This window comes from Podarcis vaucheri (assembly GCF_965113315.1).
Source record: "Podarcis vaucheri genome assembly, chromosome: 2".
NCBI classification, from domain to species: Eukaryota; Metazoa; Chordata; class Lepidosauria; order Squamata; family Lacertidae; genus Podarcis; species Podarcis vaucheri.
The window spans coordinates 124,640,917-124,854,541 of NC_138760.1; the positions used below are offsets into that span (position 1 = coordinate 124,640,917).

Below are 213,625 nucleotides of genomic sequence, written 5' to 3' on the forward strand. Positions count from 1 at the left end.
AGTGGAGACCAAAAGAGGAAGGAGAAGCAGAAAGCTGAAGAAGACCTTAGCAAATGACCAAAATTAGATAGACAGATAAGGGGCCTGAGGAACCCAAAGCCTATACCACAGCGAGTCGTCCCATTCCTGATACAGAACCTGGTACATCTAGTTCTATAGAATCTGCTTCAGTGACTGAAGCAAGAAATATTCAGATTGACCAACCAGAGAGCAGTACAAGCGCAGAAGATTCAACATCAAAATACAAACAGAATGATGTTGGGCTATGGGGTGATTTAAGCAAAGATGACATTGTATATTGGGTAGAAAAAGGTCCGTCAGAGTGTCAGCACTCAGATGGTTTATTTGAAAAGTCAGAGGTCTTTTGCAAACCAAGATAAATATTTTTCAAAGAGCTTGTTCTATCCCAAACAACTAATGGAGAAAAATACTGCAGAGAATGGTTAGTATAGTCACCAGAAACTGGTTTTGTGTGCAAGCTCTTTTCAAATTCTTCCACGCCATTATCATCAGATGGATTTTCTGATTGACGCAACACCTATTTAGTTCCAAGTCATGAAAACTCTGAAGACCATAGAACAGCTTCAGTAGCATATCTTACAAGAAGAAAACGTGGCTCAACAATTGACTGCCAACTAGCAGAACAGATACATAGTGAACGGCAGCACTGGAAACATGTTCTTGAATGAGTTGTTGCAGGCATAAGAACTCTGGCAGAGCATGGTTTACCTTCAGAGGAGATGAGGAAAGATTTGGGTCTCCCCACAATGGGAATTACATTGGATTACTTGAACTCACTGGAAGGACAGATCCTGAAGCTGAGGCTCCAATAGTTTTGCCGCATCATGAGAAGCCTCCCTGGAAAAGACCCTGATGTTGGGTTTAAATGGAGTCTTGTTCTGAGTGTGACTTTTTGGATGTGAATACAGTGGTACCTCTGGTTAAGTACTTAATTTGTTCTGGAGGTCCATACTTAACCTGAAACTGTCCTTAACCTGAAGCACCACTTTAGCTAATGGGGCCTCCCGCTGCCGATTCGCCGCCGCTGCACGTTTTCTGTTCTCATCCTGAAGCAAAGTTCTTAACCCGAGGTATTATTTCTGGGTTAGCAGAGTCTGTAACCTGAAGTGTATGTAACCTGAAGCATATATAACCTGAGGTACCACTGTATATGAACTTGTCAGACTCCTTATTAATTTTTGGGCACTGGACCAAATGGGACACTTTTGTGTCCTTCCACAGGGTGAGTGGAAGCTCACAGGGAACTTATGATGACACACAAACAAGGCCAACATCATGTAGGGGATGCAGGAAGGGGAGACAGCGCTCAGGGAGATGGGTGAGGAGGTATATTTATTCTGACATCTGCCACCACCCCGTGGGAAACGCAGGAAAAGCAGAGCAGGCTGCATCAGTCAGTAGTCGGCGGCCCTGATAGTGGAGCCAGAGTGAGTCCTGTCTGATCTTTGAGGGGTCAATTCCACAGGCATGTGTTGTTCTAGCTCTTAGTATCCCAGGAGAGAAATCAGATGCACCTGCTGCCAAAAAGATGTTCCTTGGGGGAGCACTGTGTATTTGGGGTGGGGCTCAGGAACACAGGGAAGGTGTCCTGCGTAATGTATAGGGCAGCACAGCCCATGGGCCTCTTCTGGAAGCTGCTGGAAGCTGCTGGACTGCAGCTCCCCATCCTCTCTGACCCCTGGCCATGCTGGATAGGTCAGAGGGGAGCTGGAGTCCAGCACTATCAAGAGGACAACCCCTTAGATGCCCCTGATATACAGAATCCAGCCTGTAAATAAGGAACGTTAATTTATCCACTCGAAACACATTTAACCGGAGGAAATGAGAATGTAGTTTCACAGATAAATGAAAAACAAGCTAAAATAGGTGACATAAAAGGAAAGGGGAATGGGAAGGGTGGAGGAAAGTGATACGGAAGGGGGGGCATGTCTTCTTCACCTTCTTCTTCGCTACAATATATCCATTTATTCCCAATTGTCAATGTCAAAAGGGACTAAAATCTATAAAATTCATAGAAAATCAACGTACCAATTTGCTCAATTTCTTTAGGACTCCATGACACCTCCCCTGTCCTCCATAATCCCTCAAGCAAGGTGTCAAGACCCTAATCCTGTCAAATCACTCTGCCAAGCCTTTCCTGCGGGCAATGCCAGGTGGCAGACCATGCATACATGGACCATTGTCTTCCCATCACCGGTAATCAGGATGTGCTTATCTGCGCATATCTCCAGCTCTGCATATTCCCCCCTCCCTCCTCCATATGTTAATCCTGTGTAACCCAACCTCTCCTTAATATATTCATGATGTAATCTGTGTAACCCAACCTCTCCTTAATGTATTCATGATGTAATCTGTGTAACCCAACCTCTTCTTAATGTATTCATGATGTAACTGGGATGTATTTTGCACTGTATTCTGGGACATGGAGGGAGTTTCAAAAGTTCATGTCACCCCTTTCTCGCTGTTCAATCTCGCCTTGAACCTGTTGCGCAATAAACTTGGATCTTCTGCAGTTTGCTCCTGTCTCCAGCTGAGCTCATTTTCTTCTGCAGGGACCCACGGACTTAGTCCAACGAGCTGGGTGGCAGAGTAGCCCGCACCCAGATTTTACCGTTACAAAAGGAACAAGCTCAGGTACTGTAGCAAGGATCTAAGGAATACCTGTTGCCCATTCAAAATATGCTCAAGAATCGACAGACGCGGCAGTGGAGAAAAAGAAAGTAAAAATTTATTGCTGAGCGATAAAGACCCAGTGGGATGTTTTCCAGAGCCTGGGCCCAGAGCCCTGGGGCTTTGGGTTTATATACCTTGTTCCAAAAAGCATTAAACATTACATATTCATATATTGCAGCAAAATCAAAGTAATGAACAGGGGCGAAGCCCTTCCTATGTCCAAGCAAATAAGGAACGTTAATGCATCCACACGAAAGACATAGAACTGGGCTGAAGCCCCACTCAATGGAAGGAGGTTTATTTCTGTCAAAATATGGAGATGGAGAGGCTGTATTTGCAGAGGGCATTTGAAGCTGACACCTTGTTCAATTTCATTTTCATTTTCTTCCCATCTAAGGTCTCCAGAGCAAGGAACTATCCTGCCTGACGTAGGTAAAGGGGTTCATTTTTCAGTCATCTATTAATCCAATGATGCATGAATTTTAACAGCTGCATGAGGTCTTGTGGGGAGAGGAAGGTTTCCTAGAATTGCAGAATTGAGGGTCATCTAGTCCCACCCCTGCAGTGCAGGAAACTTTTGCCCCTCGTGGGACTCAAACCCACATCCCTGGGGTTAAGAGTCTCATGCTCTGCCAAATCAGACATCTCAAAAGGAAAAGAAGATTGAAGGTAAGGGAGTCCCTTTGAGGAGAAGATTATTTATTAGGACTCCTAAAAGTGTGAATGTCTCTCTAAGACGAGAGCTGCAGAGGGAATTCTGGGAAAAGGAAGGAAAATGCAAAGCAAGAACAACCCATTTTTGTTTGGTTATTTCTGCTGATTTTGACTGGAATGAATCCTCTCAAAGGGCCCTTGGAAAACTGCCCAACCTGCTCTTGGCGGGTGAATGGTTTTTATGTCAGTCACTCTGGTCTGGAGAGAAACTCCTGCTGGGACTGAGAGGCAGATTTAGTCTCCTCAGGAGATAATGAGGTGGGCTTTGTTATCCAATAGACGAAAGTAAGGGAGGAGGGTCTCTCCAGAGAACGAGGCTCCTGAGAACGTGTAGAGTTTGGCTCCTGAGTCAGCGTCAGAAAAAGACACACGTCCCCCTTCATGGTCCAGAGTCACCCGGATCCTCCTGGGCTCCTCCCTCAGGGACAGAGGAGAGGAATCAGGGGAGGTGCAGGCCAAGTAATACCCTCCCCACTTCCCCACAGCCCAGATCCCTCTCTCAGGACTGAAGGGGAAGATGCCCTTTCTCTCCACAGACTTCCTGGCAACCCCCACAGACCACCATCTCCCACTTCCCACGGTGACTTCCCAGAAATGTCTGCCTGCTGTGAATCCCTCACGTCCCAACACACAAGTCCAGTCACTGAATCTCTCAGGATTATCAGGCAGGGCTTGAGGGTTGTCTCCCCATCTCACACTTTTCCCATCCTCGGACAGGATGAGTTTGGGATGGGCTGTGTCTGGATCCAGAGTGACATTTGCTGTTGGGGAGAAGATGAGGGAAAGAGAAGATTAGGCAGAGTCAGCCGAGAGACAGAAACGGACATCCTGATAAATGAATAAAAAACACCCAAAAAACCCAGATTCCCATTCAGATCAAGGGGATTTCTTTGCATCACATGCAAGACTGAGACTCCTCCTTGCAGACTCTCATCAGAATACATAGATTCTTTGGTGGTTTTTAAATCAGTTTCCTTTGCTTTCTTATACAGTGGTGCCTCGCAAGACGAAATTAATTCATTCTGCGAGCTTTTTCGTCTTGCGAGTCTTTTCGTCTTGCGAAGCACGGTTTCCCATAGGGTATTAACGGTTTTAAGAAAAAGGAAACAAACTTGCAAGACGTTTTCGTTTTTCATCTTGCGAAGCAAGCCCATAGGGAAATTTGTCTTGCGAAGCCTCAAAAAACAAAAAACTCTTTCGTCTTGCGCGTTTTTCGTCTTGCGAGGTACCACTGTATTTGATGTGTATTGTTCCTGCCTTCCTCTCAACCCAGGCATTTTCTAAGGAGAAAAATCACCCAGTAAACCTTTTACTCAGCTCTTCTGTGCTATGTAAGGGGGAAGAGGGGAGAACTGGAGGAGGCAGGAGGGGAGAGAAGCTGATTTCCTCTGACAGTCTCTGGGAATTGGCCTTTGGGGACCTCTGGGTTGGGCTGGGAGATGAGGACCCCCCTGTTCTAATAAATAATAATAATAATAATTGTTGTGACGTGGGGTTTGTGATTTCAGCTCTCTTGATATAACATGCTGGAGACAGTTCTCTAGTAACACTTCTTTATTAAAGCAACAAGACTAAAGACTGGGGAGAGGAAAGCTACATTTATAGGGACAGGGAACTAGCAAGAAAGGATACATTTTGGAGGGAACAATATCAGGCAATCACAGTCCTGCCTTTTGGAGGGAACCAATAAGACAGAGGATCCAAATACAGCAGCTTAAATGAACCAATAGTAGCTGTACCCTCTGGAACCAAAAGGCAGTTACTTTACCCTAATGCAAATACAGACAATCATAATACAGATATAAAATCCTTTGACTCAATACACAACAACAACAACAACAACAACAACAATATATTTGCATACTGCACTTCATCTATAGAACAATTTATTGATCTATAGAACAATTTATTAAACTGTTTAACGTCTGCATATGGACTCTCCTTAAGGGCAGAGGGATGTTAACTCTTGCCCTCCCGGACTCCTTCTCCAAGATCGTGTAGCTGAGCCAGCGTCCTTTTAGTTCAGCCACAAGAGAAGGGATTTTGCTAGCTTAAGATGCTGCTCTGTCACGATTCTCTGCTGCAGATTAGTTTAGCTGGGTGCCTTAGATCTGAGTCTAACACACTAGAAAACTTTTCATGGGTTACTGCAAACCAAAAAAACAAACAAAAAAAACTTGGGATATTCTGCCAAATTTGAAAAATTTGCCCTTGCAGAAATTTTAATCCTGAAAAAAGAAAACGTATCCAGGGAAAAGAGGACATGTGGCAACCGGGCCTGAAAAAGGTGACACGGAAAAGCAACCCAACTCTCTCTAGGCAGAAATAAAACTCTTCCCTCCTCCAGCTCATCCTTCTGGGTAATTTATCTCTCCCCCTTCTGCACCTTCAAGTCCACCCTCTCTGCGTTTGTGGTACAAACAGCAGGGCTAGAGTCTAGCTGTGGATGGTTCTCAACATACAGAAGAGACTCTTGACCCCCCATGAAACTCTAGTCCCCACCCCTCCTGTGAATTGGGGTCTCCATGTGAAATTTATCTCCCTGAAGATTTCTGAATGACTGAACATCTGAGGAACCAAAAGGACAGGCTTAACAGGCCACAATGCAATAGCTCAAAGAAAATCTTTTTACAAAACATCACCATAACATAGCATCTCTTGTTTCCTTATATCAAGCAAAAGATGAAATCATAGAACAAAGAATTGCAAAGACAACAACTGTAGGCCTAAGGAATTAAAACAACTAACGTGTTTAGCTGTGATTCCTGCATTTAAGGGGGCTGGACTAGATGATCCTTGGGATCCTCTCAAACTCTACTATTCCATGATTCCATGGGAATATCAGAAATAGTAAACCATTCTAGAAAATGGCCAAATTAATCATTCAAAATCCACGAATGAAATGGGGCTCTGGACTGGAGGGCTGGAGGAAGGTTTAACATCTGCCCCAAGTGAACTGGTGGGAAGAAGATGTTGAAACTGGAATTTCCAAGCATTGACAAACCAGATTGCAGAGGAAGAAGCTGCAGAGCTTTGCACTGTACTTCCAAGGGTCTCGTGCAATGGGAAGTCCTCCTTCATGGAATGGGGCTGATCTCATAAGAACTGTGGGAACTCTGAGGAGATGGGGATGGCTGAAGCATGAGAAATGGCTGGTGAGGTTGAAACTGAGGAAGAGGCGGCTCAGGCCTTGCTCTGCTGCTGGGAGACCAGCCAGCCTGGGCAGGAGGTGGAGGAGGGACTGGGTGCTTGCGGGTGCCCTTTGTAACACACTTCATGAGGGGGAAATCCAAGCAAATCTCGAGAAGCCCCAAAAGAACCTCTCCAGATTGTGTGGAGGGAAAACAAAATGCAAGGGAGATTCCTTATCCATGAGAACTCGACAGGATGGACATTGGACTGACCCTGCAGCATCCTCCTTAGGAGATTTTGTAACATATCCTAAGGCTACGAGGCTTTTCCCTACAAATAACAGTATATAGATTTTAGGAAAGAAAGCAAAATCTATAAAATTGAGGGTGAAACTGGGATACTAGTCTATAGGCAGGAATGGAACTCAGACTGGTGTGCAGGTTGTTTGCAGGGACAAACTCTGCCCCCAATCCAAGCCTTCAAACCCCTTCCAGTTCGTTCATGGGACAGACAAAGAACCCAAACAGAGGACTGTTTCCCAGAGCTACGCCATTGATGGGGGTCCCAAAGTCTGCAGAACAGACGGTTCAACACCCATGAATATCAGTCCCCATCCCTCCTGTGAAATTGTTCCTCCCCTGGAAATTTACCTTTCTGTATCTGTTTTCTGTATAACAGAGCATCTGAGGAAGCAAAAAGATACAAAGTGTAAGGGCAACACTCTTCCACCAGAAATAAATCTCCATACAAAAGTAACCCTTCATAACGTGGCATCCTTGAATTGACTCCATTCAGAGCAGAAGAACCTCCAAAAGGACAAGCCCAGATTGTGCAGACAGGGAACCACAAAGAAAAGGAGGTTTCGTATAACTGTAAACAGATGCACATGGGAGGAAAAAATCCTGACTTTGCTCTACACTCTGGTTCAGGCTTTCTTTACAGGATCCAGCGTCACAATATACATGGGCCATTCTGGGGGACAGGAAAGGAAGGCTGGAGCACCAAGAAGGAAGGTATCCTGGGGTTACTCAATTCCATGCAATAAGAGCCTGGCATGTCCAGTTCTGAAGAAGTAACAGAATTCCCAGTGTGAAATCCTGGCAGCCAGTTTTCATTACCTTTCCATTGTTTCATTGCATCCTCCACAAGGTGATTTAGATCACAGGATTCCAAGATCCTGTTCCTCAGCTCTGGAGGGAAAGGCAGTGGCTTCTCTGGACTCTCTCTTTTCTCATACCTGGTGAAAAGAAAAACAATGTCAGCGCATTCAAACCCACAATTTCTGTTAAAGGAAAAGAAAGGAATTGAGAGGAGGAAGCCGGCTGTGGAAGCAGCAGATGTTGGGATTTTAGTTTCCCACCAGCTGCGAGCAGCAGCTACATTGTTGTCATCATGTGATGTCTCTGAGCGTGGGACAGGAAGTCTCAGCCAGCTCTCATGTAACTGGAGAGTTACTCAGAGTTCCTTTCACTTCCGAGTTGAAGTGTGAGTCAAGTCAGAGACTCTTGCTCTTGCTGCTCAGGAGAGCAGTCATGCTTGTAAGAGCTGCTTGTACAGTCTGAATAAAGTAGTGACTAGACTACAGACTTTCTCTTTCTTCTGTGATGGGATGCCAGAAGATTAGTGTGCTCCTCTCAGGAGGGAGGGGTTGCTTATTGCCAGTCTCTCTGGACTGAGGGAGGATTCCAGCCAGAGAGTGACCACCGGAGAGAAGCCCCGTGTCTTGGGAAGTTGGCACCCTTCCCGGGGGCGTTTTTCCAACAGCAGAACCATATGGTATCAAGGGGCAGGAATTGTCTGAGGGTGATGACAGCACAGCACACATTTCCTTTCTCTAGATGTCCCCAGAGAAGGGGTGAGGAAGAAAAAGAGATTCACTTCTTTTGGGAAACAAGAAATATTCCTTAAAACCTCTACTCTGAACCCGGGTGACACCTTGAATTGAAATACTGCAGCCGGAATATGGTCAGAAAATAGCCAATTCCTGCTCCTTGGTGAGAAATCGCCCCCTCCCTAGGGGCTCTATGGGTCAGGAGTTTGCTTGGGACAGGGTGGGGTGGCTGGCATAGTGTTTTCTGCAGAGTGACTGAACTGGTCAGTCTAGAAGGAAACAAGGAAGGCAGGCACGTCCAACTCCCAAGAGACTGCGATCTACTCACAGAAGACCGACTGTGATCTACCCATTGTCATTGCCAGGAGTTGTTGAGTTTTTAGGGGGGGAGGGTTGGCCAAAGTTGTTGACCTTTTCGGGGGGATCTAAAAGGAATACTAAAAGGATCGCGATCGACCTGTTGGACATGCCTGAACTAAGACAATAATTGCTCCCAGGAATGTCACTTGGCCTTGTTGTGTGTGCCAGTAAAACAGCCTTCTCTTAGTGACACTTGAGTATACAGTACTCAGAATATTTGTTTCTGGAGTTTGGGGGTCTCTTGCTTTGATATATTAGATAACCTCTGCTCTAGAATCAGATGATTGCAGAAATTGAGACAGAACTTCCACAGGTGGACAACCAAATCAAATGATTCATCAAAAGGACATTCAGGCCAAAACAAAACAAATTATACACATTGCAAAAGTAAAACCAAACCTCACAAAGGAAATGGCGCTAATTAGTTGGGGAGAATTGGGGGGCTACAAGTTCAGAAGAGGGGGTTCTACCTTTACCTGTGAGGTGTTGCAGGGAGTGAGTCCCACAGTCTCCCCCCTGCAGCCCCTGGAGGGCCATGTCTGAGGTTCCTGCATCTCAGCTTCAAAGAGTGATGCTAATGGAAATGAGCCAGATCCACTTACCTCTGCAAGGTCCTTCTCACATCCTAGAGGGGAAAAGAGAAGGGAATTCACTGCACACCACAGGCCACACTAGGAAGACCCCCTCAGACCCTGGCCTTCGGAAGTCAGTCTGCCTGGCACATGCCAAGGTTTTGGGTAGGGATGGCTGAATCAGCCAGTTTTCATTTCTGACAGCTTTTGTTTTTCCAATCTGAAATTATGATTTTTTTCCAGTATCAAGTTCTCCACATTTCCACATCAGTTTGCAATTCTTGTTTAAAATCCTTATGAAAATCCACCAGCATTTAAGGGAATCTCACATTTATGGATTCAATAGAAGATTCCAACCCATCTCATTTCGTAGATTATAATTTATTAACTTTAATCCAGTTTGCATTGTGCAATTCAGACGTAAGTAAGCCTACAGGATAATCCTACCAGGGCACTGTCCCAAATTGTCTTCGATAGAAGTTCCCAAATTTCAAATTCTACTTTTCAACTGGAAATTTAAAAAGCACCTGCAGCATAAAATGCCTCCAAAGGGGTAATAAAACAGCTCAGTGTTTCTTTGGGCTCATCCACACTTCTGCTTTTCCTGTGCTCAGAAAACACAGGTCCAAAGGGTTTTGCCTTTGCCCTGCCGCTTTCCCTCAGGAAAAACCTGCTCCTTGGTGCAACATCAAAGCAAACGTCAATCCAGAGAAAACCAAGCTGATGTTTGCTCTAATTCAGCAGTAAACAGCCGGTTTTCCTGGAGGAAAGGGGTGGGACAAGCAGGCAGTCTGGATGAGTCCCTCTGTCTTGCTCTTTGGTCACTGTGACTGAGCACCATTTTGGGCTGATCTGGATCCACTGTGAAGGGGAACAACCCAGACATCATGGAGGGTGTTATGTACTGAAGTTCTCACCCTGGGCCAGCAGGGGGATACTGTAGTTAGTTATGCAAATGAAGGATCGAAAGTGACGTTCAGTGATTGGATAGTTTTAGAAAATGGCAACAGTTACATTGTTCTGGAGCTCTATATAAGCAGGCTGACTGAGCTCCTCAGTCAGTTCTGTTCCAGCTTACAAATAAAGAGCTGCTTTGGAAGAATCGCTGTGTCGTCTGATATGTTCGCCCACAACTTAACAGAGGGAATGGGAAGAGAAGCTTGGCCAAGAGACTGGCTCATGTCAGAAGGAGGCCTGAATCCTTGGTGAAGCCCCTCAAAGGGCAGGAAGGCAGCATTGCCAAGATGGAAGAGCAGAAGATCATCTCCCGTTCCATCATGAACACAGAATAATCTCTAGTCTGCATTCAGGTGAGTTAAGCATCCCAGGTCTCTTGGGTCTTCCTGTCCATTACAAACCTGACCAGAGGCTCCATCAACTCAGCCCCTGCACTCCTTGCATACATGAAAGGGGCACATAAAGGATTGGAGGCAGCCTTTTCCTGGATCCTTGGGCTGTTCTTGCCACCATCTTACCTGCAGGAGTTCAGTCGCTGGCTGCTGACCCTTTTCCTCCATCTCCTGAATGATCCTCTCAAGAGAGGAGAGTTTCCTGGAGAGTCTGGTCAGCTGCTCATCCCTTCTCCCTGCAATCTCCTTCTCCACCTCTTCCACATGATTCAGCAGACGTTTCTCTTGTTCTTCCAGGAACTGGCGCAGTTCTTTGAACATTTCCACAGTCTTCAGCCTCTCTGTTTCTGTTAATTTCTGCAAGAAAAGAGGAGGTCTGAGTGTGGAAGGTGTTCAGCCTTCAAAACATCAGGAAGAACATAATGGGAATTCCACAGGGAGGGCAATTCTGATTTTTCAGAGACATGAAACCTCAAGCGGCTAAAGAAGTAAACCTTTATTTTGAGGGGAGGCCCTCCCCATTGCTGTTTCTGTTGACTTCTGTTTTGTAGAGGGCTACAGCCTAAAGGAAGGAGCATTTTTTTTTAGCCATGGATATTCCCTGCATATTTTGGGGCATAGCATTGTTCAGAGAACATTCATGGACATAAAACACTCCTCAGTTTAGACTGGGGCCATTTAGGTGTAGGAAGGCAAGAGTAACAGAGGAGAACAAAGTATAGAGTTCATCCCCATCGCTCCCCCGTTTTCTTTAAAGGTTCAAAATGGCCTCAGTTTCCTAAAAATGAACAAGAGCGCACATTTAGAAAGACAATTCTTTAGTAATATTTTTGGTAAATCAGGATTTGTATTGAATTCCTTCTACCCTTTCAGCTCCCAAGTCCCCAGGCTTCTCCTTGACTGCTATTCACATAATAAATGACAAGGGGAAATAAACTCAATTTAGCGGCATTCAAAGGTAAACTTACCTAATTTGCTATTGCTAAAAAAATATGGAGACCAAAACAGAGCAATCCTTTGAAATTCACACCTCTGAATTTTTCAAGGTTGACCCAGCCAGGTTATGTTCTCAAAATATGTATTCATGAGGGTAAAGTAGAGATCAAAATATTTATACTAGGAGGTAGCTATCCTAACATCTTATTCATTTTCAGAATAATAAATTAATAAACAGACTGATATGGAGAAATGAGAAATGGGGAGAAGCTGAAATGGGCAGATTTCCCCATCCCTCCTCAGTCCTGACTCGACTCTTCAAGTGCTTCTTCCCTCACTATCTGTAACTAGCAAGAATAGAGACACTTACCAGGAGGTCTTTGCATTCCTTGTCCAGGGCTGCTTGATGTGCCAGAATTTCCTCTCTCTCTTTCCTCAGAATCTCCAGGCGGCGACAGATCTCTCCCTAAAGAGAAAAGGAAAAACTCAGGTTTGATTGAGACACACAGAGAGGAGGTGAACAGTATGCTGGCTTCTTGCGCCCAGTGGTCTTGCTATAATAGCAAAGTAGTTTACTGAAGGAAATAAAAGTCCAGAGGTTTTCAACCTGTTTGGGTCCATGGCTCCCTGGACCAGCTACCTTTTTTCTGTGCCAGCCCTGTGGGGCTCAGGGACCCAGTTAGGTCACCCCTTGCTTACAGACTTCGATCTAGTCTTTGCAGATGCTACTCAGGGATATCAAGGGAGATCCCTTTGTCCCCCTGGAAGAGAGAAAGACTTCAACTCCCTCTTCTCAGTCATCCCATTTCTACTTTGGACCTGAGTATTAAAAAGGAAACCTCCCAAGAAGACTCCACTGCTATTTCTCCACATCAAGATTAATAATAATAATAATAATAATAATAATAATAATAATAATAATGAATTATTTGTATCCTGCCCATCTGGCTGGGTCTCCCCAGCCACTCTGGGCGACTTCCAACAAAGATTAAAAATACATTAAATGATCTCCTACCTTGTATTCCTCAGAAGCCTCCTCCAGAGGAATCACCTTGTGATTTTCATGTTCCTTTGATCTGTCACACACCAGGCAGATGGGGGCTTCGTGGACTTTGCAAAAGAGTTTCAGGGGCTCCTGGTGATCCTCGCAGACTCCTCCTTTCCCTCCTTCCTCCTTTCCCTCTTGAAGGCTGAGATTCATGGCTATTTCTATGAAGTTTGCCAGTTGCCGGTTGGAAATGAGGCTTCTTTTCTGGACTCTTTCCTGAGTTAAGTTTTGTTTTCTCAGTTTTCAGCCACTGGGCGTTTCCTTTATGGGAAATGACTTAGAATCTCAGTGACCACGTGATCTTCATTTTTATTTTTTTAAAATGTCTCCTGGTCTTTGGAGTTGCTGAATATTTTCTCAAGTAGCAGCAAATGCTGCTTCCCCATTTTGATAGCTTCCCATGCTTTTCATTACACACCCACACAAACCTAGTAAGTTGTGGTATTCATACCGTAACATTTTCATTCGTAGGCTTCCTTGTCATTTTTGAATTGGAGAAAATCTGCTGCTGCCCTAAATGGATAGCAAACGGGACTTGATTCCATGAAGAAAACTCCAAAAAGTCTTGTTGCTAATTTTAACTTAATTCAGTATCCCTGCCAAGAAAACTCCATGGACAAAGACAACAGGCATATAAAAGTTATGACACTGGAAGATGAGCCCCTCAGGTCGGAAGGCGTCCAACATGCTACTGAGGAAGAGCGGAGGACAAGTAGATTCAGAGCTGATGAAGCGGCTGGGCCAAAGCCGAAAGGACGCTCAGTTGCGGATATGCCTGGAAGCGAAAGGAAAGTCCAATGCTGTAAAGAAAAATATTGAATAGGAACCTGGAATGTAAGAACCATGAACCTGGGTAACTTGTATGTGGTCAAAAATGAGATGGCAAGAATAAATATTGACATCCTGGGCATCAGTGAGCTAAAATGGACGGGAATGGGCGAATTCAGTTCGGATGACCATCATATCTACTACTGTGGGCAAGAAGCCCGTAAAAGAAATGGAGTGGCCCTCATAGCTGTACTGGGATGCAATCTCAAAAATGATAGAATGATCTCGATACGAATCCAACGCAGACCTTTTAACATCACAGTAATCCAACTACTGGTGCTGAAGAAACTGAAATTGACCAATTCTATGAAGACTTACAACACCTTATAGAAATGACACCAAAGAAGGATGTTCTTCTCATTATAGGGGATTGGAATGCTAAAGTAGGGAATCAAGAGATAAAAGGAACAACTGGCAAGTTTGGCCTTGGAGATCAAAACGAAGCAGGGCAAAGGCTAATAGAGTTCTGTCAAGAGAACAAGCTGGTCATCACAAACACTCTTTTCCAATAACACAAGAGACGTCTCTACACATGGACATCCCCAGATGGGCAGCATCGAAATCAGATTGATTATATTCTCTGCAGCCAAAGATGGAGAAGCTCTATACAGTCAGCAAAAACAAGACCTGGAGCTGACTGTGGCTCAGATCATCAGCTCCTTATAGCAAATGTGACTCATTTTCCTTATAGACATGTGACTCATTCTCCTTATAAGTAGCAGCCATTTTCTCTCACTGTTCTCTGTAAGATTTCAGTCAGAGTCAGTCTGCCTCAGTTCTGAGCAGAGTCAGTATGTAATCTCAGTCAAACTGTTTGGAACCAGGTTGTTTATGAAGAAGTTTCCAGTTTACCTTGGGTTAAATGTGCTTCAGGTTGAGAGCATTCGGGTTGTGTTCCACGGCGACCCAGAAGTAACGGAACGTGTTACTTCCAGGTTTCGCCGCTCGCACATGCGCTGTTGGTCAAAATGACATCATGTGCATGCGAGGAAGTGGCGAATCGCGACCTGCGCACACACAGACGCGCAGTTGTGCGTTGCGTTCGCTTCAGGATGCGAACGGGGCTCCGGAACAAATCCCGTTCGCATGCTGACGTACCACTTTACTCAGTAAAGCTCTTATTCTTTCACTTAAAAACTCTGCATTATTAATTTACGCTGCAGGACTAAGTGTATGAATCTTATGCCTACTGATTGATTTAATGTAATACGTAATTTATTTATTTTGATCCCATTATAAAATTACTTTTGAAAAATATTCATCTTTATTATTTCGTAGGCCTATATTATGATTTACTAGTGCAATTCCCTATTACCCCCACTTGCTACTATAATGGTAAATACAAATATTATAATTATATTAAGTATTTTACGTACAGTTTCTAAAATGTCAACCAGAAGTTACAAAAGTGGAGACCAAAAGAGGAAGGAGAAGCAGAAAGCTGAAGAAGACCTTAGCAAATGACCAAAATTAGATAGACAGATAAGGGGCCTGAGGAACCCAAAGCCTATACTACAGCGAGTCGTCCCATTCCTGATACAGAACCTGGTACATCTAGTTCTATAGAATCTGCTTCAATGACTGAAGCAAGAAATATTCAGATTGACCAACCAGAAAGTAGTACAAGCGCAGAAGATTTAACATCAAAATACAAACAGAATGGTGTTGGGCTATGGGGTGATTTAAGCAAAGATGACATTGTATATTGGGTAGAAAAAGGTCCGTCAGAGTGTCAGCACTCAGATGGTTTATTTGAAAAGTCAGAGGTCTTTTGCAAACAAAGACAGATATTTTTCAATGAGCTTGTTCTATCCCAAACGACTAATGGCGAAAAATACTGCAGAGAATGGTTAGTATATTCTCACAAACCATATAAAATAATTTGGAAATGGAGGATCAGGTGTCACATCCTACCTTTCTAAAACAATATGTGATGAATTTACCCAAATGATGGCATTTAAAGTAAGAGGATCAATTTTAGAGGATTTAAAAACTGCAGAGTACTTCAGTTTATCTGTCCTGTCCCATGTTGATCAGCTCACTGTTATTATAAGGTATGTCTCACCAGATGATGGGCTCCCTAATGAACATTTTCTAACCTTCCTAGAGATGGGTAGCCTGTTAGGATTCTTGCTCCATGTTTGCAATCATGGGATTGTTGTCTATCACACGACGGTGTATGTTTTCATTCCACAGTGTGGGAAGTGACGGAGACAGGATGTTTTGTACTACTGTGTTCCGTGATGTGGGACTATTGTCCTTTGTTGGCAAACTATGGCCCGGGGGCCGGATGCACCCCCCCCCGGCTCATAAATCCGGCCCACGTCGCAAAGCCGGAACCCGCCGTGAAGCCAAGACTCCTGGTGATGGCGACAGGAGGAAGAGGCTGAGCGGCGGCAGCTCTGCCACTCAAACACCTGGTTTACCTCAGCAGCGTTTGATTGGCAGAGACGTCCCCGCTCCGCGCTGAGGTAAACCAGGCGCAGGTTTGATTGATCACCGGGAGTCTTGGCCTCTTCCCAGGGAATTGTGGCTCTCGGAAGGGAACAGGGGTGCCGCATAACAACCCTCAGCACTGATAACGGAAAAATACCAGGAAGAATTTTAGCCAGTGCAAATTCTCCCTGCAATCCAAAGACCCGCATGGATCTCCGGGAATCCTTGAGCAGCCAGTAGGCCTGATATTTATTGAACAATACCGTTGCAACAGCATCCCCTCGATGCTGCCCAAAAGAGAGCTCACCCTGAACAATGGTGTGTTTGGGGTTACACCCCTTCTGTTTTGGGCAGTCCCTTGTCAGGGTGCCTCCTCGAAACATCAGACATTTGTCACAAGGTAAGATGGCACAACAGGTGACTGCATTGCTTTAAAATTCCAGTTTGTATCTGGACTGGATTTGACTTGACTCTGCCTATGTCTTGCTGTTTCCAAATATATGTAATTGGCTTTTAATTGCATCCAGATATGCAATTTTAAAGCTGTTTTTATATACACAATCATTTTGTATATGTTTTTGTGGCATGTTTAATCAGGAACGCCTCGTGGGAAGAGATCCATTAAACAAATAATAATCAAGTGGCCCTCAGTCCAATTTCATGTGGCCCTCAGCTTCATGTTGGTGAGAAGGAGGGGGAGATAAGGTAAAGACAAAGGAGAAAGGGGGCTTATCCACCAGCCCCCTACCCACCCCTTTGACGTCAACGCACCCACTTTCGATTCTGGACCCACCCACCTCAAGAACATGGCTCCCCCACCCTAAAAGGATGTCCACCACTTAGTTCCCCTCAGATGTGTAAAACCTCGGACCATCAATAAAGGAGCAGCAGAAATCAGGTGTAGGGAACTTTTGGTCCTCCAGATGCTGCTGAACTACAGTTCCCATTGGCCACAGCCAGCATGGCCAAGGGCTGATGGGAGTTCAGCAACTGCCGGAGGGCCAAATGTTTGTCCTCCCACCATCTGTGTCAATGATCCTTCTAGACTCCAGACCTAATTTTGGTGAACGCTGAAGACACACCTTTTTGCCCTGGCTTTTGGCGCCTGTATATTTTAAAGACCCGTCTGTATATTTTAAAGACCCGGGAGAGAGAAAAGGGGGTGGCAGCAGGAGGGGGGGAAATGGCCCCTCGCTTTTGGCTTTGCCCAACACCAGGTCCTTTTGGGTGGGCCTTGACATGAAAAAAGGTTGCCACCAGCCCCTGAAGCCCACCGCCCAGACAGAAAACACGAGACAGGAAGTTTGGAACTTATTTATTTGGAAGGAAAGGTTTACTGGACGCCCCTCTTGGGCTCAGTTTGCCTACAAGTCACCTCCTTGGTGGTTTTTCACATTTGCACTACGGGTCAAATGTTAACGCGCCGAATATCCATACAAACACCCTTTGCCCCGTAACCACCTTCCAAGCAATATTCCGTTCCTTACTCCGTCGCTCTTCAAAGTATCTCCTTGCACAAACCCTCTTTCAGCCTTCCTCAAAAGTCAGAGCACAACGCTAAGAAGCCGCACTACGGGTAAGGAAATCCCGAGGTTCAAACCACATGCTTAGATGTTGCTGAACTACAACTCCCAACACCCCAATGCTTGCTGGGGCTGATGGGAGTTGTAGTTCAGAAGGATCTAAATGCGCGCCCGCCTGTGGTACTCTCTGGGAGAGGAGATGGCGGCCACTTTCCTTGTCCTGTTTGTTTGGCTTCTGTTCTAGACTGAACTTAGGTTTTCAAGCAGAGGTTGGATGGCCGTCTGCCATGGATGCTTCAGTTGAGATTCCTGCATTGCAGGGGGTTGGACTAGATGACCCTCAGGGTCCCTTCCAGCTATATGATTTGATGGTTGTAAGCCGTAGCTTAGCTTAGCACTCCATCCCAACCGGGTCTAGCTTGTCCAAACTACAAGCCGTAAACCACAGGCCAAATCATGGTTAGTCTGAACCAGGGCTAGTTCAACCATGGCCCCTGGTTTGGGGGAAACGCCAAGCCAAGCTTAGCTCAGCACAGCTGCAAATTATTGGGCGAGGAGTGAAGCGTCCCTGGGAGCCTGTGTGGCTTGGCTTCGTGCGATGTGCAAACTAGGGTCCTGTACGAGAAGCGCTTTCGACATTTTGGTGGGTCAGCAGCCACACGCACCCTATACATTTAAAGTGCTACAATAGCACTTCAAGCAATCCTGGCTTCAAGCAGTTCTGGGAGCTGTGGTTCTTTTAAGGATACTGATGAGTTTTTAGTACACCCTTGGTTCCCCCTCAGAGAGTTACAATTCCCTGTGGTTTAACTATTTCTGGGCTAGCAGTCTTTAACCTGAAGCATCTGTAACCTGAAGCGTATGTAACCCGAGGTACCACTATAGTAACTTGAAGTCTGCTGTAAATAATAAACACAGCTATAAGTAACAAGTTCCTGGTTCCTGCTTCATACATCCTGCCTGCTTTCAAGAACTCTGCGTATGCTCTGCTAAGGTCTGGCTAAGGTCCTGCAACAGGTCAAAGTTGCAAAACACCAACATGGTCGCCTTTGCCACTGTATTCTGCTCTGGTCAGACCTCACCTGGAGTACTGTGTCCAGTTCTGGGCACCACAGTTCAAGAAGGACACTGACAAACTGGAACATGTCCAGAGGAGGGCAACCAAAATGGTCAAAGGCCTGGAAACGATGCCTTATGAGGAACGGCTAAGGGAGCTGGGCATGTTTAGCCTGGAGAAGAGGAGGTTAAGGGGTGATATGATAGCCATGTTCAAATATATAAAAGGATGTCACATAGAGGAGGGAGAAAGGTTGTTTTCTGCTGCTCCAGAGAAGCGGACACGGAGCAATGGATCCAAACTACAAGAAAGAAGATTCCACCTAAACATTAGGAAGAACTTCCTGACAGTGAGAGCTGTTCGACAGTGGAATTTGCTGCCAAGGAGTGTGGTGGAGTCTCCTACTTTGGAGGTCTTTAAGCAGAGGCTTGACAACCATATGTCAGGAGTGCTCTGATGGTGTTTCCTGCTTGGCAGGGGGTTGGACTCGATGGCCCTTGTGGTCTCTTCCAACTCTATGATTCTATTATTGGACTTAACCATCCAGGGGTCCTTTACCTTTTTCTTTTTTTCCAAGGCGGGAGCTCACCCCTTCACTGGGATTCAAACCTTTTTACCTAGCACTGATTCCTCTTTACACAAAATCCCCCTCTCTCTTTCTTGACCTTCCCCTTCCGGCCCTAACTTTTCCTCGCCGCGTGGATTTTCAGGTGCGTGATGAGCGTCGAGCGGAGGCGGAAGCGCTTCCCGCACTCGGAGCACTCATACGGCTTCTCCCCCGTGTGGATCCTCAGGTGCCCGGCCAGGAGGGTGCTGACGCCGAAAGTCTTCCCGCACTCCAGGCACTGGTAGGGCTTTTCCCCCGTGTGGACCGCCTGGTGCCGGATGAGTTGCTGGCTGACGGCGAAGCCCTTCCCGCACTCCAGGCACTTGTAGGGTTTCTCCCCGGTGTGGACCCGGCGGTGCGTGATGACCTGTGAGCTGTTGCAGAAGCGCTTCCCGCAGTCCGGGCACTGGTAGGGCTTCTCTCCGGTGTGGGCCCTCTCGTGCCGGATGAGGTCCGAGCTGATGCTGAAGCCCTTGCCGCAGTACGAGCACCTGAAGGGCTTGAGGCCCGTGTGGATCTTCTGATGGTTCTTCAGGTGCGAGCGCTGGCGGAAGCTCTGCCCGCACTCGGCGCACTGGTAGGGCTTCTCGCCCGAGTGGGTCCTCTCGTGCTCAATGAGCTGCGTGGTCACTGGGAAGCTCTTCCCGCAGGCCTGGCACCGGTAGGGCTTCTCGCCCGTGTGGGTCCTCTGGTGAACCACCAGCGTGGACTTGGAGCGGAAGCTGCGCCCGCAGTGAGGGCACTTGTAGGGCTTCTCGCCCGTGTGCACCCTCTCGTGGGCCAGCAGGCCCGTCCGGCGGCTGAAGCTCTTCCCGCAAACTCCACAGGTCGTCTCCCGCTTGCCTCGGGGAGGTTTCGGCTGGTTCGCGGGTTCGCCGAGGTGGGCAGAGGCGTCTCCGCAAGCGACGTTCTCCTCAGGGCCCTTTCCCAACTTCCTCTTGGGTCCAGGCTGCGTCGAAGGAGCATTTTCTTCTTCCTCTGTTGTCGGTAGGAAACGCCTTCCTTCCCCCTTGTCTGGCAGCTCCACCGGCTCTGAAATGTTCACCTGTGAATCCTCCATTTCTCTCGTCTGTCTGTCATCTGGGAGTGAAATAATAATAATAATAATAATTTATTCTTTATACCCCACTCATCTGGCTGGGTTTCCCCAGCCACTCTGGGCGGCTCCCAACAGAATATTAAAAACCCTATAAAACATCAAACATTAAAAACTTCCCTAAGCGGGGTGGCCTTCAGAGAACGAAGAGAGGTCCATTTGGCAAACTGTTTCCCGCTAGTAGCCTCGTACGCAGGGCTGCTCAGGGATTCTTACAAACAAACACATAAAATCTGGTCCATTCTTAAACCACGGTTTAAAAACAGTGCAGTTATGAAACGTTTGTGGTGCCATCTTGAATCAAAATGGCAGCCGGTGGTCTGCAAACATAGATGGAAACCTCCTCCTGGATCTCAGGAAATTTGGTTGAAAATATCACACAATGTTAAATGGTACTAAATTATAAAAATAATATTAATATATAATAAAACCGCAAGTACTTGGAAATTGTGATTAGTAATTTTTATGCCATTTTACACATATTTCGCATAGCAAGGAAACTGAATTACATTGATCCCACCAAAATATCTTTTGAAGCCCCAAGTCATGTTACACCCCTGATGTTACACCACATCAGCACCCCTGATTCTGGGGGGATTTGAAAGCTGGAAAATTCAACGTGCCCTATCAGCACACCTACCCATGCAGCTGCCACCCCTGTTGCCCTCCTGCTTCAGCTCTGCACCCGGCTGCTTCTCTCCTGTCTCTGAAGGCGCCTGATCAGCTTCAAGGGGATTCACGGGCATCTCCTGCTGGTAAACGCCCTGGAAAAAAAGAGAAGCGAGGATTTCCATCACAGGGCCAATGAGGACCTGGTGTTACAGGTCCCTGCCTCCTCTGTAAATACAGCTTTTAAAAACTGATTTTATGTCCCCTCCAGACTGGTGTCTTTGCACTTAAAGCACAGGACTGCCACACACACACCAAGAATCCCCCCCCCCCTCACAGGGCTACAGTTCCCAGCACTCTTGACAAACTACTGTTCCCGGGTTACAGTGGTACCTCAGGTTACATACGCTTCAGGTTACAGATTCCACTAACCCAGAATAGACCCTCGGGTTAAGAAATTTGCTTCAGGATGAGAACAGAAATCGCGCAGTGGCGGCACGGTGGCAGCAGGAGGCCCATTAGCTAAAGTGGTGCTTCAGGTTAAGAACAGTTTCAGATTAAGAACAGACCTCCAGAACGAATTAAGCTCTTAACCTGAGGTTAAAAATCATTACCGAATTTATTAAGGAAGTTACAGGCCATGTGTGGATTGGAAAGGACGCAGCATGTTCACCCACAAAACATTTCCAGGTGCAAACAATAATCTCGCTTTCAGGCTGAGGGAGCCAGCGTTTGTCCACAGACAGCTTTCTGGGTCATGTGGCCAGCATGACTAAACTGCTTCTGGCACAACAGAACACCGTGACGGAAGCCAGAGCGCACGGAAACGCCATTTACCTTCCTGTCACAGCGGTACCTATTTATCTACTTGCACTGGCGTTCTTTCGAACTGCTAGGTTGGCAGGAGCTGGGGCAGAGCCACTGCTTTTTTCCTGGGGGGATGCAGAAAATACTCCTAAACTTTTTGTGAATGTAAGTTTAGCCTCATTGAGGGGCAGTATTTCAACATGAGTAGGAAAATGAGAGTACCCCTAAACATTTTTTAGAAAAAAGCATTGGACAGAGCACTGGGAGCTCACCCAGTTGCAGGGATTCGACCCACCGACCTTCTGATCGGCAAGCCCAAGAGGCTAAGTAGTTTAGACCACAGCACCGTAAGGCGGATTGTGTGTCATCGCCCCAATACCTTCCAGAGCACAAATCATCATGAATGCATAAGAAAAAGAGTTACTGTATTTTTCGCTCCATAGGACACACTTGGCCATAAGACGCACCTAGTTTTTAGAGGGGGGAATGGAAGAAAAAAAATATTCTTTAAAGGGAGCTCTGAGCAGAGACTGTATGCATCCCAGGCTCTGCTCAGTGCTCCCTTTCACAAGCCGCATGGAGCGTGTGTGCGGCGTTTGCAGGCTTTTCCCTGAGGAGGGAGAAGGGCAGTCCATCACTGACAGGTTGCCCTTCTCCCTCCTCGGGGAAAAGCCCTCAAGAGCCGCACACACGCTCCGCGCGGCTCTTTAAAGGGAGTGCGGCTCTTGGGGGCTTTTCCGGAAGGTGGGGGAAGGGACGGAGGGGCTAAGCCAGAAGCTAGAACAGCAAGCGGGAGCGCTGCGCAGCGACCCCTCTCGCTGTTCTGGCTTCTGGGATAGCTGCGCAGCCTGCATTCGCTCCATAAGACGCACACACATTTCCCCTTACTTTTTAGGAGGGAAAAAGTACATCTTATAGAGCAAAAAATACAGTACTTCTCCAAGATGCAATTCTATGGGAAGTGATGGATCAGTGGAATAAAACACATCTGGGAGCAGCCAACTCTCCTTTGCTCTGTTTCTCCATTTTCTAAAGTCTTGTCTAGGACAGATCTGACCTCACCTGCTCCCCGCAACTCCCAGCTTCCCGTTCTCCTTGCAGGAACCCCTCGGCCAGGGCCACCGCCCGGGCGCAGCTCTCGGGACCTCCTCTCTTCACCCAGGTCTGGATCTCCGGCGGCAGGACGGCCAGGAACTGCTCCAGGATCAGCAGCTCCAGGATCTGCTCCTTGGTGTGCCTCTCTGGCTTCAGCCAACGGTGGCACAGGTACCAGAGCTGGCTGCACACTTCCCGTGGTCCCTCGACCTCCTGGTAGCGGAACTGGCGGAAGTTCAGCCGCTGTGCCTCCATGGCGACGGCACCCTTTTCCGAGGGATCTGAGTAGCCCACCTCAGAGTCCAAGCAGCTGGAGGCCGGTTTGGCTTCCCCACCGTGGCCTGGGAGGAGTTGTGTGGCCTGTTCTCTGCTCGGATCGGCCAGCCCATCTAAGGAAGGCGGGCAAGTCTTTGTGACGTCCCAAGGGGCAGGAAGCAGGAGTGGTGGGTTACCCCATTTGGGTCTTCTGACCGCCTGCTCCCCACTGCCGCTCAGGAGGTCCTCTTTTCCCCCACAAAGGTCGGAGTGGTGGAGTCTGTGAGGCCCTTCCAACCTGGCTGCCGAATCCTGACCCTCTGGGTCCACGGAGGGCAGAGCCACATCCTCTGGCGCAGACTGGAAACAGAGGCCCGGGGTTGCCGACGCTTCCTGTTCCGTAGCCATTTTTGTGTTCGTCCCACCCAAAACCCACCAAGGAAAGATTCAGTCCTCTCTCAGTCCGCTATCAAAGTCCAAGCCTCCAGTCTTGCTGCAATTCCTCAGCAGAGTATATCTGTGTATCTGAAGAAGTGTGCATGCACACGAAAGCTCATACCAAGAACTAACTTAGTTGGTCTTTAAGGTGCTACTGGAAGGAATTTTTTATTTCAGCAGAGTATGTCAACGAAACTGTTTCATCCTGGGGAACGCCGGGCAAGCTCCCCATTAAGACGAAGCAGAGGGCATCTTTGGGAGTTGGTGGTTTTCCAGATGACTGACAGCACGGCATTTTTCTCTAATAATAATAATAACAACAACAACAATAATATTTTATTTATACCCTGCCCTTCCCAGTTCAGAAAACAGGGCTCAGGGCGGCTAACAACAAACTTAAAACACTTAATTGATGCTACAAAAAACAGCATTAAATACGGTATAAAACGTGAATAACAATAAAACAAAAAATCGATTTAGGGGGGAAATCCATCCAATAAACATTAGATGATCACCAGGGCTAGCTGGCTAAATTGGTCCTATTTGGGCCAGCGAGGAGACCAGGGGAGAATTAGCTGTGGGATCCCAGAGCAGGTAAGGGGAGGGAGAGGGAATAAAAGATCAGGCTAAGTTCAAATTGAAAGCCAGGCGGAATAGCTCTGTCTTACAGGCCCTGCGGAAGGAAGTTAAATCCTGCAGGGCCCTGGTCTCATGGGACAGAGCATTCCAGCAGGTCGGAGCCATCACTGAGAAGGCCCTGGCCCTGGTGGAGGATAAGCTGACTTCCTTAGGGCCCAGGACCTCTAAACTATGGTTATTCATGGACCTTAAGGTCCTCTGTGGAGCAAACCAGGAGAGGAGGAAGACAAGAATGTGGAAGGGGAGAAACAGGTAAGGCTCATCAGCAGAAGTATAGTGTCCAGTTCAAGGGAAGTAATAGTACCACTCTGTTTTGCCTTAGTCAGACCACACTTGGAATACTGTGTCCAATTCTGGGCACCACAGTTTAAGAACGATATTGAGAAGCTGGAATGTGTGCAGAGGAGGGCAACCAAGATGATCAAGGTTCTGGAAACTAAGCCTTATGAGGAGCGCTTGAAGGAGCTGGGTATGTTTAGCCTGGAAAAGAGGAGACTGGGAGGAGATATGAGAGCCATCTTCAAATAACTTAAGAGCTGTCACATGGAAGAGAAGCATGCTTGTCTTCTGCTCTGGAAGGTAGGACTCGAACCCATGACCTCAAGCTCCAAGAAAGGAGATTTTGACTAAACATTAGGAAGAGTTTTCCGACAGCGAGAGCTGTTTGGACAGTAGAACGGTCTCCCTCGGGAGATTGTGGATTCTCCTTCCTTGGAGGTTTTCAAGCAGAGGTTGGATGGTCATCTGTCATGGATGCTTTAGCTGAGATTCCTGCATTGCAGGGGGTTGGAACAGATGACCTTTGGAGTCCCTTCCAACTCAATATTCTATCATTCTAATGCTGGAAATGAAGTATTTTGGTGCGTCTCTGAAACTGAGTGCCAAAGAGATGGCAAAACCTACAGGAAGAATTAGAAACCAGGAAGAGGAGGTCTTTAATTAAGAATGGGTAAATTTTATAACTTTTTTGAAAAGCTGTTGTAAACAACTACATACATCGGCAGGATTGACAGAAAACTGGCAGTAAAAAATTGAGCTATGGATTGGCAAAGGAATTATTAAAAATAAGAGTTATGATAGAGAGGGGGAAATCATTACAGTAAGATCCACAATTGGGGGGGGGGGGAGTCAGAAGATATTATATATTTATGTATTTAATTCATTTGCTCATGTAAAATAGAAAATGCAAAAACAAAATTTATACATAAAAAGAAAGTGAGTGCCAAAGTGTGAAGAGGGGGAGGGAAGCATGATGTGCAGCATGCAATATTTCTCTCCCTGCAATGAAAGCATTCATCTCCTGACTCCTGCATGTCAAAGGTCTGTTCAAAGGAGAAAGCAAGACCCCTCCCCCCCTCCTACCGCTGTGGGTCCCCAGATGTTGTTGGACTACAACTCCCATCATCCCTGAACTCTGGCCTTGCTAGCTAGGGGTGATGGGAGTTGTAGTTCAACAACATCTGGGGACGCACAGGTTGAGAAAGGCGGGCTTCGTTGGTAACCCTTTCCCCCCTAAAAAAATAAAGGCACAGGAGCCCTGCCCCCATGATGCATCTTCAGCCTGCCTCAAAGGGACTAGCGCCTTGAGCTGATGCGTTTGCTTTGCTCCTCCCCTGCTCCTCCCCTATGATACCTCTCTCCCTGCGCAAAAGGCTCTCACCTCTGCTCCTCCTTGCAGCCGTGCAGAATGTGCAGCTTCCTCTCCATCAGACAGGAAAGGAAAGGAAGGGGCCCTCCCCACCCCAAAAAAAACCCTGCTTGGTCCTCTCTAGCACCCGGAACTCTATTGATCTTAAAGGGGCCGTTCACACGAGCTGTCGCTGTGCTCCAATGGGTGATGGAGGGAGGCGGGGCAAGGAGCACAGCTGTCAACTCTTCCCTTTCCCTGCGAGGAATCCTATTCGCAATAAGGGAATTTCCCTTGGGAAAAGGGAAACGTTGACAGCTATGGCAAGGAGGGTGTCAGGACTGGGTGACCCTGTCCCTGATCTCGGCTCTGTTGGGTGCACAAGCCACTAGACACAAGCAGGACTGATTTTTGCTAGGGATCAAGAAATTCCTGAGAAAGAAAATGTGTAGAGTAACCATTTAAATGCAAAAAAACCCAAAAACCCCCAGCAACGGCGGTGATGAAATACAGCATCTGAGCACGTGCAGAAAGCCGTGCAATCGAGCGAGGCTACAAGGGAGGCGACCCGGTGCTGAAAACAGCTGAGATTTACTCAGAGTAAATATTGGATGGACAGGACTGGGCTACGTGAGGAATATTGTCAATTGCAGCCTTTTCAAGTTCAAAGCCCCCTGGAAGCATTTTTGTTTTTAAGGGGACTTATATCTGCAAAGACATAAAGATAGGATTGCCCTGCGAGAAAGATATCCACAGCAGAAGGTAAGCAACAGCAACAGCAATAACAACCAACACTGAATTTATGTAGATGTGAGATAATATTTTTAGGTACTGTATATGCTTTTAAATGTTAATCACTTGGAGACTTTTAAATGTTATTGTTTATTATTAAAATGGATTAGTCACTTGCTACCAAAAGGTATCCAAGCGACTAGCATTTATAAACATATACATGAATACAGTATTATTATTATTATTATTATTATTATATTATTATTATTAATATTATTATTACTGTATTATTGTTATTATTTATTAATTTTCCAATAAAAGACATCCTATTAACATATCCAATAATAATCCAATTAAAATTATATATATATATATATATATATATATATATATATATATATATATATGCTTTCGTAGATTTTCACGGGTACAGGAATGCAGGTTTTGGTGTCTTCGGGTGTCTTCCCGTGTAAGAGTCGGGGTGTCTGTGCGACGTTTCGACGAGGTCTCACTCATCATCTTCAGGCTGGTGCTTTCGGCTTCTTGTTACAAGAAGACACCAAAACCTGCATATATATATATATACACACACACACACACACACACACACACACACACACACACACACATATACACATACACACACACACACACACACACACACACACACACAGTGGTACCTCAGGTTACAGACGCTTCAGGTTACAGACTCCGCTAACCCAGAAATAGTGCTTCAGGTTAAGAACTCTGCTTCAGGATGAGGACAGAAATCGTGCTCTCGCGGTGCGGCAGCAGCAGGAGGCCCCGTTAGCTAAAGTGGTGCTTCAGGTTAAGAACAGTTTCAGGTTAAGAACAGACCTCCGGAACGAATTAAGTACTTAACCCGAGGTACCACTGTATTACGATTTGGATTATAATTTGGTCTTTTTTAAAAAAATTCAGAATTTAAATGAGCCAAACCAAATTCCAGACTTCCAGGATCAGGGTGGGCTCTTGGGGATAGGGCATATGACATGCTTACCGTATGAGCCGAGCCAAAGCGTTGAACAGATCAAGCAGAGCTTCCTAGCATGGCCAAAAATGAATGGAAAAGGGAATATACTGTATACAGCTGTGTGCAACTTTCCTGTGTTCCCTTTCCTGTTGGGAAGCTGCTGCAAGAAGACTATGAGTTGAGCAAGGCTCCTGTTAGAAGGTGAACTGCAATAGCTATCTGCAACGGCAGGGAAAGCGAGTGGGCTGCAAATTATTGCTTGTTGCAATATCTTGCAGTAGTCTCAGTTTTTAACCGTTTTGATCCGGTTGCCAGGAGCGGCAGGAGAGAGAGTCGGGCAGCCAGGTTGGGTGTGTGTGTCTCAATTATTAGTACTATTTTGATGTTAAAAATAGATGCAGGAGCTCCCTGACTCCAGCTGTCAAATTCTCTCTTGAGAGTCCTTTAGACCACCTGTTTATGGAGCATCCACCCTGCTCAGTTTCACAGGGAGGTTATTATTAGTAATAATAATAATAACATTTGGGCATTCGTTCTGACTGCTTGCAGGGAGGGTAGTTGGTTCAAAGCAAGTGTCGTGCCATACTTTCCTGTGCGTTTCCCCCATCGCTTACAGCAGAAAAGTCTGGTCTTTTGGAGAAGGGTTTTTTGTTGTGCCAGACCTCCCAGTCAGCTTTGCACAACTGGAATAATAATAATAATAATAATAATAATAATAATAATTTATTTATACCCCACCCTTCCCGGTTCAGAAAACTGGGCTCAGGGCGGCTAACAACAAATTTAAAACACTTAACTGATGCTACAAAAAACAGCATAAAATAAAATGTGAATAACAATAAAATCAAAAATCAATTTAGGGGGGAAATCCATCCAATAAACATTAGATGATCATCAGGGCTAGCTGGCTAAATTAGTCCTATTTGGGCCAGCGAGGAGACCAGGGGAGAATTAGCTGTGGGATCCCAGAGCGGGTAATCTTCATAAAAAGGGGAGGGAAGGAAGGGGAATAAAAGATCCTGCTAAATTCAGATTGAAAGCCAGGTGGAATAGCTCTGTCTTACAGGCCCTGCGGAAGGAAGTTAAATCCTGCAGGGCCCTGGTCTCATGGGACAGAGCATTCCACCAGGTCGGAGCCATCACTGAGAAGGCCCTGGCCCTGGTGGAGGATAGTCTGACTTCCTTAGGGCCCGGGAATTGGCTGATACGTGATTGAAACCATCCCGCAAATACAGTAAGCCCACAACGTACGCAGGAATTACATTCCGGGGATTGCGCCTAAAGCCCAAATCGTGTATAGTTAAAACACCTTGGGTTCAATGGCAGACACCAGTCCCCTTTAAATTTATATATATATATATATATTTGCCAGTGCGTAAAGCTGAATTGTATGCAAATTGTAGGCTTACTGTAGTGACAGTCTAGAGTGCCCAGATTTAGAAATTCTGCTGCCCCCTGCTTAATAAATAAGGGTTGATGGAGGAGCAATATTTGAAAGGCCAGAAGTTCCCCACACAGCAAGTGAAGGATGTCAGCTGGACTCTAAATAAGAAATGATGTGGCATTGTGAAAAAATGAAGGTGATTGTATGTTCGGAACAGGAGCAGGAAACCTGATTTTAAGAAATTGTATTAAATTAATTTAAATTGGTTTGATGTGTAATAATTTGGAAAATTAATAAAAATAATTTGGGAGAAAAGAAGTTCCTCACACCTGCCATAATAAATAGGCAATTTTTTGTTGAATAAGCAGCTTTTAGGAACTGCATGTACAGATTCTTTTTTCTTTCATGTGTTCCCCTTCCTTCCATTCCAAGGGCCTTCTCGGTAGTGGCACCCGCCCTGTGGAAGGCCCTCGTACCAGATGTCAAGGAAATAAACAACTTTATTGACTTTTAGAAGACATCTGAAGGCAGCCCTGTTTAGGGAAGCTTTTAATTTTTGATCTTTTATTGTGTTTTTAATATACTGTTGAAAGCCGCCCAGAGTGGCTGGGGAGGCCCAGCCAGATGAGCGGGCTATAAGTAATAAATTATTCTTATTCTTATTATTTTCCTTAGGTAGCTTCCACTCAACCACAAGCCCATTCAACGCAGCAGCTTCAGCTTGCTGAGAGGACTCGACAAGCTCTGCATAAGCGCCTTGTTGCAAAACATTGCGGATGGATTGGAAACCAAAAACTAGTTTCGCCTGCTATGCACGCCATGAAGAAAATGGGGACCGGAGGGTGAAAGGGCAGAGATGGCTTTAGAGGAAGTGGGGAATGGCCCAAGCCAAAACGGCTGCCAAGCAGGAAACACCCTTGGGCTCCTCTTCCCAGACTCCTATAGAGCAGAAGATGCTGCCAAGAAGGAAAATGGAGACTCGAGGCTCAAAGGACTGCAACTCCAGGGAGAGTTTGGAGGAAACGAGCCTTTCTCAGGTCAACGGGGGTGAATTTCGAAACCGAGGGCAGGTCAAAGAGGAGCCTGACGAGGGGTTGGCACAGCACTGGGAAGCCCAGTGGCAAGAGTTCCTGAAGACGGTGGAGTCGCCTCACTTGCAGTGGGGGAACCCGCAGTTGGAGGAAGCGCCCAGTGTGTCCACCCGGACCCAAGCACACATGGCTTCCTCAGAGGGCTCGTCCAGACGAGAAACTCTGATCCCGCCAAGCCTTGATGGGCAGAAGACCTGTGGCTTCTTGGAAGCCGCCGCCATGGCAGATGCTGCACAGGTGAAGGAAGAGAACTTAGACAATATCCCGGACAGCGGGGATGTGTCCCAGCAGCTCTTTAGGCAACTGCGCTGCCGGGAAGGGGACGGGCCACGCATGATTTGCGCCCGACTGTCCTTCCTTTGCCGTCAGTGGCTGAAGCCGGAAAGGCACTCGAAGGAGCAGATCTTGGACTTAGTGGTCCTGGAGCAGCTCCTGAACATCCTGCCCCCGGAGATCCAGAGCTGGGTCAGGGATCGCGGCGCAAAGACCTGCGCCCAGGCGGTGGATCTGGCCGAGGACTTCCTGCTGGGGCAGGAAGAGGATGGAAGGCTAGAGGAACGAGTGAGTATGTTAGTTTCATTTAACGTGGTTACCTCAAAGATCTTCTCACCCCTTATATACTCAGTCACAGACCCTCCAAGTGTCCCTTTTTCCCAGGGACAGTCCCGGATTTACAGAAACCATCTCGGTTTCTGATTTGATCTCGGAATGACCCACTTTTCTTTAGGATGTCTCTATATTCATTGGTGGAACGCGGGTGGCGTTGTGGGTTAAACCACAGAGCCTCTTGGGCTTGCCGATCAGAAGGTCGGCGGTTCAAATCTCCGTGACGGGGTGAGCTCCCGTTGCTCGGTCCCTGCTCCTGCCCACCTAGCAGTTCGAAAGCACGTCAAAGTGCAAGTAGATAAATAGGTACCGCTCTGGCGTTTCTGTGAGCTGCTCTGGTTTGTCAGAAGCGGCTTAGTCATGCTGGCCGCATGACCTGGAAGCTGTACGCCGGCTCCCTCGGCCAATAAAGCAAGAGGAGCACCGCAACCCCAGAGTCAGCCACGACTGGACCTAATGGTCAGGAGTCCCTTTACCTTTACCTTTATATTCATTGGAGAGATGTTGAAGTTATGCGACCCCTGAGCCAAGGAGATAAGTAATTATACAACCTTTAGAAGACATCTGAAAGCAGCCCTGTATAGGGAAGGTTTTTAATGTTGTATGTTTCATTACATTTTTATTTTTTATTTTATATAATTTTTGTTAGATTTTCTGTTTCACAATTTTAAATACTCATTTAAACGTCTTTACAATATCAACGACTTCCCTTCTTTTTCCATGGTTCATTTTGCATACCATAAATCCCTGCATATTTTACATAAACAAAGCCATTCAATATTCCATTATTACATCCATCAAAACATATTTACACTGCTGAATTTAATGCTGCCAGCGTTTTCAGGTGTATGCAATTTCCCCCCATATATTCAATAAACATTTTCCAATCTTCTTTAAACATATGTTCTTCTTGTTCTCTTATTCTATATGTTAAGTCTGCAAGCTACACGCATTCCATCAGCTTAAGTTGCCATTCTTCTTTAGTTGGGACCTCGCTCATTTTCCATTTTTGGGTTAACAAAACACGGGCCACAGTAGTGGAATGAATAAACAAACAAACAAACAAATAAACAAAAAATTACATTTTTATATATGTTGGAAGCCGCCCAGAGTGGCTGGGGCAACCCACTCAGATGGGGGGGCTATTATTATTATTATTATTATTATTATTATTATTACAATGGTACCCCGCAAGACGAACGCCTCGCAAGACGGAAAACCCGCTAGACGAAAGGGTTTTCCGTTTTGGAGGCGCTTCGCAAAACGAATTTCCCTATGGGCTTCCTTCGCAAGACGAAAGCCCATAGGGAAATCTCCGGGACAGCGGGGAAGCGCAGCGTGTCTTCCCCACTGTCCTCGGACCTCCTCCGAAGGCTGGCGGTGGGGCGGAAAGCCCTTCTCCTGGCGCCAGCCTTCGGAAGGCTCCTCCGAAGGCTGGCGGTGGGGCGGAAAGCCCTTCTCCGCACCGCCAGCCTGGCAAGCGGTTTCCATAGGAACGCATTAATTGATTTTCAATGCATTCCTATGGGAAACCGTGCTTCGCAAGACGAAAAACTCACATGAAGAAAAAACTTGCGGAACGAATTAATTTCGTCTTGCGATGCACCACTATATTAGCCCCTTGTCCTGATCCCTGTATCCAGCAGTGCTCCAGAAACAGGGTCATAGGCTTCAGGCGAACCAGAGCTGAGTGGAGATTTGAACCCTGGTCTCCCACATCTTGGTCCAACACTCTAACCACTGCACTACATTGCACTGCCTCTCATTGCATGTAAATTTGCTTGGTATATAAGGCAGCATCTTCTCTCTGTTACAGTACAGAGGCCTAGTCAGGAAGGGCGAATCCTTGAATTCCCCCCAAGAAGAGCTGACTCCATCGGAAGTGGGCCTGTCTGGGGAGAGCAAGCAGGAGTGCGACAAGGTCAACGAGATAGTCGGTAAATATTGTTGTTACGTGAGAGTCCGGAGGAAGTGGGTATCAGGTCGCTTTTAGATTGTTTGCTGGTATAACTCTCAAACCACCATGAATAAGGCTTGGTGCTGTAGAATTATTAATAGAATAATAGTTAATCATTACAGTTGGCTTCACAAGGGCTGGGATGGATCACTTTGGTTCTTGCTGCTTCAGAACAAAGATGGATCAGGTCACGACCTGTTCAGTCTAGCATCTTATTAGCTACAGCAACCTACCAGTCAGCAACCACTCCTTAAAGAGAGATTGTCTCTTGATAAAGAGCTCCCATTCAGCTGTCACGTGTATTTTGCAAAAAGGATCTACAGTCGTATCCTGGAAGTTGAACGGAATCCATTCCGGAAGTCAGTTCAACTTCCAAAATGTTCGAAAACCAAAGCGCGGCTTCTGATTGGCCTCAGGTAACTCCCGCAGAAAATTGGAAGCCGTGGAAGCTCCGTCGGATGTTCGGCTTCCAAAAATAGTTTGCAAACTGAAACAATCACTTCCAGGTTTGTGACATTTGGGAGCCAAAACATTCGAGAACTAAGCTGTTCGAAAACCAAGGTACGACTGTACTTATTTAAAAAATATGTTTTTCCCTATATTGAAATTGAAATACTTTATTGTCACTTGTACAACTTGCATACAGTGAGATTACACGAGCACCCCCACTCAGCTCTCTTAGTCTTAATTCCCCTTGTTTACTGACGCACACCCACCAAACCCAAGAGTCAGTTGCCCTCTTGTTATCTTTTCATTCAGCAGCCTAACAGCCCAGGGATAGAAGCTGTTCTTTACTCTGTTGGTGCGACTGATCATGCTTCTATATCTTCTGCCCGAGGTTTGACCCTGAGGATCATCTAGTCCAACCCCCTGCAATGCAGGAATTGTTGGGAATCTGAATACGTGCAGCTACTCACACAGAGTCAGTTAGGGTTTGGCAGACAGCCAAGTCAATGTGAAGGTGTAAGTCTGCCTGGTGATACAGAGGCATGGAGACAGCTCTATGATTGGTCAAGCTCTCTCATGGGAACAATGATTAATGGCCTACAAACTGGAATGTGTTAGTATGAGTTTGAGTTCAGGAGTTGTGTTTCGTGTAAGAGAGAGCTAGCTAAAGATCCGTGTTTTGTTCTGTTCCTGTAAATAGTCCACTGTATATAATAAACACCTAACTACAAGTTCCTGGTTCCTGCTTCGTCCATCCTGTCTGCAGCCAAGTTGCCAATTGCTTTCGTGAACTCTATGTTTACTCTACTAGGTCTGGCTAAGGTCCTGCAACTAGTCAGAAAGTTGCGAAACACCAATAGGGTTTGCCAGTAGGAATCACAGATTGAACCTGCAACCTTGGCATTATCAGCACTGCTCTCTATCCAGCTGAGCTATCCACGATGCTGGACTCAATGGGCCTTTGACCTGATCCCACAAAGCTCTTCTTAAAATACTGTATTTTTCGCTCTATAAGACGCACCAGACCACAAGACGCACCTAGTTTTTGGAGGAGGAAAACAAGAAAAAAAATATTCTGACTCTCAGAAGCCAGAACAACAAGAGGGATCGCTGTGCAGCGAAAGCAGTGATCCCTCTTGCTGTTCTGGCTTCTGGGATAGCTGCGCAGCCTGCATTCGCTCCATAAGACGCACACACATTTCCCCTTACTTTTTAGGAGGGGAACAGTGAGTCTTATAGAGCAAAAAATACGGTATATTTTAAGACTACATAAACTATTTTGTTTTCTTTTTGTTAAGTATTACCCTTCCTGAGCCTGGAGGATGTGGGTGAGCTATCTCTACATTAAATTACACTTTTTAAGAACCTTTCCTGTTGTGTGGTTCTTTTTCTTCCTTGCAGGAAACGATTGTTCTTCTGCCACAGCAATGCTACATGAAAACGAAGAGGAAAACGGTGTCCTTGGATTTTTCGATCAAGTGGAACCATCTAGGCCGGCAGCGGGGAATGGAGAAGCCAGCCTTACCCAGTGCAGGGATCATCACAGTACATTTGAGAGTCTGTCCAGGCCTGAGAGCTGGAAAGGAGACCGCCAAGGGAGCGAAGCAGACCTCCGCAAGAGCTTTAATGAAATCATGGCCTGGCAGGAGACTCCAGCAGGTGAGAGACAAAAGACTTGCAAAATTTGTGGGAAAAAGTTCAGCTGGAGGACTGATCTCATCAAGCACAAGAGGACTCACACGGGAGAAAAACCTTACAAATGTTTGGATTGTGGGAAGTGTTTCAGCCAGATATCGGACCTAAACATCCACAAGAGAATCCACACGGGAGAAAAACCCTTTAAGTGCTCTCACTGTGGGAAAAGTTTCAGCAGGAGCACAAACCTTATTGTGCATGAGAGGATGCACACAGGAGAGAAGCCCTATAAGTGCTCCTACTGCGAGAAAACCTTCTGCGCCGGCTCGCAGCTTATTAGTCATCAGAGAATCCACACGGGAGACAAGCCCTATAAATGTTTTGAGTGTGGGAGAACCTTTAGTTGGAGCGCCACTTTTCGAAGACACCAGAGAATCCACACAGGTGAGAAACCATATCAGTGCTTGGAATGCGGCAAAAGTTTCAGTTTCAAGTCTGTCCTTATTGCTCACGAGAGAACCCACACGGGAGATAAGCCCCATAAGTGCTCCGAATGTGGGAAAAGCTTTAGTCAGAGGGCTCACCTTAGTAGTCACCAGAGAATCCACACCGGAGAGAAACCGTTTCAGTGTTCACAGTGTGGAAAAAGTTTCGGTCTGAGGTCAGTTCTGATTGCCCATGAAAATACCCACGTTTTAGAGAAGCCGCACAAGTGTTCAGACTGCGGGAAAAGTTTCAGCAACAAATCACAGCTCACGAATCATCAGAGGCTGCACACGGGAGATAAACCTTACAAATGTTTTGTCTGTGGGAAAACATTCAACTTGAGCTCCCTCCTTACTGGACATTTGAGAACCCACACCGGAGAAAAACCGTATAAATGTTCACACTGCGAGAAGTGCTTTGGTGGCAGATCTACTCTTGTGGCGCATGAGAGGACCCACACGGGAGAGAAGCCGCACAGATGCCCGGATTGTGGGAAAACCTTCAGCCAGAAGACTAATCTCAACAGTCATCAGAGAATCCACACTGGAGAGAAGCCTCATAAATGCCTGGACTGCGGGAAGGGCTTCAGTCAGAAATCGCACCTCCTTAACCACCAGAGGGACCACACGGGAGAGAAACCATTCAAATGTGCGTGCTGCGATAAATGCTTTGGCGCCAGGTCCACTCTCTTGGCGCATGAGAGGACCCACATGGGAGAGAAGCCACATGAATGCAAAGACTGCGGTAGGAGCTTCAGTCGGAAAGCGCACCTTGCCAGACATGAGCGAACCCACGGTGCCGGCAAACCATTCTTGGTGCTCAGTCAGTAGGAAGGTTTCTGGGTGGCCAGAGACCATCAGTGAAAGCAAACCCACCCTTGTAAACAAACTATATAATTTTTGCTGCAGGAACAAAGACGAACTTTGTTAACGGCCTCATCCCATCCACATGTAATTTTGGAATAAATCCCAGAGAGATTGGGGGGGGGGGTATTTCTGAGTGACATTCCTAGATTTCACTGCATGCTTGATGTCGTCATTTATGGGAACTTGTTTAGGGATTGTTTTGTGCTTTTTTGAGGGGAGGAAGGAGCCGTAACTCGGCAGTAGAGCACTGAGCGTAGTGGTCAGTCCCTGATGTCTCCATTTTAAAGAAAGGATCTAGTAAGCAGGAACCAACTCTGTACTAGAGGGGCCTACAACAAGCATTGCAGTGTGGAAAATGTCCAAAAGCCAAGCCTCTCCATTCCATTCCGCCTTTCCAGTTTCCAGGATTTCACCACTACCAGTCAGCATTCCGTGGCAACTGAGCATGCTCAGTCCTTACTGGGATTTCATTCCATTGCCTCAGTTTCCAGCTTTTCCTCCACCCCACATCCCACAACAGTCTCGACAGCATTCCGTTGCCACTGTGCATGCTCAGTCTTTATTGGGATGTTTTGGAGAGCTTCCCAACACCCCTTAATATTTTGGTTGTTGACTTTTATTTTAAAAAAATACTACCATATTTTTCTGTGTGTAAGACGATTTTTTCCCCTTTTTTAAAAATAGGCAGTGGGTGGGTGAGCTTTTGGTGGCAGCAAACCCTCCCCCAAAAGCTCAAGAAATATTGATTTATTAATTTGGGGTTCAAAAAAATATGGACCGTCTTATACATGGGGGCGTCTTATACAGTGATTCCCCCCCTAAAAATAAATAAATAAAATAAAATAAATGTTATGGGGTACTCTCGTTTTGACTCAAGAAAGCCACCATTTTATAAGTTCAGATTGGGGAAAATAAATGCAGCAAATGGACAAAAGTACAAAGATTCACAAAATGTTTAGGGGAACCAGGCAGAGGGCCTTCTCGGTAGTGGCTCCCGCCCTGTGGAACACCCTCCCATCAGATGTCAAAGAAATAAACAACTATATGACATTTAGAAGACATCTGAAGGCATCTGTTTTACGAAAGTTTTTAATGACTGATGTTTTAATGTATTTTTAACCTTCTGTTGGAAGCCGCCCAGAGTGGCTGGGGAAACCCAGCCAAATGGGCGGGGTAGAAATAATAAATTATAATTATAGGGGTATGCGTACCCATGCATACCTCCCACTGGTCTTATACATAGAAAAATATGGTATTTTGTACTTCTATAACCCTTGGTGATTACCCAAGTTTGCTGATGGCTCTTCTTTTTGGTACAAGACTTACCTCTCTTGAATAAAGAGAGAAAGACAAAAGACAATGATAAAGAAAGTACGCCCCTTAGGGCTTACTACTCTCTTACTACGTGTGTGTGTGTGTGTGTGTGTGTCTGTCTGTCTGTCTGTCTTCTGAAACCTCTCATTGATTGACACAATAATAGTGCAGTAGTGGCAGATTTATAGCAGATCGTCCACAGGTCATTCCACTTCATTAGTTGTTCTGCGCTGCTTCCCCAGTGTTACGGCATTAATGCCATCTATAGGGGACGCTCTTCATCACAATGTTGACGGAATAAAAGGGAATAAACCAGAGTGTTTGTGGTATAAAAAGCGACCGGATTAAGTCAGGAAGTGACTGGTCGTGCTGCAATTGGAAATGAGTTTATGCAACAGTTTATATTCAAAATGGAGGGAAACGGGCAGTTTCCAGCTATTGCAGTGGAAAGGATCTGCTAATACCTTGGTTCTCGAACTTAATCCATTCCGGGAGTCCGTTCGACTCCTGAAACCGTTCAAAAACCACGGTACAGCTTCCGATTGGCTACAGGAGCTTCCTGCACTCAAGCGGAAGCCGAGTCGGACGTTTGGCTTCCGAAAAGCATTCGCAAACCGGAACACTTACTTTCAGGTTTGCGGTGTTCGGGAGCTGATTTGTTCGGCAACTAAGTCATTTGAGAACCAAGGTACGGCTGTATTACTAACAGCTTGCCAGTCTTTCACGGGGGGGGGGGGCTACGTCTACAATGGAATGTGACGCAGAACCCACAAGTTGAATAAAAAGTTGTCCTGTCAACCAATTATTATTATTCTGTGGGCATCTTCCCTTATTTAAGTGCATGTAACCCAGTATCGCGGGTGGCGCTGTGGGTTAAACCACAGAGTCTAGGACTTCCTGATCAGAAGGTCGGCGGTTCGAATCCCCGTGACGGGGTGAGCTCCTGTTGCTCGGTCCCTGCTCCTGCCAACCTAGCAGTTCGAAAGCACGTCCAAGTGCAAGTAGATAAATAGGTACCACTCCGGCAAGAAGGTAAACGGCGTTTCCGTGCGCTGCTCTGGTTCGCCAGAAGCGGCTTAGTCATGCTGGCCCCATGACCCGGAAGCTGTACGTCGGCTCCCTCGGCCAATAAAGCGAAATGAGTGCCGCAACCCCAGAGTCGGTCACGACTGGACCTAACAGTCAGGGCTCCCTTTACCTTTACCCCATTAAAATGAAATGGATTTAATGTTTTGACATCACATCGTTGCTGTCTGTTTATAATGGAACGTAACTTGGGTGCATTTGAGTCGCATGAGCAAAGGACAAATGGGTCCCTGCCCCATTTTTAAGACTCTTGATGTATGTTTGGGGGGATGCAATAAAGAGAATAGGCTCCATAAGTAGGGGAACCAGTGTGATTTTTATTTCCCGGCAGGGCTCTTCACGGCTATATGGAAGTCACATATTCATTCAACTAAAGCGCTTTTTAAATTGCAGGAAAGGCTTTGCTTCAAGGTCGAGAAACCTGAGGAATGCAGCTCTCTGGACCTCTCCCCCAGGCCACATTTCCTCGCTGGCTCTGCTCCGCATGGTCCTTGATAATTTCGCCTGACTGGAAGGAGTCCTTGAACTCTGAGCATGCCTCTTGCTTGCCCACAGAGGAGATAGAGGCTTGTATGTGAGAGCATGTGCAGAAACTAGCCTAACATTAAAACCCAGCGAGAGCCTGGCTGCAGGATCAGGCCAATAGTCTAGTCCAGCATTACTCAGGGGTATTACTCAGAAGGGTGGTGGGAATCGGAGATTGGCAGATAGCTGAGAGGTGGGGAGGGGTGTTAATCAGAAGGGTGGTGGGAATCGGAGATTGGCATCTCAGCTATCTGCCAATCTCCGATTCCCACCACCCTTCTGAGTAATACCCCTCCCCACCTTCTCACTATATAGAAGGATCTGGCAACTTCTGTTTCAGTGTATCTGAAGAAGTGTGCATGCACACGAAAGCTCATACCAAGAACTAACTTAGTTGGTCTTTAAGGTGCTACAGGAAGGATTTTTTTTATTTTGACCATGGCAGACCAACACGGCTACCTATCTGTAATAAGGCATAAATTGGTCTTAACACTAAAGACCCAACCTCCCGTCTATTCCATATTTCGATTTTATATAACTTATTGCCAGCACACACTTTTATCATTATTAAACTTTTTCTTAATATATCTTTGTTATGTACTGAAGTTCTCACCCTGGGCCAGCAGGGGGATACTGTAGATAGTTTTCACTCAGGTCCACATATGCAAATAAGGAATTGAAAGTGATGTTCAGTGATTGGATAGTTACAGAAAGTTGTACTCTATATAAGCAGGCTGGCTGAACCCTTCAGTTCAGTTCTGTTCTGTGCCTGTGACTAAACAAGAGCTGTTTGAAGAATCACTGTGTCGTTTGATATGTACACCCATAACTTAACAATCTTAATTGTTATATCTGCCTTGCAACTATTACTGAAGTTCCACGAATGCTGCAACCGAGTTTAAACTACTATATTTGTATTTCAAATATACTTTGAAAACCTCCCATTTTGAATCAAATCCCTGTTTCGATTTATTCTTTATTTTTTCTGATAGACCATCTAATTCTGCATATTCTGTCAGCTTTTGGATCCAATCTTGTATAGAGGGAATTTAATTACTCTTCCATTTTCTCATTGGAACAGCTTTGCGGTGGCCCCACTGAAATGGGAAAGAACGGGATGGGGTGTGGGGCTGGAGACACGATTGGGGCGAGGGGCATAGCTGTCAACGTTTCCCTTTTTTTAAGAGAAATTCCCTTATTCCGAATAGGATTCCTAGCAAGAAAAGAGAAAAGTTGACAGCTATGGCAAGGGGTGCAGGCCAAGTTGGGGGGGGGAGTGGAGAACACTTTTGCAGTATTTCAGGTTATTAAAGTACAAGACTGCTAATGTCAAAACACAAAACAAAAGCATCCGTGACAGATGGCCCTCCAACCTCTGCTTAAAAACTTCCAAGGAAAAAGAGTCTACCACCTCCCAAGGGAATCCATTCCACTGTCGGACAGCTCTTACTGTCAGAAAGTTTCCCCCTATGTTGAGTTGGAATCTCCCTTCTTGTAACTTTAAGCCTTTGGTTTGAGTCCTACCCTCCTGAGCAGGAGAAAACAAGCCTTGAAATTTGCCTTAATAATAAACAATAAATGGAGGAGGAATACAAGTAACTCAATTTAAACAATCTGACATCAAGAATCTGACATCAAGAATCACAAAACAGAGAAACCAGTAGGAGAGCACTTCAATCTCCCAGGACATTCTATACAAGATCTCAAAGTAGCTGTTTTACTACAAAGGAATTTCAGAAATAGACTGGAAAGAGAAGCTGCTGAATTGCAACTCATTACCAAACTTAAAACCATGGAGAGACCTGGTTTGAACAAAGACATTGGATTCTTATCCCATTATACATGACTAAGCCATTTCTCACCTTCTCACCCCTTGCCTTTTCCTGTAAGACCTATTGCAGTCGTTAAGAGTCGTCAACAGGCTCATCTCAGCTATCTGCCAATCTCCCATTCCCACCACCCTTCTGAGTAATACCCCTCCCCACCTTCTCACTATATAGAAGGGTCTGGCAACTTCTGTTTCAGTGTATCTGAAGAAGTGTGCATGCACACGAAAGCTCATACCAAGAACTAACTTAGTTGGTCTTTAAGGTGCTACTGGAAGGAATTTTTTTATTTCAATTTAAACAAGTTTAAATATAAATGATCAGCAGCATCCTGCTAGAGTTACACACTTTTACCGTAATTTCCATTTATTTCGCCGGGTGTTTATGTATCTCTGCTAGATGAGGCCACAGGCAAATCTAGTTTAACCAATCCTACGGCACCCAGTTAGGAAACCAGATGCCTCAGGGAAGCCTGCAAACAAGGGACCTGTGAATATTTGCAAATTTTGTTTCTGATCATTTCCTTGGTGAATTTATTCAAATAACATTTGCCCCACCCACAACCCTCTGGGTTTCTTTATTTCATCCCTTTCCTCCGCCTGCTTGCTTATATATCTTCCTACAATCCTCCTGAAAGACTCCACGCATTTTTAGGAGGCTTTGGATGAGATGTTGTTGTTGTTTAGTCATGTCCGACTCTCTGTGACATGCCAGGCACTCCTGTCTTCCACTGCCTCCCACACTTTGGTCAAACTCATGCTGGTAGCTTCGAGAACACTGTCCAACCATCACGTCCTCTGTCGTCCCCTTCTCCTTGTGCCCCCCATCTTTCCCAACATCAGGGTCTTTTCCAGGGAGTCTTCTCTTCTCATGAGGTGGCCAAAGTATTGGAGCCTCAGCTTCAGGATCTGTCCTTCCAGTGAGCACTCAGGGCTGATTTCCTTCAGAATGGAGAGGTTGGATCTTCTTGCAGTCCATGGGACTCTCAAGAGTTTCCTCCAGCACCATAATTCAAAAGCATCAATTCTTCGGCGACCAGCCTTCTTGATGGTCCAGCTCTCACTTCCATACATCACTACTGGGAAAACCATAGCTTTCACTATATGGACCTTTGTTGGCAAGGTCTCTGCTTTTTAAGATGCTGTCTAGGTTTGTCATTGCTTTTCTCCCAGAAGCAGGCGTCTTTTAATTTTGTGGCTGCTGTCACCATCTGCAGTGATTATGGAGCCCAAGAAAGTAAAATCTCTCACTGCCTCCATTTCTTCCCCTTCTACTGGCCAGGAGGTGATGGGACCAGTGGCCATGATCTTCGTGTGTTTTTTTTGATGTTGAGCTTCAGGCCATATTTTGCGCTCTCCTCTTTCACCCTCATTAAGAGGTTCTTTAATTCCTCCTCACTTTCTGCCATCAAGGTTGTGTCATCTGCATATCTGAGGTTGTTGATATTTCTTCCGGCAATCTTAATTCCGGCTTGGGATTCATCCAGCCCAGCCTTTCGCATGATGAATTCTGCATATAAGTTAAATAAGCAGGGAGACAATATACAGCCTTGCCGTACTCCTTTCCCAATTTGGAACCAATCAGTTGTTCCATATCCAGTTCTAACTGTAGCTTCTTGTCCCACATAGAGATTTCGCAGGAGACAGATGAGGTGATCAGGCACTCCCATTTCTTTAAGGACTTGCCATAGTTTGCTGTGGTCAACACAGTCAAAGGCTTTTGCATAGTCAATGAAGCAGAAGTAGATGTCTTTCTGGAACTCTCTAGCTTTCTCCATAATCCAGCGCATGTTTGCAATTTGGTCTCTGGTTCCTCTGCCTCTTCTAAATCCAGCTTGCACTTCTGGGAGTGCTTGCTTATATATCTTCCTTATATATCTTGCTTATATATCTTCCTACAGGCCTCCTGAAGACTCCGCGCATTTTGACGAGGTTTTGGATGAGATAAGAACCCGCAGCTCCCATCGCACGCAGGCTCTTCATCGTGGCTCTCTAAGGGTTAAGGAGAACGAGCTGCGGTTCCTAGAGAGGCCCCGGAAGAACGTGTCTGTTTGGGGAAAGGGGGCGAGAGAGGAAAAAACGCGAAAGTTCCTTCCGGTTTGAATTGCCTTCAGCGGCGGATGAATGGAGGAAGGAGCCGAGCGAGGGAAAGCGGCTTCGCGATGTAGAGGGGAGGAGGGTGAGTACGTAGCATTGGAAGGGAGCCAGCCTTTCTCCTCTCTGGGGCTTCTGCGCTTTCTGACAGCTGGATGGCAGGCAGAAATCCAACAGGGGAAGCTGTTTCTCTTCCTCTTTTTCTTCTTCCAGCTGCTCCCTTGGCGTTCAAGTTTCTCCCCGCAAAATCAGCCAGGGAATAAAAGGGGGAAGCGCCAAGAACAAAGAAGCCACCAAGGCATTTAAAAAGCACTTAAGCAAAATATTATTAAATAAGTTTATTGCTTATACCCCGCCCATCTGGCCGGGCCTCCCCAGTCACTCTGGGCGGCTTCCAACAGAATAGGAAAAACACAATCAAATATTGTGGAGCTGGGCATGTTTAGCCTGGAGAAGAGGGGGTTAAGGGGTGATATGATAGCCATGTTCAAATATATAAAAGGGTGTCACATAGAGGAGGGAGAAAGGTTGTTTTCTGCTGCTCCAGAGAAGCGGACACGGAGCAATGGATCCAAACCACAAGAAAGAAGATTCCACCTAAACATTAGGAAGAACTTCCTGACAGTAAGAGCTGTTCGACAGTGGAATTTGCTGCCAAGGAGTGTGGTGGAGTCTCCTACTTTGGAGGTCTTTAAGCAGAGGCTTGACAGCCATATGTCAGGAGTGCTCTGATGGTGTTTCCTGCTTGGCAGGGGGTTGGACTCGATGGCCCTTGTGGTCTCTTCCAACTCTATGATTCTATGATTCTATGATTAAAAAACTTCCCTAAAAGAGAACGTCGCTTTGCTGTTAAGCAAACGGAGGCGCAAGCAGGGTTGGCCCCGTGCAAACCGAGGAAAGGACTCCCACGCCTTTTTAAATGATGCAGGGTAGAGCTTTGCCCGAAATTTTGTTGCTGTGCACTTACCCTCCAAAATGAAAGGTTGGGCTTCAGTTTGAAGATCTGGTTTTTGGGGGGCCCAGCTGTTTTTTTCTGTGTCCCCGATTTTGATAGCAGTGGCATGTATGTATGCATGTGTTTTATATACAGTGGTACCTCAGGTTAAGTACTTAATTCGTTCTGGAGGTCCGTTCTTAACCTGAAACTGTTCTTAACCTGAAGCACCACTTTAGCTAATGGGGCCTCCTGCTGCCGCCGTGCGATTTCTGTTCCCATCCTGAAGCAAAGTTCTTAACACAAGATGCTATTTCTGAGTTAATGGAGTCTGTAACCTGAAGCGTATGTAACCCGAGGTACCACTGTATTGCTCTCTCATGGCCAACAAGCTTTAAAAGGCGATCAGCCACATTCAGGCAAGATAAGGCTACCAGTGGTTGCTGCCACAATGGTGATCCTTGACCTCTGCTGTTAGGAGGCAGCCTGTGCCCCTGAATAACAGCTGCTGGAATTCAGAAGCGTGGAGGGTGTGGCTGTTGCCCTCAGGTTCCACTTGTGGGTTTCCCATTGGGCATCTGGTTAGCCTCCGTGAAAGCCGGATGTTGGGCCTGATCCTGCAGAGCTGCTCTTACAGTGTCCACCCATCAGCTGAGGAGTGGGACTATGTCAGGCATCCCCAAACTCGGGTCTCCAGATGTTTTGGGACTGCAGTTCCCATCATCCCTAGCTAACAGGACCAGTGGTCAGGGATGCTGGGAATTGTAGTCCCAAAACATCTGGAGGGCCAAGTTTGGGGGTGCCTGGACTATGTGCAAGTGTGGAATATGTAACCCAGGATGGTGGCTAGGGGTGAATCAGCCTTTCAGGCCCCCTCCCCAAAGGTCTTCCAACCGTGATGACTCTCCTCTTTTTGCAAGTTGGCACCCATTCCCAAGGTCACACCATACTGTTTGTCTGGTGAGCCAGTGAGCATCACTGCACACCAGGCCAAATCCTGACCAATGCACCAACGTTCATTGGATTCCGATCAAGGTTTGATTTTGTTGTAGCAGTCCAGTGGAATAGAGATGTTGACCTTTTCTGTCTCGGTGAAGTCAGACCACTGCGTTAGCAGTACCAAAGTAACCTCTCCGGGGTTCAAGCCTGGGCAGTGTGTCCGGAGGTCCTGGGCTGCCCAGACGACAAGACCCCCCTCAGCCTCGCTGATGTGGTCCAAAGGAAAGCAGAGCAACACATTTGACACCAGCTGTGCTGCAGGAGTTGCAGGACAGAGCTGTGCAGTCATACCTCTTGTTGCGTTTGCTTCAGGTTAATTTTTTTCATTACTGGAAAAGGTTACTTCCGGGTTTTGCCGCTCGCGCATGCGCAGGCGCTCAAAATGACGTCATGTGCAGAAGCGGCGAATCGCGGGTTGCATTCTGCTCATGTTGCGAACGGGGCTTCAGAACGGATCCCGTTCGCAGTCAGAGGTACCACTGTACAAGACAACATCCAACTGTCTTAGGGACTCCAGGTTTGTGTAGGGTTTACTCCTGAGTCTTTTCTTTCCCCGAAGATATCCTTCAAGGCAGTGGAGGCTTAGGATCTGAGTTTCCCTTCTCCTAAATGCGCTTCCTTCCTGGTTGGACAATCCCCACCTGCCCCTCACTTCCCTCTACAGCACATGCAGAAACTGCCTTCTTGACCATTGGACCCATGATTAGTCTCGTCCGCTCAATCTGCCGGAGCCTGTCTGCGCATGCAGGGAAAGTTCCTAACTCACTGAGAGTTTGAGGCCCATTGGCTGCCCTGACCTGGTTTAGATAGCTATTTGAAGCCATTCCCTGGGATTGTGACCGCTGTCACACGCTGACAGCTTCTAGGAGCCACAGGTGAGAGTTGAGTGCAGGTGGGGACCAGCGGTGCACAAACGGCCCCAGAAGGAGCACAATGTGTCCCCCACCAGAGTCCCCACCCCTCTCCTGAAGCTTGCACAACGGGGGGGGGGGACCAATAGACTATTGAATGTAATACAGGTTGTGCTATACCGAGGGTGAGGTGAGATCAGGCCCTGCCAGGAAGGCTTAATATGGGCTTCTCTGCCTGGCCCTTGGCTCTCCCCAGGCCACACTTCTCACTGGCCATGTTCTGAACCTCCCATCTGGAATGTGCCACAAAATTCTGAAAATGCCTCTTGCTTTCCTGGATGGCAGGCGAGCGTGTAGGTGTCAAAATCTCTGGGTTCTTGCATGGCTGGAATGTGCCCTGCTCTTCAAAGGAAAGAGTTGCCTCCTTGGCCACACCCATTTTTTACTTTGGCCACGCCCACTTCTGTCATGGGAGGACCCCTTTCCCGGAAGCCTGCCTGCCTGCCTGTCAGAGAATGTGAAACCTCAGTGTGGAGATAATAATAACAAATAAGAGATGGTTCCCTAGTGCTGCTGCTCTAATCCAAGGTTTCCTAGCGCTGCACTGAGCTGCAATTCAGCCACATTTCCAAACAGGAATATTAATTTGGCAATGAAGCAAATGAACCAGAGACTCCCAAGGTTCTGGCAAAATGTTTCTAGCAACTCTGGCAGGTGTGGAGCAGCAGGAAATTTGTGCAGGCTTTTGCCTTGGCTGTCCTTTCCCTTTTCCTTGGCATTCAGAAGCGTTTCTGCCTTCCATTGTGGAGGCAGAGTTAGTGGCCGTTCATAGCCATACCTTCCATGAACTTGCCTGATTTCCTTTTGTAGCCATAAATCATCACTGGGAGCGGATAACATGGTTTAACTCTGTTCTTTTGCCTTTTCTGAATCTCCCAAACTCCTCCTTCGCATGTCTGCAATTTCTAGTATTATGAGAGAGAGAAATCTTTTATAGAATTGCAGAGTTGGAAGGGACCCAAGGGTCATCTAGTCCAGCCCCCTGCAATGCAGGAATCTCAGCTAAAGCATCCGGGACAGATGGCCATCCAACCTCCGCTTAAAATCCTCCAAGGAAGGAGAGTCCACAACCGTGCATAATTTTATACTCCTCTGACATCTCCCATGCCCATGCTCAGAATCTAATTTGAAGTTTATATAGAGAGCTATACATTTGTAAGGTTTTTAAAATCAGTATCAGGTGTGAACGAACCTGTGACCCTCCAGCTGATGCTGAATTCGAACTCCAATCATCCCTAGCTATTGGCCGTGTTTGCCAGGGCTGATAGGATTTAAAGTTCAGCAACATCTGGAGGGCCAAAAGTTCCCCACTCCTGATCTGTGTCTTGCTCCACATCCTCTTTCCTGGGCTACTTCACAGTGTTGTTGCGAGGGCAAAATGGAGAGGGGAAGAACCATGTCACTGCCTTGAGCTTTTTGGAAGAAAGGAGGGGTATAAATGCAAGATCATATTAGTTATTCTCATTTCTGGTTTACTTCTCTCCCATCCCAGAGAGAGCCCTTTCCGCTCATCTGGAACGTCTACCTATCTAAACGTTGGCCAAGAAGAAGACCTGATTCATCTCTGCTGCCTGTTGAATGACACCTATCCACCTTAACATGGCAAACTGGATCTAAGGAGAGGCTGGATATTTGTTCCGACTTTCAGCGAGGAAGCGAGAAGTTCTCTGGGATAAAGAGGGAGACTGAACTCGGATGAGGCCATTCTGGGCCCGAGACAAGATGGCCGTCAGGGAAGGGACACAGTCTGGCTTTGGCCTGCGGTTCCACGCAGAGCTTGAGCAAGGAGTCCCCCCGCAGATCAAAATGGAGGAGGAGGATACCTCGGATTCCACCTCGGGGGAAGGGTTGGAAGAAACCCCTTACATCATCCAGGCCGGAAGCATCCGCAAATTCCTGCAGAGGCCTCCCGGAGACCAGGAAACTGGCAACGGGCTGCTTTGGGAAACCCAGTGGCAGGACTTTCTGAAGACCCTGGAATACCCACCACAGATCCTCGAGGAACCCACCCCGTGGGACAACACCAAGTCTTTCCTGGCCTCCTTTGAGCAAGTGGCTGAAGCATGCCGGTGGCCCCGAGATGACTGGATGGTCCATCTTCTGCCAGCCCTCAGCGGGGAAGCTGAGCAGATCTTCAGCAACCTAGACACCAGAGACAGGATTAACTACGACAAGGTCAAGGCGGCCATCTTGCGTGGGGATGCCATCATCAGGGAGAGGCAGCGCCAGAACTTCCGCTGCTTCTGCTACCAGGAGGCCGAGGGGCCAAGAGGCGTTTACGGGCGGCTCCAGCAGCTGTGCGGTCAGTGGCTGAAGGTGGAGAGGCACTCCAAGGAGCAGATCCTGGAGCTGCTGGTCCTGGAGCAGTTCCTGAGCATCCTGCCGCCCGAGATGCAGAGCTGGGTCGGGGAACATGGGCCGGAGACCTGCTCCCAGGCGGTGGCCCTGGCCGAGGACTTCCTGCAGAGGGCGTATGCTGGAGAGAGTTGGGAAGAGCAGGTGAGAGTCTAGATTTTCCAGCTTTGACTTAGGTAAGTTTCCCTCTTCAAGGTTACACCCCTGCTCTCAACAGCAATGCCTGATGAGGTTGTTCAGGTATGATGAAAGCAGACAAATATCCTAGGCAGAGGAGATGGGGGCTGCTTGCTCTGCAACAAAAAGTTGCAGCATGGTTTGTTCCTTGTTCAGGTTTCTAGACACTCTTTTCCACTGCGTTTTTTTGGGGATGGGCAGTGATTCACTGCATTTACCGTATTTTTCGCTCTATAGGACGCACCAGACCATAGGACACACTGGACTATAGGAGGGGGAGAACCCCTCTCTGCTCAGCGCCCCTTCAGCAAAGCGGCAGGGGAAACGGAGCCGCTTCCATTTCTCCTCCCACTTCACTGAAGGGGCGCTGCGCAGAGAGGGAAAACTGTGCAGCTCCACTCCAGCGAACCGAAGCCTGGAGAGCAAGAGGGATCGGTGTGCACCGACCCCTCTCGCTCGCCAGGCTTCAGGCAGGAACTCCTGCTGCACTCCGAAGGCTTGTGGATAGCTGCCTGAAGCCCCCGGAGCGCAGCGGGAGTTCTCTGCGCTCCGGGGGCTTCAGGTGGCTTCAGCGAAAGCAACGCAAAGCCTCCGGAGCGCGGGGGGAGCTCTCCCTCTGCGCTTCGGCGGCTTCGCATTGCTATCGCTGAAGCCAAGGAGCCTGCATTCGCTCCATAGGACGCATACACATTTCCCTTTCATTTTTGGAGGGGGGAAAGTGCGTCCTATAGAGCGAAAAATACGGTATTTATTACCTTCATAGACCGCCTTTTCCTCCAAGGAGCTCAAGGTTCTCCCCTCCTTATTTTATCCTCACAAACACCCTGTGAGGTACAGTGGTGCCTCGCAAGACGAAAATAATCCGTTCTGCGAGTCTCTTCGTCTAGCGGTTTTTTCGTCTTGCGAAGCAACCCTATTAGCGGATTAGCGCTATTAGCGGTTTAGTGGATTAGCGGCTATTAAAGGCTTAGCGGCTAAAAGGCTATTAGCGGCTTAGCGGCTTAGAAAAAGGGGGGGAGCGGGGAAAAATCGGAACACTCGCAAGACGTTTTCGTCTTGCGAAGCAAGCCCATAGGGAAATTCGTCTTGTGAAGCAGCTCAAAAACGGAAAACCCTTTCGTCTAGCGGGTTTTCCGTCTTGCGAGGCATTCGTCTTGCGGGGCACCACTGTAGGTTAGACTGAGAGACAGGGATTGGTGCCAGGCGGCAAGTGAGTTGCATGGCTGCATTTGAACCCTGGTCTCTCTCACTGACTACTACACTACACTGGCTCTCCCAGTATAATTAGAAACCTTTATATGGACAAACCTTGGAATTATGCTCTAAAAGTAAAGAGTCTTGATAAAGTTGTCCATTTAACTCAGTTTGGTTGGCCAGAAAGGCTTAGCTTGTCAGGCATGTGTACCAAGAAATGTTGTAAAAATAAAGAGCATGAAACACGCACTGGGAAATGACATAAACACGCTCTTAAGAGTTCAAGGAATTTAAGAGAAGTAAGCAAGTTTGTAGAGTAAAAGATGAGGCATGGGGCATGTGAGGAAGGAAGTGAGCTAGTATCCAGGGCTTTTCTTCAGCTGGAACTCAGTTTCGACACCTCTCAGGCGGGAGCCATTGCCATTCTAAGAGCGTGAGGGAGGTGTTTGTGGTGAGTTCCCACATCTCTTTTTCTAGAAAAATAGCACTGGTTAGATCAATATTGGAAGGGATATTGGCATAAAAATCCTAAAAGAGGTTCCATGTTAGTGTGTGAAGGCCATGACTGCTTGAACAAGGCAGCTGTCCCTTTGGCCCCACAGCTCCAGCTGAGGAGGAGGCCTCACTCTGCCCAACGGGAGAGCAAATCCCTCCAGGCTACACTGGGGCGCAATCTGCATCACTTTCCCATGGCCGCCACCCCTCACGACCTCCGCTCCCAAATCCTTCCTTGAAGGGGGATCTTATCTTTCTTTTCTAGGGCAACCCAGTCAGATGGGTGGGGCAAAAGAGTATTATTATTATTATTATTATTATTATTATTATTTAATTTATTCATTTATTATTTATTTTATTTATGTCAGGAGTTGGGACCAATTGAGGAGGTCGCTCTGGATTTCTCTGAGGAAGAAGAGACCCCACTGAATGGGGAGCGGAGCCCTGGTTACACAGAGGCCGGTAGGGAGGATGACGACAGCGACGCCACCTCACTAGGTGAGGATGACTGTTTATTTTCACTTAAAAACAACACCAGTGGCTTCTCTTCAGCAAACTGAGTCTGGCCAACAGTAAAACCATGGGCTAGGCCCCGTCCTAGTCCTCCTCAGAATAGGCCCATTACACTTAACGGGCATGACTGACTTAGGTTCACTAATTGCAGTGGGTCTAAAGGTAAAGGGACCCCCGACCATTAGGTCCAATCGCGGACGACTCTGGGGTTATGGCGCTCATTTTGCTTCACTGGCCGAGGGAGCCAGCGTACAGCTTCCGGGTCATATGGCCAGCATGACTAAGCCGCTTCTGGTGAACCAGAGCAGCGCACGGAAACACCGTTTACCTTCCCTCCGGAGTGGTACCTATTTATCTACTTGCACTTTGATGTGCTTTCGAACTGCTAGGTGGGCAGGAGCAGGGACCGAGCAACGGGAGCTCACCCCATAGTGGGGATACGAACCGCCGACCTTTTGATCGGCAAGCCCTAGGCTCTGTGGTTTAACCCACAGCACCACCCGTGTCCCTGCAGTGGGTCTACTCTGTCTTTACTCCTTAAAATGTATAATAACCAATTGCTGTAAAAACAACGGCAGCGGTTGACCATTGCAGTGGTCACGGAAACAAACAAAACGCAAACAGGTGGCAGTAAGCAAGCGTCAGAATAGGAAGGAGCTATTTCTGCTGCCACCCCCCCCCCACTCCCCATCATTGCGGGGGGTTGGACTAGATGACCCTTGGCTCCCTTCCAACTCTTAAGATGCTATGATTCTACATCCAGACCTGATGGATAGCTCAGTTGGTTAGAGCGTGGCGCTGATAATGCCAAGGCCTCAGGTTCAATCCCAGTAAGGAACGGCTGCATATTTCTGCATTTCAGGGGGTTGGACTAGATCACGGGTGTCAAACACAAGGCCTGCGGGCCGAATCCGGCGCGCCAGACCTCGTCATGTGGCCCGTGTAGCTGCCGCCAGACTTCACCTTTTATTTTCGCTTTTTCTTTTTTTTTTTGACACAAGAAAGCCGCCTCTTCAGCGCATGCGCGGCAGCCTACAAGCCAGTGAACATCTGCCCTCTAGCGGCGCCGGCCGTTCTACACGGGAAACCTCCACTTTACATGTCCTTTACATAGTCCTACAGATACAACCGGCCCTTTGAGGGTGACCAAACTGCTGATGCGGCCCCCGATGAATTTGAGTTTGACACCCCTGGACTAGATGATCCTCGGGGTCCCTTCCAACTTTATGATTCCATGAAAACAGCAGTAGCAAGTAACCAAGGACTAGGAAACATGTAAAATAAATTAAACAAAGGAGAATTAAAATAAAAAAAATCTATGTGACTTTCTCAAGGATTTCTCTCCGTCTCTGAACGGGCTTTCTCTGCAGTGGCTCCTCGTCTGTGCAACAAAGTTTGCCTTTGTTTGATTTGATTGACCTCCTATGCCCTTTTAAAATGTGGGTTGTTGTTTTTTTTTTTTGGGGGGGGGGTTATTTTGATTATTGATTTTGTGGTTTTATATTTTAGTCTGTAAACCGCCCTGAGACCTGCAGGTATAGGGCGGTATATAAATTCAGTTAATAATAGGAGTAATAGTAGAATATGTCAGGAGTGCTCTGATGGCGTTTCCTGCTTGGCAGGGAGTTGGACTCGATGGCCCTTGCGGTCTCTTCCAACTCTATGATTCTATGATTCTAGAATGGTAGAATAGTTCTACCATTGACCCATCTATCCCAGCATCCTGTTCTCACAGTGGCCAACCAGATGATCCAATGAGAAGCCTGCAAACAGGGCCTGTGTGGAACAGCACCCTGCCCATTTCTGATTCTTAGCAACTGGTACTCAGAGGGGGAGCGCGACCATCTCTGCTAGTAGCTGTTGATAGCCTTATCTTGTGGTTTAACAGTCAGTTCCTCCAATCAGGGAACTCTGGGAATCATAGCTCTTGGGGGGGGGGCAGGGGTGCCTCCTAGCAACTCTCAGCACCCTGAAAAAATTACACCTCCCAGGATTCTCTGTGGGCGTGACGGTTTAAAGTGGTGTGATACTGCTTTAAATGTGTGGCGCACGTGGGGACTGAGAGAGAGCGAACAAGAGAGAAGGACTAGTATTTGGGCTTGCATTCTTCGTTCTTTCTTTCCCCAGCCACCCTGGGCGGCTCCCAACAGAATATTAAAAACACAATAAAACATCAAACATTAATTACTTCCCTGTACAGGGTTGCCTTCAGATGTCTTCTAAAAGTCAGATAGTTGTTTATTTCCTTGACATCTGATGGGAAGGAGTTCCACAGGGTGGGTGCCAACACCGAGAAGGCCCTCTGCCTGGTTCCCTATAACCTCACTTCTTGCAGTGAGGGAACCGCCAGAAGGCCCTCGGAGCTGGACCTCAGCATCATGAGATGTTTCATGAGTGTAGTGGCTATTGACTTTTGACACTTGAGGGTTATATTTTTAGCACCCACCTTATTTTTTAGCAATTGTCAGTTGCTATAAATTGCTTTTGGTGTTTTGTTTTAACGCTGTAACCCACCCTGCAACCTTGGGGTGTAAAGGTAAAGGTACCCCTGCGCATACGGGCCAGTCTTGACAGATTCTAGGGTTGTGTGCTCATCTCACTCTAGAGGCCGGGAGCTGGCGCCGTCCGCAGACACTTCCGGGTCACATGGCCAGTGTGACATAGCTGCTCTGGCGACCTGCAACCTTGGGGTGATGGACTGATGATGATGATGATGATGATATTATTATAGTGGAATGGCTGTATGGATCTTCCAGGAGCAGAGGCAGTGTACCTCTAAATGCCCTCTGCTTGGGGTGCTTCCCAGAGGCATCTTATTGGCCAACTACAGGAAACAGGAAGCTGGGCTAGGTGGACCATTGGGCACTCATTTGTTTTTTTCTGCCATGTTTAAAATGTCCCCTTTGTTGTGGCAGGTGAAGATTGGGTGAGTGCCACTGAGACGGAGACACCCCAGTCAGAAGGATTTTATCAAGCCTACCCAAACGGGACTCCGAACGGAAGGAGAGAAGAAAGCAAGGCTTCCTGTTTTCGTGAGCAGGAAGAGCACCACCCTGAGAGGAAAGAGGAAAATGGCCCACCAGAGAGAGCAGAAACATGTGTGATTTGGGAGGGCGATGAACCCCTTGAGGAAAGCAGGGAAGCACAGGGGATCCACATGCCAAAGAAGAAGGGCATGTTCAAGGTTGATGGATGGCGTGTCAGGCAGAGGACAGACCCTATTAAACGTGAGAGAACCAACACATTGGAGCAGCCCTACAAATGCTCTGATGGTGGGAAAAGCTTCAAGGTGATCTCTCACTGCATTTCTCGCAAAAGAAGACATGGGTTAAGGAAGCAACACAGGTGCCCGGACTGTGGGAAATCCTTCATTTCCAAAGCACACCTTAGCATTCATCAGAGAACCCACACTGGAGAGAAGCCATTCAAGTGCCTGGCCTGTGGGAAGACTTTTGCCCAGAGTTCCAACCTCAGTGTCCATCAGAGAATCCACACAGGAGTGAAGCCGTTCCAGTGCTCTGACTGTGGGAAAAACTTCTGTTCCAGCGCCAACCTTACCAAACACCAGAGCACCCATGTGAAGGGGGCCCCATATAAATGTTTAGTGTGTGGGAAGAGCTTCAAGGTGCACTCTCAATTTATCACCCACAAAAGAATCCACGCAGGAAGGAAATCGCACACATGCTCAGACTGTGGGAAGAACTTCCTTGCTGCATCACACCTCATAATTCACCGGCGAGTTCATACTGGAGAGAGACCCTATAAATGTGTGGAATGTGGGAAAGCCTTTATTCAGAAGGCTCACCTTAAGGTCCACCAACGAACGCACAAAAGAGGAAAATCGTTCCAGTGTTCTGAGTGTGGAGAAAACTTCAGTTCTAGGATCAGCCTTATCCAACATCAAATAATCCACCCTGGAGTGAGCCCCTATAAATGCTATGAATGTGGGAAAACCTTCAGGGTGAATTCCCACCTTATTGCTCACAAGAGGAACCACGCAGCCAAGAAACCCCATAAGTGTTCATACTGTGGAAAATCCTTCTTTACCAAATCGTACTTTATCATCCATCAGAGAATCCACACAGGAGAGAGACCGTTCAAATGCTTGGCCTGCGGGAAAGGTTTTAGCCAGATTTCGCACCTTAATGTTCATAAACGAACCCACATTGGGGTGAAGACATTCCAGTGCTCTGACTGTGGGAAAAGTTTCAGTTCGAGCTCAAACCTTATTAAGCATCAGAGCATCCACACAAGAGGAAACCTCTATATATGCTCTGACTGTGGGAAAAGCTTCAAAGGCCATTCCCACCTTATTGCTCACAAGAGAATCCACACATCCAAGAAGACCCACAAGTGTTCGTACTGCGGGAAGTCCTTCTTTGGCAAATCGTACCTCATGACCCACCAGAGAATCCACACGGGAGAGAGGCCATACAAATGTTTGGCCTGTGGGAAAAGCTTCACGCAGAGCGCCCACCTTACCACTCATCAAAGGACTCACAAAGGAAAAAAGTCATTATGTTGCTCAGACTGTGGGAAAAGCTTCAGGGTCAGCTCTCACCTTATTGCACACAAGAGGATTCATGAGGCAAAGAAAGCCCATAAGTGTTCCTACTGCAGCAAATCCTTCATTTTCAAGTCCTACCTTATCATACACGAGAGAATGCACACAGGAGAGAGACCCTACAAATGTTTGGTTTGTGGCAAAAGCTTCAGTCAGAATTCACACCTTACTGTTCATCAGAGAACTCATGTGGGGAAGAAACCATCCCGGAAAGGCTTTAGGGTGAGCTCTCAGCTTATTGCCCATAAGAGAATCCACACAACAAAGAAGCTGCACAACAACAACAACAACAACAACAACAACAACAACAACAACAACAACAACAACGGGAATAGTACTAAGTGTTTGGATTGTGGGAAATCTTTCATATCCAAATCATATCTGATCATCCATCAGAGAATACATACAGGAGAGAGACCCTATAAGTGCACGGTCTGTGGGAAATGTTTCAGCCAGAGCTCTCATCTGACAGTCCACCAGAGAACCCACAAGGGAGAGAAGTTGTTCCCGTGTTCAGACTGTGAGGAAAAATTCAGTTCCAGGATGAAGCTTCTTAAGCATCAGAGAATCCACATGAAGGGGAATCCATTTAAATGCTTGGACTGTGGGAAATCTTTTGTCACCAAATCACAGCTTGTGGTGCACCAGAGAAGCCACACTGGGGAGAGGCCGTATAAATGTTTGGACTGTGGGAAAGGGTTCAGCCAGAGCTCGAATCTCATTAGGCACCAGAGGATTCATTCGGGGGAGAACCCCTATAAATGCTCAGACTGTGGGAAAAGCTTCTGTTCAGGTGAGAACCTTATTAAGCATCAGAGAATCCACACTTAAGGAAGCAAGATCCTGAATTATGTGCCCATACACTTCGAGAAGGCCATAAAAGTGTATGGACTTAAACAACAGTGGATTTTATTAGTCAGTAGGTGGTGGCGAGGAAAAGATTTTTTTGCAAAACACCATGCTGCAGACAGCGTTTTTGGTCGTTACTCAAAGATTTGCTGTTCACCAGTGAAGCCATGGAGGAATCAGCTGAGGTAAATGCTTTAGACAAAGGGAAGCATCCCTTGTGAGCTCAGAAAAGGCAGAACTTGAATCTGCATCAGGTTTTGAACTCGGGACATATGGGATGCGAGGGTGATTCGACAGCTGCATCATCACCCTCTTCTGGCCAAAGTAGGGCATTTTAAGGAAAACTGCCCGAACTTGTAAGGATGAGCGGATGAGCAACAGTGGGCCAAGTGGTGGTGTTTCTAGACAACTTTAAAGATTCCAGGTCACCCTCAGTAAGTTGCTCTCCTTGTGACAGATTGCCTTGGCTCATCTTTTGCACCCTCCTTCATCAACCTAACAGGAGCAGAGTCAGAATCCTGGACTGGGTGGAGTGGAGTGGGGTCTTATTGAAGCTACCTTTCAGATTATTTGTCCATCCAGCCCTTTATTTTCTGTTCTGATTGGCTGCAGCATTCCAAGGTCTTGGGGGGATAAAGACTTTCCCATTGCTTATGAACAGAAGAACCCAAGAATAGCAACTTGCTATTTGAGGCCGTTTTTTAAAAAACAAAACAAAACAATGAATTGATCCTGGAGCCATACAAAGCTAGGTTCTGCTCCTGAGCTCCGGAAAATCTTCTACAGCTACTGAAATTTCTACATATGGAACAAGTGGTGCCAGAAAAAGACACTGCTTAGGTTTTAAAATATATCTGTCAGAAAATCCACATGGGAAAGAAGCCATAGAAACACTCAGATTCATAGCTGTCAACTTTTCCCTTTTCTTGCGAGGAATCCTATTTGGAATAAGGGAATTTCCCTTAAAAAACGGGAAATGTTGACAGCTATGCTCAGATTGCCGCTGAAACTCTTAGTTTGAGTAAACCTTGGAGTAAACCCTGGAGTCTGTGCAGGACAGAATGTTTTTATGTTGTATGAGGAACCAGACACCTCTTAAAAAGGAGAAATCCAGGCTGCTGACCAATCTAGGGCTTTTAACCATTTTTTTAAAACGATTTTTCATTTTTCAATATTTTATGGGTCTGTTGGCAGAGCGGACTTTCTGTTATCCCATGGAACAACCAAGTGGTCCCTCTCTGGCTGTGCAACTTGCTGCCAGGAACAAGTCCCAAGTTACTTCCTTCCAAATGATTGTGAGAACGATGTGGGGAGACCTGTTTGTGTTATGGGGGGGGGGGATGTGCTTGGTTTTCTGTTCCCACAGCTGATGATGGGAAATCCTGTCTTTCTCAGTCTTTCGCACCATGGCTGGCAGCCACCGTCCAATCTCCTGCACATACTTGTCCCAAGGCTAGCAGAGGTTGCCCTGCAGAGAAAAGTGGACTAACCTGACTTGCTGTGAATGTGTGCGTCCAGAATTGCTCAGCTCCCAGCCTCTGTGGTATGCACGGTCCTTCACAGAGCACAGTGCATAGACAACATGATGCATCAAATGCCTGGACTTGAGCCTTGGGGGGGCGGGAACCCAAACTGTTTCTGCTTCTGCGGCAATGCCTGTTCAGGGTCTGCTGTGATTACATTTAAGGTCCAAGTTTTGCGCTTTTCAACTATGGCTGCGCTGTTTGGGGGTGTGGTGTGGGAGACAACGGCCATGCTGGGGTGTGATGTCACTTAGAATCAGAGAATCGGAAGGGGCTCCATGGGTCATCTAGTCCAACCCCCTGCAATGCAGGAATCTCAGCTAAAGCATTCATGACAGATGGCCATCCAACCTCTGCTTAGAAAGCTCCAAGGAAGGAGAGTCCACCACCTCTCATAGAAGTCTGTTCCACAGCTCTTACTGTCAGAAAGTTTTTTCTGAATGCTTAGGCGGAATCTCCTTTCTTGTAACTTGAAGCCATTGGTTTTGAGTGCTACCCTCCAGAGCAAAAGAAAGCAAGCATGCTCCCTCTTCCATGTGGCAGCCCTTAAGTTATTTGAAGATGGCTATCATATCTCATCTCAGTCTCCTCTTTTCCAGGCTAAACATACCCAGCTCCTTCAAGTGATTCTCATAAGGCTTAGTTTCCAGACCCTTGATCATCTTCGTTGCCCTCCTCTGCACACATTCCAGCTTGTCAACATCCTTCTTAAATTGTGGCGCCCAGAATTGGACACAGGACTCCAGGTGTTGTCTGACCAAGGCAAAATAGGGAATATTACTTCCCTTGATCTGGAGACTTCTGTTGATGCAGCCTAGAATAGCATTAGCTTTTTTCCTGCTGCATCACACTGCTGGCTTATGTTAAGCTTGTGGTCCACCAAGACCCCTTCATCGTTGCTCTTTCTCCCCCATACCATTTCTCAGAAAAGGGACAAATTGACACATCAGGGTGTGAGGTCATATCAGCACCGTCCAGTCAGGAGCTAGTAATCACGTATGATGCCACATGAGCACTGGCCAGTCAGGAGCAAACCCACCCCCTCCTCTATAGCAGAGCGTAATAACAGAGCAGCCTTGTTTTGTTGTTGGCGTGTCCCTTTGCGGGTAAAGTTCAAACCATTGGAGAGTTACAGCACCTGCGGGAGAGACACATTGGGCAGGTGAAAGTTAGGCTGATGTAGGTGTACCATGGCGTTTCACTGGCTACAGTATTGCTTCTTTTCAGCAAATGACTTGTTTCCAGCAGTCTTTGCAGACCTGGATGTTGCCCAGGTTGTGCATTCTGCAAATGCTCCATGGGGGGCAGAAAACAAATAAATCTTTGTGTGGAAATATCTTTTTATTCCTGCCTCATTTCAAATAAACACTTTCTTACAGGATGAGATTTTGCCCGGCTCAGGAAGAGGCAAAAGAGCCCAGAGCTTGACCAGCTCGTTTATCTGAGCACCTTCACAAGCAGAGGCAGATTTAGGGGAGTGCGACTGGTTCGCCCGCACTGGGTACTGAGCTGGGAGGGCGCTGCACCCCCCCCCAACAATGACTTATAAGGAAAGAGGCACCAAATTTTCGTATCGCCCAGGGCACTGCTCAGATTTGAAAGCCAAGGTCTACCACTGACACAGTCTGGGAGTGGAACACCAGGGCCAGAACATAATGGGACTCAAGCTCAAACATACCAGTCCAACTGCAGAACCAACATTTTCTTACAGGTCTGCCTCCCATCCAAGCAGTCGCTTTCCCAGATTTCAGCCGAAGAAGATGTCTTTCTGTCACCCTTTTAATGTGCATTTACAGTTGACTGATTGATTGGAAATGATTCATTTGCTATTTGCATTTTTGCCTATCTGTGGAATTATTTTCTCTCTCTCCAACCTCCTTCCTGCCATAGCTGTTACCCATTTCCTACCACAGGACGGGTAGTTTGAACTCGATTTTTGAAGACATCCACATCTATGGCTCACTTTACATTTCCAGAAGGAAAATAAAAAATGAGTTGGTTATCTTCATTTTTAAGAACACACAAGGGATGCCAAGATTACTACCTTTGTGGACACGAGTCTATTCCCCATTTCTATTTGGTTTTGAAAAAATACCAATTGCTGTGGTTCCCAAACTTTCTGCGCCATATGGACCGCTTGAAAATTGAGAGTGTTGGTGGGCCACTTAATGATTTTGCTGCCTGTTGTAGCAATTGTAATGCTGGATGCTGTGTAATTTTAAAAGGGCATTTCCATTGCTGCTTGGATTCGTTAAATTGTGCGTCTGTTTGCGTCCAATAACATTCAAATGGTAATGCAATAAATTACAATGTGGCAAATAAAAGAAGCAATAGAAATTCATTTAAAGGTCACTATGAAATTAAATGTGGGCATGCCTGAATGAAGCCTGCGGACCACATTTTGGGAACTGCTGATTTATTGAGGTCCTATGGAGAATAGACCCACTGGCCCAAAGTTAAGTTATGTTTCAGAGTCTCCACTCTGAGGCGTCATCAAAACAATAAAGCAGTATCATGCCACTCCCAAGATCCTGGGAGCTGTTGAGGATACTGAGAGTTGCTTAGGGCTGCCATACGTCCAGAATCTCCTGGACATATCCGGAATACCACAGCTGGAAGCAGTTTCTGGGTGGAAATTGGCAATAATAATAATAATGTCCAGGGAAATCTGGACATATGGCAACCCATGATGGCAGTGTTGTTTTTGTTGATTATCCTTAGAAATAGCTCAAAAACTTCCATTTTTCAGCTTTTGGTGAATTTGCTAAAAAAAAACAAAAAAACCAACAACAGTCAAGCTTGCAAAAATCTATCATTTGCCCGATAATAAATGTTGGAAATGTAAAGAAACTGAAGGTACATTCTTTCACCTTTGGTGGACATGCCCAAGGATTAAGGCTTTCTGGGAGATGATCTATAACGAAATGAAAAAGGTATATAAATATACCTTCCTGAAGAAACCAGAGGCCTTTCTCCTGGGCATGGTCGGCCAATTGGTGCCAAAGAAAGATAGAACTTTTTTTATGTACGCCACAACAGCAGCAAGAATACTTATTGCAAAGTATTGGAAGGCACAAGATTTACCCACTCTGGAAGAATGGCAGATGAAGCTGATGGACTACATGGAACTGGCGGAAATGACTGGCAGAATCTGAGACCAGGGAGAAGAGTCGGTGGAAGAAGATTGGAAGAAATTTAAAGACTATTTACAGAAATATTGCAAAATTAATGAATGTTAGAATGATGTCTGAATGAAGTTAAGTGGTTTTAGCAGCAATGTTATTAAGGTGTATGTAAAAATATACATACACCTTAATAACATTAATTACAATAGTTACCAAGAACTAACTTAGTTGGTCTTTAAGGTGCTACCGGAAGGAATTTTTTATTTTGTAAAAATGGATTGTTAACAGATGAAAATTCAAAGTCATAATTTATTAAGTTAAAGGATTAAGATAAAAACAAAGAGGGAAAGGAATTGCTGAATTAATTAATAGAACTGGAATACAAAAAGGGAGGTGTGAGGAGGTCAGGGAAGCATGGAAATGAAATGTAAGGTACGGAAAGATTGATGTGTTTTTTAATGTTTATTTTTTCTGTATTTTGTATTTTTATTTTTTTATTTCTTTCTTTTTTCTTTTTCTCTTTTTATTTATGTAATCTTTTCTTTGAAACCTTAATAAATATCATATGGGGGGAAAAAGGTCAACAACCTCAACAACTTTTCTGTCCGTATATTCACCGTTTGAAATATGGCAACCTTGGAGTTATTTAGAGACCCTTATTCCCCTCACGGAGCTCTATTTCTCAGAGCGGTCTAACAGGCCGGCCGTCTTCCTAGGGGGCTCTGGGAATGACAAGTGTTGTGAATGACTAGTGTTGTGAATAAAAATCTGTCCTCCTGTCAAGAGAAATCTCTCCTCGCTCGTCCCACTTAAGTTATTCCGCCTTCTCCTTTAGCAGAGTTTGTCTTTTCACCCAGTGAGGCTCACTGGATATATATGAAACAAAGCTTTCATAGTAGAGAAACGTAGCGTAGTAACACGCTGACGGAGGGAAACGAAGCACCTTGAGGTAAGTGACAGTGGAACTCTCTTTTTAAACTGACAGCCTGAAGGGAGGGGCTTGTTCTAGAGTGCAGCATGAAAGCCCCGCCCACTAGAGGCCAGGTACCGTATTTTGCGCCCCATAGGACCAGTGGCGTAGCGTGGGGGGTGCCAGGGGTGCCGGCCGCACCGGGCGCAACATCTGGGGGGGGGCGCGCTCGCTGCCTCCGGAGTCGCCGAAGAGCCTCGGGCGCAGGCTGTAGCAGAGCCGCATGTCTCGCGGCGCCCGGCTGAAGGCGCCCGGCAGGCAGCGGCTCTCAGCGCTCGCCGCGGAGGACGCGCCAGACAGCCCCTCCTCACAGCCCCGCCTCCGCCACTGCTGCTGCAGCTGCATTTTCCTCGCCTCTCTGCCCCCCTCCTCCTTCGGGCAAGCGGCGTCGTTTGGGAGGCAGCGCCAGCGGCAACTTGCAGGTTAGGGGTTAGGGGGCGCAAATTACTTGCGTTGCCCCGGGTTAGGGGGCGCAAATTACTTGCGTTGCCCCGGGTGCTGACAACTCACGCTACGCCGCTGCATAGGATGCTTCGGCCCATAGGACGCACCTAGTTTTTTTTTGGGGGGGGGAATAAAGAAAAAAAAATTATTTCCCCCTGGAAGAACCAGGTCGGGGAACAGTGGGAAGGCACGCTCTGCCTCCCCGCTGTCCCCCGAGCTTGTGGGGCTGACGATGGCCGTGCAGAGCTGCGCTGATCCCGGGACGGCAGGCAGCTCTGCGCCACCATCTGGAGCGGGGAGGGACTTAGCGCCCCACTCCGGATGGCGGCGCAGATCTGCCTTCAGTCCCGGGACTGCAGATGGCGGCACAGATCTGCCTGCAGTCCCGGGACGGCAGGCAGCTCTGCGCGGCCATCTGGGGCGGGGCTTCGCCCCCGGCTCCCGGTGGCCGCACAGAGCTGTGCTGATCCCGGGACTGCAGGCAGCTCTGCGCAACCCTTGGAGCCGGTCTCCCGAGGGTTGTGCAGAGCTTCCTGAAGCCTGGAGAGCGAGAGGGGTCGGTGCGCACGGACCCCTCTCGCTCTCCAGGCTTCAGCGAAAGCCTGCATTCGCCCCATAGGACGCACCCAGATTTCCCCTTCATTTTTGGAGGGGAAAAAGTGCGTCCTATAGGGCGAAAAATACGGTATTCTGCTAATCAAATTAGGCTTCAGTGTGTTTCCTACCGAGAGCTCTTGTGAGGGGAATAGGAGGCCTCCTAACAACTCTTTTAAAAAATTATTAAATTTTCAGTTTTACATCTTAAGATAAGCATTTTACATACTGTTAGATATCCCATGACTTCCATCCTTCTCTTTCCTCGGTTCATTTTATTTATCTTTCATTCCTGCATATTTTGCTGTCGCCGTTTTAGTCTGTTCTCCACTTCTACATCGCTACATTAATTACACTGTTGATTTTATCTTAAGGCTGCCAGCGTTTTCAGTTGTGTACAGTTATTTTCCCTATCCTCAATAAATATTTTCCATATTTGTTCTTCTTGCTCTCTTATTCTTTATGTTAAACCTACAAGCAGAACCAAGTTATCTGCAACACAATTGGTCAGTTAGTTAAGTATTTTTATTTATTTACTTGATTTGTGGGGGAGCAGCTGCCCCTCCTGCCCCCGGCTACGCCTATGGTGTACGCTTGTCTTGTGCCTGGTTTTTGCCAGCCATGCCCTTCCTCCAGGATACTCCATTACATTTCCCTACCAACAGTCCAAATTCTGCAACCACTGAGCATGCACAGCCATTTTCACACATACACACCCCTTAGGATTCTCCCTCACCCACCCAGTTACTATTATTATTATTCTTTTTTTCTGCAAACTTTGGTCTCTGCCCAAGCCTGCTGAGATCTCCCTCTTTTTCCAGGAAGCTGGCCTGTTGACTGCATTAAACTTTCACATCCAGAGAATGGTTCCAGTTACAGATAGGTAGCCGCGTTGGTCTGCCATAGTCAAAACAAAAAAATTCCTTCCAGTAGCACCTTAAAGACCAACTAAGTTAGTTCTTGGTATGAGCTTTCGTGCGCATGCACACTTCTTCAGATACACTGAAACAGAAGTTGCCAGATCCTTCTATATAATGAGAAGGTGGGGAGGGGTATTACTCAGAAGGGTGGTGGGAATGGGAGATTGGCAGATAGCTGAGACCCCTCCCCACCTTCTCACTATATAGGAGGATCTGGCAACTTCTGTTTCAGTGTATCTGAAGAAGTGTGCATGCGCACGAAAGCTCATACCAAGAACTAACTTAGTTGGTCTTTAAGGTGCTACTGGAAGGGATTTATCCAGAGAATGGGTTTAATATTAGCATGATAGCAGGAGAAGGGAAGCTGCGGCCCTCCAGATGTTACAACCCCCATCTCAGGAGCGATCCAGGTGTTATTGCGCTATAAATGCGTAGTGTAGTCTCTGCACCGTTTTTTCTGCCACAGGGGCGCTGTAGGGTTAAACCGAGCGAGCTCCTCCGCTTGCCTAGAAAGCCTGAGAAGCAGCAACCCCCCCGTTTTGTGCAGCTGGCGAAGCATGAAAGCGGCTTCCTGGTGGGGGCGGGGGAGGAGATGGCCTGTCTGAATCCTTGCAAGCAGCACCAGGGGCGATAATCGATAATCTCGCAGCGGCTGCATGTGCAGCACAAGGAAGCCGAGCCCTTGCTCCCCATAGGAAGGGGGCCAGATCCCCGGAGAGGTGAGCTCTCAAGTGGGTTGCATGCAGCTTCCATTTACAGTGGTACCTCGGGTTACAGACGCTTCAGGTTACAGACTCCGCTAACCCAGAAATAGTGCTCCAGGTTAAGAACTTTGCTTCAGGGTGAGGACAGAAATCGTGTGACAGCGGCAGCAGGAGGCCCCATTAGCTAAAGTGGTGCTTCAGGTTAAGAACAGTTTCAGGTTAAGAACGGACCTCCGGAACGAATTAAGTTCTTAACCCGAGGTACCACTGTATTATGGTGGAGGGGTAGGGGGGGCAGAGTGGTATTCATTGCAATTGCAAAAAAAAGAGAGGAAGGAATTTATTAAATGCTTATAGGCACAAACAAGGTTAAGAACAGATGGTGTCAGCCAGCAGTGACGTCCCCTCCCTCTTTCCACCCAGGCCAGAGCAAAATGTTCACACAAAACCCTTCCCACGTCTGTGAATCCGTAACTTATATACTGTATGTGTAGATGCATGCGTGTGTGTGTGTATGTATGTATGTATGTGTATATGTGTGTGTGTGTGTGTGTGTGTGTGTGTGTGTGTGTACCGGTATACACACACACACACACACACACACACACACACACACACACACAGTGGTACCTCGGGTTACATATGCTTCAGGTTACATACTTGGTTAACCCAGAAATAGTGCTTCAGGTTAAGAACTTTGCTTCAGGATAAGAACAGAAATCTTGTTCCGGCGGCCCGGCAGCAGGCACCATTAGCTAAAATGCTTCAGGTTAAGAACAGTTTCAGGTTAAGAATGGACCTCTGGAACGAATTAAGTACTTAACCCGAGGTACCACTGTGTGTGTGTGTGTGTGTGTGTGTGTGTATATATATATATATGCAGGTTTTGGTGTCTTCGGGTGTCTTCCCGTGTAAGAGTCGGGGTGTCTGTGCGACGTTTCGACGAGGTCTCACTCGTCATCTTCAGGCTGGTGCTTTCGGCTTCTTGTTACTGGAACAGATATATATATTTATATATATATATATTTATTTAACTGCAGTTGTGTTGTGGTTCATCGTGAACTGCAAAAGAACATGCTGTATAAGGATCCTGCGCACAGCTGTCAACGTTTCCCTTTTTTAAAGGGAAATTCCCTTATTCCGAATAGGATTCCTCGCAAGAAAAGGGAAAAGTTGACAGCTATGATCCTGCGCCAAATCCGGCTTTTATTGGGTGTATCATTTCAAAGTGTGTGTGTGTGTGAGCACTCCATATCCTCCAACATTTCTGCGATGAAAATTGGGACGTCCTAAGAAAAAGCGGGATATTCTGGGATCAAATCAGGGCTTCTGTAAATCCAGGACCATCCCTGGAAAATAGGGGCAGTTTGGAGGGTCTGGAACCTTCCCCTGCAAAACTAAAATGCCGACAAAAACCAGACCCATATACTTGTTCCCAGGCCGTCCTTCTAGGTCGTGGGTTCTGCCAAGTTCAGTGTCAATCTGGTTTGTCTCTACCATTAAGCAGACAGTATCCTGCCCTGAGAGTCACTAGCCCACGGCTCCTGCCCTGTTCTCTTTCTATGGAGATAAGGTAATTTCACTGCCAGGACTATAGTTAGCTTGGATGCTAAACATGGGCGTAGGCAGGAAAGCAGTACCCTTGCCCCCCAATCAAGTAAATAAATAAAAATACTTGAAACATAAATTGTGGAAAGATTTGACAGGTTTTTCTGAGTACTTGTGGTCGAAAGAAACAATTTTTTTAAAAAAAGTTGTCCAGACACTTCATTCCCAATCTGATAGTCAGAGCCTGACAGGTAGAGAATGGTGACAGGTGGGTGTCCTGCCCCCCCCAAAAAAACCCCATAAATTCTGGCTATGCCCATGATGCCAAACAAAAGCTGTGTGTTTATTTTGAGACGGGGTGTGTTTGGGGTCTAGAAATGTTCTAAGTGACAGGGGTGTTCGTTTTATTGATTACAATCATGGTAGGTATGCCAAGTCTCCTATAGCAAAAGACAGAGTGACTGATGAAACCTTAATGACTGCACACATTTATTGTGGTTTAAGTTTTTGTCTGCTACTACACCCCCCTTGGGACGCGGGTGGTGCTGTGGTCTAAACCACAGAGCATAGGGCTTGCCAATCAAAAGGTCAGCAGTTCGAATCCCTGTGACGGGAGGAGCTCCCATTGCTGGGTCCCTGCTCCTGCCAACCTAGCAGTTCGAAAGCACGTCAAAGTGCAAGTAGATAAATAGGTACCACTCCGGCGGGAAGGTAAACGGCGTTTCCGTGCACTGCTCTGGTTCGCCAGAAACGGCTTAGTCATGCTGGCCACATGACCTGGAAGCTGTACGCCAGCTCCCTCGGCCAATAAAGCGAGATGAGCGCCGCAACCCCAGAGTCGGTCACGACTGGACCTAATGGTCAGGGGTCCCTTTACCTTTACAGTCCCCTTCATCAGATGCATTAAGTGTTATGTATGACAGGTGCCGTGGAGTCTATATCTGTGTGTGTGTGTGTGTGTGTGTGTGTGTGTGTGTGAGTCTGTATCTATATATCCATGGATGGCCTTATCCTCCACAAAATTATCTAGCGTATTTTTCGCTCTATAGGACGCACTTTTTCCCCTTCAAAAATGAAGGGGAAATGTGTGTGCGTCCTATGGAGTGAAGACGCCATAGCCCCGCGACCCTCTCTTGGCTGGAGAGGTGACGCGCGGCTATGGCAGGAGCCTCTCCGCTGCGCCTTTCCGCTGCTCCCTGACCTGCTCTTTGGGGCTGGTGGTGGGCTTCCCCCCGCCAGCCCCAAAGAGCAGGTCGAAAGGAACCTGAAGCCTGGAGAGTGAGAGGGGTCACTGCACACCGACCCCTCTCGCTCTCCAGGCTTCCAAGGTAGCCGCCTGAACGCACCTTAAACGACACCTTGTTTTAGAGCGGGAAAACAAGAGGGGGAAAGTTCTCCCCCTCTCTGTGCAGCGCCTCCTGCCGCTTCACTGAAGGGGCGCTGGGCAGAGAGGGGGAGAATTTTTTTTTCTTGTTCTCCCCCCTCTAAAACAAAGTGCGTCCTATTGTCCGGTGCGTCCTATGGTGCGAAAAATACAGTAATCCTCTTTTAAAGCCATTCTGAGTTGCCCCCTATGGGCCCCTCTTTCCCCTGACTACCTATAGCACAATGAGTGCATGTATTTTTCACTCTATAAGATGCACCAGACCATAAGACGCACCTAGTTTTTGGAAGAGGAAAACGGGGCGGGGGCGCGAATCTGAATCCCAGAAGCCAGGACAGCTAGCGGGATTGCAGCACTTTTCCTCCTCGGGTAAAAGCCCCCAAGAGCTCCACACATGCTCCACGCGGCTCTTTAAAGGGAGCGCTGAGCAGAGCCTCCCGCTTGCATTCGCTCCATAAGATGCACACACATTTCCCCTTACTTTTTAGGAGGGGAAAAGTGCATCTTATAGAGCGAAAAATCCGCTAACTTATGCCAACGTCGGAATTCAAGTATTTTGCAGTGGGAAATTTGAGTTGCTTGGATGCAGAGTGTTAATATTTTTCATAGAATCGTAGAGTTAGAAGGGACCCTGAGGGTCATCTAGTCCAACCCCCTGCAATGCAGGAATATGCAGCTGTCCCATACGGGTATCGAACCTGCAACCTCGGTGTTATTAGCACCACGTTCTACCCAACTGAGCTATCCAGGCTATTAATGGCACATACATAAGAATAGAAATTAAATTAAATTTCTTTCAGTATCTCGCTTTCCAATATTTAGTTCTGTTCTCCACATTTCCACATCAGCTTGCAATTTATATTTTCAAGTCCTTGTGAAAATCAATTCACATTTTACTGCTAGTTACTCCTAATATTGGGACGCGGGTGGCGCTATGGGTAAAAACCTCAGCGCCTAGGGCTTGCTGATCGCATGGTCGGCGGTTCGAATCCCCGCGGCGGGGTGAGCTCCAGTCTTTCGGTCCCAGCGCCTGCCCACCTAGCAATTCGAAAGCACCCCTAAGTGCAAGTAGATAAATAGGTACCGCTTTATAGTGGGAAGGTAAACGGCGTTTCCGTGTGCTGCGCTGGTGCTGGCTCACCAGAGCAGCTTCGTCACGCTGGCCACGTGACCCGGAAGTGTCTCCGGACAGCGCTGGCTCCCGGCCTCTTAAGTGAGATGGGCGCACAACCCTAGAGTCTGACACGACTGGCCCGTACGGGCAGGGGTACCTTTACCTTACTCCTAATATGCACAGTTTTGTATGCAGTTTCTCCTAATACAATTCTGTTTTGTTTTCACCAATATAGACATTTCAATGCACACTTCACTCTATCCATTTTTGTTCACATTACATGGCTGGAGGACTGCATTGCAAAAATTAGAGAAGCGTAAATTTCAAAGGATGGCTGTTTCGTTTTGCGTGGTTTTTTCCAGAAAATGCCAATTGCGTAAGATCGCCTTCAAATGCAGACTGAATCAAATTTCTCCAGCAACCCCACTGAAGAGCCTTGGCTGCATTGCTTACAGGAAGACAGTGCAAAAGAATAAACTTCCTGCGTTTCATGGACTGGTTAAGATATTACAAAATCCAGGAAACAGGACAGGACACTGAACCCGGTGTCGTTAATTTGTCATAGCCACAAGAAATGCGTGTGTTTGTGTGTTTAGTTTTAAAAGCATCAAGCTTCACACAAGTTCTTTTTGACTCCCTTTTAGGATTTGGTTAATCACAAAAATAATGCGCACGCGCTGACAAAACAGAGTACAGTGGTACCTCGGGTTACATATGCTTCAGGTTACATACTCCGCTAACCCAGAAATATTGCTTCAGGTTAAGAACTTTGCTTCAGGATGAGAACAGAAATTGTGCTCCGGCCGTGCGGCAGCAGCGGGAGGCCCCATTAGCTAAAGTGGTGCTTCAGGTTAAGAACAGTTTCAGGTTAAATACAGACCTCCAGAAGGAATTAAGTACTTAACCCGAGGTACCACTGTATTTTAATTTACATGGTAAAAAGTTTCACATTTCTCCTTTGTCAGCTGCCCTGCTAAAAATAATAATATTCTGTTTCCATCATTCCATCATGTGGTTTTAGAGCTTTGAGCAGAAACTGGCCTACTGAACAAAAGTAAAATTTGCATATAAGGCCCTCGAAATGAAAGAAATTTCCCACCCCAGACATGGAATATCAGTAGAAGATAAGGTTCCTGAAATTACGATCAATGTGGCCAAATTTTGTGTAGCCGCTATTAGACGCAGGAAACAAGAGCTTTCCAATGTCAATATGCAGGCGAAGGCAAATACTTAATTCTATTTATGCTGTCTAATTTTAAATTGCTGTTATGGCCTAATCTGTATTGAAATTGTCCTTTGTGTTTTCCAGTGTTATGCTTCGCTGACTAGCTGTACGAGTTAATCTGGTCTGTGACCGTTTAATAAAATTTGATTTGATTTGAATATCAGTTTAGTAGGTTAATTTTTGGGGGTTTCTTTTTTTTTCTCTCTCTCTCTACATCCTTCTGTTTTCTGTATGTCTTCCCTGCAGGAGCAAAACCTTGTGTGTGATGCTGACATCTGTATGTCTAAATGCCCTAAATAATTTGTAGCACGATCGGGAAAAGGAAAAAAAGGACCCTGGGAGATCAGTTTGAGGAACTGGCGCCATTTGCCCAATGCTCGCAGCAAAAGATTGATGTCTGTGAGCAACACCCGGTGCAGGACGACGTTGGCACAAAGCTGGAAAGGACAAAATGGCTGCCGAGCGGGCAGTGCCAGCCCACCTCCAGATGGCGGGAGACCAAGTGTTGCAGATAAAAATGGAAGAGGAGGAAGAGGAAGATGGACCGGCGAAAGGACCTTGCGTCATCCGGGCCGGGAGCCTGAGGGACATTTTGGGATGGCCAGGGCCGGAGCAGGTCAAGCGGGAGCTGGACGAAGAGGTGCCTCAGTGCTGGGAAGCCCACGGCCAGGAGCGCCTGAGACTCATCCAGTCGCCTCATTCGAGATGGAGGCCCCCTCAGCAGCCAGAGGAGCTCATCCTGAGGCAACGAGGAGCAAGGAGATGGGAGCAGCAGGTAAAAAGCAGGGAGCCGGGGATCAAACCAGAGTGCTTGCCCACCTGTGAGCAGGTCGGCTGCTTCTGCTGATTTACAGAGCCCTGACCGACCTGGACCAGAAATGCCTTAAGGACCACCTGGGAGACTTTTTGTGGTTCCTGAGGTTTGGTTGCCCTTTACTATGTAGTATGACAGGCTGTGGCCTATGGAACTCCCTGCTAGTAGATGCATAGCTGTCAACTTTTCCCTTTTCTTGCGAGGAATCCTATTGGGAATAAGGGAATTTCCCTTAATAAAAGGGAAACGTTGACACTATGGGTAGATGCACAGCAGGAATCGTTCCTGCTTTTAGACGTTGCCTGTGTCGTTCAAACAAGCCTTTGCAATGTCATTTTTTAAATAATAATTTTTATTAGTTTTCAGTTATAATCCAAGAATAGCCTCATTATAACAATACCAAATTATGTCGTACTTTGGTTTTCAAACAGCTTAGTTCTCGAACATTTTGGTTCCCGAATGCCGCAAACCCAGAAGTGACAGTTCCGGTTTGCGAACTATTTTTGGAAGCCGAACGTCCGACGGGGCTTCCACAGCTTCCGGTTTTCTGCAGGAGCTTCCTGCAGCCAATCAGAAGCCGTGCTTTGGTTTCTGAATGTTTCAGAAGTTGAACGGACTTCTGGAACGGATTCCGTTCGACTTCCAAGGTACGACTGTACTAATACCAATCGTTCAAATACCAAATTATATAATTTAAGTGCCCCCCCACGTGCTAGAATTGATGGTTTGATTATTTTCTTCATTTCTGCATTCCAAAATCTTATTAATTTCAATTACATTTCAGTCAAAATAATAATCCCTTACAACAACTGCAATATTAATAACTTCTATCTATTCATGTTGACACATTAAATTATTTATAGAACTACAAGTGAGGCACACAAACTATATCCTTGTTTCTCCTGCATGTGGCAATTATTCTGTCCGTGGTGTTTCTTCCTGTCCTTGCAAGATGTTATGTCTATCTTTTCCCGGTTGTTGCTGTTCTCCTTCATGCCTTGGACGGAGCTGATATCCCATTGTTGTTTCAGAGATTTCTCCATAGGCCTTTGCAATGTCAATTTCTTTTTACTAACCAGCATTCATAGATGTTTTTACTGTTGTATTTATTGAATTTCTTAATTTTAATATACAGTGGTACCTTGGAAGTCGAATGGAATCCGTTCCAAAAGTCCGTTTGACTTCCAAAACAATTGGAAACCAAAGCGCGTCTTCCGAATGGCTGCAGGAAGGTCCTGCAGCCAATCGGAAGCCCTGTCAGACATTCGGGTTCCAAAGAACGTTTGCAAACCAGAACACTCACTTCTGGGTTTGCGGCGTTCGGGAACCAAAACGTCTGGGGTTCCTCACCCACTGTAGTAGATAAATGAACACGTAGCATGTGTGAACCAACAGCCCTCTGCCTTTGTTCCCAGGTGCCGGTCCTTTTTGATGAGATGGACGTCCATTCCCCGGAGGCCGACCACACCTTGCTGGACAGACGGCGGTATCTCCGCAGGGCGGCCAAGCAGAGGCTGGAGAGGGAAGCCAGCTCACTCGGTAAGGGCTCATTCTGCCCCCGAGACACCAGCCGGGGGCATGCGTGTATTCTGCGTGCTGAATTTTGCGTCCTGAAAACCTCTGTCGGTCACCACCATTACTGCTTTGCCTGATTGCAGCTTTGGGGGGGGGGGCACATCGTATTTGCAGGGCAGGGAAACAGGACCACCGGCAGGCGAGGGAGCAGTTTTTGCATGTTTGCAGTGGGGCGGGTGGAGAACTGTGCGCAGCTTTGTATTTGCAGTACATGCGCAAATTTCTGAGCTGAAGAAAACACAGAGCGCTGTAACTCTTAACCTTTGTAATGTAGACTTACATTCCAGCAAGGAACACCCCCTAAAAAAGAATTCACTTTCTCTACACACGCCGTTCTCTCCATCCGGTCAAGCAAAAAAGAGTGATCTCGCTCCGTGCAGAATGACTCCTAAGAGGGCACACAGCAAGATAGTCTGGGAAGAGGGGGGTGGCTTAGGGAGGTTCCTGAGGGCCAGGTCAACATGTCTGCAGGGCCACTTTTGGACTCTGGGCTTGGGCCTCTGCAACTCTGCCTTAGATCAAGGTGGTCCAACATGTGGCCCTTGAGGCCTCATTTGGCGGCCCTCGGCAACATTTGAAGCCCTCAGGCTACCTTGCCAAAGTCAGGTAAGCAAAGCACTGGGCTTGGGAAGGAGGTGTGAGGGCTCTGACAGGGTCCTAGAGTCCTCTTGTCTCCTTCCCAAAGCCTAGCTAGCGCTTTCTCAGTTTATCCGGCTTTGTGAAGGCAGCACGAGGGCTGTGGTGGGGGACTCAGATTTTGGCCTCAGCTCCCTGCCACCATGAGCGACAAGGTAGTTCCGTGTCAAGGTACTCTTATAGCCCACTTGGTATAGAAAGTTGGACCTCCCTCTGCCTTAAAGGTAAAGGGACCCCTGACCATTAGGTCCAGTCGCGGACGACTCTGGGGTTGCAGTGCTCATCTCGCTTTACTGGCCGAGGGAGCCAGCGTACAGCTTCCGGGTCATGTGGCCAGCATGACTAAGCCGCTTCTGGCGAACCAGAGCAGCACACAGAAATGTTGTTTACCTTCCCGCCGGAGCGGTACCTATTTATCTACTTGCACTTTGACGTGCTTTTGAACTGCTAGGTTGGCAGGAGCTCACTCCGTCGTGGGGATCTGAACCGCCGACCTTCTGATCGGCAAGCCCTAGGCTCTGTGGTTTAACTCACAGCGCCACCCGCGTCCCCCCTCTGCCTTAGCTGAACTAAAAAAAAAGAGCAGAGGTTCACCCTCTCCCGCTTCCCTGTTGGCCACAGCTGGCTCTGCCGTGCCAATGCCACATTTCCCGAAGATGAGTCGCCGTGGCACCAACTGGTCGTACGCCGAGGTGATTGATCTCCTGGATATCTGGGGGGAGCAGAGGATCCAGCAGGTCCTTCAGAGCAGTCACCGGAACATGGACACCTTCCAGGTCATTGCCAACGAGATGGCCAAGAGGGGCCACGAGAGGACAGCCCAGGAGTGCCGCACCAAGACCAAGACGATGCGCCGGGACTACAAGAAGGTCAAAGAGAACAACTGCTCGGGGACAGGGCGCCTCACCTGCCCCTTTTACGACCAGCTGGAGCAGATTCTGGATTCCGGAGCGCCCCAACCCACGGAGCAGGCCCAGAGTTACAGACACCAGGAGGAGTCGGGGGGAGATGATGGACCCCCGTGTGGCCTGGAGGAGGGGGGCCCCCACGAGTCTGAGGACTACCTCGAGCCCCAGGACTTCTTTGACACCTCTGCCCAGTTCTCCATCGAACTCGTCGATTCAGTGGACTCCACCACCGTGGTGTGCAAAACAGAGGACAACTCTGAGGAGCCGATAAGCACCCCTCGGCCGGCCGCGGGTAAGTGCCCCCTTTTTTGTGGTTATTTATGAAGACGAGAGGTCAGTTTAACTTCCCTTCTGTCCCCTCCTCCCTCCCTCTCTCTGCACAAAGAGGTAATAATTGGGTGCGCAATGTGGTGACACAATAGAAGTGTGTGGAAAAAGTGTGGATAAAAGTTTTTCTCCTTCTCTCGTCACATGGGAACCCAGAGGGAGACATCCAGTGAAGCAGAATGCTTGGGGTGCTCAGGAGAGACAGAAGAAAGTCCTTCTTTAAATAACAATGATAATAATATATTATTTTTATACCCCACCCATCTGGTTGGGTTTCCCCAACCACTCTAGGCGGCTCCCAACAGAATATTTAAAACACAACAAAACATCAAACATTAAAAACTTCCCTAAACAGGGCTGCCTTCAGATGCCTTCTAGAAGTCAGATAGCTTTTTATTTCCTTGACATCTGATGGGAGGGCGTTCTACAGGGTGGCTTCCACTACCAAGAAAGCCCTCTGCCTGGTTCCCTGTACCTCACTTGCCAGAAGGCCCTTGGAGCTGGACCTCAGTGTCCGGGCTGAGCAATGGGGGTGGAGACACTCCTTCAGGTATACTGGGCTGAGGCTGTTTAGGGCTTTAAAGGTCAGCACCAACACTTTGAATTGTGCTCGGAAACGTACTGGGAGCCAATGTAGGTCTTTCAGGACCGGTATTCTATGGTCTCGGTGGCCGCCCCCAGTCACCAGTCTAGCTGCCGCATTCTGGATTAGTTGCAGTTTCCGGGTGACCTTCAAAGGTTGCCCCACGTAGAGCGCATTGTAGTAGTCCAAGGGGGAGATAACCAGAGCATGCACCACTCTGGTGAGACAGTCCACGGACAGGTAGGGTCTCAGCCTGCGTACCAGATGGAGCTGGTAAGCAGCTGCCCTGGACACAGAATTGACCTGCGCCTCCATGGACAACTGTGAGTCCAAAATGACTCCCAGGCTGCTCACCTGGTCCTTCAGGGGCACAGTTTCCCCGTTTAGGGCCAGTGAGTCCCCCACACCTGCCCGTCCCCTGTCCCCTAAAAACAGTACCCCTGTCGTGTCAGGATTCAGCCTCAATCTGTTAGCCCCCATCCATCTTCCAACTGCCTCCAGACACTCACACAGGACATTCACAGCCTTCACTGGTTCTGATTTAAAAGAGAGGTAGAGCTGGGTATCATCCCACTTTACAGTAAAACTGTGGAATTTGCTCCCCCGAGAGGCAGCAATGGCCGCCATCTTGGATGGCTTTAAGAGACAAACTCATGAAGGAGAATAAGGCTGGCTGCTTCCCCTGATGGTTGTGTTCTGCCACCACTGTCGGAGGCAGTGCGTCTCCAAATACCAGTTGCCAGAAACTGCAGAAGGGGAGAGAGTGCACTGCTGCAAACAGGTACTTTTTCTGGACTCCCCATCTTGTCAGTCATGTTAAGAGAAGGATGATGAACTGGGTGGGCCATTGACTCTTCTTATATCCTTATCTCTGAAGTCTTCTTTGTGGTTTCCTTCTGGCCTTCTGCTTTAGTTTTAGCTTATGAGCCAGTTTCCCAGTTTGTGCTTTCCTCCTCCTGTGGGAAACCCAGCCTTGAGCTAATTTGAGAGGACGCACAATTTTCAGGTCAATAAGCTCAGCAAATCCTCTAGCTCTTCCTCCTGCTGTTTGGCCCAGCACTCCATGCATGACCTGGTTAGCCCAGCGTTGCCGTCATCTAAATCCTGCGTTTGGCATATTAAAATTAAATCCAGCCATTCTGCAGCTGCTTGTCTCGGGGAATTATCTCTCCCTCCCAACAGTTGCTCACCACTGTTTATTTAAGCCACCTAAGTTTAGTGGCTGTCATGGGCTGGCTGGATGCGGAGGAATAGTAGGAGGAACCAGCTGGGGAACCCACAGGGGAAGAAAGTGCAGAGCCCAGGGAGTGGTGGTGGGATGACAATGAGGGGTCGGAGAGAAAAGACTGGGAGGAGGCAGTGTTGGAAGCCGAAGAGGTAACAGGGCTTAGTGAGCGGAGAGAGTCTGTGGCAGAGAGAAGTCCAGAATCAGGCAGAAGCTGAAGCAGGAGAGGAGGAAGGCCAAGAGACAGAGATGGGTCAGGCTGGTGAAGAGGCACGGATGTCTCCCCCTCCTGCTGTAAGAAGCTCCCCTCCAGTTCCCAGAACCAGGAGAGGCATGAAAAAGGTGGAGGGAGAAGTAAGTTTCACGCAGGCATAGTCTCAGATTGCTTGGGGGAAACTCTGGAGAGGAGAGGAGGCAGGGACCTTCAATCTCAGCAACTGCTTAATGGGGCAACACCTGCCAGAGATCAGTTGCTGTGCTCATTGGGCCTGACACTCCTTTATTTTCTAATAAAGAGTTAATTCCAACTTGTTTGGTGTGATTTACTGCTGTCAGTGGCCTTTGCTAAGGCTATCAGCAGCCTCAGCATTGCCTCAAAGCGACTCACACCGTTAAAAAATAAAATAACAAAAGCATTATAATCAGATATAAAAAACGGCAATAAACAAAAGCTAAGATTGTCATCTGACAAAATGCTTAAAAGGAATAAGTCCTATCCACGCCGCTTAAAGGATGAGCGGAACAAAGGCCGCTGACATACCTGATGGGGGAAATAAGAATACCTTTGTCTGGTGACTAAAAACAGACAGCAGTGGTGCCAGGTGAGCTTCCGTGGGGAGAGCATTCCACAAACGAGGAGCCACCACTGAAAAGGCCGTTCCCATGTCAACACGTTCCCTGAGTGGCGGGGGAACACACAGAGCCTCTGATGGTGAACGCAAGGTCTGAGTTGCTTCGGGTGGAAAGAGGCGGTATATTGCGATGCAAAATTATATTTAATGCCCTTCCCTTTGTTTTTTAGAAGCCGATCATTTGCTCAACCCCTTGCCACCTGCCCCGCCCAGTCTCCCTGGCAGCCCAGCCACCACTGGCTCCACAGCAGGTAAGAGGGAATGCGGAATGAATTTTGTATGCCGAATGGTGATGTTTAATGAATGAAATCAGAGTGCTGAATGAATTCTGCAGAACCTCACGGAGTTGGATGGGACCTTAGAGGTTGCCTGGTCTTTTCCAAGAAGTTGGCATGTTGACTACATTAAAGATCCACATCCAGAGAGTGGGTTTAATATTAACAGGGTCGGGGAAGCTGAAGCCTTCCCGGTGTTGTTGGACTACAACTCCCATCATCCCTGGCCTCTGAGGGTGGTGTGAGTTGGCGCAACATCTGGGAGGGCCACAGGCTCCCATCCCAGCTCTTTCAAGCGATGCTCATAAGCTTGACCGTCCCCTTCCCAGAATCCCTTGCAGCCTTTCAAAATGCCCTCACTCTTCTTTTGTGTTTCTCCCCCTCCCCGCTTCCCAAATTGCTCCCAGACGTGCACCCGACCCCTTGCCACAGCCCCTTGCTGGGGCCGACAGGCCTCTCGGCCGCCGAACGCCTCGCCAACATCCGGAACCGGCACAAGAAGACCAGGAACGATTTGGCCGCGGAGCTGGCGATGGCAGCGGACCTGCGGATGCAGGCGGCTACTGACAGGATCCTTTCCGCCCTCGACGGCTACGCCAAAGCAGACCTGGAGGACCGCGAGAAAGACAGGGTGGGCACGGAACAGATCATTGCCATCATGCAACGGCAGACAGAACTTCTGGAGCTGCTCATATGGCAGCGGCAGTCGTCCACTCCAGCGGCCGTGTCCACTGCCCCCTCATGCCAAGCATGGCCGCCACGGACGGCCCAATCCAGCCACCGGCCTGCAGGCCCTTCTTCCTCCCGCCTGGGCGTCCCCAGGCGGCCGTTGACACCCAGGGCCCGTACCAGGAGGAGGCCTCAGAACTACAGCCCTTGACTCTCCCCTTTTGCAATCCCCTACAAGAGCTTGCGGTTGTCTGCTTGCCGTGTTTCATTCTTTAATTCGGTTAACCTCTTGGGAGTTGTTTTCTCTTCCACACACACACCATGCTTTCCCATTAGGGTTAAAAAGAGAGCGCTGTCAACAAACTGAAGGCTTCGTCCTAACAGCAGTTTGTTCTGCCATTGCCGAAAGCTAACAAAAACCCTATTTTTAAAAATAAAATATTTTCTTTCTTTTTTAATAAACTTCGAGCCCCGGCATCAAGTTAAAAAAGAAAGAAGGCAAAAAGTGAACCAGTCGGCTGCTGTTTCTGGTGGGGAAATCCTTGGGTGTGTGGTTTTTTCAGAACTCAAACTTCATCAATGTTCCTTGGCAACCAGATTGGGCCGAGCCAAATTTATAGGCCTGAAGCCATATACCGTATTTTTCGTCCTATAAGGCGCACCGGCCCATAAGACGCACCTCATTTTTTTGGGGGGGGGAAATGAATTAAAAAAAATTATTCCCCTCCCCCAGCCCTGGCTGCCGTCCCAAGCCTTGCGCTCACCTGCCCGAAGCAGGGGAAGCCCTCCGGAGGGCTCCCCGTGCTTCGGGGTGACAGGCTGCCACCCCAAGCCTCGCGCACCGGGCGGGACCTCCTGCCGGGCGCGCGAGGCTTGCAGACACTCGCCCAAAGCAAGGGGAGCTCTCCGAAGGGCTCCCCGTGCTTCGGGCGACAGGCTGCTGTCCCAGGCCTCGCGCACCCGGTGGGACCTCCTGCCGGACGCGCGAGGCTTGCAGACATTCGCCCAAAGCAAGGGGAGCTCTCCGAAGGGCTCCCCGTGCTTCGGGCGACAGGCTGCCGCCCCAAGCCTCGCGCATCCGGTAGTAGAAAAAGTGGCTTCAAGAATGGGAAGAGGTGAAGTCTGTCCACATGCACATTTGGGGTTAAGGGGCACTGGTTTATTTACAGCAGGGATCGGGAACTTCTGGCCCTATTGGCTAAATTTGAGCCCGGAAGTTCATTCCTCATAAACACTGGCCGCCTGCCCCACACCTGACATTGTATGTGGGGCAGCTGCCACCGCTACTACGAAGAACCACTTAGGAGTGTAAAATGAACTGTGAGGGGCTTTCATTGGAGGATTAAACTTACGTCCCACTGTTCCTCTACATATTTTCCACTCAGCTAGGCTGAGAGAGAGCGACTGGCCCAAGTGAGCCTCATGGCTGACTAGGGGGTTGAACCCTGGACTCCCAGGTCCTGGCTCAACCCTCTGACTTCTGGACCAGCGTTTCTCAAACCGTAGGCCTCAGGCCCACAGCCTTCCACGTGCCTCCTCAGTGACGCACCTGGCCCCATAGCCAGCCCACGGCCATTTAGTTTGACAAGGCCAGCACCTACAACTCCTTGCACACTGAGCAGGGGAAAGAAGGGAAAGAAGCGGAGGGATTTTCTGTGGGAAAATAACACGCCGGGGAAATTTATGCCCCGGTGTCCAGTCTCCGCGTGGAGAGATGGCATGAACAGAGACAGTGGAATGGGCAGGGGGCCACAAGGGACATTGGCAGCCACCAGTGGCGTAGCGTGGGTTGTCAGCACCCGGGGCAAGGCAAGTAATTTGCGCCCCCTAACCCGTGGATTTTAGCACTCGAGTGCGAGCGCGCCCCCCCAGATGTTGCGCCCGGCCCCCTGCACCCCCCCACGCTACGCCACTGGGGCTGGGGGCGAGTGAAGGAGCCAAGGACCCCCCCCCAAAGGCTCAGCAGGAATTTATTAAATTTATTATTTGCGGAGCCCCCTCCAGATCCGGGCTTGGCGCCAGCAGCGCCCCCTTCTGCCGGGAGACCCTCGCCCGCCCGCCGGCTTCCTCTCGGAGGGTTTTGGGGAGCGCAGGGCGTGGCGAGGCCCCTCGGAGCTCTCCTCCCTCCCAGTCGGCAGAAGCAGCCGCCGCCTGTGGCTGGGCCGAGGGGATGGCGGCGGCGGCGGCGGGGTGTGGAGGCTGCCCGTGCCCGGCCAGGCGTCGGTGGCGACGTCGGCGCTGCTGCAGTGGCTCCTCCTCCTGCGAGCAGTGAGTGGAGCACAGCCGCGGTGGTGGCGGGGGGCGCGCGCGCGCTAGGGCGCAAGGCTGGCAGTGGCGGTGTGGAGGAAGGAACTTGTCCCTTCCCTCTGGACTCGCGCCCCCCCAGATGTTGCGGCCGGCACCCCTGGCACCCCCCATGCTACGCCACTGGCAGCCACCAACCTGGCTGGCTTTAAAAGGGGGCTAAACAGAACCATGGCTACTGGCCACAAAGGCTATGCGCTGCCTCAACAGTTAAGAGGCAACATACACATCTGAATATCAGTTGCTGGAAAGTACTGATCCACTCAGGTCCCGCTTAAAAATAAACAACTATCTGACTTTTAGGAGACATCTGAAGGCAGCCCTGTTTAGGGAGGTTTTTCATGTTTGATGGTTTATCGCTTTTTTATTATTATTAATATTCTGCTGAGAGCCACCCAGAGTGGCCGGGGAAACTCAGCCAGATGGGCGGGGTATAAATAAATAAATTATTATTATTATTATTATTATTATTATTATTATTATTATTATTATTTTGTTTATTGACTTCCCACTGTACTAGACAGCTCCCTGGCCTGACCCACTTCTTATGTTCTTAAAATGTACAGTGGTGCACCGCAAGACGAACGCCTCGCGAGACGAAAAACTCGCAAAACGAAAGGTTTTTTCATTTTCGAGTTGCTTCGCAAGACGAATTTCCCTATGGGCTTGCTTCGCAAAACGAAGCTTGCCCCGCAAGCTCCGGGGATAGCGGGAAGCGCAGCGCGTCTTCCCCGCTGTCCCCGGACCTCTTTTGAAGCAAGGGGCGGCGGGGAGAAGATCGCTTCTCCCCGTTGCCAGCCCCGCAAGCTCCGGGGACAGAGGGGAAGGCGCAGCGCCTTCCCCTCTCTCCTCGGACCCCTTTTGAACCAAGGGGCGGCAAGGGGGAGAAGCGATCTTCTCCTCTCCGCCCCTTGCTTCAAAAGAGGGGACAGAGCGGCGCTTCCCCTCTGTCCCTGGACGGTCTCCATAGGAACGCATTGATTGATTTTCAATGCATTCCTATGGGAAACCGTGCTTCGCAAGACGAAAAACTTGCAAGAAGAAAAAACTTGCGGAACGAATTAATTTCGTCTTGCGAGGCACCACTGTAGATGCGATAATGTGGGAAGGTTGGGGAAGCGCTACAGAACAAACTGATAAAGGATGATGTGTGGACAGTCCAGTATAAATCCATGCCAATTGCACTATTATTGGCAGGCTGCAGAAAGCACGTAGAATGTGTCAGGTTGCAGAAAGCCCCTGTGATAAAAGAGCAGTCTGTGTAGAATCTAGGTTTCTCATAATGCTCAACTGAAATTCCCTCGCTGGTAAGATCTAAGGCCGTGCCTGGGGGCATCAGAGATCAACCTTCGCCCTCTTCTGTCTTAGTTTTTATTGCCTTACAAGTCACCAACAGCTGAGCACCAACATGCCATACACAGTCCTTTATATCTTTAGTCCCCCCCCCCCATCCAACCCACCCCTAAGATCCCCGAATCCTACAATATCGCCCATTGGGAATACCGGGGTGGTGGTACAAGGAAAGGGGAATTCTATTTGGGAGAATGCAGATTCGAATTCTTGAGAGTAAATATAAACCAGGGGCAGAAAATCACGGGTTCAAAATCCCTAGCATCTTCCGGGAAGGCAGGAGGAGAACCCTCTACTGAAACTTCTCAGAGAGCGGCTGCCAGTCAGTGTAGACAGTCTTGAGCTAGGTAGACCAATCGTCTGATCCGGGATGCGGCTGCTTCCTCTATCCTAATGAAGGTGAACGTCGGGAGGTTCAGGAGAGACAAAAAGAGGTAATTGGTCACACAGCACAGAGTTCAGCTATGACATCTGCTCCCACAGGAGGCCAGATTTGGACGGCTTTAAAATGGGGCGACACAAATTCATGGAGGACATGTCTAGAGGTTGTCTCTGAACGGCAGCCGGTAGAATGAGTGCTGCTGAAAGCGGGGCGTTTACTTGACTGAGACCCCTTGTCCGTCGGATTTCCTGTGGTACCTTGGTTTTCAAACATAATCCGTTTTGGAAGACAGTTCGAGTTCTGAAACGTTTAACCAAAAACTCAAAATCCGACAGCTTGGCTTCAGGATGGGACCTCAGATAGGGACGTGGGTGGTACTGTGGGTTAAACCACAGAGCCTAGGACTTGCTGATCAGAAGGTCGGCGGTTCGAATCCCCGCGATGGGGTGAGCTCCCGTTGCTCAGTCCCTGCTTCTGACAACCTAGCAGTTCGAAAACACGTCAAAGTGCAAGTAGATAAATAGGTACCGCTCCAGCGGGAAGGTCAACGGCGTTTCCGTGCACTGCTCTGGTTCGCCAGAAGCAGCTTAGTCATGCTTGCCACATGACCCGGAAGCTGTACGCCGGCTCCCTCGGCCAGTAAAACGAGATGAGCACCGCAACCCCAGAGTCGTCCGCGACTGGACCTAACGGCCAGTGGTCCCTTTACCCTTTACGCCTCAGGATCTTGCACTAAGCAAAAGCTGCATGGCATGTTCGACTTCCAAGGCGTGTTCGAAAACCCAAGCATTTACTTCTGGGTTTATGGCGTTCAAAAACCAAAATGTTTGTCAACGGAGATGTTCAAAAACCGAGCCGCCGATGGATTTCCGGCGGCCCTCCCAGAGGACTCTATGCTTTCTCCCCGCTGTGGGTTCTTGCGTGCGCCATGAGGTTTGAGCTGGAGCTGAAGCTCTTCCCGCAGTCCACGCACAGGTAGGGCTTCTCCCCCGTGTGGATCCTCTGGTGGCCGATGAGGTGCGACTTCTGGCTGAAGCTCTTCCCGCAGTCGGAGCACTTGAAGGGCCGCACGCCGGTGTGCGTCCTCTCGTGCGTGTTGAGGTTGGAGCTGACGCTGAAGCCTTTGCCGCAGTGCAGGCAGACGTAGGGCTTCTCGCCCGTGTGGGTCCTCTGGTGGCTGGTGAGGTGCTGCTTCTGGCTGAAGCTCTTCCCGCAGTCGGCGCACTTGTACGGCTTGTGCCCCGTGTGGATCCTCTCGTGCGCCACCAGGTCGGAGTTCATGCAGAAGCTCTTCCCGCACACCAAGCACTTGAAGAGCTTCTCCCCCGTGTGGATCCTCTGGTGCCGGTTGAGGTGCGACCTCCCGCTGAAGGTTTTCCCGCAGTCCAGGCACTTGTGCGCCTTCTCGCTGCAGTGCATCCTCTGGTGTCCGTGGAGGTGCGAGCTGCGGCTGAAGATCTTCCCGCACTCGCCGCACGTGAAAGGTTTCTCTCCCGCGTGGGTCCGCCGACGGGCGGCGAGCTGCGAGTTCTGGCCGAAGCTCCTCTCGCAATCCAAGCACTGGTAGGGTTTCTCGCCCGCGTGCCGGGTCAGATCCGAGCGGGCGGCGAAGCTTTTCCCGCAGCGCAGGCACTCAAAGGGCTCGCCCCCGACGTGGCTCCGCAGGTGGCCGGCGAAGGAGTGGCTGCTGCGGAAGCTCTTCCCGCATTTGAAGCACTCGTACGGCTTCCCCCCGGCGTGGCTCCGCAAGTGCCAGGCGAAATGGGAGCTCGTGTCAAAGCTTTCCCTGCAGTGCAGGCAGGGATAGGACTTCTCTCCTGCGTGCGCCGTCCTCTCGTGGGCAACCATCCCAGATCTCGGCGCAAAGGTTTTCGAGCACACCGCGCAACTGTGTGGTTTCTCTCCCGCGCGGATCCTCTGGTGGCAAATGTGACCAAGGGTCTTCTCGCCCAGAGCGCATGAACGTTCTTCTTCGGGCTGGAGGATCTCCTCCTCTTCACTTCCACCGAGATCCTCGTCACCTACCCAAGGAGGAAGGGAGCTGCCTGGTCGTTTTCCGCGGTGGGTCTTCTTTTCTGAGTCGGGCTGATGGGCAGAAATGCCGCCATTCTCCTCGCACCAGGAAAGTCTTTCTCTGGACAAACCCTGCGGTTCCATTTGCTCAGGGGCCCCCAGACACGGCTTCTCTTCCTTCTCCTCTTCCTCATCGTCATGAGCCCAACTGAAACCTGCTGAAACACATAGAACAGGCAAACTAATAATAATTTAAAACTAACAACAAATTAAAAACCCTTAATTATAAAAGCAGCATAAAATACAGTATAAAAACATGAATAACAATAAAAATCAAAAATCAATTTAGGGGAAATAAGCATTAGATAACCCCCAGAACTAGCTGGCTGAATTGGTCCTACTTGGGCCAGTGAGGAGGCCAGGGAAGAATTAGTTGTGAGGTCTCAGAGTGGGTGATCTTCATAAAAGGGGAGGGGGAGGGAAGAGAAGGGAAATAAAAGATCAGGCTAAGTTCAAGTTGAAAGCCAGGCGGAATAGCTCTGTCTTACAGGCCTGATGAAAGGAGATTAAATCCTGCAGGGCCCTAGTCTCATGGGACAGAGCATTCCACCAGGTCGGAGCCATCACTGAAAAGGCCCTGGCCCTGGTGGAGGGTAGTCTGACTTCCTTAGGGCCCGGGACCTCTAAACTATGGTTATTCATGGACCTTAAGGTCCTCTGCGGGGCAGACCAGGAGAGACGGTCCCATAGATACGAGGGCCCTAAGCCATGCTCAACGAGGGCACATCCAGAGCCGCCCCACCACTCAGGCTATGCCAGAAGAGGGACAACACAAAGGAATCCTCACCCCCAGTTTCGGTGCCTTCGTCGTTGTCCTCCTCCTCCTCCTCCTCCTGCTTAGGTTCCCTGAAAAGCTGTTTTGCTTCAATACCCAGGGGAGCTCCATCTGATTCCGGGAGACTGGCCGACACCTGATGAAGCAGCACCTGAAAGCAGCCGGATTTAAGTCAGAATCAAAAGCCGGGCATTGGTCCATCTAGTTCAGTAGTGCCTGCACTGACTGGCAGCAGCTCTCCAGGGTTTCACATGGCCTCTCTCCCAGCCTTACCTGAAAAATGTTGGGGACTGAATAGAAACTGTGTCCATGCAAAGCAGGTGCTCTACTGCTGAGCTGTGGGCTCCCCTGCAAAGGACTAGGAACGGGCGAAGCTGTGTCATACCAAGGGAGACCATCTAACACAGTGTTGTCTACACTGACTGGCAGCAGTTCTCCACCGTTTCAGGCAGGGGACATTACCTGAAGGCTTAGGATTGAACCTGGGACCTTCTGCACACAAATTACCGTACTTTTCGCTCTATAGGACGCACCAGACAATAAGACGCACCTAGTTTAGCGGGGAGGAAACAAGGGGGGGGGATTCTGAACCCCAGAATCCAGAACAGCAAGAGGGACCTGGCTTCTAGGATAGCCTCTTGCTGTTCTGGCTTCTGGGATTGCCACTGAAGCCTCTCCCGGGCAGCAGGATGAAGGCTCCTCCTGCCCGGAAGAGGCTACGTGCGGGTAAGGTGCCCTCAATACCTTCCCCCATCTCCTGCAAGAACCGCGCGCTCTTTAAAGGGAGCGTGGTTCTTGGGGGCTTTTTTGGGAGGTGGGGGAAGGGAAAGAGTGGCGCACTCTGTCCCTTCCCCCCACTTCCTGCAAGAGCTGTGCGAAGCCTCCGCAGGACAGGAAGCTTTGCGGGGGATATCCAAAAGCCAGGATAGCTAGAGGGAGCCCAGCTAAGCCCGAAGCTAGAACAGTGAGAGGGATTGCTGCGCAGCGCTCCCTCTCCCTGTTCTGGCTTCTGGCTTAGCCGTACAGCCTGCATTCGCTCCATAAGACGCACACACATTTTCCCTTACTTTTTAGGAGGGAAAAAGTGTGTCTTATAGAGTGAAAAATACGGTAGATGCCCTACCACCACGCTAAGGTATCACTGGTGTCTCCCTCCCTCCTGATCTCGTCCTCACCTCTTTTCCTTGTCTCTCCTCCGCCTCTTCCCGCCTCAGGAGGAAATCCTCGGCCAGGGCCACCGCCTGGGAGCAGGTCTCTGGTGTGCCTTCCCTGACCCAGCTCTGGATCTCCAGAGGCAGGATGGCCAGGAACTGCTCCAGGATCAGCAGCTCCAGGATCTGCCCCTTGGTGTTCCTCTCCGGCTTCAGCCAGTGCCGGCAAAGTTCCCAGAGTTGCCGGCACGCCTCCCTCGGCCCCTCGGCCTCCCGGTAGAGGAAGGCCCGGAAACACTGGCGGTAGGCCTCTGCCTCCAGGGCATCCGACTCGCAAAAGGCCTCTTCCTTCACTGGCACCCGCTCTCCATCGCAGCTCTCATAGGCTTGCAGAGATGCTCTGTCAACATCTAGTCCAACAAGGAGAGAAGTATTTACAAGTCTTACCTTGGTTTTCGAACAGCTTACCGTATTTTTCGCTCTATAACACGCACCTGACCATAACACGCACATCGTTTTTAGAGGAAAACAAGGGAAAAAACATTCTGAATGAAACAGTGGATGTATCATTTTCATGCTTCATGCTGTGGCCACAGACATATGATCTGATAGTGAATTTGGGGTGACCCAATGCAAAAATCCTGAGAATTCCTGTGGATCCATGCTTTGTAACCACGTTTTTGGACCATTGCAGCCCCAGGCAACAGTGGGTGCGTGATTTTTTTGGTGCAGGCTGTAGCCATGGACATGCTATGTGATCTGATGGTGAATTTGGGGTGACCCAATGCAAAGATCCTGAGGATCCATATGGATCTATGCTTTGTAACCACATTTTAAGTGGGGAGCGAAGGAAAAACAAAGAAGGGACATGAGAGGGGTGTGCAGAGAAGCAGCTGGCTAAGAATGCAGGAGAGGGATTTAACGGAAGGGAGGAAAGAAAGGCAAAAGTTTCTCCCCACCCAAGCCAGCCATCTCTCTCTCTCTCTCTCTCTCTCTCTCTCTCTCTCTCTCCCTCTCCCCCAGCAGCACTGGAGCACAGAGAGGAATTAGAAGGAACGACACTCTGCTTTCCCCTCTGCTTGCCTGGAGGGGAGGGGCTTTCCCTGCTCTTTGTTCCGTTTCAGCAAACACATCAAGGAAACAGAGGAGAGTGGGCAGTAAGACCCTGAGGCAGAATGCAGGAAAGCAGCCACTTCCTCTTTTCAGGTTTCCCTTCTCCGTGAAGCGCGATTTGATTTTTGCCTGATTTTTCGGCTCCAGGGAGCACACATTCGCTCAATAACACGCACAGACATTTTCCCTTCCTTTTTAGGAGAAAAAATCTGCGTGTTATAGAGGGGAAAATACGGTATGTCAGGGGACTGCCATCGGAACAGGCGAGGAAGGCAGGGGGCCCGTTGGGATACAGAGAGCCTCCAAAATTCCTGAGGAGCAGTTCCTCTTCCAGCGGTGGGGAAAGCCACACCTCCAGTGGAGAAGAGAGGGAAGAGGACGGCCAAGCGAGGAAAGGACTCACGGATGCTGCTGAGAGCCCCAGCGCCTCACCTAGCCAGACTGGCCAGGAGGGATGCCTGCCCCTTCCGTCGCCCAGCTTGCGCAGAGGGGTGAAACGCAAGGAGGGGAGGAGGAGGTTAGGGGTGCCTAAGTTCTTATGTTGGGGGAGAAAAAGGAAGGGGCCACTCCCGGATTCTGCAAGTGACTAAGACGGACATGAACTCTGTGGATCTGCACTGTAAATAGTTTGCACAATAAAACCTGTAAAAGACAGGTCGGAGTCCTGCCTGGTTACTCACGAGCAACCACTGCAAGCATCTGACAGCTTAGTTCTCAAATGTTTTGGCTCCCGAACGCCGCAACCCTGGAAGTGACTGTTCCAGCTTGCCAACTATTTTTGGAAGCCGAACGTCCGATGGGGCTTCCGATTGGCTGCAGGAGCTTCTGTTCGACTTCCAAGGTGCGACTGTATTTGTTAGCTGTTATTCTAGCCCTAATAAGTAGACCCGTACGGCAGACACTTGTTTATCCGAAAACCTGTCAAAACGGAAGTTTCCGGAAAGGGCAGAGAGCGGGCACCCATCGTATCTTGACAATAATGCTGCTCCACAGAACAGGGGCATCCACGCTAAAAGCCCCGCGTCACAGTGGAAAAGGTTTCTGAGACCTTTGGGTGTTGGAAGGGGAAGCTGCCTCACAGATCACAGTGATCTGCTTTGTAGATAAACAGCAGTGCGGGGGCGGGGCGGGGGGCTGGACTAGATGACCCCTGGGGTCCCTTCCAACTCTACAATCCTATGGCTGCCGAGACCACATAACCCCGGTCTTGAAAGACCTACACTGGCTCACAGTACGTTTCCGAGCACAATTCAAAGTGTTGGTGCTGATCTTTAAAGCCCTAAACGGCCTTGGTCCAGTATACCTGAAGGAGCGTCTCCACCCCCATCGTTCTGAGGTCCAGCACCGAGGGCCTTCTGGCGGTTCCCTTGTTATGAGAAGCTAAGTTACAGGGAACCGGGCAGAGGGCCTTCTCGGTAGTGGCACCCGCCCTGTGGAACGTCCTCCCATCAGATGTCAAAGAGAAAAATAACTACTGGACTTTTAGAAGACATCTGAAGGCAGCCCTGTTTAGGGAAGCTTTTAATGTTTAATAGGTTATTGTATTTTAGTGTTCTGTTGGAAGCCGCCCAGAGTGGCTGGGGAAACCTAGCCAGATGGGTGGGGTATAAATAATAAATCATGATGATGAGGAGGATGAGGATGATGATGATGATTCTGTAATACCTTGAACTGGGCACTTACCGGTAGTATACATCTGCTCCGAATCCCTTTTGAGGCCTGGAGCGCACCCCATCCGTTGCTTTTTCCCAGCCCCTTCAATGGGAGCGTCCGCCTCGTCCCACGGCGCATCCGGGTTTCCAAGCCTCCCGTCAGAGATCTGCACGACTGTCAAGAATTCGGGCGACCCCCAACCTTCGACGGGCTCCTGCTTCACCCGGCACTGTATCCCTGCGGACTGGAGCAGGAAGCTGTGAGAGGGCGGCTCCATCATGCTCAACGGCCCTTTCGTCCTGCCAACAAATCGAGAACAGGGCCGTGATGGCGAAGGAAACATTCCGAAATTTGAGAAAGTAGAGAGCTTTGAATCCAAGCTTTGTTTTGCGAAACGTTCAGATTTCTGAGAATGTGTTAGTGACAATCCTACAGCACAATCCTATGCATGTTAGGCCTGAAATGTATAAAATTATGATGTGCTGTGTGGAGGTTTCTCCCCTCTCTTAGAGAACAACGGAACCCAACGGGATCAACCGATGAAGCTGAATGGTGAGAAATTCAGGACGAAAAGGAAAGACTTTGAGATTTTTAATGTTTGATGTTTAATCGTGTTTCTCAGAGTGGCAGGGTATAAATAATAAATCGTTGTTGTTGTTGTTACCATTCCTGCGTTGCAGGGGGTTGGATTTGATGAACCTCAGGCTCCCTTCCAGCTCTACTGTTATATGATTCTATAACTTATTCAAGGGACGCGGGTGGCGCTGTGGGTTAAACCACTGAGCCTAGGGCTTGCTGATCAAAAGGTTGGCAGTTCGAATCCCCGCGACAGGGTGAGCTCCCATTGCTCGGTCCCTGCTCCTGCCAACCTAGCAGTTCAAAAGCACGTCAAAGTGCAAGTAGATAAATAGGTACCACTCTGGCGGGAAGGTAAACGGCGTTTCTGTGCGCTGCTCTGGTTCGCCAGAAGCAGCTTAGTCATGCTGGCCACATGACCCGGAAGCTGTACGCCGTCTCCCTCGGCCAATAAAGCAAGATGAGCGCCGCAACCCCAGAATTGCCCGCGACTGGACCTAACGGTCAGGGGTCCCTTTACCTTTACGACCTTTACCTTTACAAAGGAAGTATGCCTACTAGTCAGAATGGTAACGCTGACCCTCCATTCCGAGAGGTAGTAATTGCTTCTGAATAATGGCTCCTGGGAATTTCGGGCAGGAAGAGCTGTGCCCTTGTATTCAGATCCTCCTTGTTTCCTTCAAAGACTCATCCACACCTCCGCTTGTGCCTAAAAACCATGAGACTGATAATTGCCGGGGGGGGACCCCTTAGAACTGCAGTTGGAAGGAACCCCCGAGGGTCATCTAGTCCAACCCCCTGCAATGCAGGAATCTTTTGCCCAATGTAGGACTCGAACCCATGACCCTGAGATTAAATTTCCTGTAACAACAACAATTTATTTATACCCCACCCATCTGGCTGGGTTTCCCAACTCTAGGCGGATCCCAACAGAATATTAAAAACACGACAAAACATCAAACATTAAGAACTTCCCTAAACAGGGCTGCCTTCAGATGTCTTCTAAAAGTCAGATAGTTGTTAATTTCCTTGACATCTGGTGGGAGGGCGTTCCACAGGGTGACTGCCACTACCAAGAAAGCCCTCTGCTTGGTTCCCTGTAACTTAACTTCTCGCAGGGAGGGAACTGCCAGAAGGCCCTTGGAGCTGGACCTCAGTGTCTGGGCTGAGCAATGGGGGTGGAGACGCTCCTTCAGGTATACTGGACCGAGGCCATTTAGGGCAGGGGTCAGCAAACTTTTTTTCAGTCCACTGTCCCTCAGATCTTGTGGGGGGCTGGACTATATTTTGGAGAAAAAAATAATGAACGAATTCCTATGCCCCACAAATAACCCAGAGATGCATTTTAAATAAAAGCACACATTCTACTCATGTAAAAACACGTTGATGGTTTAGGGCATTAAAGGTCAGCACCACCACTTTGAATTGGGCTCGGAAACGGACAGGGGGGCCAATGTAGGCCTTTCAGGACCAGTGTTTTATAGTCTTGGTGGTCGCTCCCAGTCACCAGTTTAGCTGCTGCATTCTGGATTAGTTGCAGTTTCTGGGTCACCTTCAAAGGTAGCCCCACGTAGAGCGCATTGCAGTAGTCCAAGCGGGAGATAACCAGAGCATGCACCACTCTGGTGAGACAGTCCACGGGCAGGTAGGGTCTCAGCCTGCGTACCAGATGGAACTGATAAACAGCTGAACTGACCTGTTCCTCCATGGACAGCTGTGAGTCCAGAATGACTCCCAGGCTACGCACCTGGTCCTTCAGGGGCACAGTTACCCCATTCAGGTCCAGGGAGCTCCCAATACCTGCCCGCCCCGTCCCCCCAAACAGTACAAATGAGCTTTCCTCACTGAGCTATCCTCACACCTCCACCCTTCCTCCACCTCCTTCATCATTTTAGGCTTGCTCACACATTACACTAAAGGCAGGTACATGTTGCCTCTACACGTTTAAGTGTTTGCATGTAAGAGATCACACGTGTCAGTTTGTAGGCTTTAGCTGCACTGGTTGCACATACATGTGGATATGTGGACAATACCTGCCATTAGCGTACACAAGTGCACAGATTGTACACTGCTTTAATATAACGTGTGAACGTTATAAACCTGGATCATGCTCCTCCTGCATCACCTAAAAAGCCCCAGGTTGCATCTTGCAAAGAATGTATAACTGGTTTTTCAAACTTTCATTCATTTCTTTAAATAAAGGGCTCTAAAACGCCAATCAGAACATTTTCAAATACACGTGCAAAACAATCCACGAGAAACAATCAAATTGACCCGAAACCCAGCACCGCGTTTCAGGACAAGAAGAGCGGATTTTCAAAAGATGGAATGCAAACGTCAGATCAGGGGAATTCAATCCGGGCTGTTCGTTCAAAAAAATCAAAAGGTCTGCAAGGGTTTCTGGAAACTAGGGAGGCTGCAGATCTTCTTCATAAATAACAATACTAATAATAAATTCTCCGGGGGCCCCAAGCCAACACCTCCAGCCTTGCAAACCGCTCATCAGCTCCTGCGAAATGCAAAATATAGATCTATAGATATCTGCATAGCTACCTGCCTCTCTCGCCGCCTCTGTTGTTCCCGAGTCGCTATTTGGAAAAAGGAAAAAAAAAAAGGAAATCCAAAATACATGCACACACGCAAATACGCCCCCCTCCCCAATGCACACACACAAAAAGAAGGCTGGGCAGGAAGTAACAGCCCCCACTCCTTCCCCAATTTCTGGGCCTCTCTAGGAATCTCAGCTCGGATGTTTAACCCTTCCATTCCTGCTGGACGCGCAGATCCGCGCTGAGCTGCTCAGAGATTGCCACCTTTCCTGTTCCCCCCCTTCTAGCAGGGCTCCTGTGCCTTCGGCAGCAGAGTTGCCAGCTTGCTCGCCGCCCCCTGCTCCTGTGCATTTAGCAGATGAGCTGGAGCCAGCTGACAACAGGGTGGCCCAATTTCCTTTCCTTCTTCCCCTGCTCCTTGGCAGACGGGAAGGTTGCCAACTGTTTCTCCCTGCTCCTGTGCATTTAGCAGCTGCCTCGCATTCGATTATTGCAATCGTTGTTGTTTGGTTAAAATAAAATAATAATAATAATTTATTTATACCTTGCCCATCTGGCTGGGCTTCCCCAGCCACTCTGGGCGGCTTCCAACAAAATATTAAAATACAATAAACTATTAAACATTAAAAGCTTTGCTAAACAGGGCTGCCTTCAGATGTCTTCTAAAAGTCTGGTAGATGTTGTTCTCTTTGAAATCTGGTGGAAGGGAGTTCCACAGGGCGGGCGCCACTACCGAGAAGGCCCTCTGCCTGGTTCCCTGTAACTTGGCTTCTCGCGAGGGAAGTGTGGTGTAGTGGTTAAGAGCGGTAGTCTCGTAATCTGGGGAACTGGGTTCGCGTCTCCGCTCCTCCACCTGCAGCTGCTGGGTGGCCTTGGGCCAGTCACACTTCTCTGAAGTCTCTCAGCCCCACTCACCTCACAGAGTGTTTGTTGTGGGGGAGGAAGGGAAAGGAGAATGTTAGCCGCTTTGAGACTCCTTAAAGGGAGTGAAAGGCGGGATATCAAATCCAAACTCTTCTTCTTCCCTGAGGGTCTGAGATACATTGGCTACTTTCACAGGGTGTGCCTGCTGTCGCATGCTGACAACTTCTAGGAACCAGCAGGTGAGGGCTGAGTGCTTGACAAACTATCTTAGAAGGAGCAGTGTCCCGTTCCCCCCCCCGTCCCCCGCAAAGAGCTGCAACCCCTCCCCTAACATCTCATACACGCGGGTGGTGCTGTGGTCTAAATCACTGAGCCTCTTGGGCTTGCTGACTGGAAGGTCAACGGTTCAAGTCCCCGCAACGGAGTGAGCTCCCATTGCTCTGTCCCAGCTCCTGCTAGCCTAGCAGTTCGAAGGCATGCCAATGCAAGTAGATAAATAGGTATTGCTGTGGCAAGAAGGTAAACAGCGTTTCCGTGTGCTCTGGTTTACGTCACGGTGTTCCGTTGCGCCAGAAGCAGTTTATAATAATAATAATAATAATTTTTTATTTGTACTCCGCCCATCTGGCTGGGTTTCCCCAGCCACTCTGGGCGGCTTCCAACAAAGACCAAAAATACACTAAAATGTCACACATTAAAAACTTCCCTGAACAGAACTACTACCTTCAGAATGTCAGGTAGTAGTTTATTTCCTTGACATCTGGTGGGAGGGGGTTCCACAGAGCAGGTGCCACTACCGAGAAGGCCCTCTGCCTGATTCTCTGTAACCTCACTTCTCGCAATGAGGGAACTGCCAGAAGGCCCTCGGAGCTGGACCTCAGCAGCCTGGCTGAACGATGGGGGTGGAGACGCTCCTTCAGGTATACTGGTCATGCTGATATACTGGTTTAGTTATGCTGGCCACATGACCCGGAAAGCTGTCTGTGGACAAACGCCGGCTCCCTCAGCCTGAAAGCGAGATGAACACCACAACCCCATAGTCGCCTTTGACTGGACCAGGGGTCCTTTAACTTTTTAAAATGCATGCCTACCAATTTATGTAATATATTACTGAAGTTCCTTTAAAGCAGGGAGGAGCCCCGCAGATGCTGCCAAACTGAAACTCTGTTTGGTTCTCGGAAGGATGCCCATTGGGCACGGCTGATGGGAGATGTCATCACCAACATCTGCAATAGCCAGAGATTCTCCACATTTGCCTTACAGCATAAATCGCTGCCCTTTCCGAAAACACTGCAGTTCTATCCATTTTGGGGGATAATCATAAAAATGGATCACTCTGCTTTTATTCCTAGACGTTCCCCTTTCAACAAGTCTTACAGGTCGATATTTTTTACCCCAGTCTGTTAGATGCGATAATGTTTTTATATATAAGAATGTTTTTTCCAATACATTTCATGCATTGTATTGTGAAATAACTTTGAGACGCTTCACAGAAAATGAGTCATAAATGAAATAATAATAACAATAATAATAATAATACAACCTAGGTGATAATGACTACGTCCAGAACAGATCTTTAAACAAATTTTACTGAATAAACATGTTCAGAACATGTTAGCTATGGAGGAGAGGGGGAAAGAAGAATAAATCGCCACCTAAGGAAAATCATGCAAGACATAACAGGAGCAAAGGAACATATTTTTTTAAACAGACATACAGGAAAGGGGGGCTCTGTTAAGAGGAACTCAGACAAGGTTTGTTAGAAAGGAAGCTTAATCTTAAACAATATTATTAAGTTTCTGCCTTTCAGGCCTTCAAAACACTTCCTGATAACTTAGGAGTAAGTACTTCAAAAAGAACAAAATAAAACCCTACATTATTTAAATACTTAGAGTATTAGCCATTTTTCATCCCTAGATGCTGCTGACAGATAGATCCGAGTAGCAAACCTTGCGTGATTTAAGACACGCCCCTGTAGGATTGAGAGTGCAAGGTCTCCTGCCAGTCTCTGGGCGGAGAGAGAGATTATCAGCAGAAGCTGAGCTCAGTTACCAAGGCATAGAAGCAGCCAGGCCACAGCAGATCCTGGAATGTGGTGCCGGCCAAGTGCCCTAAAGGAGAATGCCAAAATGCCAAAAATATTAGTGTTTTTTAAAAAAACAAAAAAGGGAATATTATTATTTCAAATCATGCAATTAGCAATTCATGATATAATCAGCACATAACAACATGATTTTCAAAAAAATAAAAAAGAAGTCATTTTAAGTTTCCTGTGGATCCCAGCTTGAGCAGGGAGAAGAGCGAAACAGGCAGTTTTTAAAAAACGTTTCCCACGAACCCCCCTACCCCGGGGCAGGGGGAAGAAAGAGGGGAAGGGGTTTTTTGGGGGGGTTCTCATGAACCCCAAGGGGAGGAGAAAAATTAGGAAGTTTGCATGAGATGTAACGATGGCTGTCCAAATCGAGAAGGATAGAAACCTAAATTCTTGGGGTTGCAAAGGAAGAGGAGAAAAAGGCAAGGCAGAGTGTCAAAGTACATCAGCGGGCAGGATGATACATTGCACGGATTAGTACATTCTTAGAAGAAAGAGATCTCCTCTTCCCCAGCGCTCCTCTATTCGTTTCTAACTTCTTGCTCGCTGTGGGTTTTCTCGCAAGGAATAACCTCAGGGTCTCCGCCGGCCGTGCTTTTCTCGCCCTTCTCTCCCGCATGGACCGTGTGATGCCTGTGCAGTTCCGACTTGGACCTGAAGTTCTTCCCGCAGTCCGCGCACAGAAACGGCTTGGCCCCCGTGTGGGTTCTCTGATGAGAGATAAGGTTGGAGTTCCGGTTGAAGCTCTTCCCGCAATCCAGGCAGACGTAGGGCTTCTCGCCCGTGTGGATCTTCTGGTGCCTGGTGAGGCTGGTGCTGTCGCAGAAGCTTTTCCCGCAGTCCGAGCAGATGTACGGGGTTCCCCCCGTGTGGACTCTCTGATGACGGATAAGGCTCATGTTGGAATAGTAGCTCTTCCCGCACTCGGCGCACTCAAAAGGCTTCACCCCGGAGTGCGTCTTCTGGTGCGTGATGAGGTTCGAGCTCCACCGGAAGCCTTTCCCGCACTCCAGGCACGTGTAGGGCATTTCCCCCGTGTGGATTCTCTGATGAAGGGTGAGATCCGCCTTCCGGCAGAAGTTCTTCCCGCAGTCGGCGCAGTTGTACGGCTTCTCGCCCGTGTGGATCCTCTGGTGGATCCTCAGCTCCGACCTCTCGCAGAAGCCGACGCCGCACTCCAAGCACTTGTATGGCTTCTCTCCCTTGTGGATGATGGAATGCCTGACCAGGTGAGACTTGACCCGGAAGCTCTTCCCGCAGTCCAGGCACTGGTAGGCCTTCTCCCCGGCGTGGATCCTCTGGTGGATCGTCAGGCCCGAGCTCTGGCAGAAACACTTGCCGCAGTCCAAGCACTTGTACGGTTTCTCCCCCGTGTGGATCCTCTGGTGCCGGACGAGGCTGGTGCTGTAATTGAAGCTCTTCCCGCAGTCCAGGCACTTGTAAGGCATGTCGCCCGTGTGCGTCACCTTGAACTCGATGATGCTCGAGCTGTCCGGGAAGCCGCCGGCGTCCTCAGCGCCGGCGTCCTCGTTCTTCACCGTGCGGATCCTCGGCTGGTTCACGGTTTCACCGAGCGTCTCGGCCCTCTCCTGAGGAGAAACGGGCGTCGCCCCTGGGGAACTTCCTCGATGCTCCTTGGGCCCCGGCCAACTTCCAGAGGCCTCTTCGGGCTTAACGGACTGGGGGTCCCCCTCCTCCTCCAGGCTGCCCATCACAACCCCACTTGTTTCGTCTTCGTCATCAGAACGCTCTGGCCGATCTCGTTCTTCGTTGGGGGTCATCGGCTCCTCGCCTGTGAGGTAGACAGAAAGAAGAAGAAGGGTTTGGATTTGTTATCCCGCTTTATCACTACCCGAAGGAGCCTCAAAGCGGCTAACATTCTCATTTCCCTTCCTCCCCCACAACAAACACTCTGTGAGGTGAGTGAGGCTGAGAGACTTCAGAGAAGTGTGACTCGCCCAAGGTCACCCAGCAGCTGCATGTGGAGGAGCGGAGACGCGAACCCGGTTCACCAGATTACGAGTCTATCGCTCTTAACCACTACACCACACAGGAGAGAAGAATTTGAAAGCCTGCTTAGGGTTCAAGATGAGCTACGGCCATCATCATACAATGACCGCCTATGAAACGCGCCTTTTCAAGGCAGAGTCTCTCTGTGTGAGTGGTAGTAACCGTTGCCAGATTAAGGCCAGGAAGATCTGTGTTCAAATCCAGACATGCAGCTCACTGGGCCAGTTGCTGCCTCTCTGTCTGAGCTACTTCACAGGGTTCTTGTGAGGATGGAAGAGGAAGGGGTGGTGTGAAAAGAACCGTGTGTGTGCTGCTTTTATTTATTTGCTGCATTTATATCCTGTGTTTCACCCTGAGGAGATCATGAACATGCCTCTTACCTTAAACAAACTCTGCGAGAGGTGTGAGCTTGCTTTTGCCAGGTAATCTAATTTAAAATAGGTCTATAATTTTTTAATGTATATTTATTAAAGATTTTCTTGATGTGCAATGTCTCTCTCTCATTCCCCCCCCCCCCACATAACACTTTTTATTTTAATCGGTTTTCCAACAAGACATTTTGACTCCCAAACTTTGAGGAGGGAGTCTTTCTCCTATTGCTGTTGCTAAATCCTTGCGAGTCAGAAATGCATCGGTCTTCAGGTGAACTACCAAGAAATAATCACCATCCACTTTCTGCCCCATCTCTGGCATACAGAGACTGAGGACCCTGCCTCATTGGAAAAAACCTTAGGCCAGTCCACCTAGGCCTCATCTAGGCTTCAGAGCATCCGGAACCCTGCTAATCCTTACCCAGCGAGCTGGCAGCAACCGTGTCACCCTCCCCAAACGCCCGGTTCGGATCACAGTCCAGCAGAGCCTCTTCTGCCGCAGCAAAATCCAGGCCTCTCTTTTTTGCCGGCACCTGAAACAGAAACAAAGATCCCATCTGGCACAGGGGGACAGAGAGCAGGAGAGGGCAGGACTAGGGTGTCAGTTTGCATTTCTTAGTACAGAAAGTATTGATCTGATGTGCAGAGATCTTTCCTATTCTGCATAGTTCCATCTGTGATGGAACTCCTACTTGGGGACTTCCCTGGCTTTTTTCTGGCCCACGTAGGACCAGTCTGGATAGTTAGCCTTGGTAAAGACTTGATGTTTCATCCCAAAAAAAGTTTTTGAGTTTCTGCAGAAATGAGGCTGCATTCTAATGTTGTATTTTAATCGTTTTTTAAGTTGTATTTCAATCAATTGTTTTATATCTGGTGTTAGCCGCCCTGAGCCCGGTCTTGGCTGGGGAGGGCGGGGTATAAATAAAATTTATTTTTATTATTATAGTTCAAGAGGGTCCTTGAAGGTTTATTTTCTGTGTGAAAGAAACAAGCAGAAGGTTAATGATGTTTGGGTTATTCCTTTCCTTCAGAGAAGCTGGCTTAAACTGGTCCTGTTATCTCTTTTTGTCAAGGTCATGCTGACTATAATAATAAGGCCAGAAGAGCCTGGGTCTCACGCTTTCTCTTTCTATCTCTTTCCCTCCTGGTGTGGTGTTTGGTACATAGATAGTGTTAAGCCTTTAGTCTTATTATAAGTTATTGTAAGTTTCAGTTAAGTCTGCTGCCACTGGATTTCTTATGGACAGTGCCAATCCTGAATACATTGGATTTGTGACCATGATGCTCATTTGCCTTCAGGAGCAGTAAAGCTCTGCTGGATGAAATATCCATTGCCTTTGGTTTATTTTTTGGGAATCCCGCAACGTGTTTAAGTTTTTACTCTGCTAATATACACTGTTCCAACAAGTTTATTAAATTTGTGAGGTCCATGCCTTTACACAAAATACCAGAAAACATTTTTAAAAGATAAACAGTAAAATTATAAAAGTAAGCTAAAATTCATGCCATGCTGTCCCAGCAAGGAAACTACCCAATAAACCCCACCATTCAGGGAAGAAGATACAGCAACAGGTTAGGAGGGCAATGGGAGGGACCTCACCGTTTCATCCAGGAACCATACCCTAGTTTTCATAGCCTTCACCACAAAGACCGCTACCACGTGAGAAGTCCGTGGATCAGCGTCCACCAGTAAAAACTTTACTTGGTCCTCAGAGTTGACTATTGATTTGGGAATAGTTTGTAACATCGCATCCCTGAAAGCCGAATAGATGGGACAATACAACATGTAATGTATGAGATCCTCTTTGGTTCTCATATAACAAGGACATATACGCTGCTCTACTGGGATTTTTGCATATCTGCCTGACAGATAGGCCGTAGGAATGGTTTGAAAACGGGCCATAGTAAAGGCTCTCCGAAGAGTGGGATTGATGATATTCGTCAAATAATTGGTGCAGATTTTAACTGCTTTCAATCGGGGAAACCAGTGGGAGGACCCTAGGGTCTGTATAATATACACTGGAATCTACTCTGGATCAATATTGAGTGGAATTTCAATGACATAGGGAACCTAATTTTTCATCTAATTTCATACAGGTGAGGTGGGAAGGGGGCAGTAGCTAACACAGAGAATAACCAACAAGTGCAGATAGCAGATTTGGGCCAAAAGTTAGAAGAACATGTAAAAAGGAGTCCATCTCCAAGCAGCCCATGGTTAAACTATAAGCCTCATCCCCAAAGGAAGCAGTGGTGGCCACCAACTTTGAGGGCTTTAAGAGGATTAGAAAATTTTGTGAAGAGGGCTATCAATGGCTATTGGCCACAATGGCTATGTTCCATTAATTTTATTAATTGTAATGCCACATCCCTGCTTTACAGAATCTCCTGTAAAGCAGGAGATCTCCAGGACAGTGGTACCTCGGGTTAAGAACTTAATTCGTTCCGGAGGTCCGTTCTTAACCTGAAACTGTTCTTAACCTGAAGCACTACTTTAGCTAATGGGGCCTCCCGCCAGAGCAAGATTTCTGTTCTCATCCTGAAGCAAAGTTCTTAACCCGAGGTACTATTTCTGGGTTAGCGGAGTCTGTAACCTGAAGCGTATGTAACCTGAGGTACTACTGTATAGAGCCAGAGTTGATGGTGCCTCAGCTCCAAAACGGAGTCTGGTCCAAATAAAATATCTAGAATGCTTCTGAACAATGCAGGAAAACCCCCCCCCCACCAAAGTGCAGCTTTGTTCCGATGCAAGAATATTAAAATGAAGTTGAAATAGATACAACTACTAATACATTATTATTGTTGTTGTTGTTGTTGTTGTTGTTGTTGTTATCTATTAGATTTGTATACCGCCCTTCATCCACAGATCTCAGGCCAGTTCACGAAATAAAACGACAATACAAAAAAACACACAACAAAATACATAATAAAAATAAGAACGACAGCAAACCAATCATTGCCCTCCCCCCAGCACCTTTAAAAAGATGTCAATCAGCCAAATGCCTGGTTGAAGAGGAACATTTTTGCCTGGCGCCTAAAGGTGTACAGTCGTACCTCGGGTTACAGATACTTCAGATTGCGTTTTTTCGGGTTGCGGACCGCTGAAACCTGGATGTACCGGAACAGGTTACTTCTGGGTTTTGGCAGTCACGCATGCGCAGATTGCTAAATTATGCAAAATCTTTGCGCATAAGCGCCAAATTGCAACCCGCGCATGCGCCGACGCGGCTTGCAAACGTGCATCCCGCATAGACCACGTTCGCAACCCAAGCGTCCACTGTGTAATGAAGACGCCAGGCAAACTTCCCTGGGGAGAGCATTCCACAGGCAGGGCGCCACTGCAGAAAAGGCCCTGTTCTCGCATTGCCACCCTCCGGACCTCTTGTGGGTCAGAGGCTTTGAATACCTGCCTCTGAATACCTGCTGTTGCGGAGATTGCTGGTGAGCAGAAGCAAAGTGTCTCATGTCCCGCTTTGTGGGGCTTCCTGCTGGGGATCTGGGCGGCCAATGGGAGAAGAGGATGCTGGAATAGATGGGCCATGGGTCTGATGCAGCTGCCAGACTCTTCGTATGCTGGCTAGGGAGCACGTATTTTTCGCTCTACAAGACGCACTTTTTCCCTCCTGAAAGGGGAAATTTGTGTGCGTCTTATGGGGCGAGTGCAGGCTGCACAGCTATCCCAGAAGCCAGAACAGCGTGCGAAACCTCTTCAGGGCAGGGGGAGCCTTCATCCCGCTGCCCTGAAGATGCTTTGCGCGGCTATCCCAGAAGCCAGAACAGCAAGAGGGATTGCTGCACAGCGATCCCTCTTGCTGTTCTGGCTTCTGGGAATCATAATTTTTTTTTTCTTGTTTTCCTCCTCCAAAAACTAGGTGCGTCTTATGGTCTGGTGCATCTTATAGAGCGAAAAATGTGGTACTTAAATACTGAGCTGTCTAGTAAAGGTAAAGGGACCCCTGACCATTAGGTTCAGTCGTGACCGACTCTGGGGTTGCGGCGCTCATCTCGCTTTATTGGCCGAGGGAGCCGGCGTACAGCTTCTGGGTCATGTGGCCAGCATGACTAAGCCGCTTCTGGCGAACCAGAGCAGTGCACGGAAACGCCGTTTACCTTCCGGCTGGAGCGGTACCTATTTATCTACTTGCACTTTGACGTGCTTTTGAACTGCTAAGTTGGCAGGAGCAGGGACTGAGCAACGGGAGCTCACCCCGTCATGGGGATTCGAACCGCCGACCTTCTGATCGGCAAGTCCTAGGCTCTGTGGTTTAACCCACAGCACCACCTGCGTCCCACTGAGCTGTCTAAGGAATACTTAAATAAAAATAATAATAAAAGAGGAAATGGATCACCCCTCACCCCCCCAAAAAAATAAAATGTTACGCAATGCTGCATAAAACTTGTATGCATCCATGCCCAAACAATGCGCCTCACCCCCACCTGCTCCTCCAGCTGTTCGGGCTTCCTCTGCCGAAACCCCTCTGCCAGGGCCACCGCCTGGGCACAGCTCTTTGGGCAGCCCTCCACGACCCAGCTCTGCACCTCCGGCGGCAGGACAGCCAGGAACTGCTCCAGAATCACCAGCTCCAGGATCTGCTCCTTGGTGTGCCTCTCCGGCTTCAGCCACCGGCAGCAGAGAAACCAGAGGCGGCTGCAGGCCTCTTGCGGCCCCTCCGCCTCCCGGTAGCAAAACTGCCGGAAGCGCTGGCGCTGGATCTCCGAAATGACGGCGTCCTCGTCCGGGGCCCCTTCTTCCTGCAGGGGCCCCGAGGGATCCACGCTCGGCGGGTCCTCTTGGGATGTCCTGCCAAGGCCAGGCTGGCTTTGGGTCTCCCACTCTTCTGTGAGGCACCCGGTGGCTTCCGTCTCCCGTTTGATGGAGGGTGGAAAAGTCTGGATAGTCTTCTGGTGTGGAGAGTCCAACGCCTGTGGGCTCCTCTCATCGGAGCTCTGTGAGTCTGCTGCCCTTGGAAGCTCCCGCCACTGTGACTCCACATCCACAAACAGCCCTGGTTTGTGTTTAAAACGCTGACCTGGCAAACTCGGCAGATAATCCCCGACGTTGACGGCCCGGGGGACACCGGGATCATCATTTCCTCCTGCCCACGCCATGGGGTCTGCTGCTCCAGCCTCCTCCTCCCTCTCTTCCATTTCCTCCTCCGTCACCGACGGCACAGCCCGATCCAGCCTTGCTGGGAACGTGGCACCCAAATCTGGCAGCGCTCCCTGATCAGCAGACATCGCGGCAACTTCGCTCCTGCAGGGCAGCCTCCCAAGGCCTCTCCGCCTCTCTCCAGATTTTAATTGGGGATCGCCGAGTGTCTAGAAATGAGAGCAAATCATGTTCCAAAGAAGCTGTTTCCTGGAGGAAAGACACAGAAACAAAACAACGTAAGGAGAGACCTGTTGGATCAGGGCAAAAGCCCGTCTGGTCCTGCATTCTTGAAGTGGCCAAACGGAAGTCTCTTAGGCAGGGTTCAAAATCCCCCAGATGCCAGGCTCATTTTGCAACCGGCGCGGGTCCAGTTACGACCACGTGGAGATCTCTGGATGGCAGGTGGGCGACTGACATCTCCATCTGGCTGCCCCTCCAGCTTTCTTAAGCAGGTAATAATAATAATAATAACAACAACAACAACTCATTTATTTCTTCTACGCCCATCTGGCTGGGTTTCCCCAGCCACTCTAGGCAGCTTTCAACAGAACACTAAAAAACAAAATAAAACCTTCAGTTAAAGAATATATGAAAAAATATGGTTCCGGAACTGGAATATTAATAGATAATGTGTAAAACGTGCAGGGGTAAGAAGGAAATAATAAAAGAATCAGAAGAAGGTTCCTCTTCAACCGGGCCTTTGGCTGGACGTCCGATGCCCTTTGAAATGTGTTGAGGGAAGGGAGGGGTTAATGGTATGTTTTCGTTCTTATTATGTATTTTGCATTTTTTATGTTGTAATTTGATGTCACGAATCTCCCCGAGATATACGGGTGAAGGGTAGTATACAATTTTTTAATAACAATGACACTGACAATAACAATAATATATTCTTGCACTGAATCAAAGCTGCACTTGGGGTTGTTGTTTTTTCTGTGTTGTTCAAAAGAATTCTACATCTTTTCTCTTACCAGACTCAGTTTTTGAGCTGAGGCACCACCAACCATGGCTATTTACTGGAGATCTGTTGCCTCTGGGTGGGAGATTCCATGAAGCACTCCTGGACTAGAATTCCCACCATCCCCTCACCTTTGGCCACAATTGATTAGATTATTCATTCACATTTCAATCAGGTGATGGGAAAGAACCTCTTCTAGAGACCTTGGAGGACCACTAGAGATTGGAGCAGACAATTCTGGGCTAGACAAACCCTTTACAGTGGTGCCTCGCAAGACGAAAAGAATCCGTTCTGTGATTCTCTTCGTCGTGCGGTTTTTTCGTCTTGCGAAGCAAGCCCATTGACGGATTAGCGCATTAGCGGCTTTTAGTGGCTTATCGGATCAGCTGAAGCAGCTCCAAAATGGAAAACTTTTTCGTCTAGCGAGTTTTCCGTCTTGCGAGGCATTCGTCTTGCGGGGCACCACTGTAATGGGGAATTTTATAGGACTCCCAGATGCTGCTGGATTCATGATATATCATCCCTCTCCATAACATGTTTCTCCATAACGTTTGGGGAAATGTGGATTTATTTATTTTTTAAGATGGGAAGACCAGGGTGGGAAACATCCTTGGCTGCCTTATATTGAGTTGGGATGGAATCATCAAATATCTAAAGGGCTCTCACATGGAAGATGCAGCAACCAATGGATTCACATTACAAGATCGGTGATTCTGACCGTGGAGCAGACTCCCTCTAGAGATGGTGGACTCGCCTTCCTTGGAGATTTTAAAGCAGAAGTTTGGATAGCCATTGGTCATGTAGCTGAGATTCCTGCATTGCATTGTTTTGTTTGTTTGTTTGTTTGATTAGATTTATCTACCGCCCATCACAAGATCTCAGGACAGTTCACAAGCTAAAAACACAAGGTAAAAATACAAACAAAAAGTTAAAATAAAAACAAAATAATAATCCCCCCCTACAAACATATTTAAAAGAGTGTAGAATGTTAATCAGCCAAAGGCCTGGTTGAAGAGCAACGTTTTCGCCTGGTGCCTAAAGATATATATATCTTTAGTGCCACATGAGCCTCCCTGGGGAAAGCATTCCACAAATGGGGAGCCACTGCGGAGAAGGCCCTGTTCTTGTGTTGTCATCCTCTGGACCTCTTGCGGAGGGGGCACAGTAGGAAGGGCCTCAGCGAATGATTTCAGGGTCTGGTTAGTTCATATGGAGAGAGGCAGTCCTTGAGGTATTGCAGTGCCAGCGGTGTAGCTAGCCAACTGGGTGCCTGGGGCCGCCTACATGGGGCAGGGCACACCAGAATCCCAGTGCGAGCACTCAGAGCCTGCAGGGAATCTGTGTACCACAGGCATAGGCAAACTCGGCCCTCCAGATGTTTTGGGACTACAACTCCCATGATCCCTAGCTAACAGAACCAGTGGTCAGGGATGATGGGAACTGTGGTCCCAAAACATCTGGAGGGCTGAGTTGCCTCTGCCTGGTCTACCACCTCCTCCAGCCCTTTCGGGCACCGCGGAGCCTGCAGGTGCCCAATCCACGGTGTTATTCCAATAAGAGATGCATGGCTTAGCTATGCCTCTGGCAGTACTGAGGAACAGACGATCCCTTGGGTCCCTTCCAACTCTACAATTCTATTATTCTACCTAGCTCAGCCCTTTCTGCACTGACTGGCAGCAGCCCTCCCGGATTTCAGCCCTACGTGAAAATGTCGGGGGCTGAATCCGGGACCACTTTCTGCACGCCTTCCGCTCCTCCCTCACATTTGAGATGACTTCATCCCGTTCCGGATAGGAACGCAGGGCGCCGCCTTGCACAGAGTCAGACCGTGGGGATCCATCCAGCTCAGCGCTGCAAACACTGGCCGGCAGCGCCTCTCCAGGAGTTTCAAGCAGGGGGCGTTCCCAGCCCGAAATGAGGATGCCAGGATTTGAACCCGGGACCCTCTGCCTGCAGAGCTGGTGTCTCTGGGCCCGCGGGGCGCAGCTGCAGAACCTCCCTAGGGGGGGGGGGAGAGGAGGGGGAGAACTCCCTTGGGGGCTGCACCGCTTTCCCCCCTCCTGCACCACCCCTCCCCCGAAGCAGCCCCGCCCTTCCCGGCCCTGCCATTGCATCTCCGCGCGCGCCCCCGGCCCGCTGCGCATCCCCGCTTCGACCCTTCCCTTGCCATACCACGCGGCCTCCATTCATCTCCTGCTGTGCAGCTGCTCCGAACATTCCAACCGGAAGGAACTCTCGAGGGTTTTTTTTTTTCCCCTTCTTCTTCTCCTCCCCTGGAGTCTCCCCTCCCACTCCCGTTCCCACAAAGCACGGCTTCGAAGTTCGCTTCGCCTCTCTAGGAGTTTCGTTCGACGGCGCTCGGCTGCCTTAACCCTTCGAATACCCACACGGGAAATAAGAAGAGACATGCGGGGTTTCGGAAACGCATTAAAACAGGAGTGGTTGGTTTTCCCCGCAGGCAGGGGAGCAGAGAAGCAGCCGCCCATTATTAGTGGCCCGGTGGGTGCTGAGAATATGAGCAACTGATTTGGTGGATTGGTGGTTTTTTTAAAAAATAAATTAGATTTTTCTTTGCTCTTGCATCTGCGCAAAAACGTTACAGCATTTTCTCACAAATACAAAGCGTCTTAAAAAGCAGAGACATCACCTTGCCATCGAAGGTCCGTATAGTTAAAGCTCTGGTTTTCCCAGTAGTGATGTATGGAAGTGAGAGCTGGACCATAAAGAAGGCTGATCGCCGAAGAATGGATGCTTTTGAATTATGGTGCTGGAGGAGACTCTTGAGAGTCCCATGGACTGCAAGAAGATCAAACATATCCATTCTGAAGGAAACCAGCCCTGAGTGCTCACTGGACCATATTTCTAGATCTTTTTTTACCTCTGTCCAAAATTTCTCATAATTGTCTTTAAATAAATTCACATTCTTAGATGTCATATTAATCCCCAAGTATTTCACCTTCAGGTTAAGAACTTTGCTTCAGGATGAGAACAGAAATCGTGCTCCGGCGGCATGGCAGCAGCAGGAGGCCCTGTTAGCTAAAGTGGTGCTTCAGGTTAAGAACAGTTTCAGGTTAAGAATGGTCCTCCAGAACGAATTACCGTAAGTTCTTAACCTGAGGTACCACTGTATTTGCATGTTTAGACCACCTTTTTTCCAAGGATCTCAAGGTGGTGTATGTGGTTTTCCTTCCTCACAACAACTCTGTGAGGTAGGTTAGGCTAAGAGATGGTGACCGCTCCAATGAGCTTCATGGCTGAGTGGGGATTCGAACCCTGCTCTCCAACACTCTTAACCATTACGCCATTTCATAAAATGTGCAATATCTTCAGCAGAATACAGTGAAGGTGTCTGCTTTAATTTATCAATAGTCAGGGAGTTCCAAAGTGTCACACTAAACGATCGAGTGCTTACTGATGTAATGTGGCGTTGGGCTGCTCCGCTAAGTATGTTGTTGTTGTTTAGTCGTGTCCGACTCTTCGTGACCCCCTGGACCAGAGCACGCCAGGCACTCCTGTATTCCACTGCCTCCCGCAGTTTGGTCAGACTCATGCTGGTCTCTTCAAGAACACTGTCCCACCACCTCGTCCTCTGTCGTCCCCTTCTCCTTCTGCCCTCCATCTTTCCCAACATCAGGGTCTTTTCCAGGGAGTCTTCGCTTCTCATGAGGTGGCCAAAGTATTGGAGCCTCAGCTTCACGATCTGTCCTTCCAGTGAGCACTCAGGGGTGACTTCCTTAAGAATGGATGTGTTTGATCTTCTTGCAGTCCATGGGACTCTCAAGAGTCTCCTCCAGCACCATAATTCAAAAGCATCCATTCTTCGGTGATCAGCCTTCTTTATGGTCCAGCTCTCACTTCCATACATCACTACTGGGAAAACCATAGCTTTTACTATACGGACCTTTGTTGGCAAGGTGATGTCTCTGCTTTTTAAGATGCTGTCTAGGTTTGTCATTGCTTTTCTTCCAAGAAGCAGGCGTCTTTTAATTTCGTGGCTGCTGTCACCATCTGCAGTGATCATGAAGCCCAAGAAAGTAAAATCTCTCACTGCCTCCATTTCTTCCCCTTCTATTTGCCGGGAGGTGATGGGCCCAGTGGCCATGATCTTCGTTTTTTTGATGTTGAGCTTCAGACCATATTTTGCGCTCTCCTCTTTCACCATCATTAAAAGGTTCTTTAATTCCTCCTCACTTTCTGCCATCAAGGTTGTGTCATCTGCATATCTGAGGTTGTTAATATTTCTTCCAGCAATCTTAATTGCGGCTAGGGGTTCATCCAGCCCAGCCTTTCACATGATGAATTCTGCATATAAGTTAAATAAGCAGGGAGACAATATACAGCCTTGTCATACCCCTTTCCCAATTCTGAACCAATCAGTTGTTCCATATCCAGTTCTAACTGTAGCTTCTTGTCCCACATAGAGATTTCTCAGGAGACAGATGAGGTGATCAGGCACTCCCATTTCTAAGTTGGTATCTAAGGTGCTACTGGAAGGGGTTAAAGTGACAGAGCTGGGAGGCCTAGAGAGGCTTGGAGGACAGCACGCCACACACAAATACACACGCAGAGATGTCATAAATACGTATTTGAAGGAGGCTGCTGGCGGAGTGTAAATACCGGCGCCCTTTCTTGTTCTGCCATTGGGCTGCTCCCCCTGGAAACTGGTTCTGACCCAGAGGACTAGCTGCTTGCAGGAGGGGCAGCCAAACTGAAGGGCAGGAGCAGATCTCAAAGGAGCGGTGAGTTAAATGCATGGAGAGGGGGTGTTGTTGTTCAGCTCTTGCAAGCAAAAGGGGGGCCTGCCCCCCCCCGATCGCCCTGCCCTACTGCATGCAACCCCTCTAGCTCCCACTTTGTTTAGGAACGGGGCGGAGACCGATTCAGGCTGAGCGCAAACTGCATCTGAAACCCACCCCCCATAATTCTCAAAGAATTATGGGCACTGTAGTCTCTTAAAGGTTGGGGGAAGTTGGAACTCTGCAGGGGGTAAATTCAATTTCATAGAATCATAGAATCCTAGAGTTGGAAGAGACCACAAGGGCCATTGAGTCCAACCCCCTGCCAAGCAGGAAACACCATCAGAGCACTCCTGACATATGGATGTCAAGCCTCTGCTTAAAGACCTCCAAATGAGGAGACTCCACCACACTCCTTGGCAGCAAATTCCAATGTCAAACAGCTCTTACTGTCAGGAAGTTCTTCCTGGTGTTTAGGTGGAATCTTCTTTCTTGTAGTTTGGATCCATTGCTCCGTGTCCGCTTCTCTGGAGCAGCAGAAAACAACCTTTCTCCCTCCTCTATGTGACATCCTTTGATATATTTGAACATGGCTATCATATCACCCCTTAACCTCCTCTTCTCCAGGCTAAACATGCCCAGCTCCCTTAGCCGTTCCTCATAAGGCATCGTTTCCAGGCCTTTGACCATTTTGGTTGCCCTCCTCTGGACACGTTCCAGTTTGTCAGTGTTATTTATTTGGTTTTCCAAATTAAAACTTTACAGAGATAATATCAAAACATAAATCATAAAAACAAGATTCCTAGGAATCTCCCGGACTTCCATCCTCCCCTTTGTGGGTCCTAGTGTTAATCATTTCCTCCCACGTCTTTTATGATACTCCAGATCATTTGCCTCTTCCACTATGTCCAGAATTCAACCTTAAACTGCAAGTGATATTCCAATCCTACTAACGATTTTCACTGTTTGCAATGGTCTTTAAAATAAGTTATAAATTTCCCCCATTCCTTATTAAAATTTTGGTCTTCCTAATTTATAATTTGGCAGAATATTGGGATTATTTGATATGTATATGTATAATTTGGAATATTTAATGTGATTTGATTGGATTGTTAAAATGGAAAATTTAATTAAAATGATATATAATTTTTTTAAAAAAAAAATGGTCTTCCTGATTTCTGACTCTTCCGGTCATTTTAGCTGTTTCCACATAGTCCATTAACTTCTCAGGTAGGGACTTTATCTTCTTTCCATCTCTGGGGGCAGCACCAAAGTGATCTCATTGGGGCGCAAGCCTGGGCAGCGTGTCCGGAGGTCCTGGGCTGCCCAGATGACAAGACCCTCCTCACTGATGGGGTGCAAAGGAAAGCAGAGCAAGGCGTTTGGCACCAATGCTCAGAGTAGGGCCACTAAACTCAGTAGACACAAGTAGCTTCAGTTCACCAATCTCAATGGTTCTACTCTGAACATGGAACGTAAGAGCCTTCTGGGTCATGCCTATGGCCCGTCTAGTCCAGCATTCAGTTCTTTTTTAAAAAAAAAAATATAATAATTTTTATTAAATTTTCCATTTTAACAATCCAATCAAATCACATTAAGTATTCCAAATTATACAAAAACATATCATATAGTCCAAATATTCCGCCAAATTATAAATTTTTGTTGGGGCTTCCTATGCTTCAAGTTCAGTGGGGTTATAATCATCTTATGTTTCTGCTGCCTTGAGTTTCCAATAAAGTGGTGCCTCGCAAAATGAAAAGAATCCGTTATGTGATTCTCTTCGTCTAGCGGTTTTTTCGTCTTGCGAAGCAAGCCCATTGAAGGATTAGCGGATTAGCGCTATTAGCGGCTTTTAGCGGCTTATCTGCTGATCGGATCAGCTGATAAGCGGCTTAGCGGTTTAGAAAAAGGGGGGGAGGAAAAAAAACCAGCAGGAACTCGCAAGACATTGTCGTCTTGCGAAGCAAGCCCATAGGAAATTCGTTTTGCAAAGCACCTCCAAAACGGAAAACTCTTTCATCTAGCGAGTTTTCCGTCTTGCGAGGCATTCGTCTTGCGGGGCACCACTGTATTTCCTTCTTTAAATCTTCCTGTTGTTATCCTTCCTTCTTTCGTGGTCTCTGAGTTGTTTCCACAGGCGAGTTGAAATAAACAATAATGTGCTTCTGTGTGAAATTTGTATGACTCTTCTTTTTTTTTTTTTGCAGCTGGTAAGTCTGTTGTTTGCAGAATGTCCTCACACGCTGGTGTTTATGCCGAATCAATCCAAAAGTTCTTCTCTGGTGGCAGACGCCATCTTCACTCAGTTCCGATGAAATAAAATCTGGGCGTATGCTCATTAATTTTCTCAGACAGGTTGCATCAAACATTAGAATCATAGAATCACAGAATCATACAGTTGGAAGAGACCACAAGGGCCATCGAGTCCAACCCCCTGCCAAGCAGGAAACACCATCAGAGCACTCCTGACATATGGTTGTCAAGCCTCTGCTTAAAGACCTCCAAAGTAGGAGACTCCACCACACTCCTTGGCAGCAAATTCCACTGTCGAACAGCTCTTACTGTCAGGAAGTTCTTCCTAATGTTTAGGTGGAATCTTCTTTCTTGTAGATTGGATCCATTGCTCCGTGTCCGCTTCTCTGGAGCAGCAGAAAACAACCTTCCTCCCTCCTCTATGTGACATCCTTTTATATATTTGAACATGGCTATCATATCACCCCTTAACCTCCTCTTCTCCAGGCTAAACATGCCCAGCTCCCTTAGCCGTTCCTCATAAGGCATCGTTTCCAGGCCTTTGACCATTTTGGTTGCCCTCCTCTGGACACGTTCCAGTTTGTCAGTGTCCTTCTTGAACTGTGGTGCCCAGAACTGGACACAGTACTCCAGGTGAGGTCTGACCAGAGCAGAATACAGTGGCACTTTTACTTCCCTTGATCTAGATGCTATACTCCTATTGATGCAGCCCAGAATTGCATTGGCTTTTTTAGCTGCCGCGTCACATTAGTCTTTCTAGGGGAGATTTGCCAAATCGGACAAAGTCCGATCCAGCGTTCTGTTCTTACAGTGGCCGAACAGACGTTTGTTGTGAACCTGTTGACGAACCACAACGGCCAGATTCAGTTTGGGGCCATTTCTTATGTCTGTAAGAGCAGGAAGCAGGCCCTGAGCACAATAGGCCTCTCCTCTTCTAAGGTTTCCAACACCTGGCCTTCAGGAGCATCTCTGCCTCCAAAGCAGAAGTCAAATAAGTTGGAGTTCTTGTTATTAAATATACCAAGAAAAAAGCACACCAAGAACTCTGGCCAATATACCGTATTTTTTGCACCATAACACTGACTTTTTTCCTCCTAGAAAGTAAGGGGAAATGTCTGTGCATGTTATGGAGCGAATGCCTGCGGGTGGCGGGGGGGGGATGATCTGCTGCAGTCGTGAGCAGAGGATCCATGGTTCCCCTTCCTTCCTCCATGGCTACAAAGCATGGATCCACAGGATTTTTGCATTGGGCTACTCCAAACTCACTGTCAGATCACATGTGTGTGGCCACAGCATGAACCACAAAAATCATATATCCACTATTTCATTTAGAATATTTTTTTTCTTGTTTTCTTCCTCTAAAAACTATGTGCGTGTTATGGTCTGGTGCGTGTTATAGAGCGAAAAATACGGTAAGTTTCAAAAGTGGGAGTAGTCCCTACTCGCAAATCAATAGTCAATTGTAACAAAAACTAATCCATTCAAAAGTATGTATTCTGGCAAGGATTACAATCTCAAATAGAGATTACAAACTCAAACTCATAAGGATATGTATAACACAATAATTCGTTACAGTATTCAAGATAAGAGTTTATGAGTAGAGATAAGTTCATGTTAGTCCATAGTCAGATTCAACGTGAAGGTCTTAGTTTCAATCATTGAGCAGAAGTCAGAAGTCAGTTATGGATCAGAAACCAGGACAGGGCCCTGTTTCGATGTATTCACCTTCATCAGCTGGAAGTATCCAACATTACATGAAAATACATTTAAATTCTAAATTATCATAAATTATAAAACAGTATTATGCAACATCTGGTTCCTTACCTAATTTTTAAGGGGTCGTGTAAGTTTGAAGAATTCGTATAAATATATCCTATTCTGAAGCAGAAGTCAGCATGGAAGGTGGTTTGCTTGCCTTTGTTAGAAGTTGTTAAATGGAGGCTGGATGGCTGCCTATCAGGGAGGTCGTTGCAGCGGTTTTCCTACACTAGCCGGGTGATGGCGGTTGTTCTCCATCTGTGGATGTTTTATCCTGGAATATTTCATCTGTCCTGCCTCTGATATATTCCCCTCCCCTCCAGTATTTTACTCCTGTAATCTACTTCCAAGAGTTTTGGCTAAAGATCAGCCAATAAAATAATATAGGTCTCTGTGAACATTCTGTGACATCATTGCAACCTAGCCAATGAGGAGGGGTGGACAGGGGAGGGAACAGCAAGTATGACCTTCAGGTTATTGTTTCAGGAGCTGCACTCGTCCTTGGAGAAGCTGACCTGCATTTCAACCTAAGTTCCTTTTGGATCTCCACAAGAGCAGAGAACCCCACGCAAGGGAGTCATGCAAGAGGACCATGAGGAGACCACAGTTCTGGAACAGCGAGTCTTTCACGCTGAAAGAGGTATGCAATAAAGCAAAACATGAATAAGTGCTGTGCTGCAGCAAGCCAAAGGCCTGTCTCCGGCAGGGGTGGGGAGTGAGTTCTAACCAGAGGAAAAGGGATCCCTCCATAGGATCAGGAGACATAGTCTAGTCTTGTAATGGAAAGTCTGCATGGAGCTCTGAAGCCCCAGAATGTCTCAGATTACAATCCCTGGCATCTCCAGGTAGGACTAGGAGAGTTCCCTGTCTGAAAATCTGTAGAGCTGATGCCACAATCACTACATACAATAATGAGGTTGACGGACCACAACGGCCTGATTCAGTTTGGGGCCATTTCTTATGTCTCTAAGAGCAGGAAGCAGATTTCGGCCAAAGTTTAGGAGCTGTTAAACTGTGAGAAGTGGCTTTTAATGTGTGACATTTTAATGTATTTTTAATCTTTGTTGGAAGCTGCCCAGAGTGGCTGGGGAAGCCCAGCCAGATGGGCGGGGTACAAATAAATTATTATTATTATTATTATTATTATTATTATTATTATTATTATTACGTTCGAAAACCAAGGTACCACTGTATCACAAGGACAAATTGAAATCATCACAGTTCTCTCCTTCTTCCAGCAGGGAGTGACTCTCTCCGCAAGGGGAAGGCACAGACATTTCCCACAGAGCATCCCACAGGATTGGAGGAGCCTCCCCAGGGCGTTACAGAAGGAGTGGTTTTTCATCCTCACCAGGGACTGGAGACACAGCAGAGAAGCTGCCCTTTGGAGGGAGAAAGAAACTCTGTTCCTTTCTGGGGCGGCTACGAAGGACTTGGTGGATCTACAGTACAACAGAGAATCCCCCCAGGAGAGATCCAGGAGGGCAGCGAAGGCCACAGCTGGAGGCCAGACTTTGTGATCAGCAGGAGGACCTATAAGAAACGGGACAAGCCATACAAATGCTCCGAGTGCGGGAAGAGCTTCAGTGTGAGCTCCGACATTATCCGCCACCAGAGAATCCACACGGGGGAGAAGCCGTACAAATGCCTGACCTGCGGGAAAGGCTTCAACCAGAACTCCCACCTGACGGCGCACCAGAGAACCCACACCGGGGAGAAGCCGTACAAGTGCTGGGAGTGCGGGAAAAGCTTCAGCCTGAGCTCGGACTTCACCAGGCACCAGAGGATCCACACGGGGGCCAAGCCGTACAGATGCTCCGAGTGCGGGAAGGGCTTCATCCAGAAGTCGCACTACGTGACGCACACGAGGAGCCACACGGGCGAGAACCCGTTCCAGTGCCCCGAGTGTGGGAAAGGCTTCACGTCCAGCACACTGCTCATCAGACACCAGAGAATCCACACGGGCGAGAAGCCGTTCAAGTGCTCTCGCTGCGAGAAGAGGTTCTGCGCCAGCTCCAACCTCGTGACCCACATGCGGACCCACACCGGGGAGAAGCCGTTCCCCTGCCGCGAGTGCGGGAAGAGCTTCAGCCAGAAATCCACGCTGATCGCTCACGAGAGGACGCACACGGGCGAGAAGCCCTACAAGTGCTGGTGCGGGAAAATGTTCAGCAAGAGCTCGGACCTCCTAGCGCACGAGAGGACCCACACTGGCGAGAAGCCTTACGCCTGCCCAAGCTGCGGGAAGCACTTCCGGATGAGCTCGCACCTTGTAAGGCACCAGCGCGTCCACACCGGGGAGAAGCCGTACCAATGCTCTGAGTGCGGGAGGAGCTTCAGCGCCAGCTCGCATCTTATCAGACATCATAAAATCCACCTGAAAGCCAACTGGCAAGCAATGGAATGCAGGAGCGAGAGTCTTAATAGCACAAGGGTGGAAGACTGAGGAAATCCCGACTAAAGAATTGTGGCAAGAGAAACTGATGGCCTATGCAGAACTGGCAAAATTGACACATAAACTATGGGACAAGGATAAAAGGTAAAGGTAAAGGGACCCCTGACCATTAGGTCCAGTCGCTTATGACTCTGGGGTTGTGGCACTCATCTCGCTTTATGGGCCGAGGGAGCCGGCGTACAGCTTCTGGGTCATGTGGCCAGCATGACTAAGCCGCTTCTGGCGAACCAGAGCAGCGCACGGAAACGCCGTTTACCTTCCCGCCCGAGCGGTACCTATTTATCTACTTGCACTTTGACGTGCTTTCAAACTGCTAGGTTGGCAGGAGCAGGGACCGAGCAACTGGAGCTCACCCCGTCGTGGGGATTCGAACCGCGGACCTTCTGATCGGCAAAGTCCTAGGCTCTGTGGTTTAACCCACAGCGCCACCCGCGTCCCTTTAAAGAGGAATGGGACTTTAAAGAGAAATGGGAACCTTTTACAAAGTACCTAAAGATGCAACCAAGTGACTTGGACTCCTTCGCAGGCTTTGAATGAACACTCACAATTTTTTTATTGATAATCATTAGTTAAATAAATTAAGGACTTATACAATTCTGTAACATGCAGAGAATGGCATTTGTGGAGAAACCAGAGATTGGAACTGAGGGGGTGGGGGTGGGGAGGGCGGGTTGTTTATGGGAGGGAGGGGGAGGGGGGAAATGAGGGGGAAAATTAAGGATGATATGTTTTAAGATAATATGTTTTGTTGAATTACCTAATAAAAAAATTAAACAAAAAAACAACAACAATGGAACACAGGAGTGCAGCGGGGACAAAATCCCACCGCTGACACAAGACAAGGTGCAATTTCTCAGATGCTGGGGTCCTTGACACCAACAGGACTTACTTCTAAGTTAATGTGTTTTCGATTGCTTTACACTGAGCTGTCGTCCCTCGTTTTAGGCTGGTGTCAATAAGATGAGGTGGTTACATCAAGCCCGGGAAGAGTGTCAGTCAGGAATCTGTCCTGATTATGCACAAGGGAGACACAAAATGATGTCGTGCTCCAGCCCCCAACCCATAAACACTATTCTGTAACTGGTTGGCCACTTCCAGAAATGGTAGCAGAGCCATTCTCAGACAGCTCTGCTCAGCACTTGCTTTCTTTGAAGGCTTCCTAGAGCGTTTTTCTTTAAGGAGGCGGCACCTTGCTCAAGATGACATCATCACAGAATAGCCACTCTAGAAAGCCTGTATGGAACACTCTGTGCTCTTCAGTGGGACAGTAGAGTGAGTCTGCAGCTTCTTACAGCTTGACTCCGCAGGTAGTGAAGAAGAATTAAAACCATGCTAAGCTAAGATAGTGGGCGCGGGTGGGTAAACCAGAGCCTAGGACTTGCTGATCAGAAGGTCGGTGATTCCAATCCCCGCAATCGGTCCCTGCTCCTGCCAACCTAGCAGTTCGAAAGCACATCAAAGTGCAAGTAGATAAATAGGTACCGCTCCGGTGGGAAGGTAAACGGCGTTTCCGTGCACTGCTCTGGTTCGCCAGAAGCGGCTTAGTCATGCTGGCCACATGACCCGGAAGCTATACCCTGGCTCCCTCGGCCAATAAAGCGAGATGAGCGCCGCAACCCCAGAGTCGGTCATGACTGGACCTAATGGTCAGGGGTCCCTTTACCTTAAGCTTTTTATTTTTTAAAGGCAAAATTACACCACCCGATTGGCACTCAAAATCAGCCCCCTTGCCTCAAGAAAGGGCCGTAGCTCAGTGACAGAGCATCTGCTTTGAATGCAGAAGGTGGGAAAGACTCCTCGAAACCCTGGAGAGTCGCTGCCAGTCTGTGTTGACAACACTGAGCTAGATGGACTCTCCTTCCTTGGAGGTTCTTTAAGCAGAGGTTGGATGGAGTGCCGCAACACCAGTCACCTTTGACTGGACTTCACCATTTTCCCCCCAGTTAACACTCCTGCGTTGCAAGGGGGTGGGACTAGATGACCCTCAGGGTCCCCTTGCAACAGTTCTGTGTTTCTAATGGTCTCGACTCAGTATGTTCCTCACGGCAAGGCCACCTCTATCCTTAGGCCTCTTGGAGAAGGCAAGACTTTTTGACAGTGTTCACATTTCAAGCATCTATTTTCTTTCTTGGGCAAAAGCAAATGGAGGGGAGGGGGGAAATCGACCCTGCTGAAAGCAGGATTTAACCCCCCTGCCCCATCAAGGGGGATTGAATGTTGCTGGGTGGGCTGCACTCACCAGTTCCCTGCAGGGAACCCCAAGAACTAACAGGGAGGGTTAAATCCTGATGTTTTGACTCCTCCAACTACAACAGGAGGGTAGAAACTGCCTACTGACCTATCATCTGGAACCGTGATTGTATCAAATGATTGACAAGTGGGTGGTCCTACCTACCTGTCAAACGGGGGGGGGGGCAGGTAGGAGAAAGATCAGGCCTACAGTCCCTCACATCCTACTGTCGGGAACGCAGTTGGTTTAGTTGCCCCTGCCCCAGGTAAGGTCTGCAGTGCTCGAGGTATCTCATCAATGCAATATTTTAAATAATTGAATAGTGCATAGGATGTTTTGTCGAGGGTCAAGCTTGAAGTCCACCCTGAAGCAATCAGAGATGAGCCTCGTGTGGTCAGAGGGTGAGTGTGGGGCATATCCTCTGAGCCCTGTTTTTTCTCCCCACCCCCCACCAGTATGAAATCAAGCAAGATTATTTGTGGGTACATTATTTGTTCTTCTTTTTTGGGAACTTCCCGTTACAATTTTTTTTCCCCCTCTCACTAAAAACACAAATATACACATGCAAATATTTGTTTTTCCCCCTGCATCCCTCGCTAACAAGACTGAATAATCAAGTTACATATTATTAAGTCTCTGCTTGGCACTCTGTAACTTTCCATTTGCCTGTCAGTATTGACAACGGTGCTTTTAAATAATTGAAGGCAATCTAGTTTGCGGTGCAGGCAATTCCTTTGTGGGTTAATGGGCAGCCGTTGTAAGATTTGGGTTGTAGGGAAAAGGATGAAGGCATCTGTCTGTATGTCTATGTATGTATGTATGTATGTATGTATGTATGTATGTATGTATTTCCTTTTGGCCTGGTGTTTGAGTTAAATGCTGACCCCTGCCTTGGTTTTATGGGTCCTCGCCTGGTCACCTTAAGCAACTTGGAATTTCACCCAGGTGAGCGAGGAGACTGTCCAAAGAGGACGCCGTGTTTGGTCCTCCTCCAGTAGCACATTGTGCTTCTTTGCACAGCAGGTGAATGACTCTCGCTTCCCGCTTTGCAGAGGGTTGGACTAGATGTCCCTTCCAACTGCAGCCCTGTGAATCTGGGACTATACTGCAGACTGTTGGCAAAGGGACCCTATGCCTTTGCCGCTGGAAGAACACAAGTACTGATTGCCTGTTCATTCCTGGGCCCAATTCAAAGATGCTCACTTTAAAGCCCTAAATGCCGGAGGCCCCCAATATCTGAGAGAGTGCCTCCTTCCCGAAACCCTCTCGGGTTTTAAGATCAGCAGAGAGGACCTTCAGGTATAGTTTTGCCTCCGTCAGAAGTTCAAGGATGGTGGCGGCCCAGCAGAAGCGCGCCTGGTACCTTCATTGCAGCTCTTGCCGAATGAATACACTCTTTTTTCCCCTGGACTGTGACACCAGACGGGTGTGTGGGCTGGGTGATATACCGTCCAAAACCGGTTTGGAGTCCATATCGTGATATTGGTTTCCTAGTTTTTTAACTGGCAATATATTGCAAACCATGGCATGCCCTGCAAAAATTGCAATGTGGGAAAACTGTGAAGCCAGCCACTGCTTCCCCATAGCTTCATCCTTATTCCAGACATTGTGATATATCGGAATATCGTGGTGTTTAGCTGGTGATATATCACCAAGTTGAAAGCCAGATATAGCTATAGCTGTCAACTTTCAGATTTGAAAATAAGGGATCAGCAGCCTCACCCGTCCCGGGGACAGTCTACGGGATATCTAACAATCCGGGAAGCAGCAGGAAACGACGCTGAAATAAGGGAATTTCCCGCAAAAAAAGGGAAGGTTGACAGCTATGGATATAGCCCAGCCCTACTATTTGCTGCTACATAGTTCCAGACATTGTGATAGATCGGTATATCGCGATGCTGAAAAGCAGGTATCGACCCAAACCAAGTGTGAGGGCCCACCCTATTCCTGCAGTGGTGATATGTTTTAACTATAATACGGAATTTAAAATTGTAATCTCCCCTGGGACCTGCTGGCGAAGAAGAGTGGGGAATAAATGTCACACCGGATGGATATGGATGCCCCAGCAGGAAACCCCCCCCCAGCTCAACCCAAAATGCAACTTTCCCCATTCTGACAGGGGAAAGGGGATATTGCGGAGCTGGGGGAAATGGCAAAAAGGGCAGCCGGAATGATTCAGGGAGGTCCTAGAGGCCTCGCACATCCTTCCCAAAACCTAGTTAGCCCTTCCCCAGCTTTGGGAAGGAGGTGGGAGGCTTCTAGGACCCTGGCCCTTCAAATAATCAGCTTTGGGAAGGCAACATGAGGGCTGGTGTGGCTGTGGAATCCCTGTTGTGTCCAGTGGGGCTTCCAGCCAAGTGGGTTTAGCAGGAGTGGGGGACCGGAGGCGGTCAATGTGCCAGATCCTTCTCTTTTTCCCCGCACGCCATGTAGACAGGTGGACAGGCCAATCCTCTCATAGCACCTTGATCCCAGGTGAGCCATTTCTGCACAGCACAATGTACCAAAGCCTCAACTCTCTGCTGCTTTATGCCCACACTTGGCATCACGCATGACATACGGGGAGCAGGCGAGCATGGCTGGAACGTGTCCAGAGGAGGGCAACCAAAATGGTCAAAGGCCTGGAAACGATGCCTTATGAGGAACGGCTAAGGGAGCTGGGCATGTTTAGCCTGGAGAAGAGGAGGTTAAGGGGTGATATGATAGCCATGTTCAAATATATAAAAGGATGTCACATAGAGGAGGGAGAAAGGTTGTTTTCTGCTGCTCCAGAGAAGCAGACACAGAGCAATGGATCCAAACTACAAGAAAGAAGATTCCACCTAAACATTAGGAAGAACTTCCTGACAGTAAGAGCTGTTTGACAGTGGAATTTGCTGCCAAGGAGTGTGGTGGAGTCTCCTACTTTGGAGGTCTTTAAGCAGAGGCTTGACAACCATATGTCAGGAGTGCTCTGATGGTGTTTCCTGCTTGGCAGGGGGTTGGACTCGATGGTCCTTGTGGTCTCTGCCAACTCTATGATTCTATGCTTCTATGATTCTATGGCTTGGCCAGACAGGGAGGCCTGGTGGCCACAGTGGCCCAAAGTGCCTTCCATCAGCTTCGGCTGGTGGCCCAGCTACGCCCCTATTTGGACAAGGATAGCCTAACTACCGTTGTCCATCCTCTGGTAACTTCAAGGTTAGATTACTGCAATGCGTTATACGTAGGGCTGCCTCTGATGACAGTTCAGAAACTTCAGGTAGTGCAGAATTCAGCAGCCAGGTTGCTCACCGGAGCAAGGCGGTTTGAGCATATTACATCAATCCTGGTCTGACTGCATTGGCAACCGATTAGTTTCTGGGCCCAATTCAAAGTGCTGGTTTTGACCTATAAAGCCTTAAACGGCTCAGGACTGCAATACCTCTTTCCGTATGAACCTACCCAGACCCTGAGATCATCTTCTGAGGCCCTCCTTTGTGTGTCACCTCCTCGAGAGGTTTGCAACATGAGAACGGGGCCTTCTCTGCAGTGGCTCCCAATCTGTGGAATGGTCTCCCCAGGAAAGTTCGCCTGGCACCTTCATTGTACACCTTTAGGTGCCAGGCAAAAACGTTCCTTTTTAACCAGGCCTTTGGTTGATCTGATTTACATCCTATGCCCTTTTAAAATGTGTTTTTTTGTGGTGGGTGGGGGGCTACTGGGTGGTTGTTTTTATTTTTATTATGTATTCTGTGGTTTTATTTCTTGATTTTATTCTGTGAACCGCCCTGAGACCTCCAGGTATAGGGCGGTATATAAATTCTAATAACACTAAGCGAACCTTCCCCCTCCGCAAGGGGACTGTTGGTGAACATTCCATAACACCAGGACAATGCTTGGAAGCAACTCTCTTATTTCTCCTCGCGGCAAATAAAGCCAGCCCTCGCATGAATGTTTACTTCGTTCAGGATTTATTTTGCAGCCACCGCCACCAAGACAGGATGGGCGGTTGGTCACAGGAAGGCATTCTACCTACCCCACCTTGTAAAAAATCCACCGCCTTTCCGCAAAGTCCCATTTCCAAAGGACACATCTCCCCACCCCCATGAAAGATTCCTTGCTCAGACCATAAGAAGTTCAGCACAAGCAACATGATCAGGAGTTACCCCTTACACGGAAGCTGATTGGTGCCTGCGGCACTTTCCCAGAATCCCAGTGGCTCTTTAGTCTGTTTTGGACATGGGGAGAAGGGGGGGAAAGAGAGCCAGTGCTGTGGATCCCACTCAAGCCCCAATCGCTCGACCCCCTCTTTTGGCTTCCGAGACACCTCCAAATATCATGTGTATATGCATATAAACTTTCAAACCTATCTTGGCACAGATGAGGACTAGAAACTTACTTTGATTTTTTTTTTAAAAGCCAAACTCATCAACAGGAGGCGGAATTCTTTGTCAGATCCCAATTTCGGCACATACATTGGGCAAAAGTTAGTAGTCCACAAACACAAAGTAATAAGTATACTCGGGAGACGGGCTAAGTTAGTCACTTGTGGAAAACGGCAGCAAAAAGCCGTTTTCGTAAAACGTCCATGCTAGTCGCTCGGGGCGCGTTAAGAATTGGTACCAAGCGAACGGGCTTTTACAAACAAGGCGGACTGTAAGCCAGGGGTGCTGTCAGGGGAGAGCTTGAGGGCAGAGGTCCAGGGCCTACTCAGGAGAAGGAGCAGAGGAGAAGGCCTTCAAGCACAGCAGGACTGGCTCGCCACATTTTGAAGTAATGCACTTTGCCATTTACAAAACAAAAACCGGAAAGTCCCATCGTGTCAAATTACCTCGCGCTATAAGTAGCCCCACTCGGTGTGGAGAAGGACACACATATGCCCCACCCTCACGTCCTTCTGCGTAGCGATCCTTTGAGCCGCTTCCGCCGCTTCCTCCTTCGCAGGAAGTCCGATTTCGGCCGGGCCGAAGCCTTTCCCCCCCTCCAAGTGCTGCGGGTACAGTTTCTGCCTCGTGTGCCGCCTCTCGTGGGTGCTGCAGTGAGACCTCTGGCTGAAGCCCTTGCCGCAGTCCAGGCACTTGAAGGGCTTCTCCCCCGTGTGGGTCCTCCGGTGGCGGACCAGATCCGAGCGGTGGCGGAACGTCTTCCCGCAGTCCGAGCAGTTGTAGGGCCTCTCCTTGGCGTGCATCCGCTGGTGGCGGCCTAGGAGCGAGGGCTCGCTGAACTTCCGCCCGCAATCCGGACAGCGGTAGGGCTTGTCGCTGGCCGTATGGGTCCTCTTGTGCACCACCAGATTCGAGCTGTCGCTGAACCCTTTGCCGCAGTACGAGCACTTGTAGGGCTTCTCGCCCGTGTGGGTCCTCCGGTGGCGGACCAGGTACGAGTTCTGGCAGAAGCTCTTGCCGCAGTCCAAGCACTGGTAGAGCTTCTTCTCTGAGTGGATTCTCCGGTGTGCGATGAGGTTGGAGCGGTCGCTGAAGCTTCTCCCGCAGTGCAGGCACTGGAAAGGTTTTTCCCCCGTGTGGGTTCTCCGGTGTTTAAGGAGGTCAGAGCTCCGGCCAAACGCTTTCCCGCACTCGGTGCACACTTTCCTCCTCCGGTCCTTGTGGATCCTCTCTTGAGCCACCAGGTCGCCAAGTTTCGGGACAACTCCCGGAAAGGCTACCGGTTTGCACTCCCCGTCTCCCAAGGGGACGTCGTGTGGATTCTCTGATTTGTGCTGGTTTTCAAAGGAGCCCAACTGCTCAGGACATAGGAAAGGGTTCTCTCCGTACGACCCGGAAGGCCCAGTTTTCTCAGAACATCTCATCCGAGGTTTCTCTTCTTCATTCTCGCTCGCCCACCCATCACCTGCTGGGAATTAAGAGAAGGGAGAGACACATTGGTCATTCCTTGCAAATAAGAGAACTGAATGATGAACTGATTTCTTTATAGAACGCAAAGAGAGACTGGGCTGCTGGGCCAAGCCAAGGACTCATCTCATCCAGCATAAATGTTCACAGATGCAGGACAGATAAAATAACTTCTCCACGCGGCACACAGTTCATCTTTGGAACTTGGTCTCACAGGAGGAAGTGGAGACCACCAACTCAGATGACTTTAGAAGAAGCCTGGTCCTGAACAGGGTAACTGTGCCCTGAAGGACCAGGTGCACAGCCTGAGAGTGATTTTGGACTCACAGCTGTCCATGGAGTCACAGGTCAGTTCTGTGTCCAGGGCAGCTGTCTACCAGCTCCATCTGGTACGCAGGCTGAGACCCTACCTGCCCGCAGACTGTCTTGCCAGAGTGGTGCATGCTCTGGTTATCTCCCGCTTGGACTACTGCAATGTGCTCTATGTGGGGCTACCTTTGAAGGTGACCCGGAAACTGCAACTAATCCAGAATGCGGCAGCTAGACTGGTGACTTGGAGTGGCCACCAAGACCATATACTGTAACACCAGTCCTTGAAAGACCTACATTGGCTCCCACTACATTTCTGAGCATAATTCAAAATGTTGGTGCTCACTTTTAAAGCCTTAAACTGCCTTGGCCCAGTACACCTGAAGGAGCGTCTTCATTTTTGAAAGGTTCAGCCTGCCATCTTGATTCAAAATGGCGTCCAGTGGTATCCATACACAACATCCTGCTCTTTTTCAAAAAATTTCAGAATTTTGTGCAGAATTTGGCTGTGATATCCAAATGTGTCCCGTTCAGTAGAGGATAAACAACCTTCCAAAATATATAGTAGAAATAAAATATCTTTTATTTCTCTCCACCCCCATTGTCCAGCCTGGAAACTGAGGTCCAGCTCTGAGGGCCCTCGCTGCAAGAAGTGAGGTTACAGGGAACCAGGCAGAGGGCCTTCTAGGCAGTGGTGCCCGACCTGTGAAACTGGGCAAAGGCCTAGGCCGTGTTTTGTCAGAGTACCCTGTTATATTTATTTATGATAGCTCTGATATGCTGTGGGGGGTTTCAACCTCAGGCGATGAAAAACTAACACCCTGCAGGGGTTCCCAAGAAGAGTAAAATACCACAAAAACAAGAGAATATAATAAAACAGTTAGAATGTGATCAGTAAAAGAAAAATACCATTGCAAATTACAGTGGTGCCTCGCAAGACGAAAATAATCCGTTCCGCGAGTCTCTTCGTCTAGCGGTTTTTTCGTCTTGTGAAGCAACCCTATTAGCGGCTTAGCGCTATTAGCGGTTTAGCAGCTATTAAAGGCTTAGCGGCTTAGCGGCTAAAAGGCTATTAGCGGCTTAGCGGCTTAGAAAAAGGGGGGGAGCGGAAAAAAATCGGAACACTCGCAAGACGTCTTGCAAGACGTCTTGCAAAGCAAGCCCATAGGGAAATTCGTCTTGTGAAGCAGCTCAAAAACGGAACACCCTTTCGTCTAGCGGGTTTTTCATCTTGCAGGGCACCACTGTAAAAGCAAGGCATTTTATTTTTTTTAAAGAAGGCTTCATAACTCACCAAAAGAGCAGGGGTGGGAAATGTGGCCCTCTGCGCACCTTTAACTGGCCCTTGGAACCTTCTCGAGGCCACACCCCCTGCACAGGCATGAGGAATACTTACCCACTGAGCTGCCGTCGCTGTCCTGCTTTGCCTCCCTGTACAGCTGCCACAGCCCCGCGTCTGATGGAGCCTGCTCCGCCTTGGGCATTTCCTGAAAAGGCTTTGAGATCTAGAACCACAAGGGAGAACGAAGAAGGTTTGCGGGAGACACAAGGCAGACTAAAGGGAAAGTTTCTTCACACAGAGAACAGAGTTAAACTGCGGAACTCCCTGCCACAAGGAGGAGGAGGAGCCACCAATTTGGCCGGCCTTAAAATAGGATTCTAAAACAAATTCTTCACATGTTGAATATGTAATTCTCGGGAAATCATTTCTGGTGATGGTGTGTGTGTGTGTGTATGTGTGTCTCTGTGCTGTCTGTCTACATCCTAACACATACATAGCGCTGAAAGGTAAGTCAGGTCACAAGCAGTCCATATGAGATTCTAACACAACATTTAGTGAATTTTCTGATGTTGACCATCCTTCTGAAGCAGAAGGCAGTGCATCTGTAGAAAGGAGTGACTGAAGGTTTGGGTTGCTGCAACTCTAAAAAATTCTTGACCTCTGTTGGGCCCTGTTCCTGCAGGAAGACACATGTTTGTATTCCAGGCAGATGCTCCTAATCCAGGACTAATTCCGGATGCAGATGCTGTAGGAGTCACAGTTGTGTTAACCACCTGCACCTACAGAGGTCAAGAATTTATTAGAGTTGGCTATTATGTGAACAGTGAATATACTGAAACAGAACTGAGAGAAAATCCTCTGGTAAAACCAGATTTTTCTAAGCTCCAGAGGAATGTTGTGGCATCTAACCCCAGGGTCACAAGATTCCACATTAATTGGGAGGACAACACTGAAAAACTGACAGATGCAGAGAGCAGCAACCCAAACCTTCAGTCGCTCCTTTCTACAGACGCACTGCCTTCTGCTTCAAAAGGATGGTCAACATCTGAAAATTCACTAAATGTTATGTTAGAATCTCATATGGACTGCATGTGACCTGACTTACCTTTCAGAGCTATGTACCGTAGATTCCGGCGTATTAGGCGACTGGGCGTGTAAGACGACCCCCCAAATTGGCAGCTGCCCAGTCTTATACGTGGCAGCTTCACTGGGCAGCGGAAGTGGGCGGCGGGCTCCGCGCTGGGAGGAAGCTGCCTGTTGAAGCTGCCCAGTGAACCCATACCTGGCGTATAAGACGACCTTCGACTTTTTGGAGGAATTTCCAGGCTTAAAAAGTCGTCTTATACGCTGGAAAAAGGTCCGTATAGTTAAAGCTATGGTTTTCCCAGTAGTGATGTATGGAAGTGAGAGCTGGACCATAAAGAAGGCTGATTGCTGAAGAATGGATGCTTTTGAATTATGGTGCTGGAGGAGACTCTTGAGAGTCCCATGGACTGCAAGAAGATCAAACCAATCCATTCTGAAGGAAATCAGTCCTGAGTGCTCACTGGAAGGACAGATCCTGAAGCTGAGGCTCCAATACTTTGGCCACCTCATGAGAAGAGAAGGCTCCCTGGAAAAGACCCTGATGTTGGGAAAGATGGAGGGCACAAGGAGAAGGGGACGACAGAGGACGAGATGGTTGGACAGTGTTCTCGAAGCTACCAGCATGAGTTTGGCCAAACTGCGGGAGGCAGTGGAAGACGGGAGGGCCTGGCGTGCTCTGGTCCAGGGGGTCACAAAGAGTCAGACACGACTAAACAACAAATACGCTGGAATCTACGGTATGTGTTAGGATGTAGACAGACTTAAAATAGGATTCGGCAGATTGAGAGGGGAGACGGTTGTCGATGGCTACTATGAGCCACAATGGCTATGCTCTCCCCGCTGCGGTTAGGGGCCCTGCTTCTGCCACCCTCCAAAGTCCTGAGGGGCGGAGAGCTGCCTCACCTGCTGCTCCCACCTCTTGGGCTCCCGGGGCCTCCTCAGGAAGCCCTCGGCCAGGGCCACCGCCTGGGCGCAGGTCTCCGGCCCCCATTCCCTCACCCAACTCTGGATCTCGGGCGGCAGGATGGTCAGGAACTGCTCCAGGATCAGCAGCTCCAGGATCTGCTCCTTGGTGTGCCGCTCGGGCTCCAGCCATTGGCGGCACAGTTCCCGCAGCCGGACGCAGACCTCGCGAGGCCCCTCAGCCTCCCGGTAGCCAAACTGCCGGAAGCGCCGGCGCTGGGACTCGGCGCTGACCAGGCCCGGCCTCGAGCTCTCAGCCTTTAACTTCCCGCTGGTGCCGTCGCCCCTCTCTCTGCCTTCCGGAGGGTGTTGGGGGGCTGGCTGCGGCTCTCCCAAGAAGGGCCGGGCCGCCCAGTCCCCTCGGGGCCACATCCAGGCGTCGGCGGCTCCCTCAAAGGCCTTGCTGCTCTCCTCCCACGCCACGGGCAGCTGCGTGTTGCCCCAGCCCGGGTGCGGGGACTGAACCGCCTTCAGGAACTCCTGCCAGGGACCGTCCCAGCCCTGCGGGATCCCGTCGCCCGGCTCCTGCTTGACTTGTTGTGATGCCGGCCATCGCAGGAGCTCCGCCGCCATGCTGGCCGGAACGGTTTTCCTGGCTCTTTTGTTGACGTCCTTGTCGGGTTTGGGGCCTGCTGCGTCGTCTTCCTCCTCGCCCGTTCTCTCTCCAGACCGAGGCCCTTGCTCAAGCACTGGCTGGTAGGGAAGGGCTAAGGACATGGCGGCGCCACTTCCCACGGTGGCCATCTTCTCCCTCTCTCGGCCTAGAAATGTTAAGAACGCAACAAAATCACCTCTCCAGATCAGGCCTAACTTAGCCCGGTTCTCGGTTTCCTACCATGAGCAGCCTGACTACCTCAGAAGGCGGCAGGCTCTCTTTAAAGCAGAGGTTGGATGGTAGTAATAAAAAAGGACAATAAAAAGCCTAATGGAGCTGGATATAGGAAGCTACTTTATATACAACAGCAGCCCTCCTGCGTTTCAGGTAATGCCTTCCCAGCCATCCTTGGACATGCCAGGGATTTAAACCTGGAACCTTCTGCATGAAGGGCATAATCTCTAACTGTTCCTCCTTCTCCAGCCATCTACAAATAATAAAACTACAGAGTTGGAGAGGGCTCAGAGTCATCGAGTCCAACCCCCTGCAATGAATGCAATTTCAGACACAGAGACTTTCCTGTTAGATTATCATGGCTACTGGCGATCTAAAACTCTGTCTACCTTGGGAAACAGATTTAATTTAAGGAAGAGCTTTGAGTTGCTAACCATTATTATTGTCACCGATTTATTCATCGCCTTCTGAACCACCCTCTCTCATGGTGATTTACAAATAAGGTAATTAAAAGCAGTTAAAACAGACAAAGGTAACAAATGGGTTTATAACAAGACTAAAATCCCTAGCAAAGAAGACACTTGTGGGAAAGACTCCCTTTATCCAGCTGGGAAATCCTGTTGGAATAAAAATGTCTTCCATGGTTCCCCAAAGTGCAGATTGACAGGGATGCTATTCCACAGAACAGGGGCAGCCACACTACAGGCCCTGCTCTGAGCTTATGTACAGTGGGCTTCTGAGATCTTTGGAACTTGCAGTAATTTTTCCTCCAGACGGCAGCAATGTGCTGGGTACAGAAAGGATAAGGAGGTCTCTTAAGTTGCGGTACATGGAAACCGCAAGGAAGTTACCAGCATTTCTATTCTCTGGCAACGCTCCTGTGCTACTAACAGCCTCACACACAGTGGGTTCAACAGGTGCAGCTCCCCATCCAAATCACTGGGCAATCAGATGTAAAAGTGACTGTGGGTTCCCTGTTGCAGTTATGCAGAAGGGGCAGACCGGAACCGCTTGCGGAAGGGCAGTGCTTGGCATGTGACCTATGGGTCTCCGGCACACTCCGGCTGAGTGTGCAGCACCGGCATTAAATGTTATCTTATAATGCCTCCTGTTTCCCTGCTCACTGCAGTCAATACCAAGCTATTTCTTTTTATTGATTTATTAAATTTGTCAGTCGCTTTATCTTGCCCAGGACAACCCAAAGCAACTTAAACACTGATTGAAATGGGAGCTGCAAGGACCAATGGCCTGATTCAGAAAAAGGGCAGCTTCCTCTCTTCCTCAAGGTTAACCGCAGCCATCAAATATATAAAAAAGCAAAACATAAAAGCCAACAGCGATCGAACCCTCAAAACAAACTGATCCAACTAAAAGGGGAAGGGCGTAAACAGCTCAGAGGCAGGACAGCTGTTCTGCATGCAGAAGGTCCCAGGTAGGGCTGGGAGAGGGTGTGCCCTGCCTGAGACCCTGGAATGCATCAAACTACGCTCTACTCATAATAGATCCACTCAAATGAATGAACCTAGATTAGTCATGTCTGCTCACTTTAGTGGATCTGCCTTGAGCAAGACTAGAAATGGCACCATGGGAGAGCTGCTGCCAGTCAGTGTAGGCAAGTCTCAGGCAGATGGAGCAACTTGGTATAAGCAGCTTCCTTTGTTCCTTTGCAACTTGTCCCCAAGGAACGAGAAACAAAATTAAATAAACTTGTCAAAAAAATCCCCTCTTCTGCACAACGGCTAAAAGACCCAGGAATCTCCCTTTCCTTGAGAAGGTACCTTCTAGGGCAGGGGTCTGCAACCCGCGGCTCCGGAGCCGCATGTGGCTCTTTTACATCTTTGCTGCGGCTCCGGGGCGGATACTAGCGAGGGGAGGAGGCGCATTGTGCGCCCCGACACTCCTCACTGTGGCGGGCGCTGTACTTGCTATGACGTCGCATGGGGCAGTGCATGCGTTAGTCACGCACCGTCCCGACGTCACCTTCCCGCCCGCTGTCAGATCGTGGCTCCGGAGATATATTTGTTTTAAATGTCGCAATGGTTTTGCGGCTCCCAGTTGTTGTTTTTTCTTCGGAAACGGGTCCAAGTGGCTCTTTTTGTCTTAAAGGTTGCAGACCCCTGTTCTAGGGAGTCAGACCACTGGCCCACCAAGCTAAATACGGTCTACACTGACTGGCAGCAGCTCTGGAGGGTTTGGGGGCAAGGGGCAACCCTACCTGGAGATGCTGGGGACTGAACTTGGCACCTGCTGCATGCAGTACAGATGCTCTACCCCTGAGCTATGCCCCTTTCGGTGAGAACTAGTAACATCTCCGCGCTTCACCTGCTGAACACCTGCCTGCTGAGCTAAAAAAAGAACAACACACAGAAACCTGATTTGGGAACCTGCGAGAGGAAAATGAGCAGCTAGAGATGGATGCAGGGTTAGTGACAGAAACAGCCCACAAATCCTAATCTGCAAAGGCATATATGCATTTTTTTACCCCCCCCCCCACGCCACGGCAGGATCCCCTCGCGCCCCCCACCCAGGGGACCCCCCCAACCCCCCCGCTCCCATTTTCCAAATCTCAAGGCTTTGCTCCCCCTCCTCCTCGCCCGCTCGTCTGCCTTTTGTCCTTCAATGCAGAAGCCCCGGCTTAAGGCTCACCCTCGGAAGGCAGCAGCCCCTCCCCCACGTGGGAGGCAGGAGGCGGGGCAGGAAGGAAGGAAGCCGGGAAGAAAGAACCCTTCTCTATGGATCGCCTTCACTTCCTGCTCCCGTGTTTTCCCGCGTCTTGTCTAGGCCCACGCGGCTCTTTGGCCATATTAACTCTTTCAGCACCACATCACCGCAGACACTTGGCCTCGCCAGTCTCTCAGAGTGATGCATTTTTTTTAAAAAAAAAGAAGGTTCCATTTTTATATGAAAATTTTGCAATTGGCTTTGAGCTCATCCTTCCTGAGAGAGAGACGAATAACAAACTTACCGGCCCGACTAATATGTTTTGGCTATTGTGTGCGCTGCAGGGATGTTGATTTATTGGTTTTTGATTTTAAATCATCACCTGCTTTTATCTACTATTTCTTTTTTAAAAGTTGTATCAGCTGCTTGTGTTGTGTCAGTTTGTTGCTTTGACATGTATAAGTGTTTTGACAGCTGTGATGCTTCACCCCATTTTCTGTTGTTTTTTTTTTTTTTTGAAAAAGATTAACCTAAAACAAACAGGCAGTTGGAAGGGACCCCAGGGATCATATTATGGGATGTAAAGGTTCGGTCAAGTGCAACATTCTGACAGAGAACTAACGGCTTCCATGTTCTAACCGGTTGCTGTGACAACCTGTTTGTAGGTTGCTGGTAGTTTTGAAAGATGTTGTAAATAAAAATATGCCCTTCTTCCCTTATGGGGTATCCAAGAGCCCATATAGAGTCCTTACATAGGTTCCCTATTGGTAGGAGAAAATAACAGAGGCCAACCAGAGAATATTGAGAAGCAAAGCAGCTAGTAAGCCTGATCTTTATTGATCTGTTGCAACAGGGTGCTCCCCTCACACGCAGGAGAGGAAGAGGACCCCCCAAAATTGCTGTGCAAGGGCTTATAAAGACTTTTGAAATTCCCATCCTCTAGATCAAGACCACCCCCAGAAACATTATGCATACATCACAGAAGGGGTGTAACCTAAGACCACCCCTCAGATACATCCCACCTACATCACAGAAATTTTAATGTTGTTTTTCTCCTGTCACAGTTTATCTCCTGTCTAGCAGGTTACTTGATTAGATTTCCTGGGGAGCCTGGCCATTCTTTTGTAGTGGTAAAATACTTATTTCCTGGGCCCCAGGTCACAGGCTCACACCTTATTCAAACAGACATATCCTTGAGACAGGATTTGTGAGGAAAGAGACAATGGGGAGGCTTTTCCAGTTTAACCTTGCAGAGAAAGGATTTGGTCAGTTTAGGAATCAAAATGGTTCCAGGTTGGTCTTCCTGTGTTGATCTATGTATGTGCAGTTATGAACATTGCCATATATCTAAGACCATAAAATTCCTATCACAAAGATAACTGCTCAGTTGAAGAAGTGTATCTGAAGAAGTGTGCATGCACACGAAAGCTCACACCAAGAACTAACTTAGTTGGTCTTTAAGGTGCTACTGGAAGGAATTTTTTTATTTTGACTATGGCAGACCAACACGGCTACCTATCTACTGCTCAGTTGAAGTCACCTCAGGACCAACTTCCCTCTGGTCTAGTTTATTTGCTTGTTATGTAACCTCAGCCTGCCTTCAGGTACAGTTCTGTAAACCTGAATGAATCTGAGAGTAAAATAGTTTCATGTTAACATGAATCAGATTCATGTGTGTACAGTGGTACCTCGGGTTACAGACGCTTCAGGTTACCGACTCCACTAACCCCGAAATAGTACCTCGGATTAAGAACTTTGCTTCAGGAGGAGAACAGAAATCGCACGGTGGCAGCGGGAAGCCCCATTAGCTAAAGTGGTGCTTCAGGTTAAGAACAGTTTCAGGTTAAGAGCGGACCTCCGGAACGAATTAAGTTCTTAACCCAAGGTACTATTTCTAGGTTAGCGGAGTCTGTAACATGAAGCGCATGTAACCTGAAGCGTATGTAACCCGAGGTACCACTGTATTCTTTAAGAGGGATTCAAAGGGATTTTTAACTTGGAAGGCATCTTTATTAGTAGAACTCAGACGAGTCAGTAACAAGCTGATCGCTGCATAAACTTATAAAGGGGATTGTTTAACTCTGCTAAAGGAAACCTTCCCACAATTGTATGCACTGCAGGGATATTGGTTTTTGGTTTTAAATCACCACCTGCTTTTATCTACTATTTATTTCTTTTTTAAAAGTTGTACCAGCTGCTTGTGATGTGTCAGTTTGTTGCTTTGACATGTATAAGTGTTTTGACAGCTGTAATGCTTCCCCCCTTTTCTCTGTTTTATTTTTTTTAAAAAAAGATTGACCTAAAAGAAACGGGCAAGTTGGAAGGGACCCCAGAGATCATCCAGCCCAACCCACTGCAGTGTAGGAATCTCAGCTAAAGCATCTATGACAGATGGCCACCCAACCTCCAAGGAAGAAGAGTCCATCACCTCCTGAAGGAGTCCTTTCCACTGCTGAACAGCTCTGACTGTCAGAAAGTTTTTCTGTGTGTCCATCGACTCCGCACGGGGTGGGGGCTTCTGATCAGCCATGATGAAGCTCACTGGGTGAGCACCTGCTCTCTGCCTAACCTACCTTGCAGGGCTGTTGTGGGGCATAGCTGTCAACCGTCCCTTATTTGGCGGGAAACTCCCTTATCCCTGCTACAACAGCAGCAAGAATACTTATCGCAAAGTATTGGAAGACACAAGACCTCCCCACTCTGGAGGAATGGCAGACAAAGGTGATAGACTACATGGGACTGGCTGAAATGACTGGCAGAATCCGAGACCAGGGGAAAGAGACGGCAGAAGAAGATTGGATGAAATTTAAAAATTATCTTAAGAAATATTGTAAAATTAATGAGTGCTAAAATGTTGTGGTTATAAAAAATAGGGGATTACAGCTGTAAAAGATTAAGTAAAAGAAAAGAATAAGGAAAAATTAGATAAAATTAAGGGGGAGGATTTGCTGAAACAAATTTGGGAATTGGGATACAGAAAGGGGAGGTATGGGGAAGTCGGGGAAGTAAGTTTTAAGAAAAGAAGGATTCGAAATTATACATGTTTGTTTTTGTGTGTGTGTGTTTGTTTTGTGTATTGTGTGTGTTCTTATAATTTGTGAAAATCCAATAAACATTTATAATAAAAAAAGAAACTCCCTTATCCCAGCGCCGTGTCCCGCTGCTGTCCCTTATTGATGATGTCCCTTAAATTTCCCGGGAAGCAGCAGCTCAGGGTCCTCCGCCGAGAGAGAGCGTGCACGAGGTCTCTCCCAAGGAGACAGGCCGGTGTGGGCAAGAGTCTCCCTCCCTCCCTCTCGGGGCGGGGAAGGGCAGATGGAACTCCTTGCACCAGGACAACGGCAGTCCCGATGTGCTGCTTAGCATCCCCTCCAACCAGTGCAGCATCTTAATGTAGTGATTTCTCCCTCTGCATCCCTTTCATAACTCTATTTTTATAAATCATTTGTCCATCCATAGTTCAAATTTTTACTACAAGTTTTCTGTCAGTCCTACCAATGTCACTCTTTCCAATAGCTTTTCAACTAAATTATAAACTTTCCCCATTCTTTATTAAAGAGGTCCTCTTCCTGGTTTCTAATTCTGCTTGTAAGTTTTGCCATCTCGACGTCGTTCATCAGTTTTGTCTGCCCCTCTTCTTTGGTGGGAATTGTAGACCCTGAGGATCATGTAGCCCAACCCCCTGCAAAACACAGTCAGTGGCAGCAAAAGCAGCAAGGATCCATCAGTGGCGGATTTCTGTATAAGCCAAGCAAAATCCCTTATTTTCGCTGCTGATCCCTTATTTTCGAGGTTGCTGGTCCCTTATTTTCAAATCTGTACGTTGACAGCTATGTTGTGGGGGGGGTGAAATGAGGAGGGAGAGAACTGCGTACGCTGCGTTGAGCTCCTTTGGAGGAAAAAAGGGGGAATATAAATGCAATAAATAAAACATCTTGACCGAAGCACTACCAAGGGATGGATTTCGAGAACCTGCGAGTCAGAATGGGGCGGGGGGGGGTTCCTTCTCTGCAAAAAAAAAGCTTGCAAAAAAGGGCTGTTGGGGACAATCAACTTTGCACGGCTCCAGCCAGCAGAGGGCAGGTGGGGAAACCGGCCGATCGCCCGGGGAAAATGCACTTTGCACTTTCCCAGGAATCCTACCAAGGCTCCTCCTCTTCCTCCCTCCCTCCCTTCTTCCTTCCCTCCATTTCTCCCTCTCTCTCCCTCCCTGTTTCTTTCTCTTCTTATGTAAGATCCATGTGGTTCAGCGCCTAGGCTTGCAATCTGAAGTCGTCCTTGCAAATATAAATAAACCGTAAGTCAGGAGACTCTTCTCCTCGCCCCTCGGTTTTCCAATAGGGCGCCGTTTTATTTGCTATTTCAAGCAGTGCTGGTTGATGCGCAGGTGAGACAGAACTGGGGAACTGGGTGGATGCCGCTTCCAAGTTTTTAACACTTGCAAAGCAGCAGCCAACTAAGGAAAAACCCAAGAATATTGAGTCAGACCATCGGTTCACCTCGCTTAGCGTTGCCTGCCCAGACTGGCAGCGGCTCTCCAAAGTATCTGGTATCTCCAGTTGGGGGCTGAGAGAGACACACCCTGCCTGCCCCAAATCCTGGAGAGCTGCTGTCGGTCAGTGTGGACAGTATTGAGCTAGGTGGACCAGTGGTCTCACTCCATAAAGCTGCCTCTATTCCCAGAGGAGTTGTATAGATGTTCCAGCCATGCAAGGTTGACACCCACTGTGTGTGTGTGTGTGTTTTCCTTTCATTAGCTAAGCCAGGAGCTCCGGGTCCCAGTCAGTGAAGCACTTTCTTAGAGCATAGCTGTCAACTTTTCCCTTTGTTTAAAGGGAAATCCTATTATTTCGAATAGGATTTTAAAAAAGGGGAAAGTTGACAGCTATGCCTTAGAGCAAGATTGCCCTTGTATGTTTGCAGCCGACTCCATCACCTTTGCCAGAGACACACCAAGACTCAGATCCTGGACCTGGCGATCCTGGAGCAGTTCCTGGCTCTCCTCCCCCCGGAGATGGAGAACTGGGTGATGGGATGCAGAAAGGAGACCAGTTCCCTGACCAAAGGTTTCCGCCAGAGCCGGGCAGAGGACATGAAGCAGGAGGAGGAACAGCAGGTGAGAGATGGCTTCATCCAGGTGCTAACGCTTTAGGTCAGTGGTTTTGAATACAGTGGTATCTTGGTTCTCAAACGCCTTGGTACTCAAACAACTTGGAACCCAAACACTGCAAACCCGGAAATAAGTGTTCCAGTTTGCGAACTTTTTTCGGAAGCTGAACATGCTCCGTTTTGAATGCCACACTTCCGTTTTGAGTGTTACGCTGACGATTTGAGTGCCACACTTCTGTTTTGAGTGTTAACACTGAGGTCTGTCTGTTTTTGCTATTTACCGTATTTTTTGCACCATAACACTCACTTTTTTCCTCCTAAAAAGTAAGGGGAAATGTCTGTGCGTGTTATGGAGGGAATGCCTACGGGTGGCATGCCTACGGATTTTCCTCCTCTAAAAACTACGTGCGTGTTATGGTCGGGTGCGTGTTATAGAGCGAAAAATACGGTAATTTGCGTTTTTGTTTTTGTGGCTCATTTTTTGCGACTGTGTGGAACCCAGTTCAGCTACTGATTGATAGTGTGACTGCAGTACATAGTTTATTGCTTTCATTTTATGGATCAATGGTCTCGTTAGATAGTGAAATTCAAGTTAAACTGCTATTTTAGGGGTTGTTTTTAAAGGTCTAGAACGGATTAATCCATTTTGCATTACTTTCTATGGAAAAGCGTGTGGGGAGGTTTACTTTAGCAGAGTTAAACAATCCCCTTTTTAAGTTTATGCAGCGATCAGCTTGTTGCTGACCCGTCTGAGTTCTACTAATAAAGATGCCTTCCTGGTTAAAAATCTCTTTGAATCCCTCTTAAAGAATACACACACAAATCTGATTCATGTTAATACAGTCATACCTCGTGTTACGCCCACTTCATGTTACGTTCTTTCAGGTTACGTCCCGCAGCAACCCAGAAGTACCAGAAAGAGTTACTTCTGGGTTTTGCTGCTCGCGCATGCGCAGGCGCGCAAAATGACATCATGCGCAGAAGCAGCAAGTTGCAACCTGCACGTGCACAGACGCGCCGCTGCGGGTTGCGTTCTTTTCAAGTTGTGAACTGGCCTCTGGAACGGATCCCATTCGCAACCAGAGGTACCACTGTATAAAACTACCGTACTTTTTGCACCATAACACTGACTTTTTTCCTCCTAGAAAATAAGGGGAAATGTCTGTGCGTGTTATGGAGCGAATGCCTGCGGGTGGCGGGGGGATCTGCTGCAGTCGTGAGCAGAGGATCCATGGTTCCCCTTCCTTTCCTCCTCCGTGGTTACAAAGCATGGATCCACATGGATCCTCAGGATTTTTGCATTGGGCTACTCCAAACTCACTGTCAGATCACATGTTTGTGGCCACCGCATGAACCACAAAAATCATATATCCACTATTTCGTTTAGAATATTTTCCCCCTTGTTTTCCTCCTCTAAAAACTATGTGCGTGTTATGGTCTGGTGCGTGTTATAGAGCGAAAAATACGGTATTTTACTCTCAGATTCATTCCGGTTTACAGAACTGTACCTGAAGGCAGGCTGAGGTTACATAACAAGCAAATAAACTATACCAGAGGGAAGTTGGTCCTGAGGTGACTTCAACTGAGCAGTTACCTTTCAAAACTACCAGCAACCGACAAACTGGTTCTCACAGCAACCGGTTAGAACAGGGGTCTGCAACCCGCAGCTCCGGAGCCGCATGTGGCTCTTTTACACCTTTGCTGCGGCTCCGGGGCGGATACTAGCGAGGGGAGGAGGCACACACTCCTCACAGTGGCGGGGGCTGTACTGGCTGTGACGTCGCATGGGGGCGGTGCGTGCGTTAGTCATGCACCATCCCGACGTCACCTTCCCGCCCGCTGTCAGATCGTGGCTCCGGAGATATATTTGTTTTAAATGTCACAATGGTTTTGCAGCTCCCAGTTGTTGTTTTTTCTTCGGAAACAGGTCCAAGCGGCTCTTTTTGTCTTAAAGGTTGCAGACCCCTGGGTTAGAACATGGAAGCCCCTAGTCCTCTGTCGGAATGCTGCACTTGACTGCAGCTTTACATCCCACAAAGCACACCTTGGTTTTGGAATGCATTGCTTTTGGAAAGGACTTCCGGAACGTATTAAGTTTGAGAACCAAGGTACAGTGGTACCTCTGGATGTGAACGGAATATTCTAGAAAGAACTTGAGGATTGGTCTAGGAAAGGTTGCTAGGCAACAGAAAAATCTCCCCAGCAACGGGTGCCTTTATTAAGGGCATGTGGTCAATAAATGTCAGTCAGTGTGTAAATGAACAGAAGTGCAAATAAGTCAGCAATTGAGTTTCTGGCCAGATGGCTGGAGGAGAAGGAATTGGGTTGTTTTATTTGACCAATGTAATTTTTTTAAAAATAATAATAAAGATTCTCTGTAGAAAGAAACTCTGCTGTAAGCCTTAAAAGAATAAAACCCAAGAGTAGGTGCAGAGCATACCCACCATGGCTAGAGGCCTTCAATAGCTCTCTCCTCCAATAATTTGTCTAATCCTCTTTTAAAGCCGTCGGTGGGTGTGACCCCCCGGTGGGCGGAGCCAGAGGCAAAAAGTGGGTGGAGCAATGAATGTGACTCTTAACTTTGGTATAGTAAGCATCGTTCTAGCTGTGCAAGCAAGAGGCATGCTCACATTTCAAGTGGCATGTTCCAACCAGGAGAAAGCCCTTGAGGAGGTGTGGCCTTGGGGGGGGGGGTTCAGAGGGCCAGACAGAGAGGTCTGGAGGTCCACATTTAGCCTGAGGTGCCCCCCGTTGTTGCAAAGGTCTAAAATGCCCTCCGACCTTCTTTTGTCTCCCTTGCAGATGGTGAAAACAACAGAACCACAGAATTACAGAACTGGAGAATTAGAAGGGGCATCTAGTCAGACGCCCTGCGATGCAGGAATCGCAGACCTGGTCTTGTGGCCGCCACCCCCAGACGAAAGCCCCGGTTCCGTTGCAAAAATGATGGTGACGTTTTCTTCCAGACCGTCTCCTTCTCTGCGTGGAGCAGAAACTGTTGCTGGAGAGCTGCTGAATCGGGTGCAGGAAGAAGGAATGGAGCGCTGTGCAGGATCTGCCCCTTCCCCATGGCTTCTGGTACAGTTGCCCGATGTGCAGGCTTTGAATGCTCTGCATCACACATAGGCAACCTCAGCCCTCCAGATGTTTTGGGACTACAACTCCCATCATCCCTAGCTAACAAGACCAGTGGTCAGGGATGATGGGAATTGTAGTCCCAAAACATCTGGAGGGCCGAGGTTGCCTATGCCTGCTCTGCATAGTTTCTGTTTTCTTTTTGCAGCTCTAATATGTTCTTCCTTAGCTGCAGAAGAACTTTGGAAGAGCCTGGCTAAAAGATCAGGCCAATGGCAAGCCAGATGCCACAGTGCAAGCAAGACATGAGCTCAAAAGCCTCGCTCTCCCCACTTGTGATTCCCAGCGCCTGGTATTCAGTCCCATTGACATCGTTAGGATTTCCTTTCAGTAAGAACATACAAAGAGCTGACTGGATCAAGCCAAGAGCCCATCTAGTCCAGCATCCTGTTCTCACAGTGGCAGCTTCCGAGCACAATACAAAGTGTTGGTGCTGATTTTTAAAGCCCTAAACGGCCTCGGGCCAATATACCTGAAGGAGCGTCTCCACCCCCATCGTTCAGCCCGGACACTGAGGTCCAGCTCCGAGGGCCTTCTGGCAGTTCCCTCCCTGCGAGAAGTGAGGTTCCAGAGAACCAGGCAGAGAGGGCCTTCTCAGTAGTGGCACCTGCCCTGTAGAACGTCCTCCCACCAGATGTCAAGGAAATAAACAACTATCTGACTTTTAGAAGACATCTGAAAGCAGCCCTGTTTAGGGAAGCTTTTAATGGCTGATGTTTTATTCTATTTTCAATATCTGTTGGAAGCCACCCAGAGAAGCTGGGTGGACTCAGCCACATGGGCAGGGTATTATTTATTTATTTATTTATTTATTTATTTATTATTATTATTATTATTATTATTATTATTATTATTATTATTAACCAGATGCCCCAATGCAGGAAATGAGCACAACAGTGCTGCTCTCCTTACCCTTCCCAAAAAGTGGTATTCAGAGTGTCTTTGAAAAGCTTTCTTAACTACCAATGATGCTTTGAAAGAGGATAAAAGAAATTCAGGGAGGATGAGGCCATTGGTGGCAACGAACCCTGATGGTTGTGCTTTGTCTCTGTGGACCGGGCAATAATGCTTCTGAAAACCACAGGAGAGGAGAAGGCTGCTTGGGGGTTTCGTACAGATTTATGTTTTGCCAAATGCAAGGTGGTTCTTTTAAAATGAGATCCAGAAGCAATATGAAATGCACAAGTGAATGAGAAGATTGAATATTCCACTCTGAAGCAGCAAGCAATGTAGACAGACCAAGCAAACACTTCAATCTGCTGCTTGGAAGCCCCCGAGAAGCAGCAAAGCGACTCCCCAGGTAGCCTCCGTTTGCACGGATCTGCGGCCGATCAGTCCGTGCACGAGCTGCAGAGAAACCTAGCCCAGACCATCTGATTTTATAGATAGCCTGTGTGGCGACTGGCTACGTAGAATCATAGAATCCTAGAGTTGGAAGAGACCACAAGGGCCATCGAGTCCAACCCCCTGCCAAGCAGGAAACACCATCAGAGCACTCCTGACATATGGTTGTCAAGCCTCTGCTTAAAGACCTCCAAAGTAGGAGACTCCACCACACTCCTTGGCAGCAAATTCCACTGTCAAACAGCTCTTACTGTCAGGAAGTTCTTCCTAATGTTTAGGTGGAATCTTCTTTCTTGTGGTTTGGATCCATTGCTCCGTGTCCGCTTCTCTGGAGCAGCAGAAAACAACCTTTCTCCCTCCTCTATGTGACATCCTTTTATATATTTGAACATGGCTATCATATCACCCCTTAACCTCCTCTTCTCCAGGCTAAACATGCCCAGCTCCCTTAGCCGTTCCTCATAAGGCATCGTTTCCAGGCCTTTGACCATTTTGGTTGCCCTCCTCTGGACACGTTCCAGTTTGTCAGTGTCCTTCTTGAACTGTGGTGCCCAGAACTGGACACAGTACTCCAGGTGAGGTCTGACCAGAGCAGAATACAGTGGCACTATTGCTTCCCTTGATCTAGATGCTATACTCCTATTGATGCAGCCCAGAATTGCATTGGCTTTTTTAGCTGCCGCGTCACACTGTTGGCTCATGTCAAGTTTGTGGTCAACCAAGACTCCTAGATCCTTTTCACATGTACTGCCTTCAAGCCAGGTGTCCCCCATCTTGTATTTGTGCCTCTCATTTTTTTTGCCCAAGTGCAATACTTTACATTTCTCCGTGCAGATCATCCATTAGCCATCCCCTCCCAATACCTCACTTTCTAAAGAACAATGTCCAACATCAAAGAAGGTACCCCGCATTATCCTCCCAACTGATTATGGCAGCTGTGTGTGGGGCTTTACCGCCTCCCAGCATTTTCAGGACATTAAAGAATGTTCCCACGCCATCAGAAAACTTAACAAGAGCGAGGAAGGGGGAAGGAACGGAGGCAGGAAGGGTAACCGTGTCAGATCACTAACTCCTCAATACATTCGAAATAAATAAATAAAATTTAAAAATTTTCCAGTAGAATCTTAAAGACCAACTAAGTTTGTTCTGGGTATAAGCTTTCGTGTGCATGCACACTTCTTCAGATTCTTCACAAAAGTTTACATCCAGAACAAACTTAGTTGGTCTATGGTGCTACTGGACATTTTTATTTATTTATTTCGACTGTGTCAGACCAACACGGCTACCTACCTGATCCTCAATACATTTTTGGCTTCCAAGTGCATTTCCCATACAGTATGCAGGTAGCCATTGTGAAAACGGGGAGCTGGAGTAGATGGGCCATTGGCCTGATCCAACAAAGCTCTTGACATGTTCTCCAGCAAGGGTGACTGCTTTTCCAGGGAGAAACCGACCTTGTCTAGTAGCCACAACGGCTATGTTCCACCTCCACGATCGGAGGCACCATAACTCGGAAGTAACATTCGCTGGGGAACAAGAGAAGCCTCTTATGCTCAGGTCCTGGCATCCCATTGGGGCTTCTGGGCTCTTTATTACTTTTTTTAATAAAATATTTATTAGAGTTTCAGAAAAAGGAATTACATACATTCAAAAAATACAAGAATAAAAGATAAAAATACAAGAAAAATACAAAATAAGTACACTTACAGAAAAAGATAAAAAAGGAAAAATAAAAAATCAACCTTTCCATATCTTACATTCATATCCTTGTTTCCCTGACCTCCTCATACCTCCCTTTTTTGTATTCCAATTCAATTAATTAATTCAGCAATTTCTTTCCCTCCTTTTATCCTGATCTTTGATCTTAATATATTATAACATTAATTTTTTACCTATTTAAAAATCCAATTTTTCCATATTCTTTTATATCATTACAGCTAGAAACCGCTTAACTTCCTTCAAACATCATTCTAACATTCATTACTTTTGTAAATAGTCTTTAAATTTCTTCCAGTCTTCTTCCACCGACTCTTCTCCCTGGTCTCGGATTCTACCAGTCATTTCCGCCAATTCCATGTAGTCCATCACTTTCATCTGCCATTCTTCCAGAGTGCGTAAATCTTGTGTCTTCCAATACTTTGCGATGAGTATTCTTGCTGCTGGGCTCTTCAGACATCCTTTGGATTCCGCAGGGGAACCTGCAGTCACCTCACCTTAACTACCTCTTTGGATTGCTAAATTATCTATGACCGCCAAAAATGTGAATCTGCTTAAGGACAACTGTGAAGGATGTTGGATTGAAGAGAAGGGGAATTTGGAAATAGGGACAAACCAGAAGTTGTTACTGTTGGGCCGAGTTGTTGTGGCGGGGATGGGGGCTGCTGTGTTGCTGGGGATGTTGCTTTTGTTTAAACATTGCAAGCTCTGGATGGGATGGAGGGGTCTCAGGAGGTGGCAGAGGGATGCTCCTAGAGTTGTTTGGCAGGGCAGGAAGCCTCGAGTTAAGCTTAAGATATTGATGGATGCTAAGAAGGAGGTGGACCTGCCCTGCCAGACCTTTAAACTTCGTTGTGAACCATCTGCCTTTTGCTGATTGAGAAAATGGTTGCTTCTGGAAAACACTGAAGTTGGACAATGGCAGACGAAGTTGATGGACTATAGGGAGTTAGCGGAAATGACTGGCAAGATCCGGGACCAGGGTGAAGAGTCGGTGGAAGAAGATTGGAAAAAGTTTAAAGATTATTATAGAAATATTGTAAAATTAAGGAATGTTAGAAAAATGTTGGAATGAAATTACATGGCTTTAGTAGAAATGTCATAAGGAATTAAGTATAAATAGATTAATAGAAAATTAAAGGGAAAGTATGGCAAGAATGTGTTAAGATAATTATAGAACAGAAAACAGAGTAAGATGGAAAGGAATTGCTGAGACAAATAATAGAAGTGGCATACAAAAAGGGAGGTGTGAGGAAGTCGCTGGAAATAAGTGAATGAATTATAAGAGATTGAAAATGTTCGAGGTGTTTTTTAAAATTGTTTTTGTCTGTTTTTGCTTGATTTGTTAGTCCATTCATATTGTTTTCTGTTTTTTGTTTCTTCTTTTTCTCTGTGTTTGTAGTGCTGTGTTGGAAATTTTGAAAAAGTAATAAATATCATTATAAAAAAAAAGGATTCCTAAATTATCTGTCAGATAAAGCTCTTCCCTTTTTGGTGCTTTCAGGGCTCGGTGACCTTGGAGGATGTGACCGTGCATTTCACAGAGGAGGAGTGGGCCCTTCTGGATCCGGGGCAGAGGGCGTTGCACAGAGAAGTCATGGAGGAGAATTACAGGAATCTGGCCTCTCTGGGTTCGTATCCTCCTTCTCTTAGCCTGAGGTTCCCCACCCACTCAGGACAGCATCATAAGATCATAGCACGAGGTCTCAGTTGTTGTCCCTGCTGCTTTTGAGCTCTGCTGAAAGAGGCGCTAAGGATGAAATGTGTGACCTGATACATACCAAGGGCTTTGTTGTTGTTTAGTCGTTTAGTCGTGTCTGCCTCTTCGTGACCCCATGAACCAGAGCACGCCAGGCACTCCTGTCTTCCACTGCCTCCCGCAGTTTGGTCAAACTCATGCTGGTAGCTTCGAGAACACCGTCCAACCATCTCATCCTCTGTCATCCCCTTCTCCTTGTGCCCTCCATCTTTCCCAACACCAGGGTCTTTTCCAGGGAGTCTTCTCTTCTCATGAGGTGGCCAAAGTATTGGAGCCTCAGCTTCAGGATCTGTCCTTCCAGTGAGCACTCAGGGCTGATTTCCTTCAGAATGGAGAGGTTTGATCTTCTTGCAGTCCATGGGACTCTCAAGAGTCTCCTCCAGCACCATAATTCAAAAGCATCAATTCTTCGGCGATCGGCCTTCTTTATGGTCCAGCTCTCACTTCCATACATCACTACTGGGAAAACAATAGCTTTAACTATACAGACCTTTGTTGGCAATATGCTTTTTAAGATGCTGTCTAGGTTTGTCATTGCTTTTCTCCCAAGAAGCAGGCTTCTTTTAATTTTCGAGGGCTAGATACAACTAAATAGTTAGGCTAGTGGGATGTAAAATGAACCCCACAAGTGCCGTGGGTCTATTTTTCTCCTCTCTTCTGCTTGTGTGCCCCTCCAAATCAGTTCTGGCAAGTTGGGAGAACCTCAGGCACAACACGAGGGGATTAGGAGAGGTAAGATTTTGTTGCTTGGCAAGTGTGCTGTCAAATTTGCTCTGGGCAGAATGATCTGAGGACTCCTAGCCCAGCTGATATGCACAGTTCAGGTGTGAGGTGTGTGTCCTGTGTGTGTACATGCAAGGGTGTATGTGTGAGAAAGACAATGTGGAGTGGCCACGCTCATCTTTGGCCACACTTACCGTATTTTTGCTCTAAGACGCACCTAGTTTTAGAGGGGGAGAACAAGGGGGGGGGGAATCTCTCCCTCTCTGCGCAGCGCCCCTTCAGCGAAGCAGCAAGAGAAATGGAGCCCCTTCCATTTCTCCTCCTGCTTCGCTGAAGGGGCGCTGCGCAGAGAGGGAAAGCTGCGCAGCACCTCTCCAGCAAAGCAAAGCCAGGAGAGCAAGAGGGATTGGTGCACTCCGTAGGTTTCGCGTTGGTTTCGCTGAAGCCATGGAGCCTGTATTTGCTCCATAAGATGCACACACATTTCCCCTTAATTTTTGGAGATGGAAAAGTGCATCTTACAGAGCAAAAAATACGGTACCTTCAGCATGCGGCCCGCAGGAGCATTGATCAAGGGTGAACGCGGCCCAGTCTTAGTGCCCATCAACAGTGGCTGCTCCCTGACTATCCTTCCCTTTCTGCTTTTCACACAAACATTAATTGGGATTGTTCTCAAACTTTGGTGTCCGTTCTTCCCTGATCAGGTCTCCCTTTGTATTCCTGCAGGTGATGGGAGGGAGAGCATTGAAGAGAATGAACCCCAGGGAATTAAAACTGAAGCAGAAGAGAATTTGAGGAAGGACACTGTTGTTCCAGACGGTGCTGGCTTCAGTGAAACTCTGATGCTGGAAAAACATCATACAGGCAAGAAACAGGAAAACGCCTCTCCTTGTGTAAGAAACCCAGCTAGAATATTGAATCCCAGCACCCTTGGAAGAAAACATAATGGGGATAAACTGTTTCAATGTTCAGAGTGTGAAAGGAGCTTCAAGTACAAGTCACTTCTTCATCTACATGAAAGAACCCACACAGAAGGGAAACCCTATAAATGTTCAGAGAACAGAAAGAGTGTCCGTCTGAGCTCCAAGCTTCCTGCTCGTCAACAAATCCCCAATGGGGGGGAACCATATAAGTGCTCAGTTTGTGGAAATAACTTTCCTGATAGCAATAAACTGTCTAAACATGAAAGAATCCACACAGAAGGGAAACCGCATAAATGTTCAGAGTGCGGAAAGTGTTTCCGGCAGACCTACAACCTTTTTAATCATCAAAGGATCCACACTGGAGAAAAACCATATAAATGCTCGGAGTGTGGGAAGAGCTTCACAGACCGTAGTGGCCTTACTCGTCATCAGAGAACCCACACAGGAGAGAAACCACATAAATGTTCCAATTGCGGAAAGTGCTTCAGCCGCTACAGTCACCTTCTTAGTCATCAAAGAATCCACACAGGGGAGAAACCGTATAAATGCTTGGAGTGTGGAAAGGGCTTTGCTCAGAGCTCTGCGCTTCTTTCTCACCGAAAAGTCCACTCAGGAGAGAGACCGTTTAAATGTTCTGAGTGCGAAAAGTGTTTCCGTCTGAGCTCCAAACTTCTTGATCATCAGAAAATCCACACTGGAGAAAAACTATATAAGTGCTCAGTGTGTAAAAGCAGCTTTGCGTACAAGAGACACCTTTCCTTACACGCAAGAATTCACACAGGATAAACTATATAAATGCTTAGAGTGTGGAAAGAGCTTCACTTAGAGCTGTGTGCTGTTAAATAAAGAATCCATTCTGGAGGGAAACAGTATAAATGCTCAGTGTGTGGAAAAAGCTTAAGAGATCATAGTAACCATTCTCATCATCAGAGAAGCCACATAGAAGCCACATAAATGTTCCAACTGTGGAAAGTCCTTCAGCTGGAATAGTGACCTTCTTAATTATCAGACACTCCATACATGTGAGTTTGGGAAAAGCTTCAGTTTTAGCCAAACCCTTGCTTTACATACAGGGGAGAAAGCATTTTCATGTTCAGTGTGGGGAAAGTACTTCGACCATAAGTTACTAACTACCAAAAGGCCCATACAGGTGAGAAGCTCTATAAATGTTCAGAGTGTGGAAAGAGCTCAGCCAAAGCAAGAGCCTTTTTAACCATAAAATAATCCATTTTGCAGAGAAAGAATATCATTGTTTGGGATGTGTAAAGGGCTGAAGGATACGTCTTAGTACGGAATGTGGGTGGCACTGTGATCTAAACCACTGAGCCACTTGAGCTGGCAGATCATAAGATTGGTGGTTTGAATCCTCACAATGGGGGTGAGCTCCCGTTGCTCTATCCTAGCTCCTGCCAACCTAGCAGTTTGAAAGCATACCAGTGCGAGTAAATAAATAGGTACCACTGCGGTGGGAAGGTAAATGGTGTTTCCAGCCGCTCTGGCAATCGCCACGGTGTTGTGCCAGAAATGGTTAAGTCATGCTGGCCTCATGACGCAGAAAAGCTGTCTGCAGACAAACGCCGGCTCCCTCAGCCTGAAAGCGGAGATGAGCGCTGCACCCCCATAGTTGAATTTGAATGCACTTAAACCATCCAGGGGTCCTTTAGTGCACATCAGAAACCCCATACAGGAGTGAAATCATATAAAGGTCCATTGAATGGAAAGAGCTTCAGCCACGTTGGTGGCTTTAGTTTCCATCAGTGAGTCCACACCGGAAAAGAACTATATACAGTGGTACCTAGATTCTCGAATGGATTGGGTCCCAAACAAATCGGCTTCTGAACGTTGCAAAGCTGGAAGTAAGTGTTGTGGTTTGCGAATGTTTTTCGGAAGCCGAACGTCTGACGTGGCTTCCATGGCTTATTGAGTGCAGGAAGCTCCTGCAGCCAATCAGAAGCCGTGCCTTGGTTTTTGAACAGTTTGGGGAGTTGAATGGACTCCTGGAACGGATTAAGTTCGACAACCAAGGTACCACCGTAGTTGCCATGGAAAGAGTTTTCAGGTGAGCAGAGTGGTTGCGTATCACCACCAAATCCTCGCAAGGGAATAAGTCATTTAAATCCTCAGTCAGATGTGGTATCTGTCACAAGGAAAGCACTTACACAGGAAAGACCATAGTCTCTTTTGCACATAACGCCAAAGCGTGGTTAACAGAAGGAGAGCTTGCTGGATCAGGAAAACGGGTCCTCTCCACTCTTGTGGTTTCCTGCAAGTAAACCACATTGCTCACAGCACAGCCTCCATCCTCCTCCATTGATGGACTTGCCCTCCTTTAATTTCTCTAAACCTCTCTTAAAGCCATCCAAGTTGGTGGCCGTCACTGTTTCCTGCTGGAGTGAGTTCCACAGTTTATCTATGTAAAACAAGTACTTTCCTTTCTTTACCTGTCCTGAATTTTCCAGCTTCATTGGATATCCACAAGATTTTGTGTTGTGTGAGAGGGATAAAAACTTTCCTCTATCAACTTTCTTCCTGCCATGCATAGTTTTGCAAACGTCTGTCATATCATCTCTTGCTCGCCTTTTTCTTTAAATGATGTTTTATTAAACCATGGCTTAGTGATCTCTGTGAAACTAACCCAGCAGTTTAACTATGGTCTGTTAAATATTATTAAAAGTCAGCAAAAGTTTGTCATCCTCATTTGACATTAGCCAGGGTTTTGTGTTATATTTGAATGCAGGAATTTACTGCTAAAAGCTACAGAGCCATGAAGAGGGGCCAACAATGGAAATGGTTCTCAAGGTTTGGCTGCTATGATGTTAAGTGACCATCTGCCCAGCGCCTCGGCTTCAGCTATGGCTTGTTAACTATGGTTCACCTTAGTTATGTGAGAGCCAAGCCAGTGAATCCTAGGAATGTTGGCAGCATGGACTGATTGTGTCAAAAGATTCACACCGAAGCAACATCCTATAAATAACTAAGACCAGAGTGTTTTTGAGCAATTGAACACTAGTCCAGGATTTCAAAGTGATGTCTGGGAGGAATTTCCAGATCTTCGGTAATCAAACTGAAAAATTATGTGTTGTTTGGCATTTTTGTAAAAAAAAAAAAAGCTAAACTTTGGGGGTTTGGTTTTTTTTAAAAACAAAGTTTGATAATATTTGGGTCTTCCTAGCAGAAACTCAGCAACTTTTACTTTTTGAAATACGGCAATTTTAACACTAGTAAGAAGCAGAGGGAACATCAGGGTGGTGGACCATAGTCACCTGTGGCAGAAACACATGCCAATTGTCAATTTCAGCCGTATCCCCTTACATCTCCCACATGCTCCTACTGAAATATATTTTAAAAACCAGGTATTCACGAAGAAAGGGGCATGGATAGCAAACGGGTTCAGAAGTGGCAACAGCATAATTACAGTTTGGGGAGAGAGGAAGTCAAGTAATATGTTTATAAGGTTGGAAGTTTCAATAATTAAGCTAATTGGTGTCGTTTATCTGTTTGTTGTTATATTCTTTGTTTTTACTTTCTTTTTTCTTTTGTTTTTTTGGTTGTGCAACGTTTGTTGCAGTATGTGTTATATTTGTATAAAACTTAATAAAAATTATTGGGGGGGGGAATAAATAAAGTTTGGGGAGCGAGAGACAGAATAGCTCATCTCTTCTTTCATATTGACAGTGACTTCCTCCAAGGAAATGTTTCGGCAGTGCCGGATTAAACCATGTGGAAGCCCTTAGGCAGCTGAAATCATGGGGAGGAGCCTCGCAAATTATCTCCTAATAACCTTTTTTATTTTACCAATCAACTATATTAATAAACCAAATCAATATTACTTTGATCCGTTGTCACAGGGTCCCTAAAAAGTGTGGGGTCCGTAGGCTGGGGCCTGCTCTGCCTCTTTGGTAACCCGGCAATGTGTTTCAGCTGTGCAAGAGGGGGAAGCAAGCCAGCCATGAAGTAACTGCTCAGGAGATGGGCCACAGCTGAGTATCCACAAAGTCAGATCTGTTCAGATCCCCACACATCTTGGCCAGGCTTCCCTGCAGGGTTATTGCGCATGATGGAAGGGAAGAGGCAGGCATGGCACCAGGCGGTCCCTGGTGGGGTTTAAATGCAATCCACTAAACCACAGAGCCTAGGGCTTGCCGATCAGGTCAGCGGTTCGAATCCCTGCGACGGGGTGAGCTCCCGTTGCTCAGTCCCTGCTCCTGCCAACTTAGCAGTTCGAAAGCACGTCAAAGTGCAAGTAGATAAATAGGTACCACCAAAGGTAAACCACGTTTCCGTGCGCTGCTCTGGTTCGCCAGAAGCGGCTTAGTCCTGCTGGCCACATGACCCGGAAGCTGTACGCCGAATCCCTTGGCCAATAAAGCGAGATGAGCACCGCAACCCCAGAGTCATCCACGACTGGACCAAATGGTGAGGGGTCCCTGTAACCTTTAAGATGAATGGTCCCGACTGAACCAGGGCTCCACCCCCCCCGCCCGCCCCAGGAGACCCGGGCAGCACAATCCCAGACTCCCTGTTGCCTTGAGATTGTTTCTCTGATTTGTTAAATTATTCTATATGATAGATGTTGTATTTGTTTTTTTTTTTTTCAGATGTGCTCAAATGACTTTATTTTTTTTAATAAGATATTTATTAAGATTTTTTAAAAAAATATTACAATACAAAATGAAAAACAAAACAAATACAAAGTAAAAATAATTTAAAAACCACTCCATTTTTCTATTACTTATTTTCCTTAACTTGTTTCCCGGACCTCCTCATACCTCCCTTTTTTGTATTCCAGTTCAATTTGTTGGCTCAGCAAATCCTTACCCTCTTTGTTTATCCTAATCTTTGGTCTTAAAATAGTAACATTAGATTTTTCCCTATTAACAACCCATTTTTCATATTCCCTTAAAGCATTACAGCTGGAAACCACTTAATTTCTATCCAACATCATTCTAACATTCATTAATTTTACAATATTTCTGTAGATAGTCTTTAAATTTCTTCCAATCTTCTTCCACCGACTCTTCACCCTGGTCCCGGATTCTGCCTGTCATTTCTGCCAGTTCTATATAGTCCATCAGCTTCATCTGCCATTCTTCCAGAGTGGGTAGATCTTGTGTCTTCCAATACTTTGCAATGAGTATTCTTGCTGCTGTTGTAGCGTACATAAAAAAAGTTCTATCCTTCTTTGACACCAATTGGCCGACTATGCCCAGGAGGAAGGCCTCTGGTTTCTTCAAGAAGGTATATTTAAATACCTTTTTCAGTTCATTATATATCATTTCCCAGAAAGCCTTAATCCTTGGGCACGTCCACCAAAGTTTCTTTACATTTCCAACATTTATTATCGGGCAAATGATAGACTGGGGTCATGATTGATGTTGTATTTGAGATGTTCTACTATGTTCTATATTCTTGTTGTTATTTAATGCTTGTAAGCAGCTTTGGGATCCGTTTGAATGGAAAGTGGCACAGAAATATAATCCAATCCAATGAATGAAATCCACCCCAGGGGAGCTTTGAATGGAAGGCGGAGGGAACCAGGAGCCGATCTCTCTGTAAAGGGAGAATCCTCCTGGAAGCGAGAGCGCGGCGCCACCTGCAGGCCGGGAGCCGCCACGACAAGCCAGAAGGTAATATTGGCAACATACCGCTCTTCTTTCCCCTCCCCTCCCAATCAGCGCGGAGCAGCTGGGCGTTCTAAGTCCTCCCTTCGCGGTGGCTGCTGGGAGACGTAGTTTCCTCCGGCCACTAGGACGGTGAGTTTCCGCGGCAGCCGCGCTCGGCGGCACTGGCTTTCCCGTCATGCCTTGGGGCGAGAGCGAGAGAGGCGAGGAGGGCGGCGGAGGAGAAGGACGGCGGCCGAGCGGCGCTTGAGGTGGGCGCAGCCGGGGGGGGGGCTGAGGTTTTTGGAGGCCGCAAAGGGGGCCTCGGGGGCCGCTCGGGGGATGATGACGAAGATGGGGGGAGGGAGGGAAGAAGGAAAACCCCGTCGCTGAATCAGACCAGTGGTCCAGCCAGCTCAGTATTGCCTGCACGGGCTGGCAGCAGCTCTGCCAGGGCTCTTCCTGGCCCAACTGGGGATGGAGCTCTGCCCGTGAGCCTCCTCCCTTCCCCCGAAGCGTAAGAATCCGCCTCCCACTGAATCTTGCAAAGGAGGCGACTGGAATCGCACAATGGAAGTTTCCACAAAGCTCCCTCCGCCCCAGTCCATTGTTCAGAGCAACAGTGTTGCCCACACAGACTGGCAGCGACCTTCTGCATGCAAAGCAGCCACCGCCCTTCCCCGAGATGCCCATCGTTCGCTGCCCTCCTGACAGTGGCGTAGCGTGGGGGGTGCAGGGGGGGCCGGCCGCACCGGGCGCAACATCTGGGGTTTAGGGGGCGCAAATCCACGGGTTAGGGGGCGCAGATTACTTGCCTTGCCCCGGGTGCTGACAACCCACGCTACGCCACTGCCTCTTGATCACTCTGCCTGGGCCTAAAAGTCCTGATGACACCAATAGGGCTGGTTGGAATCAAATTTTCATTCTCTTCCCAGGCTCTGCCTGCCTCCCTTCCTTTTTGTCCTCTGCCATCCCTGGCTGGATTTCTTCTCTCCCCTAGATGCCCTTCCCCTGCCTTGGGATTCCCTTCCACCTGCCTCCCTGTTTCCGGGAGACCCCTGCACCCAAAGGCCCTTTGCGCTCATCACAGCTCCCTTTGGAGCTGAATCTGGCAAGTGTGGGGCTGTTGGGGGGGGGGGCTGGTGGCTTTTCTTACCTTTCTTCCTTCCAGCTCAGTGGCAGACTCCTTTCCCCGGCTGCAACCATCTGCGTTGCACTACCCGTTCAGTCCTGGTGTCTCCAGGTAAAGGCTGAAACCTCGGAGAGCTGCTGCCAGTTTGTGTTGGAAATATCAAGCTGAATGGGCCAGTTCCTGTGTTCCCATCCATGCAGAGTTTCACTCACACAAAGCGTGTGTGTTAGGGTGTTTCCTTTTCTCTGCTAAGCTGGGAGTTACCTTTCGGATCGGGATGCCAGTTGGAGGTTTGTGTTGGGATGCAGATGTAGGATTGAGATCTGGGTTGGGGAATCAGCCATCGTGGGAGTGGGATAGAGGAAAGTCCGTGTGTGTGTGTGTGTGTGTGTGTGTGTGCAGATGGGGTGAGGCTCTTAGAAAGAGGGGGAAACCCCACTCCTTGAACTGGGATGCAGGGAGCCATTGTTGTGTCAGTTTGCAGGTGTGTGTTGGAAGAAAAAATTCCCTGCCTGTTGATATCAGCCAGGTACTTTCACTGTACTGATTTTGGCACTTCCTAAAAACTTTTTTTGTTTAGAGATCCCTACCCAGATGTGTTTTTTGTTTTACTTCATGTACACTGGTCTTTTTATATGAAAAAAACCTGCTTGATTCTATCTATATTTGATAGTTTTTAAATTAATAAAACTGTCTGATGACGGAAAGGCTACAGTGGTACCTCGGGTTACATACGCTTCAGGTTACAGACTCTGCTAACCCAGAAATAGTACCTCGGGTTAAGAACTTTGCTTCAGGATGAGAACAGAAATCGCAGCAGCAGCAGGAGGCCCCATTAGCTAAAGTGGTGCTTCAGATTAAGAACAGTTTCAGGTTAAGAACAGACCTCTTGAACGAATTAAGTATGTAACCAGAGGTACCACTGTACTATGGTCTGTTATGTGGGAATTAAACTCACGTTCCCGTTTGCGGAGTATGTGGAAGGCAGTCCTGGGTCGTTTGACCCTTTAATTAGTTCTCTTTTCCCTCGTGTAAAAACTAAGCAAGACACTCCCTTTCAAAGTTTAAATAGCATATAACTTAGTGTGCTTGCAGTTGCAGATTAAATAGACAATGCGGGTAGGTGATACTTAATTTGCTAAAGCGTCTTACAGACTGGCTGAGACAGACAGCAGCGCAACCAACATAACATACCTGCTGCTCTGTTAAGACTGTTCAATACTAACTGCCATGACTGAAATAACTGCCACAGAGTGTATGATGTCACAAGAGTCCCACAGCTCTTGCAGTTAACCCTTCATAAAAGCACTTTGGATGCTAACATCCCACATGTTAAGCTTTTGGTTAAGTCTACTAGTTTTTAATCTGCTGATTTTTATCAATTTTTCCCTTATGAGTATGTAAACAGCTTAGATTTTAAAAATAATATTCAATGGCATATAAATCTTGTTAAATGAAATGCTGTCTTTAAAACGTGAGCACTTAATTGTTGTTGCTGTTTAGTCGTGTCCGACTCTTCGTGACCCCCTGGACCAGAGCACGCCAGGCACTTCTGTCTTGCACTGCCTCCCGCAGTTTGGTCAAACTCATGCTGGTAGCTTCAAGAACACTGTCCAACCATCTCGTCCTCTGTCGTCCCCTTCTCCTTGTGCCCTCCATCTTTCCCAACATCAGGGTCTTTTCCAGGGAGTCTTCTCTTCTCATGAGGTGGCCAAAGTCTTGGAGCCTCAGCTTCACGATCTGTCCTTCCAGTGAGCACTCAGGGCTGATCTCCTTCAGAATGGAGAGGTTTGATCTTCTTGCAGTCCATGGGACTCTCAAGAGTCTCCTCCAGCACCAGAATTCAAAAGCATCCATTCTTCGGGGATCAGCCTTCTTTATGGTCCAGCTCTCACTTCCATACATCACTACTGGGAAAACCATAGCTTTAACCACCTTTGTTGGCAAGGCAATGTCTCTGCTTTTTAAGATGCTGTCTAGGTTTGTCATTGCTTAATACAGAGTGGCAAATGTGACCTAACAGGCATTACTGAAACCTGGTGGGATGAGACTCATGACTGGAATGTAGAAATTGAGAGCTCCAACCTGTCACTCCACTGCAGTGACCAGAGGAGGAATGACTTGTTGGGAAGAGCACAGGTAAAAAAAAATGCCATGGTGCATCTGCAACAGCACAACCGGACTTCTTCATCTGCCCCAGCTGCAACAAAACATGTCTCTCCCATTTCAGTTTCCAAAGCCACAGTGGATGCTGTAACTCTCCGATGGTTTGGCTTCACCCTTGAAGGCACACTCTTCCATTGTCTCCCAAGACAGACAGATGCCATCAACAACCTGTTCGAAAGAAATATATCAAAACGGAAGGGAGAAGGAGTAGCAATCTGTAAAGAATGTGTACACTTGGAGTATGAAAGGTGGATGGAGAGCATATGGGTACAAATTGTAGGAGTAGGAAACAACAGTGACCTTACTGTGGATATCAGCTATAGACCTTCAAGCCAGACTGAGGACTTCGATGATGCTTTCCTTCCCTCCCCCCAAATGCAAACAGCGTTTTATTGATGTCATTCACTTCCAGCCCAGACAGCTTCCCTCTTCCCAATTCCCCGTAGTGAGTGCCACCTTTTTTTAAAAAAAGTTCTTTTTAATTGAATTTTACATTGTACGTTTAAATTCAAACAATAAACACCATCACCATTAGGATTCCCTGAATCCTTTGACTGCCCTCCACCCTTCCGTGGTTACAATTTTCAAACTTTTCCCACTGCTTCCCTTATTTTGTCTATTTTTCATAAATAATCCAATTTTACCTTAGTTTATAGTATATTACAAACTTTACTCAAATCCAGCCAGAGTTTTTAGTTGTTTACAGTGTTCTCTTAAGTACATTGTGAATTTTTTCCCATTTCCTCTTAAATTTCTTCTCTTCCTGGCTTCTGATTTTCCTGGTCAATTTGGCCATTTCAATGTAGTCCATCATCTTCATCAGCCATTCGCCTCTGGTTGGCACTTTTTCTTCTTTCCATCTGTGGGCCAGTAGTATCCATGCTGCTGTCGTCACATACATGAATAATCGTCTCTGATGCTTTCCTATAGCAGATTACCAAACATTTGAAAAGGAGAGATATAGTAGTCATGGAAGACTTCAGCTACTCCAACATCAGTCCAGGAATCCATTTTATTGTGCATTCATGGGATTTGTGCTATTCCACAATTCCACCAGCAAAAGTTTTGAGCTAGTCAGTGTGGTGTAGTGGTTAAGAGCGGTAGTCACGTAATCTGGGGAACCGGGTTCGTGTCTCCGCTCCTCCACATGCAGCTGCTGGGTGACCTTGGGCCAGTCACACTTCTCTGAAGTCTCTCAGCCCCACTCACCTCACAGAGTGTTTGTTGTGGGGGAGGAAGGGAAAGGAGATTGTTAGCCCCTTTGAGACTCCTGAAGGGGAGTGAAAGGCGGGATATCAAATCCAAACTCTTCTTCTTCTTCTTCTAGTCGTACCCACACTGCTTCATTCTCAAACAGTGCAGCTCTCATACCTTCCTGCTGTAATCCCACCATTTTTCATACCCCAAACATACTGGTTTATTTTTTCTTTTGTTCCTCTTTTGTTGCTGTAATAACGTGGGGATTTGGGGACGCATCACAGAACGAATAAGATAGAATGATTCCAAAGGAGAACTTGAAGTCACTTCGCCTTAACTGCAATCTTTGGATTGCTAAATTACCTGTTTTTAGGTTATGTTATGTTTTTAATAGGTCATGCTATATTCTGGATTATGTTATGTTTTATAGATTATGTCTAAATAGGATGAGAGTTCGGAGATATGTGCAAATGTATATGTGAACCCGGTCTTTGGGTGGGTGTTTGATTTTCGTTGTTGTGTATACTGTGTATATACGGACAATGACAATAAATTTATCTATCTATCTATCTATCTTTCTCTTCCCTTTTTTTTGTTTTCAGGGTTTGGTGATCTTTGAGGAGGCGGCCGTGTGTTTCACAGAGGAGGAGCGGCCCTCCTGGATCCAGGCCAAAGGGCCTTGCACAGGGACATCATGGAGGAGAATTACATGAATCTGGCCCTTCTGGGTAAGTCTCCTTCTTCTCTTGGCCCAAAGTTACTCACACACCCAGGGCAGCAGCATAAGATCACGACACAAGGTCTCATTTGGAGTTGTTCCTGCTGCTTTTGAGCACTGTTGACTGGATGTGCTATGGATGAAACATGAGGCCTGATGCATAATGAGGGCTGGATACAATTAAATAGTTGAGATGCTAGGGTGTAAAGCAAATCCCACAAGCGCAATGTACCTATTTCCATCCTCTCTTCCGCTTGTGTGCCCCTCTAAATCAGGTCTGGCAGACTGGGAGAACCCCAGGAATGTTGTGGGGGAAACTAGGAAATGGGAGGTTGTTTTATGTGACAAGTCTTGTGCGATGTCAAATTCACTCTGAGCTTCCAGAGCTCTATAATATACAATGAGCAACCTTCAATTTTGAGGGTTTGGTCTGCCCTCCCCACTGTCCACGGAGCAAATTTCTCTGACCTCCCAAGACCCCACTGATTTTACCAGCAGAGACAAAAAGATGAAAGATATTGGAGCAGACCTAGCACTGGGATAGGTGCAGCCCAGTGCTATAATAAATTTTTTTTAAAAATTTATACCCCGCCCTCCCCAGCCAAGACCAGGCTCAGGGCGGCTAACACCAAATATAAAACAATTGATTGAAATACAACTTAAAAACAAGATTAAAACACAACATTAAGATGCAGCCTCATTTCAGCAGATGAGGAGGAAAAACGACTCTTCCCTGGTTCTCAGATTGATTATTTGATATGCACAGTTCAGCTGTGAGGTGGGGGCTGTGTGTGTGTGTGTGTGTGTGTGTGTGTGTACATACAAGGAAAGGTGTATGTGAGAGAGACAGTGTGACAGTGTGGACTGGCCATACCCACCTTTGGCTACAATTACCGTCGTCTTGCGTCCCCCAGAAACATTGGTCAAGGGGGAATGTGGCCGTCAACCTTCTCTGCTCTATACATACTCCACATAAGCAGCCAGTTATTGCCTATCAACAGTGGCTGCCTCCTTCCCCTTCTCTGTTTTAGATAGCTGTCAATTGGAATTGTTCCGTAATTTGGGTATCCGTTCCTTCCTGATCAAGTTCCTCTTTGTATTCCTGCAGGTGATCAGAAGGAGATCAGTCAAGAGAATGAACCCCAGAGAATTAAAACTGAAGCAGAAGAAAATGTGAGGAAGGACGCTGTTGTTCCAGATGGTGCTAGCTTCAATGAAATTTCAATGCTGGAAGGACCTTACACAGGCAAGAAAGAGGAAAATGTCTCTCTTTGTGCAAAAAGCCCAACAAGACTATCAAGCCTTAGCACCATTGGAAGAAAACATGATGGGGATAAACGGTTTCAATGTTCAGAGTGTGGAAGGAGTTTCAACTACAAATCTCATCTTCTTGTACATGAAAGAATCCACACAGAAGATAAACCGTATAAATGTTCAGAGTGCGGAAAGAGTTTTTGTCTGAGTTACAACCTTCTAACTCATCAAAGAATCCACACTGGAGAAAAACCATATAAGTGCTCAGTGTGTGGAAAGAGTTTCACTCAGAGCAGTACGCTTTTTAATCACCAAAGAATCCACACAGGAGAGAACACACATACATGTCCCAGTTGTGGAAAGTGCTTCAGCCTGAAAATTGACCTTCTTAGTAATCAAACATTCCAAACAGGGGAGAAACTATATAAATGCTTAGAGTGTGGAAAGAGCTTCACTCAGAGCTCTTCACTCAGAGGAGAGAAACGGTATAAATGTTCAGAGTGCGGAAAGAGTTTCCGTCTGAGCTCCAACCTTCTTACCCATCAAAGAATCCACACTGGAGAAAAACCATATAAATGCTCAGTGTGTGGAAAGAGCTTCACTGACCGTAGTAGCTTTTCTCGTCATCAGAGAATCCACACAGGAGAGAAGCCACATAAATGTTCCAATTGTGGAAAGTGCTTTAGCCAGAACAGTCGCCTTCTTAGCCATCAAAGAATCCACACAGGGGAGAAACCATATAAATGCTTAGAGTGTGGAAAGAGCTTCACTCAGAGCAGTACGCTTTTTAATCACCAGAGAATCCACACAAAGAAGCCACATAAATGTTCCAGTTGTGGAAAGTGCTTCAGCCAGCAAAGTGACCTCCTTAGTCATCAAAGAATCCACACAGGAGAGAAACCGTATAAATGCCCAGAGTGCGGAAAGAGCTTCACTCATAGCAAAAGTCTTCGTAGTCATCAGAGGCTTCATGCAGGTGAGAAACCATTTAAATGTGCCGAGTGTGGGAAAAGCTTCAGTCATGGCAGCAACCTTACTTATCATGAAAGAACGCATACTGGTGAAAGACCTTATAAGTGCTCAGAGTGTGGAAATAACTTCACTGACCGTGCTGGCCTTTCTCGTCATCAGAGAATCCACACAGGAGAGAAGCCACATAAATGTTCCATTTGTGGAAAGTGCTTCATCCATAACAGTATCCTTCTTAGTCATCAGAGAATCCACACAGGGGAGAAACCGTATAAATGCTTAGAGTGTGGGAAGAGCTTCACTCAGAGCAGTACGCTTTTTAATCACCAAAGAATCCACACAGGGGAGAAGCCGTATAAATGCTTAGTGTGTGGAAAGAGCTTTGCTCAGAGCAATGGCCTTCGTTATCATCAGAGGCTCCATACAGGTGGGTGTGAGAAAAGCTTTACACACAGGGCAGAAGATTGTTTAAACAACTGTTAAATGATATGGGTCTACCTGTGTTGGAGCCAGTCACAATATTTGAGGACAACCAGACCTGTATTCATATGGCTGAGTCCAAGAAAGTCCAAAAGAGATCTAAACACGTGGATGTCAAATATCATTATGTAAGGGACCACGTGGAACAGAAACTAATTGAATTACGATTCTGCCCCACAGAAAAAAATCTGACACATATACTGATAAAGCCTCTTGCAGCGTGTAAATGTGAATAATTGGTGAAACGGCTAGGTTTTCTGCCATCAAATGAAAGCCAATATCATGAACAAAATTAAAGAAGGGGTGTTTGAGTAACTGGATATGAGAAAGGGTTAATTTCCTTTATGAGTGTAAATCACCCCTGGGTGAGCTAAACAAGGTGCAAGGCCAGCCAAGCCAGTTGCTATGGTCATGGCCCAGTGCCCCTATATCTGTGGTTAATGCATGTCAGCTCAGTAGTAGAGTCTATTAGTTGTCCAGTGTTATGTCCTGAATTGGTGAGTTTACTTAGAATAATGGAAATGCCTTGTGCTCTTATGTATCTGTATATATCTGTATCTGTAGAAGTCTACAAGCTGTGTCTATCTATGTCTGGAACAGTTTTACTGAGCCTCATCTTCTGCAACAGTAAACTATTTGGATCTTAAGCTGCTTCTGTGTGGTGACTGCATTATTATCTCAATATATGTTTCCCATTTTGGGATGCAACAGTGGATCAAGGTTCAGATACCAGTAAAAAAATCCAGGTTGGATTGTGAATCGTCACCAAGTGGAAGAAGAAACACCATGTCTTTTGGGTGTAAGTAAATAGGGAGGGACACGGGTGGCGCTGTGGGTTAAACCACAGAGCCTAGGACTTGCCAATCAGAAGGTAGGCGGTTCATAGAATCATAGAATCATAGAGTTGGAAGAGACCACAAGGGCCATCGAGTCCAACCCCCTGCCAAGCAGGAAACACCATCAGAGCACTCCTGACATATGGTTGTCAAGCCTCTGCTTAAAGACCTCTAAAGGAGGAGACTCCACCACACTCCTTGGCAGCAAATTCCACTGTCGAACAGCTCTTACTGTCAGGAAGTTCTTCCTAATGTTTAGGTGGAATCTTCTTTCTTGTAGTTTGGATCCATTGCTCCGTGTCCGCTTCTCTGGAGCAGCAGAAAACAACCTTTCTCCCTCCTCTATGTGACATCCTTTTATATATTTGAACATGGCTATCATATCACCCCTTAACCTCCTCTTCTCCAGGCTAAACATGCCCAGCTCCCTTAGCCGTTCCTCATAAGGCATCGTTTCCAGGCCTTTGACCATTTTGGTTGCCCTCCTCTGGACACGTTCCAGTTTGTCAGTGTCCTTCTTGAATTGTGGTGCCCAGAACTGGACACAGTACTCCAGGTGTGGTCTGACCAGAGCAGAATACAGTGGCACTATTACTTCCCTTGAAATCCCTGCGACGGGGTGAGCTCCCGTTGTTCAGTCCCAGCTCCTGCCAACCTAGCAGTTCAAAAGCACACCAAAGTGCAAGTAGATAAATAGGTACCGCTCCAGCGGGAAGGTAAACTGCGTTTCCGTGCGCTGCACATGACCCGGAAGCTGTGCGCCGGCTCCCTCAGCCAATAAAGCAAGATGAGCGCCGCAACCCCAGAGTCGGCCATGACTGGACCTAATAGTCAGGGGTCCCTTTACCTTTACCTTAAATAAATATGGAAGTTTTTAATGTGTGATGTTTTATTGTGTTTTTAATATTCTGTTGGGAGCCGCCCAGGGTGGCTGGGGAAACCCAGCCAAATGGGCAGGGTATAAATAATAAATCGTTGTTGTTGTTGTTACAACCAGTGCTTTTTCTGGGGGTACACAGGGGTACGCATCCCTCTAAACATTTTGTGAATCTAAGTTTGGCCTCATTGAGAGGCAGTATTTCAATATGAATAGGAAAATGAGAGTACCCCTAAACATTTTTTAGGAAAAAAGCACTGATAACAACTTTATGGAGGGTGGCCGTGCATAATGTGTGGAGTCTGAAAAAATACTCCGTGACAGGAGAAGGATTTCTACATGGAAAGAACCCACTCATCTGAGCAGTGAAGCTATCTTAGGTCAACGCACAATGCCACACAAACCATACAGAAAAACGATTTAATTGCATGTTCTCAGCAAACATCTTTTTTGCATTTTTTTGGTATGGTGGCACATATATAACTACAGTGGTACCTCGGGTTACAGACACTTCAGGTTACAGACTCCGCTAACCCAGAAATAGTACCTTGGGTTAAGAACTTTGCTTCAGGATGAGAACAGAAATGGTGCTCTGGCGGCAGCAGGAGACCCCATTAGCTAAAGTGGTGCTTCAGGTTAAGAACAGTTTCAGGTTAAGAAGGGACCTCCGGAACGAATTAAGTACTTAACCTGAGGTACCACAGTACCCCACCTAACACTCTCCTGGAAAGAAGGAGTAATGAAGCCATGAGCAAAAAATATTCTGGCAGTCTGAGATTCTTCTTATTGACGGCCCTGGCTCCATTCCCACTCCTCCCTGACCACATTATTAAGTTCTGCCCTTCAGCAATGTCACAAAGTGGGGGGGGGGAGTCAACCTCGTATTCAGGGGTCATCAATGTGGTGTCCTCAATCCCCAGTATGCCTTCAAACAGCACCAGCGAAAAGTTAATATCCTTTCAAAAATCCACAATCCAGGAGAAACAGCGTGACCCTGTGGTTCAGTTTCTGTTTGCATTGGTTTGGTTTCCCTATACAGTGTAGGGGTGGGGGGTAGATGTAGGGGTAGGGGTAGGGGTAGGGTTCCCTTCTTGGCAGGGAACTCTGGGAATTGTAGCTTGGGTTAAGGGTTAATGTTTAGGATTAGGGTTAGTGTTCAGGTTAGGGTTAGAATTCTAGTTAGCGTTAGGAACTCTGGGAATGTAGGTCTGGGAGGGGAACAAGGGGGTCTCCTAACAACTCTCAGCCCCCTTTTCAAACTATAGCTCCCAGTTTCTTTGGGGGAAGAAGCCACGAGTGTTTAAAGCGGCTTCATATCGCTTTAAATGGTGTGGATGTGGCCCCGGCCTTCCTCACCCCACTGCCCCTTATTATTAAGAAACTGAAAGGATTTCCCCATTCAAATCTCTCGGGAACAGGAAGAAGGACTTTGTATCTCATGCTATTTTGAGTGGTTTCTAACACTTGATTGTTGAGATCATATGACCATTTCATTTGGAAAATTATTTAATAAAGATAATTTTTTTATTAAAACCTTTGAATGTGTTTGAGTGTATGGAAGTTTTAATTTCATCGTTGTGCGTTTTTACAGTGAAATGCATGGAGATATGTGAAAACACATAAAAATAAAAATATTGCAGCTGCCGAAACAATACGAGGCACTTAAAAGAAATGTGAAATATTTGACTGGTGAGTGAGTTTGTCTTTTTCCTCTTCCCCCCAGGACCCTTTTTCCTTTTGTGCCATGACAATCGTAAGCCTGCAGGCAGGAACCACTATGTTCTACCTGCATATGTTTCAGGGCCCTGTGCTTCCGAATACCATGTGTTGGAAACTGTAGGAGAGAAGAGTTGTCGTCGCACTCGGATCCTGCTGTGGGACTTCCCATTGGGGAACACGACCCCTCTGCCCTGAAAGCAGCTCCCTAGCTTTGCAATATGTTAGTCGGACATAGCTGTCAGGAAGGCAAAGCCAGCCTAGAACCAGAAGCCAAGAATTAGCCGCAACCAATTAATAGTGTTACAGCACAGGGCTAAGAGAGTCCATCACATCCCTGAAATCCACTTAGGTCAAACCTGCCCTGTTGCAGCAGGTTAACACAAAGCAGGAAGGCAGAGGCTGCTAAACCAATTTTGGGGGAGAGGGTATTTATGAACAAATCATGCTGCCAAAGGAGATATTCACTGGATTATCTTTTCAGGGTGACCCTGGTCCCCTAGCATGTTAACATTCATTCACACACACACACACACACACACACACACACACACACACACCCTTAAGATATCACTGACTCTGAATAAATATTGTAATATTAAAAATTTAGAAGTTACTTGAAAGTACTAATCAGGCCTAGGACCAAATTTGGAGATAGTTAAATGAGATTTAGATTGTTAAGAAAAGTTAAGAAATCTCATTATAAATGGTATATTCTTTTTTTTTTTTTTAATAACGATATAGGAAACTGCTACATTCAGATACAAGGAAATTCAGATGGGAGGGACTAGAGGAAGTCAAATAATAGGTTTATGGGATTGGAGTTTAATTAAGTAATTAATTTGTGTTGATTGTTGTTATATTTTCTGTTTTAATTTGTTTTAGCAGTTCTATTGGTTATTTTATTTTATTTTTGTCTTATTTGTTTTATAGTATGTGTGATATTTGTATAAACTTAATAAAAATTATTGGGGGGGGAACCAAATTTTAATTTTACTTAAAAAAAAAAGGTATCAGTGACTTCCCAGCTTCTCTTTCCCTGGTTCATTTTGCATATCCCTGCATATTTTACAAAAACTAAACCATTCAGTGCTCCATTATTGCATCCATCAAAACTTGTTTACACTGTTGAATTTATCTTAATGCTGTCCTAGCTGAGTGACCGGAATAAAGCAAGCATGAGTACAGAGAGAAAGGAGCCTTTACTGAGGTAAAATTTGACAAAAACAGTACATATAGCTTAAGGAGAAACACGTGAAGAGGTTTGTCTTTGTTAGGTCAGGCCCTCTATTGCCTGGGGTTGGACTGGATGATTCTCAGGGTCCCTTACAGCTCTACAGTTCTATGATCTGCCAGTCAGGGAATGAACCCCTGAAGTCATACACAGAAGAATTCCCGGTTGTACTTCCAAGAATAATAATGCAACAAAAAAAGAACAAACTGCTGTCTCTGGGCAAGAGGTAGTAACAACATGAATTGCTTCAGCCCTGGACCTTGACGTCTCTATGCTGGAAGATATCCAACTCTATTGTTCTGTGTTAGCAACACCAACTTTCATGTTTTCTTTACTTAGGGATGCAGGTGACACTGTGGTGTAAACCACAGAGCCTAGGGCTTGCCGATCAGAAGGTTGGTGGTTCGAATCCCTATGACGGGGTGAGCTCCCATTGCTCAGTCCCTGCTCCTGCCAACCTAGCAGTTCGAAAGCACAAAGTGCAAGTAGATAAATAGGTACCACTCCGGCGGGAAGATAAACAGCGTTTCCGTGCGCTGCTCTGGTTCGCCAGAAGCAGCTTAGTCATGCTGGCCACATGGCCTGGAAGCTCCCTCGGCCAGTAAAGCGAGATGAGTGCTGCAACCCCAGTCATTTGTGACTGGACTTAACGGTCAGGGGTCCTTTACCTTTTTTTAGTTACGGCTCCGGCTGAGAGAGCTCTGAGGATGATCAGTGGCAGAGCACATGCTTCTGCATGCAGAAGGCTCATGGTAGAATTACAGAATTGTAGAGTTGGAAGGGACCCCAACAGTCATCTAGTCTAATAATAATAATAATTGCTTATACCCAGCTTATCTGGTTGGGCTCCCCAGCCACTTTGGGCGGCTCCCAACAGAATATTAAAAACACAACAAAACATCAAACATTAAAAATCTCCCTAAACAGCGCTGCCTTCAGATGTCTTCTAAAAGTCAGATAGTTGTTTTATTTCCTTGACATCTGATGGGAGGGCGTTCCACAGCCCTGTCTGGTTCCCTGTATCCTCACTTCTTGCAGGAAGGGAACGACCAGAAGGCCCTCAGAACTGGAACTCAGAGTCTGGGCTGAACGATGGGGGCAGAGACGCTCCTTCAGATGTACTGGACCGAGGCCATTTAGGGCTTTAAAGGTCAGCACCGACACTTTGAATTGTGCTCAGAAATGTACTGGGAGCCAATGTAGGTCTTTCAAGACTGGCGTTATATGGTCTCAGTGGCCGCTCCCAGTCACCAGTCTAGCTGCCGCATTCTGGGTTAGTTGCAATTTCTGGGTCACCTTCAAGGGTAGCCCCATGTAGAGCGCATTGCAGCCGTCCAAGCGGGAGATAACCAGAGCAGGCCCCACTCTAGCAACACACTCCAACCCCAGCAATGCAGGGATCCTGGCCACAGCAGTCCCTGAGCACAGGACCTCTGTGTAAAAACCTTGGAGTGCTGCTGCCAGCCAGTGTAGTCAATATGGAGCTAGATCAGCGGTCTGATATTGTGTAAGGCAGAGTCCTTTGGAGAGGGTCTATAGGAGAGCAACTGATTTCTCTGCAGACGGACTCAGGTTCAGCCCCTGGTCTTTTCAAGTATGGCTGGCAATGTCTCCTGCCTGAAACCTTGAAAAATAACTATGTTTGGACACCAGGCTTAGATGTTATTTCCAGGATCAAAAAGAGGAAACCATTCCTGTGAAATGTTCTACAGAATGAAATCCTGGGCAAAGACAGCAAAACATCACTTAAGTACTTTCTGTCAAAGAACTAGTAACATTTCTGATTTACTTTTTCATTTTTCACATCACTATTGAGTGCATGTAACAGGTAGCAAAACCTATACATCTTTACACACCACCACAAGGGAAACAACCCAGTTCTCCTCCCCTCTTTTGCTATAGCGAAATTCAGTGTGCACTTGGAGTCCACATTTATCTATTTTTTTAAAGAACAAGAAAAATATTGAGCCTTAAGGCCATGTAAAAGCTAACAGGTTGATTGTGGCATGGTCATCTTTTGTGGACTAAGTCTTAGATGGTTAATAGTCAAAGGAGAAAACAGTAAGGTGGTAGTTGAATGGCAATGAGGTTCAAAAATTAGAGTTAGTGACTCTTTGAGCTCAAATATATGTAAAAACAGACACACCACTGACCCAAATCAACAGGGTATATTCACCTATTTCCAACATTCTTCTATAAAACGAGTGCAGCAAGCCACCTGCCAGTCATGCGACGTCACTATGACATCATGCGATTGACAGGTGGTTTGTTCCGCCCACCTGTTCCGTTTGGCCCTCTTGGTGGGGCCAGATAATGATCTGGCTCCCAGAGCCTAAAAGGATCTCCACCCCTGATGTATGTGATTTCTCTTCCGTGTGGATTCTCTGATGATAAGAAAGGCTAACACTATTAGTGAAGCTCTTCCCACACTCTAAGCATTTATGCGATTTCTCTGTGTGGATTCTTTGATGGGAAGAAAGGCCACTGCTCTGAGCGAAGCTCTTCCCACACTCCGAGCAATTATATGGTTTCTCTCCCGTATGGAGCCTCTGATGATTAGAGAGGGTGTTGCTTCGGCTGAAGCTCTTCCCACAGTCTAAGCATTTATATGGTTTCTCTCCCGTGTGGGTCCTTTGATGGTTAGTGAGGTGAGTCTTCTGGTTGAAGCTCTTTCCACACTCTGAACATGTAAATGCTTTCTCTCCTGTATGTAGTCTGTAGTGTATTGCTAAGGTTTGGCTACAACTGAAGCTCTTTCCGCACTCTGAGCATTTAAATATTTTTTCACTTGAATGGGTATTTTGGTGGTAAGTAAGGTTACTGTTGTGACTAAAGCTTTTCCCACATTCTGAACATTTAAATGGTTTCTCGCCTGTATGGAGTTTCTGATGATTAGACAGGCTACTGCTATGAGTGAAGTTCTTGCCACACACTGAGCATATATATGGTTTCACTCCAGTGTGGATTCTTTGATGATTAAGCAGGTCATAGCTCTGAAAAAAACTCTTTCCACACTCACAACATCTAAATGGTTTCTCTCCTATATGAATTTTTTGATGGTAAGAAAGGCTGCTAGTATTAGTGAAGCTCTTTCCACACTCTGAACATTTATACGGTTTCTCTCCTGTGTGGAGTCTCTGATGACTAGAAAGACTACTGCTATGACTGAAGTTTTTGCCACACACCAGGCATTTATAGGGTTTTCCTCCAGTGTGGGTTCTTTGATGATAAAGAAGGCCATAGCTCTGAAAAAAACTCTTTCCACACTCAGAACATTTAAACGGTTTGTCTCCTGTATGGATTTTTTGATGGTAAGAAAGGCTACTGCTATGAGTAAAGCTCTTTCCACACTCTGAGCATTTATACAGTTTTTCTCTTGTATGGATTCTTTGATGAGAAAGAAGGTGATTGCTCTGGCTGAAGCTCTTTCCACAATGAAAACATTTATACGGCTTCTCTCCTGTGTGGGTTCTTTCATGATAAGAAAGGCTACTACTATTAGTGAAGCTCTTTCCACACTCTGAGCATGTATACGGTTTCTCTCCTGTATGGATTCTTTTATGTTTACAAAGGCTACTGTTATGAGTGAAGTTCTTTCCACACACTGAGCATTTGTATGGTTTTTCTTCTGTGTGGATTCTTTGATGAAAGATGAGGCCACTGCTCTGACAGAAACTCTTCCCACACTCGGAACATTTATATGGTTTTTCTCCTTTATGAGCCCTTTGATGATAAGAAAGGCTACTGCTGTGAGTAAAATTCTTCCCACACTCCGAGCATTTATAAGGTTTCTCCCCTGTGTGGATTCTCTGATGAGAATGAAGCTCACTCCTCTGGCTGAAGTTCTTTTTGCAATGAAAACATTTGTAAGGTTTCTCTTCAGTGTGGACTCGTTGGTGGTATGAAAGACTGCTGCTGCTAGTGAAGCTCTTTCCACACTCTGAGCATTCAAACGGTTTCTCTCCTGTATGGATCCTTCGATGATTAAAAAGAGTACTGCTCTGAGTGAAGCTCTTTCCACACTCGGAGCATTTATATGGTTTCTCACCGGTGTGGATTCTCTCATGCACAATGAGATGTTTCCTGTAGTTGAAGCTCCTTCCACATTCTGAACATTTAAATGGTTTCTCCCCTTCATGCAATCTTCTAAGATTTCTAAGGCTTGATATCCTAGTTAAGACTCTTGTACTTCGGGGGATTTTTGCTTGTTTCTTTCCTGTGTGACATTCTTCCGGCATCACAATTTCACTGAAGCCAGTGCCTTCTGGAACAAAAGCTTTCTCCCTCAAATTCTCTTCTGCTTCAGTTTTCATTCTCTGCTGCTCATCCTCTTCACTGCTCTCCCTCCCATCACCTGCAGGAATACAAAGGGAAGCCTGATCAGGGAGGAACAGCTTTCCAAATTAGGGAACAATCCCAGCCATTTACTGTGTGAATGACAGAATGGGAAAGACAGTGGGGAGGCAGATCCTGCAATATACAGGTAAAGACTGATTTACACACAATTGTGCACATCCCAAACCAGGAAGTGACCCTGAAACAGCAGAACGGGGGCAGGGCAGAACACTTTACGCCAATGTGTACGGAGACCTAGAATGTAATCCCCATGGAAAACAAGGATTGTCTGTATTAAAACAGCCTTGGGTCTGAGGTCTGGCTCTGCAGCTGCAAGCAAGATTGATTACCTGACAGGAAGAGAGGTTCTCCCTGGCAATACCTTCATAACTAAGAAACATTCACAGCAGGAGATTAAAATAGCAGCTGGCTCCACTTTCCAAGGGTGTCACAATTAAGAGAAAACAAGTAGAGGGGAGCTAGAAACAGAGGGTGAAATGTAGAGATTCAGCAAGAGAAAAATACAGAGGGTGAAGGGGAGGAAAAGTGCGTCTTATAGAGCGAAAAATACGGTACTTTATTTATTGCATTTGTCTTCCACCTTTTTCTCCAAGGAGTTTCAGGCGCCATACTCAGCTCTTCCCAACCTCAATTAACCCCAACAAGCCTGTGATGAGAGCCAGTCCCAAGAAACTCATTCTAGTGAGTTTCCTGGCCGAGTGGTGATTGGAACCTTGGGTCTCCCAGGTTCTAGTCCAGGCATAGGCAACCTCAGCCTGCCAGATGTTTTGGGATTACAACTCCCATGATCCCTAGCTTCTTCTTCTTCTTCTTATTATTATTATTATTATTTTATTTATTATTATTTATACCCCGCCCATCTGGCTGGGTTTCCCCAGCCACTCTGGGCAGCTTCCAACAAAATATTAAAATACCGTAATACATCAAACATTAAAAGCTTCCCTAAACAGGGCTGCCTTCAAATGTTGTCTAAAAGTCTGGTAGTTGTTGTTCTCTTTGACATCTGGTGGGAGGGTGTTCCACAGGGCGGGTGCCACTACCAAAAAGGCCCTCGGCGCTGGACCTCACTGTCCAGATAGAATGATGGGGGTGGAGACGCTCCTTCAGATATACTGGACCGAGGCTGTTTAGAGCTTTAAGGTCAGGACTAGCCAACAGGACTAGTGGTCAGGGATAATGGAAATTGTAGTCCCAAAACATCTGGTGGGCTGAGGTTGCCTATGCCTGTTCTAGCCAGACACTACAACACACTGGTTTTACTCCAGAGGGGAAGGAGAACAGACGTAGAAGGGGTTGGTAAGGGAGGGAAGTCTGGGGGACAGGAAACCTTCAAGAACAGGCTGAATGAAGGGATTTCTTAAGGCAGGGAACCTATGTTAAAGGAAGTCAGGGGGCGTGTAAGAAGAAGCATTTCCTGGAGGAAGCAAAACTTACAAACAAGACGGGATCAAAGGTGACAGGCGGTCTCTGAAAGCAAGAGAAATTCTGGGCTTCTGACAATCCTTCGGACAGGCAGAGGGGGTAGGGAGCGACTGTAGTGCAAATAAAACAGGGAACCCTAAACAACTGGGGAAAGGGTTTTAAAGAAAGCATAGAGGAACAATTTATCGTTCAATCCATTTTGGACCACTCTGGTCCACCAGGGTGGGCTGGAACGTAATGGACAATAAATTATCCTTTTCCCCCTACCCCATGGTTTTCTGAATCCTGAGACAGAAAGGATCTGGCATGGCTGCAGGAGATTCTTCATACAGATAATTAAAAAACAAACCACCAATACTCCCTGCTTTCAGTAACTCAGCCAAGAAAACAAAGGAGCCTTACCCACAGAATCCAGATTTCCATGATTCTCCTCCATAACTTCCCTGTGCAGGGCCCTCTGGCCTGGATAAAGCAAATCCCACTCCTCCTCTGTGGAAAAGTGCACAGCCACCTTTGCAAAGATCACGGGAGCTTGAAAGCTGGAAAAGGAGAAGCCTTCCTCTCACAGACTGCTGCATCCCAGGAAGGATACTGTAGAGCGGTAAAAAGGGGCAGAAAAAAGCCACCACAATGAGAACACTCTGGTTTTCTTTAAAGTCCACTCCTATGGCATCTGAGTACCATCTTCACCCAGGCCTCTCCCCTTTTACAGTGGTACCTCGGGTTAAGAACTTAATTCATTCTAGAGGTCCATTCTTAACCTGAACAGGGCCTCCTGCTGCCGCTGCGCGATTTCTGTTCTCATCCTGTGTAATAGGAATTTTATGGTCTTAGATATATGGCAATGTTCATAACCGCACGTACATAGATCAACACAGGAAGGCCAACCTGGAACCATCTTGATTCCTAAACTGACCAAATGTTTTCTCTGCAAGGTCAAACTGGAAAAGTCTCCCCATTGTCTCTTTCCTCACAAATCCTGTCTTAAGGACACATTTAAGATATGAATAAGGTGTGAGCCTGTGACCTGGCCCAGGAAATAAGCATTTTACCACTACAAAAGAATGGCCAGGCTCCCCAGGAAATCCAATCAAGTAACTTGCCAGACAGGAGATAAACTGCGACAGGAGAAAAACAACATGCAAATGTTCTGTTTTAGATCACCTTTTCTGGGATGTATCTGAGGGGTGGTCTTAGGTTACACCCCTTCTGTGATGTATGTATAATGTTTCTGGGGGTGGTCTTGATCTACAGGAGGGGAATTTCAAAAGTCTTTATAAGCCCTTGCACAGCATTTTTGTGGGTCCTCCTCCTTTCCTGCGACTGAGGGGAGCACCCTGTTGCAACAGATCAATAAAGATCAAGCTTACTAGCTGCTTTGCTTCTCAATATTCTCTGGTTGGCCTCTGTTATTCTCTCCTACCAATAGGGAACCTATGTAAGGACTCTGTAAGGGCTCTTGGATACCCCATAAGGGAAAAGGGCATGTTTTTATTTACAACATCCTGAAGCAAGGTTCTTAACCCGAGGTACTATTTCTGGGTTAGCGGAGTCTGTAAACTGAAGCGTCTGTAACCCGAGCTACCACTGTATTTATTTAACCAGATAAACCAGGACATCTGGGCATCTTGGGAGGGGCAGTGGCTCCGTGGCAGAGCGCCTGCTTTGCAACCAGAAGGGTTCACCTCCAGGTTTTGCTGGGGAAGAAGACCCTGTGCCTGCCATCGGGGAGGGCCGCTGCCAGTCTGTGTGGGCAACACTGTTGCTCTGAACAATGGACTGGGGCTGCGCAGGGAGCTTTGTGGAAACCTCCATATCCCCATCCTCGCGCGATTCCAGTCGCCTCCTTTGCAAGATTCAGTGGGGTCCCGGGCTCCATCCCCAGTTGGGCCGGGAAGAGCCCTGGCAGAGCTGCTGCCAGCCCGTGCAGGCAATACTGAGCTGGCTGGACCACTGGTCTGATTCAGCGACGGGGTTTTCCTTCTTCCCTCCCCTCCCCCCACCTCCATCATCACCCCCCGAGCGGCCCCCGAGGCCCCCTTTGCGGCCTCCAGAAACCTCACCCCCCCGGCTGCGCCCACCTCAAGCGCCGCTCGGCCGCCGTCCTTCTCCTCCGCCGCCCTCCGCGCCTCTCTCGCTCTCGCCCCAAGGCATGACGGGAAAGCCAGTGCCGCCGAGCGCGGCTGCCACGGAAACTCACCGTCCTAGTGGCCGGAGGAAACTACGTCTCCCAGCAGCCACCGCGAAGGGAGGACTTAGAACGCCCAGCTGCTCCGCGCTGATTGGGAGGGGAGGGGAAAGAAGAGCCGTATGTTGCCAATATTACCTTCTGGCTTGTCGTGGCGGCTCCCGGCCTGCAGGTGGCGCCGCGCTCTCTCTTCCGGGAGGATTCTCCCTTTACAGAGAGATCGGCTCCTGCTTCCCTCCGCCTTCCATTCAAAGCTCCCCTGGGGTGGATTTCATTAATTGGATTGGATTACGGTATATTTCTGTGCCACTTTCCATTCAAACGGATCCCAAAGCTGCTTACAAGCATTAAATAGCAACAAGAATATAGAACATAGTAGAACACCCCAAATGCAACATCAATATAGAATAATTTAGCAAATCATCAGTGGAACAATCACAATCTCTAGGCAGCAGGGAGTCTGGGATTGTGCAGCCCGGGGGTGCGGCGAACTCTGGTTCAATCCGGACCATTCATTTTAGTGGACTGCACTTCTAGTTACCGGTACCTGTATATCAGGTTTGCACGGAGGAAGAAAAACGAAGGTGTCAGGGCTGCTGTAAGCCAGGAAACCTAGGTCCGTTGTGGGGAGTTGTTTCACTGCGCACATGCAACTTTTTAGAAAATTATGTTTTGAAATACATGTTTTGTGATGTGCTAGATTTGCCCAAAAGGGAAGTCAAAAATTGGAAAAAAATATGTGTGTAGTTTCAAGCCAGGCAAGGATTTTGAGACACTCGCATAATAATAATAATAATAATAATAATAATAATAATAATAATAATAATAATAGAAATAGAAAATAAATAAATTATTATTATAAATTATTATTAAAACACTCCTGCTTCCCTTCTCCCTCTCCTTGCATTAACAATTTTTAAATTTATTTTTAATACAGCTGCTTGGTGCAGGAGCATTCCTGCACAAAAGAGGTGGAGCTTTTTGGTTTTCCTTTTAAAATGTGAAATTGTGGCCATTGACATGAAGTATTTCTGATGAGCTCAAATATAAGGGTTTAATTATGCGCATAAATGCTTTTTCCAAAACCTTGCACTTAAGCAGTTGTATAATAAAACCCCTTCTACGTAGGCAAATACTTCTAGTGAAATAGGTAAAAAGCTAAGGTAAAGGACCCCTGGATGGTTAAGTCTGGTCAAAGGCAACTGTGGGGTTGCGGCCCTCAACTCACTTTCAGGCTGAGGGAGCTGGCGTTTGTCCACAGATAACTTTCCGGGTCATGTGGCCAGCATGACTAAACCGCTTCTGGCGCAACAGGACTCCATGACAGAAGCCAGCGCACGTGGAAACACCATTTACCTTCCTGCTGCAGTGGTACCTATTTATCTCCCTGCGCTGGTGTGCTTTCAAACGGCTAGATTGGCAGTCGCTGGGATAGAACAACAGGAGCTCCATCGTGGGGATTTGAACCGCTGACCTTCTAATCAACAAGCCCAAGAGGCTCAGTGGGTTTGACCATACCGTCACCCGTGTCCCTACTTCTAGTGAAATATTTAATTGGCAGAGGAAAAAAGATTGGACCATGCTCAGATACAATGATAAGGTCTAGTTCCTCATCTTGCACTCTTTCCCATAGTGCTTTATAATGTGGTCGATACAAGAGTAAGAATTATGAACATTTGGGGGTGTGTGGAAAGTCTTTTGTGGGGTGTAGTACTCAGCACATGTCCAGGAGGTCAAAGACAGAAGGAGGTCATTCAGATTGCTCTCGCTGGATGATTCAGGAACAGCAGCCACTGCTGCCCATAGCCCGATTGCAACAAACATTGAAGTCACCTCCTAAGATAATAGTACTGGTCGGAAAGGATTGTAACACTTGCAGAATGCTTTTTAAAAAATTGATCTGCTCAGAGATCCAGGAGTAAACTGAGCGAAAGGCAAGATGTTCAATCAACGGTGTTCCATTTACATGCACATACTTCCACTGCTTCCCCCCCTAAAAAATGTTTAGGGGCACTCTCATTTTCCTACTCATAGTGAAATAGGTAAAGGTAAAGGGACCCCTGACCATTAGGGTCCAGTCGTGGCCGACTCTGGGGTTGCAGCGTTCATCTCGTTTTATTGGCCAAGGGAGCCGGCGTACAGTTTCCAGATCATGTGGCCAGCATGACTAAGCTGCTTCTGGCAAACCAGAGCAGCGCACAGAAACGCCGTTTACCTTCCCACAGGAGCGGTACCTATTTATCTACTTGCACTTTGATGTGCTTTCAAACTGCTAGGTTGGCAGGAGATGGGACCGCAGGGTCACCAAATTATCTCAAAGTAGTCTTATTAAGCTTTTTTGCATGTCCACCATGCACAGAAAAATGTCCCTTCTTATTTTTCAAACTTCCAACAAACATTTGGAAATCCTTTCTACCTTCCAAATTATCTCACAGGTTTTAAATACCAACAGAACCTCATTTTATAAAATTTCTCTTTTAAGATCAGAATACAATGTAAATTTTGGCCCTTTGGTCCAGATGTTGCCACTGTTCCATCTGTATGTTATAACCATTTTTTGCCCATTTAACCATGCATGCCTTACTTAACTACTTCTTGAATTTCAGATTTCAACAAATGCTGATACGTTTTTGCAACAACATGCTCATCGTCTGTCTTTCTTTGGTCTATACCAAAGAAAGTATATCCGCCTTTTCTATCAGATCCCTTTCAAATTGTGAACTCCAGTTCATAAAACCATTTTGCCTATCTAATTTGAACATTTACTTTTAATTGGTGGTACAGTGGTACCTCGCAAGACGAATGCCTCGCATGACGAAAAACGCGCTAGACGAAAGAGTTTTCCGTTTTTTGAGTCGTTCCGCAAGACGAATTTCCCTATGGGCTTGCTTCGCAAGACAAAACGTCTTGCGAGTTCTTGCGAGTTTGTTTCCTTTTTCTTAAAGCCGCTAATAGCCGCGCTTCGCAAGACGAAAAAACCGCAAGACAAAGAGACTCGCAGAACGGATTAATTTCGTCTTGCGAGGCACCACTGTATTGAAGCCAGTCTGTCACTGCATAATGAGCATCAGCAAAGGTCTGTAGCTTAAAAGTTCCATTTTAAATCTTTATCATTTTCTCATCTTGCCTAATGTGTCTAAGCAAAACTTCCAAGACCAAAATGAAAAGGAACAGGGAAAACAGCCAGCCTTGTCTAGTCCCCCTTTGTACCTCGCAGGGTTTTGTCAATCCTCCATTAACAATTATCTGGGCTGTCTGTGATGTATAAATCAATTTTATCCATTTAATGAGCCTCTTCTCCTTCATGGATCACTGCCTTGTCGTGGTGAAGGGGCTTGAATAACTCAAGAGAAGCTATGAGCTATGCCGTGCAGGGCCACCCAAGACGGACAGGTCATAGTGGGGCATTGGGACTAAACGTGATCCACCTGGAGCAGGAACCGGCAAGCCACTCCAGTATCCCTGTCAAGAAAACTCCATGGGCAAAAACAGGCATATAAAAGAGACCTTGATGTTGGGAAAGATGAAGGGCACAAAGAGAAGGGGACAGAGGATGAGATGGACAGTGTTCTCAAACCTACCAGCATGAGTTTGACCAAACTGCGGGAGGCAGTGGAAGACAGGAGTGCCTGGCATGCTCTGGTCCATGGGGTCACAAAGTCGGACACGACTAAACAACAACAAAAATTAGCCTCTTTAGGTATAAGTGTAATGTTGGCCTCTCTCCAACTACCTGGTACCTTACCACTCTGCAAAATATTGTTCATAGTCCGTTGCAAAGGTTGTGAAAGCTCATCTTCAAAACATTTATAATAAGCCAATAGTTGATCTGACGCTTTTCCTTCTTGATGGCCTCAGATAATTCCAGAATAGTTATATGACCATTCACAATGTGTCTTCGAGAAATTGAAATTTTTGGTAAATGCTGTCTCTGTAAGTATTCATCTTCTTTTTTCAAAAAAAGAAATCGACCTTTATACAACTTAGAATAATATTGATGGAATGCTTTTTTCATATTTGTCTTATCTGTTATTATGGCATTTTCAAAAAAAGAAATCGACCTTTATACAACTTAGAATAATATTGATGGAATGCTTTTTTCATATTTGTCTTATCTGTTATTACAGCATTTCCTTCTTGCATTTTTAATATAGCTTTCCTCTCTCCTTCCGCAGCTTATACACCAAACATTGCCCAGTTTATTAGCAAATTAAAAAATATGCATGGCACAATTCAATATCATTTCTGCAAGATAAGACATTGCAAGCATAGAAAACTGTCTTTGCAGCATCTTAATTTGCCAAGTAATATTTGTCTAAGTTGAACATTCCAACTATTTCCCCTCTTGTCTAATCTCAGGCAGAATTATTTGTACTTTTCCCCTGTCTCTTTCAAGTAAAGAATTGTGCTGTACAAAAGGCTTGCTTGCATCCACAACCATTTGTATCCCTATGTCCTTACCTGAATTATTCTCAAAGAATTATTTTAGCTTCTGTTTGCAGTCCTTTTCCTGTTGCAGCTACATTTCAATGAGTCTCCATCTAAAGAAACCATTTTTTTCTTTTTAAAAGTCACTATAACTGGATTGTGATCTGAATAAATCTATGGCAATATGTCAACTTTATCAACCCCAGTAGCCAGTTTTAGATAACCAAAGCAACACATTTACAAAATGCTGTTTATTCTTCATTTGGGGTACGGAGGTCTACAACTAAAGTTTCTCCAACATACATACCTTGTTCACCAGAAAGTATCAACAGAGTTGAGAATGTATATATAAAACAACTCACTTTCTTTTCTTCAGTCCTGTTAGTCCTCACCTAGATTCTTTTTTATTCAAATAGTTTATACCCTTTCCCCTGTGTTCCTTGTAAACAATTCTACATGCAATTTTCCCCCTTCAAATTACGAAATATCCCTAGCTAAACAAGTTATTTAGTCCATTCCTTTATCACCCAATTTCGTATCTTCAAATCTCCACTCTCTGTTGTGATTGCTGTGATTTCCTGGCCCCATCTTGTATTTGTGTTTATTCAATTTCAGATTTAAATTTGTCCATAAATCTTTGTTCTTCAGAAGTAAAAATTACTCCCTCTGGTATGTCCCATCTAAGCTGGATTCTTTTCTGTTTCAGTTTACCTGTAAAAAATAATTAGTCTTTTCTCTTATGGGGAATCTTCAGGGGAATCTCTTTCAGCACAATTACATCTGTATTGACCATTTTCAGCCTAGTATCAAAACGTCGCTGTAAGACTTGGTCTCTTAGTCCCCCCCCCCAACAAAATGTAAAAATGCTAAGAAATACAAATATATCAATTGATGCAGAAGATTTTAGAAGTTAATGTTCAATTGAAGCAAGACCTCCTTTCTATGACTAATGGATATGCAATTAGAAAATGATTGTGGACGATTATTTGACTACATGATTATAGCAGCAAGACTTTTATTATGCAGAAAGATGGAAAGATTTAACATTACCTGCTACAGAGGAAGTGTTGTGGAAATTACTGGACTTGGCTGAGATAGCAAAGCTGGCGTGCTTAATCACAGAAAAATCATTCTTATTTAATAATTATTGGAAACCCCTTATGGGCTTTTTGTGGGTGGGAGGTGGGAGGAATGAACTTGTGATATCTAGGTTTGGAGATTGAACAATATACAGGTTTATGGAAAGTATAATTTTGGAGTGAAAATTTTCAATAATTGTTTATATAATAGCTGACAAAGAAGGAATTGGAATCCATCCCTTCTTCTTTCTTTCTTTCTTTTCCTCTTTTGCCTTTTTGTATTTTAAAAAGATATTTTGTATTTGATACTAATCTTTGTATTTCTTCTTTAAAGCTTCAATAAAAAGACATTTTTTTAAAAAAGAGGCCTTATTAAGAAAAGGATTTAATCACACACGTGTGTAAATAGTTTCTCCCCTTAGTGGCTTCTTTGATGTTGAGCAAGATTTGATTTAAGACGAAAGCTCTTTCCACACTCCTTGCATTCATACGGCTTCGCCCCTGTATGGGTTCTTTGATGCTTAGTAAGACCTCCTGTTTGGCTGAAGCTCTTTCCACACTCCTCACATTTATATGGCTTCACTCCCGTGTGGATTCTTTGATGCTTCTTAAGGCTTCCGCTGCAACCGAAGCACCTTCCACATTCCACACATTTAAATGGTTTCACGCCTGTGTGGATTCTTTTGTGCACAGTTAGGTTTCCTTTAATAGTGAAGCTCTTTCCACACTCCTCACATTTAAATGGCTTTTCCCCTGTGTGGGTTCTTTGATGTTGAGCAAGAAGTGATTTAAGACAAAAGCTCTTTCCACACTCCTTGCATTCATACGGCATTGCCCCTGCATGGGTTCTTTGATGGGTAGTAAGACTTCCTGTTTGGCTGAAGCTCTTTCCACACTCCTCACATTTATATGGCTTCACTCCTGTGTGGATTCTTTGATGCTTCTTAAGGCTTCCACTGCAACCGAAGCACCTTCCACATTCCACACATTTAAATGGTTTCACGCCTGTGTGGATTCTTTCGTGCGTAGTTAGGTTTCCTTTTATACTGAAGCTCTTTCCACACTCCTCACATTTATATGGCTTCTCCCCTGTGTGGGTTCTTTCATGAAGAGAAAGAGACCTGCCGACGGTAAAGCTCCTTCCACACTCAACACATTTATATGGTTTCTCCCCTGTGTGGATTCTTAGATGTATAATAAGATAGCGTTTATTACTGAAGCTATTTCCACACTGCGTGCATTCAAAAGGTTTCTCCCCTGTGTGGCTTCTTTGATGTACAGTAAGGAGTTGCCTCTGGCTGAAGCTTTTCCCACACTTATCGCATTCATGTGGCTTCAAACCTGCATGAGCCATTTTATGCTGGAAAAGATTTGAGCTATATTTGAACCTCCTTCCGCATTCTACACACCCATACGGCTTCTCCCCTGTATGACTGATTTGATGGGACCTAAGGCTTCCGCTGCAACGGAAGTTCTTTCCACACTCCATACATTTATATGGTTTCTCCCCTGTATGGATTCTTTGATGGAGAACAAGGCTTCCGCTATGGCCGAAATTCTGTCCACATTCCAAACATTTATATGGTTTTAGCCCTGTGTGTATTTTTAAATGTCTAGTTAGATAGCTCCTGCTTCTGAACTTCTTTCCACACTCCACACATTCAAAGGGCCTCAACGCTGTGTGGATTGTTTGATGTTTGTTGAGTACTGAAGTACAAGAGAAGCTCTTTCCACATTCCTTACATTTATATGGTTTCTCCCCCTTGTGTGTTCTCTGATGTAAAATGAGGTGTGCCTGTTGACTGAAGCTTTTCCCACACTCCATGCATTGATATGGTTTCTCCCCAGTGTGGCTTCTTTCATGGACAGTAAGGGCTCCTTTCTGACAGAAGCACTTTCCACACACCAGGCATTCATATGGTTTCTCACCTGTGTGGGTTCTCTGATGTACATTAAGGGCTCCTCTCTGAGCAAAGCGTTTTCCACACTCCATACATTCATATGGCTTCAGCCCTGTATGGGTTCTTAGGTGCACCACAAGTTTTCCAGCATCTCTGAAGCTCTTCCCACATTCTATACAATCATATGGCTTCTCCCCTGTGTGGATTCTTTGATGGATGGTAAGGGCTCCTGTTTGACTGAATCTCTTTCCACACTCTACACAGTGATATGGCTTCTCCCCTGTGTGAGTTCTTTGATGTATAGTGAGGATTTTGATACAACTGAAGCTCTTTCCACACTCCACACATTCATATCGCTTCTCACCTCTGTGAGTTCTCCGATGTGAAGTAAGGTCTTGCCTTTCACTGAAGCTCTTTCCACACTCCTCGCATTTATAGATCTTCCCCCTTGTGTGGATTTTGCAGTGTCTGTTTAAATTTGATATAGATTTGAATGTCTTCCCACAGTCTGGGCACTTTTCCCTTCTTCTCTTGTGGTCTTGTGGAACAGGGAGTTTGTGGACGTTGGTGCTCTGAGAAGCAGAGGTTTTATTTTCCTGGCTTCCCTTGTTCCTCTTTCGACCCCTTTTCTTTCCAGTCATCTCTCTTCCAACCTTTTTCCCCACAATGTCACTTCAGAAGACTGTCAGAAATCGGCTATTATGGGAAAAATGAAAAGAAGGTGGCTATCCTAGGCAAGATTTTAAAAAGGAAGTAAAGATACTTCTTTCTTCCCTCACTCTACAGTTTGATGTGAAGTATGGTTTTCACTACAACTGAAACTCTTTGTACCATTCATGCGTTTATAAGCATTCTTCCAGGTGTGGAATCCCTTATCCTTAGGGCAGGACTGCAACTGAAGCTCCTCCTCATTTATATGGTCTTCTCCCTTCTGTGGGTTCTGCAGTGTCTATTTAATGTATATTTCAATATTTCCCTCCAAGACTGGATATTCTTCCCTTCTGTTCAATTCAAAAACTTCTTGCAGGTGCAGGACTGCATGGACATCAACACCTCAAGCAGCTCAGAATGTCTTCCACTCCTCTTTTCATTCCTGCTGATTTTTAAATATTTGTCTCTTCATGTTATACTTGCGCCTTCCCAAAGAAGCAGCTCCTGATAATTCTCACTCTCCTGCCCATCCACTGCATAGGATTTAAAAACAAAATAAAACACCACATCAGGAGTTTGAACCAGAAACTAAAGATCGTGTTAGGGATAAAGGCTAATTAGCTGCCTCCCTTAATTCAGTTTTCTCCCCTTTCCTCACTGCACGAAAAACTGCTTAGGACACTAGTATGACCGCTATATTATTCACAGATAATGAAAGCAATTTTGGCATGCATCTAATTGAATATAGTAAATAGTAAACAGGACACTGAAAAATAAATAGGTAACAGCACATTAGCTTAATGAGAAGTTAGCGTGGGTTTGTAAGAACAGCTAATGGATTCTGCTCTGAGACCTGCGGTTATAGGGCGGTATACAAATCTAATTAATAGTAATAATAATTCCTGGTTGGTTGGAAATCATATGGGTGGGTTGCGACTGTTGTGGGAAAAGGTGTTCTAATTATGTGACCGGTTAGCTTATGAATATATGTTAGTTCAGGGGGTATAAAATATCATGTTTGAGAGCTACAACCTTGCAGCCCCTTTGGGATTTCTGGATGTTTGTATTAATAAGGGCATAATTTTTCACTTAAAGCCACTGCCTGCTGGCATTCCTTTTTTCAAATTTTATTTTTTTTCTCATATATAATGTTTCCTATATCCACTATGTCACTCTTTCTCTTATCTTTATTTTTTCTCTTCTTGCAAAAACCCCCCGACGCCTTCCGCTCCCCCTCTATCTCTCTTTGTTTTGAAACAATTCTTCTGTCAAGTTGGCTGTTCCCAAAACAAAGTTCTGTTCACACAAAGAAGAAAGATTCCGGTAGTTAGCCGTGTTGGTCTGACGTAGTCGGGGGAAAATAATAATTGTCCAGTAGCACCTTAGAGACCAAATAACAAACTTAGCTGGTTGTTGGTCTCTAAGGTGCTACTGGACAATTTTTTAACATTTTTTTGACAAAGAAGAAAGTTATTTTTCGCCTTTCCTGCTAGTCTCTGCAGCGGAAGGCGAGGTGGAGGGGAGGAAAGAGACCTTGGAGATGGCTTTAGTTTTTTAAGCTTCTTTTCTTAAATCCAGTCAGGTAGCACCTCTAAAAGCAAATTCAAGCCTTCACCCAATGAATAACTACAACAACAACAGATAGGTAGCCGTGTTGGTCTGCCATACTCAAAATAAAAAAATTCCTTCCAGTAGCACCTTAAAGACCAACTAAGTTAGTTCTTGGTATAAGCTTTCATGTGCATGCACACTTCTTCAGATACCTGAAGAAGTGTGCATGCACACGAAAGCTTATACCAAGAACTAACTTAGTTGGTCTTTAAGGTGCTACTGGAAGGATTTTTTTTATTTTGAGTACAACAACAACAACAGGGCAAAAAGAAGCAGGCAGCCAAGGTATCAAGAGGAATTATCCCTCTAATAGGGAATTGAAGAAGGAGGCCAAGGTATCAAGAGGAATTATCCCTCTAAATAGGGAATTTTTCTTCCACTCCAAAGCCCCCTCTCCTGCTCTGCATTCCCTTCCTCCTCCTCCTTTCCTGTCCTGGGATCTCCTTTGCATTCAAAGGCACTCTGCACTCCTCACACCTCCCCTTGGGGCTGAATGGGGGTTTGGGATATCAGCGGCTGCCTCCTTTCCCCGGACAGCCCCTGCCGGCCAGTGCAGCCAATACTAGTTGAGCCAAGGGGTGCAAGTCAGCTTCCTTCGCTCCTACTGAAGCAGGCTCGCCCTTTTGAACCCCGAGGGAATCTCGCTTCGTTTGCAACGGAAGAGACCACAGATCATGGGCAGAGGGACACACTTTCCATGCAAAAGGGGGGCAGACAAACACGCACACGGAAATCCCGGAAAGCCGCTGCCAGTCCGCGCAGGCAACGCTGAGCGAGGTGAACGGTTAACCGATGGTCTGAACTCAAGATTTTTCCCTTGGCTGGTTGATGGTTTGCATCCACCCAGTTTCCCGCGCATCTAGCATTGCTTGAAATGTCAAATAAAACGCGCCAAGGCCCTATTGGAAAAGGGGGAGGAAGGCTCCTTACTTACAGTTTATTTGTATTTGCAAGGACGGCTGCAGATGTCATGCCTACGCCATGGATCTGGCATAAAAAGAGAGAGATTGAGAAAGGGCGGGAAGGAGGGAGGAAAAGGAGGAGCTTTGGTGGGATTCCTAGGAAAGTGCAAAGTGCATTTTCCCCAGGCGATCTGCCAGTCTCTGCACCTGCCCTCTGCTGGCTGGAGCCGTGCATCATCATCATCATCATCACCACCATCATCATCCTTTATTTATACCCCGCTCATCTGGCTGGGTTTTCCCCAACAGAATATTAAAAACACGATAAAACATCAAAATAAAAAAACTTTCCTAAACAGGATTGCCTTCAGATGTGCACACAGACATACACACACCACACACCTCAACACATAAAAAATAGGCGATGTGTTTTTTGGAATACGAAGTTTTATTTCTAAACAATATTTTTGCCCTTTTGATGCTTTGGAGTCCAAGAGAACAAGTGGGAGCAACCAAGAGGCTTCGAAACGGTTAACAGCAGCGACAGGGCTGCCGTTCCTAGAGCGGAACGGAAGGCTGGCGGGAGAGGAGGAGCTTCCGCTTCCTGTTCCGGTGGAAGTGGGGGCAGCTGCTTGGCGCGGCTGCCTCTGTCCGTCCTCGCAGAGGCGCTGGAGGCGGGTAACTGGGGGGGAGTCGCCAGGTCAAGGGGCGGAATTGGGGGGCGAGAGGGAGAGGGATGCCAGGAGGAAGAGGCGCAAAAGGGAGGGAGCCCCGTCCCTCCTGGGGGGAACTAAGGGGCGACGGGGAAAGGTCTTCATCTCCTGGGAGGGGAAGTAGGAGACTTTGAATGGATCATCCTTAAATTGTAAGTTTCCCTTCCTAGACAAGTTGAAGGGCTGCCACAGAACGTCCTTTTCTCTTGACTGCTCATTTGACAGTCTTAACACTCTTGCTTTGAGTTTACTTTTCATAAAAAGTGACTAAATGTAACTAATAATAATAATAAACACCTGCCACTTTGGGATTAAGCGTTGTATAAATCTCTTAAAGGCAGAAAATTGCAAACAGTACAGGGGCCAAGACATATCCAGCCTTATTACTTGCACACTTGCTATTTAAAGAACCAGAGCTGTACATTTAAGACATATTCATGCCACAATTGCTTTTCAGTTTTCTGTGCCACAGTAGTTTCCTGTGCTTTGACTTTCACTGCCTACATACGACACTTCCAAGAGAGGCTTTCAATAAAGGGTATATCCAGGTACATAAATGAGTAAGTTTGTTCTGTAGCTTGCTGATCTAAGCACCATGTTGGCCAGAAAATCATAATCTCAGCCTTATGTTAATTAATCAGCAGGCTTTCTGGATTACACTATATGCTGAACACCTCCAGGTTATTTTTGAGGCCTGATCGGAAAAGTGAGCGGAATACTAAATCACCGGCATACATCAAGATTGAGTTCTTTCTGTTCCTAATTACTGGACACAGGGAGTTTGCATTGCCTAAACATGGCACCAAATGATTAATATAGAAGTGGAAATGAGTGGAAGGCAGAATGCAGCCTTGCTTCACTCCTCACAACGTTCCAAAAACATTAGTCTTACTGTCATTTAAGCCTACTCTGAGCTTCATTTCTGTGTTCTTGTATAAATAGCAGAAGTCTGCAGTTGATGTTGGCAATTTGACATCTCTCTTTCAATTATTCTTAATGTTCTTAGTACGTTTACTTATAATATAGTTCAGAGTAAAGCATTGGTCCATGGTACAGGCAGTGACCCTCTTAGGTGCATTCAATTGATGCGCAATCACTGACATGGGGAACGGGGCAGGGAGCATTTATATGCGCTCCAACTATGCACGGGGGACCAAAAACAAAAGGCCTCCTCTGTACTGTTTGCAATTTTCTGCCTTTAAGAGATTTATACAACGCTTAATCCCAAAGTGGCAGGTGTTTATTATTATTAGTTACATTTAGTCACTTTTTATGAAAAGTAAACTCAAAGCAATCTACAATATGATACAAAAATCAAAGGCACTCTAAAACAAAGCAAAACAAAAGCTTAAAGTTCTGTATATGAATGTTTGTCACTCCAAACCAAAATTTTGGAGTCGCTTGCATCAAGGGCTGCTGTTTAATATCCTCTCTTTCCTGCCCTTTTCTTTTACTAACTGCTATGCTTGCAAGGGCAAAAAATTATGTTTCTGTTAAGTACAGCAGTTTCTGCAAGAGCATTCCCGGCAAAAGTGGTAAAAAAGAATAGAGAAACAACCAACTTCAGGTCCACATTAAAGTCCAGTATTACTGAGGCCTTATTTATTTCCTTGACATCTGATGGGAGGGCGTTCCACAGGGCGGGTGCCACTACCAAGAAGGCCCTCTGCTTGGTTTTCTGTAACTTCACTTTGTACAGTGAGAGAACCGTCAGAAGACCCTCGGATCTCAGTGTCCAGGCTGAATGATAGGGGTGAAGACTCTCCTTCAGCATTTTATCCGTTTGCCTTTTTATTCCATCAGGAGATGTTGAAGGGATGCTGGCAGAAGTGTCACCAAAAGAATCCAAAGAGCAGGCAGAGCAAAGGAAGCTGAGGCTTCAAGATGGAGACAGCAGGCAAGAGGGGAGGCGAAAGCAGAAACCAGAGGGTAAATCAAGTATGTCTCAGGGTGGTGAAAATCAAATTCACAGAGAGGAGAAAAAGTATGAATGTACAGTGTGTGGAAGTAGATTTGGTTATCGCTCAACTCTTACTTCACATCAAAGAGTGCACACAGGGGACAAACCTTATAAATGTTATGAATGTGCAAAGAGCTTCACTCGCAACAGCCTACTTACTAGACATCAACAAACTCACAGAGTGGATGAACCTTATAAATGCTGGGAGTGTGGAAAGAGCTTCCGTTGCAACAGTGCCCTTACTGAATTCATGCAGGAGAGAAACCTTACAAATGTTTTGAATGTGGAAAGAGCTTCAGTGGCAGTTGCTCCTTTACCTTGCATTAAAGAATTCATACAGGGAAGAAACAGGAGGTGTTGTACTTGACTGCTTATGTTACATCGCACAGTTTTGTGTGAGTGATAGGAACTGCCTTCCATTTTCTTCCAGGTTCTGGTGTCTTTTGAGGAAGTGGCAGTATATTTCACCCAGGAAGAATGGGCACTCCTGGGTCCAGCTCAGAAGGCTCTCTACAGGGAAGTCCTGCTGGAGAATTATGAGGAATTGTCTTCTCTGGGTAAGCATCCTTTGGTTGAGAGATGTGTATGTTTGTTTCCCCAAAACCACTGACCACTTAAAACATTAAAGAACCTGAAAGCAGTTTACAGAAATAATAAAGCAATAAAATTATCAGGAAAATAGCTTAAAAAACCAACTATTTAAACATTCTAAAAATGATTAAATACTGCCCTAAAAACCAGATTGAAACACATGACAACTGTCTTATTTGCCTGGAAAAGGTGACGTAAACAAAAATGTTTTTATTTGTTTAGTCATGTCCGACTCTTCGTGACCCCATGGTCCAGAGCACGCCAGGCACCCCTGTCTTCCACAGCCTCCCACAGTTTGGTCAAACTCATGTTAGTAGCTTCGAGAACACTGTCCAACCATCTCGTCATCCCCTTCTCCTTGGGCCCTCCATCTTTCCCAACATCAGGGTCTTTTCCAGGGAGTCTTCTCTTCTCATGACGTGGCCAAAGTATTGGAGCCTCAGCTTCAGGATCTGTCCTTCCAGTGAGCACTCAGGGCTGATTTCTTTCAGAATGGAGAGGTTTGATCTTCTTGCAGTCCATGGGACTCTCAAGAGTCTCCTCCAGCACTGTAATTCGAAAGCATCAATTCTTGTTTTTATTAGCAGGTTCTAAATAGGGTGCCACGGAAAACATACCCCTAACAATGATGTATCTTCTGCTTTTCCCTCAAAGAAGGGCCTCTGTTTCCTCAACCTCGCCTCATCTCCTGGTTGGAAGAAGAGGAAGAGGAATTTGTCCAGAAGAAAGAAGCAGGTGGGTGCCTGAAGAACACAGGAAGTGCATTGAGCCCAGCTTCCTGTTCTCGAGGTGGCTAAGCAGATCCCTGTGGGCAGGCCATGAGCTGTGAGCACAACAGCAACGCTTCCCAGTCATGATCCCTGTTGTGAGGTTTTTTGGTTTTCCGTTAATTTAATTTTTTTCCCCTTCAAATTACAGTTTTACAATCACATATCCGAGGCCATTCTTTTTCGGACGTGGGTGGCGCTTTGGGTTAAACCACAGAGCCTAGGGCTTGCTGATCAGAAGGTCGGCGGTTCGAATCCCCGCGACAGGGTGAGCTCCCGTTGCTTGGTCCCTGCTCCTGCCAACCTAGCAGTTCGAAAGCACGTCAAAGTGCAAGTAGATAAATAGGTACCGCTCTGGCGGGAAGGTAAACGGCGTTTCCGTGGGCTGCTCTGGTTTGCCTGAAGCGGCTTAGTCATGGTGGCCACATGATCCGGAAGCTGTACGCCAGCTCCTTCGGCCAATAAAGCGAGATGAGCGCCGCAACCCCAGAGTCGGCCATAACTGGACCTAACGGTCTGGGGTCCCTTTACCTTTATCCAACATACAACAATCTTCTTCGTTCCAAGCACTGAGCTGCTCTGTGGTTGCTCAGTCATAACTATTTATATTTATTATCTGCTTTGCTCATAAAAAGAACCCAAAACGACTTAACAAAGAACTCAGATGTGCTTCAAAGCAAAACATTCCTTCTTCAGGAGCTTGGAAAATGGGCAAGCTGCTTCCAGTCAGTTCAAGAACCAGCTTGAAAAAGTAGTTGAGCAAACCCATGCCACATTCCTTCTACGTATATTGTGAAGGGAAAAAACAAAATGTTTTATCCTGCTACCTTTTCCATGCCACTTTTGCAGGTAGTCAAAAATGCGGCAGGTCCTCTCCTCTTTGGGATGAAGTGGAAGGAATGGCCCTCCCTTCAGCTCAGGTAATTGGGTCTGGAGGTCTCCTCCTGTGGCTTCTTCGTTTGTTTAATTGGTTAGTGTTTTCTGAGGCAGCACATAAAATTCTCTCAGCATGGTAGAAATAGAGTAGAAACATAACTCCATACAGCAGGGGCACAGACGGTGAGGCCTCCCCTCTTATTGGGACCCCCCTAGTGAAGCTGAGGAGCTGACTGGCGCCTACTTTGAGCCCTGCTTTGTCCGTTTGCAGGCATGGTTTTAATAATAATGATAATTTATTATTTATACCCTGCCCATCTGACTGGGTATTGCCGGCCACTATGGGCAGCTCCCAACAGAATATTAAGAGCACAATAAAACATCAAACATTAAAAATTCCCTAAACAGCGCTGCCTTCAGATGTCTTCTAAAAGTCAGATAGTTGTTTATTTCCTTGACATCTGATGGGAGGGCGTTCCACAGGGCGGGAGCCACTACCGAGAAGGCCCTCTGCCTGGTTCCCTGTAACCTCACTTTTCGCAGTGAGGGAACCGCCAGGAAGCCCTCGGAGCTGGACCTCAGTGTCTGGGGTTGAATGATGGGGGTGGAGATGCTCCTTCAGGTATACTGAGCCGAGGACATTTAGGGCTTTAAAGGTCAGCACCAACACTTTGAATTGTGCTCGGAAATGTACTGGGAGCCATTGTAGGTCTTTCAGGACCAGTGTTATATGGTCTCGACGGCCACTCCCAGTCACCACAGACCCTCGTGCTTTTTGCACACACTGTTCTTATCCTCCGTCCAGGCAAGGAAAAAAAGCAGCAGGCAAGGAAAAAAGCACCAAGGAAACATTCTAGCTGGGCACAAACCTGTGGTGAGGGTTTTCCAAGCCCTCTTAGCACGTTTCTCCCTTTTGTCCTGAGTCTGAGCATCTTCAAAGCCCATGACTCTTTTGGTAAAGGCTGTTCTCCAATTGAAGCGCTCACAGGCAAAATGGAAGAGTAATGAAATCCCCTCTATACAAGACTGGATCCAAAAGCTGACAGAATATGCCGAATTAGACGGTCCAGCAGAAAAAATAAAGAATAAATCAAAACAGGAATTTGTTTCAAAATGGGAGGTTATCAAAGAATATTTGAAAAATAAATATAGTAGTTTAAATTCTGTTGCAGCATTCAAGGAACTTCAGTAATAGTTGCAAGGTAGATATAAGAAATCAGATATATTAAGAAAAAGTTTAATTATGATAAAAGTGTGTATTGGCAATAAGTAATATGAAATCGAAATATGTAATAGATGGGAGGTTGGGTCTTTAGTGTCAAGACCAATATGTGTTTTATTGTTTGTTAAGAAAATAATGTGTCTATGGTTATTCCTGTGTGTAATTTGGTATTTGTGTTTTTTCTTTTTTCTTGCTGTATCAATAAAAATTAATAAAAATGAAAATGAAGTGCTCGCAGGCCAATGTTTCCTATTTGTCAGTGTTTATACTCCTTTTTTTAGATTTGCTTTGAGAGAGTCTTTAAACCTCTTTTGTTGACACCCCTGGTGTACATAAAGACTCACTGTGGGGTGGTTCTGGAGGTGGGTGCTCATTACGGTATCTTTTACTTCCCTTCCTTGAATATTTCTCTCTCTTTCTCTTTTCTTTTTCTTTTTTTGGGAAGGTACCATCAGAATTATGGATATTTCCTCCTTTTTTCAGAGTTTGGTGTCCTTTGAGGAGGTGGCTGTGTACTTCACCAGGCTCGAGTGGGCTTTGCTGAATTCAGGCCAACAAGAACTCTACAAAGATGTCATGCTGGAGAATTACAGGAACTTGGCCTCTCTGGGTAAAGATCCCTCTGCGCTCACTTTCTTGAATTCCTTATCGTTCTCTCCATATCATAGAGTTGGAAGAGACCACAAGGGCCATCGAGTCCAACCCCCTGCCAAGCAGGAAACACCATCAGAGCACTCCTGACCTATGGTTGTCAAGCCTCTGCTTAAAGACCTCCAAAGTAGGAGACTCCACCACACTCCTTGGCAGCAAATTCCAATGTCAAACAGCTCTTACTGTCAGGAGGTTCTTCCTAATGTTTAGGTGGAATCTTCTTTCTTGTAGTTTGGATCCATTGCTCCGTGTCCGCTTCTCTGGAGCAGCAGAAAACAACCTTTCTCCCTCCTCTATGTGACATCCTTTTATATATTTGAACATGGCTATCATATCACCCCTTAACCTCCTTTTCTCCAGGCTAAACATGCCCAGCTCCCTTAGCCGTTCCTCATAAGGCATCGTTTCCAGGCCTTTGACCATTTTGGTTGCCCTCCTCTGGACACGTTCGAGTTTGTCAGTGTCCTTCTTGAACTGTGGTGCCCAGAACTGGACACAGTACTCCAGGTGAGGTCTGACCTGAGCAGAATACAGTGGCACTATTACTTCCCTTGATCTAGATGCTATACTCCTACTGATGCAGCCCAGAATTGCATTGGCTTTTTAGCTGCCGCGTCATGGTCAGTTCTGGCTAAGCCAAGCCTTCCTGTGCTAGCTGCCAAAATTAGACAGGTGCCACCCAGCTTAGGTGCCTACTGAGGTCATTTTGGGCTAAAGAAGATTTTTCCCTCGAGTTTTCACCCAGACATTTGGTCATTGATTCTGCTCATATTGATTCAGAGCAGACTCCCAATGTATAGTCAGCAGAGTAAAAACATAAACACGCTGCAGGGAGCATGGTTTGGCTTTAATAATAATAGTAATAATACTATATTTTTTCCAATGCAAAGTTATAAAAATCCATATATATCAATCCATATTATCCATGGTAATTGTTAAACAACAAGTGAAATCAGAATCCTGCCAATGTTTCCATCTGCTTAAAGTGGTCTCTTAGCTAGCTTATAAACTTTTCCCAATCTTTTGAAAAGCTTTTGTCCTCTTGGTTCCTGAGTTTTACAGTCAGCTTTGCCATTCAGTCAGCTTGGTTTGCCATTCCTCTCTGGTAGGGACCTTGTCTTCTTTCCATCTCTGGGCTAGCAGCATCCGGGTGGCTGTTGTTCCATACACAAAGAGTCTTTTCTGGTCCTTTGGGATGTTGGTACCTGTAATTCCTAATAGAAAAGCTTCTGGTTTTTTAACAAAAGTTATTTTAAAAAAAATTTTCATTTCATTATATATCATCTCCCTTGCAGTCCACTGCCACATTTTCTTTACATTTCCAGCAGATGTTTGTACTTGTCCTATACGTTTTTGCCGGCTTGGTAGGAGTCAAATACCAGTGGTACATCATTTTCATAGTTTTCTTTCCAAGTACAACATGCTGTGAATTTCAGGTCTGTTTTCCATAACTTATCCCAATCTGCCATCTGAATATTACGCCCCAGATCCTTTGTCCAGTGTATCATTACCTACTTGACCAGTTCATCTTCTGTACATGGTTTGGATTTTCTACAAACCTTTGCAGCCCTGGGTGCCACCAATAACGCTTTTTGCTTTCTTTCTTTTTATTCCATGAAGAAGGGCCACTGATGCCCCATTCGGACCTCATCTCCTGGCTTGAAGAAAAGGAAGAGTGGTTGGGCCAGAAAAGAGAGGCAGGTGGGTTCTTGGGTAGAGAAGATGATTTTGGGGGGTGGAACCTGTGGCTTTTCGGAGCTTGCTGAATTAGAATCCCCATGGGTGGTTTCGTCGTCTCCTGGTGTTTTTGTAGTAAATTCTACGTAGAATCAAAGAATTGTCAAGTTGGAAGGGACCCTGAGGGTCATCTAGTCCAACCAACTGCAATGCAGCAATCTCGACTGAAGAATCCATGACAGAGTGGATGGAGCGATTGGCGATAAATGGCGTTGGTTTGGAGATGGGTGGAAGTTGCTATAACCACAGTTGCTTTGGTGATGTGGTTGGGGGTCAGTGATGGATGGACATGATTGCTTTGGTGGTAGATGGAGTGGTTTGGTGATTGTTTGGAGTGGCTGGTGCAGTGATGGATGGAGATGGAGTTGCTTTGGTGACTGTCAGGCTGCCAAGGCAAGGCTTACCTACCCCCTCTCTGTAGATAACAGTGAAAGCAGTCTTTTGCAGCAACAGAGAGGTTTATTGGATGCAGCACAAACATTCAGCATCCATTCTCATTGTGCAGGTGCTCCCAATTGAGTTCCTCCCACTTCCCTCTACAGTGGTAAAGTAAAGGTAAAGGTACCCCTGACCTTTAGGTCCAGTCGCGGACAACTCTGGGGTTGCGCGCTCATCTCGCTCTATAGGCCGAGGGAGCCGGCGTTTGTCCGCAGACAACTTCCGGGTCATGTGGCCAGCATGACTAAGCCACTTCTGGCGAACCAGAGCAGCTCACGGAAATGCTGTTTACCTTCCCGCCGGAGCGGTACCTATTTATCTACTTGCACTTTGATGTGCTTTCGAACTGCCAGGTTGGCAGGAGCAGGGACTGAGCAACGGGAGCTCACCCCGCCGCGGGGATTCGAACCGCCAACCTTCTGATTGGCAAGCCCTAGGCTCTGTGGTTTAGACCACAGTGCCACCCGCATCCCTTCTACAGTGGTACCTCAGGTTAAGTACTTAATTCATTCCGGAGGTCCGTTCTTAAGCTGAAACTGTTCTTAACCTGAAGCACCACTTTAGCTAATGGGGCCTCCTGCTGCTGCCGTGCAATTTCTGTTCTCATCCTGAAGCAACGTTCTAAACCCGAGGTACTATTTCTGGGTTAGCGGAGTCTGTAACCTGAAGCATATGTAACCTGAAGCATATGTAACCCGAGGTACCACTGTAGTTACTTCCGTCTTCCTGTCTCCTCACCACGTGATCCCTCCACCACTAAGCCTATCCGGACGCCTTGCTCTTGGGCTCATGGCCTGCACACTTTATACTGAGGATGACTCAACCAGCTCTCTCTCTTCCTGTTCCTCTCCCCTTGGTTGCTCTTCTCCCAGCTCAGCCCAACTGTCAGTTTCCAAATTGTGTCCTTCCATGAACCATTGCTCCAGAGGAGCTTCAGGATTAGGCCCTTTAGCAAAGGGTGCATTAGCCGTCAGTCTGGTTCCTGACAGTGACACCAGACGGATGTTTCTAGGTCCATCTAGTGCTCCCCCTCTCCCATTCCTGTCCCGTATCAAAGATCTGGTCCTTTGGGTTGGAACAGAGGTATGGAAAAAAGACAGCATGGTTTGGATTTTCTATAAACTTCTGCACTCACCGGGGCCATCAATAACAATTTTTGCTTCTTTTTTAATTCCATCAAGTAGGGCCTCTGATGCTCCAATCAGACCTCATCTCCTGGCCTGAAGAAAAGGAAGAACTGCTGGTCCAGAAGGAAGTGGCAGGTAAGTCCTTGGAATATATAGCAGGGATGGGGGAAACTCTATGGTCTTCTAGCTGTTGCAGTAATGCAACTCCCATGAGTGCTTTCGACATCTCCTGGCATTTTTGTAGTACCTTCTAAGCAGAGCGGATGGAGTGGCTGGTCATGGGTGGAGTTTGACGATTGAGAGGGTTGTTGATGGATGGAGTGCTTTGGCGATGGTGGGAGTGACTGGTGGAGTAATGGATGATGGTCGAATCGCTTTGGTGACCCCAGACGGATGTTTTAAGGCAGGCACCCCTCCCAAACTCAGCCCTCGAAATGTTTTTGAGACTACAATTCCCATCATCCATGACCACTGGTCCTGTTAGCTAGGGATGATGGGAGTTGTAGTCCCAAAACATCTGGAGGGCCGAGTTTGCCTATGCCTGTTTTAAGGTCTGTGCATTGCTCTCCTCTATGCTTGTCGTCTTTCAAATATCTGGGAGGTTGAGATGGTGTCAGGGACTGGACTGAGGAAGAATGGTGTGAGCCACCCCCTTTTCCTGAACCTTCCCAAGGGCAGGAGGACTGTATTGATTTAGTTTGCAGAGGGGCATAGTCCAGAGGGGGAAAGCTGGGAAATACTGGATGAGGACAGGAGACAGCTGGCAGATTCAGTCCGTGGACATCATTTCTGATGCCATGCACCCCTTCCCCTAAAAGATGGACTTGGAAAGTGATGGAACAGAAAGCGCAATGGCAACAAGCTCAGATTGCCCGATGTAGGAGTGATGTAGATGGGGACAGAAGGGGTAAACCTTTACTGGGAGCAACGCCATTTTTTAGCATGATATGCATTTCTTGTCTCTCGCTGTGATTATTAAAGAACTTATCTGGTAAGAGCACTCTTTTCGTTTGATCTGCTTAATTACTGCCACCGAGGGAGGGATCCGATTCCCTGAAGCCTGGCAGATGGGATGGAGGGCTGAAAAGAGAATACATGGTTCGGATTTTCTTTGACCTTTTGCAGTCACAGGTGGCATCAATAACAGTTTTTGCTTTCTTCTTATCCCATTAAGAAGGGCCTCTGGTGTCCCAATTGGACCTCACCTGCTTTGAAGAAAAAGAAGAGTTGTTGGTCCAGAAGAAAAGGACAGGTAAGTCCTTGGATATAGAAGATGGATGAGAGAAACCCTGTGGTCTCCCAGATGTTGCTGAATTGGAACTCCCATGAGTAGTTTCAACTTCTCCTGGTATTTTTGTAGTACATTCTGTGTAGAGTGGATGGAGCTGGTTTGGTAATGGATGGATGTTGCTCATATATATTTGCTTTGGTATGGAATTGGGGTTGGTGATGGATGGAATTGGTGTTTTGGTGATGGATGGGCTGTTTTGGTGATGGCAGAAGTAACGAGTGGAATGGTTTGATTGTTGGAGTGGTTTGATGACTGAGAGGGAGAGATTTGTTTTTGGCAATGGATGGCGTTGGTTTGGCGATAGTGAAAGTGGTTGGGGAGGGATGGGGTGGTTCAATGGTTAGAGCAGATGGAGTGGTTTGATGACTGAGGGAGAAACTCAGAGTGATTTGCGCTTTTTACCTGATCTTCATTTTCTGTCTGCCCCCTCCTCATGCAGGTGATGGACAGGACAATGAGAATTACCAGGCGCCATATCTAGCGCTGGCAGAAACAACCACACGTGATATGGGGAAAGAAATGTTTGGAAATCAAAGAGAAAGGCACAAGGCGAACCGATCAAAGCCTAGGCAGAAGAGGCAATTTGCTTCCCAGAGGGCTGAGGTCCATGAACTCCTGACCCCTCCAGAAGACTGTAAAGATAATAAGAATATTACGTGTCCAGTGTGTGAGAAAATATTCCAGTATAGATCACAGTTAAATACACATAGCAGAAGTCACACAGGAGAGAAACCGTACAAATGCACAGAGTGCGGGAAGAGCTTCAGTACAAGCAGTTCCCTTACTGCACATGGAAGAACCCACACAGGAGAGAAACCGTATAAATGCATGGAGTGCGGAAAGAGCTTCAGCCAAAGAGGAAGTCTTATTGCCCATCAAAGAACCCATACAGGGGAGAAGCCATATAAATGCATGGAATGTGGAAAGAGTTTCAGTCAACTTGGACATCTTATTTCCCATCAGATAATCCATAAAGGGGAGAAACACTTTAACTCCGGACAGGTGGACTGTGGAAAGGGCCTCCATGATAGCATAACCTTTACTGAACATCAGAGAACCCGCACAGGAGAGAAGCAGTATAAATGTCTGGAGTGTGGGAAGAGCTTTGATATGAGAGGAACCCTTGCCAAACATCAAAGAATCCACACAGGGGAGAAACCATATAAATGCATGGAGTGCGGAAAGAGCTTCCGGGCTAGCTGGACCCTTTGTATACATAAACGAATCCACACAGGGGAGAAACCATATAAATGCTTGAACTGCGGAAAGAGCTTCCGGGATGGCGGAACTCTTGCCAAACATCAAAGAATCCACAAAGCGGAGGAAAGATATATCTGCACAGACTGTGGAAACGTCTTTCGTGGGAGCGGTAGCCTTACTTTACATCAAAGAGTCCACACAAGGGAGAAGCAGTGTGCTGGGTGGAACCTTTCCGAACATCAAATAATCCACATGCGAGAAACCATGTAAATTTATGGAATGTCAAAATGCCTTCTAGTATACAGTTACTGACTCATCCTTTTATGCATGAAAGCATTAACCTGAGCCAGAAATGAGCTCTAGTTAACCGCTCCCAGCAGCCATTCTTTTTCCCTCTCTCTTTCTCTCCGACTTCCTGAAAACCACACGAATGAATCTTTCTACAAGAGTTTTCTACAGTTCCCGTCTTTGCTAACACAAAGACTACACGGTTCCTTTTTTGTAACAAAACCAACTTCTTTTCAAACAGTTTGGAACCTTTTCTTCGTTGCTTTTACCGCCAACGGATGGAGACTTGTTTGCTGTAACTTCTGAAACTAGTTTTCATGGGGAACATTTGTTTAAAGGCGAATGAGGGCAGATATAGAATCTAACCACATTTTTATGTGCTTGGTAAGGTAAAGGTAAAGGGACCCCTGACTGTTAGGTTCAGCCGTGACCGATTCTGGGGTTGTGGCACTCATCTCGCTTTTACTGGCCGAGGGAGCCGGCGTACAGCTTCCGGGTCATGTGGCCAGCATGACTAAGCCGCTTCTGGCAAACCAGAGCAGTGCACGGAAACGCTGTTTACCTTCCCGCCGTAGTGGTACCTATTTATCTACTTGCACTTTGATGTGCTTTCAAACTGCTAGGTTGGCAGGAGCAGGGACCAAGCAACCGGAGCTCACCCCGTCGCGGGGATTCGAACCGCCGACCTTCTGGTCAGCAAGTCCTAGGCTCTGTGGTTTAACCCACAGCGCTACCCGTGTCCCTATGTGCTTGGTACCAATTGGCAATTGTGCTAACTCTGTATGAGAAAGTAAATCTTTTTGTCCAAACGTCTCTCTGCAGCATCAGGTTATGGGGCTCAGGCAACACGTCGGTCGGAGATTTTCAACCTTTTTGGGTCCACGACTCCGTTGACCAACTACCTTCTTTGTATGGCACCTTTGTGGGGCTCAGGAGCCCGGTTAGGTCACTCCTTGCCTGCAGAGTTGGCAGACTCTCACCCTTTTTCAAACACCCTCCCTCGCGGGGTGTTCCATCAGTCTCCTCTCCTCTCCCTTCTTGGGAGTCCTCCAGCCGCTGCTGCCACCTCTTTAATGAACTTGTGTAGAGTAGTAAGCTCTTTCATAGAACCATAAAATTGTAGGGTTGGAAGGGATCCTGAGGGTCATCTAGACCAACCCCCTGCAAAGCCGGAATCTTTTGCTCAATGTGTGGCTCAAACCCATGGCCCTGAGACTGCAGACCTTGGACTGAGTAAATGTGAACCTATCCAGATGATACAGGTCAGCAGTACAAAGCTGTCAAGGACCAATTAATTCCTGGCATGCACAAAACACATTGGAGTGAGATATCACTACATTTTTGTACATTTCCAGAGTGGAATTGTGGAACCAGTTTATTGCCCCATCAGACAGCTGACATACTGAGCAAACCTTTACATGTGAGAAGCTTTGGGTCAAGATGGGACTCTTGAGGGGGAGGGACTTAACATGCTATGTTTGTATGTTCTTTGCATGTACACATCTGCTTGTCAGATAAGAGAAACTGGCAATATACTTCATATCTGAAGAAGTGTTCATGCACACGAAAGCTTATACCCAGAACTACTTAGCTGGTCTCTAAGGTGCTACTGGACAATTTTTATATTTATTTTGGCAATATACAGTTACTGACTGTGTGCATGAAAGTGTTAACCGGAGCCAGAAATCAGCTCGTTAACATGGGAGCAACTCCTTGCAGCCTTTGCTTCTTCCTCCGTCTCTCTTTCGCTCTTGTCTTCCTGGAAGACGCCAGTAGCCAGCAGGGTTCCCAGCTCAAGAAAAATCTACATCATGTATCTTTGTTAATGTAATTTTTGTTACATTAAATTAAACTTAATTCTTTTTGTAATATAACTTATTTATTTTCCTTTTAAATTGCTTGGAACCTTTTCTTCCTTACTTTTACTTCCAATGGACGGAGACTTGTTTGTTGCAGCTTCTGAACTTCTGCAAGTAAAATCTTCACTTTTCCAAAGCTATGTGTCTGAGATTTATTCTAGCCTAAGTATTTTCATGGGGAAGAATTGTTTGAAGGTGGATGAGGGCAGATGTAAAATCTAACCAAGTTTTAATGTGCTTGATACCAATATGCTAACTCTGCAACAAGAAAGAATATTTTTTTCAATCTCTCTCTCTCCAACATGGGGAAAACGTATGAATGTATGGCATGTGGGAGGTGTATGAACACCTTACATTACATCAGGAGTAGGTAACATCCAGTATATGCTTGTCTCTCCCAGGCAGGGCCAGCCCACCCTTTAGCCTCTAACTTTTATTCTGGCACCCCTTTGGAACATCTCCATTATCCCAGGTGTTTCATAAAATCATACAGTTGGAAGAGACCCTGAGGGTCATCTAGTCCAACCCCCTGCAGTGCTGGAATCTTTTGCCCAATATGGGGCTCAAACCCATGACCCTGAGATGAAGAGTCTCATGCTTCACCAACTGAGCACGTCCAGGTCTTAGGATGTGTTGAACTGGTTTTAAAGTTAACATAGTATTAGCTAGGTCCCCCCCCCAATTATTTCTATCTTTAATATATAAGAGGCTTTAATTCGGCTATCATTTGATGTTACATTTTTGTGATTTTTTTGTTGCTAGACCTTATCATGCAGGATTGTTCCAATTTTATTGTATATTAATTGAGATGTTTTCATTTATTGTTTGTGACTACTAAAGTTTGTTATGTTTTTAGAACTGTTGGTGTGAATTATGTGATTGTTTCTGTAAGCCGCCTTGAACACGGTTTAATCATGGAAAGGAAGCATACAAATACATGGAGTAAGAAGTAACGGAGTAAGGAGGAGTAAGAAATTCTCAGAGTAAGAAGCCTGCAAGCTCTTCCCCTCTTGGGAACATGGTTGGGACTGTTGATGTACCTGTTGCCTCCATGAGCCTCCCACCTCTCTCCTCTCCTTTGTCACAGCCCATCCCAGATAAAGAAGAAGCACACATCTGGTAGTTAACTCTTTATTTGGCAAGAGAAGCACTTACAGCAGCTTCTATGGTTACACACACTTCTCTAGGCTCTAGGCAGCAGTCCATAGGAGGTCTGAGCCCTAGAGAGCAGTTGCAGCAGCAGAGGTGGTTGCAACTTTTCCTTCTAGCTTATATACTGTCCTTTGACGGGTTACACACCCACAACCTTAGACTTTTCCTGCATAGAAGACATCACTGCTTTTACCTTTTCAAGGTCCTCCATTATATGTTACATCCCCCCCCCCCATTATCATTTAGCCTCACGTGTCATTTTTAGAAGGCAATGTCTTAGGTTTTCCGAAAGGAGCGTATGTGCTTCTTTATCAAACGTTGACTATATTCTGAATTTAAAACTGCAAAGCGTAATGCTGGTGGTCAACAAAAGACATTTAAAGACTCAAGGCAAATCTTTAAAAATGTAGTATAAACACTGACAACTGGGAAACACTGGCCTGCGAGCGCTCCAGTTGGAGACCAGTCTTTACCAAAGGTGTCATGGGCTTTGAAGACACTTGAACTCAGGACGAAAGGGGAAAATGTGCTAAGAGGAAGGCATATTTGGCAAACCTTCACTGTGATCAACTCCTGCCCGGAAACCAATGTCCCCAACTGTGGAAGGATGTGTGGATCCAGAATTGGCCTCCACAGTCACTTATGGACTCACTGGTAAAACTGTGTTTATGGAAGACAATCTTACTTTGCTACAAAAGTTGCCCGCTCACAAAAATAAAAGCAGGTTTGAATTCCTCACACCCATTTTTTGTGGCTGTCATTGGAGATAATGAAGTGCACCCTTTGGGGGTGCAACATATTTTTAAATCCCATTGCTGATTCCCCCTCCCTCTCAAAAAAATCCCCTAAATTTCACCTCCTGAAGTGACAGTACTATGCCCTGGCTAGGGCTGGTGAAACGCTCCCGCCTGCAGAGCTGCTGCCTGTCTGTGCCTGCAATAGTAGGTGGGCCAGTATCTAATCTGTATAAGGCAGCTTCCTGTGTCCCTGCAGCAGGGCTTCTCCTTCCAGACAACTTGAAAACACGCAGATAGACACACCCAACGCGCTTGCTTTGCATCCCGCGCTCCGTCTTGGGGCTTCTCCTGGCGCTCACCTGGCGTCCCTTTGCCAGGGCCGGAAGCGACCGCCACTTCCTCCTTTCGCTGCCTCTCTAGGACGCCGCGCATCTCTCGGTTTAACCCCCAACAAGCCGGGCAGCCGGTGAGAAGATGAGCCCGGCTGGATCAGGAGGTGCAAAGGAAATTTTGGTTTAGGGTAACAGATGCAAAGGACGCAAATTGCCTCCATCCCCTAATAACGGTATTTCAGGAGTCATAGAAATCCCAGAATTGTAGAGTTGTTGGAAGGGACCCGAGGGTCATCTAGTCCAACCCCCTGCAATGAAGGACGAAGCAGCTGTTCCTGCGACCACAAGCCAGGCAACCCAGATGATCAGATCACATCTCTTTAAAAAGCAGGATAAGGCAGCAGGATTGTGAACCTCACGATGAAATATATTGTTCATTGTAGTATAATATACTTCGCTAATTTTTCATTTTACGAAATTCACTGTTTTCTGTAGCATACAACCGAAATGAACGAACGACTCTGTTAATTAGAGTTTTTTTCTTTCTTTCTTTTCCTTAATTCATCTGGCCATCTGTCATGGATGCTTTTTTAATTAATTAAATTTGTATATTTGGTTGACCTGATTGACATCCTATACCTATTTAAAATGTGGAGGGAGGGATGTTATTGGGTTATTGTTTTTATTTTGATTTTACATATTGTGATCATTTTTGTGAACTGCCTTGAGACCTCCGGGTATAGGGCGGTATATAAATTCCAATAATAATAATAATAATAATAATAATAAACCACACGTCATCTGCTCTCAGAGCGGTTCACAACATAAAAATAATAAAATGCCTACAAATAACAAGAGCAAATAATAATAATAATAATGCACACAAACCAATAAACCCCCTCCTCCCCCACATGGCTGGGGGTTGGACTAGATGACCCTCAGGGTCCCTTCCAACTCGATGCTATTGTCGCCACTTTGAAAAGACCAAACTTTTCTTCATCGGGTAGTTTCTTCATCCCTGCAACAGGGAAATCAGAGGTGCAAGAACATTGCTCTGGTGGCCACAGGTAGCCTTGCTCATGAATTTGCCCAGCCCTTTTTTAAAGTCTTCCAATTCTGTTGGCCAACAACACTCCTGTGGGAGGGAGTTCCACAGTTCAAAGCTTCCACTGTGTGAGGAATGACTTGCATTCAGCTGTCCTGAACCTTTCCTCATTCATCCTCGCTGAGAAACCCTGCTAGTTATAGATTATGATGACAGAGGTCCTTCTCCTCCTAGGAGACCCAATGGGGGCCTATCCAATTAAACTGAATTACAGCTCATCACTTGTATAAAATACAGTGGTACCTTGGGTTACAGACACATCAGGTTACACACTCCGCTAACCCAGAAATAGTACCTCGGGTTAAGAACTTTGCTTCAGGATGAGAACAGAAATTGGGCGGTGGCAGAGGGAGTCCCCAAGTGGTACCTCAGGTTAAGAACAGTTTCAGGTCAAGAACAGACCTCCAGAATAAATTAAGTTCTTAACTTGAGGTACCACTGTATTGGGGGGGGGGTAAGCCCTGCCCTGCATAATTGATCACATGACACAGCACACCCACCCCCCATTTGAATGGCAATGCCCATTAACTTGGGGGGGCACAAATATTTTATTGGGGGCCCCCAAAGGGACTTTGGCACCTAGAAGTTGGCTCCTGTGCAGCACATCAACCCTTAGTGTGGAGCATGGGTAGGCAAACTAAGGCCCAGGGGCCGGATCCGGCCCAATTGCCTTCTCAATCCGGCTCACGGACAGTCCAGGAATCAGCATGTTTTTACATGAGTAGAATGTGTCCTTTTATTTAAAATGCATCTGGGTTATTTGTGGGGCATAGGAATTCGTTCATTTTCCCCCCTTCAAAATATAGTCCGGCCCCCTACAAGGTCTGAGGGACAGTGGACCGGCCCCCTGCTGAAAGGGTTTGCTGACCCCTGGTGGAGGGTCTATGAGGAGAATTTTTTCACGCACCAAGTGTCCCTCACACATGGGAAGGGTTAAAGTAGCAAATGTGCCATTCCTAGAGAGGTGTGCATGTGAGAAATCACATGGATATGACATTTTTTAAAAAATAGAACATCTGCTTTTCCGGTCCCTCCACCTCCTTTCCTTAATTATTTCCTCTTTTACTTACTGGAAACAGAAGCCGGCTGTCTTGAGACTTTCTCCTAGCTGAAGATCTAAGGTGAAGCTGGCTGGTGAGTGGAGAAGAGGAAAGTTGGGTTGGTGCCCCCTAGAAAAGCTGCCCTGTCCCCACATTCTGAGCCTTGGTGCATCTACCCCAGTGCTGTTGACACTGGCCGGCAGCAGCTCCCCAGGGTATCAGGTGTGTTTCTTACCTGGACATGCCGAGGGGACATTGTGCATGAAAAGCAGATGCTCTGAGAGGCAGCAGCCCTCTGCTGAGATAGGAACATTCACCCAAAGAATTCGGGAAACACTGTTTTGTCAGGGAGCTGCTAGATGCTGTCAGGTGACATTTTCTATTTCAATAATAATATTGGGCGGCTTCCAAAAAATATTAAAACACTATAATACATCAAACAATAAAAGCTTCCCTAAACAGGGCTGCCTTCATATGTCTTCTAAAAGTCTGGTAGTTGTTGTTCTCTTTGACATCTGGTGGGAGGGCGTTCCACAGGGCGGGTGCCACTACCGAGAAGGCCCTCTGCCTGGTTCCCTGTAACTTGGCTTCTTGCAGTGAGGGAACCGCCAGAAGGCCCTCGGCGCTGGACCTCAGTGTCCGGGCAGAACGATGGGGGTGGAGACGCTCCTTCAGGTATACTGGGCCGCGGCTGTTTAGGGCTTTAAAGGTCAGCACCAACACTTTGAATTGTGCTCGGAAACGTACTGGGAGCCAATGTAGGCTTTCAAGACTGGTGTTATATGGTCTCGGCGGCCGCTCCCAGTCCCCAGTCTAGCTGCCGCATTCTGGATTAGTTGTAGTTTCTGGGTCACCTTCAAAGGTAGCCCCACGTAGAGCGCATTGCAATAATCCAAGCGGGAGATAACCAGAGCATGCACCACTCTGCCGAGACAGTCTGCGGGCAGATAGGGTCTCATCCTGCGTACCAGATGGAGCTGGTAAACAGCTGCCCTGGACACAAATCCACGGACAGCTGTGAGTCCAAAGTGACTCCCAGGCTGCGCACCTGGTCCTTCAGGGGCACGGTTACCCCATTCAGGACCAGGGAATCCTCCACACCTGCCCGCCTCCTGTCCCCCAAAAACAGTACTTCTGTCTTGTCAGAACCTCAATCTGTTAGCCGCCATCCATCCTCCAACTGCCTCCAGAGACTCACACAGGACCTTCACCGCCTTCACTGGTTCTGATTTAAAAGAGAGGTAGAGCTTGCAGATCTACAATTCCCAATATTTTCCTGGCAAGAGGGAATGATTTTTAAGCCACACTGGTCTCCTAGCAACTCTCAGCACCCGCTGGCAGCCGAAATTGATGGAACATGTAGAAATGGCTTGTTTCGCTGGAAGAATAAGTGACCAGGAAGAAATAACTTTGAAAAAATAATGGGGAATTGGGAATGTTTGAAAAGCTACTGTAAACCACTTTAAACGTTGGCAGGACTAGAATAAATTGAGCAGTTGCATTTATAATGGACGGGAAAGCCAGGAAAGGAAAAGTAAGGATTAATTAGAATATGCGGCAGTAAAGGGAAAATAAAATGAACCATAGAAGGGAGTGAAGGGAAGTTGAATATGCTTGTATGGTTTAAATTCTGTAATTTATGCAAATGTAAAATTGAAAATCATAAATAAACCTCTCACCACCCTTAGCAAACTAACTTCCCAGGATTATTTGTGGGAAGCCATGACTGTTTAAAGTGGTATGATAACTGCTTTAAATAACCGTTCCTGTGGAAATCGGAAAGAGACCTGCCATCCTGATGTTTGTTGAGAATTCATTTGATTCCATGTTGGTCATTTATCCTGTATTTTATGATTTGACAGTGTCAAGGTTTTTAAACCTTTTAAGATTATTATTATTATTTATTAAACTTCTATACTGCCCTTCATCCGTAGATCTCAGGACAGTTCACAACATGAAAATACAAGATAAACCCACAAAAAAAATGTAAGAAAGAGAGCAGCAGCAACCAAACTAATAAAACCCACCTTCCCCCCACCCCATCCCATCCCAGAAACACATTTAAAAGGGCGTAGGATGTTTCTGAAAAAGCAAATGACAAATTAAGAAATAATAAGAATAAAAGGGTTTAGGATGTTCTGTGATGTTTCCATGATTTTACTGGACTCTGCCACAATAAAAATAAAATAAAAAAGAGCTGGGGGTTTTATATCTATTCTTCTAAATAAATAAATAAAACATTTTGGACTGTGTTCTTTTCTCCTGCAGGCAGATTTGGTGTTTATTCTGGAGTTTTCACCGCATCTTTGGCAAGAAAACAATAGACGCCACCCCAGGAGACCTGGGCACCTATAACCGCTCCAACAGCTATAACTGCCCTTCTACGGAATCAGGTCACTGGTCCAGCAGGCTTAAGAAGAGTTTGGATTTGATATCCCGCTTTATCACTACTTGAAGAAGTCTCAAAGCGGCTAACAATCTCCTTTCCCTTCCTCCCCCACAACAAACACTCTGTGAGGTGAGTGGGGCTGAGAGACTTCAAAGAAGTGTGACTGGCCCAAGGTCACCCAGCAGCTGCATGTGGAGGAGCGGAGACGCGAACCCGGTTACCCAGATTACGAGTCTATCATTCTTAACCACTACACCACACTGGCTCTCTCGGCTTAAGACTTTTTTATCTTCTGAGGTTCAGGAGGAAGATTCCCCATCCTTATCCTTGGGTGGTGGACGATGGAAATGGCAGAGGGGTTTGCCATGGCATGGCCGGATTCCCAAGAAGAAGTCCCTTCCGGGCAGGAAGGACGGCCCAAGATCAAAACAGAGGAGACCGGCTTCTCAGAATTTGAGCCGAAGATGGGGGCGAAAGGGTCCGAAAGAGCCCCTCGCGTCTTCCAGGCGGGGAGCATTCAGGAATTGCTTTGCAAGGCGTCGGGGAGACAGTTGACACAGGTTCCAGGCGAAGGGCTCCTTCAGGAATGGGAGAGCCAGTGGCAAGAGTTCCTGGGGACCTTGGAGTCCCCCAACTTGAGGTGGGAGGCTGCCCAGATGCCAGAGGAGCCCACCCCCTGGGACGACGCCAAGGCCTTCCTGGCCTCCTTCGAGCAAGTGGCCAAAGCCTGCCGGTGGCCCCGGGAAGAGTGGGCGGCCAGGCTGCTGCCGGCCCTCAGCGGAGAAGCCAAGCGGGCCTTTTGGAGCCTGGAGGCCGGAGACAGAGAGGATTATGGGAAAGTGAAGGCGGCCATCTTGCGCGGGGACGCCATCAGCAGGGAGAAGAACCGCCAGTACTTCCGGTGCTTCTGCTACCGGGAAGCCGAGGGCCCCAGAGGGGCCTACAGCCGCCTCCAGGAGCTCTGCCGGCGGTGGCTGAAGGTGGAGAGGCACTCCAAGGAGCAGATCTTGGAGTTGTTGATCCTGGAGCAGTTCCTGGCCATCCTGCCAGCAGAGGTCCAGAGCCGGGTAAGGGATTGCGGCCCGGAGACCTGCTCCCAGGCGGTGGCCCTGGCTGAGGATTTCCAGCTGCAGGTGGAGGAACAGGAGCAGCAGGTGAGACGGGGTAGTGAACCCCCATTATAATTCTGTTAAATCTCAGGAATGGGGTGGGGAACGTACAGAAGAACCTGCACCATCTCGTCTAGCATCTTAAACTCACAGTGGATCCTTAGCAGGACCTGAGGTCAACTGCCGTCTCTGCACTTGCATTCCCCAACAATGGACGTTGTTGGTCTTGGCCACGAAAGGTCTTCATCAATATCAATGTGACAGCCATTTTGTGTGACGCGACACACAGCCAACGTAGCTGTTTTGTGTCATGCCGCCCTCCACTGGGGAGCCATTTTGTGACGGGCGGCCATTTTCTTGAAATTCCAATTGTGTCCTCTGGCCTAGAAAGGTGGGTGATTGCCTCTTGCCATATGAACCTACCCTGAGGTCATCTTCTGAGGCCCTCCTTCGTGTGCCACCTCCTCGAGAGGTCCAGATGGTGGCAACGTGAGAACAGGGCCTTCTCTGCAGTGGCTCCCCACATGTGGGATGTTCTCCCCAGGAAAGTTCACCCGTTGACTTCACTATACACCTTTAGGCGGCAGGCAAAAACATCCGTTTTTAACCAGGCCTTTGGTTGACCTGACTGACATCCTATACACTTTTAAAATGTGGCACTTTCTGGGGGGTTGTTATTGGGTTGTGGTTTAGATTTTGATTTTATATATTGTGATCTTTTTGTGAATCGCCCTGAGACCTCCAGGTATAGGGCAGTATATAAATTCAATAAATAATAATATTATATTGACAACTTTCAGCGCGATTGGCGGGTGCCAAATCCAATTTAAGCTCACAGCGGCCACACTCTTGATTTTTCTTGCTGTATTTTGTGCCTGATTCAGGTGCCTACAGAGGCGAATGTGAATCCCCCCAAGGAAGAAGAGGTTCTGGAGCCCGAAGAGGTGCTGGGGCCCCGCTGGGAGATCAGTGATGCTAACCATGCTGGTTTTCTGTTGTGTAAGGCTGTCTTCTTCTTCTTTAGACCAGGGATGGAGAAATCTGTGTTATTAGATGACTCCAATTCCCACAATGCCCATTTCTGCCTTCCTCCTCCAGCATGCTGGAAATTCAGATGTTCTTGCATGACTCCAATTCCCATAATGCTCCTTTCCAGTCTTCTGGGACTTCTCCCATAATTCTGTTCTGGGGCTTCTCCTTATCCTCCAGATCAGATCTGAGGAAGGCACAGGGGGCACATGGGAGGAAGAAGAGGAGGGTTAGGGTTAGAGTAAGGGAAGGGAGGCGGGTGGCGCTGTGGGTTAAACCACAGAGCCTAGGACTTGCCGATCAGAAGGTCGGCAGTGATCAGAAGGTCGGCAGTTCGAATCCCACAATGGGGTGAGCTCCCGTTCCTCGGTCCTTGCTCCTGCCAACCTAGCAGTTCGAAAGCACGTCAAAGTGCAAGTAGATAAATAGGTACCACTCCGGCGGGAAGGTAAACGGAGTTTCCATGCGCTGCTCTGGCTCGCCAGAAGCGGCTTAGTCATGCTGGCCACATGACCCGGAAGCTGTACGCCAGCTCCCTCGGCCAGTAAAGCAAGATGAGCACTGCAACCCCAGAGTCATCTGCAACTTGACCTAATGGTCAGGGATCCCTTTAAGGGTAAGGGTGGGAGCTAGACTAAGATGCCTTTGAGGTCTTCTTCCAACTCTACAATTCCAGAAAATTATTAACCTGGTGATTAATCAATGCAATAAATAAAAATTAAAATAAACTGAAATAAATAAAAACAATACAATAACTATTTTCTGCATTGGCTGGGAGAGGAACTTGATGCCCTTTCGGATCTCAGCCACTTCTGCAATTCTAATTAAATAATGTGTCGCCGTTTTAAAAGTTGTGCCATGTTCTTTCTCCCTCTTTCCAGGTGAACCCACGCTAGATGAGCCTGTTTCTGGGGACGCAAAGACCTGCCACCTCTTAGAAAGTTCCTTGCAGAGAGAACCCCGGGGGCCGCAGCTGCAAAGCACGGGGCGAGACGTTCCCTCGTCCAACAATCAGGAAGAAGTACCCAGAAGTCCTAATGGGCTGGCGAGAGGAACAGAAGCAAGTCCAAAGAAAACAGCTGCCTGGGAGCTGCCAGGCACCGCCTCCCCAAATGGGAATAGCGTCAAACCGAAGCCGCCGCTGGGCCTCCGCCCTGGGCCAGGACCCTACAAATGCTCCGAGTGCGGGAAGAGTTTCTGCCGGCGCTCCTACCTGTCCCAGCACCACCTCATCCACACCGGCGAGAAGCCCTACGAATGCTCCTACTGCCAGAAGGCCTTCCGGGCGCGCTCTCACCTCACGAAGCACAGGCGCCTGCACACGGGCGAGAAGCCCTACAAGTGCGGGGACTGCGGCAAGGGCTTCCACCAGTCGTCCAACCTCCAGAAGCACCTGAAAATGCACGTGGGTGCCCTGATCTACCGGTGCCCTGATTGCGGGAAGAGCTTCGGCCAGCGCGCCAAGTTTTGCCAGCACCGCAAGGCGCACGCCGGCGGGAAGACCTACCGGTGCTCGCGGTGCGGGGAGAGCTTCGGCGAGCTCCTGCTCCTCCGCGCGCACCGGCGGAGCCACGCGGCGGAGCGGGCCTACCAGTGCCCCACCTGCGGGAAGGCCTTCGATCACCGGTCCAGCTTTCTGAAGCACAGGGTGACCCACACGGGGGAGAAGGCCCACAAGTGCCCCACCTGCGGGAAGGGCTTCAGCCAGTCCTCCAACCTTCACAAGCACCAGAAGATCCACACGGGGGAGAAGCCTCACAAATGCCTCACCTGCGGGAAGTCCTTCACCCAGAGCTCACACCTCAACTTCCACCAGAACACCCACAAAGGGTTCAAGTCGTACAAATGCTTAGACTGCGGGGACAGCTTCACCGACAGGTCGCACCTTATGAAACACAAGCTGAGCCACGCCAACACAAAAGCGGCAACGTCGGCCTGAAATCCCCCTTAATTTTATAAGGCGGGTAAATTACGTTTATTTTTTACATTTATATGGCGCTTAGGCCTTTGCACATTGACTGTTTCCCTCCGTTCCACAAATTCGTTAGGAAGACTTGGGCAATCCTCTCTCTCGTTTCTGCTCCCGCACTCAGCCCCACTCATCCGCAATATGTGGGGCAGATGATATTGATCTACCTTAACAACAACTATAACTTTATTATTTATACCCCGCCCATCTGATTATTTATACCCGCTCTGAGTGGCTTCTAACACATATTTTAATGTATTTTTAATCTTTGTTGGAAGCTGCCCAGAGTGTCTGGGGAGACCCAGCCAGATGGGCGGGGTACAAATAATAAATTATTATTATTATTAGAAATACAATAAAATGTCAAATGTTAGCAATAACAATCTGATCTGATACAAGAAGAATGAGAATAACTTTTCACATAACTTACATCAAATAAAGCAGTATTCTAAACAGTTAAATAGCAGCTAATAACTAAACTTTGCAGGAAGGTTATAAGCCTGGAAGCAGCACTGGGTGCTTGCAAAGTGCCTTTGGTGAGGGATTTTGGTGGAAAGACCAAAGTGGCTTGGAGGTTTAGAGGACAAAAAAAAAAAGGATGTGAAAGGGAAAGAGGTGGAAACAAATTGAACTTCCTAGCATCATTTTAATAATAATTTATGACCAGATGAATCAGCATTGATTTCCCCCCCACCCCGATGAAATTGTTGTTTGGATGACTTAACTGTGATTTAACTGTGAAATCTGATTCTTAAAAGATGAATTAGAAGAAGAAGAAGAGGAGTTTGGATTTGATATCCCGCTTTATCATTACCCTAAGGAGTCTCAAAGCGGCTAACATTCTCCTTTCCCTTCCTCCCCCACAACAAACACTCTGTGAGGTGAGTGGGGCTGAGAGACTTCAGAGAAGAGTGACTGGCCCAAGGTCACCCAGCAGCTGCATGTGGAGGAGCGGAGACGCGAACCCGGTTCCCCAGATTACGAGACTACCGCTCTTAACCACTACACCACACTGGCTCTCTCTGAATTCACTGAATTAGCAGTGAAGTTGTTGCTTTGCTGAGAAAAGCAAAAAGACTTTGCAGCACCTTTTGCGATTTACATAAATCTTTTTATGCACCATTTCATCAGGTGCCTGCAGCATTATCTTAAGATACCTCCCCTTCCCATGGTTTAATCTTCCCCTCCCCACAAGAGCTGCAGCATCCGTTAAATTACTTAAATAAGCAGATTAAATCAGTTTTAATATATGTTTGATCGATACTGTTGAACTAAAGCTCCCACCACCTCAACTCCAGTCATCCCCAGCCAACACAGCCAGTGGTCTGGGATGATGGGACTTGGGAGTCCAGCAATATCTAGAGGGCACCAGATTGGGGGAGGCTGGTTTAAGGCCTTGTGGCGGGGAGTTCCGCAGATGGGGTGGCCAATTGCTTGTTGGACTCCGACTCCATCAGCCCTAACGAAGATCGCCAATGGCAAGGGATGATGGAGGTGGTAGTCCACAGGCCCACCCCTGTTCTCGACTAATGAAATATCCTTAATGCTGTTTTTAAAAATAAAAAAGTTATTTGTTTTATTCTCTCTTGCCTATCTTTTCAACTTCCCTTTGAGACAAAATTACCGGTCTAAAAGGTGGTTTTGCACTGTCCATTTAAAGTACCACACTGCTTCTCCAAAGAGCTGTGGAAACTGTAGCAGTTCCCAGGATTAAAGTGTTGTGACACTGCTGTAAATGTACCGTGAGGATGGGGCCATAGTCAATCATTTCAGCCAAGTGAAAGTTACTGGTAATTGAGGACAAGCCAAAGAGGCCTCGCTGTGGTCCTTTGACTAAAAGTGTCTGGCAGGCCACATACAGCCATCAGACTAATGTTATGCAAATAGCAGAGAGTGAAAACTTACTGATCGACTAAAGGCTTCAAATCCCATTCCTCACAGGTGGGGAACCTGTGGCCCTCCAGAAGTTAATGGACTCCAACTTCAACCATCCCTGACCATTGGGCAACGCTGTCTGTGGTTGCTAGGGGTCCAGCCACCGCTGGAGGCCCACAGGTTCCCTCGTCCGTCCAATACACCCTCTTCTCTTCAAGAAAGCCCTGTTAAAACTTTTCCGCAGAGGCATGTGGAGGGTATCTGAAATAGACTCGGAGTCGAGAGTGGATTTCATACTATTTATTCAGCTCAGAGTGGCGAGGAGGAGTGGAAGTTTCCCCGGAATGTCTGCTTTATATACATTATTTACACAATGGGCCCCATGTGATTGGCTAATTCCGAGATTCACCTGTAGGCCAATCAGGTTGCAGATTCACTTCACCTGGAGCTGGATTGGGTGGCTCCTGTGGACCAGTCATACTGCTGCATTGTTCTAGGACCAATCAGACTGCTGCCTTTTGGATCCTATTCAACTCAGTACATAACACCATCCCTCCATTTTGTCTTTGAACCTCTGTTTTTATCTTTCCATGAATGGTATGCTTTAAAGTAGGGTTGGAATCCCCCCCCCCTTTTTGGTGGATTGTTTTATCTTTTTGTGAACCGTTTTGAGTTTTTGTTTTTAACAGTCAAGCAGTGCATACATTTTATGAAAACAAACAAATGGTGTTTATTCTTTCGAAGAGCTGTCCAGCTCCTTCGGTGGAGAAAGACGTCCTTAGATTAGGGCACAAGCAAGAATGACCTAGGTAAAGGGTAAAGGGGACCCCTGACCATTAGGTCCAGTCGTGGCCAACTCTGGGGTTGCGGTGCTCATCTCGCTTTATTGGGAGCCGGCGTACAGCTTCCGGGTCATGTGGCCAGCATGACTAAGCCGCTTCTGGCGAACCAGAGCAGCGCATGGAAACGCCGTTTACCTTCCCGCCGGAGCGGGAGACTGTTGAAGCCTTTCAATGTATGGTGACATGTGCAACGATATTCGCCCTCCCACTCCTCCCCGCCCACCTCCATAAGAGGATCGGGGTGGTGGGTGGGGAATCCAGTGCCCATTGAGACTGATGGGGCCGAAGGCAGGGGGGGCAGAAAAGGAGGCGGAGCCACTGGCAGATCCAGCTAATTCCAGTTCGGAAGCTGCCGTACACAAATAGTCCATCTAGTTCAAGATTGTGTACACTGGCTGGCAGCAGCAGCTTTTAGGCCTCTCCGTGGAGGTACCAAGGATTCAACCCGGCGCCTTTTGGGTGCAGATGCTCCACCAACTGAATTGTAGAGTTGGAAGGGATCCCCGAGGGTCATCTAGTCCAACCCCAGTTTCTCCCGGTGCGGGACTCAAACCCATGACCTCCAGATTTAAAGTCTCATGCTCTGCCAACTGAGCTAGGCCTCTTCCGTCCCCATCCTCTGACAGGCAGTGCCCCTCTCTAGACTGATTGCAAGTCGGGAAGTGGGCAGGAGGGAGCTGGATGAACCAGCCTTGACTGGGTGGTGAGGAGCAGAGGAGAATAAGGGGATTTAGGTGCTCCAGCCAACTTCCACCTGTGAGATGTATTTTTTATTTTATCTACTAAATTTGTATTGAGAGTGGCAGCTGCCTCGGATGTAGTAGAAGGAAGCAGGAGATCTGCACCATTTTCGATCGATGGCTCTCAAATCCCATGAAAAATAATTTTATTAGGAATGGATAATGCTCACAGTGCTGTTTGCTTTAAACACACACACACACACACACACACACACACACACAAAACCCCAGTCCCCTGCTGCTAGGAACTTGCACTATGAATTTCAGGGATGAGCTTCGCTTTGTTTCACGAAGGGATAAGGACAGCAGCTGCACACACGTTCTGCTTTCATAGCACACAGCTTCCCCACAAAAAATCCTGGGAGTTGTAGTTTGCAGAGCTACAATTCCCAGCACCCTTAACAAACTACAAAGCCTAGGATAAGCGGGGGGGGGGGAGAGAGAGAGAAGGATATGCTTTAAATGTATGTTGCATACGCAAGGAAAATAAGAGTTTTGAGAAGTGGGGAGAGATGGAGTCAGAGAGATTGGTAATCCCCTGGTTGCTAGAGCAGGGGGGGGGGAAATATCCTTCTTGGTGGCTCATGCAACCCACTATTCTGAATAATATTTTTTATAGGGTAGGGGGCAGTGAGGATGGGTTTGAGACTTTTAGATGTTTTGCGTTTGTGATGGCTTCTGCAATAAAAACTGAATGAATAGTAACAAATTAATTCCAAAGGGAGGCTCCAGCTTCAAACTGCTGGACTAAAATTTATCAGGAAGTCTCGTTTTATTCATTTGCAAATGAAGAGACAACGGTTGCTTGCAGCTGTTAACCAAGAAAGCAAAGACCAGGGTGATTGCATTATCACCATTTACCAACACTGAATGGGGCACTTGGGCTTGTTCTGCATAGGGTTCAACTTTTATCTGAATTGTCTCAGGAGACTTACGCATTTCCTTGCAATCTGTCTGCACCTTTCAGAACTTATTTCCCTCTGCAGGCCACTTAGTGATGCAATTACAAATTTGCTGCAATGTAGTCCTACGCGTATTTTACTCAGAAGTAAATCCCCAAGGTGTCACAAAACACAGCTTTGCGAAAAGAGAATAGTAAGGTCTGTAAAATCTGAGCATTGTTAGCTAGAATGTTGCGAACCTACAAAGACAGGATAAGCAAACCGTATTGGAGTAAATATGATTTAAAATTAATGATATATAAATTAATATAAATTATAATGATTTATATGGATCAAGAATATTATATGGATCAAGAAATTAATGATTTATATGGATCAAGAAAGGAAGATTAATTGTATTTGATTAATTGGGAAAATAGTCAGGTAAATGTCTAAACAGGAACTGCACATGCAGATGATAGAAACAGGAATGGATGGTAAAGTAATTTTTAAATTGGTGTTAAATTCTAATTAAATTGTTAATTTAAAATTTGGAAAACTAATAAAAATTGACTGGTTAAAAAAAGAGAAGTAAATCCATAAGAAATATTTGTTATATGTTTGCAGCACTATCTGTTGACGCTGCCTGTTAAAAGTTGCCAGTCCATGTTCTGCAAAATTTTAGCGCATGTCACACCGCATGCCCCTGAGCATGGGCAGAGTGCCACCCCATACCCCACTGTTGAGGAGATCTGGATGGATCAATGGCCTGGCTCAGGTACAAGGCAGCTTCCTATGATTCTCTCACCATTTGGCTTGTAAAAGTAGGTAGGCAAAAAATCGAGAGAAATGTTCAGCGGCAACTCGCAGGTTAAGCCCCAGTGGAATCTGGGAAGCACAAACAACCTTCCTATGCTGTACACTAAACGCCAGGTTCTTTTTTTGGGGGGGGGAATGGGGGGTATATTGCCTCTGAACTTGGATATTCCATTTTTTAAGAAAAGGAACCTATCATGTTCAGCAGGATCTGCAACGAAGTGCGGCAGTATGGAATGCTGGCTGCTCTTCAGCTTTCTAACCACTCCACTTTAACAGTGACATTCCCTCTAGTTCTGAACCTCAACAGGTGGGTACCAATCATTATTTAGCCAAAATGGAAATACAGTGGTACCTCAGGTTAAGTACTTGATTCGTTCCGGAGGTCCATTCTTAACCTGAAACTGTTAACCTGAAGCACCACCGCTGCCGCTGCACAATTTCTGTTCTCATCCTGAAGCAAAGTTCTTAACCTGAAGCACTATTTCTGGGTTAGCAGAGTCTGTAACCCGAAGCATATGTAACCTGAAGCGTGTGTAACCTGAGGTACCACTGTATACATGAATAGGCCTGGGGAAACTCTCAAGTTTTGCCGAAGTACCTAAAAGGTTATTGGCAAGAAGAGCCCTTAACTAATGGGCGAGGGAAACAGCACACAGTGGACAGTTGTGTTCAGTGGTGACAGAATACAACCTACTTGCTTGTTGGGGGGGGGAGAAGAGATGGAATGGAGTATTCTGGTATAGGGCAAGGCTGGCTGGCAAGCACCCTGTTGTCAAGAACAACACACAGGATCCATTGAGCAACTACCCAATTTTTAATAGCTCCAAACATCACAAGCTCCAAACTTGTCACAAAAGACTTTTTTAAATTTAAGATTACAAAAAACTTGAGATAAGAAACTTTATAAATAAAACCTCAACATGTTTTGACAGGAGTATAAAAGCGTGGGCATTCAGAACTGTAGACACTCAACAAGGGAACAAAAAAAAATTAAAACGGTTTCATTGGTTTGCAACTGGTACCTGCAACGGGTACCTGCTGTTCGGCTCATTTCTAGGATGCTTGGGGGGAAAGCTAGGCTACTACTGAACATTTAAACAGATGGGCACAATAGTGGTAGACTAATGAGAGAACGAGAACAATACATTAGGATCAGCTTCTGGGACAGATATTATCTGGATTCACACATCAATAGCCAAACCACAGTGACTGTGCTTGAGGCTGATTTGCTCCTATAATAATAATAATAATATTATTCCCTCACTTCCTGGTTCAGCCAAACCATAGTTTACTGTTATGTTCTAATCAGGCAGATGGTAGCATACTGAGAAGGGGGAAACTTGCTGCCCACTCGATGCTGTCAGACAACCAATCTCTATCCTTTGGCCATGGTGGCTGAGGAAGATTGGAATTAGGAGTCTTGAGGGCTGAGGCTTCCCCACCCCTGGCTCCTGCAAACCATTGTTTGCCCAGTTCGAGATGTGTGTGACCCCAAGTTACCGTCACTGTGGCTGAACTCTGTGTTGCCCATTAGATGAAAAACAGCACTTGCGTATGGGGGCATATCAGTGTGTTAAATAAGTCTGGGACCAAACCATCTTTCTAGGGGTTCAAGAGAATGTAAATATGGTTATTAAATTTGGGGAACTAAGGTATGGCTAAGCCATACAGCAGAATGAAGTGGTATAGTCCTGGAGGTAGTGGAATGGGCTGTACCATTTTGGAACCCAGGCGGGATCCCACATTTAATTTTAATGGTGCCTGGACCAGGGGAAGAGCTCAAGTACAAAAACTGATCCGAAATAGAATGTCTTCCCCATGACAAGGGGTGTTTTTCTAATTTTTCCTCACTAAGGTTTGTTTAACATGGCAGAGCTTTCGAAAATGGTACCCCCTACCAACATCCTAAAATAGTACAGTCCACATTCAGGCTCCAGCCCCCTCAGGATGATTCCCTCTAATTCTCTCCCCACAACCTAATCTGTGGAGTAGGCTTTTCTCCAACTGATGTTATTGAGAAGAACCCGCCAAATTTTTTTCCCTTCAGAAAGGCAGATTCACAGAAACACCAGAATGCAGATAATTAAAACACACATGTAACATGAACAGTAGAATTAACTCTTGCTTGCAAAAAGCTCAACATGCCCCATAACACCCCACTGCCAACCTCAAATTCAAAACTGCTTCTCCTACTTGATCTTCCCTTCTAACACACTCCACTCCTTTAATACATTCAAGGGGCTTAAAGCCATGTAAAAAAGACCCCGATATATTGCCTAAGATTGGTCACTAATTCAGAACAGGATAATGCAACATACAGCTTTTTTGGGGGGGTGTACTTTATTTTGGGTATAGCTTCACCATGAGGAAGAAATAACAAGAGGGGCGGGACATCCTGCCAAGCGATGCAGGATGTTTACATGTAGAAGAAACACATGCTTTAAGAGGAATTTCGAAAAGAACTCATTTTGGCTGGATGGTGGCTGGGTTTTTTGGGGGGGTGGGTGGCCCCACACGACGGGTTGAATCATCCCTGATCCATTTGGGCACGGCTGCCTCCTACACATAGGCTGCCGAAACCAGGAGATGCACTCAGATGGCCAGAAAAACAACAC

General features: G+C 47.1%; 15 protein-coding genes and 3 long non-coding RNA genes across 41 annotated transcripts; 9 read left to right on the forward strand and 9 right to left on the reverse strand.

Annotated features, from left to right (window-relative positions):
- Positions 1-2,727: 2,727 nt before the first annotated feature.
- LOC309525035 (zinc finger protein RFP-like) lies at positions 2,728-12,856 on the reverse strand. Of its 2 annotated transcripts, XM_082210376.1 has the most exons (7): positions 12,604-12,856; positions 11,959-12,054; positions 10,779-11,009; positions 9,334-9,356; positions 7,659-7,777; positions 7,191-7,223; positions 2,728-4,169 (listed from the first exon to the last, which is right to left on the reverse strand). In XM_082210376.1, exons 1-7 carry the CDS (start codon positions 12,787-12,789, stop codon positions 3,652-3,654), a joined length of 1,206 nt encoding a protein of 401 aa, XP_082066502.1. In that variant the 5' UTR covers positions 12,790-12,856; the 3' UTR covers positions 2,728-3,651. The 2 variants fall into 2 exon arrangements, with proteins under 2 accessions (XP_082066502.1, XP_082066503.1); XM_082210377.1 differs by lacking the exon at positions 7,191-7,223.
- A 6,129-nt stretch (positions 12,857-18,985) lies between these two features.
- LOC309524798 (uncharacterized protein) lies at positions 18,986-23,452 on the reverse strand. The gene is made up of 3 exons (XM_082209851.1): positions 22,662-23,452; positions 20,824-20,947; positions 18,986-20,167 (listed from the first exon to the last, which is right to left on the reverse strand). The coding sequence occupies exons 1-3, from the start codon at positions 23,355-23,357 to the stop codon at positions 19,161-19,163; spliced, it is 1,827 nt and encodes a 608-aa protein (XP_082065977.1). The 5' UTR covers positions 23,358-23,452; the 3' UTR covers positions 18,986-19,160.
- Positions 23,453-25,865: 2,413 nt separating this feature from the next.
- LOC309524663 (uncharacterized protein) lies at positions 25,866-38,547 on the forward strand. 2 transcript variants are annotated; one of them, XM_082209514.1, is made up of 4 exons: positions 25,866-26,415; positions 29,439-30,415; positions 32,277-32,397; positions 34,266-38,547. In XM_082209514.1, exons 2-4 carry the CDS (start codon positions 29,642-29,644, stop codon positions 35,813-35,815), a joined length of 2,445 nt encoding a protein of 814 aa, XP_082065640.1. In that variant the 5' UTR covers positions 25,866-26,415; positions 29,439-29,641; the 3' UTR covers positions 35,816-38,547. The 2 variants fall into 2 exon arrangements, with proteins under 2 accessions (XP_082065640.1, XP_082065641.1); XM_082209515.1 differs by lacking the exon at positions 25,866-26,415 and having other exon boundaries at positions 29,187-30,415.
- A 4,117-nt stretch (positions 38,548-42,664) lies between these two features.
- On the forward strand, positions 42,665-58,545 carry LOC309524595 (uncharacterized protein). The gene is made up of 4 exons (XM_082209297.1): positions 42,665-42,780; positions 47,032-48,038; positions 50,129-50,258; positions 53,189-58,545. The coding sequence occupies exons 2-4, from the start codon at positions 47,235-47,237 to the stop codon at positions 55,666-55,668; spliced, it is 3,414 nt and encodes a 1,137-aa protein (XP_082065423.1). The 5' UTR covers positions 42,665-42,780; positions 47,032-47,234; the 3' UTR covers positions 55,669-58,545.
- On the reverse strand, positions 56,806-59,995 carry LOC309525384. Its single transcript, XR_014216208.1, has 2 exons — positions 58,888-59,995; positions 56,806-58,502 (listed from the first exon to the last, which is right to left on the reverse strand). It is a non-coding gene; the product is annotated as an uncharacterized lncRNA (long non-coding RNA).
- A 3,805-nt stretch (positions 59,996-63,800) lies between these two features.
- LOC309524897 (uncharacterized protein) lies at positions 63,801-77,610 on the forward strand. 2 transcript variants are annotated; one of them, XM_082210109.1, is made up of 6 exons: positions 63,801-63,981; positions 69,484-70,012; positions 71,467-71,590; positions 72,884-73,462; positions 76,327-76,407; positions 76,839-77,610. In XM_082210109.1, the coding sequence occupies exons 2-6, from the start codon at positions 69,689-69,691 to the stop codon at positions 77,309-77,311; spliced, it is 1,581 nt and encodes a 526-aa protein (XP_082066235.1). In that variant the 5' UTR covers positions 63,801-63,981; positions 69,484-69,688; the 3' UTR covers positions 77,312-77,610. The 2 variants fall into 2 exon arrangements, with proteins under 2 accessions (XP_082066235.1, XP_082066236.1); XM_082210110.1 differs by having other exon boundaries at positions 69,545-70,012.
- Positions 77,611-80,752: 3,142 nt separating this feature from the next.
- On the reverse strand, positions 80,753-91,180 carry LOC309524728 (uncharacterized protein). Of its 2 annotated transcripts, none has more exons than XM_082209693.1 (5): positions 91,031-91,180; positions 87,932-88,200; positions 85,160-85,545; positions 83,997-84,135; positions 80,753-83,364 (listed from the first exon to the last, which is right to left on the reverse strand). In XM_082209693.1, the coding sequence occupies exons 2-5, from the start codon at positions 88,179-88,181 to the stop codon at positions 82,028-82,030; spliced, it is 2,112 nt and encodes a 703-aa protein (XP_082065819.1). In that variant the 5' UTR covers positions 88,182-88,200; positions 91,031-91,180; the 3' UTR covers positions 80,753-82,027. The 2 variants fall into 2 exon arrangements, with proteins under 2 accessions (XP_082065819.1, XP_082065818.1); XM_082209692.1 differs by having other exon boundaries at positions 80,753-83,367.
- LOC309525549 lies at positions 89,402-163,675 on the forward strand. The gene is made up of 2 exons (XR_014216407.1): positions 89,402-89,493; positions 162,695-163,675. It is a non-coding gene; the product is annotated as an uncharacterized lncRNA (long non-coding RNA).
- LOC309524709 (uncharacterized protein) lies at positions 93,289-104,789 on the reverse strand. 3 transcript variants are annotated; one of them, XM_082209637.1, is made up of 4 exons: positions 104,643-104,789; positions 100,798-101,719; positions 96,785-96,896; positions 93,289-95,774 (listed from the first exon to the last, which is right to left on the reverse strand). In XM_082209637.1, the coding sequence occupies exons 2-4, from the start codon at positions 101,596-101,598 to the stop codon at positions 94,504-94,506; spliced, it is 2,184 nt and encodes a 727-aa protein (XP_082065763.1). In that variant the 5' UTR covers positions 101,599-101,719; positions 104,643-104,789; the 3' UTR covers positions 93,289-94,503. The 3 variants fall into 3 exon arrangements, with proteins under 3 accessions (XP_082065763.1, XP_082065761.1, XP_082065762.1); XM_082209635.1 differs by having other exon boundaries at positions 100,792-101,719; XM_082209636.1 differs by lacking the exon at positions 104,643-104,789 and adding an exon at positions 102,484-102,736 and having other exon boundaries at positions 100,792-101,719.
- LOC309525021 (uncharacterized protein) lies at positions 106,833-114,316 on the forward strand. 3 transcript variants are annotated; one of them, XM_082210353.1, is made up of 3 exons: positions 106,833-107,209; positions 111,704-111,857; positions 112,459-114,316. In XM_082210353.1, the coding sequence occupies exons 2-3, from the start codon at positions 111,797-111,799 to the stop codon at positions 113,661-113,663; spliced, it is 1,266 nt and encodes a 421-aa protein (XP_082066479.1). In that variant the 5' UTR covers positions 106,833-107,209; positions 111,704-111,796; the 3' UTR covers positions 113,664-114,316. The 3 variants fall into 3 exon arrangements, with proteins under 3 accessions (XP_082066479.1, XP_082066477.1, XP_082066478.1); XM_082210351.1 differs by having other exon boundaries at positions 106,834-107,209; positions 112,456-114,316; XM_082210352.1 differs by lacking the exon at positions 106,833-107,209 and adding an exon at positions 110,366-110,518 and having other exon boundaries at positions 110,877-111,857; positions 112,456-114,316.
- Positions 119,818-150,438, reverse strand: LOC309524730 (uncharacterized protein). Of its 3 annotated transcripts, none has more exons than XM_082209696.1 (5): positions 150,311-150,438; positions 145,714-145,817; positions 125,296-126,116; positions 123,421-123,529; positions 119,818-121,713 (listed from the first exon to the last, which is right to left on the reverse strand). In XM_082209696.1, exons 1-5 carry the CDS (start codon positions 150,358-150,360, stop codon positions 120,701-120,703), a joined length of 2,097 nt encoding a protein of 698 aa, XP_082065822.1. In that variant the 5' UTR covers positions 150,361-150,438; the 3' UTR covers positions 119,818-120,700. The 3 variants fall into 3 exon arrangements, with proteins under 3 accessions (XP_082065822.1, XP_082065821.1, XP_082065823.1); XM_082209695.1 differs by having other exon boundaries at positions 119,818-121,716; XM_082209697.1 differs by lacking the exons at positions 145,714-145,817; positions 150,311-150,438 and adding an exon at positions 128,831-129,002 and having other exon boundaries at positions 119,818-121,716.
- Positions 131,359-144,422, forward strand: LOC309524889 (zinc finger protein 75D-like). Of its 3 annotated transcripts, none has more exons than XM_082210089.1 (5): positions 131,359-131,390; positions 133,769-133,961; positions 136,757-137,032; positions 141,654-141,780; positions 143,358-144,422. In XM_082210089.1, exons 1-5 carry the CDS (start codon positions 131,374-131,376, stop codon positions 144,338-144,340), a joined length of 1,596 nt encoding a protein of 531 aa, XP_082066215.1. In that variant the 5' UTR covers positions 131,359-131,373; the 3' UTR covers positions 144,341-144,422. The 3 variants fall into 3 exon arrangements, with proteins under 3 accessions (XP_082066215.1, XP_082066216.1, XP_082066217.1); XM_082210090.1 differs by lacking the exon at positions 131,359-131,390 and adding an exon at positions 133,010-133,142; XM_082210091.1 differs by lacking the exons at positions 131,359-131,390; positions 133,769-133,961 and adding an exon at positions 133,015-133,142.
- On the reverse strand, positions 138,190-141,646 carry LOC309525430. Its single transcript, XR_014216273.1, has 3 exons — positions 140,608-141,646; positions 139,254-140,028; positions 138,190-138,490 (listed from the first exon to the last, which is right to left on the reverse strand). It is a non-coding gene; the product is annotated as an uncharacterized lncRNA (long non-coding RNA).
- LOC309524875 (uncharacterized protein) lies at positions 149,158-157,717 on the forward strand. Of its 6 annotated transcripts, XM_082210034.1 has the most exons (4): positions 151,699-151,777; positions 152,288-152,700; positions 154,252-154,377; positions 155,476-157,717. In XM_082210034.1, exons 3-4 carry the CDS (start codon positions 154,344-154,346, stop codon positions 157,071-157,073), a joined length of 1,632 nt encoding a protein of 543 aa, XP_082066160.1. In that variant the 5' UTR covers positions 151,699-151,777; positions 152,288-152,700; positions 154,252-154,343; the 3' UTR covers positions 157,074-157,717. The 6 variants fall into 6 exon arrangements, with proteins under 6 accessions (XP_082066163.1, XP_082066158.1, XP_082066162.1 ...); XM_082210037.1 differs by lacking the exons at positions 151,699-151,777; positions 152,288-152,700 and adding an exon at positions 149,158-149,181; XM_082210032.1 differs by lacking the exons at positions 151,699-151,777; positions 152,288-152,700 and adding an exon at positions 149,282-149,426.
- Positions 163,488-169,703, reverse strand: LOC309524718 (uncharacterized protein). Of its 3 annotated transcripts, XM_082209658.1 has the most exons (3): positions 169,593-169,703; positions 167,914-168,102; positions 163,488-166,087 (listed from the first exon to the last, which is right to left on the reverse strand). In XM_082209658.1, exons 2-3 carry the CDS (start codon positions 167,945-167,947, stop codon positions 163,980-163,982), a joined length of 2,142 nt encoding a protein of 713 aa, XP_082065784.1. In that variant the 5' UTR covers positions 167,948-168,102; positions 169,593-169,703; the 3' UTR covers positions 163,488-163,979. The 3 variants fall into 3 exon arrangements, with proteins under 3 accessions (XP_082065784.1, XP_082065785.1, XP_082065786.1); XM_082209659.1 differs by lacking the exon at positions 167,914-168,102 and having other exon boundaries at positions 169,593-169,640; XM_082209660.1 differs by lacking the exons at positions 167,914-168,102; positions 169,593-169,703 and adding an exon at positions 166,419-166,817.
- A 5,872-nt stretch (positions 169,704-175,575) lies between these two features.
- On the reverse strand, positions 175,576-180,429 carry LOC309524723 (uncharacterized protein). Its single transcript, XM_082209671.1, has 2 exons — positions 180,304-180,429; positions 175,576-178,291 (listed from the first exon to the last, which is right to left on the reverse strand). Exon 2 carries the CDS (start codon positions 177,746-177,748, stop codon positions 175,625-175,627), a length of 2,124 nt encoding a protein of 707 aa, XP_082065797.1. The 5' UTR covers positions 177,749-178,291; positions 180,304-180,429; the 3' UTR covers positions 175,576-175,624.
- Positions 180,430-180,819: 390 nt separating this feature from the next.
- LOC309524823 (uncharacterized protein) lies at positions 180,820-193,635 on the forward strand. Of its 5 annotated transcripts, none has more exons than XM_082209915.1 (10): positions 180,820-180,949; positions 182,788-182,922; positions 183,375-183,501; positions 184,190-184,270; positions 185,152-185,222; positions 186,884-187,010; positions 188,672-188,752; positions 190,408-190,488; positions 191,528-191,605; positions 192,084-193,631. In XM_082209915.1, exons 2-10 carry the CDS (start codon positions 182,869-182,871, stop codon positions 193,112-193,114), a joined length of 1,731 nt encoding a protein of 576 aa, XP_082066041.1. In that variant the 5' UTR covers positions 180,820-180,949; positions 182,788-182,868; the 3' UTR covers positions 193,115-193,631. The 5 variants fall into 5 exon arrangements, with proteins under 5 accessions (XP_082066041.1, XP_082066042.1, XP_082066040.1 ...); XM_082209916.1 differs by lacking the exon at positions 180,820-180,949 and adding an exon at positions 180,988-181,136 and having other exon boundaries at positions 182,788-182,913; positions 192,084-193,634; XM_082209914.1 differs by lacking the exon at positions 180,820-180,949 and adding an exon at positions 180,988-181,136.
- Positions 193,636-202,010: 8,375 nt separating this feature from the next.
- Positions 202,011-206,101, forward strand: LOC309524753 (uncharacterized protein). The gene is made up of 3 exons (XM_082209744.1): positions 202,011-202,900; positions 203,740-203,854; positions 204,766-206,101. The coding sequence occupies exons 1-3, from the start codon at positions 202,088-202,090 to the stop codon at positions 205,821-205,823; spliced, it is 1,986 nt and encodes a 661-aa protein (XP_082065870.1). The 5' UTR covers positions 202,011-202,087; the 3' UTR covers positions 205,824-206,101.
- The last annotated feature ends 7,524 nt before the right edge of the window (positions 206,102-213,625 follow it).

Excerpts from the sequence above, each read along its gene's own strand:
- LOC309524889 (XM_082210089.1), top strand. Across the intron at positions 133,962-136,756 it reads AGCAGGAGGAGGAACAGCAG|ATGGTGAAAACAACAGAACC; the intron begins GTGAGAGATGGC and ends TCTCCCTTGCAG. Across the intron at positions 137,033-141,653 it reads CCCCTTCCCCATGGCTTCTG|GGCTCGGTGACCTTGGAGGA; the intron begins GTACAGTTGCCC and ends TGGTGCTTTCAG.
- LOC309524723 (XM_082209671.1), bottom strand. The coding sequence starts at position 177,748 with ATGACTGGAAAGAAAAGGGGTCGAAAGAGGAACAAGGGAAGCCAGGAA.
- LOC309524709 (XM_082209635.1), bottom strand. The coding sequence starts at position 101,598 with ATGTCTGCTGATCAGGGAGCGCTGCCAGATTTGGGTGCCACGTTCCCA. Across the intron at positions 96,897-100,791 it reads AGCTGGAGGAGCAGGTGGGG|GTGCCGGCAAAAAAGAGAGG; the intron begins GTGAGGCGCATT and ends TTTCTGTTTCAG. Across the intron at positions 95,775-96,784 it reads GGTTGCTGCCAGCTCGCTGG|GCGAGGAGCCGATGACCCCC; the intron begins GTAAGGATTAGC and ends TCTACCTCACAG.
- LOC309524753 (XM_082209744.1), top strand. The coding sequence starts at position 202,088 with ATGGAAATGGCAGAGGGGTTTGCCATGGCATGGCCGGATTCCCAAGAA. Across the intron at positions 202,901-203,739 it reads TGGAGGAACAGGAGCAGCAG|GTGCCTACAGAGGCGAATGT; the intron begins GTGAGACGGGGT and ends TGCCTGATTCAG. Across the intron at positions 203,855-204,765 it reads CCATGCTGGTTTTCTGTTGT|GTGAACCCACGCTAGATGAG; the intron begins GTAAGGCTGTCT and ends CCCTCTTTCCAG.
- LOC309524875 (XM_082210037.1), top strand. The coding sequence starts at position 154,344 with ATGGAGGAGAATTACATGAATCTGGCCCTTCTGG. Across the intron at positions 154,378-155,475 it reads CATGAATCTGGCCCTTCTGG|GTGATCAGAAGGAGATCAGT; the intron begins GTAAGTCTCCTT and ends GTATTCCTGCAG.
- LOC309524823 (XM_082209915.1), top strand. The coding sequence starts at position 182,869 with ATGGAGACAGCAGGCAAGAGGGGAGGCGAAAGCAGAAACCAGAGGGTA. Across the intron at positions 182,923-183,374 it reads GAAACCAGAGGGTAAATCAA|GTTCTGGTGTCTTTTGAGGA; the intron begins GTATGTCTCAGG and ends ATTTTCTTCCAG. Across the intron at positions 191,606-192,083 it reads GGTCCAGAAGAAAAGGACAG|GTGATGGACAGGACAATGAG; the intron begins GTAAGTCCTTGG and ends CTCCTCATGCAG.
- LOC309525021 (XM_082210351.1), top strand. The coding sequence starts at position 111,797 with ATGCAAGAGGACCATGAGGAGACCACAGTTCTGGAACAGCGAGTCTTT. Across the intron at positions 111,858-112,455 it reads AGTCTTTCACGCTGAAAGAG|CAGGGAGTGACTCTCTCCGC; the intron begins GTATGCAATAAA and ends TCCTTCTTCCAG.
- LOC309524798 (XM_082209851.1), bottom strand. The coding sequence starts at position 23,357 with ATGGCTACGGAACAGGAAGCGTCGGCAACCCCGGGCCTCTGTTTCCAG. Across the intron at positions 20,948-22,661 it reads CTGGGAGTTGCGGGGAGCAG|GGCGTTTACCAGCAGGAGAT; the intron begins GTGAGGTCAGAT and ends CTTTTTTTCCAG. Across the intron at positions 20,168-20,823 it reads CAGGGGTGGCAGCTGCATGG|ATGACAGACAGACGAGAGAA; the intron begins GTAGGTGTGCTG and ends TTTCACTCCCAG.
- LOC309524718 (XM_082209658.1), bottom strand. The coding sequence starts at position 167,947 with ATGGAGGAGAATCATGGAAATCTGGATTCTGTGG. Across the intron at positions 166,088-167,913 it reads TGGAAATCTGGATTCTGTGG|GTGATGGGAGGGAGAGCAGT; the intron begins GTAAGGCTCCTT and ends GTATTCCTGCAG.
- LOC309524663 (XM_082209514.1), top strand. The coding sequence starts at position 29,642 with ATGGCCCAAGCCAAAACGGCTGCCAAGCAGGAAACACCCTTGGGCTCC. Across the intron at positions 30,416-32,276 it reads ATGGAAGGCTAGAGGAACGA|TACAGAGGCCTAGTCAGGAA; the intron begins GTGAGTATGTTA and ends TCTCTGTTACAG. Across the intron at positions 32,398-34,265 it reads CAAGGTCAACGAGATAGTCG|GAAACGATTGTTCTTCTGCC; the intron begins GTAAATATTGTT and ends TCTTCCTTGCAG.
- LOC309524595 (XM_082209297.1), top strand. The coding sequence starts at position 47,235 with ATGAGGCCATTCTGGGCCCGAGACAAGATGGCCGTCAGGGAAGGGACA. Across the intron at positions 48,039-50,128 it reads GAGAGAGTTGGGAAGAGCAG|GAGTTGGGACCAATTGAGGA; the intron begins GTGAGAGTCTAG and ends TATTTATGTCAG. Across the intron at positions 50,259-53,188 it reads CAGCGACGCCACCTCACTAG|GTGAAGATTGGGTGAGTGCC; the intron begins GTGAGGATGACT and ends TTGTTGTGGCAG.
- LOC309524730 (XM_082209695.1), bottom strand. The coding sequence starts at position 150,360 with ATGGTTGCAGCCGGGGAAAGGAGTCTGCCACTGAGCTGGAAGGAAGAA. Across the intron at positions 126,117-145,713 it reads GAGACTATGGTCTTTCCTGT|GCCGAGAGAGGGAGAAGATG; the intron begins GTAAGTGCTTTC and ends TAACATTTCTAG. Across the intron at positions 123,530-125,295 it reads CCAAGAGGTGGGAGCAGCAG|ATCTCAAAGCCTTTTCAGGA; the intron begins GTGAGGCAGCTC and ends TTGTGGTTCTAG.
- LOC309525035 (XM_082210376.1), bottom strand. The coding sequence starts at position 12,789 with ATGAATCTCAGCCTTCAAGAGGGAAAGGAGGAAGGAGGGAAAGGAGGA. Across the intron at positions 12,055-12,603 it reads AGGCTTCTGAGGAATACAAG|GGAGAGATCTGTCGCCGCCT; the intron begins GTAGGAGATCAT and ends TTTTCTCTTTAG. Across the intron at positions 7,778-9,333 it reads GTGAGAAGGACCTTGCAGAG|GTATGAGAAAAGAGAGAGTC; the intron begins GTAAGTGGATCT and ends TCTTTTCACCAG.
- LOC309524897 (XM_082210109.1), top strand. The coding sequence starts at position 69,689 with ATGGCTGCCGAGCGGGCAGTGCCAGCCCACCTCCAGATGGCGGGAGAC. Across the intron at positions 70,013-71,466 it reads CAAGGAGATGGGAGCAGCAG|GTGCCGGTCCTTTTTGATGA; the intron begins GTAAAAAGCAGG and ends CTTTGTTCCCAG. Across the intron at positions 71,591-72,883 it reads GAGGGAAGCCAGCTCACTCG|CTGGCTCTGCCGTGCCAATG; the intron begins GTAAGGGCTCAT and ends TGTTGGCCACAG.
- LOC309524728 (XM_082209692.1), bottom strand. The coding sequence starts at position 88,181 with ATGATGGAGCCGCCCTCTCACAGCTTCCTGCTCCAGTCCGCAGGGATA. Across the intron at positions 85,546-87,931 it reads GGAGCAGATGTATACTACCG|ATGTTGACAGAGCATCTCTG; the intron begins GTAAGTGCCCAG and ends TTGTTGGACTAG. Across the intron at positions 84,136-85,159 it reads AGGAGAGACAAGGAAAAGAG|GTGCTGCTTCATCAGGTGTC; the intron begins GTGAGGACGAGA and ends GGCTGCTTTCAG.